This window comes from Emys orbicularis, chromosome 4, assembly GCF_028017835.1.
Source record: "Emys orbicularis isolate rEmyOrb1 chromosome 4, rEmyOrb1.hap1, whole genome shotgun sequence".
NCBI lineage: Eukaryota > Metazoa > Chordata > Testudines > Emydidae > Emys > Emys orbicularis.
The window spans coordinates 143829766-144089048 of NC_088686.1; the positions used below are offsets into that span (position 1 = coordinate 143829766).

The following is a 259283-nucleotide window of genomic DNA, read 5'->3' on the forward strand; positions in this document are numbered from 1 at the left end:
GCCGCGCTGCAGGTAGGAGCTCCGCCTGGGGCTGAGGCGCGTGTCGCGCAGACCTCCGTCCTACCATAGGCGTGCCCCAGCCCATAATACTCCCGCCCCCCGGGGAGATCTGCACAGCCCCCAGCCCGGGGTGGCCGGCACCGGCTGCCCCCGCGAGCCCATTGCTCTTCCCCAGGCGGTAATTCTCCCTGGCTCGTCCAAAGCACCCTGCGCCGCCCCTTCGCGCAGGCAGAGCACCATAGCCCCCCTTCCCTCCCCCTAACTGTAACCCCCCCGCGGCATAATCCCCCTCCTTCAACTGTACCCCCCGCGGCATAATCCCCACAATTCCCTCCCCCTAACTGTAACCCCCCGCGGCATAGCCCGCCTTCCCTCCCCCTAACTGTAACCCCCCCGCGGCATAATCCCTCTCCTTCAACTGTACCCCCCGCGGCATAATCCCCACCCTTCCCTCCCCCTAACTGTAACCCCCCCGCGGCATAGCCCGCCTTCCCTCCCCCTAACTGTAACCCCCCCGCGGCTTAAGCCCCCCTTCCCTCCTTCAACTGTGCCCCCCCCGCGGCATAGCTCCCCTTCCCTCCCCCTAACTGTAACCCCCCGCGGCTTAAGCCCCCCTTTCCTCCTTCAACTGTACCCCCCGCGGCTTAAGCCCCCCTTCTCTCCTTCAACTGTAACCCCCCCGCGGCATAGCCTCCCCTTCCCTCCAATTGTAAGTCCTCCGCCGCGGCATAGCCTGTTCTCCCCCCCCCCCCCAATTGTAACCCCCGGCATACTCCCCCCCCCCCCCCAATTGTGTCGCCTCCCGCGGCACAGCCTCCCTTTCCCCACAATTGTAACCCCCGGCATACTCCCCCCCCCCCCCAATTGTGTAGCCTCCCGCGGCAGAGCCTCCCGTTCCCTCCAACTTTAACCCCCTGCGCAGGCCCCCCACACCCACTTGCAACCCCCCCCGTGCGGTATAGCCCCCTTTGCCCCTCCCGCCCCAAATGTAACCCCCCGCGGCACAGCCTCCCTTTCCCCACAATTGTAACCCCCGGCATAGTTCTCCCTAATTGTGTAACCCCCTCGCGGCATAGCCCCCCCACCCAATTGTAACCCCCTCTCCGCGGCATAGCCCTCCTCCTAGGATAGAGTTTCCAGCATATACAATTCTCCTCTCCAGTCCATAATACTCAAGGAGAAATTATTCTCTTCCCCCCCCCCCCATTCCTCTCCCCAGTATAGCTCCCAAACCCTCCCCACCCCACACTCCAGGACTGATTTCCCCATCCTCCCCCTTCTAGGAGCTGATCTCCCCCTTCATTCCCAGAGTTCATCTCCCCTTTTCCTCAGACTTTAATATTCTCTTTCAAACCCATAATAGTCTTCCCACCACCCCCATTTCTTCTCCCTGCTATGATTAGCAGCAGGAAAGGGAATACAGGGTTGGGTCCTTCATTCCAGAAGTGAAAAGCAAATGGGGTTTAGGTGACCAAGTGGTCCTCTCGTACGATTGAGTTTGCAGCAGCCAGGATCCCGAGGTGCTGGGGGGTTTTGCAGTCAGCATTGGGGAGCACCGGTGGCTTCTCCGTGTATTTTTGGGAGAGCTTTAAATATGTGTATTTGCGCAGTCTCTTTCCAGCTGGGTGGATAGTAATTGCATAGAGCAGCTTGGAATATCTTCCACTCCCTCCATAACTAAGGGGAGAGCCAGCCACACTCTTTCTGTTTGTTTGTTTTCCATTTAAATGCTCTAACCCTAGTCTGTAACCCTTTCCCGTTTCCTGTCTCTGCTAGCCACGTTGTTCCTCTTGATGTTGGATGTGGATCCAATTGTTGGTTGGCTTTTTAAAAAATGCACATCTCCCTGATTTCTTACATTTGTTGCCCAGAATAACTTCTAACACCCCCCCCCCTCCAATTGTGCCCTGACTTCCTCCTGCTGGGAGATTTGCATCTGCCTTGCACATGCTGGGCTGCATTTCCCCTGGCTCCAAATCAGCTTTGATGTCTAGAGGAGATACCTATATTTCTGGATGGGGGGGAAACCAAACAGTCGTAATAATAACAATAATATAGAATAAAAAAGCTGCCACGTCTGTTGAATCAAAGGCTGCTGTTTTAGCTATGCCAGGGGGGATTAATCTTGTTTATGAAATGGTTTGTGGATTCATTTTTGAGCTCCTGCAGTTCATGTAATTTAGGGATTTGGGTCTAATTTTGCAACATATCATGTTGCTGCTTCTCCAGTACCTCTTTTTTTTTCTCCCTGTATTGCTCATTTAGAGAAGCAATTTTTGTGCAGGCTAGTTTCCTTTTACTCCCACCCCTTTTCCCCTGGGGACTGAGCTTTCCCAATGAATTTTTTTTTTTTGGAGGGGGGGTGTACTTGCTACGATGCAGGCGTTTTATCTTGCTTACCTGGGTGATGTACATATGTAGTAATATGCTGCAGTTTAAAGAGGAATTTGCAGTACTACAGCAGCTTCTTTAAATCACAAATTTTGTCCTTGCATCTTGTAACTGACAATTTAATTTTTTAAAAAATATTTTTTTATTTACAGGCAACAAAACCAAAGAAAGCAACATCTGATCCTTCATTTCTACTCCCGTTTGGGATTTTATTTGCATCATCTTTGAGCCTATTGATTTAAAAAAAAAAAAAAAAAAAAAAGGCAAACCAAACCCACACAAAACATGTTGTGCGGAAGGACTTCCACTCCCTGACTGTGCTATTAATGTTAATAATCAGGAAAAGCCTTTGGGGGCTACATGATCTCTCGTCTGAAGCTTGCTGCTGCTGCTAAGGGTTTTGGTGCAGGGAAACAAAACTGCCTTTTCCGCCCGCTGATTTCCTAACATCTGCATGTTTCTGCTGCCGCACTCCGTCTCACACCCTCTTCCCATGGACTAATTTTTTTGTTATTGAGGGGTGGAAGGACAAGAAACCAGGGCATTTCTTTGGGAGAAACAAAATTGCATTTATTTGTTGCATTCTGGTGGATCTGTTCTGAGGTTAATATTTTTGGAAAGGAAAAACATGACGTCGCCAGCTAAATTCAAAAAGGATAAGGAGATCATAGCTGAATATGACACTCAGGTCAAAGGTAGGAATAATTTTACATCCGTCTATATTGTTACAGTTTTGACTTGCAAATGCAGGCGTTTGCACTAGATATTTGGGTGGGGACTGGGAGAAGAATTTGCAGTGCAATCTTGTAAGGGATTTGCAGTAATTTTCTTTTTCTCTTAAGGGTGGACTCCTGGGTATGTCCATGTTGTTTTAATGCATCCTAATGAGAGGAATTTTTTTCTGTACATGAAAACCCTTGAGTTTACGGAGTTGGGTTTGTTTTTCTGGATGTTTTAAAATATGGTTAGACTTGAAATGTGATAGGCAGTGAATAGCTTTTCAATTTTTTTCCCTTAGGGAATCTTTAAAAACCTCTGTAGAAGCAGAAGAAGGTATATCACTTGCCAGTATTGTGGACCCTTGTTCACATCAACGCTTCATAGCTGTCTGTGCCAAAAAGCTATAATATTCAGGCTTCTACTCTCCATAAGTTCACACTTCATACAGCTCTGGCTTTAACACCCTACATTTGCTGTGCATATATGGACCACTGTTCTGAATGTAATTGGCATTTGCAATGACAATAACTTTATATATTCCAAAGGAGTGTGTTTTGCTGCAAATGAGCTTAAGGCTTGATCAGGACATCACATGCCCTCAGTGATAAAGAAGGTGGTGAATGTTTGTAAAGCTTTTTCAAGATAATTTTTGTGGAAAATATTCTTTGTGCTTGTGACTTGGCAAATTGTTGCTGGTGGGAAATCAACTGCATTTAGCTTGTTGTCTAAAACTTGTTTGGTACATTGATAGTGTGTGTGCGTAGGGGAGGGGGAGATGGCCTTGGGGTTGAGGCAGAGCACTGGAAGTTGGAGATCTGGATATAGTTAGACTTGTGTTACTTGGCGCAAGTCACTTAGTCTCTGTGTAAAATAGTGACGTGTGAGCTGCTCCTCAAAGGAGTGCTGTGAAGCTTAATTCATTAGTGTAATGATTTAATGCTTTGAGATCCTTGGGTGGGAGGCAACAGAACTGCAAGGTATTTTATATATGTATATTTTTAATTTCCCCTCTACCTCCTCTTATTTAATGAACCATAATGTTAACTTGACAAGCTAGTCAATCTAGTGGAATGTCAATAGCCAGCTGGAGGTGCTGCTTCAAAAAGATGGACTCTGTCCTGTGCTCTAGTGGCTGGAAGTGAGATGTAGGTGGTTCGTAAAACTTAGTAAATTAAAATATGCATGGAGATGTGATTCCCGCCCCTTGTTTCAAAATGGGTCAGGGGAGGGTTCCCTCCTCCAGCTTTCTGAAACAATGCACAAGACACTTTCTTAACCTAGAGCTCTTGAATATTGTAGCTCAGATCTATTGAATGATTGGTCTGAGAAGGATTTAGAGTAGTAATAATAAAAAAAGCTTAAGGTTTATTTAGCCAGCCTGCCATCATATACTCTTTGGCTGTGATCTCATCAGCTCTTGCACCTGAAATTGGATCAGCTGTGGTCAGTACTGGAATGGAAGCTTTGTAAGAAAATGCCAAGGAGCAGTAGGAAGTACTATTGCTGGTTCAGGAAATAGCATTGTCTCTCTATAGAACCAGGGCTCCAGCACAGTGTTAAGGGGCACTGAACTGTTTGAGACTAAAATCCAAGGGTCTGAGCATTTTGTAGTTATTAAAAATACAGTTGTCCTAGTGTAGCAATAACTATCATGTTAATTGCGGTGTCTTGGTCAATTTCCAAATCTAGTTAATTACATGGTGCCTCTAAATTGCCCCAGTAGTTACATATGGAGGTTGATCTTCTTGTTTACTCTCCTTCTGTTAAGTAGTGTTGCTAAAGGTATTTTACCCCTGAGGTGGCTGCAGCAGTGGTAGTTGAAATGAATCACATTTGTCATACTTGGATGCTGTATAAACTGCAAGGTATTGTCTGTCTTGCTCTGATATGAGAAAATTCCTGTATCTTTGCTGGCATTTGAAAGCTTAACACATTTTTAGCTGCATTCCACACTGGGATGATGTAAGGCAGCTGTGTTTTGAGACATCACTTAAAATCCTTAATCCACAAACAATGAGCTTGTGTGCATGTTCTCTAACCTAAAAGTTGCTGCTAATCCCTAAATTTGGTTTGAAAAATTCATTATCTATTTGGAGTTAGTTAACAAAAGACAATATTAAGAAGGGCATCAGTTGGTGATTAATAAGGTCATAATTACAGCCCTATGGTTGAGCTACTGAATGAACGTGATCATCAGATTGTGAATGTCTTGGAACAAAATGGCATTAGTTAGTGGCAATTCATTGTTCTGAATTAATTTTGATGTTTACATGTTTGTTCCCTTGGTCCAGCAGCCATGATCATATCCCTTTTGGGGTGCAACTGTGCCCATAGGTGATTTTTTTTTTTTTTTTTTTTTTTTCTCATCAGACTGACTGATTCCCAGCCTGCAAGTGGCTATTGTGCAATCTCCAAGTCAATGTTGATTTGTAGCTTCCTCCCTGGAGACTAGGAGTATTCTCTCTTCTTTGATCTCCACTTTGTAAGCTCCTTGGAGCAAGGATCATGTCATGTTCCGTTTGTTTTAATCCAGCATCTAGCACAGTATGACTGTGAACCTGAATGTGGTCTGTGGGTGCTAATGTAATATCTCTTTGGTGTGTGGATGTTCAAATCTTGGTAGATATGTAGAACTGTCTAAAATGATATCCCATTGTGCTGTAGAGAATGTGGCTTTCCAAATCAACTTTAGTGGTTTAATTTCCCCTATTTGAAACCTAGATGGTACATAAAACGGACAGAATTTGATGGTTGATTGTGCTTGTCACACTGTCTAGAATAGCTCAGAACTGAGAGTGCCAGGCTCAGGTCAGACAGTCAGAAAACAGGGCAGACGCTGCAAACTGGTTGGTATATTCTATAATTAAATTTTACCAAGCCAGTAACACACCTGCACTCCCACAGCCACAAACAGTCCCCTTAGGCTCTCCAGCGCATTTTGCCATGCAGACAAACTAGACTTTGTGATGAAAGGTTATTAAAACCAAAAATCACCTCAAATTAGGTTACTCCCAATCCCAAGGGATTGGTCACTTATCCCAGGTCAATGAATACTCTCGATCCCATACCAAAAAAAAATGCTGGCAGCCAATTTCTCTAGTAAGCTAACTAAAGATTTATTTTCTAAAAAAAAAAAGTGAGTTATTGAAAAGTTAAAGAAAGTAAAATACATTAACAGGTAAGTCCAAGTTTGTAAATCCAAAGTGATAGGAAAGAAGTAGTAATCTGCTCGTTTTCCACAAATCTCGCAGGGTCACCCAAAATAACTTCGGGGATCTCTGTCTTACATCTGGAATGTTCCCTGAAAGTGTCCAAATGGCTCAGATATACATGATTATTCTCTGGATCCGTTTTTATAGCTAGCTTTCCCCAAAAAGCAATCTGGCAAGTGTTTCTGTCACAGCATAGGCTTTTTGTCTGTTGACTAAATGCACATTGAGTCTGTGGATTTCCCATTGTAGAACACCGTGACCCATGCTTTGAAGTTAGCATGCTGCATCTTTTTTACAGTTCCAAGACCCTAATCCTGTTTGATGGGCAATCCAATTACAGAAGTATACACAATGCATTTAGTTGCAGCAATCCAAACAATCTTTCATTAGTTTTCATGAAGCTTACACATCAAGTAAACTCTCACTAACGTATACTTTTGATCTAGGCTAGGGTAATAATGTAATGCAATTGTAAACAGATTATAGGTAAGTGAAGACAATAACATTAACATTTGATATCCACACACAAGTGAATTGTCCTATGCCTTTGATTTGAACTGGTCTGTCAGAGTCCCAATGCTTCCATGAGCTTCAGAATATTTTGCATTATGGGTTGATGGGGGGGGAGAAGAAGAGAGAACTTCAAGGCAATCTTCTTGAATAAGTGTGGTTGAGAATGGATGTTGTCTTGGAATACAATACTGTTTAAATAGTGAGTTGAAATTCTCCTGAGAACTGGGGTGGAGTTTGGGGGTTGGGGGGGGGGGAGGTGGAGGACTCTGTTTCTCCATTACGTGTTTATGAAAATTGAGATCTACAGAGTTGGAAAGTGAGATTCCATGACTCCCGTATGGACCCTTTAATAGTGCAAGCTCCTCTTCTTGCCTAGATTGTTTTAATCCTTTGGGGTATAGCAGACGGGTATGTCATGCAGCATGCTTTCCATGTCCGATTTGGACTACTGCACTTCTGGATCTGATGGAGACCACGATGATCATTTTTAGCATAAATATTGGAGTGTAGACTTTGAGGGAAGAAAGGCCAATGCTCTATTTTCTCTCTTCTTCCCCCTCTAATCCCCAGAGAGCATTTTATTTAATCATTTTGTGGAAAGCTGCAGTAAATAGCTTAAATGGTTGGGGCTACAGAGATCTCGTACTGGAGTTTTTATCACCGCAAGGGTTCCACAACCATTTTCTTTCTCTCTCGGAAAAGTCACATGCTAAAATATATATATATATATCCCCTATGTGAAAATCAAATCACTTGAAACAGTTCATTGTACTTAGATCTATTTTTCCCATAGTTCTAGTTAATCCATGACAGGTGGAGAACATGTGTGTACATGGTCATGCAATCAACTGAGTAAACAGATCTAAACAAAACTAACAGAAGATGTTTGGCTGATGTTCCTATAGTTAAACACATGCCCCACATGCTCTCAAATTCAATCTGCTGTAAAACTTGCCTTACTAATCTTTCCAAAGCAACTCCCCCAACTTTCACATACATCCTCTTACTTTCTGTTGGGTAGAATTCCAGGTGGCTTTCTTGACCTGATGCTTTCCTTTTGCTTTTACCACTGCTTGAAATCAGCAAGTGACTGGTCTGTGAGTTGAGGTGACCAACTGTAAGTGATGTTAGCTGTAATCTTAATTTTGATTAGGTCCCTTGAGCCACATAACACTTTCCTTCATGGGAACTACTGTGCTACCTTAAAAATGTCTTGTTGAGATGGGACCCACTAGAAAATTGTTTTCCTATGGAAGGGGGAGTGGTAAGCAATTATAACATACCTTGAGTTACCATCATCATCATTAACCTTTTAATTCACCATCTGGTAAATAGACTTTTTTTTTTTTTTTTTTTGAAAGGTCCCTCCTGAGAATTTGAGATCTTATTCCTGATACTGTGTATAAAACAATTGCACAGAATGGAGTTACTTGCAGAGCCATCTTTTGTTTAATATCCCATTGAGATCCGTCTTGGATTGGAGGGTAGCAGTTTTCAGTGTTGTCTGTGGAATTTCTGTGTAGCTCTTTTCAGAACTTGCAAGTCTCTTCATTTTGATTTAATTTTGTTTTGTTTCCATTTACGGATATGTGTATATATACGCATGCATTTGGGAGTTGCAACTGGGCCTTTGGATGTTTGTTTGCCAATGGCTGCTCAGTAAACTATGTAAATAAATAATGGAATAAAGTTTTCAATTATTCACTTTGACAGGGTTGAGTGGAATATCTTAAAATTTCCAGTTTGTGTATATTGCATTACTGTTTATATTTAAAATGTAAAACTACCTTTTAAGGGTTTTACAGTTAATCATTGCTCTGCGTGCATAAGTGATTCCATTTGTTTGCAGCAATGAGTTACTTCAAACTTCTGGTATGGAATTGCTTTAGAAGTCCTCTGTTTTCCTGCAGTTTTTGATAGTGCTAATCCTCTGAGCTTTGAATCTGTTCAGAATGTGCCAACTAAAAAGTTAGATCCCAGATGGGGTGACCCTATTGGGAGACTGGTGTAGTGTTAGATATGATTTCAGGTTTTTTGTTGTTGTTCTCTTCTTTTATTTGGGCTCCCTACTAATGGATTATTAACGAGGAGGGGGAAAGAAGAATACAGCTATTTCCTACTTCACTCCCACCCCCAGAAAAACCTTCCTGTGTGTCTAGTCTTCCCCAAATTAATCAAATGTTCCAAGGCTAAAATCTGAAGCTGATCAAAAGACTTCAATCCCTAATGGGTATCAGCTTCTTTAGAAGGCAAGAGAAAATGTTGTTGTTTTTCTGCTTGAGCTCATATAAGTAGGTGTGGCAGAACTCATTTTTTAAAATAATTTCAATGGATAATATTGATGCTTATTTTTAAGCATTTGTTCTTATTTTTATTAAATTTTCACTGTTGGGGGTGTGTGTGTGTGTGTGTGTGTGTGTGTGTGTGTGACAATGATTATTTGATAGTAGATGTTGAGATTCGAATAGTTAAAGCTTTATTACTGTTAACACAAATTGTCAACATCACGTACAAGAAATACAAAGTAAATATCCTTAAATGAAACTAATAATTTCTCAAGCAGCATTTATCTTACTTTGTCTATCTGTACACATCTCTTATCAATGGAAATATTTTTTTCATCAGTTTGTCTGCATATGGTGAAATTGACACTTACTGACACTGGTAACAAGCTAATCCTTCCACGCCTACTTATGAGACTGTTGTCCTCAATCAGCTAGTGTTTATCCACCATGCTTGTTCCCAAATGATTTCTCTTCCTGTGGAGTGACCCCTATCGATCCTTCTGCCTCTTAATTTACTCAAGTTAAACAATTGGATTTAAAAAAAAAAAAATCCCCTTGATTTCTTCCATTTCTGGCATTTGCTTTAAGACCATATATTGGGTAATTCCACCCCCTCCCCTTTTTATTTAAATTCTGAAGAAGGCAAAACCTAAACCCAGAATTCTGTGGACATTTGCACCTATCCCTCTACCTTGCTTTCCCCCTCCCCACCCTCAGGCAAGTACGCTTATTGGAAGGATGAAGGTTGGAAAACAAAATCCAGGAAAAGGATAAAGTGCTTCATAATTGGTTAATTATCCATCTGTTGTGCATGGATTTACCTTTAGAGTTGACAATTCAAATAGTTACAGTATTCCTTTTCATACTTAGGAAATCTGTGTAGTGTCTCTCAAACATAAACAATATGGGGAATTTCTGAAATGGGATGTCTGAACTCTTCACTATTGGTTTCTGCTAACCTAAGAGGCTTTGTTCTCCTTGCTCATGATTGAGAAATTATCAACTTTTGCTGAAAATAATCTTCTTAAATGGACATCTTTCTGAACTTTAAATACGTATATTCTTGGAGGAATCAGCTGGGAAATGTGGATCCCTAGCTCTAGTTGAGTAGGATTATTTTAATGTGCCATCTGTCAATTAGAAGCCAAATTTTTATTCTCTAAAAATGTATCAATCAATGGGAAGGTGACCAAGAAACAACATGGAAACTGGAAGCTGGTATCTGATGCATTACAGATGTTTCAATATCTTTGTAATCAGGATTATTTAAAAACTTAGAATATTGAACACAGTCAAAAATATAGATTAAATTTCTTTGTAATGGTTTCAAACAGGTACATTTTGTGCTGTCACCAGCTATATGTACCAAGGACTTGATCAAGGCATTTTCTTGTATTCCTCCACCCTCATCCTATAACAGATGGCAAAATTTGGAGCTGGAGCATGACCCAAGGAAGAATCCAATTGACAGCTTGCATTAATTCCTGCAATGTATCCTTGCCATAACTGCTTGTAATGTGTAGCGACTAGAGATGGTCTAGATTAGTGGTTCTCAAACTTTTGTATTGGTAGCCCCTTTCACATAGCAAGCCTCTGAGTGCGACCCCTCCCCCCTTGTAAATTAAAAATATTATTTTTTAAAAATATATTTAACACCATTATAAATGCTGGATGCAAAGCGGGTTTTGGGGTGGAGGCTGATAGCTCGTGACCCCCTGAGGGGTCCTGACCCCCAGTTTGAGAACCCCTGGTCTAGATGCAACCATACCCTGATATTTGTAGAAACTGGACCTGTGGCTTGGACTTGTATTTAAACACAACAGCTTTAGTCTTCTGTAAAACTCATTTTGGTTCAGGATCTCCTATTGCTTATGCTAGTCTTATCTTTGGGACTACTCTGTGGACTTTAAATAGAATCAGGCCGATGTAAATCAAGAATAAAAGAAGGCAAATCAAGCCCTACTCACCCCTCCACCATTCAGACATTCATTGCAACCCAGTGTGCTATGGGCTAGGGAATCAAGACTGTGAAAAGCCAGCATTTACGACCAACTTCAGTCATGAAATAAAGCATTTAGGATGCTTCCACACATTCTCTCCCCCTCCCCACCACTAGTTCTGAATTTAGCAAATGCATTTATTCCAGATTTTATTCCTTGCTCTGGTGACCCCATGACAACCAGAATAATTTTAAAATTCTTCAACATTCAGTGTACTTACTCCCATGTCTCTGCTTCTCCACACCCCTTCTTTTTGTAGCTAAATAGTAACATAGTGGGAGAAATTTACTCAACCACATTCACCTACCTAGTTACATTGAAACATGTTCTTCTGGGTCTCCTTGGATTATCTACTTAGGCGTCAGTGTGGGGAGGATGTATCATTCATCACTGGAAGATCAGTTCTTCATTGATGGCTTTGTGGAAAAACCTGTGTCCCTTCCACTTGGCATGTCCTAGCTGGCTTTAGTGTCACACTGATACTTGCATATTAATGTCAATTTCAGTTTTTATACATTCATTTGAATTAGCTTTGGGGTTTGGTTCACAATCACCACGCTACAGTTAGTTGTGATAGATCTATCTTGGATTGTAGTGGTGATGTGGTAAGATTAATGCTTTGAATTTTGTAATGCCTTGCTTCTGAGGAACTGTCTCTTCTAAACATTGTGTTAGCACTTTTATGGTATGAGTATTATCTTCATTTTACAGATGAGGGCAGTTACTTCTCACCCTCAACGTAAATATTTACTTTGTTGCTGTTGCGCTCTAGGGCTTGTGACCCAGAAGTGCTGCCTTGAATCACTAGTGTGAGAGTTAATCATTGAACAAGTTGAAGCAAGGATTTGGAATTTAAAAAAAAACACCAAAACACTACTTCCTTTGCAAGTCTAAATATAAAATGATCATGTGTTTACAAGAACAGGCATTATTTGGGAGTGCAGCTTGTACTCTGGAGTCAGCGTGGGCATGATGTTACAATAGTACTGTGCAGTCTGTGACAAGTCTAGATAAGAATTAGCGATTGGCAGCTTGGTAAGAGTTTAGGCATTGGGAGAAATAAGCCTACAACTTGTCATTCCTAAGCACTAGGAGTGGAAGCAAATATATATGTAAATGTGGCTTGGGGGAGGGGAATTATCCTGAACTGGATACGTCTGGCTCCACTGAATCCAATGTGTACATTTCTGTATGCTCCAGCACGCTCCATGGAATAATGCTGCAAGTCTTGGTTGTAAAACACAAGCAGTAAAACCTCTGTCATTGTTTTGAGGTGGGTGGCTTTTGCTTCTTTCTCTCCTCCAGGACTCTAATAAAATGTGGGGGAAGTCATCCGATGGCTGTGTCCCAAAAGCAGGAGAAATATGGTTGTTAATAAAAAATAAACCTGAAATTAAGATTGGGCTGTGTGCAAGGCTTTCAGTAGAAAAGCATGTTTGTATTGCCACTTCGTCCAGCATGCTGGATTTTGGGTTGTGTGTGAAATTGAACCTTACTTTAATTGTAGGGAGGAAGGGGAACCCTTCAGTTGGACACACATTTTAGTAGAAAACTTCCTTGCTACTGTTTCTGAGATCAATCAAAGCAGGAGTTTTTATCTTGGAGAGCCCTTGATCTTATTGTGGTCTATGCATGGGGGGGAGGGGAGAGAGAAGAGTAAAGCCATGTGGCATGTTGGGGGAAGTAGTCTTAAAAGAAAGCTTTGAGCTGGCTTAATGAGCCCCATCTACAACACAAGGCATTGATTTGCTGTCTTTTTTTTTTTTTTTTTCCCTTCTCCTCGGATGCTTTAAGCACAGCAGAGGGCAGGAATTGGTGCATTCTGTTGTGTATAGGAACACTATCCGAAAGGGATGGGGGCATTCATAAAGGCAGGCTAGCTCAAATAAAGTTGCTGTGTAAATGTTTGTGCACACAGAATGTCTTGAGAGGGGAAGAAGGCTCGTCTTGAGAAAACCAGGTCTCAGTGCCACTCAGGTTTGGCCTGGCTGCTGTAACGCCTGGGGAGCCGCCAGGCCCAGCCAGCAGGACACGAACTGCTGTTGTGGGGTGAGTCCGGGGTTGGCTTGCTCTCCAGCATCCCCCACTACCACCACCTGCCCAGAGCCTCCCCTTTGCACTGGGCCAGGATTAGAGTTGCAGTGCCGGGACGGAAGGTGCTCCTGCCCCCTTGGTCTGTGCGCCCTTGGTGGGGTGGGGAGGTAGTGGCAGAGGAAATGGATGATGGCCTGTGACCTTGTAACCCGCTCCCCAAGTAGTTTAGACCTTGGGTGGGTTGCAGAAGTAGACAAAATACAGGTGACAGGTTGCCTTGGTAGAAAGTTTGGAATCCACTAAGCTTGAGCTAACTAAGCAGGTTTCTCTTACTGCAGTTGGATAAGAGCTGGCAGTCCTGTGGCTCAACTTCATTAACTGTAATGGTGCGCTCTGGCCTGCCAGCCCATGTTTTTTATAGGATGGATATATATATAATAAAACATCTAAGATTTTATTTTTGAAAACTTTTAAAACTCAAATTTCCTTGCCAATGCTGTCATTTGAAAGAATAACCCAGGCAACTCTCACTCATCCTTATGTACATTTAATTTAAATAAAAAAATCACAAGCCATGGCTGTTGAATGGTAGATGCTTGGCTGACTCTTGTCTACTTTGGGGAATAGGAATAGCTTGTGCTGGGTGGCAGTCATTCCAGACTTTATTCAGAGACAGCTAAAGTGCTGAAATACTGAAATCTTTAACAAGCAGTTACAATTATTTTGGGATCCCATTTATTTCTATAAAATAAACTGACTTAGACAAGTGTGAGGCTGCAGATTTGCTTATCATGGTAGAAATGGTGGCACATAAGCAGCTCCTGGCATCTTGACTCTAAGAAGGTAACCAAATAAGCAGATTAACTCTAAACCAAGAGAGGATTTGATCTACAGGAGGAAAGTGGTGAAGTGATGAAATTTAGACAGCGCTATTAATTTTGAGGCTTATTTTTTTCTTCTTCTGCTAATAACTTTCAATAATAGCATCTTGGCTTCCATTCTCTTTCTTAATCTAAAATAGTGTTTTTCTGTCTACTTTTGGACAAGTATTTTCACGCAAATTATAAATAGCAGAGCTTTATGATTTACAGATGGTGAGAGCTTACAATTTGATTGTACTTAAAAATGCTAGAAATTGTAGCATGGAAATTAGTCTTTGACTTTCTTTAGCTGACTAATTCCCCGTGTACACCATTCTCTTCTGAATTTTTGAGAAAAGTAGCTCAGTTTCTGCCAAAGTTGTAGCTGACTTAGTTGCCCCGAACTGTCTGTCTCTGAGTAAGCAGATCTTTTTGTTTTTTTGATATGTTTTTCTCCAAAGAGGTAAGGCTCAATCAATCAAAATGTTTCTGTGGCATTGACAATGGCAGCAGTTTCCTTGAGAGGGTAAATTCATCTGCTTACTTGCCATTGGATTTTAAGTTGCTAATACAGGTATTTCTCTAATAATTAGTCATGAGTATTCATTTTCAGGGTGTGTGTGTGTATCTTATAAACTAGGCAGAAACTAGTGTTTCTATAATAAGAACAATGACCTGAGATCTTGGTTGGTTTGACGACCATTCAAGCAGATCTTCTAGTTTATTTTAATTTTTCACTTTACTTTAAAATTGCCATGTGTACTGAAGGAATATATAAAACGTTGCTGAGGAGAGAGCAATCTCAAGCTTTCTAAGTACTGATGAATGTACTTAAGAATCCTGTTGCCAGTTGCATGCTATGGCTTCTTTATATGGATGCAGTTTTCCACACATGGTATCTAGACACGTGGTACAATAGTGAGCTTGTAGCATAGGATGTAGAAGTATCCCCCAGTCTGCCGATTACTTCATCATGGATCCTTAGAGTAAAGGGAACGAACTGTGTGGCTTTAGGAGGCTAATATGGGATAAAGAGCCTTTTATCTGTTTCCAGTTTGAATCTAGGTGGTCACTGATGGTGACTGAAGGGGTGTGTGTCCTCCTCCTCCCAAAAAGTCTTGCTCTAGTGGTAGAAACAGTGCTAATGCAGACAAGTTGCTAGTGAGTAAGTGTTTTAACCCCAGGATTATTTAGCTTGGCTCAGGGCAGGTCCAGAGGACACAGTAATAACAAAAAAAGCCAACAGTCATTGATGGCTTGTCACTTCTGGCACTACCTCTGGTGGAGGTGCACCATTGATAGCATCAGTGGGACATCTTAGGGGAGAAAATAGCTAGTGTAGACAAGGCCTTCAGGGCAGTTACCTTGTGGCTGTTCAGTGACCGGTATGAAATTAAGTAGTAGGTCTAAGTTTCTAGTGTACACCACTGTATTTTAGGGGCTAATTGATCCACCCCCTTGTTTCCCATCTCAGCAGAGGCCAAAAATTCAATGAATCTCTTTGACTCCTAGAAGTGATCTATCCAGGTCACAGGGAACCATAATTTGCAGGACACCTTTGAGAAAGCTTTTATTGTTATCAGTAGAAGCTTTTATAGGGTGCCCATCACTGTTGTATCTAGGTGCTTGTAAAATAATAAAACTCAAATAAGCAAAGCACCAGGCTTCCCTGGTAGTGCTTAATCAAAATGGGAAGTTCTGGGGGAGAGAGGTGCATCTTACCACTAAACAATGTACTTGAAAGACATAACATGTCAGAGTTATCAAGAAACTGAAGTGCACTCTTTTGTTTTCTTGGGTATTCCAGAACAACTAGTGACATACAATAGACCACAATTCACTGCAGCAGAATTTACACTCTCTCTAAAAGTGTCTGAGTTAATGCTTAAACATATTTCTGTAGGGAGTAAATTCCAGAGGCATGGGCCTGCTGCCAAGAATACCTGGCGCCTGCAAGCTTCACCCATATGACATAACTGTTTCTGTGGATAATAGGGCTTCAGTCCTCTGGGCTGTTGAACTAGCACTGATTCCACTTAAAATAGTTCTCTAGACTGAGATCAGGACTGGATTGTGGGTTGGAGAAACATCCTGTAAACTACCAGATGCAGTTCTTTAATCTAAACTAGTGGTTCTCCATCTATTTACCATTGTGGGCCACATATGCAGCTCTGTGTGTTATGTGGGCCACATCCACACAATATATATACTACCTGTATGGCCCTGAGGACGTCGCATGGGCCGCAGCTGTGTGCTAATTGGGCTGCAAGTGGGCCGCAGGCCGAGAACCACTGATCTAAACAGGTGCTAGGTGGTAACCACAAGTCAGTCAGTGGTAGGCTGCTATGCAACGAACTGGTATCTTGGAATTCTTGTTCATCTACCCAGTTCTGTCGGTGGAGTGCAATATCCCAAATTCTTTTTTGGCAACCACAAGTATGATGACATAGCTGCTACTCCCAAGGTGCTTCTCGTTATTCCAGATAATCCTCCTGGAAATTTTAGAAACAAAAAAATTAAACTGCACAGAGAATAGTCACTGCCCTGCTTTATCCAAAACCCTGGGTGACTGGTATCAGTTCGGAGCTGGGGATGTTTCAACCCACCTTTCTCTTGAGTTCGGTTTAGTGATGCCTTTACGTTCACTGCTTTAAAGCGATACACTTTTGATCATTGTTTGGTGCATGCAGTGACTTATGGTGTTTAGTTGTACTTTGTCAGTGGTTTCTGAGCGGATGCCTGAGTTCAGAGACATGAAGTTGTGAGCCATAAAGCAATGAGATCCTCTTGCTCTCTTGCAGGTGGCTTGGATTGAAAAGAGAATATTAATGCAATGAGGAGATGTTTGGCCATTGATGTTGATCTTGAGTTTTTTTAGTGTGGTCTGGTTTGTAGAGTTAATACTTCAGACTGTCCTCCAAGATATTACTCCATTGATACATGCAGCCAGACTCTCGATTATAACCAGAAAAAATGACCATACCTGTCACATGTAGTTTCAGCTTTACTAATAAGCACATGTATTCTCTGAATTGCAAGATTTGGAATAGGAGAAGCTGCTTAATGTATGGATTGATCAATACTTGTGGCTCTGTCAACTTTGACTTGGAACCTGTGTAAGTTTCTTGAAAGCTATAATAATTTGCTTTCATCTTTGTGCTTTGTTGGATGTGTTTTGGTTTTTTTGTTGGCTTTTTCTATTTCTTCAGGTAGGTTGCTTACTGTACTACAAAATTTGTTTTCCATATTCTGTTAAAATGCCCAGTGGATTTGTCCATGGACAACAACAAATCACAGTATGTTTAACTCTTTTTTTCTGAACATTATCAAAAACAGCTTTCGGCCCCTTTGATACCATTTGGTTTCTTTTGTAAACTAGTTTTGGAAGGTAGCTGTTTGCCTCTTTCCTCACCATGCTTTCCTTGATGAAATGTTGACCCTCTGATGTCCCTGCCCCCCTCCCCAACTGACACACACAGGGGTCTGCTTCACCACAATTAGCCTTTTTTTAAAAAAGTCAGCATGCTTCCTGTATATGTCTGCTTAGTAGGCTACTTACACTGTTTGCATGTGATATCTCAGTAGGACTGTCTGCAGAGCACTACGGGAAGATACTGAAATAGGAACAAAAGACTTTGTAAGTAAAGAACTGAAAATTGCATCTGGAGCAGCGGGAGAATCTTTGCCACTGCAGAGAGGGAGGAATAATTACAGCCTTACAAAGGTCACATGATACAGTAATGATCGGATGAAAACTTAACTTGCTTTGAAAGAAAATGTGCTTTCTGGTGTTTCCTCCTGGCGTTGAAATGCTTGTTTTCATTTTTTTTGTTTTGTTTCATGCTGTGGTCTGGGTTCCATAAATGCCTCCTGTGAACTTCCATCACTTGTGGAATAGAAGTGAAGAATTTGAGGATGAACTGAAAATGTGCAAACAGCTGTTGCCAAAGGTTGTCTCGCTAAGGCCTAGTCTACAAATGGTTTTACTAATGGTGTGATGTTAAACCTATTTAAACTGTTTTATCTTTGCATGTGGACAAGCCTTAAGACCTTGTCTAAACTAGACAAACTTGCAAGTTTGTTTTTGTTCCAGCAATGATGCGTCTGCACTCTTTGCTACCAATGATTTTAAGCGCTAGTGCAGAAAGCTACAATGCTATTATATAACCTACTTTGACCATATGGCAAAAGACATTTGAGCCATGCTCTCATTGGAACCATTGCTGAGAAACAGGTGGTAATTTTCCTATCAGAGATGCTGCACTCTGCTAGTATGTCTTCACTGCACAGTTAACTTGGGTTAACCTAGCCTGGGTGCAAGAACCCCCACCACAAACCACACCTGTGCTACCGTGTGCTTACTGTTTGTGTTGCCTGTGTATGTCTGTGGGTGTATCCCATTGTTCGGGCTGCGATATTCTAGGATTAGTTCGTGGTCAATTGTAGGAGAACTTGTGTGCCTTCCAGGGCAGCTGTGGGAAGGGCATTGGAGGACTCTCGCCACTCAAATGACTTTAGCCTGTGTTCTCAATAGAAAGTGGGTGGCTTCCAGTCTGAGTTTTAAGTGGAGCCTGGGTTCTAACCTATACCTCTACCCATGTAACCTAGTTCATGCTTTAAGCACTTCTAAATGTGAGTCGGGGGTGGGAGGGTGGAAATGAAGCTAAAATGTGGGTAAGAGCCCAGGTTAACTGTGTGGTCAAGACACCCTTTATGGCTATGTCTACACTGCAGGCTAGGGGTGTAGTTCCGCTGCTTGGTTACACACATTAACGGTAGCTTGAGTATAAATAGCAATGTAGTTTCAATAGCTTGGGTCGCAGCAGTGCAGGCATGGCTGAGCTGTACTGAGCACAAAACGTGCCTGAAAGTTCTGGGTATGTACTAAGCACAGCTTGGCTGTGCCTCTGTTGTGGCTACCCTTGCAACTGCAACTACAATGCTATTGACGCTTCAGTCACGGTGAATGTGTATAAATGAGCAAAACACTCACTCCCCCGGCTCGTAGTGTAGACATAGCCCATGAGACATGGTGAGGTTTTAAGAGTTTGCATTTATGCTAATGATTTAGTTGGAGCTGGAGATTTATACTACCATAGACGTCTGCTTTGTCTGAATAGATTGTGACCTGCAAAACACAGCACAATTTTTTTTTTTTTTTTTTGCTGCAGATAATGTACACTTCAGAGTAATAGGAAAAAATGAAGGGAACCTGATACTTGTTGCCTGAAACTTGGAGGCCGCATTCCTGATGCAACAGGTCCCAGGACAAAACTTTAAACTCTGCAGCTGGGAAGCAGATTGTATTCGTCACTCCAAAGAATTTAGTGTTGAGCTCATTTCCTGCCCCTTACCCTGATAACATTTCCTGCCTGGTATGAATCTTCCTCATTGTGCTGTTGAATCCCAGTAGACTCCTCCCCCACTTTTACCTGTTCCAATTTGGCTATAATGCCTCTGGAGTTGGTCTGATCGATACATATGTAACTCCCATTATTCCTGCTAGTAGGAGTTAGTTATGTAAATCACTTCATGCATCAATGGAAGAAAGACCCTTCTGCTGTGGCCAAGGTCTCTTACTCAAAACACACTTTCACATGTGTTCCACCTTCATATTTATTTTGATTTAGAGCCAATGAAGTTTGAAACCATCATTTCCCCCCCAAAATTAGAAGAAAATAACTAACCAGAAGATACCAAATCAAACAACCCAACAAAACTCAACTCACTTCTAAGTTAGTTTTTATCCCTTCCTTCCCAGAAGCTTTGGTTAAAAGTTGGGCTTTGCAGCATGCTCTAAAGGTCAACAGATATGGTCAATTTCAGGGAGGGACTCGGTTCCAAAATAGAGGGCATCTCCTGGAGAATGTATAACAGGCAGCTCCCTTTTTTATACCAAGAAAGCTATACCAGCTTGAGTGCCTCTGGCCACAACAGCTGTGACAAAACAGCGAGGAGGGAGCTGGTCTTTTGGGGCATTATAGGTCAAAACAAACACTTCATACTCCATTCTGAAACCAGATGATTAGATCCTAGACTATTGGTGTTCCACGCTCCCAGCAAGGTATGTTTTATTAACTGCAAACTGCTGGATTTATCCTCATTTTTTCTAGGTTGATTTCAAGGTGTAATCGTTAAGGTGACAAAGCGTGGGTTACAGTAGCACAGTCCACATCTGAAATAAGGGTTGCTAACACCCCTCACGCATGGTTGTAGTATGGTGTGTTCTTTGTCACAGCTGCTGTGTGATTGTCCAACGGCACTTTGGTGTCCAGCAAAGCTCTCTAATTGTGAAGGCCAGTAAAAAATTACAGTCTCTCACTCTCAGCTGAAGGGGCAGTTGTAATTCTCTACAAATCTGGTGGCTTCTCCTAATTTATGAGCGTCAAGTCTCGGGATTGAGCTTCCGGCAAGCTAGCCCACATAGATACCCCAGTCTCTTCCAAACACAGTTGAGGCATTCAACAGCAGTGGTTGGCTTTTTTGAGTGAGACTGATGGTACTGCCACTACCTTCAGTTTAATAACTCTGAATCTTTCTTCCTGCCAGAGGCCTTGCTGTTACCCTTTCTGAAAATACATTTTTCCACACCAGTAAGTATACAAATGTATCTCTCCATTTTTAAAGAAAGGAGAAGCATTTCTAAGTGATCATTCATGTGAAATGTAGTCAGGGTATGAAATACAAAGAGTGTACTGGGGTTGCTACATCCGCCTTCAGGAAGAGTCAGATGATCTCGTAAATGGTTCAGCATTTAACCAGCCTGACCTGTGTTGTTTCTTATGAGAAGGTTAAATGGTGCTTACAGAATTGTTTTCTCTCATTGTCAATCAGAGTGAAAATAAATGCAGCTCTGTGAATAGACAAAGGGTGGTTTGGTGTATGGGGAAAACAGCCCCCCCTTTTGCTTCTAGCTCAGTGGGCTTCTCAATGCATTCTTACTATGTGAAACCTCACTCAGATTCTGGTAATTTGACAGTAATGATATTAAAAACTGTTGACCTCCATGTGTTTAGCACACGTATGCTGCTATTTCTGCAGTACGGGGTGGTTTTTCTGCAAACATTTGAAGATCAGCCTTTTAAAATCTCTCTTTATGGAGCCTTTAGTTGCTTGGGGAAGGTGGGGGTGTGGAATTGAAGTAGCACATAGAAATTGCCTGATTTTTAAATACTCTAAAGAGCTATTGAACTAAACCTTTTCTTAATTTATTTTTAAACTTTATCACCTTAACTTTTAAATCTCCTTTTACACTTGAGTTGTATTCTCACTTTCTTCTATGCTATAGATTGAGTTCAGGAACCCAACTACAGTATGTAACTTTTTCAATTATGTTACTAGCCAGAGAAGCTCAATTGAGATTTGGCATGCTGTCATATTAATGAATCTGACTGTAAACACATTGCATAATAATTAACATTAAAAATGGAAAGTATTTTTTAAAACGTATTGTCCTTCCATTTTTGTTTTGCTTTCCTTTATCCTAAGTGAACTATCTATTTCACTTTTGTCCTATAGTTGGGCTGGGTGGACAGACCTCCCCTTCCCTCTACCTTCATGCAAGCCACAGGAGAGAAGCTGCACATGTTCTACTCCAGTTCTTGGGTGCTGTAGCCTCTTTGCTACTGTGTGTGTTCCTCCCCCACCAACCTCTGCAGGGTATGAGCTTAATGAGAGGCCCTGGATAGTTACAGATCCTTGGTTACATTCTCTGGCTCCCTTGCTCTTCCTTCAAACTGAGCTCTGTCATAGGGTGAGCCCTCCATCCTGCATGTGGCAGTGGCCAAATCACACAAGTTCCTGCAGCCTTTTGCATCATAAATTATGTAGAAGTGGGAAGATGTGACACTTCGCAGGAGTAGGGTTGTGGGGCACCTGCTCTTAGCATGAGGAAGCCTTGTCTGTGCCTGCCATACGTCTCTGTCCCCAACTCCACAAAAGCACTTTAACTCTAAGGCTTGCAGGCCTCACTGTTATTTTACAGTTTAGCGATTGGCACACCTGAACCTTTGAGCCCTCCAGGCTCCTCACTCGAGTGTCCAGCCTCTGATCCACTGGACACTCCCAGTATTCCCAGATTCGTCGCTTCCAAAGCAACAGTGCTCCCCAGCTAACCTGTTCCAACTCTGATTATCGCTCCAACACACAGTGCTTAGATATATTTATAGTGAAATCTGGTATAAGTTTATGTAACAAAGCACAGAGATTCAAGTAGTAATGAATAGAAGTATTGTAAACAAATTAGTTACATATAAAATCATACCCTGGATTCTAGAACCTTTACTTAATTAATAAGATGCTCTCATGTCTTGTAGAGTGCTGCTCACCCAAAACCCTTGCAGCGCTTTGCAGCCAGGTTGGCTGTGATCCTTCTTTCATGGTGAAGGATCCAGTGTCTCTTTGCACTGCCAGATATACCAGAACAATTCTTTGTCTGTAGTCATAAACAGGACACGCCACTGCTGTTTGTTCATATAAACTTCTTCTCTTGTAGATTTTTGAATCTCTTCTTTTGCCTGTGGCTCCGTATGCACATACACATGTGGTGAAGCTCCCTGTACACAAATGGCCAAATAGGGAGAGGTGTCTGCTACGTCCTGCCTGAAAGGAACATGTCTGAGCTATATCACCACCTGGTGACTTACCTTAACTCCAAGAACCTAAGAACATGACTTTTAGTATAGATATATAACTCCTTAAATATTATCCATGTGTATGTTTCACAATGATCATGACTACCAGTGGGCTATTGGGTCTCGGTAGGGATCTGGCATGTCACCCTTCGTGACCCCTGTAAACACTCTGTGCACCTCCTATTCTCCTGTCAGTTGGCATCAATGGGTCCCTGGATCACAGTAGGCAGGATTAGATTAATAGAGTCTGAGGTTGGGAGGGAGGGGCCATTGTGATCATCTAATCTGACCACAGCAGGATCTTCACATGGTTGTCCCTTTCAGCCTTAAAGGTTGTGAGTCCTGCTAAATACTTAGTACTACTGCTTTCATACTTCTTATTACTGCAATGCTGCAAAACAAAGGAAAATGTCAATTACAAGAACATGTGTCTAAATCCGGACACCCAGGGTCCCTCTCGGGACCGGCGATGACTGTTCTCTCCATGAAGGTTGAAGGACAGTCCGCTCCTAAACTGGAAATGATGGCTGATACTTGTGCAAAACACTGGTGCCATGTTCTCTGTTTACGGGAGTTTCATTGAGAATCACAGGATAAATGACCCAGGGTACCAGGAATGATGTTGGCTGTTCAGAGACCATACCACCAATATGGCTGTGCCATATTCGTTAAGCCAGGCATCAGGATTGCATCCACCTACAAAATGGGAGAGAATAATATTGAGCATCTCACGTTTGAGCTTGACCAGATCTCCCTACTGTCCAAGCAACCAGACACATCTTTTAACTTCTGACATGCCCATATGACTTTGCATTGTCTGCTGTTACCAACCAATCGTCACTTGGCAAACACCTCTGGATGCACACAGTGATTCAGACCTCCTAATGCCCTTCTCCATGGAGGAACTGGATGCCAGCATCAGCAACCTGAAAACAGGGGAAGCAACAGGCCTAGATGACATCTGAACTGAGCAGAGCAAAAACTTTTGCCCACACACACCCCAAGTGGCTCCTAAGTATGTTTAGTTATCTATCTTATTCAGCTCCAGATATGAAAAATCTGGCAACAAGCCAAGGTAGTGGCTTTCTTGAAGCCTGGCAAAGAACCCTCTGATCCACAAAGCTTTTGACCCATCTCACTTGTGTGATACTTTAAAATTGAGTGTGTATTACTACATTGCCTCACACCAGTTATTGATTCACTTCTTATCAGTGTACAGGCTGGTTTCCGCCCAAGTTGGTCATGTACTAGACAGCTTCTGAATCTGACCGAACACATTGAAGATGCACGTGAAAGGGGATTGATTACAGGAGTGGTGTTCGTTGATCTTTCAACTGCCTACGATGCGGTTAATCATCATGGGGACTTTGCCATTGTTCTCTGTGTAACCCCACTGAGTACTATGGCTTTTAAAATTGCTTTTTGTGATGCATGGTACACTTCATTGTCCTACTCTGACATATTTGGTGGGCAATTTCATCAGCTGAGATGTTAAAATGTCAGCCCATCTTTGTATTGTCAGTCTACATATGGTCAGCTGTGCTTTTGTGAGGGGGTCTTATCTTTAGAATCATCATTTTAAAAATAGCAGTGGTAGACATTCTGGCTTGTGCGAGTTAGAGCTCTGAAGCACACCCACCCCTTTACAGCCTGAGCTCCAGCCTGAGCCAGAACATCTAGTGAACTCGAGTGTGTAGAATAAAGCTCTGAGACTTGCTGCTACAGTCTTTGTTTTGTTTGTGTGTGTGTGTGTGTGTGTGTGTGTGTGTGTGTGTGTGTGTGTGTGTTTGCAGTGTGGATGTGACTCTGCTGGTATGAACTCTGTTATCTAGAACAGGAGTACTTGTGGCACCTTAGAGACTAACTAATTTATTTGAGCATAAGCGTTTGTGGGCTACGAACGCTTATGCTCAAGTAAATTTGTTAGTCTCTACAGCTTATGCTCAAATAAATTGGTTAGTCTCTGAGGTGCCACAAGTACTCCTGTTCTTTTTGCGGATACAGACTAACATGGCTGCTACTCGGAAATAAGTTATCTAGTGCACTTTAAGCTACATATCTCTTAGAAAAATATACAGTTTTGATTTAAAAATTGCTAGTGATGGAGAATTCACCATGACCCTTGGTAAATTGTTCCAGTGGTGAATTACTCTCCCTGTTGGGGCCTGTGGAATTAATTTCTTTAAAAACCTGTGCAGGGAGTAGGTATCTTGTTCCATTATTATTTTCAGGAGATTTAGTACATCTTCCAATCGGCACTGTCAGGGTTTGCAATTCATTGGAATGAGATCTTGGCAACTACTTCAGTGTCCCTACTTGTTTTGCAGTTGGCCTTGGGGTTCACCTTGATCCTCCTGCATTGTTAATGATTCTTGAGTGGTTGGATTGAGAGAAGCTTTGCTACAGGCCTTAGCAAGTCAAAGCCACTCCAAACAAAAAAGCAATGAATTGTTCTTTCTCCACTTCTTGCTTCCATATTTAGACTCATTATATTGAAGGGCCATATACTTGACTCCTGTAGGTAACAATGTGCCAGTCTATGTAAAATGACAGCCTGTTTCTGTGTATGTACACACATCTGTACTTGCATTCCAGCTTTATAAGAGACTCTGATCATACTACTTGAAATAAATCTGAGCGTATTCCAGGTGTGTTCAAGAATCTGTAAAAGGACACAGCTCTCGCTCTCATCAGTGCTGCCCCTCCTTGCTTACCCGTCCTTGTCCTGTCACTGCATCATCCCACGCTCCCTACTCAATTTGTGATGTCTCTCACAAATGTCTGCTTCCTTCTCTGTTTGAAGGGACTGCATGGAACTGAACTGATCTATAAGGCAAATATCCTCTTTCAGCTCTGTCTTAGTAATTAAATTACTGTAGTAATAGGGACAGTGGGTGCCTCACAATCTAATGTATTGATCCTCACAACACCCCCGGGAGGTAGGGAATTACTGTTAATCCCTATCTGTAAAATGGGAAACTGAGGCATGGAGAGACTAAGTGACTTGCCCAAGGCCACACAGGGAGTCAGTACCAGAGCAAGGGCTTGACCCCAGTTTTTATAGACTAGTGCCCCAATCCCTGGACCATCCTTCCTTCCCAAGACTCAGTTCTTCCAAGATGCCATAAGCAATCTGCCAACAGTAACTAGACTATATGTTTGATCCATGTAGTTTAAAAAAAACCAAAAAACCAAACACTAAAACAGGTATGTACATACAATAAAAACTGCACCTATTTTGATCCCTCTTCTCCCTCATATGTTGCTTGTCTTAGGGTGAAAAACCTACAAGAAGCTAAAAATATGTGCTTACGATCACCATAGCTAGTCTGGTTGTATATTGTATTCCACTCCTGGTGTCTGTTCCTTATTTTTTTTAGATATTAAACAGCCTTGGGCTGGGACTACACTTTCCTATAAATTTTATACAGACCTAGCACATTTGGGGGTTTTGATTCAGTTAAAGGACTCTGCCACAGTCTTCCAGCAAATACAGGGAAGTCAAGATCTGATATTTCCATTGGGGGATGGATTTTGTAGGCTGCTTTTATATATTGTAAAGAAGCAAAAGGAGGGTATGTGCTATTTTCCTCCCCTTTTCAGATCACCTTTAGAGTACTGCAGCTTTTAAACTTCCTGTGTATTCTAAACACTATAGACCATTTCTCAAGGCCACTTTAAAGTTGGACAGTCTTAATTGCTACGGGATATAGGCATATGTAATTTTATAATAGACACTTGGCTTTTTTCCCTTTTAAAAATACATTCTTTTTTCTCTCAAGAACTTAAAATGAGGGATGAACTAAGTGTTCTTGCAGTGACTATAAAGTACATTAAATTAACCTTTTTACTGGTCTCGTGGTGCTTCCTCTTACTTTGCATTTGAATGGGTAAAGGCACCCTTCCAGATCCGTGTTAGTTCGGAGGCACTCTGTAAATTTTCAGTATGCTTTCAATTACTAAGATTCTTTCTGCAAAAACAATTGCAGAATCTGATGGTGTTGTGTTCTAAATAGATTGAATAAACAAACACAGGTAAAAAGATTTAAGGGGTCATGACAAATTGGGAATGACCTTAAAATAAGGTCACTAGCAAGGTTTAAGAGATTCAGTTGTACATCGTGCACAAGTTAAAGAGCTTTTTAATTGGGCTTTAAAATCTGGGGGTAAGAAGGGCAGGCTTAGGAAAGACATGCCTTTGTTTCTAAGAGAAGTTACTTGTGCTGGGAAGAGGGTCATACTGTTGCTTTTGTTACAAAATGGCAAATTCCAGCATTGTTATGAATGGAATGAGAGTCAAATAGCCAAACGCTCGCCCGTGCAAGTTGGACAAAAGTAGAAATGGGGGGGATAGGGTGTAATGTGTTGAGATGAACACTGCTTATATAAAATTGCCTGAACAAGTTAAAACTTGTTCACACTTGGGTACTGCTTTCTAAATATTTGAAATTAATTTTAGTTGATGAGTTTTTTCACAGGACATGTTTGCACTAGAAGTTGAGCTGTTTGATTCTCATATCAAATCTAGTGCTCTGATCCTTTCCTCTCGACACTCCTCTGCCCCAGGGTTTTCCTAACCATGTTTGATCACAGTTTAGCTAGTAGCAAGGATCAGGCCAAACCCCATTAAGAGGCCAGTGCAGAGAGCATATGCTATCTCAAGCATCATTGCTACTTGTGCTGTGGCCAAGATGTGTTCAGGTTCCTTACAGACAGACAAAGTTAAGATGCTGTGTGAAACCCAGGCCTTGCTGAAGTCGATATTAAAACTCCCATTGACTTGAATGAGTCCAGGATTTCACACATGGTCCCTGCCTCAGAGCTTACAGTAGAGCTGAATGAAACTTTTTATTCAAACATTTTTAATTCCTTGTCAAATATGGTCTTCTTAAAAAAAAAAAAAAAAAAAAAAAGTTGGCAGATTTTTTTTTTTATAATTGTCTGAATTTATTCCATGAAAAATGGCTTTCATGTTGCTGTTTGCCCCTCTTCTCCCATTTTTGCTCCTGAGAGGAGGGGGGAGTACAAAGAAGTTCAATCTTTGGAACTTTTGTAAAATATACTTAGCAATTTTCAACCAGCTCTAGCTTAGTCTTAAGATTTTAGGTGAGACTCAACATGTGGTGGCAACAAACGGTGGGGTGAGGAAAGTAATTGAAGGAGGAGGAGGAATACAGAAATGAGATCCTGCCTGTATTTACAGGGGTAGGCAACCTATGGCACGCGTGCCGAAGGCGGCACGCGAGCTGATTTTCAGTGGCACTCACACTACCCAGGTCCTGGCCACTGGTCCGGGGGGGGGCTCTGCATTTTAATTTAATGAAGCTTCTTAAACATTTTAAAAACCTTATTTACTTTACATACAACAATAGTTTAGTTATATATTATAGACTTATAGAAAGAGACCTTCTAAAAACATTAAAATGTATTACTGGCACACAAAACCTTAAATCAGAGTGAATAAATGAAGACTCGGCACACCACTTCTGAAAGGTTGCCAACCCCTGTGTTAGACACTGAGTGCTGAGGGAAGTTGAAATTCTAGCATAGACAGGCCCAAATATGTCATAGCAATTCTCTCTCCTACCTACCCCACCCCCTCCTCACAAAATCCAATGCAAATATACTAGCTAGATAACTAATAAGGTTTATTTAAGTGTCAACAGTGTGCACAGAATTATAAGCTATTCTTGTATAGTACCTATGTTTGCACCAGTGGGGATGAATCTGCAAGGTTTTCTTAAAGGTTTATTTTTAGGAAGATAAAAGCATAGACTTAGTGCTGGCAAAATATATCCGCTTGACGGACCTAGACTTTAAATGTGTGCTTTTAAATTTAAATCTGTAACTGCTAAGAAGATAGAACTGTTGAAAATAGAGAACCTTCAGTGTACGGTCCTTTTACTCCTATTTTGAATGATGCTTTTGTAGATCATGCATGTGTTGAAAATATATATATATATACATACGTGAATCCCACAAGTGTGTCTGGGGTGTGACACCCTTTTTTTATCAGTGTAATCCTTGGAAAGGAAGCTACCTTTTTAGTAGTGCCAGGAAGATAAGAATAGTCGTAAAGCACTCTGTTCAAAGGGAGAGAGTAAACTTTTTTAAACAAATTTCCTTTCTTGTGTTGCTCATAATTTCTTACAATATCAAAACTTAAAATCTTACCACTTTCTTGTATTTCTTGAAGTGTGAATAGTGAAAATGAGTCAGTTTCACTTCTCTTTGATAGACAAGCTGATTAGATAATAAACCCTCCCACACTAGAGCAATGTTGCAGTGACTGGGTTTCAGTCAGTTTCAGGAAAGTGTTAAATCTGTACCCCTTCTTTATTCTATTGGAGTTGGTGTGGGGGAGAAAAATAAAGGAAAGTCTACTACTCTTAGGTATAGTAAGTGATTTGACTTTTTTTTTTTAACCAAATCTAAATGTGGATAAAAAGTCATGGTTATGCCCTGCTAATTGCAATTCACAAATTGGATAAGTCTGTTTGCCATCAGCCTGGGGTCAGGGACTCATTGACCTGTTGAAGTCTGAAAGCTTCTTCAAAAAGCCTCTTTTGTAAATGAGATGATAGACACTCTCCTCTTCCCTTGGAGTGGAAGGCTACATTAGACGGTCTCACAGAGGTGCTGGAGCTTTGTGGTGCTTTCCACTTAAATTCCCTAACTTTTCCCTAATTCAAACAGTCCCTCATTGGTGGTAGAATAAGCAAGGACTGCCAAATGAGGGGCACGCTATTTCAGGATTTATACCGTGTCCTTTTATTTACGTAAAGTGCTTGTATTTGTTTGAGTGCACTTGTTAAACTGCACTTGATGTCCTGTTCTGGATATGTGTGAACAGAAGAGTTGAGTCTCTATAGCCCCTGTATTGAGGTCTTTTTCTCCTCTCCTTATTTTCTACGGAATGTGCTGAGAGTCATCGTTTGCTTTCTGGCACATGTTTATATTGGCAAGCTGTATATCCAAGGGTGAAGGGGTGGGGTGAGGTTGGTATCGAGCCCACTCTTGTCAAATGCTGTTTAAGAAGCTTTTTTGTTGTTGCTCCCAAATGCTGTTAATCTAGGCGAATACTTTAATGCTTTCTTATTTTCTTTGCAGTCTGGAGTAGAGAAGGGAAGCAATCTAAAGGCAATTGTGTGTGCTCTTTGGAGAGGGGGGAGAAGTACCCCCAGAGCGAAGAAGAGAAAACCTTGCATTACAGATAATCAGTGTATACTCATGAACTTCACTGGAGCATAGCTGCTCAGACTTAATTTTCTACATGCCTTAGCTTGGTTTCAGGTTAGATAGTTCTTACTAAGACAATATATAGTTTTTAAACAGCAGAATGGCTTGAGTATTGTACTTTAAACAGAAGTGGCTAAAATACCTAAATTGCTTATATTCAAATTTCTGTGTATCTATATCTCTCTCTAGCCTGTCTCGCGCGTCCACCCCCGCCCCCCCCCACGTGTCCCCCTCCCCCCAAGTCTCTAAACAATGGTGACAGTGGGGATCTCTCTTTATTGCTAGCTGGACTGAGTGGCAAATTAACCAATAATGTAGTTAGTTCAAATAAAATAGCAGAACTCGTGGTGATAGTGGAGTATTTTTCCATTCTTTAAGTTGCTGTCTTCTGGCCTATAAATCCACCAGCCTGCACTCATGAGCAATTTTTGTATGTTTTTCTTCAAGCTTGATGTGACTGACTGACTGACCCGTCTCTTTATACAGGTCAGCACTACAGCAGTGAGACTTTATATCATTGGTTGACCTAGGCACATCAGCATTACAGCCTCCATGTCTTTGGGGCAGGAAGCTTATCAATATGTGACACTTCCATTTGGTCTGGGCCTCTAGTACAATGCCAGTTCCTAGTAATTGCAGAACAGTAGTGGCAGGGTAGAAACCACGTAATCTGTTACTTGGGACCTTTTATTCATCTCACTAGTTCAGAGCAAGGAAAAAGGACTTTCAAAGACAAAAATAAAGCAGAAAATGGAAGCTTGAGTTGGCTGCTGTGCAGTCCATTCCGTTCTCTGATTGCTCCATTGTTACCATACTGACTGTGCAATGTTGGTGTGGGACAGATCTCTGTGACTGGCAGTAGATCAGGGGTCTCAAACACGCGGCCCACTGAATTATTTCCTGGGCCCGCCATAGGCGCTGATTCTACTGGCAGCCAAGCTCCCGCCCCGAGCGTGCCACGTCCCCGCTCCTCCGCCTACTTCCCAGCGCTTCCCGCCACTGAACAGCTGTTTGGCAGTGCTTAGGACTTTCCAGGAGGGAGGGGGGAGGAGCAGGGATGTGGCATGCTCAGGGGAGGAGGCAGAGAAGAGGTGGGGCTGGGGCGGAGATTTGGGGAAGGGGTTGGAATGGGGGCGGGGAAGGTGTCGGAAGAAGCAGGGCAGAGGTGGGGCCTCATGGACTAGACGAGCAGTCTGAGGTATGAAGTTCAGCGTGTATGATTCTTTGCTGTGAGTAGTTGGGAAGAACGTTTGTTAAAAGTGGCAATGTATTGTGTATGAATAGTTACTTTAAAAAGTTCCTGCCATTACAGCTATGTTGATAGACTGTTAGTGTAGATCATCATCAGTGTTACTGACCAGATAAGGAATAATTACAGGTGTTGATTTTATTAAAACCACTCTTTGCATTACAGTTTTAAACAAGTTAATACGTTGACTTTTAATAGCATACTATATTACTCTTGATTTTTTTTTTTCATTTTTGACTATACTTTTGTATCATTGTATGAAAAGGTTTCAGTGATGCAGCCCTCGGGCCAATGTACGAGTCCTCATGTGGCCTTCGTGGTGATTTGAGTTTGAGATCTCTGCACTAGATTATGGTGTCTTCTGATTGATTCTATCTAGCATACTTATTCAGTAGCCAACCTACTGCTTTCACCAAACTTCTTTTTCTGTCTCGATCCGAGGTGACTGCACTTGAATGATGAGTGAAATGATTCTTCGCTATGTAATATATAATGGGTTTTGGAATGAAATATGTTGATATGAATGAAAATTTGATCTTAAATTATTCTTTCCATGACTCAGATTCTTGCTTTCTTGATCACTTAATGGATACAGTGTGTCTTTTTTGTTTATAAAGGACTAATTCTTTTCTCTTTCCCTTCCATTTCTTCCTTGCTCTGGCAATTCGGAATTTGAAGATGTCAGGGGCATACAAAATTATGTGACTAACTTCTAGTTTACAGTTTACACCACACTAATTTCAGAGATGCATACTTGTATCAAATACTCTTTTTATAATCATTTGTTAGAAGTAGCATGCAACAGAGTATGCCATGAAAGGAACTTGGAAGTAACCAAACACATATGATATGTTCCCAGTCTGGTGTTAGAGAGGGAGATTTTCAGCCAAAAAGGTTAAGTCCTATTGAAAGTCACTGTGACATGAATATCTAAATTTCTTGGGTGCTCTTGAAAATCTTCTTCAAGCACTAGAAATGGAAAACCAGTTGCTGCAGTTGGAACCAGTTTGCAACATCTAAACTTCTTATCTTCAGTCATGTGTAAAAATGGCATCCTTAATTGTTTGTTCATTCGGAATCCCACCCTTTTGACTAACTACCTGACTTTTTAGATAGTGTGGCTGTTAGCCTGCTTTCTTCTGATGCAGACTTGTGATGGGAAAAACTGTTTTTTGTGGGAGAATACAGTTCCACTCTTCTAGTACTTCAGAGTTCCTAGGTAAGATAAAATAGATAAGGGGCCTGTTTACACAGAGATTTAGTTTGCAGAAAGCCGGGGTGTCAATCTAGAGTGCACTAGCTTGCCGCACGCTGACTGTGTGGACCAGGACCTGCTACTAATCACTAAAAGTTCCATGGTGTGCTTTGACACATTGCTGTTTCACAGTGGCTTGCTGTGACTAAGTTGATGTGTAGACAAGCCCAGGTGTACGTGAATCTCATTGTAGAAAGTAAAGCTTTCCAGGCTGTAATGCGTGTCCTCAAACTTGTAGCATGCTCAACTAGTTTCACTACACTAGAAATTTTTTTGAGAGGGTTCTGTAATTTTGTTTTTTCAACTATTTGTTTGTTTAGAAAGTATTAACAAGTTTACAAATCCTTGCCATGTAAATATCAGAAAAAACCCCCAATCATTACAAGGTAGCTTATGTTTTGAGCAGGGTGGATTTGATTTAAATCACTAGTCAGGAAGACTCGATTTAATCATGGATTTCTACATAAAAGTGCATTCTTGTTGGTTGTTATAACCTTAATACATATTCTTCACAACTCAGAGATAGATGTAGGTTTCATTTTTAGAAGGTACACACTATACATTTTAAAAGTGATTTTATTTTGAAAACTTCTCAGATTAGTTTTACAGCTATATCGGAAAATGAATGATTGTTTGGTTATTTCATTTACCAAAGGTAATTGTGGCAGATATTTATGAAGTTATTGGGAGGTGAACTATCTCCAATTCAACAGGTTAATCATTAATATTTGGAGGATTTTCTTGCTATGCTGTATTAGGAGAACATCACCAGAGAGATATTTAAATTGTTTTATTTAACTAAAACAACAACGTTATGGATTCTGGATTTTTTTTCTTCAACAGCAAACATATACTATTTTAGCAAAACAAGCATATAAACTTTTGAATTTAAATATTCAAGTTTTTTAAAATCAGGTTTGTTTTTGTTAAAATTGTTTAACTAAAATATACCTCTACCCCGATATAACTTGACCCAATATAACACTAATTCGGATATAACGGTAAAGCAATGCTCCGGGGAGGCGGGGCTGCGCACTCCGGTGGATCAAAGCAAGTTCGATATAACGCGGTTTCACCTATAATGCGGTAAGATTTTTTTGGCTCCCAAGGACAGCGTGTTATCTGGGTAGAGATGTAGTTAAATGAAATATATATTTATATTTATATTTTAAAACAAAAATTAAATAGACTGTCACCCAGGTCAACATGAGAAACTTACAATATTTTGGTTCTGCAGCTAACTCAGTCGTCTTCACCTTCATTTTCCTGTTTGTTCATAATCTGGAAAAGAAAAACAAGCTTTCCTGCTTTTTCAGGTCCCAAACCATTTCTCAATTTGGAATGAATTAGTCCAAAGGAAGAAAATATTCTTTCTACACCGGCAGAAGAAGCTACTGCTGTTAAAAAGTGAGATTATCACTTCAACAATCTCTGAATCCAAGTGCTTAAGTGATTTCCACCAGTTCACTGGTGTGACTACCTTTAAAACATAATCAGCAAACCTATTTCTTGAATGGTTCTTTTACGGCCTGCTGCCATTTTAGGTTTTCCCTTCTAGTGAGAAAATGGTATGGTAGATCTCAAATCAATGAAGGCTACACTCAGAAAGACCTCAAGACTTCTGGAATATGCCGCTCAAACAGTTTCACTTTTGTTTCTATTCCCTGTCCCTCCCTTCTAACATTTATCTCCAGACTTCTCCTTGTCCAGATCTATTCCACCCCTAACAATCTTCTATTCATTGAACTTTTTGAAACTTTGCAATTTTAGAGAGCGGCAAAGGATTGACTCTGTGTACACAAATTTGCAAAGGGACAATAGGGTTGAGGTCTGTTATTTCTCACCTCTATATATTATTTATTTAAAAACATTTTTGCTGTTAACAAGCATGTTCTCTCTGGAGACACAAATCCACAGTTTGAGAACTGCAAAACTAAGTTTCTCTGGTAGTTTCGTCTAGGCTGAACACTGAGTCCCACTGGGTAGATAGAAAGATTAACCTAAATAATAAATACAGAAGCCCCTGGAACCCCATAAAATTGTGTCCCTAATCCATGAACTATTGGAACTCATTTACAAAACTTTTCTTAAACATTACATGAATATATTCTCATACTATAGAATTAGATTTTATAATCCCTATTCCATGATGAGATATCTTTGAGCTATAGTGTATCTTAATTAAAACGGTCTCTAGATCAGATTTTTTTTTGATAAAATGCTTTTTGAGGAAAAAAACCCGTTGATTTTTATCCACCCTGGTTTTAAGCGACATACAACAATATAATAGATTTCTCTTTCTAACACTGTTACCAAATTACAGAGTATATCATAACAACCAATGTCATTTCTCATGATTTTATTAAATTGACTGAAATCTCTACATATACAAATTAACAAACTAGGCATGTCTATCAAACGTTAGTATTTAAGAAAAAAAAATTGGACAGCTATATTGTTTTGTTTTTTTGCGGGGGGTTTTGGCAGGTGAATGAACTTTTGTCTAAGTATTGAATAAAAAGTAACCAAATATTTAGAATCTGTCAGTCTGTTTTGCTGGGTACATAATTGGTGTGTTAATTTTTCCATAACCACACCCTCCAATTTTTTTTAACCATTCCTCTACGATTGCGCTATTGTCTTTTTTCTAATGAGACGCTACCAATAGTTCAGCAGCTACTAGCAGATGACAGATTAATTTTTCGTTTTCTTCTGTGTGACCATTTCTGCTGGGAAGCCACAGGAGGATTATCAAATGTTCCTTTAGTAACAGAGATTCATCAATTTGTGATAATTTTTGTATGGATTCCATCCCAATACTGTGTAATGAGCAGACATGTCCACCATATATGCATAAAATCTCCTCTGGAACCACAACTTCTCCAACATTTATCTCGATGCAATTCATATATGTATAGAATAGCATTTAATTTAACCCGACAGGTTTGAGGTACCATTTGAGACAGTATCTTAAAGAAATTTTCTTTTATTGTGCTGCAGACTGAGGGAGGTGGTCCTCCTTTCCAGGCCAAACCTCATTCCTCTAGGGTAATTAGTCTGTCTACATCCTTTAAAAAGGGTCCTGTGACTTTTTTTGTTTTTAATGGCTTAGGCTATAATGGCTTTCATCCTGCTTTTACTCTTTGCAAAGGTCTCTCAAGAAAATCCCGTAACAGAATCTAGCGTTGAGAATGCCACATTAAAATCAAGCATTGTGGCAAACACCTTAGCTTCTGATTTCATTGCAGTGCCTTTGGACTGAGTTCGCACAAAATACTGTGGTGCTTGATGGCTTCTAACAAAGTGCCATGTGTTTGCTATATTAATACTTAATATTTCATGCCACTACACTTGAAGTGTGTGTGTGTGTGTGTGTGTGTGTGTGTGTGTGTGTGTGTGTGTGTAATTCAACATTATCCTTAAGTTGAAGCTCACATGTTTTCCTGTGATGGGAGATGGGGAAGGAATTACTGATGATATTATTACCCTTTTCATAGTTGTAACAGCAGTCAGCTTTTCAGAGAGGACTTGAAAATGGCAGGGACATGACTAAAGTTAGTGTCAGGACCTGAACTCAACTGTGCGAAGCTAAATGGCTTTTAAACTCTTCAATTGCTGTCATTTCTAGCATTTATCTTAGCATGTCTATATTAGTTTGTACTGAGGTCAGTTTAAATTTTTTTTCTAGTGACTGAAATATCCAAAGTTGAGGTCAGAGGTTCAGATGACTTGGTTTTTGTAAGAGGCAATTCAGAAAGTTTAATATCAACTTTGCTGCCCGGTCGTATGTTGACTGTTTATTTTTATTGCTAATGGTTTCCTCTATAACTGCTTTTTCTCAATACATACTGTTCATGTGTACCTAGTTGTAAATCGGGAGTAAATGAAAGTAACTTTGAATGTGTGACAATCAGGTTCGGTACACCAGATGGTAAATAGAGCTTCACTTTTTCTAAGTTCTGGTTCCAATCCATTCCATGTTGGTAGCCTTCTGGTTGCTTCCAAACCCTCCTTCTATTTGAGATGAGTTTCGGTGCCACTTCAGTTCCCAGCTGATGAAGTGTATCACAACTCTTCTCTCCCGCCCTCCTCCCCACCTGCCCTGCTCTTGGCACTAGTTGATTCCCTTTTGGTAGGTTCAGCAGAGGCCAGGGACTGAATGGGCTATGGAGAGAATGAATTGGTTTCACCCTTAAGAGGCTTGTGCCATTTCAACTGGGAAATAACATTCATCCCCCCCCAACATGCATCTGCTGGATTTGTTCTGTCTTAGTTTGTTCAGTCTTGATGCTGTGCACTGTGTAGCTATGACACTCTGTATCTCGGGGGAACACCCTGCACCCCCATGTTCATCCTTATAATATGATTGTATGGTCTCCAATGCAAAGTTTGTCATGTCGGGTGTCTTCAAAAGGCTCATGATGCACTGAGCATTGTTGTTATAGTAATGTTATAGGTTGTAATTTCATGTATATAGTTATGAGGCTGAAAATGTGTCCTCATGGCTTAAAACAAGCCCAGGCAAACTCTCCAGGAACAGAGGGGCAGTTCACACCTCATCAGGGCATGTATGGGACAAACCCGGACCAGCCTCACAGGAACAAAGGTCACTGGCCTAGGCAGCAACAAAGGATACGTTGGACTCTCCAGTGAGTCACCCCCCTTCCCTTCATCAGTTTGGGACTACGATGAGGTAATGCTCACCTGACCCGGAAGGGAGGGGGCAACGCAAGGAGGGAAGACCGAACATGATGATAAAGAGAGATGTTTGCCATGCTCTTCCTCTCTCTTCAACCTCAATCTACAGACACCACCACCAAGTGACTGAAGCACTGATCAAAGGGGAGAGTCTGGCTGAAGGGCAACCAGCAAACCTGTGGTGAGAAGCATCTAAGTTCGTAAGGGCACTGAAAGTATTAAGATCAGCTTAGAATGCGTTTTGCTTTTATTTCATTTGACCAAATCTGACTACTTGTGCTTTGACTTATAATCACTTAAAATCTATCCTTTTTGTAGTTAATACACTTGTTTGTTCTACCTGAAGCAGTGTGTTTGGTTTGAAGCGTGTCAGACTCCCCTTGGGATAACAAGCCTGGTACGTATCAATTTTTTTGTTAAATGGACGAACTCATATAAGCTTGCAGTGTCCAGCGGGCATAACTGGACACTGCAAGACAGAGGTTCCTAGGATTGTGTCTGGGACCGGAGATATTGGCTAGTGTCATTCGGTTGCACAATCCAAGCAGCGGCTGGCCAAAAGTGCTCCCTCGCATGCTGGGAGCAGCTTACATGCTAGAGGCTGTGTGTGAACAGCGCGGGAGTGGGGGTTCTCGCAGCGAAGCAGGGTAAGGCTGTCTCCCAGAGTCGAGGGATTGGAGTGACCTAGCAGATGACCGCTCCAGCTAACACTAAGGGAACGTCACAGTAGCTCCTGATAAAGAAGATGCAGTGTTGTCTAAATATTAGAGCACAGGACCGGGGATCAGGACTTCTGATTTCTACTCCTGCCGCTGATAGGCTGTGTGACCTTAGGCATGGTATTTAACCTCTGTCAGTTTCCTCATCGGTATGAGCATAATACTCAACTACCTCAGCAGTATTGTGGGGCTTTCATACTTACAGCACCCTGATGAAAGGCACTGTACTCGTGCAACAGATTAGTAGTAGTAGTAGTCTAAAATGCTTGCTTGTACTATTTTTGGGTACAGCTCCCTTTATAGTAGGAAAAATTCACTGCACAGTGTCCTTCCATTCAGTTTAGTCCTCGTTTTCTTTGCCTCTACTGATTGTGTACATTCTGTGCAAACTTAATTGGATTGAAAATTACTATCAGTTGTATTCAGCAGCAACCAGCTCCTGGTTGGCGAGAACTGGATTGTAGGTCCCCACGCTGGCACTGTTGGGTCTGCACATGAGCACATCTGATATCAAACTTGCCACTTCAGACTTGGGTCTGCTATTTAAATACTTGAACTACTTCATTAGTGGGCAGAATCCAATAATTTCAAAGTGGGCATTCGCTTGGCTTCCTGTGTTTAGCCTGATATTCAAAGAGAAACTTGTCTGTTTCACACTTTAAATAACCCTCAGATTGTAACATGGATAGTGAGAGAACACAATGCAGTGGAGACTGCTGAATTATGTGGACTCTGCAGTTCTATTCTTAGATCACAATAACCGGAATAAAAAGCTGTAGACACTGGCTCACATTTGAGCCATTGTGTGTGAGTAATGTTTTCAATTCTGTGAGTCAAAGGCCTTTGCAGGCTCTCATTTGACTATACCAATTATTTGGGACCTGCTCTTATTTTTCTTTACGAGAATGCAGTGAGGATTTTGAAGGGCAGGGGCTGCAAAGTGGCTATTGAAAGCAGTCTTGTAAAATTCTACTTGCCGGCAGTGGTAATTTTATAAATGGGATAGTAATGTATCATTAAGGATTTCCCCCTTATTATGGTAGATGGTGGGTGAGTAGATTTTGTGTGTGTCTGGAATTGTACATTTGCATGATAGTTTTGTAAAGATTTAGAGAATAATGTGAAAGTTGATAAGCTCAAGCCATGGGCTTCCTTATTCACTTGCTTTATTGATATGTTCCTGCTTTCAAAAAAGCCATTTATTCCAATGAAAGAAGGGTTGTGATGGTTTTAAATGTAATGGTGCTGCAGACTACACAATATTTCTTGCTCTCTGGGAATTTAGAGATTTGGGTTTACCGAGTGGCATTCCTATCTCGTGCAACTAGACTGAAATCAGTAATACATGGTTGTCTCACTTTTAGAAGCACTGAAGTCCTAACTGACCATTTTCTTTCTAAAGCTGTTTGTAATCCAAGTAATTGATGGCATTTAATTAATCTTCACAGAGTAATCAACTGGTCAACCCAAGCAGTCAGAAGACTATCCTTCATAATGCATGTTGACTACTGTGATCATATGAAAATAACATGTTCCCTGATATGGGCAGCATATGCTGCTGATAAACTCCTTCTCATACACTTCATATGCATGCTGTAGATATGAGGTCAAAAGACTAACTTCAAGGGAAAGGATAATTTCTTTTATTGGCAAAGCTTTCCTACAACATTGCACTATTCCACATTTGTCATTCCTCTGAGTCTCTTGGGGAAAAGAAGGGAGGTGCTTGGGGAAGAGGTGAGAAGGAAGGGATTACTGTTTTCCTCTTTAGCATTCATGTAGCTCTCTTTTTAACGAGACCAGACACTATTAGAGGTTTCTGACTAAAGTATATGGATGTTACAGGAGGGTGGGGATGATTGTTCTCCCAGCTGGAAATTAATTGTCATTCAATTGAGTTAATTTACGAGAGGCAAAAATATAACTGCGTAAGATAGTGCCCAATTACAAGGGCCCACCACTTCTAAAAACTCATCAGCTCTGGAGATCTCACAAAAATATATTGTAAAAGGTTTTTGCAGTTTTTAGCAGAATATGGTAGCTCAACTGAAGCTGCAGAAGAGCGGTTAGATCCTATTTCTCACAGCAACCTGCTATGGTAGATGCCTCTTCCAATTCTCCTCCCTCTGACCCCAGAATCTAACAGAAAGAATAGCAGCAGGTGTACATGTTAATTTTTACTTTCCTTCCTAGCTCTAGGAATGATGAAGTCAATAAAAGACACATTCAGCCTGATCTCCTGTGAAAATGTCACATTGCACTTATTAGGCTCTGGAGTTAAGTACCTCCTACTGTTTAAGTAGCTCCAGACCTTGCACTTCCTTTAGCAAAGCATTTCAGGTTTGTTAAAATTAAGTACCTGGTACCTAATAAACAATCCCAATTGTCTTGCAGCAGTGGAGTGGGAGCTGTGAGTGAACAAGTAGTTTAGTTTCACATCTGATTTGTTTATAGTAGGAAAACTGGTTCAGGGCTGAGCAACAAGGAGAATGTTTCATCTCATCTTGCCGAGGGAGCACATGAGCTTCTGGCAGATGGCCCTCTACTCCCGCTAAAGTCTGTTCTTCTGCCTCTGCCTATTGACCCAGTTTCAGTGAAGCCTTCATAAATGATCTAGAGGAGGCACTCTCTGGAATGCAAAGTAGAATATTGCTCTCTGGGTTTGTGGAGGCTGCTACCAGTGCCCCACGAATAAAGCCAAAGGAAGCCCGCTCATTGCTGTAATGGTACTCACAGTCCATGCAGGAACCAGAGCCCCTTCCCACAGAGAGTGTCTGCTAAACTGCATAACCAGCACTCTTTTGCCTTGTCTGTCTAGACAGTTCCTGGGTCATTGTATGGCAGGACTGATGAAATTCAGAAATAAAATTTGATTTTTGCCTAACTGCAGAAGGATTTGAGTAAATGTTTAAGCCAAAGGATAAAGGCCCACAGTAGATTTCCTTCCAAGTAGTGCATTATCTCAGAATCTGTCCTCAGTGGTGGGGAGGGGGAGGAGAACTGACATCAGAAGGAGAAACCTAAGAAAGCAATAGAAGTGATGATGCGCAAAATGATAGCAAGCGAGACGATGTGTGCGAAAAGGTGATGCTGATGGCAGAGGGGCTCAATTCTGCTTCCCAGGCCTTCAGCTGTCTCCAGACACAGTTTGTGTATAATGCTGAATCCAGAAACAATAAGTGCTCTAGCACACCAGAGTACTGGGTGATTTTTCAAACATCGCAGTGTGGTAGAATTTGATTGGAGTGGGTGGGGCTTGGATTGGTATAAAAAGCCAAACATTTTTCATCTGATAACCTCAGTTAAAATCCCAGGCTTCAGCACTCCTCATTGTTTAAATGTCTAACCTGCCAATAAATAAATAAATAAATAAATAATAAAAAGTCCCGTCTTTGTGGTTGGAAGTGGGGCAGCATTTTCTATATGTGCAACATTTATACTCTGCAGGATGTGTAATGTTTATGTGGGAATGGTACCTTATGCTGAAACATCGGTATACAAAGTTTTCTAAATATGTAGTACTTTTACAGGGCCAAATTCTGCTGTTTTTAGTCAGGTAAAAGTCCCACCGACTTTAATGGAAGTTGCTGTTCAGTATTTCTGGTTATCCCCTTAACTGGGAAACAAAAGCAGTCTTATGTGAATGGCTTGTTTATACTATGAGGTTAATTTTAATTTGCGTATGTTAGGAGGGGTGTGGAAAGACAGGAACTCACACAACTCTCCCCTGCAGCCCTCAACACCTCCAAGAAAACAGGACCAAATTCCCTATTTTCTGATTTTTCATGGATCAAATCACACGTTCTTACTTTCACCTATTCCATGCAGAAAACTCTTCTTTTCTGCTAACTTCAAACTTAGCTGGCCTGCAAATTATTTTTTCATTTTAGAGTTAGTGGGCAAAATTTTCAAACCAAGGGCTCCTGAATCCATCTGTAGATACTGAAATGAAAGGGGCCTGGTTTCAAATACCAGTATACAGTCTTCTTTCAAAGGCTGCCTTATTGTCTCACGTAGTCTTAATAAAGAGCCAGCTCATCCTAAAACAACAACAACAATTTTTCAGTTGTCCAGAGATTTTTGGAACCTCTGTTTTGGAGTTCCTTAATTGAGTGAGACGTGCTGAGGGGTGTGTGTGTGTGTGTGTGTGTGTGTGTGGTTTTGCTTTGCTTGCTTGGTGGGGATTCCCCCCCCCCCCCCCTTCTTCCTTCAGAGGTGACTACAATTCCCATTTGGCTTCAGCTGGAACTTGGTAGTGTTCAACACCACCTCTGAAAATCAGGTTCATGGTGTCTTAAGCTGGGCCATCAAAACTGGAGGCACCCAAAATCAGTGAGCGCTTCTGAGAATTTGGGTCTAAATTTATTCTTCATGGAACAGCTTTGTCCTTCCTCATCTTCAGAGATATGTCAAACTGTTTGTGAAGAGGGAACTGAAACTTCTTCAGGAAAGTATCTTGTATTAATCCCATTTCACAATATATGGGAGAAAAGCAAACTAATATCAAAATGAGAATTGAGTAACTCATCAGTTACCTGAAACAAAGTTCTGTCTTGTAACTGTTGTGAAGGGCCTTCCCTTCTTTTGCTGCAATGTTACTTGGCCGGACACCACCCCAATAAGGAGTGAAAAAGCAAAACAAATGTTTGTGTGGAAACATCACATGGAGAATGTGGTTGTGTACTGAACTAACTACACAGTTGGCTCATAAGTGTGCTACCTACAGTGCAGCTATGTTTAATATGTGCTTTTGTAATGCACCCATTACAACAGATTTCCAGCTCACTTTACAGATGTTGGCTCAAGTAGAAAAATGACTATTTGTCAAAAATTGGAATGTATACATCCTGATCCTCCTCCCTCAGGCTAATAGCTCTGAAAGGACCAGAGATGAGACTTAATTGTTGGGCTGTATTTCAAGATTTCCATTATATTTATTTCTGAAGCCCCTTGAACAGAGATGTTTAAAAAGTGGCCAGGCTAAGGCCTGGTCTACACTAACCCCCCCCCCACTTCGGACTAAGGTACGCAAATTCAGCTACGTTAATAACGTAGCTGAATTCGAAGTACCTTAGTCCGAAGTTACCGCGGTCCAGACGCGGCAGGAAGGCTCCCCCGTCGATGCTGCGTACTCAGCTCGCCGAGCTGGAGTACCAGCGTCGAAGGCGAGCACTTCCGGGATCGATCCGGGGCACTTCCGGGATCGATCCGGGATCGATTTATCGCGTCTTAACCAGACGCGATAAATCGAACTCAGAAAACCGATTGCTTACATCCGGACCCGGATGTAAGTGAAGACGTACCCTTAGACTTAACACTGGTGAAGACTTGCTTTACCGGTTTCACTTTGGAGATGGACAGCTGAAATCCTTCCTACAGAATGCAGGGGGAGACGTAGTTTCTCTTAACATTTTTAAACACAGTTGTTACTACCGAAGATCTAGTATGCTTCTGATTCTATTGAGGACAGGACTGGGGTCTGTAGAAATGACATTTGGAAACAGCTGATACCACCAGTTCTCACAGTGAGGCTTCACTTAGATGTAAGACTCTGTTCACATGTACTGCTGGATGCTGTCTCCAAACATAGAGCAGTTCACTTCTCTTCTTGTAGTCCAATATGGTTTTATGCTTTGTGCAGTCTGTTCTGAGGACGCTGTCCAGTTAAAAATTATATAAACCTGCAACTCTGGCCCAAGACGCACAGATTTCTGCATGTTTGCCGTGTTTTTAATGCTGCAGCATATGTCATAGAGACTGTAAGTGAATTCTGACTTTTGGGACTGAATCACGTTTTAGGCTCCCCATGAAGTTGTTCAGTGTCTTGTCTTTTGACTTTGTTCAGGTCTGGAGTCTTCAGTTAATACAAACTGTTGTCTTCTAGATAAGAGCATGACTATTAACAATGTGTGATGGCTGGTTATTCTATTCTGGAAGAGGATTTCCAATTTTACTGGCTTAGGTGCAGGTTATTATAACCAGGAGCACTGGGGTAATTTACACCGTATGCTTATCTCATTAACTTTGGACAGTTCCCAAGTCCAGCAAGGTCAGAGTAAGTATCTTTCAGCAGTACTTTGTGACAGCCAAATATAACAGCAGCAGCTGTGCTGAACGCCAGTGGAATTAACTATGGGAGATTTTTCTCACCATGCTATTTAGTTTGCCTGCCTGTACACATACAAGAGGAAGAATGAGGGAATCTGTAAGGTCAGGGAAACCAGTCTTGATTTCCATGTATTGCAAATGTCATGCAGCAGGACAGTGACAAGTTCCAGGCTTTTGGTCATGCAGTGAAAGTCAGTGTCTTTGTCATCAGTCAAATCTCTTGCCATTGTACGGGTGGCCATGAAGGCTGCAAGGGCCTCTGCAATGCTAGGATATCGTCTGTGATGCTCTGTAAATTAAATCTGATAACTTTCCTCCCTTCCTCACCCCAAATGGATCTCAAGATTTCCCCCCGGTAAGTGTTAGATGCTTCTCTAACATCTGTAATAGCGCTCCTCTTTAGTAGGACTAGCTTGAGAAGGGTAGGGGCAATAGGTTCCTATGACCTCAAACATAATTCTCAGTAATATTGGTTAAGCTTCATTAGAGCTTTGTTGGTTAAGCTTTGGTCATACAAGGTGTTGAGATAACACAATAATATGCATGGAATAAGAACCTGAGCAGAACAGGATCTGTACTCTGCCCTTCCTGGATCTCTTCCCTCTTTCTCCCCCCCCCCCCCCCCTAAAAAAAAAAATTATGGTTGCAGGCACTTGATTTGGGAGTTTAAAGCCTACTAGAGAAATATTTGCAACATTCATTGCAAACCTCCTTGTCTGTTGAGTATTTCCATGCTGGTTAACTTACTTGTAATCCCTGGTCTCTCTCAAGGCATGTCAACAGACTGTACTCAATAGCAATTTAACCCAATTTTATGCCCTTGCTGTGATAAGATTTTTGTAGCACATATGCATGTCTGAATGCTTTATGAAAGTGGGTGTTATCCCCATTTTATAGAAGAGGAAACAGAAGTGCAGAGATGTGACATGGCTTGTCCAAGGCCTGCGTTGGTGATGCTTCCAGAAGACTCCTGCTTCTGTAGGGGTGTGACTGACTTTATCTGCTCTCTTGGGTGAAAAATGACCTTTTTGAATAAGAAAGGTAAGTGTGGAATGGACTGGGAAATAGCTATTAAATCGGCCCCATAATTTTGAAACTGCAACACAGTATCTGCTGTGGTCAGTTCAGCTTTTTGAAGGGCAGTCTATTTATTCAGTGACCTCTCCTCCAACGTATGTTTAGCTGGTACAGAGAAATGTCTTATTTCGGCAGGAAGGGTGAAAAGTGACCCGGTCCAAATAAGATGCTTAGTTGAAGGCGGCTAGGTAACTAATAGAATCGCTGATTATATGAAGGATGAATTGAGGAGCAAGCAAAAAAACCCTGTGCCTAAATTGTACTTGTGCTTGTTGGTTGGTTTTGCTGGACTTGTAAGGAAATTTATGGTGTGACTATACAGCATTGCAAATCTGCCTGTTTAGTTTGGAAAAGAAGCGGATGAGGGCCAGAACAGTCTACAGTCTACCCAGATGCTTTACAGAGACACTGTCGTGGAACTAAACTATAACTTTATATATATGTGTACACACACACACAGGCAGTTCTTTATGGGGCAATATAACTGCTCATTTGATGTCTTGTAAGAAATCATAGGACCATGTGCTCTATCTAACCCTGTACACGTTACATGTGTATGGGTTATGCATTTGAAAAATGTTGAAACCTATAAAGATTATTTATGAGTAGATCCCAAAGGGATACACATTTCCTATCCCCTCTCTACTTTCAAAGGGCTTCTGGCAATCTCAAACACATGGGATGGATCATTCTGTGCCATTTGGTTGGTCTGGCAGTTTGCTTCAAGATGTCATTGTTTTTTATAAAAAACCTCTTGTATGCCTGAATTTTTTTTTTTCCGGATGGTCTCAGTACAAGTCATATTGTAAGGTATTGTGCCTTATTTTGACATGGTTGCACATTGTGTTGCTCAATTAGTCTGACTTCGTAGTACTGTAGACCAGATCCTGCTGTCAATAATGTTGATGGGAGTTTTGTCATTTGACTTCAGCGAGAGCCAGATCAGGCCCAGGATGTTTCTTCCCCTTCCTCAGTTACTCTATTTCTGACTTGCTGAATATTTTCAAAAGGTTCTGCTTCCTGCAGTGAAAAGCAAGAACTGACTGATAAAGTAGCAGTAACATGGGTTCCATGTAAAACCAAGGGTTTGCTACTGTTGTATGATTGCATTGTTATGATGGGATTTTCAGTAAAATGAAGGTTTTTAACATTCTAAGTCCGCCCTAAAATTCAAAGCCACTGCCTTAAGAGGAGCTCTTTCACCCTTTGGAAGGTGAACGAAATAGAACTCCTATGCCTTTGTTGTTTGCTAAAGGAGAAATAGTAGTTTCAAGAGAATAAAGTCAAATGCTTCATGATCACATTTTATTTCTGGTAGAGGTGAGGAGGGACTGCCTTTTTAGGGGCAATATATGTTGTTGGAGACGGCACAGTAATTGTGTATTCTTCATGTGGGAAACATGTTTTTGAAGATAGTACACTGCAGTTTTATATAATCGTTACCTTTTAAAAAATGTATTTGTGTGATGAACCAGGCATTTTGTCCTTCTGTCTTACACTCCGCTCCAAGAACTCTAGAATTTCTTTTGGCATATGGTTACCTGTGTAAATGGAAATAAGTGACAACCTGTAAGTGTGTGTGTGTGTGTGTGTGTGCCTTCGAGCTGTCTGCACTAGGAAAAGATTGGGAAAAATTTATAGCCATTGCAACATTGAAAGCTCTAGTGTAGTTGGGCTGCTGCTGTTGTGTTTTAAGCACAGAGTTCTCTAACCCTTCACAAAGCAACCGACCTAACCTACAAAGGGCTTAAAATACTGACAACAGCTGTGGACGAAGCTCCTTCGTCGGCTCTAAGGCTCCCAAAGTTGCTGATGGTGCTGACCCTGCACCATCTTCACTAACTTATCATTTCTAAGGCTTCAGTTGCAGTTGTACTTTAAATACATTATGCTTTATTTTCTTTAAGTTTACATGGAGGAAAGCAATTTTTTTGGGGAGGGGGAGAATGTGTTTACATTTCATGTGCCTGCAGAAATTACTATTCCCAGGTTAATTAGTGGGTGTGATGTCTGTGGTTTCAGACTCAAAATTAGATGCGTGCCTTAGTATCCCAGAGTATTTAAAGAACATGGATAACTTAAATTTTCCTAAAATTAATATTTTGTAAAAATAGTCGTTCTTATATATATACTGTATATAAAAAAAAAGTTAAGGACGGTAGAAATGTTGCTTTGTAACTGGTTTATGATTTTAGTGAAAAAAGTTATTTTTAAACAGATATTCTTCTGTAGTGTTTAGTTGTATGGAGTTGATTAAGCAAGTTAGTAATACAAAGTTATGATTTTAAGAACCAATTACACTGCTCTACAGCCAAAATGCTTCTGAAATAAATGTAGTCAAACTTTACTAATTCTGGGTCACTGAGAACGAAAATGATGCTTAAAATTGTTGATTGGCGCTAGTTTTCAAGATATGGTATTGGGTCAGTATATACGACCCTTGACTTGGGAATGGCGGAGGATAAGTGAGTTATAAAGGGAAGGGATCTCCATTTAAACCAGAAACGACTAAAATACATCTTTGACTGGATCGATGAATAAATCTATGACTGGGTTTGGACAGTACTTGCTTTTTAGGCAAAACAATGAATGATGCAATCTGAAGCTGGTATTGCGTCATACATGATATGAATTGCATCATGTTATTCCTAGAAGTCATGGATGATGCAATCATAATGAAGCTTACATCACTCTGCTGAACAAATTGCCCTATAATCAGCTCTAGAAATCATAGTGTCGTGCTCTCTTATTTGTCAGTGTTTGATTTTGCAAAGGGACACATTTCTGTTTAGCCATAGTGAGCAGAGATGCCTCATACTTGTGTGAACAGTGCAGATAACTTCTGCTATGTTTGTGGTGAAGTGACTTTTGCATCACAAAAGCGCAGTATAACCACTATGGTTAAGAAAACCTATCACCTTTATTTTGGCTGCAAAATTGGAGATCAGGACAAGAGGTGGGCCCCACACATATGCTGCAACATTTGTGCAACAAATCTTCACCAGTGGTTGAACAGGAAAAGGAAATCTATGCCTTTTGCAGTGCCAATGATTTGGAGAGAGCCAACAGATCATACCAGCACTTGTTACTTCTGCATGGTGCCTCCAGTTGGGAAAGGTGTGTCAAAGAAGAAAAAGTGGACTGTGCATTATCCAAACATTCCATCAGCTATACGCCCAGTACCCCACGGAGAAGGACTGCCGGTTCCTGATGCACCAGAATCATTCTCACTTGAGTCAGACGAGGAAGAGGAAGAGGAGGAAACTTCTGGTCCTGAACCATCAACGTCACAGGACCCACATTTTCTCCCATCCTCCTCCTCTGAACCACACCTCATAACACAAGGTGAACTGAATGACCTTGTTAGGGATTTGGAACTACCCAAGAGTAAGGCAGAGCTGTTTGGCTCCAGACTACAGCAGTGGAATCTCCTGGCAGGTGATGTTAGGGTTTCCATGTTCCGTGACCGTCAAAAGGATCTTGTCCCATTCTTCTTCATGGAAGGTGATCTTGTAGCCTGCAACAACATCGATGGTGTGATGGCAGCCCTCAACATCGTTCACGATCCAGATGAGTGGAGACTGTTCATTGATTCATCGAAGACGAGTCTTAAAGCTGTTTTACTGCATAATGGCAATGTTTTGCCATCAATTCCAGTTGGTCATACAGTCCATATGAAGGAAACCTAGGACAACATGAAACAACTTTTGAGGTGCATAAACTATGACCAACATCAGTGGCAGCTTTGTGGCGATTTGAAGGTTGTTGCTCTCTTGCTTGGTCTGCAGACTGGATACACAAAGTACTGCTGTTTTCTCTGCGAATGGGATAGTGGTGCAAGAGATTCCCACTACATCAAGAAAGATTGGCCACTCCGACAGTCATTGGAGCCTGGGAGGAAAAGTGTTCAGCATCCACCACTTGTTGAATCAAGGTAGATTTTGTTACCACCCTTACACATCAAGCTGGGTCTGATGAAGAACTTTGTCAAGGCCATTGACAAAACACAAGCAGCTTTCAAGTACCTCCGTGGAAAATTTCCAAGGTTAAGTGAAGCTAAGATAAAGGAAGGTGTCTTTGTTGGTCCTCCGATTCGTGAACTTGTTCGAGATGATGCATTTGACCATGCACTGCGTGGCAAGGAAAAGACGGCATGGAAAGCCTTCCAGTTAGTGGCAATAAATTTTCTCGGAAACAACAAGGCAGACAACTACAGGTTGTTGGTGGGAAAACCTCCTCAAGGCATGCAAAAGCCTTGGTTGCAACGTGTCACTAAAGATATATTTTTTGCACTCTCATCTAGATTTTTTTCCCCACCGAGCTGCAGAGCAGTGAGCGACGAGCACGGCGTGCGATTTCACCAGGATGTTGCAACAATGGAGAAACGCTATCAGGGCAAATGGAGCCCATCAATGCTTGCAGACTATTGCTGGACAGTGATAAGAGATGCTCCATTTAATGAATACAAGAGACAAGCCAAGAAGCGCCGAGTAGACACTGACTAGGACTAAACTATGTACATAATAGTTTTTTGCCTTTTGTTTCATAATAAATTTTATTTATATAACCCTTTTGCTGATTTTTAAAGTGTTACATAAACAGGACAGGTGAAGAAATATTATCATGTAAAGCAACCATAAACACATGAAAAGACCTAGGTTTACAATTTATGATTAAAACTCTACTATCTACACAATATACATAAACATAAAATGTAAAAATTTAAATACCTTAGAAACAATAGCCAATCAGTTGTTTTAATTGTCATATTTGAATTCAGCACATCAAAATACATAATAAATAGCACATTTTATCTCTGAAGCAGACGACTTCTCAAAAATTGTAGACCAGTGTTATCTGTATGTAAAACTGCCTATAAAGAAAAACTGACATGACCGACTGACTAAGCAAAGCTAAACAAAGGGCATAAATAGTAATTTAGTAAAGTGATTCCAAAACTTTTCTTCAGATAATTTAAGTTGCTTAACATACACTTAAAAAAAATTTTTTTTTTGCTTAAAATGTTTACCGTTGATAGTGTTCCTTTAAGGCAGCACCCACTGTCTTGTTTTTTCTTCAGGCAACATTTTGCATTAAATTATCTTCAGTGTCTCTTCAAGGCAAAAGTGCTTGGTAAAACTGTAAAAATCAGAATGACATCTTCTGCATTTTAATCACACTGTGAACTACAGATGCTATGGGGTTGTGGAATATTAGTTAAGCTGAGATTGCACTATAAAAGCTCATAAACAGTCTATCCTTTTTCTGATTCAGAAGTGGTGTTCCCTGGGGGGATCGTGTGTTCTGTAAGCTGTCCTGAAATGGATAATACTGTGCCTTTGCATGAAATCTGCAATGACTGCTCACTAAAATGCTCAGGCACTTAAAAGTGGGCAGTGTAGAGTTTTTAGAAATAGTTAGCAGGTTGTAGTTGCTGATAAACGAACCAATGTAAACACTCCTAGTAACAAGGCTTGGTAGAGCAGTCCAAGTTAAACACTTCACTTCTGGCTTCTTTGTTGATGCTGGCTAGTACTGGATGGTGCTTTTTGAATGGTTCAGTTTGGCAGATTGCTGCAGTTTCAAATAGTGAAAGTAAATTAGTCACATTCTAGATAGGGTTGCCAGGGGTCTGGTGTTTGACCGGAATGCCCAGTCGAAAAGGGACCCGGGCGGCTCCGGTGAGCATTGCTGACAGGCCCGTTAAATGTCCGGTCGGTGGGGCTAATCAGGGAAGCTCTGTGTGCTGCTCCTGCCCTGAGCACCGCCCGTGCAGCTCCCATTGGTAGGGAGCCGTGCCTATGGGCGTGGGCAGCATACACAATGCAGAGCTGCCTGGCCGCCCCTGTGCCTGGGAGCTGGACATGCCAGCTGCTTCTGGGAGCCACACGCAGTCAGGGCAGGCAGGAAGCCTCCCTTAACCCCACTGCGCTGCAGACTGGGAGCCGTCTGAGGTAAGTGCTGCCTGGCTGGACCCCGAACCTCCTGCCCCAGCCCTGAGCCCCCTCCCGCACCCAAACTCCTTACCAGAGCCTGCACTCCAACCCCCTGCCCCAGACCTGAGCCCCCTCCTGCACCCCAAACCCCTCATCCTTGGCCCAACCCCCTGCCCCAGCACTGAGCCCGCTCCTGCAGTCTGAACCCCCTGTCACAGCCCAGAGCCCCCACCCAGATCCTGAACCCCTTATTTGTGGCCCCACCCTGGAGCCCACACCCCCAGCCAGAGCCCTCGCCCTCTTCTGCACCCTGCCCAGTGAAAGTGAGTGAGGGTGGGGAGAGCGAGCGATGGAGGGAGGGGGGTTGGAGTGAGTGTCTCCCCTTGTTTCAGTGTGGCTTGAATTTCCTATCTGAAGGCTGTTCACTTTATTCCTACAGAAGGGCTGAATTTGGTCTGGCATCGAGTTAGATTGGGGGAAACAACTTTTTGACCTTAATAGATGTTGAAGCACTTCCAAGTCCTAATGTGAATTTGTATAATGGTGACAATTTTCATTAGTCATGGGGAAAAGCCATAGGTTTTGGTGTTTTTTGAAGGCTTATATCTTCCTTTATTTACTGTCTTACATTTTTAACAAATGCTTTTTCTTGGGGATTCTGGCCTCTCTTGGGTTTTCACAATTGAATGTAGCCCTTGAAATGCAACACTGAACCAAGAGGGTTTTTTTCCTCTTCTGCTTTAGTTGAAAGAAGCTTTTGGGATTCTTCAAAAGTAGAGAGATGATCCTAGTGTCTTAGACAGTCTTTCCTGTCTCAGCAAATGGGATCCTGAATTCAGCTATTGTGGATATTTGATTGTAGAGTCTGTAACTGCTGCCTATAATCTACTTCCTACTTGGAAATTGGATTAGAATTTTTGTTTTCAATAGCACCTTTCATACTTGAGTTACCATAAATGAGCTGTGAGATTTCAGCTAATGAGCTCTAAGTTTTTTAATCATCTAGTTACTATTGATGTCTCAAATGAAGAAGCCTTGAGCTACTTGCAAGAACAAAGTGATTTTCATTTTATTGTGTTTTATTTTAGGTTGAGTAATTTGAAATATTTCTCATATATCTCAACATCTAAGTTATTGACTTCTTCCTGTATGTCAGGTTGCTCTTGGCTGCACTTGTGTGCAGTCGAACAATTCCTGCTATGGAATAGTCTTGTTTGTGTGAGAGAACTTTAAGGTTAGAATTAAACGTAGGGTTTAATTCTATTCATGTTGCTTGTGATGCTGTCAAGCACACAAGAATAGATAAAACCCTGTGCATGGCCCAAACAAAGATACGCTATCCATTGTGATTTTGTATTCATCCTGCTTATTTTTGTTGTATATTGGCGCCATGGAAGGAAGGGATTCATTCAGAGCTCAACCTTGAGCTGGTGGTTAACTCTAAATACTTTGGTCAAACCTTCACCACTCAATAAAAGTCCATTATACAAATAACAAAATTAAGTTCGTACATAGGAATATGAATGGAGTCTTCCTTAGTTCTTTCTCTTCCATCCCTGTCCTTCCATATGAGTATGCATGTGATCATGATTCATTTATTATAATGCAAATGCTTGGTTAGAGAAATGTGTCTAGCATTGGGATAACTGCCAACGTTCTCACTTCTTCAGTTCCTGGCATTTTGGCAGTAGATCTCTTCCCTTCTCTCATACATGCAATTTCTTAGAACTCGTGATTTAAAGAGAACTAAAATTTAACATTTTCCTTCCCAGTATTATCTGATTTTTTTTAAAAGTTGAAATCTTTCTGTTGGTGATCAAACCAAAGGCTTTGTGCAATCAGTGCCGCTACTTTTGAGCAACCCTGCAGTAGCACATTGCTATGCATGCAGTATGGAGGAATACCGCTTTGTAAGAAAACAGTCTTCAGTATCAAGGGCTTATTAAAATTTATTTTTATAATAGGTTTTTTTAAAAGGCCTGTTCAACTAGAAGATGGATGTTTAATTACTAGAAGTGCAGACTATGATTAACAGAAAAAACTGCACCGTAAGTTGAACTGAACTTGAAGGACAGATGTACGGAAGTGTTTAAAGGGAGGAGGGGGAAGGATTTCTGTTAAATATTCATACTGTAGTGTTAGGAGGCCCTGCTCAAGACCTAACTGCTAGATACTTCACATACTTATACGGAGACAGTGCATGCTTTGATCAGTTAAATCGAAGAAGACCAAAACAAAATTTCATTACTTGGCTCTATAATTATCTGTAAAACGAGCAAATACAACTGTTGCAGCTGAATTTTTCATCTGTTTTGTTGATCACATTTCATTTTACATGACAGCAATTGGGTTCCATTTTGTTTTAGGTATTGACTCCTCTTTTTTCCCAAAATGTTATCCTGTTCCTAATAAATCTAAGTCCCTCCCCCATACACCATTATCTCTTTCATGCACTGAGACCCTGTCTAACTGGCCCTGCGCATGGAACTGGAAGCATTTCAGAGAATGCTACCATAGAGGTCTTGGACTTGAAACTCTGGCCTCCAGCACCTCTCTCCTACCTTTCCCTATGTCATTGGTACCTAAACGTATTACGATCACCGGCTCCTCCCCAGCACTGCACATATATCTATTTAGATGTCTTGAGTGGATGGCAACCTTTGTTCCTGGCAGACCATTCACCATGCGGTTCTCCCAGTCATCACTAACCCATCAATCTATATTTCTCATAATTGAATCTCCCATTGCTATTACCGGTCTCTTCCTAATAACAAGGGTCTCCTCCCCCAGAGGGATATCCTCAGAGTGAGAGGGATACTATTACATCATCTCAAATTAGGGCCCTAACTATGGGAATCCTTTCATCCTCCTCAGCAGCACACAGGCTGTCAGATGGGTGGTGGGATCGCTCTACTATGTCCCAGTCTCATCTATGTATCTCCTGGTCTCCCTTAGCTCCTCTGGTTAAGCCACTCTGGTCTCCAAAGGCTATAGACTGTCTCTGAGGGCCATGAGCTGGTTTTACTGAATGCGCACACATGGTACCTGCCCACAGGGCAGTTAATCACTCTTGTGGGGTTTGTTTGTGTGTGTTCTCTTGGTGAGGGAGGTTATTGGCTTAAGTATAAAATGTTTGTTAGGTGTTTCTGGCTCTCATGCTCCCTCGCCAAGCTCTGCTGGTTGCTTAGGAGCTGGTCTTTTAAACCCCTGTTCTCCCTGAATTAGCCCTTCCCCTTGTCAAGGGATGGGATCAAAGGATGGCAGAGAGCCTCCTAAGGAAACCCTCAGCCTTGCTTAGCAGGCAATTAGCTTCAGCATGCAGCCCCCCAAACAGATCACACCATAAACTTTAATCAAGCAGGCACACAGCATGCAGGCATGCGAAAACAAACAAACACACAACAAACACCCCAAGGATCATGTTGTAGCTCTACCTTCACCTGGAGACCTCCCTCACCAAACTCTGCTGTTTGGTGCTTATGTTCACTAAAATTAAGAAGTTTGTGGAGGAGTTTTTAAACTAAGAGCTGGGGGAAAGCCAACAGATGTGGAGGAGCGCACAGTTTGGATAGACACCTCGCTTAGGGGAGGGTTTATTGAAGGGAATACTCTGTCCTAGTAAAAAAAAGAGGATAGGAGTTGATAAAGTACAGGTAGGAACTAAAGAGGAACAGTCCAATGAAAGAGTCCCATTAAATTACATCACGACAGACAACTAAATATCAACACATTTTATAAGTGCTTGTATACAAATGCTAAAGTCTAAATAGTAAGGAATATTGATATAACAGGCATCATACAAACTTGATGGAACAATAATTGAGACATGGTAATACCAGGGTACGAAATACATAGCAATGACAGTAGGTCGCACTGATGAGGGAGTGGCACTATATGTGAAAGAAAGCAGTCAAATACAGTAAAAATCATAAATGAATTAAACAGTACCATTAAATCTCTATGGATAGAAATTCCATGCTTGAATAATACGAGTATAGCAGCAGGAATATACTACCGACCCCCTGACCAGGATGGTGAGAGTGATTGTGAAATGCTCAGGGAGATTAGAGTGGCTACAAAAACTGAAAACCCAATAATAATGGGGGTTTTCAGCTGTCCCCGTATTGAATGGGCACATGTCATGTCAGGACGGGATGCAAAGATAAAATTTCTAGACACCATTAATGACTGCTTCTTGGAGCAGCTAGTTCTGGAACTCACAAGGAGAGAGGCAATTCTTGATTCAGTCCTAAATGGTGCACAGGATCTGGTCCCAGAGGTGAACATAACTGAACCCGTTCAGTAATAGTGACCATAATGTCTGTGTTCTCATATGCTCTTTATTGTACATTATGGCATGCGCAATCCTCAGCAGGTCCCCTGCACCAGACCTTGGCCTTAGAAATGAGCTTGCCAAAATGTAATGGTTTCTCTCCTGCTCTTGAAACTTCTTTCAGATTATTTTAAAGGCTTTCTCCTTACCTCTCCTTTTGATTGACACTTTTCATCAGACATACTGGGGGAAGGGGATAGTGGACAAATGGGGAGGAAACCCATATGTCCTTGGGGGTTATATGAATGAAGCATGTACAAACCTTCATACTGGCCAGAAATAGTCCAAGACATGGCAGAGTCTCTTTTGGTTATTCATGACCCAGTAGTCTAAAATACAGTAGTTGGGCAAGATCAAATCCCACCTTACATTTCTAGAAAAGTTTTTATTTTACAGGCTTTTAGGGGGCCTCTAGATCAGTGGTTCTCAAACTAGGGCCGCCGCTTGCTCAAGGAAAGCCCTTGGCGGGCCGGGCCAGTTTACCTGCCGCATCCGCAGGTTCGGCTGATCGTGGCTCCCACTGGCCGCGGTTTGCCACTCCAGGCCAATGGGGGCTGCGGGAAGGGCGGCCAGCACGTCCCTCGGCCCACGCCGCTTCCCGCAGCCCCCATTGGCCTGGAGCGGTGAACCGCGGCCAGTGGGAGCCGCGATTGTCCGAAACTGCAGATGCGGCAGGTAGGTAAACCAGCCCGGCTCGCCAGGGCTTTCCCTGAGCAAGCGGCGGCCCAAGTTTGAGAACCACTGCTCTAGATTTGATGGTGCCTGTGTGGTTTCTAACTGTGAAAGTAAATCAAGGGAGTTTAGACTTGGGGCGGGGGTGCGAACATATTGACAGCTCAGAGAAAGGTGTTAGTTGCCATGGCAACTCATCTGGAGTGATAGTGCTGGCTCAAGGTTATCTTGCTGCAGTGGTGCAGCTACCCGATTAAAAAGAAGCCTCATCTGGCTCTTGGCTACACTGTCTATAAGAAATATCCCAGCTGTATTCAGGTTGTCTAAATATCAACCAAAAGGTATATCAGGTTTTTAAATCGCTGATGTGATGAAAAAACACATGCCCTATATTTTTTCCTTAATTGCTTATGACAACTAAAGAACTTGGGAATGTATTAGAAATGTTTTCTAAATATTTTTTTCTGTCAAGCTTTTGATTAGAAATGTTGAAATTTTTGTCTTGCTTCATTTACTTTTTGATCATTTATGCATGTTAATGTCAGTTAAAGAAATCCTGAGGTGAAATTAGATCAGAAACTAACATTAATCATTCTGTTTATATCTCTGACTAAATGACACAATTCACCAAGGGATTTTTCTCTTCATTGAGGAATTAAAACACACATCCCCTTCTACTGCAGCTTTTCTTTGAGCATCGCTGTTGAGCTGAAAAATTACTTTAATGCTACTAAACCTAGGATATCCACCAGAACGCCTAATCTTCCTAGGTGCTGTGTACCTCCTGGGGGGTGCTGAGTGCCCTCCCTGCCTTTTGCAGTTAGTGGGATTTGAGGGTGCTGAGCACCTCACTGTATCAAGCCCTTACAAACAGCTTCACTGTTGGGAAGTGTTCAGTGAGTGACTACTAAAGCATCAGCAGGAATCCTATACCAACACTAGGGTTCTTAGTTGTCTGGGGAGGCATGTAGATCAGATTGTTGAGCCGAGTAAATCATCATCCACCCAACAGTGTTTTGGAAGTTGTCAGTTGAAGTACAGTTCATTCTATTTAGAACATCTTTTATGAAAGTAATATTGAATAGCAGTGAGGTGAAACTCCAGTACATGTGTTTAAAACATAAGATCAAACACGAGTGGTCACTCAGCACTTCTTGACATACTGTGTTTCCCCAACAAACTCAGTTCTAGCAAAATATCAGTGTATGATTTCCTAGATTTCTAGGCAATTTGAACAGTCCAGGGAGCTAATCGTAGATGTTTGTAAGTAGTACTCGAACACAGACCTGTTCAAAAAGCCTTAATTTGAATAAGGGAGTGAGAAGGTTTTAAACATTAACCATTACATTCTATTTTCAATTAAAAAAAAATACACCACTTCAGTAAAAACACTAGTGGGGAGGGTGGGGTGGGGGGAAGAAACTGCACATATGCAGATTATAAAGCATGTGTTATTTGAATCAGATGTTTGGCAAGATCAGTAGTAATAGGAGATGAGAAGGAAAATTTCTCTAGCTACCACCAGTGTTACAGGTTTAGCCAAGCGATCGAGTTTACTTACTGCCTGGGATAAATTAGTAGAGTACCTAGGCAGTTTTTATGTATATTTTTTTCCAGGGTCCTGAAGAGACAGGGCATTTTTTAACTGGCCTACTAAGGACAAAATTTCATATGGGAAGTCAAGCTATTGAGTTTCTGACTACTGGGTAAAATAGTTCAATAGCTAATAATGCAATGTGTTAGCATTCCCATGAATAACTAGAATCCTGATTGTGCTAGTGACTCTTGAGACAGGAGATTCTTTCCTGAATATAAATGAGGATGCTTTCTCTAAGGTTTTGGCTGTAGAGCAGGAGGAGAGGAATTTCTTCTGAAGACCCTTGGAGCAGTTTTAAGCAATGGTCATTTGAGTATGATTGTGTGAACTATGTTGGAATGCAGAGCTCGGGTATGATTGCAGGTTGTGACTCTCCGAGTCATCGTCTTTCCCCCCCCCCCCCAAAAAAAGGGATGGACTATTGATAATCCTTCAACAGTTTGAGAATCCTCCAGTGGCAACCCTCATCCAAGCCCATCTGGGCACTTTCCAGACTTTAAGCTCCTCAGTAGATATGTGGCTTTTCCATGTTAGATGGGAAAATTTGGTACGAGGGAGGAGGGATTTAGTTAGTTATTTTAGTTAAGGTCCAATAGTGGTTCAGAGGTAGTTGGGAATTGCATCCAGGAATGCTGGCTATCATTCTTGTGCGCTATCTGTTAAACTAATTTAGTTGTTGAAACATGGATAGTATTTGGCATGCTGTAGAAGAAATTTGCCAAGTGCTTGCCTGGAAGGTATGTGTTACATGTCCCTCAAATCTCCACACTGATTAAGGAGCAACTTTGCCTCAGAGGCACAGCCCATTCTCACACAGTCCTTCATCAGAATTTATGATTGTGACATGGGATGGTGGAATTAAAATGGAGTGGGAGGGGAGGGTCAGGATTAGAGGATATTTAGAGCTACATAAATAACTCCACAAGGGCAAGGGAAAATACCAAATGGTTAACATTGAAAACCTTTGTGCAAGGCCATTAGGAGTGCATGTGTTATACCAAAGCCTGAAACTTTAGCTTGGAAGTCATGAACGTAAGAGGAAACTAATCAGCTTTGCAGTGTCATTCAGGCTAAATCAAATTATTGGTATATCAGGTAAAAAATAGCACATAATGACAGAAATGTTCTTTTCATCCTGGCAGCCTCACTAGTGTCCTGCTGTTCCTTCCTCTGCGTGGAGGTGAGGGGGCTTGAACTCTGCATTTCATGCTGGGTCTCAACCCTGCATGAGTGTATTGTTTCTTCTGTACATGTCTCCTGCAATCAGCACAGTTCCTAGTTGCTGGCTAGACACTGATAGGGACCAACAGTCCCAGTAATGCACAGTGTTTGAGTGGTTTCTGCTTAGCGTTCAAAGAGTTAGAGGAAAGTAGGATTGAAGGGGAAAGGAGAAGTAGTATCACTGAAGTGTAGCAGTTGGTCTTACTCAGCCATATTTAATTCCCATCTGTCACTATCATTTATAGACCTTGTTTTGTGGTGGGTGCTACCTGACAAGTAAGACAAAGTCCCAGCCCCCTCCCCACCATTCTTATTTAATAGACAAAAGAAATTAAGAATTGGGAAGGAGATGCAACAAAGGCAAAATAATTGAACAGTAATGTTTACAATGTGTCCTATTAGTGCTCCAGTTTTTGTCTCTTGCACCTTTTTGAGGAGGATGATTATGGTTCGTAGGCCTTGTGGAAGCAAGTATTCAGTATCTTAGTTTTTAAAGTGGGGCACATTCCAAAAAGAATAATTGATGCACTTTAGCTACTTGAAGGGGACGTAATTTTATTTTTTGCATATAGAAACATGCTGCTTTTTTTTTTTTTTTTCCAGATCTAAGACTTTTTGTGGTAAAACTCTGCAGGGGCATAATGGTGCCTTAACATGTGGCACATGCTCAATACCTGAGTAGAAGAGGATGGGTTAAAGATAGGGAAAGTCAATGTGTTGGAATAGTTGTGTCCCTTTGCTTTTCTCCTGAACGTTCTGTACATTCTGAAAGCACATGAAGGGCTTGTTTATGCTTTGCTACAAGGGGAAGTGGTTCAATGTGCTGTCCCAAGAACAGACCAGGAAGCAGATTGTGACTCCGAAAGTCTCAATCTGGTACCTTGTAACTCCACTTGTTCTGGAAGGGAGTAATCTGTACTAATCCTATACCTGACCTTGGAGATTACTTGTCCCGATGTGCTGGGTCAGCTGCACCATGGAGTGCCATGCGGGTGGGCAGCAAAGCCAATGCCACCCCTTCTCCACTCACAGGCGGGGGAATAGTAGCTTACAGAGGCTGCTTCCCTGCATGCTTTTACCCATAGTGTGTGAGTAGCCCCCATAAGGGAATAGGAGGATGCCTTGTGTCCCCATGCATGGGTGTGAAAGGGGCTCACAATTAAGCCTTAAAAGTCAGGAGGTTTAAAATAAGGACTATTACTGTCCTGAAGAAATATGCAGCACTGAAGACAAGTTCACTCTAACATCATGCACATCACCAGTTTATTGATGTGTCCAGGAGAGTCCCTTGCTGTGAGCCTAATTTGGAAATTCTAAAATGAGTTGAGGTGGTGAGCACACATACGCTGAACTCCAAAAATAACTATCACATTACACAGATTTCATGAATAATTCAATTCAGTTTAATGCTGTTCCACCATGCAAATAAAATCTTTGCAATATTTGGCATAATACAGCCAAACCCTTTCAATTTTTTTAGAAGGAAGAAATAAGGAGCCTTTTCACTTCTATTTCTAACATCACTAACAGATGGAGCCTTTACATTCTGCTCAGTTGGAATAAATAAATATGTAAAACCCTGGCTGGAGCTACTGGTATTATGCATCCGAAGAAGTGGGTTGTAGCCCACGAAAGCTTATGCTCTAATAAATTTGTTAGTCTCTAAGGTGCCACAAGTACTCCTGTTATTTTTGGTATTAAAAGGTTCCTGTACATTGCAAGGTGGGAGTGCAGACGGCACAGTGGCCTTTCAAAGGTAGGGCTGTGGTCACGAAGGAGTAGCATTTAGCTGGGAAGATGAAACTCTTTGCAAAATGGGAAAAGAGCATGTCAGAAACTGATTAAAGCAGCTGAAGACGGGAGAAATGAAAGCAACCAAAGTCAGGGAAGTGGCCCCCCCTTCTTTCTCTCCCCCCCCCCTCAAAAGGGAAGGGCAGAGTGGAAAAAAATGCAATAGGTACCCACAGCTCATTGAATTCATTAAGAACTTGTGAGAATCTCACCCTACGACATTGGTGACAAAGGTGCGATTGTGTTCTAATGAACACCAGATGAACATTTTGCACTTACAGCATGCCATGCATGGTTCTCAATTTTACAGATACTTTAAGCTTTACAGAGTCCTTGTATTATGACCTTATACCCAATCTTATAAATGTGGAATCTAAGGCACAGTGAATGACTTGTCTGTGGGGGGAATGTGGAATGGAATTCAGAAGTCCTGATTTAACACTTGGTAGCACTGCCTCATTGTGTGTATACATAAATTATAATGAAATTTTTAAGTTTTAAGTTTGAGATATGAAACTCTTCTGTGAGAAGCAAAATAAGTTACCGTCTTTAAGGTTACATTGATTGTAATAAGATAACCGTATAGTTCTTGGTCGGAGCGGGGTCTGAACAAAATGCAGGTAACCACTTGTTGTTCTTTGCTGTTGCTTAAACTGAAACCTAACATGCCATTCAGTATGGTCCCTAAAAACACACACAGATGGATGCATATGAGGGTCTCCTTTTTGAGCCCCTCTTACGCAGCTCATGATAGAGGCAGCTGCAAACTGTAGAAATGTCTGCTCTCTACAAATCTTTTAGAGGCTGCATCTTTGTGGTCCTTCAGGTGGCTGGTTTTTGCTACTCACTGGCTTTCTTAAAATTTGCTTGCCTTAACACCTCTTTGTAGAGCATACTTGCAGATCTCGATGACTGATAGGGCCATGTAGAGTAAGAGGTCTTCTGCAAACGTCCTAGTATATTGAGCTAGTGTGTTGAAATGAGTGCTGCATTCACCTACAGCAGCTGCTATCGCTAGGAAATGCGATGGGGCAATGGCTTCTTAACAGTGCTTCTGTCTTTTTCAGACCTGCTTTACTGTTCCCTCCAGACAGATTTCTTGTACTGGAATGAGCAGATGTTTCTGTTGGAAACATGTGCCAGCCTCTCCCTGCATACATCAATTTCACTTCCTTCGTGTAGTGGCACGAAGAGCTGTGAGGGCCTCCCCTCCCTTGTTCAGCTCTTCAAGAAATGAGAAGACTGCAGTTTCTGAAGTGCATTCTCATAGTTTTCTATGTTGTGGTCAGCCTCATTGATTCTAATTCTTCCCAGGGTATGTATAGAATGAGCTTTGGTTTGGGGCTACTCTTTTCCCTCTGGAATTAATACCTCTCACTTCCACAACATTCTCTCCAGACTATCTCAAAGTGCTTTACAAATGTTCACTAATGAAACCCACAGCACTCCCTATGAAGGAGGATATTGTCACCCACTGCAGAAATGTAGCCAGTTCTAGGGTGAAAAGTGTCAGTGATCAACAGTAAAAGTAACTGTTTAAATCAGGAAGGGAAGAAACCATATCCCACTGAAACTGCAGAAGAACTGGAGAATTTTGGTTGGCAAAATAAAAGCTTCACATTTGCCAGGGATGCTAAAGCCAGTACCGACTAATGTTGCCCAAATTACCATGGATTGTTCACATGTGGTGGTTGTTAATGAAGGGCTTTATGCATCTTCAGAAGATGCACTGTTCAGTAGTATTGGTTCATTACTGACTCAGGGAGGGATGGGAGGAGAATGACACTTGCTGAATTACCAACATGGTTTCCAGGAGAACATAAATGTTCCAGGGAAGTCTCCCATTCAAGGAGTGACCTAGCTTGATGCCACATAGCCTGTGAGATCTGAGAAGAGCACAGCACAAGGTAGTATGGCTGTAGAATTTTTCAGGATGGGCCATTTTTCTTACAAGTCTAGTCTAATTATATTCTGAATCCTTCCAGCTTAGAATATTGTTGGGCCTTTGTTCTCCCCCTTCCCCCCCTACTATATTTTTAAAACCATGTTCAAACCTAATGCTCCATTTTGTGGTCACTAACTCTGTCCTGTACCTATGCCTAGGCTTGGAAAGATTCGGTTTTTATCGGTAAACCATCGCTTTCACCAGGCGCACAAAGACGAAAAAATATTTCCATCAATAATAATAAAAATGTACAGAAAGACAAAGTAAGAAAAATGCTTCTTTCATGCTTAGTTTCATTAAAGGATATTTACTTGGTATATTTTGACATGGCATTGACAAGTTGTGTTTTAATGGTTATAAAGCTTTAACTTCTTGAATCTCTGTCATTAAATAATTGTGTGACAACCCCTCCCCCCGCATTGTCTGATGCTACATAGTTGTCTGAATTTGTGGAAATTTAAATTGATAAAAAGAGAAGAAAATGCTTAAAATTAAACACTGATATCTGTTGAAATTAACACACAATTCTGCCAAGCCTACATATGCCAGGTACTCTGGGGAGTGTAGCTGGAGTATGGTTGGAGGAAAAACACGGTGCTGTATTAGTGTGTATCTTGCAAAGTACAGAAAAATAAAGCATCTGTTCAAGCACACCAATAACTCTGTTGGTGAAATATCTGCAGTCTAGCACAGCATTTTCTATATTGGTATGGAAAAGGAGATGATTAAATTCATGTGAATTTTCTGTACTTTTCTTCAAGCGCTAAGGAAAAACTATCTTTGAAAAAAAAATTAAAGTAAACATTAAATGGGTTGTTGCCCCCCAAATGATTTTGTGCATTCATGCATGAAACAGTCTTCCTGAGCACATCTACAATGCCCTCAGTCTTCCATATGGGTCTTCTGGAGGGAGGTAGATATCTATCTTGAGTCCTATGATAAACTTGCTAGCTGACATATTTGAAGAGTAACTTCTATGTCATTTTCTTGACCTGTATTTAACACAACTGTGTGCTTATTTCCTTCCCCTTCCCAGCTCTTTGTTTCCTTGCCCACTTTTAGCCTTGGAGATCTCTAAATAAGGGTTTATGCTGCCTTGGTTGCTTGCAAAGCACCTAGTGTGATGCAGGTGCTACTGGGTATAAATCATACATATATAGTCTGTACTCGTTAGAAATTTTTCCTCAAAGGCGATATCGTGGCTCATTGAACAGAGAAAGGGATAAAACTTCTGCCTTCTATTCCCAGTTCTGCTACTGATTTACTGTATGACCTTGTGCAAGCTGCTTAACCTCCGTGCCTCAGTTTCCCCATCTAAATTAGTATAATACTGCTTACAGGGATGTTGAGGATTAATTTTTTTTAACTGGGGTATAACATAGTTCTGGACAAGTGCTTAGTATTTTAAACCACAAATCTGAAATATAAATGTCAAATTTTGAGGGGGAGAGATTGGTAGTGACCTGTCTGCCTCCCCTTGCAGCTGCTGTTTAACTTAGTCTTCAGATCAGGATGCTTTTTGGTGGGAGTTTTTAATGAGGCTCACTGCTGTCTTACTGTGTGTGCCCAAATAAGTTAAGAGACAGTCAGATGGTTAAGCACTTTTATTGCCTACTCAAGGAAACAGACTCGCGCTATCACAGAGTGGAATCTTCTCCCTTTTAATTTTGACATACATCCCTCTGGTATCATATTTATTTTTCTCCTTTTAAGTAAATATAATGCTAGTGAAAGGGGGCAGATTGACACCCCTGGAAACAAAACCTTTCCTAAGGATAAAAGGCTTCAAACACAAGCAGCAGCAGTGCCACCTTCCCTGCTAATGTCACAACCCTCTGGAGTTCTTTGCATGTCAGGCAGCTCTTGCTGCTGGGTTCTACAAATATGGGTGTTGCTTCTGATGTGGGGGTAGGCTGAGCCCAGAATCCTTTCTTGTAAGCTATTGGATAGCAATTGCACTGTTGGTTGGGGCTGGATTTGACGCACTGACCTGGAGGTAAAAAGCCAGTCCTCCAATGGTTTTCAACCAAGGGTACATGTACCCCTGGGCCCCTGCAGGTACGCAGAGGTCTTCCAGGGGGCACATCAACTCATCTGGATATTTGCCTAGTTTTACAACAGGCTACATAAAAAGCACTAGCGAAGTCAGTACAAACCAAAAATTCATACAGACAATGACTTGTTTATACTGCTCTATATGCTATACACTGAAATGTAAGTACAGTATTTACATTCCAGCTGATTTATTTTATAATCATATGGTAAAAATGAGAAAATAAGCCATGTTTCAGTACTAGTGTGCTATGACACTTTTGTATTTTTGTCTGATTTTTTTTTTTTTACGTGAGGTGAAACTTGGGGGTATGCAAGACAAATCAGACTCCTGAAAGGGGTACAATAGTCTGGAAAGGTTGAGAGCCAATGCAAGCTGCTCAGTGTCTTAAGCCTTCCACTTGAAAAGAACCACTCAAACAAACAAAAAAACCAAACAAACAAGTGGCTCCTGTAAACTGACTGTCTCACTAGCACCCCACCTCTGTGTTCTGATTGCCGCTTAGGGCACATCTACTGGGGACAAAGTTAAGGCGAATCAACTGAAGGTGTAAAGTCAATATGCATAAATTAAAGCATATTTACTCAGCATGTGGAAGCCCTCACTCAGAAATAAGGTGGCTTTAGTTGGCTGTAACTTCATCCTCTGGAGGATAGAGGAGCCCTTACTATGCGAGCATGTACGCCCAGTCCCTAATATGTATTACATTCCTCCCTTCCAATCCAGGCAATATCATGCAAATTATCTTGGTCTTCCAGTGATCAAACCTTGATATCCCAAGTGGCTCTGCTTGCTTCCCCTTGCCCACAGTATTAAATCAAAACCTCTATCCTCGCTTTCAAGACTCCACATCACTCCATCCTGACCTACGTATCTTGTTGCTTACCATATTCCACCTGTGCTTGGGTCCCATCACCAGCCTCCTTTTGTCTGTGTCTTATTCCATGTTGCTTCCGATGAATGGAACAAGTTCCTAATCCCAGGTTGCTGGGACCTTCCATTGCTGTTGTCGTTGGTCTACTCCATGTCCTTCCTAAAGACTTGCTTTTTCGGCAGTGTCTATAAATGAAATAAAAACAGTGTGTGTGTGTGTGTGTGTGTGCGCTGAAAAACAATGATCAGGGTCAGAATTTTTGTAATACCTAAAATGACCCCACTACCTTCCAGGACTCCATATGTTTTGTCAGTCTTCACCTGCTTTCTAGTTTGTAAGGCAATCTGTGTTGATGGTATGCTTGGTGTTGTACAAAACATGAGCGTCAGCACTCAGCAAATAGGGGTTTTGTGAACAGGTAGGTGCCTAGGTTTCTTGGGTGGTCATGAGATTTACCCATGTTCTGATGAGTCCAAACATATGCACATGTTGCTGTATTCTTATCAAGAATGAGAGGCAGACAAGAACTGTCCCCTAAGAACCCTTTAGCTTCCCAATGCTGCCTGGTCCTGTTGAATAGAATGGGAAAATTGCTGCCTATTTCATGAGGAATCTGCTTTGTTGGTGGTATCTCTTTTTGATTTACCTTCAGAAAATGACAGTTAGCAGTTTTATATTGTGCATTGATTGTGTCTTATAGGAGAGTTACATTTCATGTCTACACAGACTATGTTGCATAGTCTTTATGGAAAGACATCCTTGCCAGTCATTTAATTTTCTAATATCTGTGTTTGTAGTAGGGTAAAGAATCCTCTGGAATGCTCAGATGTTGCTTTTGGCCTGTTAATGACGGAACTTCAAACGCTGGGGCCATTTTATGTAATTTTGCACTTGGCAGGAGGTAACACAGGAAGGCTGGTCACAATAGGCAGCTTCCCCAGAGAACCTCGCTAGTAAAAGCATCTTAAACTGGCAGAAGAGCTCTCCATGGCCATCAAAGCCTTGGAGGTCCGGTTAATCCAATCACTTATTAATTTTTCTCTTGGGGATATAAACAATAAAGCCATTTGGATTGAGAAATCAATAGTGGAGCTCTGCCTGTATAAGACTGTCTGGCATTTAGATCTTAACTGCCTAGACATATGGATTGTAAGTAGCCACAGATAAACCAGTTCTCTTTCAATTATTTTTATGGGTCCTTCCCTGCCAAAGCATCCCCTTGTGAATTGAAATCCTGTATGGTGATTTCTGTAGGCTAGAATGTGAATGGCTTATGCTTTCTAGTGCAGCGTTTCAGTGAGCTGAGAATATCTTGCTGTTATAACAGCAAGGGCCTTATTTATATTTTCATTTTAGAGGCTAGTGTGGAAACTTGAGATCTGTCTCCAATTTTCTTTTGTATTCCAGTCTCTCCTCCTTTCAGCCGAATATTCATATATAATTCATCTCCTAATGTTCATCACTTGAAAGTAATAGGCTTCATTTGTTCAGGTGGTGCTAAATTTTGGACTTGAAAGTCCTGGATTTAACAGTGTAGTGATTTTATCCTTGTTCTGGTAGCTCTTGCCCCCAGAATTCTAATGAGGGATATTCCTGCTTCTCCTGACATGCTTGGTATTTCTAATGAGTTTTCCATATAATGGGGCAAAATAGCTGCAAAATCTCCAGTAGCATAGTTCTTTCTAGGCACATTTTTGGTTATTTTTTGTAGCTTTTTTTGCCCTTAGTTAATGTCAAAAACAACTTTGTGCTATATAAGAATGAGGCAATATTATTTATTGCTCTAAATGACTTGATAACCTACCTAACCTGTCTACAATGCAGAATACATCTGTGAAGCTGTTCTGGATTCTACCTATATGGAAATGAAGTGACAGTGATAATCTGCAATGATGTATAGTACCTTTCATCAGAAGCTTAGTGATTTCTGAAGATGGGTGTTATCTTAATTTTACATATGAAAAAATTAAGGCACAGATAGGTGAAGCATAGTGCTTAAATAATATCAAGGTAGATGGATTTTTCTTAGATCTTGCAATGAGTCAGTGACTATCAGGATTAGAACCTTTTGTCACTTGGCTTCCAGTGCCCCTACTCAAAGGACTAGAATATTGTCGCCAGATACTTCCCTCTTTCCCCTCCCCCAAAGATGGGGAGGTACTGAATTCTGATCCCATTATTTTGGTTTCCGTGGACAATTGTGTAAGCATTTAACTGTGGCTCTTTTAATAGAGCTGTCTAGTTGCTATTAAAACATCTCACTCGCTTTAAGAACATTTGCTGAAGCACAGTTCCCTAAAACATCAGACAAGCTAAATTTATTTATTGCCCAACTGGCGAATACCCAGACATCCAAGATAATTTATTTTCTAGTCTTACTGAATGATACTAACAGGAATTCAAGTTGGAAGGTTGAATGGTAATGAAAGGATTGCTTTCAGAAACAATGTTAACGGGAGATTGTTATACTTCAGTGCAGTCTTGTAGGGAGCAGCCTGCCAGAACATTGTGTAGCTCCGTCCAGGAGGAACTAAGCTTTTTTATTTCTTCTTTGCACAGAGATGTATTGTGTAATGTCCAATGGAAAGTTTCCCCACCCCTAGGGGAACATTTGTACTGAAACTTAGATTCTGGTGATGTCTTATCCCTCATAGGCCTCATGAGAGTCAGGGTGTAGGCTAGCTCAACATGTTCAGTGTGTGTTTCAAATCCTCTTTTTATTGTAACCCAGCTTAGAATTGACCAATAGTTTGCTTTTATACTTCTTAGGGAGCTTCCTCAAACTTCTAGTTGCATTAAATGCCATTTTTCTCCTTCATAATTTGCTCACCAATCTTTGAAGAAAAGTTGCCTCCTCTCCAAATTCATATCACAGGAGGACAGTTTCAAACTGTCACTGAAGATGTCTGGTGGATAACAAATATAATTCTAGGACTTCAGAGAGACTATATCTGCCTCAAGCAGTCCCAGTCTAGCTTTAGAGAAAAAGGGCAGTTGGGGCAGAGTGGCTCCTCTTAAATTTAAAATGTTTACCTGTCTCATTTGCTAATCTGTACTGGCAGTGGTTTAACAGCTCAAAACAATAGGTAGGAAGGAGCTCAAGTAGGTATTGAAAAGTTATCTGAAAATGTCTAACTTTAAACTGCATAATGTACAATATGCTTTACCTTCCAAAAACACAGCTATTTTAGATGTGCAAGAATACATCCCAGGATGCATTCAACAGACAACATGCATGTTTCTTGTGCACTGAAGGTTTGAACTGTTAGGCGTTATTGGTCTCATGCATACTAGTGGCTCATGTGTCCGAGTGAAGTTTTGATCCAATTAGTTACATAAATTAATGTCACAATTTTTAATTCCTACTGAAGTTTACTTTTACTTTTGTCCTTAAGATTTTACTACAATGTATATTGAAGTCTGGGAGATTCCTATTGCATTTTTTCTTTAACTATTGATATACAAAATTCATTTGGATAGTAAAATCAGATCTATAGAATAGCATGTGTGTGGGGGGGGGGGCGGGGCGAGGGGGGTAGCATGCATGTTTAGTATCCTTGAATTATTTCACTGTGTGAGCCCCATAGAACAATACTTCAAAATCTAAACTGTTCTGTCTGTGCTCCATCACTTAAATCTACAAAGCGCAGACTGCCTTCTAACTGGCAACAAAATATTTTGTAGAGGCAGAAATAAAAGGAATCTGCAAATATAATTCAGTATTATCTCTACTGAAAAGAAAGAACAGATATCCTGCTCCAAGTCCTAGAATGCTGTTTTACAATTGTTGGAAATGATATAGAACTCTTCTACTGGAAGATTTACTTTTTTCCTCTTGTAACTGTCTGCAGCTTTCTTTTTTTACGGTGCATCGCGCCCTTCTCCTCCCACCCCGGGAAGATACTACAATATTGGACCCATACTAACTTAGTTTTAGCATTAAAAAGGTCTGGAGTGTAAGCAAAGATTTCTTTTTAGATGTTTTTAAAAGGTGACCACAGTCCTTTCATTTATACTCCTTATCACAGAACATTTATTTACTTAGAGATTGGGAAACCTTTTAAAATGTTGTGGTACCTCATCCAAAGAAAACTGTGTAACACTGATGCTGCTTGCCCTCCTTTTAAAAAGTACTATTTCTAATGGTATTGATTAAAGTCTCAGTGGCTTCGACCCCTTCTCAGCTAGTTTTAGTATTTACAAAGCAGTTATTGCATGTACTGTTTGGTTAGATTTGTGGCAACTCTGGTCTTATCCACAATGCAGTGTTTGCAGGACAATAATGGAAATCCATTTGGAGACTTTTGCCCACATTAAGAATTATCCAAATTTATTACAAGTGAGCTTACAACAGTGAATCTCTGTATGGGGTAGTTCAATCTATATTTTCTTATTAAATATCTTCCTCATTGATGTCAAGAGCATGGACAATGTGCTGTCAAATGCTGTTGGCAGTCCAAATTAGCCTTTCATTGCACCAACATAGTGCTTGATGTGCATAGGGGTTGATGATTCTTTGCCAGCACCTTGAGTTGCTTAACTTCAAGCACATACTTAAGTGTTTTGCTGATGTGGGGCCTTGCATCGTGTGCAAACCCATTGTCTTCAGTCTCCGAAATACAGATGACAATGCTTTGCTTTTCACGTGGGTGTTGAGGGACAACTCATAAATGTGTGCAAAGTTCATTGAGACCATTGGTTGGAAGAACTTTTCAAACCATTAGATCTGATTTGGTATATTACAAAACTGCACTTACAGCAGGAATCTTCAAGTTTCAATTCTTCATTTTTTTTTTTTTAAAATGCCCTTGTGGTGCTACATATCATGTAAGATCTGAGAGACCCAAGAAATTAATGACTCAGCATAAACTGAGGTACATGCAAAAAACAGTACTCAGTATTTCACCGAATATTGCATCTGAAACCGTCTTAAACCCTACTCTTACAGAAAGTACTTTATGCTACCCTTATGCTTTACTACTATTCAACTTCATGTGATCATCCATGACCTCAATGAAGTTTAAAACAATCCAGTTTAGGAGGAAAAACTGCTGCAAGTGTCTATAATTCTACAGCCAACTTTTATCCAAATACTTTAACCCCCCCTTAAACATTAATACTACCTACTCCTGTGAGGTAGGGAACTAGTAGTATCCCCATTTTTCAGATTAGGGAAGCTGAGGCATGGAGAGGTGAAGTGCCTCTTTCAAGGTCCCACAGTATGTACTGCAGGGTTTGAACTAGAAGCTAGATCTCCTCACTACTATTCCTATGACTTAACCAAAAGACTACCTTCATTCCTCTCCTTTTTCCTGTTTCCACCTCAGTGGTCTAGGCCCTAGACTCCAGGGGATGTGTGGTGCTGCTGTTGGTCGTCAACGTTCTATTAATGTGTTTTGTTTGATGAAATTCTGATTTTGTGACGGTCAAAGCTGCAAAATTTTCCAAGCTATTTAATCACCTGGTGGCATTTAAATTTGCAGACTGAGACTGTTGTATGTGTGTGTGTTTTGCCTGTTTCCTCCTCTTGGGGCTAGCTACTGATGTTTGTATACAGCTCATCTCTGTATTCAAGAGGCCAGATCTCTGAACATGATGCTTCTTTCTGCCTAATGCCCAAACCAATGGTAGCCAGTTTGAACTCTGGCTCTCCAAGGACCAAAGGCTGATTTTAATTTGGCCTGTCAGCAAGGGTAGCTAGAAGATATTATGGCTGGTGAGTTCCTCCCTTTTACCCATAAACCAGGAAACACACAGCCTCTACACAACACATGAAATCCATGGACTTGGGGAAATCAGTAACAATATCAGGGTTGCATCTAAATAACTTGCTAGAAATGGTTTGGAAATATAGTTTCTGAAGATACAATTTCCCTAACATTGAAATCCCAGCAGTGGCCCAGCAGTTGAACCTAACACACTTAACAAATCCAAAGGGACCATCCAATTTTTCTTTACTCTGATATTTGACTCTAAAGTTAAATTCGCCTTTTAATTCTTGGGGTGTGTGTGTGTTTTATTTTCCACATTGCACCATTTCTTCTGTATTTTCAAAATTCGTCATTCTTTTCTGCTGACTTCTTAAATCCTTCCCCCTCTGTGCCCCCTCTCCCCCACCACCATCAACTAGTATCATGACTGGTAAAGGCCCAATCAAAAACCAATTAACAGTATTTTCTTTTATGTTTAGCTTTATGCCCTTTTTTGTTTTTACTTCTGTCTGTGGATTTTTGATTTAGGTTAAAATCTGAAACTGAGTGGAGTCAATTTTTGAATTTAAACAATAGTCTTTGTCTTAACCGTAACCTCTTGGAAGGTTTAAATGGATAACCAAATGTCTGCATTATTGCAAGTCTTACTCTGACATTTAGAACACAAGTTAATTATACCTTTTGGGAGATGGGAGTTTCTGTTTTAAGAAACTGATTGCTGACAAGGCCTAGGATCTAAAATTACTATTTCAGTCTACTGTATAATGTGGCCGTGTTTTCATTTTGCAGCCCTTTGTCTTTGTTATGCTGCTGAGTCACTTGAAAGAGAGGATCCTGGCAAAGCCATATTTGTAATTTTAAAGCTTGTTGACTTTTTTTCAAGTTGCTTTATGTAGTTGCTTCCCATGCACTTGCTTAATGGGTGACTGGGCTACATTTGAAGCTCCTCAGTCTGGTGACCCCCTCATCCCCTTTCCCAGTTGTTTGTCCTTGGCTTTGACTTTAGTGCAGGGGTGTCCAACCTGTGCCTGAGAAGGAGCCAGCATTTACCAATGTACATTGCCAAAGAGCCACAGTAATAAGTCAGCAGGCCCCCATCAGCTCCGTCCCTCCCCCCTGCTCCCAGTACCTCCTGTCCACCGGCAGTCCCTCCCCCTCCGCACATTCCGGTCAGCTGTTTGGTGGAGTGCAGGCGGAGGCTCGGATGGGGAAGAGCGAGGGCATAGCAGGCTCAGGGGAGAGGGTGGGAAGGGGTGGAGTGGGGACAGGGCCTGTGGCAGAGCCAGGGGTTGAGCAGTGAGCACACACCGTTGGAAAGTTGGCGCCTGTAGCTCCAGCCCCGGAGTCAGCGCCTATACAAGAAGCCGCATATTAACTTCTGAACAGCAGCATGTGGCTCTGGAGCCATAGGTTGGCCACCCCTGCTTTAGTGTGTTCCTGCTTGTCTTTAATTTATGTGAGGAGGACCAATCCTCGCAAAGGAGTCATGAGGGACGTTTCAGGCAAGGGGAAACTGTAAATACTTCTCTGATGGATTATATCTACTAAGGGGCATCCCATCCTAAATGCTCAATTACTGAGGGACAATCTACACTCATTCCTATATTTGCTTTCTACAACCAACTGTATAACTTCTCATGAGTGATGTACCCAAGTATTTGGATTCTAATATCTAAACTGTATTAAATGTATCTACATTTGGGTTATTGCCAATTATGTACTATGTGTATCTTATGAGTTTTTAAACAAACGTTGTATTTATGGATAATCTAAGCACTATACCCAGATGTACAGATACTCTTTTCTTAACCTGTGTATTATATAATTTTTTTTAACATTAGCTTTGAGTGATACTCAGAAAACTTTTATTAATCAGCTCTGTCCGTTAAGACCAGTCCAGGTGGGTGAGACTTTTTAAAATCTGGGTAGGTGTTGGGGATGCTGCTTTTGTTTTGTTGCCAACCCAATCCTTTCCCGGGTGTCTCATAATTTTAAAAAAATAACAGGAGTACTTGTGGCACCTTAGAGACTAACAAATTTATTAGAGCATAAGCTTTCGTGGGCTACAACCCACTTCTTCGGATGCATATAGAGTGAACCATATATTGAGGAGATATATATACACACACATACAGAGAGCATGAACAGGTGGGAGTTGTCTTACCAACTCTGAGAGGCCAATTAAGTAAGAGAAAAAAAACTTTTGAAGTGATAATCAAGATGGTTCAGTACAGACAGTTTGATAAGAAGCAAGTGTGAAAATACTTACAAGGGGAGATAGATTCAATGTTTGTAATGGCTCAGCCATTCCCAATCCCTATTTAGCCCTGAGTTGATTGTGTCTAGTTTGCATATCAATTCCAGCTCAGCAGTCTCTCGTTGGAGTCTGTTTTTGAAGTTTTTCTGTTTTAAGATAGCCACCCGCAGGTCTGTCAAAGAATGGCCAGACAGGTTAAAGTGTTCTCCCACTGGTTTTTGAGTATTATGATTCCTGATGTCAGATTTGTGTCCATTAATTCTTTTGCGTAGAGACTGTCCGGTTTGGCCAATGTACATGGCAGAGGGGCATTGCTGGCACATGATGGCATATATCACATTGGTAGATGTGCAGGTGAACGAGCCACTGATGGTATAGCTGATGTGATTAGGCCCTATGATGGTGTCACTTGAATAGATATGTGGACAGAGTTGGCATCGGGCTTTGTTACAAGGATAGGTTCCTGGGTCAGTGTTTTTGTTCAGTGATGTGTGGTTGCTGGTGAGTATTTGCTTTAGGTTGGGGGGTTGTCTGCAAGCGAGGACAGGTCTGTCTCCCAAGATCTGTGAGAGTAAAGGATCATCTTTCAGGATAGGTTGTAGATCTCTGATGATTTTAATTGGCCTCTCAGAGTTGGTAAGACAACTCCCACCTGTTCATGCTCTCTGTATGTGTGTGTATATATATCTCCTCAATATATGGTTCACTCTATATGCATCCGAAGAAGTGGGTTGTAGCCCACGAAAGCTTATGCTCTAATAAATTTGTTAGTCTCTAAGGTGCCACAAGTACTCCTGTTATTTTTGCGGATACAGACTAACACGGCTGCTACTCTGAAACCTGTCATAATTTTAAATAGCTTGGCATCTGGGACAGGGATGGGAATGTCATGGAAAGACTTCAGTGCTGTTACATGGCTGAGGTAACTGAACTGTGAAAAGCAGCATTAGCTTCTTGTTCCTCCTGGAATACTGAATTGTTATGTCTGTGTGATTCACTCTGTGCTTTCCAGTGCAAGCATACTTAGAGTCGAAAAATTATCATTGAAGAAACTCCTCATAAGGAGAGAGAGTGCCCTTTTTATCTGCCTAGAAGCGTGGTGCGGAAAAGAGAAGGTGACTGGGAGCAATTCTGTTGCTACTGTGTGATCCTGAGCAGGTCACGTGAGCTCTCTGCTTCAGTTTCTACAGTCCCCAAACGGAGATAATACTGATACCAGGGATTCTAAGAGCCACAGTAGATTGTTTGTTTTAAAGTAATTTCAAATGCTCTGGGGCAAGGTGCTATAGAAGAGCAAGGGTGTCTGTTAAAATTTTGGAAATACCTTCCACCTCGGAGACGCATCTCTCTGAGTATTTTTGAGGCATGCCTCAATGGGCATTCGTATCACAAAGGTGAACTCTGGTGGTCCCTGATGCTTTTAGTGTGGCTTTTAAAATCATACTGACATCATAGGATGTTGTGCTCTGTCTCTGCTTGCTAAACAGCTGAATTTCCCCAGAAAATTTCCCAACTCTGTGAATTGCCATACATCACGGTTTCTCTTGTGTCATCAAGCTCCCTCTTAACGGATGATCAGCAGGAGAATTATTTTAATAGCTGTTCCAATTGGTGGAGTGGAGAGGGGAAATTCTGTAACTTTCCACTTTGATACAGTATCTATATGAATATGTACTTACAAAAAATTACCCCTTTGTATAACTCGTGGCCAGCAGAAGCAGTTATGGGGAAGCAGATGTTTTGAATGATGTAAAAACAAAACCTGAACTGTGAGATAGTAAGTCATCCTGCTTACAAAGGGAATGGTCAAACCAGCTGCCAAGTTGTTTGCTGAGCAGGAGTTAAGCAGATTAAGTGAAGATAAGAGGTGTGAGTAAAAGATGAAAAGTGGAGCCATGAGGACTTCAGCAATTCTGTTTCTGCACAACAGTCACTGTAAAGGTATTTCATTTCTCCTTAGGTTGCTGAGATAACGGGGCAAAAAAACAGTGGAAGCTTTCTTAGGAGGGTGGAATGAGTGCAGCTGGCTGGTGATACAGAGCGCTTGTATTTTCTGCCTCATCCATTGAGATACAAGACAATCGCTTTAATGTGGATTTGCATGTGATTCTTAAACTTTGGTTTATGGAGCACTTCCAACTTGTCCCTGAATCTGTTTCAGTAACACTGGTGAAGCATCTATCAGGTTTCATAAAGGGAAGCTTGTTGCAGGCCAGGACAACTCCCCTCCCCCGTCTCCCCTTTAAGGTTCTACCAACTAGACTTAAACTCTTCTCTGCACCCTGTGTGGCTGCTTCCTGTGCATCTCTGCTGGGAGTCTCCTTGGTGCAAATTTAAATAGGGTCAAATCTGTAAATGCACAAGAGGATAAAAGCAGGGTGCCTTGGACAGCTCAGAGCAATGAGGAAAGATGAATGTAAAGCCCCAGAGAAAATGAGGGGAGAGAGGGATGTAATAAGCAGTTGTATCCATCATATTAAGGGACTTGATTTCAAGTTGCCTCATTACATCTGACCTAATATTATTTGTATATATTCCAGCACTGTTGTAGCTGTGGGAAATATGGTAGAGTGGAATGGGGAATCCTCCACTGGAGGATCTTGATTAAAAGACGAGGTCCGCAATATGAAATTCTTGAGAACTGTTACTGTATGTCTTTGTCCATTTGTTTGTATGGTATAAATTGAGGGCTAATTTATCCCTTGGCAGGCTTTTTTTCCTCCGCTATGTTCACCAATATTTCTGGGGAGTAAAATATTTACAGGGAAGCCATCATCGCTATAGATACATGGCACAAAAGGCAATGGAGTGTGTTTGATTCTATATTGGTTGGTTAAGCGTAATGACTGTTCATATTCCTGTACTTTGTGACCATCTCAAGCTATTAAATGGCAACTAGTGCTAAAGTAGCAATGCAAAGCCACACTGCTATAATGCTCCGGCTGTCAAGGCTTGTCCTGAGCTCATTCAAACGGATGCAATTTAATACAGGCTTCACTTTTGCCTTTTTGCCTCTGCCTGGTTCTGTTGTTGGACTGTTTTCTTAATATTTTGATAGACTGGCATCGGGTGTGTTGTTTACGTTGAATCTAGCCATAGTGACTCTTCCACTAACACATCAGAGGCTTCCTCGTTTAAATGCTAGTCTTGAAAACTGCACTCTCCTGTATGCAGGGGTCGCTACGCTCATGGTAAGACTGGGGCCATCAGTGCTTTATGTGTTTGTGAGGGGAAGAGAAAATACTTTCTCCAGTGGGAGGAACTTCAAGGAACAAGATGGCATTTCCAGAGCTGCCGATTGTCAGGACAACAGGACTAACATTTCTATACTTCAGGTAGCACAAGCCATTGAAGTCCTAATTTTTAAGGGTTCTTCAAAGTAAAACATGAAAATAATTGTGAGGTTTAAAATGTGCCTCTCAAATGATTGACCAAAGGAATCTGAAGAAAGCCAAGGCTGGTGAGTTTGTACCTGAATGACCATGATCGTGAATGTTTATGCACCAGTAATGGGGGAAGGGGTGGGATAGCTCAGTGGTTTGAGCATTGGACTGCTAAACCCAGGGTTGTGAGTTCAGTCCTTGTGGGGGCCACTTAGGGATCTGGGGCAAAAATCAGTGCTTGGTCCTGCTAGTGAAGGCAGGGGGCTGGACTTGATGACCTTTCGGGGTCCCTTCCAGTTCTATGAGATAGGTATATCTCCATATATTATGCCTTATAAAGTCCTATGGGAAGAGTAGCACAGCAGGCTGGGACATGGATTGTATGCACAGTAGAATGCTCATTGTATATAGGGAAGGAGGGTTATGTCTGGCTCATCTACATAATAATACCTGGATATAGTAAACTGGTTTGCTTTTCAAAATGGCACACATTAAACAGGTCAGTTTTCCCCCCAGTCGGATTGGCACTCTAACTGGACTGAGGGAATCTGTCAATCCTATATGCTTTCTGACTCACATGTCTGACTTAAGGGTCGAGGAAGGAGTTGGTGAACTTTCTTACCTTATTCTTCAAAATGAAAAAAGAACTTGCAGCCTGTTTTATGTTGTATAGGAAAACGGCAATGTGCAGTCAGCAATGTCATTTGCTTTTTAGCAGCTGCTTTTCCATGTTTCCCTTTCATTCAGTCTGCCTCTGTACATGGGATTCAGTGGAGAATTAACAAGAAAGGGTGGGAGGGGAGGCTATTTAGTTAGATGGAATCTGCTTAATGATAAATTTATGAATAAGACGTAATGTGCAGTGTCAACTTCCCCCTATACCTAGCTTAATTCACAAATTACAGGACAAGCCAGATAGCAGGTAAGGCCTGTCCTTGAAGCTACTTACAAATGCTGAGGTTGAAGTACTGAAGATGGCTAGGAAAGGGATGAAAAATTATGTAGCTGTCTAGATTTATATTATATTCTTCACCTCTGCCCTTTATAATTAAGGATCTTTATAACATGATGTTGGAAGTGATTAAATGGCATACTGTTTTCCTCTTGTTACTTTTTAATCTAATTGTAAATAGCTGGAACCTTTCTTTTTTCCTTCTCCTACCTTTGGAGGCTTTTGGATATGTATGTATTGGCTATGCTGTGTTTGTGGGAAGGAGGTAGCTTGGTCCAGTATTGGCATAAGGCGCTGTATTCGGAATAGGAAGACTTGGGGTCTAAGTCCTGGTTCTGCCACTGACTCTGTATGATGCTGAGAAGGTCACTTCCCTTCACTGGGCCCCAGGTTCCCCATCTATAAAGTGGGGATAATGCTTATTCACCTTTGGAAACAGCTGAATGTGGAGTGGCAACAATTTATTATGTGGATCTAATGCCCCTGTAACTTTAATGCCAGACAAATAATACCAATTACTTCCTGGCAGTGAGCAACTCAACAGAAGAGGTTCATTGAAATTGCAGCTCCTTAAAGTGCTGGTCCTATTGAAGTGTTGGGAAAACAGGTACAAGAATCAGAGCAACACTTCCTTTGGCTGAGGATAGGCTGACGGTTTCCATATTTAATGCAATCAATGTTGGGGGGGCCAGAGGGGTTGCTTCATACTCTCCAAAAGCAAGAAAGAGCATGCTATCATTTTAATGGGGGGAGAGACTGAGATGGGTAAATATCACTGAAGCCACTCTGCTACTAACCTGAAAATCCAGTCATGTAGTAATAGGGGCAGGAAACAGTCCATGCTTGAGAACACAGTGATGGATGAGGTGAGATTAAACATCTGTGTGACCTTAAAATAGTGGGTGTATGAAAACAGATTCTGGAGGATACTGATTCTGTGATTTGGCTTGCAGCAAATGATGGTATCAGCAAATGGTGAGTAGGGGCTTTAATTTTTAAAAAAGGAAAGGAATGAAGCGTTTTTTAAAAAAAGGGGTGTAGCGCTAATTTGTGGTGTATAATTTAAGGGATGCCAAACCAATGAACTGAAATAAAAAAATCTGTGTATTGCGACTGCAATGTTATAAAAGCGCCAGTGTAATATAGTAACCCACCGTTCACAGCACATGTTGCCTTGGTATGTTCTGACTGTACATCTGAAAAAATCCTCATGCCTGTTTAATCAGTGGGATAACAAATAGATGTTTTATATCCTAGAAAGCCGAGTGAGCCTCAGGAAATTCCTGCATTCTTGAATTTATTTTATTTGTGGTGAGAGCAAAGTACTGTTTAAAAAATAAAACAACTGATGATCAAGGTTGCCCTGCTTCAGCTCAGCCCCACAGCCTGGGTGCACTCGTGTTCAATAGCCTATTGTTCCCCAGTGCATGCAGCCCAATCAGCTGTTACTTTTCCTCTCACAGAAACAGTGCATTTATTTACAACAAAAAGTCCTGATGCAGCACATTTTGCTAAAGGGAAAGGTTACAATTAGTCTTGTTGTTTAGCAGGAGAGGTGCATGTGAGGCAGTTTGAGAAGCATTTGCTTAATTAAACTTAACATTGGATTTTAAATGATTGTAGCACAGTGTGTGAGTCTCTTTAATAAGATTTACTTTGGAAACCTTTTTGTTTGTTTAGTTTTTCTTTTTGATTTGGCACCCAGCTTCTTCAGGGAAAGAGCAATGTTCAATTTTGAAAGTCAAGAAGAGGGGTGCCCCATGCCACCCATCACATCTCCCAGTGTAAACAGCCCTGGAATTTGGAAGTGTTTGGATTTCAATCCTGTTTCCAGATCCAAACCATGAAAAATTGAGCCTATCAAAATGCCTGAGTCTGCAAAGCACGGAGTGTCCCCCATTCTCACTGAAGGCTTTGGGCGTTAAGATCACTCAGCACGGAGCAGGATAGGGAGCTGAATTTTCTGCAAGTGACCCACGCACTGAAGTTCATGACTGTTTGTCCTCTGTCGTCTTCCTGCCTCTTAGTCCTCTGTCCCTCATGTAGGTCCCAGTGCTGTGAAGTACTGAGGTCAATGGAAGTTCAGGGTGCTCGTGAAGCAGTTATCACGCCTGGCAGAATTAGGCAGTCATTGAACTCAGCTTTGATGTGTGTTTGGTTTTTGTTTTTGTTTGCTATGGAAGTGGTTTCCTGAGCAGTTCTTGTTAAAAGAAGAACTTTATTGGCGCAGAATCTCTGAGCTTGCCTTACAGCTACCTTCCTAAGAAATCAATGATCGGGTAGCAGGAGGTGGGGGGAAAAAACAATTGCATTACCACTCTTAGCTATTTCTTTGTTTTCCACTCCACCCCAATCTTGCCTTCTGACACATCCCGAGTATTGTATCAGAGGGGTAGCCGTGTTAGTCTGAATCTGTAAAAAGCAACAGAGGGTCCTGTGGCACCTTTAAGACTAACAGAAGTATTGGGAGCATAAGCTTTCGTGGGTAAGTACCTCACTTCTTCAGATGCAAGTAATGGAAATCTCCAGAGGCAGGTATAAATCAGTATGGAGATAATGAGGTTAGTTCAGTCAGGGAGGGTGAGGTGCTCTGCTAGCAGTAGAGGTGAGTATTGCTTCCAATACCAGCTATTGTGCTTGCATGTGCCAATGGAGTAGCTGACTTCCCCCAAGATAACCTAATGCAGATAATCAAGCTCTAAATATGCAAGTATTTATAAGAGGCAAGTGGTTGCTGAATCCGAGCTGTGTGCTTTGCTTCCATATCCGTTTAAGGGAAAACACTGAATCAGCTTTGATGTTCTGTTCATATGATGGATACAATATAAAATAAGCTTTTGTGACAAATGACGTCGTCTCTCTGGGTCTGGGACAGGGACAATAATTCAGCTGAGAGTCTGTTTAATGGAGTAAACTAGCTGTCATGTGACTACATGCTGAGATGCCAGTGGGAGTCAAATTCTAAATGAGCTAGATCTTAGAGGGAAACAAGAAGGCTGCCCTGTGCATTGTTTGCCACCTGTTGCAATACAGCAGGAGGCATATAAAAACATAATAACATAACAATTGCCATATTGGGTCAGACCAATGGTCCATCTAGCCCAGTATCTTCACTTTTGACAGTGGGCAGTGCCAGATGTTTCAGAGGGAATGAACAGAACGGGGCAATTATCAAGGGATCCACCCCTGCCGTCCAGTCCCAGCTTCTGGTAGTTGAAGGCTTAGGGACGCCCAGATCATGGGGTTGCGTCTCTGACCATATTGGCTAATAGCCATTGATGGACCTATCCTCCATGAACTTAAGTAATTCTTTTTTGAGCCTGGTCATACTTTTGGCCTTCACAACATCCCCTGGCAACAAGTTCCACAGGTTGACTGTGTGTATGTAAAGAAGTGCTTCCTTACGTTTGTTTTAAACCTGGTGCCTGTTAATTTCATTGGGTGACCCCCTGGTTCCTGTGTTACGTGAAGGGATAAATAACACTCCCCTATTCACTCTCTCCACACAATGAATTTATAGACTCTATCTTATCCCCCTGGGTTGTCTTTTCTGAGCTGAACAGTTGCAGTCTTTCTAATCTCTCCTCATATGCAAGCTGTTCCATACCCCTAATAATTTTTGTTGCCCTTTTTTCTGTATTTTTTCCAATTCTAACATCTTTTTTGAGGTGGGGCAACTAGAACTGCATGCAGTATTCAAGGTGTTGTAGGCATACCATGGATTTATATAGTGGCATTATATTTTCTGTGCTGTTACCTATCCCTTTCCTAAAGGTTCCTAACATTCTGTTAGCTTTTTGATTGACTGCCCTTCACAGTGAGCAGATGTTTTCAGAGAACTATCCACAATGACTCCAAGATCTTTGAGTGGTGACAGCTAATTTAGACCTCATCATTGTGTATGTATAATTGGGATTATGTTTTCTAATGTGCATTGCTTTGGGTTTATCAGTACCATTTTGTTGCACAGTGACCCAGTTTTGTGAGATCCCTTTGTAACTCTTCCTAGTCATTTTTGGATTCAACTGTCTTGAGTAACTTTGTATCATCTGCAGACTTTGCCACCTTGGTGTTTTACCACTCTTCTCGGATCCTTTATTAATATGTTGAACAGCAGTGGTCTCAGTACAGATTTTTGGGGGACCCCACTATTTATCTCTCTCCACTGTGAAAAGTGAACATTTATTCCTATCCTTTTGTTTCTTATCTTTTAACTAGTTACTGATCCATGAGGGGACCATCTCTCTCATCCCAGGCCTGCCTACTTTCCTTAAGAACCTTTGGTGAGGGACCTTGTCAAAGGTTTTCTGAAAGTCTAAGTACACTATATCCACTAGATCACCGGTGTCCACATGCTTGTGCTCCTTTCTGTTTTCCTCAATAGGATTTCACTTTCAATTGTTAAAGGATGTCCTGGTCTCTCACTGTCTCTTTTACTCTGTCTAGCCACTGTGGCATTTTTTGGTCCTCTTAGTATCTTTTTTTATTTGGGGTATGCATATAATTTGAGCCTCTATTATCGCATTTAAGTTTCCATGCAGCTTGCAGGCATTTTCCTCCTGTGACTGCTCCTTTTAGTTTCTATTTAACTAGCTTCCTCCTTTTTGTGCAGTTTCCTTTTTTAAAGTTAAATGCAACTGTGGTGGGCTTCTTAAGAATTATTCCCCCTACAAAGATGTTAAATTTAATTCCATTATGGTCCCTATTACTGAGTAGTTCAGCTATGTTCACCTCTTATACCTAATCCTGTGCACCACTTAGGACTGAACAAAGAACTGCCTCTCCCCTTGTGCGTTCCATAACTGGCTGCTCCAGGAAGGTATCATGAATGGTGTGTATACATTTTTCTCTGAATCCCATCCTAAGGTGACATGTACCCAGTCAGTATGGAACTAGTTGAAATCCCCCATTATTCGGGCTCTGTCTGTCACTGAGGTCGTGGCAGTCACGGAGCCCTCCCTCCCCAGTGCCGCCGCGCCCCCCCTCCCCCCCCCAAGATTTAGTCACTGGTATTTTGTAAAAAGTCATGTCATGGACCGTGAATTTTCGTTTATTGCCAGTGACCTGTCCATGACTTTTACTAAAAACACCTGTGTCTAAATCATAGCTGTATCCACTATTATTGGGTTTTCTGTTTTTGTAGCCTCTCTAATCTCTCTGAGCATTTCAGTCAGAGTCAAGGACCTGTCAGGTGCTTGGTGGTATATTTCCGCTTGGTATTATATACCCTGATGAATGCTTGGAATTTCTATCCATAGAGATTATGTGGTATTGTTTGATTCATTTAAGGTTTTTAGTATATTTGACGTTGCTTTCTTTTCACATTTAGTGCCACTTCCCATCAGTGTGACCTACTGTATTACTTGTATATAAGCACTTATCAGATTTGTCAATATTTGGTTGTCTGCCTTCATGTGGTGTAATTGAATGGGATTCTTTCTTCCCTTTTCTTTTCTTTCCTTCAGTTCCTACCTGTACTTTATCAACTTCTGTCATCTCCTCTTTGCTAGGCTATAGAGTATCCCCTTTAATAAATTCTTCCCTAAGGGATGCGTATGTCTGAACTGTGTGCTCCTCCACTCCTATCGTCTTTCCCCTGCCTTTACATTCTAGCAGTCTTCTTCCATTTTGATTTTGTTGGAGCTTCCTGTATAGACGCCTCCTTTCCCAAAAAGGTGGTCCAGTTCCTCATAAACCTAAATTCCTCCTTCAAACACCATGTTTCATCCACGCATTGAGACCTTGCAGTTCTGCCTATCTAATTGGCCCTGTTCATGGAACTGGAAAATTCCCGAGAAACACATTTTTCTTCCACCGCTGTTAAAAAATATTGAGGGGAAAATGGAGCCACTGTCAGTGCTCTCTTGAGTCTCTGGAGCAACGGTTCACTAACAGACCTGTCAGGAGCTGGGCTGCAGTCCATAGGACACTTGGTGCATAAATAATGGAGCAAACAGAATATGCCATTTTAATTTTTAACTATGATTTTGGAACCATAGGGTGAAAATCATCACTAATTTGCCAAATGTAAAAAAACAAGCTATTACAAAAATAGGGAGGAAGAGGCATTTTCATTTCCAAGCATTTGGAGGGAGCATCTACAAGCAATAGATCAGTTAATTAACAAATAATTTTAAAATTATTTGTTATAGGGTCTTCTAAAATTGGGGCATTGAAAGAGGGTGAGGTTCTAGATCAGCGGTTCTCAAACTGTGAGTGGGGACCCCACAGTGGGTCATGACCCCGTTTTAATGGGGTCACCAGGGCTGGCATAAAACTTGCTGGAACCCGGCGCTGAAGCCAAAGTCTGAGCTCCACCACCTAGGGCTGAAGCCAAATCCTGAGGGCTTCAGCCCTGGGCAGCGGGGCTCAGGCTTTGGTCCCCCTTCCTGTGGTCATGTAGTAATTTTTGTTGTCAGAAGGGGGTCACAGTGCAATGAAGTTTAAGGACACCCCCCCCCCCCCCCGCTCTAGATAGTACTCGGCACTGCTGTGCTCCTCCCCCACGCTCTGGTAATAGAACCCCTCTTATTTAAAAAAACAAACACAACTGTCTACTCCACCTTTTAATAGAACCCATTGCATGCCAGTGACTTGCTGCATGCATGATGCTTGTGCCATTTTTACTGGGACACAGATCGGAATCTACTTTTCAGGTGCCTCTGTTACCTGTGTGTGTGCTAGCTACAATTTTTTTTACCCTATTAAAGATTTAGAGCTTGAGGCAAAGTTCATTGAAATCAATGGGAGTCTTTCCTTAGTTACCACATAGCAACACCACCTGACTGTATGTGACCATCAGTTTTACTTGAGGAGGTGAGGGGTGGGAGGAGGAGAAATTTGCTAATGCGGTTGGCCTTGCAGGATGTTCTGTGTCAGAATAGCAGACTTGCAAATGAGTATTAGGTTAAGTGGTGAGGAGAGTGATTCATTACACCAAGGAAACAATGAATTACTGCACATTCCTTATGGAATGCTCTGTCTGCTCCTCAGTCTATTATATATAGCTGGCTCACCTTCATTCCTGTATCAGTCTTACCGACAAAGCCACAGATGGAAAAGAGGTCTATTTGCATAGCACGTTAATAAGCTCATCACGCATACAAAGCTTTTCAAATCCATTATTGCTTTTGGAAATGGGGAGAAAGCCGAATGGGGAAGAAATATAGTGTAGACTGAGTATCAACCATTAAATAACTGCTAGTAAATTTTGTGTTAGTGTTAAGTGTTTTGCTTCCTCCAACCCCTGTAAAACCTGAAATGTTACTGCCATGTGGAAATGAATGTGCAGCAGGGTAAGTGTATCACAAATTTGGAAACGAATGGGCAGCATGGTATCACAAATTTGCAGGAGAGATAACATGTAGGGTGTGTGGTGGTTTTGTTTTGTTTTGTTTGTTTTGTTTTTTTAAACATTGCCTACGTAGGGTACTCCACAGTTGGCAGCATGAATGGTTTCAATGGCCCTTTTCAAGAAGCCCATGGATCATGATCAGTGTGCACTTAAAAGAATACTGTGTGCCTGTCCATTGTGGTCTCCCCTGGCTTGGCTTCTATGGAGCCCTGATGGAAATGGAATCTAACCCTGACTGTAAGAACAGATGGCAGTGGTACCTTTCCCAGAGTGTGAACCCCATCCTGTGTTTTGTAGCAGGCCACACTAGGAGAAGGAGGTGTAATTGACACTTTACTCTGCCTGAAGGAATGAATGTGGCTCGGTGTTTTGACGGAAAATAAATGCACACAACTATAAGTTTGCATATTTGCATGTAATTTTATTTTCCCTGACAGAGGGATAGAAGATGCATGAGTTCTCCAACCAGAAAAAAATTACAGTTGACCAGGTTTGCCCTTATGTAGCATTTATGGGGAGAGAGCAGCTGGGGGGAATCGCACCCTTTACCTGCTCCTTGAACTGTGTGTTCTGAATTGCCTTGGATGGTAAACTGTTGGGAAAGCAAGACTTCCAATTTAAACTCCTTTACAAAGATCAACTCAAATTTGAGAGCCTTAAGTTATCCCATAACTTGAAAAAATTAACTAATATCCTGACTTTTTTGGGGGGAAAACAACAACCTGAAACAGAACCCCTTACCACTGCTCCCCCTTTCTCCCTCTATCCCGCCTCCCAAATAAGGGTGCATGATCACTTTGCTTGAGAGTTGTCACTGAACTCCATGGAGCTGTTTCTTGTTCACACTGTCCTGCTGGTCTTTGTGGTGCATTGGCAGGGTAAAGTGGTCAGAGCTGGATCCTGGTAAGTTTCCGTCAGTGACAAGAGGACAGATGTGCTCAGGGAGGCAAGCAAAGCTGGTTGCACTAATGTTTAAATTTATTAATCTGTCTGTAGCGCCATTAAAAATGGTCTTGTTAATCTACTTCAGTGTCTGTTATGTTGTTCAAATGGATCATTCTAGGAATAAGTACTTTCCAACCACAGCCCCAAATAAGACCATTATCATAAAGCTTTGCATCCGTGCAATCCACGGGCATAAACAAAGCTGTGCATGTAGAAGAAGACCTGAATGCTAAGTACTTCATTTGCTAACTTACATTGCAGTTTAAATTCAGTCTTGGAACAACATGTTTTTTCAACACTTAGGAAGAAGCAGCAGCAAATCACCAGTGATAATAGGCAGCTCTAATTAATGTTTGAGCACCCAGAGATCCTCAGATGAAAGTACATATTTTATTATTTTCTTCTTGTGTTAATTGCTAGAGTTGGAAGCTAAATATTCTCCTAGTAACTCAATAACTGCCAGTTCTGGTTTTTTTTTTGTTTTTTTGTTTTTTTTTTTTTTTAAAGCAAGGGACTGTGACATCTCTGCTTCACGCTGATTCACTGTCTGAATGTGGGCTACTCATTAGCCATTCTGTGTGTCATTTTCTCCATCAGTAAAATGAGATTAACAGCCTATCTCCAAAAGCTTCAAGGGTTGATTTCACATTTGTAAAATGCCTTGAAATCTTAAATGAAATATGCCATATAAATGCAAACTGGTATTGCTGCTAATAATTCTGCTTCATAAACAGCATTAAAGAACACTTGTACCTGAAAAGGCTTATGGATGGCATACATGTGTACACATGTTATTCGGAGAGATCCTTTTTTAAAAGAAAGTGTTACTTTTGGAGGCTTTGTCCAAGTGGAAATGCTGTCTGGCTCCTCCAAACAGGGGTTTATCCGTTTGGTGGTGCTGTGTTAATAATGGAGGTTTCACACTAACTGCACTTAACTGAATAATCCCAAATTGGTGTCTTTTGGGAATATCCAAAACGCACACAGCTCCTTTGGTTTTGCCTCAGGAATAGTCAATGAAGGAGTTTGATTGAGAGACTTTGTGGAGTGATTTTTGAGGTGCAGGGGAAGAGGAGAGATTGCAGCTTTGCAGTCTTATCCAGGCTGAGATTCAGGACATTTTTGGGGAAGTGACCATTTCTTAATGCCAGATATGCCCTTGACACTTAAGATTGATGAAATTTTCAGCAGTAGAGCTTTGCTTGTAAGTGTACAATATTGGGTTCCAGATCGCCTTACTCTCGTCCTGTGGCCATAGTCACCTAAACGTAATTGTAACCATTTTCTAACTATGGATACAGTTAATTAGATGCTTTTGGTGATCTCTTGATGGGGAGGGAGAGCTCTTTTAACCTTGATTTACTAGGTTAACTTTTATCATTTTGGTTTTCCTTTGTTGGGCTTCTATTTAACACTTGGTATTTTGTTCGGTTCTCTCCTTGCTCAGAGATTCGCACCCAACTCATTGAGCAGCTGAAATGCCTCGACCAACAGTGCGAGCTTCGGGTCCAGCTACTTCAGGACTTGCAGGATTTCTTCCGCAAGAAGGCGGAGATCGAGATGGATTACTCAAGGAACTTGGAGAAGTTGGCTGAGAGATTCCTGGCTAAAACAAGGAGCACCAAAGACCAGCAATTCAAGTAGAGTTTTGCAAAGTTCCTTCTGGAGGCTGGGCATGGGGATGGGAGGAGAGAGCTGAAATATTGAATGTTGCGGGGTGGCAGGGGAGGGAAGGGGGCAGCATGTCCCTTTGTTAGGAACTTAAAGGGGAAAATCCTTATTCTCTCAAGTGACCCAGGTGTGTGTTTGAAAAAAGTAGTTTCCCTTTTGTGTGTTAGTTAGTTAGCTGGATTAGCACAACTATTGCTGGTGGAGTGTAACTCCAAGGGGGAATGGAATGGTGGATAGTGGAAAATAGAGAATAACTTAATGAGGGAGCTGACACACGTGTAAAGTGAAGGGCAGAATCAGAGCTCTTCCCTAGATGTGTTTGGCTTTTATCTTGACTATTAAGGGAATACTTTTTTCTAATATTATGGATTTATTGTGTTTGCTATATCTCTCTTTTTAGTTAATGGATTTTTAAGTAAAACTCCTCAGTTCTGGGGGTGGGGGTTAGTATACTCCTAAGAAAACCCTTACTTCTGCAATGCCATCACTTTTGATCCTGGCCTCAGGAAGAAAAGCAGCATAAACGGTGGAGAAGTGGAGTTAATGGTACTTTTGGATGGAGGAGATGATCCAAATTTTTGTGTATGGTACCTAGATACTAAGGTGATGGCAGGTTAAAAATCCTTCAGCTAGAAGATTTGTGTGTCAGATAAAAGTATGATTCTCCAGTGGAACTTTCATATGATCCAGGTCAGTCTGTAAAATACTTTTGGCTTCTTTGATTCTACCATGATGATAACACCATGAAGTGGGAGGAAACCAGAGAAGATTATTCGTTTATATATCCATGTGGGTGTGTAGGGTGTTACATGATTGAAGAAGTGCCCCAAACAAGTGAGTCCCTACCTGGGGAGTTGGTAGTTGAAGACAACGTGTAAAACAGGACAATCCAATACAGTTCTGACCAGGTTATTTTAGTTGCTTCTGTAGTGCAGCTCTTGATTTTAGATCAGGGTTTGCACTATTCTCACTTGATTACAACATCACGTTCTGGTGCCCTGAACATGTTTCCTTGGCTGCTACCTCCTTCTCCCCCCTCTGTGTTGTGATGAGTTTGATGCTTGAGTGGGATTACCCAGCATGTGCTGAACTTTGTTTGATGTGACGAACCACTGATATTTTCCTTTCTGCCATCAGACAAGAATGTCTATTCATCTTATTAACTATTATTTAGGCTAGAGTATGTATATGCATAGTGCTGGAATGCTGGTGGGAGTGTGCACACAAGTTTATATAATGCAGAGAATGCAGAGCAGCTTAAAATTTGGAGACCATCTTGTGGCCAGATCATCAGAACAAAGGAGTCCCTTATCCTGGCTTTCTTGCATGGCGCTGCTGCAGCTGATATCCCAACATGCACAAAGCTTGTCATGTTTTGTTGTCAAGATAGCAGCTGTGGTGGCAACTCCAGGCAAAAGTAGTCTTGGGATATGAATCACTTCAATTTTGGACAGATCAGCCTTTTTTCCTCTGAAGGGATCCATCTGGATCTGCCTCCACCCAAAATACAGTTTTTTTTAATTCTAGCCAGGGTTGGATCACAGCATTATCTCTCTTTTTATTGGGCTTTTTTAATTGCTGTATTTGGGGACACACGTTGTTGGTGCTGTTGGGGGAGCAATTTTCCTTTTTATACTAGAAAGCTTTCTCTGGAAGCCATTAGTCACCCTGTGACTTCCTTTTTTTAATACAGCTTTGATGTAACTCACCTTTTGTTCTCTGCCAAACTGATACTTAATGCAAACATCCTCATTAAAACACACACTGCATTATATCACCCACAAAGTCTGACCTCTAAACAGAGCTATTAAACAGAGGTTGCCAGAGAATTCTTCTATGTATTTATAGAACCATAATTGTGCCTTGAAGATTTTTTCTGTCCTTTCCAGCAGCAGTAAAAACTTTTGTGGAACTGAAAGCTGTGTGCTTTCTGCAGACACCACTAAAAATGGGCTAAAGTCGTGTCTTGAACGGTGATTAATTCTGCTACATCCTGATTAGACTGTTCTCGTTTTGCCAATGAAATTTGAGAAAATACATTTATATTAAATGATGGTATAAAACCTCACAAAGGAAATGCTCTTGCATTAACAATCTAATGTTGGAAGGGTGTACATTGCTAGCCTCTTGTTTGAGGCTTTCATTGGCTCTTTAATATGGGAGTGATTAACAAAAATCCAGCAGGGTCTTAAATGATGCTGCACTGTTTGTTGTTCAAAGGTATTAGGCAGAGTATTGCAGTAGGTGGTTTCAATGCATGTGATCTTTTTTTAAAGAGCCTAATTTTGTATTTCTAATAACTCTTCAAAAATAGTCGTTTTGCCTGGTGACAAAAGGATTAAAAGGCCCCGGCTAGTGCAGAATGCAGCCAGTCTGAGTTGGACAGGCCATTATAGGCATATAACATCTTCACATGTTTTTGTATTGAGTGCCCATCCCTCTTCCAGCTGCAATTCAAGGTGTTATCTAAATGCTCTGAGAACTTATTAGTTTAGCTTTTCACGTCACATCCTGTAGCCATAGTTAAGGCTGGCTGTAGGAATCCTGTTGGTCATTCCTTCTCTTTCTCACTGACTTTTCCAGGCTGGAGCAGAGCATTTTCTGTGGGAAGCCTTCTGGCCTTTTAGAACTTGTGCTCACTATAGTAGTTTGTTGAAGCGCATACTTGGCAGTCTTCAGGGCAAAAATGTGGTCAGATTTTGGGTTATTTTTCCCCTTTACTCCTCCAGTGAGGATAAGCTAGATATGGATGGTTTTCTGGCCACAGCAGTGAAAAATGTTTTGAAACAACTTGTTCTGGGTAGTTCCTTGTATAGTTTGGTTGGCCATCATTACATCTTGTAGATGTTAAGGCAAGCAATACTTAAAAATACTACCTAAGGAAGCAAGCAACATATTGATCCTGCAGGTTGTCATTTGGCTGGTTAATGCACAAAGGTACCATGCTCAAGGCTAGTAGATGATTGGAGGGGATGGGGCATGGCTTGAATACCGCATACTTGGGTAGCATCCCAAAGCACTTGGAACTCCAGAGACTAAATCCTGCAATCATTCTTGGTCCTTGCAAAGCTCACATGCTAGCTTTATCTATTGTAAGGTCTACATGATTTAGACCTAGATGTACTGTAATAGCTTAACCTACCACTGAACTGCAGCCACTCTTAAACTATTCAACAGTTCACAGCAGAATCAGGGGGAAAAGTTAGTATTTAAAGCATTGTCTCTTGCTGTGGGATGTCCTAGTTAGAATTGTGCAATGTGAAGGAAAGCAAGGAGATAGGAATTTCGATTATGGTAGGGTCAGGGAATAACATGGCTAGAAAAAAGCCTCAAGTCTCTCCTCAGACACAGCATCTTTGTCTTCAAATCAACTCACTTTAAAATTAACCAATTTTGTTTTTGCATAAAGTTGTGTACAGATGCAACATATGGCTTTCAATGGGGCCTGGCATTTTAACACTATTCCTTAGGTTGGCTGGGTGAGGCACTGTGAACTGAAATGACTTCTCTGAGGTCACATACCATAGTGACTCATTTGTCTCTGTGTGGATTAGCAGCCGAGACTTGGATCCCAATCCTTTGCTGTAACTACTGGGCACGTGGTCTCCTAGTCCTTGTATATGGTTAAGAGGGAGGGGGAATATGGATTTAGGTTAGCCACTTACCAACTGTTATTCTTTTGAGGCCCAGGAGGATGTTTGGATCTTTTAAAAACTTTAGATCCACTTCCTGCCCATAGCTTATTGTCTTAATTAGACATGGACTAAATTGATGAGATGCCCGTTGTTTTTCAGATAAGAGAATAAGTTTAACATGATATAGAAGTCTTAAAGAAATTATTTTTGAAAGGCTTCACAGAAGTGTTTTGAAGAAGCATTCCTGATGGATTGGGAGGAGGAGGCTGCTCTGGATGTACAGGGCAGCATGGAAGAAGATGTGAAAATGAGAATGGAAGAAGACTACAAAGAGAAACTAGAAAACTGACAGGCTCACAAAGGAATTGATATAGAGAGTTAAAAGAAACAACAACAACAACAGGAGTGGACCTTGAAGGGAGGGCAAAAACATGAGACCAGTGGAGCAGGCAAGGGGAAATCCATTGAGGAGTTTGAACGTGGAGAATCAATCAGTCAGAGCTGCAAAGGAGAGGCAACTTTACCAGCAGCGTTTTGAATGGATTGAATTCTGCTATTTGTGCCATCATCTTAGTTGTCTATGTAGTCTTGCTTTGTACAAGCAATGCTTCCAGGGTCAAGAGTGAAACATCTCCATGTGGCCATATTTTGTTGCAGCACTGCCACGTTACATTGCACATCACTCAATAGCAATATGTGACACAAACAGGGCCGGCTCTGGCTTTTTTGCCGCCCCAGGCAAAAAAGCCTCCAGCCGCAGGGGGGGGGGGGGGGAGAGGGCGGCGAGCCTCGGCGGGGGCTCCGCTCTCCCCCCGGCAGCCGGGGGGAGGGCGCCAGGGGGGAGGGCGGCCGGAGCCCTGGGAGGAGGGCGGCGAGCCCCGGCCGGGGCTCGGCTCTCCCCCCGGCGGCCGGGGCGGAGGGCGGCGAGCCCGGCCGTGGCCCCCCTCTCCCCGGAGCTCCGCGCCGCCCCCCTCCAGGTGCCGCCCCAAGCACAAGCTTGGTGGGCTGGTGCCTGGAGCCGGCCCTGGACACAAATGTCCTTGTATCATGGGGGAGGAGTCTGTCCTGTTGGACAAATTTAGAAAAATGGTAAATCTAAATGAGGCAGAACCTTGAATGAGTGTTGTTCATTAGACACAGATGTTACCTTCCCTCCTAGAAGCCCCCTTTCAGGCTGTGTTTCAAGCACTGAATACACCTGTAGTTAATATTTAATGGAGTGCTATTGTGACTCAGCCCTTTGAGTGACTGCTTTGTGGTTACAGCCTTGCTAGTTGTGGTTGAGTTCAAAGCATAATTAACTATCACAAACACTATTCTTTTCTAAACAGTGGAGATGGAATTTAGCCAAAAGTGTTTTTATACAGATGTTTCAAGTCCTGTTCAAACCTAAACCTTCCTAAAAGACTATCTGAGCAAATCCAATTGTCAGACTTCTGTCCTGGTGGATTTCCATGGTATTGCATGACTTTCCAGGACACACAACCATGTGGCAACTCTAATTGAGAGGCCAGAACAATAATAACACGTTCCTTCATATAACATGGTAATTATGTCACAAGATACCATGTTGTTCAATGGCAGGTTACCATGTCACTTGCAATTGTCACTGGCAATTTTTAGATGGCCTAACAAACTTCAAACAAAGGAGGAAATTTGTCAGGCAATTACCTTATAATTTGCATGTACTTTCATAATCAAAAGCTACCATGTCATTGCCAAGTTACTGTACGTGGGTTCATGTAATGGAATGCTGTCAAGAGCAGCAGGCCCAAAGTTTCAGCCTTGAAATTGAAATGATTTCACCACCACTCACACTGCTGTATGAAAACAGAGCAGTAGACATGGGCACTGTGAGGTGCAGACTTGTGTGTGTTGCGTTGTGTTGGGTTTATTTTTGTTAGGCATGGCCACATCATGAGCTTGGGTTTGAGGCAGCTGTACCCTTCTTTTTAGGGGATATTTTGAAACCTAGACTACTGGCTGCCGGCAATAAGCTATGAATAGACAGTGGTGGATTGAAACGGGTTGTGTATGTGTTTGCACAATATTTTATAGCCACCTTCACTGGAGCATCTGAGTGGTTTACCAAGGTGGGTGACTGCTGTCCCCATTTTACAGCTTGGGAAACCGAGGCACAGATTGACTTAACCAAGGTGGCGCATGAGTTGATGACAGTCAGAATGAGAACTTGGATTTCATTTGCTTTTATCCACTAGTCCATGTCTCCTGGAGCTGTCAACTTCGACTCCTTCCCCCCCCCCCCCTTTTTTTTTTCTTTTAAAGGGGAATTTCAGGTAGAGAACACTGAATAGCGAGAATATTTGTATCCGAGGTACTTATTTGGTGAGCACTTTTTAGTACCTCTTGCTAGATATTCCCTTAGATCATGTAATGTTCAAAAGAAAAAGAGCTGTTTCCCTTACAGCCCAGCTTCTTAAGCTGCCGGAGCCTGACTTTCAAAGGGTGGATACTCAGCACTTGCAAAACTTGGCCCCTTTAAGTCATCCGAATTTGGCCACTCAGAAATTGAGGCATCCAGAACACTAGTCACTCTCCACATGCATTGCAGCAGATGTTGCTGTGACTGGCCTTCAGTCTTAAGGTTCCTTAAAAGAAGCATGACAAAACAGAGTGTAGCTTCTACCAACTACCGAAGGGTTCTTCCAACCACTGTGGGAGTTCTCAGACCTTCAGCCCTCACACCTTTCAGTCTAACATTCAAAATTGTGGATCTTCTGTGATTTGATCTGCCCGTTCATCCAGAGTAGCAAATAGCATGAAGAATATATAAATAGCATTGCAAATGTTCAGCAATTTTCTTAAAGGGAGAAATAAAAAAAAAAGACTACTAAACAAATATAAGTCTGCAGACTATTTTAAGACAAGATTATAAAATAACTTTAGAGAACCAGGATAATATTGGGAAGTAGGATCCCGAGCATCAATTGTCAACTGCTGAATAGAGGAATGGCCAGGACATCCCAGCATGAAGTTCAGATGGCTTTCTGGCAGCCTCTGCGTTGAAGTAGAGGATGCAGAACAAGTCTGGCAGCCTTCAAGCTGAGCATTTGTAAACAACAGATGTTCCAAACTGGAATGTTTGGAAGGCGGGTTGGAAAGCAAGGATATATGTCAATGCTTGAAATTCTTTGAATTTACAATGAGCATGAGCAGTGTCAGGAAGGCTTTCTTAAGATATTGATTTGAATCAGCAATTTACAGAGAAACATAATTTTAGGTCTTCAGAATCTTCAGAGGTTACTAATTTTAAGGGGGAGAGAATGCAGGTTTTTGGGTGGATTTGGTAAAATATTTTGACTAGATGAATACACTATTAGCGTTAAACCAAAATGGATTTTATTAAGTAATTATGATCATAGTGATATTTTGTCCTTTTAAATTTTTTCATTGGAAATTGGGAATCACATCTTTTTGATTTCTCATCCTGGTTGCATTGGCCTACTCAGTGATCTTGTCTACACCTGGAAAGTTAAGACACATCATTCTCCACCAGTGGAGACTTGTGTAGACACAGGGAGTGTGCAGATGGTATTTTACCACTGTATCATCTGTCTTGCCCTATGTAGGGTTAGATGATGCAGTCATGGTTCAGGAGGTTTGTCTAGACTAAATCTTCTATCATTGTAACCACCAGTGGAGCTGCACACGTGAAGAATTATGGAACTAAATTTTCCTGGTATAAATTCAGCTTTTGTCAGTCTCTAGCCCTGATAGGTCATTAAACTAGACTTCAAAATGTCATAATTCTAATGTCTACCTTGTTTCTCACCCCTGCCTTTGACACTGTGATTTTTACCAGCCACTATGCAGAAGTGTGAGTAATGCTGAATACCATGTAAACGAAGTTCTAAGGTCTGAAGGTGGTTGAGCATTAGTTTCTAGATCTCATGATTCAAAAGATAGTCGCTGTTACATTAATGTTGGAATTGATATGAGATGGGGAATTAGTAAGATCATAATCATGATGCTGTGACTTGAAAAATCTATCACTTACTAGGTCTATAAGCATGCTATATATGCACCTGGATACTGATTTGCGTATTCTAGTGTGTGTGTGTGGGGGGGGGGACATGACACAATTGCTAGCCTGAATTGTATATATCAGACTTTAAAATGGTCACTGATCCTTCAGTCCATCAGTACTATGGTTCTGGCACTGGTCCAAGATTACACCCAGTTACACTGGCCCATGGTCCAAAGTAACTTCCGTTCCTTGGAAATGTTTTGCCTTCAGCAGGCTCTATAGTTCCATGTGATATGCATGAAGAACTTGGTTCTTGTGTCGCCAGCCCCTTAGGTATAAAATATTATTATCCATCTCCATTCCCACAGAAAATGAAAGTCCCTTTTAATACTGAATACCAGCTTAAATTAAAGGGAAGCTGTGAATGTTTGGGATTTCACATGACCTATTGTTTTCTTTAATTTCTTTCCTTCTGTCTGTTTGCAAATGCTGTACAACTATGGAAATGGCGGAGGTTCCAAAACAAAGGCTTCCATGTAATTTTCTCTTGACTAACAGAGAAAAACCATTGGATGAGCAGAGTTCTACTGAATGATAGGTACTGGAGACAGAAAATTTTCCACTTAAGTAAAGACTTTTCCTTCAAGGAGGCATTCAAAAAGCCCGGCCTTAAGGGGGAAATGTTCTTAGCAGCAATTTTAAAATGCTGTCAGTGCCTTGCCTGCTCTAGGAATCCTACTGTTGGCCAAGATTCAATGATTGTACCAGTATTAGCACTGGTGCAAAAGTTTAGGAAATCAAGTCTAGTGTAGACAAGGACTCAGTGGCTAATGAGGCCACATGATCTGTTAGTGAAGCCTATATTTAAGGCTATCTTTTTAAGGTGACATGTAAAATATGTTTTAAAAAAATTGAGCTTGTTCTTTTTTTTGCTTTTTATGATGTATAAAGTCCAAGACGCTGCTGTTTTTCAGCATTGTCCCTCTTGAGCCCCTATTTCTATCATGACAACAGAAAATTTGCTTGCTAATAAAGTTGAAGGGCAGTTGGAGAACTCCTGTACTCCCACAGGGTGAAATCCCAGGGCACTGTTCATTTAAATGCTAAATCTTTCAGAGGCTTACATTGATCACAAAGCTGTTCCCTGGTGCCACATTCATTCTCCTCTGGGCGGTTGTTCCCTGTCCTCACTCAGACATAGTCCTCTTGTTTAGCAACTCCTTTAAGAGAAGGCTGTTTTCTGCTCCAGGACTAGGCTGGGGGGTTCCTCAAAGCGTCACCTCACTTCCTGAACAGCTCCTGTCCCTTGCTTGGGATTTCAGTAGAAGGGACAAATGGTCTGTTGGTCCACCATTTCCTTGGCCAGATGTCATGTGGACGGGCAATTTAATAACTTAAAAGGCCTTGGATTAGTCTTTAGCTCTGCTCTGGTGACAGACAAAAAACTTTGAAGTGAAAGTTGCAGGATTTTACAAAGAGAGCACTCAAAAAAAATCCACGTGCCTTAAGAAACCATTACTTTGGTAGGTTTTTTAATCTGTGCACAACCTCCCATACCCTCATTTCTCCCCACAAATGCTGAGATCCAGTCCAGCTAAGACTCACCTAAACAAGCTCTGTAGATCTACCGTTGTCGTAGCACAGGTTTTAAACAAGAAGAGAGAGGTTTGTTTCAAGCCCCGGATCTGACTTTAGGAAGAGTTTGAGTTTGGGTTTGGGCTGAATCTGCATCCTCCATGTGGACCCCTCTAAACTTTGGAGGAAGTTCAGATCCAAACTTTGCAGTTTGGGCTTAGGTCTATTTTAAATTAATTCAAACAGATCGCCCATTGCAGCAATGCTGTCAAACCTAGAGGAATGGCTGGGAGTCGATCCAACTTTTACACGTACATCTCCTTCGTGGGTGACCTGAAATCAAAAACAGAATAAAATGTGCCAGCCCCTCTGAGAACTACAGTGAGCAAGAATAGCTGCAATTCTGCCCGTGGTTATGGCTAGAAATTGTATTTTTAACTTCCTGACTTCAGGAATGGTTGTGTAGCTTTGCTGTATGCTGTGAAAACTGCCACATTCTACCCCAGACACTGCTGCAGTTCAGAGGTGGCTGAAATAATTTGTGTATGTGTATATATAGCTTTTATTATCAGGGAGCCCTTAACACACACACACACACACACACACACACACACACACACACACACACACACACACACACACACACACACACACACACACACACACACACACCACAAACAAACAAAAACCCCATCCCCTTCATTTATCCTTGCCCCTGCATTTTCCAGTGCAATCCTGTCTTTCCTGTCTGTCTCCTCTTGATTGTAATCTCTTCAGTGTAGGGATTGCCTTTACCTTTTGTCTTTTGCTAGTCCTGAGCACATTGTCGCTGTCAACCAAATAATAATCTCATTTATTTGTAAATAGGTTGGAGTGAGAGGTAATAGACTTGTATAAATGCAAGATGGTATTACCTTAACGAGGTACTGAAAGGGTTAAGGGAGCCCACAGACAGAAATGAAAGGATTTAAAATAAAAAATTAAAAATCTGTTGGAGCACTGTTGTGTGGTGGCTATCGCAGGTTGAGATTAGGATGTGGCACTAACTGCACAGACTTTAAGGTGACAATCCCAATTAGAATCGTGTGGCGTTGGAGATTTTTTCCTGCAAGACTGCCTTTCATGTGTGACCACATGCAGTGTGTCAACATGCTGTCTGGCGCCATTAGACACCAGCAGTTTTAGTCACCGAACTTTCATGGGCCCTTGGTATTTCTGCTATGCACCTTCTTAGAATAGCTTCGGGTGTTACAGTGCAGCAGTTTGGACAGCTGGGAATTGTCCATTTAACTTTTTAATCTCTTACGATGGCCAGAGTCTGTGCCTTGTTTTATTTGAAAAATAAAGCACATATGTCATGCTGCACTCTGGCCTCCTGCATAGATTCTTGTCTGCAGCTACATACTTCGTCAGCTCTCGCAAGCTAAGCAGGGTGAGACTGGGTTAGTACATGAATAGGAGACATTCAGAGAACAACCAGGTGCTAGTGATTCAATAAGTGACAATTTTGTCTCTAAGCCTCCGTAGTTCTCCATGCTCATGGTTCCTAGAAATGCCATTTTTTAGATCAGTTGTAAAATCTAGCTACTGATGATTTATCCCTTTGTTCCAAACTGTTCAGTAGTTGGTAGGGCGGCCACCGTGGTAGGTGATGTGTTGGAAAGCTGGGGAGATGGAGGTGGGCAGGAACAGACATTTCTAGTGGGTGAGGACACAGATTGTGCAGGCTGGCTAGCAGGCTTCACACAGCGGTGGCTGAGCAGGGAGAGTTGGCAGCCCTGAACTGGCCTATGTGAGAAGAGTGAAGAAGTGAACTGGAAAAGAAACAGATCCTCCTCAGGAATTGGAGACAGGGTTTCTAGTGGTTAGAGCAGGAAACTGCAAGTCATTAAAATGCGGGTTTTATTCCTGACCCTTCCACTAACTTAAGTGAGAAGTTTTCTCTCTCAGCCTCAGCTTCCCCATCTTTTAAAGGAGGATATTTAATCATGCTTTGAGATCTTTATCAGAAATGCACCACACACACACACACACACACACACACACACACACACACACACACAGTGTTGTTGTCACTTAACGGTGATCTTACAAATCCTTGCAATTAATTTGACTTCTAGTTTCTGTGTGTGAAGCTGTCATCGCAGCCTATTTCACAAGTTGTCTTACGGAATATGTGGCTTTTACAGCAAATTTTAACAGTAACTTTTCATTAGTCTGCTTGCGATCCTTTCTTTCATTGAGTTATGGGCTAGAGATAGTGTCTCTTGTCCCATGAAAGTTGAAAGTACGTTTTACCAGACCCAGGGCCACCCTTGGAGAAAGGGTTTTTTAACTTAGTAAAATATGGCATTAATTTTTTCTCTTATGGTGAAAGCTTTTATCTGGGGCTGGAATGGGAAAGGGCAGGATGCAGAACTCCTCTTTGTGTGTCCTGGAAGGACAGGTGGCAATGTATGCATATATAGTCGATATTGGTGTGTATATATGAGGTGCAGAAATCCTCCTTTCATGGACAAGATTCTGTTACTAATTAATTCATCAGTTTATTAACAAACCAAACCATCATTAACCACACAACAAATGCAGATTTCAGGTTATCTAGGGCAGTTCAGTAGGAAGCGCTTGATTTATATAGGTTAATACCTAGCAGTTGCAACTTTCTTCAGTCAGGGCCGCCCAGAGGGGGGGGCAAGTGGGGCAATTTGCCCCGGGCCCCTGGGGCCCCATGAGAGTTTTTCGGGGCCCCTGGAGCGGGGTCCTTCACTCGCTGCGGGGGCCCCGGAAAACTCTCGCGGGGCCCGGACCCCCAGAGCTTCTTCCGCTCCTGGTCTTCAGCGGCAGGGGGTCCTTCTGCCCCGGGTCCTGCCGCCGAAGTGCTGGGTCTTCGGCGGCAATTCGGCAGCGGGGGCCCCCTGCCGCCGAAGCCCCCAGGCCCCCTGAATCCACTGGGCGGCCCTGTCTTCAGTACTGCATTGTGATAATTCTATCTGCTTTTGTCTGTCAGCAGTATATACAGTGTAGTACATAAACTACAAAGCCTAATATTCTCTTTTAAATAAAATAATTTGTGCTGTCACCCTAGATTTTTTTTTTTAAATCAAACCAGTAGGAGAAAATCACTAGCCTAGAATATCTCCAGCCCCCTTCCTTATACTCCAGACCTTGAAACAATCCAGATCACAAGCTTCAGTCATTTCCTGTGCTATGTTTTTAAGGGTAAGATACAAACATCCAGATCAGCTGCTTTGAAACTATTTTTCTGTTTAAAACTTATCTACTTTGTATTGTAGATCCAACCTTTGCTACTATGGGTAGCACAATCGAAGCCTACAGAGGCTTGTTTTAGTATTAATCATGTTTATTACAGTAGTGCTTAAGGACTGACTGGTATTGGAGCCCCATTATTCCAGGCACTGTACAAACAGAATAGTAGATTTTTTTCCTGATTTGACAAGCTTACAATCTAAATAGACAGGGTAGGGGAATGGGTGTAACACACAAGGAATGTAAAAAATGCAATAGCAGCAAGTTATTTCCAGGTTTGTAGGGTTTTTGTTTGGTTTGGAGTTGTTTTTTGTGTGTGGATAAACTAAATGGAGAGTGAGGGGGACAGGGCAGCTGGGCAGGGGAGGAGAGGATAAAAGGGGCAGTTGTGGAGTGAAACTGAAGCGAAGAATCAGAGGGAGGTGGAAGGAGAGGAGTGGAGCAAACAGGCCATCAGCACAGGCTAGAGAAAGTTCAAATCAAAAGTGTAGCAAGTTCTCAATGTCCAGAGGTCCTTGCTTTGGCTGCTTTTGCTCCCACTGGCTAGAGTCTCTGACTGGCTTCTTTTTGCACATCTTAGGAATATCTGCGAGAAATCTGTTTTGCCATGGGGAGGTTGCTATCCATCTAATGAAGGATATGCATGGTGTTTGTGGGGACTGCATCTTAGTCTTGCAGAGGGATGGAGTCTGATCTAATTTTACTTCCGTTACTGCGTGACAACTCTTACATCTCTGGTGTAAAGCCAAAGCTCATCTTAATCTAATAAAAATCACTTTACCGGGATCTCCATATGCACATGTTTAACAGATCAGGTATGTCTATCAAATATTTATATTCAGAAAAATTGGTGCTGTTTTTTGGAGGCGAATGCACTTTGAGTATTGAATAAAAGGTAACCAAATATCCATGTATCTGTCCTCTATCTATTTTGCTGGATATGTAACTGGTGTGTTAATTTTTCTATAACCACAATCTCCCATATGTTTTTTACCATTCCTCAATGATTTGGCTATTTTTCTTTTTCCAATGAGAGGTTTCCAGTAGCTGAATAGCTACTAGCAGATGACAGAAGAACTCTTAATTTCCTTTTATGTGACTATTTCCATTAGGAACCCCGAGGAGGATTACCAACAATTTGTGATATGTGGTAGTAATTTTAATTCTTTGTGAATGTTTAATCTTGCTTTAAAACATGAGTTCATTACTTCATTATAAACCCCTATTAAATGATGCACGTCACCCCCCCCCCCCAATTCAGATTTTGTTCAAAGGCCCGGGTGAGGATGGTGTAGCTGTTTCTGTGTTAAAGAAACTGTGGAGTGTGAAATCTGAAGGCTTTTCTTCTCAATTAGAACAGACCCTGTAGTGCCGCTTGATCACACAAAGAAGGGTAAATTGACAAATGCATTCCAAACCATACTGCTGTACTTTTAGAACAGCCTGTCAGTGAACCAGTGAGATCGGCTCTTTTGCCAAACTTTTCTGTGATCTTTAACACACACAGTCCTATCAAATGCCTTTCTAGTTTCCTGCCTAAAGATCAGTTGGTTTAATTTTGACACGTTGGTAAGAAAAACTTCATATGGATTTTTCATCTTTGTTTTAGTAGAGATGAGCTTTTCAGGCAATTCCGCAGCTGTTTGACACATTCTTGCCGTAGCCTGGCTTTTTAGAATATTTTAAATTTTGTCTCTTCCAAGAATTACATAACATAGGAAAAAAGAACATGTGTAAACAAATGATAAACAGATATAAGGGAAATTAAGTATTCCAGCCAAGCTAACAGGTCTAGTCTCCACCAACCCAAAACAGTGCTGCAGAATCCCTCAGGTACTGTAGAAAATTACTGCTTAGCTCTTGGCTTGATTTCTGAAATGATGTTTCTTAAAACCTTATACTTAAATTATGCGGCTTGTCACTTTTATTGTCTCTGCAGTGAGACAAGGATGTTGTCCTCCTTATTTTGTTATGTTGGCACTAAAAATTAGTCTTTTTTTTATAACCTCATTCTTTATTGAACGGGGGTGGGGAGGGGGGGGCAGCCATAGAACATGGAAAAAGAAAATAGAAAATTCCAAGATGGGATCATGCACCTCCCTGATAAATTTTAGAGGTGTGGTTACTCTATTGGTCACAGTAGGTTTAAATGCAATGGAAGTATGTATAAAAGTATCTCAGAAATGCATATAGTGGCTGTACCTTCTCTCTCCCAGTGGGTTGTTATTGATTGGAAATAAATCAAACAAACAAAACAAAAAAACCCAACATCCCTAAAGTAATTCTTTATGAAATGACACATGTAGTAAAACAGAATCTTTAAAGGCAGATGCCATACTGAATCTTTGCTTAAATATAAGTATTTGCACTGTGGATAAAGTTAGCCTTTTAGGCTATTTATCCACTTTTCAAGAAAACAGCCACGTGACTTTTTTAAACCACATTCTCCCCTGACTTATGTCCACGTGCAACCACACTGATTTCATTGTGTGTAAGTCAGGGTAGTTATCTGACTGTTGATAACTTAATGTGCAACCAAGGCTTTAATATCTTTTAAAATATGTATAAATATTGAATTTATACAACAAACCATTTCATTTACCAAAATAAAAAGTCACACAATATAGTGTTAAAATAAAGCTGATAACCCATCTCTCCCCATGAGAATTTGGATGTGGTAAAGAAAATGTTTCAAGGTTTTTGGGGGTCTTGGTATTTCATTGTATTAGCTTAGAGTAGATCCTCAAGTTGAGACATTTTAGGGAGAAAGAGGGAGGAGGAGTGTAACTTTGCTGAAGATTCAGCTACAAAAAGTGTGTGTGTGGGGGGGGAATGCTTGAAATGCATTTCCTCATGCTGATATTGAAGAATATAGGATCTCCTCTCTAGTTTGTAGTTACAGAAATTGAAGTGGGCTGTAGGACAGAGCAAACACTTGTGTGAGGGTTGAGAGGGAGATGATCAAAGAAGCAGCATCTGCTATATCTCAGAATCACTGTAAACCAGGCATAACAACATGTTCTGCTCTCTGCTTCTGGAAATAAAGATTCAGTCAGAACATTATTTGTCCAGGTGAGGGCAATGACCTGGGAGGTGCTGAATTCTTTGTTGAATTAGGGTAAGGTAAGCAATAATCATTTACTGTTCTGTGCAACCAGCTTGGCTTTGTTACAGTACTATGAGAGGCTTCAGACTTCCTGAATACAGAATCGGTCCAGAACACTTTTTATTTAAATGAAATTTTACTAGTGCAAAAGCTTCATTATATTTGGTGGCTTTTTTCCCCCTATGTTCATGCTAGGGACAGACCTCTGCTAGTTTACTAACACTTGAAACATTATTGTTGCTGCTAGGGTTCTTATACTGGTCACCTGCCCATCATGGACAGAGCACTTACTCGTTTTGGAGTGAGAAGCATGTTATAACTGTGTAAGGGCTACTGAAGAGGAACACACCTGTTGAAGAAAACTCTCTCTATCCATGTTTGACAGAGGAAATGTTGCTAGAATCTGGCTGCTGGCTACCGGCAGCTTTGTTTAAACTTTGTGCAGTGGGTAGCATTATTCTGGTGCCAGTGTGGATGGTGCCTAAATGATTGGATATTTTAAATCTGCTTACACTGTAGACAAGAAACAAGTCTATGGATAAAGCTTGCACAGTTCCTCAGTCTGTAGCGCTCTCTCTCCCTGTCATGGGTATCAGAGTTCCCCCACACCTTTTAGAAGATACGATTCTCAGGAGCTACATATGGTATGTTAGAGTAGCTACACTTCTGGTGTGGAACTATAGAATGTGTGTTCAAGTGAATGATTTAGCCTGCTTGACCTAAAGTCCTGTCCCCCACATTGTTTCCATTTTGCATTCCCTGCAGGAAGGATCAGAATGTCCTGTCTCCAGTCAACTGTTGGAATCTCCTCTTAAACCAGGTGAAGCGAGAGAGCAGGGACCACACGACTCTGAGTGACATCTACCTAAACAATATCATCCCTCGGTTTGTCCAAGTCAGCGAAGACTCTGGGCGACTCTTCAAGAAGGTAACGGCATGCTGCAGCACCCACCTTTTCTTTGACCCTGTAGAAAACAAAATTGAAGGTGTCTTTTCTGCTGTGACTCGCTGACTAGTTGGTTTGCTATCCTGTCTGCAGCTTGCAAATCTGTTTTCATCATACGCAACTGTACTCAGACTTCCTGTGATTGTCGTGGCTTCAGGATTCTCCTAAAAGGAATCCGTCAGTTCTTTAGTTTAGTCTGGTGATTGGTATCAATACAAGGGTAACTGAGTGCGGTTTAGTGGCTTGTGATATGCAGAAGGTCAGACTAGATCAGGGGTTCTCAAACTGGGGGTTGGGACCCCTCCGGGGATCGCGAGGTTATTTAATTGGGGGGTAGCGAGCTGTCAGCCCCCACCCCAGACCCCACTTTGCATCCAGCATTTATAATGGTGTTAAATGTATTAAAAAATGTTTTTAATTTATAAGGGGGGGGGGGGTCGCACTCAGAGGCTTGCTATGTGAAAGGAGTCACCAGTACAAAAGTTTGAGAATCACTGGACTAGATGATCTGCTGGTCTTTTCTGACCTTACACTTTATGGGCTTGTCTACACAGTAGGTTAGTATGTAACAAGTCAAGGTGTGAATCTGCAGCACACCAGTTTGCTGAGCACAAAATCACCATGTGCACAGAGCTACAGGGCAATGAAAGCCTTAGCGTGTGGCCTGAGGCTCTGACTAAGGTTCATAGATCCAAAATAGGGCCCGACTCTCCTTTTTACCTACTTAAAACACACACATGAAAAATTACATATACTTTGTTTTAAAACTACTGTTTCCAATCTCTTAACTTCAATAACAAGAATAAGCTGCCAACCCTCATGTATTACAGCCTTCCAATAACAAATCTGTGTCTGCAATGGAGAGATTGCTGTTAAACCTATTTTGGGTTTCCATCTTGCCAAATGATGAAGCAAACCATTTTGAAAATTAGATACCTAACTGTCCTTTTGAAAACCAGAGGAAAAAACCAGTGTCATTTTTTAGGAATGACTTCTCTCAAGAGCACTTGGAAATAGGTTTGGGCAGTGGGAGTGAGTGGCTTGTATGTTAAGAATTTATAGTTGTCCAGTTGATGAAACATGATGTGGAAGATTTGGAAAAACACCTTTAAACAATAATGAATTGGTCTCTTTTGAGATTTCTTGATGGTTGCACCATCTGTCTGGTTAACTTACTAAAACCAGTGCAGGTTTAAAGTGTTTTCTGTCTCATGGGTGTGTCTTGATTCTTAAGAGAGTTCTTTCCATTCAAACAAAGTTGGAAGAAAGGGCTGCAAAGTTTGTTGTGGCTAGCTAAAGAATAATTACATAGGCACTCATCCTGTGCAGTAACACTACATGTGGGGATACAGATGAGGACAGTTTTGACAATATTTCCTGGCTGACTTTCATATCTGTCTTTTTGCTTTCTGTGGTCCTAATTGGTCTTATGCTAAAATCAGTGACACAAGTTGTGTGTATGTGACTTTAAAATGGAAATCTGTTTAGGTGAAATCTTGACAGTAATTGGGGCCTTCATCAGCTTTTCACTGTGGTCTTGACAGCCGCTTGAAATGTCTTAAGAGAATGTGTTCTGTCGCTCTATGAGCATCCATATGTGCTTTTTAACCAGTTAAGAGACTCCATGCAGTGTAGCAAGGTTTAGACTACTATAAAATGCACAGCATTTTGCTATTGTATATAAAATGTTATCCCAAAAAATTCACATGAAGGGGCAGGGTAACCTTGCATTCTCATGATCGGAAGCAGTGTTGGGTGCTGTATTATGGAAGCTTTTTAGGTAGGGTGGCAGCTGATTTGTGCTGGAATGGAAATGGCAGCAAGCGTGCTCCTTTTGAGTCTGTCTGTTTGCTGAGCATTAATGCTATTGCAGCAATATGTAGGAGAATGTAATCTGATGCAGAAAATTTAAGAATATGAATGACCTACTTCAGGGTTATGTTTTCTTGGACTTTTTTAAGGTTTGTGTTCCTCAGGTGCCTCCTAAGTAGAGGTGGAATCATTGTTTTTCAAGTAATATCACAGCGAGACCTTTTTTTGACCTTTTAAAACCTTTTGGTAATTAAATTACAGTTGATTAGATACTTACATGGGATTATTGAATGCCAGTTCCGCTAATCCTTCCAGAGGATAAGTAATCAGTCCTCTTCAGGTTTAACAGGAGTTCTGCAGGAACAGAGTGGCTGAGGAAGTCCCAGAGAAGCTGATAAACTCTCTTGTTTATCTAGAAACTGACATTTTCAGTTTCAGCCCTCTCCTCCCCTATACAAACATGTTCTTATCCTGTTTTGTTTTAGTTTGATCAGTGGGATTTGATTTTTATTTTTTGTATGTGTATAAAAATAAAAAATCTTGGCTTGTTTCTCAGACTGAGTAGAAGCTTTAAATAAATAAATAAATAAATTAATGGAGATATCCCATCTCCTAGAACTGGAAGGGACCTTTCAAGGTCATTGAGTCCAGCCCCCTGCCTTCACTAGCAGGACCAAGTACTGATTTTGCCCTAGATCCCCAAGTGGCCCCCTCAAGGATTGAACTCCCAACCCTGGGTTTAACAGGCCAATGCTCAAACCACTGAGCTATCCCTCCCCCCAAGCTTCTCAGTCTTGTGAAGACGGGAGCCCCTCCATGTCAAACTCAAATAGTTTGGATTTAGTAACTTGATCCCAGGCTTACCAAGTTGGCTTAATACCAGGGCAGGTGTTTGACAGAACCTCTTGTGTTTATGCTCTGTTGCTAGAAAGGAAACTTGCATCCCAGCCCTATCCAGGGAACCTCACTCCTGAGCAAAATGGCAAATGTTAAATGGAAAAGATTTGACTGAACTCAGAACCACTGGGTATTGCACTCTTCATTGGAGCAGTTCAGCTTCTTGAGCCACAATCAATCTGTCAAGTGTGAACTAGCACAACTGCTGATAAAGGCTGGAAATAGAAGTACTCAAGCAGATTTGTTAAGTGGGCTGTAGAATCTCTTCTCTTCTCAACAGTTAAATACAGAGTCATGGAGTTCAGCTGCACTCTCATGGGTTTTAAGATATTGCATTTTGTATAACTAATAGTACTTAGCATGTATATAATGCAGTATGTGTTCCAAGAACTGCACAAACAACTAATTAACCTTCAGAACAAACCTGTTCAGTAGGCAAAGCAAGTAATAGTAAGCCCTTTTGACAGGTGAGGAAACAGAGAAATGGCTGAAGTGTCTTATGCAGAGTCACACAGCAAGTTACTGTTAGAGCCAGGAGGCTTTCTTTACTCTCAGCCACGTGGTCCATTCCTCCAGATCATGCTCTGTAGTTTCTAGGCCTTTGGAGGGGACAGAAAGGTACTGAGAGCATTTATGGTTCTAATCCATTTTTAGGTGGGATGCTGTCTGAATCCCTACGTAGTTGCATGTTCTGTATATAGATGGATATAAAGGGGTTCTTGAAAGTGACGCTCGATCCTCTGCTGTGATTACTGGGCTCTTCGGTGATGTGCCTATCTTCCAGAATTGTGCATTAACCGAATGGAGGCTCGTTATTAACTAGTGTCCCCCATCCATCGAAAGGGAATCCTAGAAGAGTAGGACTGGAAGGAAGGAAGGGACCTTGAGCGATCATGTAGTTCAGCTCCTTGTGCCACAGCAGGATCAAATAAACCAAGACAAGCACTGACTGGTTTGTCTACCTGTTCTTAAGTCTCCAATGACAGGGATTCCACAGCCTTCCTTGGAAGCTTATGCCAGTGTTTAACTATTCTAATAGTTAGTTTTTTCCCCTCGAATCTAACCTAAATCTCACTTACTACAGATTAAGCCCATTAGTACTTGTCCTACCTTCAGTGGATATGGTGAATCATTGATCATCATCTTCTCTTTAACAGCCCTTAACATATTTGAAGACTGTTATCAGCTCTCTCTTCCCCCGCTTCCCCCCAGTTTTTTATCAAGACTAACCATGCCCAGTTGTTTAACCTTTTCTCGTGAGTCAGGGTTTCTAAACCCTGTATCACTTTTGTTGCTCTTCTCTCGGCTCCCTCCAGTTTGTCCACGTCCTTCCTGACGTGTGGTACCCAGAACTGAACACAGTACTCCAGCTGAGGCTTCACCCGCGCTGGGTAGAGCAGGACAACTACCTCCCATCTCTTACATACCACACTCCTGTTAATATACTCCAGAATATTAGCCTTTTTTGCACCTGCCTCACATCTGTTTTACAAGGGCTGTTTGCTTTCTCCACCCAGGAGAAAGATGTCTTCGGAACTACGGCTGTGCAAGGTTGCCAGCACCTGCAGCCTTGCTTATGTCCATGAAATCTTTTCAGCTGGACAAAGATGCATTCCTATAGGAGAAGCGATGATTCTTCTCCTGAAGTAAGAAATAATTTAGAAATGTTGCAGATGGAGTTAGTCCTCCCTATCTATGAAGTGTGTGTGTGTGTGTGTGTGTGTGTGTGTGAGAGCTATACCAAATTTGTAAACTTCATTTTGTGCACTCACATCTTGCTGCTCTTTGTGGACATATTGTGATGTTCTCTTCTGTCTCTTGAGCATGTGAAAACATGAATTTTTACATGTTTCCTCCAGGAAAAGCATGTGGAAAATACCCATTTTTCTTGATTCTTTTGAAAGAGAGAATTCATTTAATAGTAGCAAATGTTTGGCCTATGGCTAGCTGTGGAGAGATTTATGCCCAGGAATGATCCAGTGGGTTGTAACTCCTGCAGTGGAATGTAGAGAGGGATGTGATATGGGTTGTCCTAGTCTGTTTAAGATCGAGGTAATGGAGTTTGGAGCCATGACCCTACAATAAGGGTTTAGATCAGAATTTGGGGGACCGTCTGATTTAGGGCTTTATAACTTATAGCCAGCACTTAGGGTTGTACCCAGAAATAAACAGGCATAGAGCAAGTACAGCCTGCTGTGGTAATCTAGCCTTAAGGCTACAAAGGCCTGGATGGCTGTGGTAAGGTCCATGGTAGAGAGAAACAGTCGCAACGTCTCGCCCAACCATAGAAGGAAAAAAGTCATACTATCACAGCTGTTGTCTGTGAACCCTGAAGCAGCAATGGATCCCATATGAAAGGATCCAGTCTTGCTGTGGAATAGAGCAACTGTGACATTTTTTAAATGTGGATTTTGTCTCCAGCTGCTGGAATAGGTGTTATAACCCTTTTGGCAAAAAATCTACAAGCTGAGACACATCCTACTGTGTTGCCCTCAAAGACCCCTCTGTTACAAAAGGAAGGTGTTACAAGAAGGGTGCAGCATTGCTAGCTGTCAAATCCTGTAACAAACCCCGTTGACTACTCTGTCCCCATATCTACTTTAGCGACACCATCAGAGGACCCAACCACACCACCAGGGGCTCATTCACCTGCACATCTACTAATGTGATATATGCCACTATGTGCCAGCAATGTCCCTCTGCCATGTATATTGGCCAAACTGGACAGTCTCTATGTAAAAGAATAAAAGGACAGAAATCTGATATCAGGAATGGTAACATACAAAAGCCAGTAGAAGAACACTTCACTCTCCCTGGACATTCTATAACCGATTTAAAAATAGCCATCCTTCAACAAAAAAACTTCAAAAACACACTTCAAAGAGAAACTGCAGAGCTACAATTCATTTGCAAATTTAACACCATTAATTTGGGCTTGAATAGGGACTGAGAGTGGCTGGCTCACTACAAAAGCAATTTTCCCTCGCTTGGTATTGACACCTCCTCATCAATTACTAGGGTGACCAGATGTTCTGATTTTATAGGGATGGACAGTCCCTATATTTGGGGCTTTGCTTTATATAGGTGCCTATTACCCCCCCCCCCCCCCCCCCCACACACACACACCCTGTCCCGATTTGTCTCACTTGCTGTCTGGTCACCCTATCAGTTATTGAGAGTGGACCACATCCACCCTGACTGAATTGGCCTTGTAAAGTAACTCCCTTCTCCATGGGTCAGTATATTTATGCCTGCATCTGTAATTTTCACTCCATACATCTGAAGTGTTTTTTTTACCCACGAAAGTTTATGCCCAAATAAAACTTGGTCTTTAAGGTACCACCGGACTCCTCGTTGTTTTTGTGGATACAGACTAACACGGCTACCCCCTGATACTAAACACTGGCATGTTTTTCTTTAATATCAATTGATTTCTGAAATCCCAGTAGTGATTATACTTGAGTTGCATGTAGCTTTTCAGACGGCTGCTGTTTTTAGCCTGCAGTGTTGGGCATTGCTGTGCCCTAGGAGCACTGCGTGGTCTGGCTCCAGCTAATTAAGTTTTTCTCTCCATATCTTACAATGAAGAGATCCCTTTTCAGGGCTGTGATATGATGTGAAGGGCCTTATTTGTTGGAGAACTAGATGGAAAGTTGCCAACCACTTCAAAGGTATCTCTGCTGATAAGGGGAGTCAGATTTACTGCCAAAGCCAACATTCGAGTGGTGTCAGACACTCAATGTATTGCTATGGTTTCTCACTGGCTGCCAGTCCTGTTTGCTGTTGCACTGAGGTTTCCCCATAGAATGTTTAAACACTGAGTACCAGGGTGTTGCATCTGTGTGCAGTGAGGGTGGTCTTGGACACTTGGATGCAACCAGCAAAAAGCAAGGGAAGCAAAAGATTTAAAAACCAAAGGAAGCAAAATTTCTCTTGCTTTGAGAAAAGGTTGTAAAATCTAAGCACTTCTAGAGGAAGAGCTGGCCAGATATACTCTGCTTATACAAGTCGCTCCAGTGCCACCTCTTTTGGGCAGCTAGCTTGAAAGTGCTCCAGGTTTCCATACTCAGCCTCCACACTTGCAGCCCAGCCAGTCCGATGATGGAGACTACTCAGTGATGCTTGGGCTTCTCCTCCACAAGGCATGTGACCTGGGAGAGTGAAGAGCAGAAAGAATAAGGGAAAGACTGGGCTAATAGCCAGGTGTAGGGAGTTTGTGAAAGTCCCAGCTTGGGTGGAGAGTAGCAAGGAAGACTTAAGAAAGCCTGGTGGAAAAGGCTCATTGAGGATTCTGGTGTTGAACTGACAGGTTGATGAAATGGAGAGGGAAGGGAAACCCAAAGAAGAGAGACTGAATTTTTTAAAAATGGACAGGAGAACAAAATTGGAGTGTGTGCGCGTGTGTGTGAGAGAGAGCTCTGTGTAGCATGAAATCTTCTCTACCACCTAAAAAAAGTTGGTCCAATAAGATATTTCCTCACCCACTTTGTGTCTCTAATATCCTGGGAGCGACACAGCTACAACTACACTGCATACATGAAAACAAAAGTAGCTCAGCAAATTCAGATTTTTCAAGGGCTCTTAATTTCCTGCAGTAAGGAAATAATAAGGGCCAGATCCACAGCTGGTGTAACATTGACTTCAATGGAGCGATGCCAACTTAGAAAAGCTGAGGGTCTGTCTTTTTAAACGTGTAATGCGTTGAGTGGTTTAACCATACAATTTTATGTCCACATGGTGCATTTTGGTCCTCTGCTATATATTTTGGAGAGATTCACTGAACATTACACTGCTTCAGTGCCCTTTTACCTTAAGGCATCTCTGCATGGTCCTGCTGTGCGGACTGCTGGGTGAGAGTTGCGGCATGCACTGAAGTGTTGTGCTGTAACTTCCCCGGGTAGGCCCTGCTAGCATGAACTAAAAGGTACCTAGTTTGTGTTAACGTAGTCCCATTTTAAACAAGCCTATGATAAGGTGGACTCGGTATCTTTTATTTCGCACTAGCAGGGTCTACACAGGGCAGTTGAAGTGCAGCACGTTAGAGTGCTTTGCAACTCAAACACTGTAGTCCACACTATGGGGCTGTGTGGATAAGCCCTTTGTTTCATGTTATAGCAGAGGAGACCACAAGCTGAAAAATGCAGCCAGAGACTATTTTGTGTTGATGGAAAATTGTTGTAAATACCCTGAAGCCATTATTCATATCATTTAGTCCCGTTGACTTCAGTAGGAATCTGACCCCCTTGACTTTATTGGAACTACTTGCGTGAGTAAGGGTAGTAGCATCCGTCTCAAAGCTGTATATGCAGTTTTTATAAGAAAAATAACAGGATCTGTAAGAGAATAGCTGACCATTCTCTGTGAATAAACCAAACCAAGTGGAAATTCTAGATCCTATCTGGCCATAATAGCAACAAATTGGTGCCTCTAGGGAGCGAGTTAAATTGTTTCTATTCTTCCCATAATTAATGATGTAGCCCTGTGTTCAGAAACCATAGGGCTCAGATACCAGTCGCAGTGCAAGCCTGCATTTCCATTCTGATCTTCTCACTGCCTGTCTTGGGAGAATGTATGGCTTTGATGTTAGGTTCCATTCTTGTGCAGACTCCTTTTGATTCTCTCTATCTTTGTAGGAGGCACTCCTTTGATTACTCCATACTTATCCTTGTTGAGCATGGCCTTTAAAAAAAAAAAAAAAAATTTATGCTCTTTTCCATTTGATTTGGTTCTCTTCCCCAGCCCCATTCTCTTTATCCCCTAGCTGATCCTTGATTTCTCTGCATGGTGTAAGCTTTATATTTCTGGTATGGTTATCAGATTCTCACCCCATTGATGACTCTCTCTAGTGGGGTCCCTTGATATTATTTATACATGCACTTTTGAGAAGAAGCCTTTTCCGTTTGGTCTCTGTAATCCCTAGTTCTCTGCTCCTTGTTTGATGTCTTCCCTCGAAGCAAACTGATCTCTTGTGTTTAAGGAAAAACCCTTTTTTATAGAATACAGAAGTCTTCGTTTTTATCCAGTCCCTGGACATTTTTCTCTAGTACATCCAGCTGACTGGTTTTCTGTAACAAAAACATCAAGTTATTGAGTGTTTGTTTGTGTAGCTGTTTCTTGGTGCCATAACTTGCTTCACACTCAAGTGGATGATCGGGTAAGTTATCAGCAGAGGTGGAAGCAAAATGTTAAATGTTGGGAATGTATCTCAGTGAGGAAGCAAAGTTAATCTAGTCAGCTGCCTGCTTCAGCACCCTCTTCCTTCACTGGAGGCTTGCAGGATACAATCTCTGCCTCTTCCCATGACCTTATTTCCTGATGCTCATGTAGAGGCCAAATTACTCTTTTAAAATAATACACCAGTATTTTACAGTAAAAGCACAAAACACGACGACATCAGTGCAGCCCTTTCCACTGCATCACACTCGAGCAACCGGGCTTCACTTTCAAGGTTCTTCACAGCCTATCCCCAGTGTAACTATCATCTCTCATATGTGATTGAGATGTTGACTCCCACCTTGATCCGCTGATGATACCATGCTTCATTGCCCTCTTACTTTAACTTTTCAAACAAGCACTTACGCGCTTTCTCCTGTGCTGCCCCTCATGCTTGGAAGAAGCTCCCCGTAAACATCTGCAAAGCTACGTCATTCTTCTCCTCCAATTATTTCCTTAACTCATTTGCCATGATGCCTAGAAAAAATGTAACAATTGGGCTACTGGCGTACTGAGACCACTGCCTATCATTCTGACCAACATTCTCTTAGTTTCTTATGCTTCCCTGCCTGCATCCACCTGTTGTCTCTGGTCTTACATGTAGATTGTAAGATCTTTGGGGTGGGTACCATCTTCTTGTTCTGTTTGTATAGCACTTACCACAATGAGATCCTGAACAATGATTGGGGGTTCCTATGTACTGCAGTACAAATAATTTAAACTGTAGTCTCTAGGATCATTATTCTAGTTTGACACCACCGAGCAATAATTCTGCCTGCAGGATTCTCTGGACCGTTCTCTAGAGAGAACATTTTCAGAACTTGTGTTCTGTACTCTCCTGTTGTTCTGTTCCTTTATCCAGCATTGCTTTTGAGAGACCACACTTCTGCTATGATTTTACTTTTAAGTTGACTTCCATTCTTGTTGGAAAAGTTTTATCATAGCAGACAATGGCCCTATCAATGGGTGCTTCAGCTGCATCCCACACCATTATGCAGGAAGCCAATTGGAGAGGCACACAGGATTTAACTATCACCATCCTTGTGTGGTTTAAATCTCTTTCAACAGGGCTTATACCAAGATACCAGTAGCAATCCGTCCCCAATTATAGACTGTTAAATGTCACAGCTTCCTGCAAATCTTGTTTCAGGAATATGGGATTCCTTGTCTAATGACATTCAGTCCAGTTGCATGCCCATATTCAAGAGGCCGGAGGAAGAAGTGTATGAAACACTAGTGTGTGGAAAAACACAGCCTGATTAGTGAGTCTTGGACTCACTTTCCCTGTAATGCTTGAGTGATTTGATCATGAAAGGGGCTCTGTCCATGTGGTGCACTGTATTGGATGTGAAATGACAGTCAACAATGACAACTGGTCAGAATTCTGGTAATCTATGAAGCAATACTACACCATTAATTTTCTTAAAGGGGCACTTTCCCAAGACCTGACTGACATTAAAATTGTGCTGTTGCTAAGATCTTATGGGAGCCACTGGAAAACAAATAATAAATATTTTTAAAATTTGCTTGATTTCTTATTTAATTTAAGACTAATATCAAAGCCATCAGATCCTTCTGAAGCTAGGTCTCACACCCTTCAATCCAACTCACATATATATATATAGTGAAACTGTCACTAAGGTGTGCGTGGGGGGAAATGCATCCATTATATGTACACTACTACACTTCCACATCTTGCCACGGAATCACCTTCTGCCTTAGGGCTGGTCTACACTGGGGGAGGGATAGATCTAAGATACACAACTTTAGCTATGAGAATAGCGTAGCTGAAGTCGACGTATCTTAGATTGATTTACCTTGCGTCCTCACGGCACGGGATCGACGGCTGCGGCTCCCCCGTCGACTCTGCTTCCACCTCTCGCTCTGGTGGAGTTCCGGAGTCGACGGGGAGCGCGTTCGGGGATCGATTTATCATGTCTAGATGAGACGTGATAAATCGATCCCCGATAGATCGATTACTACCCGCCGATCCGCCGGGTAGTAAAGATGTATCCTTACACTCTTTCATGTTATTTCTGTTCCTAATGATGCTGTTGAATGGAACAGGCAGGAAAATAAATCATATTACTTTCTGTTACCATAAATACACTTGTGGTGTGGTAATATCCATGTTTGTCAAATGAGAGAGAACAAAAACTGTAGAGGAAAAATCTTACTGTCCTAATTGTAATAGTTCATACCCATGAGAGTAATTTCTGATGAAGCAGTGTGTGATTATTGAATTGTTTAACCCTCTCCCCATATTTCCAAGGGCATAGTTCTGTTCTGAAATGACATCAATTCTGAACAGTCATTTATCTCTCATTAGTGGAGTTAAATATCTCCTTCCCCTGTCTCTTCCCCCCCCCCCCCATTCCCCTCGCAAGTTTCCTTCCCCACTTATTTTTCTTAGAAGAAACTGCATTGAAGGAGAGGCACTGATGGAAATTATTTGTATGTGTTGGCATTATCAGTTAGCAGTACATCTCCACTTCTGGGCAAGAGATGAAAATGGTTTTTCTAAACCGTGATCACTGACATGCTGTTCATGCTCCATACCAAGTAAAATATAACGACATGGTCAGAGTCCATTGCCCCGAGTGAAGCACTGCAGAGCTCAAGGCTATAGTTAAAATATTTCTGTTAGCTCTGTTTCAGGCTGCAAATGCCATTCCTGTCTGTGGCATGGGCAGTGAATGTGCTGCAGTCGGCCCTTTTCAGTGTGTGCAAAATGAGTCTATTATTGTGACATTTTCTTTCTCTTTCCCTGTAATCATATGTGAAGCCTGTGTTGTCCCTTATTATAGCAATATGCCCCTCTTTATCTAGCCTTTTGAACATCCGCTTGGATTCAGGTCAGCTAGAGACTGGCTGACAGCATCTCTTAGCTCCAGGTCAGTCATCCAGCTGTGATGCCTCTAGTCAGCCACATCAAGAGAGATTTCTCATAGCTATTTGAGAGAGGACGTCGAGGAGAGTAGGTAGGCCAGAGCTATCCTATGCTGCAAGGAGATTGCATAAGCAGGATTACAGGACATTATTTCCAATATTTCACAGGACTTCACAGGCTGCTGGTGGGGCTTGCCACCGTCTGAAACCTTTTTCGCATCTCACTCACTTGATAGGTGACTCTGTGTAACTGGCTTCACAATAAGAGCAAGTGCTCTCAGCCATGAAATTGTTTGATTTATTGGGGGCTGGGAATCCGAAGCCTGAGACTTGATAGCCCACTGCTGAAGACAGCAAAAAAGGAGCAAATAGGAGCTACTTGGAAACCAAATTTATGATCCAAAGAGTGTAAGTGGCAATGTTATGATATGGCATTGCTGCAACCTATTACGGTTGTAAATAGCTTTTTCACAGCCCAGTGTTTTCACCAAGTGGGATAAATTCCTCCTTGCTAACATAAGTCAAATGAAGAATGTATCAATTACTAGTGCAGCAGGTGGGGAGACCCCTACGTAGGTAAAGGACCCTTTGTAGGTAAAGAATGAACTATTGCATGAATGATGCAATTATATTGGACCATTGTGAAGTTATATACCATTAGTTTGGTTATCCCCATCATGTGGGGCATATATTTTATCAAGTACACCTCTACCCCGATATAATGCGACCTGATATAACACGAATTCGAATACAACACGGTAAAGCAGTGCTCCCGGGGGGCAGGGCTGCGCACTCCGGCAGATCAAAGCAAGTTCAATATAACGTGGTTTCACCTATAACGCGGTAAGATTTTTTTGGCTCCGGAGGACAGCGTTATATCGGGGTAGAGGTGTAGCTTGATGTCCTAGATTTTCTTTTGTCTCTAAACCAGGGAGAATACTAATGCAACAACAGGAACAGCAGGAAAAAACCTTAGGAGATCTTGTTATACAGGGACATGTGATAATAACTAAACAGACATACGTAAAAATGGTGAAGAATGGAGTTGTATAAAACATGCACAGGCATAGTCTCTAGATCACATGCATGCAGCATTTCCTAAGACTAGACCTGTCAGAAACAGACCCCTAAACGACAAGTGACAAAATAGCCTAGGCTCTAACTTGACCAGTATAATGTGTTACAGGCAGTGAGTAAAGCTTTCAAAAGTGCCTAAGTCACCTAGGCACTTCTGAAAATTTTTACCCAGTGTGCCTTGTCTGCATTAGACTTCTTAAATAGTGTTAGCTAACATCCCACCTTCACATCTTAGTCTAGACAAGGTCTTGAGAGTCCAAGAATAAAAAACCATTGCTATTAGACTTCTAGAGCTTTAATAACTACGGCTACGTTTCTGTCACGGAGGTCATGGATGCCACGGAATCCGTGACTTCTAGAGACCTCCATGACATTCTCTGCTTCAGCACCTGGGGCTGCGGGACTCTGGAGCTGGCAGCGAGTGGGGCCCCCTGCAAGGTTCCAGCAAGAGGGGGGCCCCCTGCAAGGTTCCAGCGACAGGTGACAGACTCCTGAGGGGCCCTCCTCAGGGTTCTAGTGATGGGCGACCTCCCACGGTGGAAGGGGGAGGGGGACACCTTGGGCGAGCGGCTGGGGGGTGTCCCGTTTTCTCTTCGGGGAAATTTGGTCACCCTGCAGCTTCTAGCTGCTGCGGACGAAGTGGGAACCCCACAGCCATCACAGTGGCGGGGGAAATCATGGAGCTGCAGCAGCAAAAGTCTCACACACAGGTCACTGATTCTGTGAATTTTTGTTTTTTGCCCATGACCAGTTGACAGCATTCTTCAACTCTTATTTACCACCACCCAAAATATTTTGACGGTCAGGTTGTAATGTTCAGTGGAATACAGAACAGCCAAGTAAGCATGCCGTAGATCCCCAAAATGTCTGGATTAAATTAGATGGGGGCTGGGAGATGGAACAAAGAGAGCGTTGAAACTGGTGCAGCATTCTGAGAATGAATGTTCCAGTTAAGTGTGGCAGCGACCTACAGGTCTGCCCATGGTTCAGACACAGCCCCTTGTAACAAAAGGTTGTGTGTGTGTGTGTGTGTGTGTGTGTGTGTGTGTGTGAGTGCGCACTTGTGGCAGCTCTCTTGACTGACTTGTCCTGGGCTGAAAAGGATGTTTGAGATGGGCAGCTTGAAAGGAAAATGCCGATGTTGCGAGTCAAGAATGCTGACGAGAGTCGCTCTTCTAATTTTGCTGAAATTTTTTTTCTGGTGGGTGCTGGTCATCATTTCCCTAATACAAAGAGTGTGGGGGTGGCTTTTTTGTGCCCAGTCCCTTTTTCCTTCACATCCTCTCAGCAATGCATATCTTTGCAGCAATACAGCTGAACCCATTGTGCTTGGCACCCCTTCTTCCCACTTCCCCAGCCCCCGAGTGTTCAGTGTACTTTTCATATAATGCCCTTTTCCAGGAAGAATGTAAATGCAATTCACTGAACTAGGTGACCTCCCAGGTCAAGAAGACAGAACTCATTGTTTCTTGAATGTTGAAAAACACAGAATCTACCTGAAATGTCACTAAGCTAATTAGAGGGTGACGTATGCATTCTTGTTGAAGCTATTATTACAGTTGGGCCTAAATAACCTAATGAGTTTCTAAGTTCTGATTAAATTTTAGTTTGGTTACAACTTCAGGCTTTTAAAACTGCAAACACAGATTTAACTTGAAACCTTTCCCTCCCATCCCCATCTCATATACTGTAGTCATAAATATATTTGATCCCTGCACCTCTGACTTTCTCTTTTCTTTGAGGTGTACTTATGGATTTTCAGCTTGATGGCTCTGATGATCATAAGGCTGCTGCACAACGGGATATCATATTAGAAATTCTCTTATGCTTTGCTTTCTACTGCAAGCATTGCTTTCTCCTTGGCTAATTTGATGTTAAAGTCCTTCTTCCTTCAGAGCTGTCTTGCTTTTTTTTTTTCCATCATGAAAGTAAATGTTCATTGATCAGAAATGGCAACAGCATCACCTCATAACCTGTGAACTCAAACACCCAAGGCTGAAGGCATGCCTGTTTCCTGTTATGGGCTCAATACTGGGAGAAATTCTATGGCTAGTGTTAGACAGGAGAGTCAGACTAGATGATTTTATGGTCTCTTCTGGCCTTCAGATCTGTGAATTGTATTCTTGACTGTGTCCATTTTGGGCCACCAAGATGCAGCCCAGGTGCATTATTGTTGGGCTCCTGGCATGACTTCACTGTTGTTCAGGTAAACATTTCCTCTTTTGGATACAAGAGATTTGTTTCTGCCCACTCTGCTAATATTCAGCATCACAGATACATTCTCTCCACAATGAGCTCTATGCTTAAATCTGCGCACAGGTATATTCCCTATGCTTGGCACCGTATAGAAGTACTGTACATGCATATGCAGCCTCTCATCCCGAAGGCTCCCAAGACACTATAAAATTAACAATCAATTCACCCACTACTGAGAGGGAGCCAGCTCTGGGAAGGCAAATGGCAGCTGTTTAAAAGCACATAGGAAGTGCAGAGCTATCCAACTGGAAATGCATTCTGCCTCCCTAAACTCTCCCTCTAATTACCCAGGTTGGAAGTTGGACAACTGCCTCCTCTGAAAAGTGCCATGGGATCTTTTAATAACCACAAGTGGTCAGAACTAAGTCTCATCTGGAAGAAGGCACCTCCAATAGTACAGCCCTCACTAACATTATGCTGGAGTATTTCTTCAGTACTGGGAAGGAAGAGCACCTGCTGTTGAATTGCCAATACCATGTTCTGTAACACCTGGCTCTTCTCCCCCCCCTTTTTGGGGGGGGGGAGGAAGAGAAGCAGACGGGGGGGGGGGGAAATCTCATCACCAGGTTTCTGCCTGCTTAGAGGTGGTGCCTGAAGATACCAACAACTGGAAAGACTGAACTCCTCTCACCGGTCTTTTTATCCATATCCCTGCATCATGTTCAGGAGGTGCCTTGAATTAGCAAAGCTTCTCAGCTGGCGTCATCAGTCTGTCTGTGTGGTGAGGTTTGGATCAGTGGTCTCTAATCTAGAAGCACTCCCAGTGGCTAGACCCTAGAATGCCAGTAATGTTCTCTCTCTGCTTCAGGTCCCTCATCTTTTAAAGTCATTCACTCAGCGATTTTTTTGCCATTGCCTGAGGCATTTCCTTTTGTCCTTGCCTTGCTGTGACTGCTCTACTTCCTGCAATACAATTTTTTTTCTCTCCGCTTCACTAGTACAGCCAGCTTCTAGGTCAACTCTTTCAACTCCCATTCCCTCAGCCTTATGCAGTGGAAATTGTACTGAGAGTAGCATTACATTAGTATTGCCACATTCTACAGCTCCTGAAATGATGCTTGTTTTCACAACACTGATTTTTCTTATCTTCATTTCCACGTTACTTGTTCCAATCTAGTAAGTGTGCAGTTTCTTCCTTCAGAGCTCATTTGTGGGGCTAGAATTTTGTTTGCTCTTCTGTTTCTTCTACCCTCTTCTCCTTCACCCTGAACTTGCATCCCCAGGATGTTCCAGCTCAGGTGGAGTTTGGGCTCTCAAGCCCCCCTGATCCCCTGTGCTTGAGAGCCAGAGCTCTAGCCTGAGCTGGAAGATCCACACTGCTAACTTTAGCACGCTAGCTTGAACCCTGCTAGTGCAAGTCTGTCTGCCTGACCTGGGAGGCTCGCTCCTAGCTGTACTCCAGACATATCCTTGGTGGCTTCTACCTCTTCTTAATTAGTTGCTGCTTCAACAATTCGTCCAATGAATGAGCAGTTTTCTTCAATAAATAAACAATAAGAAAGGAATTGGGTGAAAGGAAGATGGCTGGGACAGTTAAGGCAATTTAACCAACACACTGGTAAAAAAGCTCTTTTGGTGTGAAAAGATCAGTGTTTGGGGCACTTAAAACAGAGCCAGCCATTTTGGTTTCATTAATCATCCTTAAGATTAAGAAGAAGGCAGTCATAAAATCCTTACGAGCATATAGCTGCAGAGATGGCAGCATCTTCAGCTTTCCTTGGCTCCTAGTGATTTGAAGGAATGTGGGGAATATTATTGCACAATGCCTTGGGGACTGCAAATCATTGATCCTTCTTTTTTTCCTTCTTTCAATTACAAGTCTAGCACTCAAAAAGCAGAATACTTGTCTTTTGTCATGGCTCTAGCTTAGTTTATTTTCTTAGCAGTCCATCTGGCCACCCAGGGATGGGGTTGGGGCGGTGAGACTGGAACACATGAAAATTCAAACCATCTGAACTCAGGTTTCAGATGGCTCTGCTTATTTTGGTTTAAGAATATTTTTATTAGGGTCACAAGTGAATAATGTAAATTATTTTCACGTAAGTACATGCCAAGACACGGATTAGGTCACGGGTCATAGAGAGAACATTTAAAAGTTTACATATGTCAAAATGAAGGAATGGAACAAAATAATAATAATAGTTAGATTTAAGCAACAGGAGAAGTTTGATGCAGTAGATGGCCTCCTAAACCTGCTTCTTTTTCAGAAAAAGTCTCCCTCTAGGATTTTCATATGGTATTAATCACTATAGTATCTATAGCGAAAGACTGTGTCCAAGTACTTTGTCATTTTTTAATACCTAAAACTTCCCTAAACTTGGCACATAATCTGTGTGTGATCTAAGTGACCAAGTATTTGCCCAATTTCAGAAACACTGTATGTTCCTTGCAGTGTTAAAATAGGAGATACAGCAGAATGATTTACAGTTAGATTACATATTCTCCTCCCTCTTCCCCTATAAATCAGTATCGATCCTAACAATTTGGGCTATATGTTTTGGCCAGGAAATCGAGGTCCAGGCAAGTGTATATCTTTTTTTGAAGGGGGGGGGGGGGGACGACTAAATATAAGGTAGTGTGGGTAAACTTTGGAGTTTTTAACTATAAAAATGTTGAACTTGTGTGAGCTGCTTTACCCCTGTGGATATGAAACTTTTTTGTTGAATCTTGTGGCGCATGTAGGGTCAGTCAGACCAATAATGGAGTCCCACAGACCCACACCTGTTACAGCTTGAATCGAATAGCTCCCATGCAAGGAACATGAGAAGTCCACTCATGAAGCTATCAGAGCTTCTACATTCAAGGTGAGGAATAAGGGAATTAGTAAATCTAAAACCCCTGCTTCTGATCCCCAAGACTGTGAATGTAGCAACTGGCTAGGAGTCTTATTGAGTGGAGGATCTGGAATGGGGGGGGGGGGGGAAGAGGTCCAGTTCACGTCAGAACATTCACAAGCAAGGAAGTGTGAGGTCAGTGCTCAGTGTGTTTTTGTTTATAGCTCTAACATTTTACTACCCTATTTTAAAGGTGATGGGGTGGGAGAGAACTGTCTTAATTCTCCTTAACAAATGTAGAGTGACGCATTTCCAAACCTCCATAACTTAATTTGTTTAGCATTTTCATAGGAAAAAGACCCTCTGTATTTTAATGTCCTATAAAAGATATATTATAGCGCTGTGTAGAAGCAGTTATAAATGAGGTTCCTGCTTAGGAGAACTTAGTCTAAAGTGATGTTTTAAAAATGATTTAAAGTCCTCCTTGAAGCATGGCCTTTGTGTAAAAATGCAAGTAAAGCCATGAGTGTCTTTCCTTCCTGTCCCCTAACTTAAATATGGCCAAACAGGTTGCTCCTTTAACTTGTGGGGGGAAATGTGAAAATAGCTCCTAGGCTTCCAACTTTTGTATGCCAAACTGCAGCTGAAATATAAACCCCTAGAAAATTGGATTCTATATTAAAAAGGCTGGTACAATCTTATCTGTAGAGACATTAATGCTGCTGCTTTAAAACCTAGTGAATGGGGAGAAAAATCTGGATGAAATTACCTCTTGCCACATGTTTGAAATAGATTGACTCACCTGTTAATTGATTCTGCTTTTATTTTAATTATTAGTTGCATGTATTGTGGGCATGGCTGGCTTTTGAATGAGAGAGTGGTGGTGATGGTTGGGAAATACAGGCATTGCCCTCTTACTCCACTTACTCCCGCCTTCACAAAATATGATCTGGATGTGCTTCATTTTAAAACCCTTGGAAGTGAAAGGGTTCAGTGTGCCTTAGCTCCCCTCCTGTGTCTCTGAATGATCACAGCTATTACATTACAGATGGAAGAATTAAAGTGTTAAGGATTAGGCTGGGAGTGCTAAAACTGCATTTCAGAGATCGCTGCTGCTTTTAATACTGATATATGTGTTAGAGGAGCACCGCTCTGCAAGAACGCTGGCCCCCCAGGAGACCACCGCAGCAGCCTGAAAGGATGCATGGCCTAAAGGGACAACTACTACTGATGATTCGTTGCAGGTTAAAATCCTGCTGGAAAATATTTTTGATTTGGCTGGGTTATAAGTACCAGAGCTACTGTTAAGCTCTGAATCTAGGCCTCTTTCAGGCAACAATTAGAATGATAATGTTAAAAATTAAAATAAAAAGACTTTGCCCACAGCAAATTATTTTCTTCCCTTCAGTGTCCTGAGCTGTTTAGAATGATGACTCATTCTTTTCCATGAAGTTTAAAGAAAAGAGAGATTTTGTCTGATAACGTACAAAGGCAGGTCTGTTTGTTCTTTGCCTTTACTCCTCCCCCTTCTTTGGAATGCAGTTCATAGGATTTCTGGGACTTAATTGCTTTATCAGAAGGGTGTTACTAGATTTCATATGGGAAATTGTCCTCTTGTCCTCTGGTTAGGTTTTCATTGGAGGAAATTTCCCCCTTGAAATCGTGATCTGTGGGGACTAATGACAGTTAACTACTTTTTTCTTTCTTGTAAAGGACAGCATATAAGGGCACTCTGGATTAGAAAGTCACAGTTCCAGTACCTTTTTGGAAAGTATGATGGTCTTGGATGCCTGTTACAAGGCTATGATTAACTGCCTCTGTGTCAGCATCACTTTGAGTTTCCGAAGGCCCCTTGTATTTTAAACAGCATAGAATTTCACATTGGTTATCAAACAGTCATGTGCTCCATAGGGAACTGGACTTAAAGCAGTAAGTCAAAATCGCTTCAGCAGCCTGTTCAAATAAACAGGGATAATAGATGAGACATTTCTTCTCGAAGTCGTCAGCAGCAAGAAAGGAAACATCTGCCTGGGCTTAATTGTAATTTTATTGGCTTCATTTTTTCAAGTACCATGGGCTGAGTTATGTAAATTGTATGCTTGTGCAAATATTACAGCCAGTTGTATAACAGAGCTTTCTCTTGTTCTCTCATGCTCTTGCTATAGAAAAAGTTGCTCAGGCTATCGGAGAACCAGTGAGCAGAGGGAAGAGGAAGATACGATTTTCAGTGGACGCATGAGGCAGGGATGGTGTATGGGTGGGATGTACATGCATAAACACACAGAGAATCCAGAAAATTTTAAGCAGTCTGACTAGACACTTGTCGAACGTGCTTTTTGGTATATCTAAAAGCCTCAGTTTCTCATTTAAGCTTTTCAGATTGCAGAGGGAATAAATTGCCCCTTCTTGACCACCTGTTTTAGGCTCAGATCCTGTTTGTATTGAAGTTGAAGGAAAAGCTTCCTTGAACTCAAAGGGAGCAGAAGCAGTGTGTTAGCATGTGCACAAATGTCTAATGCAAGAAGACTTAATGTGCACAGGTATCCTCTTTTAATGATGTGGATATAAATAGGTGGTTCATTTGACAGCGTTAAATGCAGAGACTAGGCTACAGACTGCCTGAATGCAAGGTTTTGAAGTGTACAGGTCTTCCCACACTAATGTGCAGAAATACTATCTTATGTAGCCACCATTTGAAAACTTGACATTTGCCACTCTGTAATGATCGCAATAGCACAGGCTACTTTTGGTAGCCACGTAGCCTGCCCTGTTACCCTTGATTCTGATATAATCGCAACACTATCTTGAAAAACCCAGGTAGCCAAACACCAAGCATTTGGTTGCTGCCTTTGCTGTAGCAATGGGTGAAGAATAAGCTTTGATCCATCTTACTTAGGAGAGTTGTGAGTGTTGACAATTGGAAGGCAGGGGGATGAAATGCCATTTTAAATGAATCTGAGATGCTCATTGCTCTGTTTGTTCCTGTATTCCAGTGTTTAGCTACAGCCAAGAGTTTGACAGTGCAGCACTTTTATATGGCAGCTTCATCCAATCACAAGCCAGGAATGCCTGCCTGATGTCACCTGCCAAGGAATTAAAATAAAGACATAAAAAAAAATATATTTTTTTTAAATTGACACTTGGCTGCTGGCTAGTTGGAACCTTAACCAACCTTGACAACTAATCATGCCTCTGTGCAACTCCCATTTATTTTTCATGAGTTGTATTGCCTGGGCTATAACTCAGTAGCTCACTAGAACCAAGTGCCCTTGCTAGGGTGTGATGTGTGCTGATACATTAAAATTGTATTGTAGTGCTTGCAGTTTAAAAATAGCTGATGGTGTTGTCTGCCGGAGTAAATCCCATGTCTGGCTTTGTAATTTGAGGGGGAAATTGGGGGAGTTAACTGCAGAGTTCATAAATAGAGTGGGTGGGGTTTCCTTTTTTATATCTTGGCATTACCACTGCATTCAAAAATAAGTGTCTAAGCTAGTGGGTTTTGTACACTCTTCCGCATGCAGTGCCTGCGAGCTGTGGCCGGTCAAAACATAACCACTTTCCTGGGTCTGGTTTTATTCACAAAAGGCATGCAGACTGAAACACACAAATAAGCACTTCTTCCCAACTGGGGTTCATCTCCAGGAATGCTCATCCCCCACCCAAGATAGGTATATCTCCATATATTATTTTATCTCATAGAACTGGAAGGGACCCTGAAAGGTTATTGAGTCCTGCCCCCTGCCTTCACTAGCAGGACCAAGTACTGATTTTGCCCCAGATCCCTAAGTGGCCCCCACAAGGATTGAACTCACAACCCTGGGTTTAGCAGGCCAATGCTCAAACCACTGAGCTATCTTCTCCCCTCCCCCCTTTTTAATTTTTTTTTTTTAACCTTTCCAGAGAGCCATTTCCACCTTCTGTCCAGGTGCAAGTACCCATTGTCTCAGTGAGTCAGCCAGCGAGTTAAAATGAGGTTTAGCTCCTTGCTCTGTCTCACCAGCCTGTAATACTTGCAGAATCCCCTTTGAGCTCCCCCATTTAGTATATAATTGACATTCTCAGTATTGGCACCAACTGCAGATGCTGCACTCTGTGACCTATGGAACTTTAAGGATAGCAAGGACGAGAATAGGGCACTGAAGTAAGTATGTGTGAGAGCAATAGCTACCATACAGGACTCTGAACTTCAGGTACAGCTATAGGCTGCTGCTTTCCCAGCGTATAGAGATGGGTTTTGTTAAGGAGTTAACACACTTGGTCTTTAACTGTACGTGAGTCTTTATGGAGTCTTGGGGGGTACACGTGCTACTGTTCACTCATCTGGCAGTCATCTAAGCGTTCATTGACACCACATAGCGTAAGCTTTCCCAGCCAGGCATTATTTGTCTCTCCGAGTGGGGCTTCTCTTTGTGCTAGCTGAGAGAGCCATTGAAAAAAAGTGTTCAACCAAACCATCCCTCCTTTCTGTTTCGTGTCATTTGCCTGGCTGTATGCATAACATTTCATAGTATTAAAGCTGTTTGTGTAATTTGACCATAACTGTCTCTGAACTGAGCAGTTAAATGGTGCCTAATTGGGTCTAGATTATTAGCAGTGCGTGTGGCATGTTCATATCCTCCAACTATCCCCATTTTCCCTAATGGATCTCTGGCTCTCTTTTTGTTGTAGAGTAAAGAAGTTGGATTGCAGCTCCAGGAAGACTTGATGAAGGTCCTGAATGAGCTATACACGGTAAATCAGACTTCCTTCGTGAGTTCTTTTCATGCATAAGGAAATAAGTGTTTGAATTCTGCCTGCCTTCCTGCTGCTACAGCTGTTGCAGCAGAGACTAAGCCCTAGGGCTGATGCATGTCTACGATCTAAGTGAATTGAGGCAACGTGTGTTCACCAGTCTATACTGTACCATTAATTTTATTTTCACTCCATCTTTATCCTTGGGCTGTATCTCTGTCTGATCTGTTGTTGCTAAAGAATGTTCCACAGGGATTATGGAAAGTATCACGTTTTGGGATACATTTTTGGTTGTGTACATGTTACAGTACTGTGGTTGTGAGCTTTTAATTTCTACAGCAAACAAACCCAACACAATTGGCCCCATTCTCTCCAAATTGGGATGTAGTGCCTAATGTGACAGATCAGACTTTTCCACGCACTGTACCTTTTCCCCTACTTGAGGATTTATTGTAGATTTTCATATTTGGTTTATTTTCTAGATCCTGATTTCAGCAAGGTTTGTCTGCTGTGGGTTGGGAAGGAAGGGGATTTGAATTCCTGAATATGCCTATTATTAATATTTAACTCAGCATTTGGTTTCAGACAAAGCTCTGTACAGGACCCCCTCTCTAGGGATGAAACTCTGAGGCAGCTGAGATGCAGCCTTTTTTCCTGAAGGCTAAACAGTCTGTTGTAAATATGTTTTGTTTCTGCTTGAGATATCTGGAATGTGAGGTGTCTCCACGCACAAGATTTTTATGCACTTACTTTTAACAAAACCTCTCCCACAAATAAATTTTTCTCATACATTTTTATTGTATCATTGTAAAATAGTATCACAAATGTGCAGGTAATCTCTAAATGCAAGTGTAGGTTATTTAACTCCTCTAGTGCAAAGCATAGTAACCTTGACAGTAAGTGATGTCTGACTTCCTTCATCCCAGAAAACACTAGATAATTCTCAGTACCCTAAGTTGTGTTTTACTCTATTAATTTAAAAGAGCACACATTTTGTGTGCTACAAGTAGTGAACCCAGGAGAATAGGGATCCTAATTTTGGGTGTACCATATATTTATATAGCACTTATCCAATTCTCTGGCTGCTGCATAAAAAATTAAAAGCAGTATAACTCATAATTCAAAAGACCATAAACAGACATCCCCTTCCTCACCACAGCATTTTCTCTCAGCTGCTTAATATACCTTTCTTCTGTAATTATATTTATTATAAATACATTTCCCATCCCAGCATACTCCAGTGATGTCCCCAAATCTTCACTTTGGTTGACAAAGGGTGGAGGAGAAGATTTGCAATGACATGGACACTGTACCGCTAACCCAGGGGTCGGCAACCTTTCAGAAGTGGTGTGCCGAGTCTTCATTATTCACTCTAGTTTAAGGTTTCATGTTCCAGTAATACATTTTAACGTTTTTAGAAGATCTTTTTCTATAAGTCTTTAATATATAACTAAACTATTGTTGTATGTAAAGTAAATAAGGGTTTTAAAATGTTTAAGAAGCTTCATTTAAAATTAAATTAAAAGGCAGAGCCCCCCGGACCAGTGGCCAGGTCCCGGGCACTGAGAGTGCCACTGAAAATCCACTCGCGTGCCGCCTTCGGCACATGTGCCATAGGTTGCCTACCCCTGCACTAACCCATTCCTCTTTACCAGGAAGTAGTTGTCCACGTCACAACATGCAGCCTTTGGTATGTTTCTCGGTATCAGTTTAGGAGAGTCTATGACTGGTGCAACAGGGAGGCTGAGGTTTTGAAATGAGATGTTTTGGCAGAGCTGTGTGGGTAAGCCGCTTCCATTGCCAGCCAACATCATATTCAGCTTTCAGCTAGTGTTGCCTGTATTTTTTTAGCATTCATAATGATGTGGAACCAGGCTGCAAAATCTGGTTCTATGTCCGCCTCTGTTCCCTTTTCCCCATCTCTGACTCAGACTTCTGCCAACCTATAGTGCTGTAAATTAGGCCAGCCCTTTCCTTAGCCTTGGGGTAACAATTGAGCGCTGCCAAAAGGTTGTGGTACATCAGTTATGGTACATCTACAGTAGAACCTCAGTTATGAACTGACCGGTCAACCACACCTCATTTGGAAACAGAAGTACGCAATCAGGCAGTGGCAAAGACAAGAAGGGTCGGGGGGGGAAGCAAATACAGTACTGTACTGTTAAATGTAAACTGCTAAAACAATAACGGGGAAGTTTTTAAAAAAAGATTTGACAAGGTAAGGAAACTGTTTCTGTGCTTGTTTCATTGAAATTAGGATGGTTGAACCCAGCATTTTACTTCTGCATAGTAAAGTTTCAAAGGTGTATTAAGTCAATGTTCAGTTGTAAACTTTTCCAAGAATAACCGTAATGTTTTGTTCAGAGTTACAAACGTTTCAGAGTTATGAACAACCTCTATTCCCGAGGTGTTCGTAACTCTGAGGTTTACTGTACACTTGGGGGGAAGCCACAGCAGTGATTCTCAGAGCCCAGGTCTATGGACTCAGGCTCGTGCTATGGTGCTAAAAATAGCAAGGCAGACCTTCCCACTCAGGCTGGAACTTGGCTCTAAAAGCCAGCTTGAGAGGGTGGGTTTCAGAGCTCCAGCCTGAGTGGAAACACCTACATTACGCTATTTAGCACCATAGCACGAACCCTAGTTTGTAGACCCGGACTCTGAGACTCACTGCTGTGGCTCTTTTATGCACGTATGTTACCACAGAAGGTCATGTGTACTGCTCATCTGGTCCTAGACATGGAAATTGGAGTGTCTCCTGTTGTCACAGGTCTAGCCTGTGAATTCTTTTTAAAGTAAAGAGTAGTTGAGAAGAAAACTGTAGGGTTGGGGATGGTTTTAAAATGCTGGATAAAAGTACTACTGGTAGAACATACAGCAATGCAAGTCAGATGGTGGCTGATGGGTAACTGCTGTTCTGGTGAAGTATTTCAGTGCTGACAGTGATCTTGCCATTAAAACCTGAGTGTGGGTATTGTTCCCTTTCTTGGTAGCTTGGTAGTTGTTTGTAATTGGGATTTGGTGGGATTCAATGCAAAAAGTCAGGACACGGAGATGAGATTTGCTGATTTAAACACAAACGTCCTTTGAGCGATGCAGTTAAAGAATTTTTTGTTCTGGGACGTGAAACTCAGATGACTCAATTTGTTGGAATCCAAAACTGGATAGTGGTCAAAGTTGATAATACTGTGCAATGTCTACTCACAGCCAGACTCCTCCAAGAGTCCAGGGGGAATCCCAAGAAGTGGAGCATTTTCAGAAACTCCAAACGTCTTCCTTTTTTATGAATACTAACTTTGAAATTGCAATGCCCTTGGGAGAATCCATTTAGGGACCCAATTGGGACAGCCCTTCTCTTGGGCCTTGCTTGGTTGGAGGCATCCCAGTACAGTCAAGTACTGGCTGCTATTGGGCAGGGGTGGTGTCACACAGTTCATGACTCAAAGCTCTGGCCAACCTGGGGATTAGCTCCCAACCAATCGGACGCCCCCTCCTTCGGTTTCTCCGCCCGGAGTCTCGCGCTGTATCTCTCTGGAGTCAGGTTACTCCCTTTTCATCACTTGGGGTCTTCCATCCAGCCAAGTCGCTGTAGTCCTCCTCTTCTGGGATCAAAGTTCCACTGGACACTCCGGCAGTCTTCTGATCCACTACCCAGACTGTGCCACTTGCCCAGCTGCTAGTAGGGGAACCTGGGTCTTTCCACTACTCAGCCCAGGGACCCTGTGCCCAGCAACCACCATCTGCTCAAGCTCCAGACTTGTTGCTGTTTCCCTGGTCTCTTCCCTATCTTCAGGCCCCCCTCTGGGTTACTCTTGGAGCTTCCTGTGCTTCTTGTGGCTGTTTCACCCCCTGGCGGGTTCTTGCCAGAGTCTGTATTCCAAGGCAGGAACTCAGGGCTCACCCCGCCCATAAGCTCCTCCTGACCTATTGCCAACTTCCCTCCATTTTAGGGAGTGACGGTAGCGTTCTTCCCTTCAGCCCTCTCTTAACACCAATTTCCTTCCTTTATGCCTAGCCCAGCTCCTCCCTCAGCTGGGTTCATCAGGTGTTGGGCCTTATCAGCCCCAACTCTCCTCCACCTGCAGCCTGTCATGGGGGTAATTGTCCCTTTTTACCCAGGCAGACTTTGTATGGGATAGACACCCCATCATAGGTGAGTAAGTATTTAAATGAGGACCTCCCCCAACTTTGGAAAGTCTTATCACAGATTTTCATCCGAATACCAGAATCATTGCTTTTCTCTCACTGTGCAGACATTTTCTTCTTGACCCTTTCATCCTAACACCTTTACATTTCCCATCTGGAGCCCTGTTCTGCCTTGATAGTTTCCCATTTCTTTCATTTTGTTGTTTTAAACTATCTTTATTTAGGAAGTTTTTTAACAGGTTTACAAATCCTAGCCATGTAGATATCAGAGACAATGCAATTATTACCACAGTGAGCTTTTGTTTAGAGAAACATTATACAGTAATGTAATTATTGGATTTCTCTAACAGGGTGTTACCATGTTACACAGTAGCATCTTCACACTACCCAGGACGTTCATTTCTAGTGATTTTATTAAAATTAGTGAATTCTCTGATTACACATTTAATAGACCATCAGTGTCTATCAAATGTTGATATTCCAAAAAATAATTGACAGATGTTCTGGGTTTTTGCAGGTGAATGTATCTGGAGTATTAAATAAATGACCAAACATATAAGTACCTATTTGTCCTTTATCTAGTTTGCTGGGTATTTAACCATTTTCTGTGGTTAAACAGAGGTTATCAGTATCTGAGCAGCTACTAGCAGATGAGATTAACCTTTTTTTTCCCCCTTGTATGACCATTTCCTCTAGGAAGCCCCAGGAGGTTTTACCTAAGGATCATTTGGTAACAAATATCCAATAATTTGTGATATTTGGTTAAAATTACATCCCGGTACTGTACTCTTCAATGACTGGACATCACCCTATATACATAAAATCTCCTCATTAACCACAATTTCTCCAACATTTATCCCCCATTCCATCTTTATATAATTTTCAACCTGATGGGTTTGAGGTGCTATTGAAAGAATATCTTAAAGAAAATTGCTTTTATTGTGCTACAGATTGAAGTTGCTGATCCTTCCCCTCCCCCCCCAAATCAAATCCCATTTTTGTGGGTAACTTGTCCATTCAGGTCCTTTTTCCAGCAGTTTCACCATTTCTTGATGATTCAGTACTGCATTGAGGTCATTCTGATTGCTGGACCCAGTTCCCAAAGATCCTGCCTTAATTTGTGCCTGCTACCAGCTGCAGAGGCATTTCTAAAGGAGGGAGAACAAGGGATAACAAATGTTTAAAAGAACCCCAACTGCCCTAAAGTATTTAAGAGGGTATCTTCTACATGAGTCAGACAGGCATAGTGATTGTATGTGGCTGACTTGAAGAAAAATAACCTTGCTGCAGAAAAAAGCTGTGTAATTTCAGTGGAGAAGACCACCGTGTACATGTGGTCCTCCTGTGTTCCAGAAAAACAAGTGACACCAGGAAGACAGCCACCATCTGTCCTTTCTGTTCTGCAGTGTATCCAGCACAAACTCAAAGGAAGAGGCATTGTCTGGGGAAGGAGAAGAAATATGTTCATAAAGCTCGCCTGCTGTTCTGGGGCTTTCCTTCTTGTGCAGCTGAATGAAATACGTTTGCTGTTGATTAAATCTGTCCTTTCATCATCTGTTAGTGAATTGCTTCTATTTTAGAAACATGCCCTGCAAACATTTTTTCTGTGGGGTTGTTGCACGGAACACCTTGTTTTTTGCCTAATGATCTGGGTTGCTGATATGTTGTGGTGTAAATTCTTTCCTTACCCCTCTTCTCCTGAAAAGACGCTTCAGAAATGTGTTTGAAAGTCAGAACATATTGACCCTAGGGTGGAGCTTGGGTATTAACCGCTAACATTACAGTAGGGAGGGGTGTTTCTCTGAAATCATATATACCAGCAAAACCCCAAAGGAGGAAGTTCAGCATTGGAGTGTTAAAGCCAAATATTTAGGCTAATCTTTGAGAAAGCAGTAGAGTTCAGGAAGGGAAGAAAAAAAGAAGAAAATTCAGCACATACCAGAGCTCTTGGTGCTGGAACAGTTAGAATGGCATTTTTAACACTGTACCACAGAAACACAGCTGCTGATTCATGGCAATTTTGATATTATACTGGCCTGATAATGTAATAGTTTTGCTCTGCGTTGCCATGCAGGAGAGTGAGTGGTGTTTTTGGTTTATCTCACCCCTGCTCTCCCCTGGGAGCAGTTAGTATTACTGAATCAGCAAGTTTATCCCTGGGGAAGACATTTTATATTGCTTAAAGGCAACTCCAAGCAATGACTGTTAAGTAGCAGTGTGATAGAATTCATGGGCATTCCATGCAGATTTTTCTAACAGTGGTTGCATGACATAGTCTTGAATGGTATTAGATGTCCAGCATTGCTTTGTGCAGCAGGGATATTTGCAGGTTTTTCTTGTTGATGGCAGTGGAGTTATGCTAAGAATAAACGTGGCTCTATAAATTATGAAATCAGGTCACGTTGTCTGGTTTGCCTGCCATAGGAATGGCCTCTCGTTTGCTGGCTTAATCTAGGCTTCATTTGTGTTTCTCTCTCCTGTATTATGTATGGGTAAGGGCTCCTACAGCAGAAAAGGTACCTGCCTCCAGACGCTTGTCTCTTCAAGTATTTTGTTTAACTTAAATTGCACTAAGTATACACAGCACTTCAGATGATAAGATAACGACCCAGAGGAACTTATGTACCAATATATGCGTGTTCAGGACACCAGTTTCTCACAAGTCATTGAGCCAGGTATTGAAGGAAGTTATCTTAAAGCACTCAGCATTGGAAAAATCCTTTGTCAGTTTTCCCTAAGCACCCCAATGAACATTTTATTAGCGCATGAATAACCTTTGCAGCCCTGGCAGAGACTAGAAATTCATTCTTTCTTTTTAAAATTTCAGATCATCCCTTTTCTGAATATTCTTTTCAAATTACAAAGAGAGGAACCCCCACCCCAACCATACTATATAGTAGCTCTCTTTCTAAGTGGATCAAACTTAATCACTGGCCATTCAAGTTTCTTGTAGTTTCTGCCATGAATAACATGCCACTAGCAAAATGAGTGAATGAGAATGTTAACTTCTTGGGTCCAGATGCACATCTGATACTGCTCTATTGATTCTAGTGAGGTTGTGCCCGTTTGTACTAGGGCTTAATTTGGTTTAGGATGTTGACTGGTTGGGCAAGAGAGAGCAGTTGTAGTTGGGACTTCTAGAAATGCCTTTGCATATGAACTACTCTTGCTACTGTCTGCCTAACGGACAACAATCACTTCAAATTTCAAGTAAATCAGAACAAACTCACTGCCCCGTTTCCTTTAGATTTCATCTATTCATGGAAATTAGAGATGGCAAATGGGGAGGAGGGGGCGGAGGGGTGTGTGTGGGAGAGAGAGAGAACAGGATTCTACAGAACTTTCATTCAAAATGGTGTATTGTTCTGTTGCAATTGCCTTTTCTCCACTGTAACTGCCCTTACTAAATAACTTTTATGGGAATCAGTGGACTAACCATGAAAAAACAGCTTGTCTAAACTGGCTCTAAGGAAGTTTCTGATCAGCTGCCCAGTTTGCAGAAGTGATGAGCAACGGTCTTGAAACTAGATGAACCATTCATTGGGATTCAGTTTTCATGCAACTTTGTGCAAATGAATTTTTTGAGTCCATTGACATGAGCAGCACTTGTGGGTGTTTGTCTTATAAATCAATTAGGCCTGAAATAATGTTTTATATCAGCTTAAAACATCTGATGAGACCAGTTGATGCTCTCACAGAGCAAATGAGGAGAGTTTTATGTTCAGTCTAGTTTTAAATTCAGCCATGTCACTGTTTATCCCATTCATTTTGTGGCCACATGTCACAGTTCAGGTGCAGCACTGACCATATAGGTCTTAAGTCATTACATGAAACCAGTGCCTCACCTTAGCATTTGAGTCTGTAGTTGGATCCTGTGAGATTAGTGGTCTTGCCTATTACAGATGACAATCCATTAACCCTGAAGTTATTTCATCAGCAATATTGTGCTTGGAGATCCTGCTGATCTGCAGCAATCATACCTTTGAAAATTCATGTCTTGTCAGTATGCCTGTTACATGCCATCCCGGTCTGGTTACCTGCAGATTAGCAGCCATATAAATTGGGAAAGTGGATGTAGCAATTGCATCCTCACTCTAAGATCTTGTACACCAGCCTTGGGAATTTACTATCTGAGACAACTGATCACCATTAACTTGATTCTGCTTTTTAATTTCCCGGGGCAGATTTTGCTAAAAGAAATGATATTTTACCAGTCTTTTGACTTCCCATTTCTTAAGTTTCTGAATCTTTCACATGTTTTGTAAATATATTACCTTGAAGATTAGTCAGTAAGACGACTGATGCTTAATGCAACAATACTTCATTTTCAATACCATGAAGAAAATTCACAATGCAAACATGAAGTGGGAAAAAACCCTGTGACTCTCTGGCATATGCCTTCAGGAATCTATTTTATTTAAGAATTTTATGTCCTGGTCCTGCTGTCATATTAATCTGTTCTTTGGCTGCGGTGTTGACCCCAGCTGGCCATAGTGAGTCAGCACTGACCCCATTGCCAAACATGGAGCAGGCACAGAGGCATCGTCAGCAGGATTTCATTAAAATTGGATTTTTATTAATTTTTTTTCTCCCTGCCAGCTCCCTTTCCAGCGATAGAGGAAAATAGACGTCTGTGCAGTTTACAGCTACTATAAATGCCTGCTTTCTAGTCTAGGCATATGTTGTAGTTGAAAGTCTGTGTGTAAATTATTCAGAAGGTCTCTCTTAATACTGACACTGTTCATGTGCTCTTTCATGTTTAAGTATAACTTCTCTCGGTAACTGAGAACCTTCACTGATCTTTGAGTGAGGATAGAGCATATATCTCACTTAAGTGAAATTATGTTAAAGTTCAGACTAAGGTGAAATGGGCATAAATGGCTTTGCATCTTAAAACCAAATGGCTTCCAAAGGGAATTGGGCTGAAGTCAGGACTGCAATATTGGGCCCTGTACTCGGATAACCTTTACTGGCCACTTATCAGCCTATTATCATCAGTGCCTATTTCCACTGCAAGGTCATTTTTAATTGAGGGTGGATAAACCAGTTCAGATGTCATGCCCTTTTTCCTCTCTTCTCCTGGTTTACACAAAACTAGATCCAGGTGTTCTCTGAAACTAAAATATATCGTGGTTCCCCCCCATCTTCTTAGTTTCCATATTCGTTGTGCACTTCTGCCCTTCCAAGTTCCAACTCTGGAAATACCTGAAACTCTCAAAAGACTCAGACTTTAAGGTCAGAAGGGACCAATATGATCATCTAGTCTGACCTCCCGCATGATGCAGGCCACAAAAGCTGACCCACTCCTGGAATAATTCTCTCCCTTGACTCAGCTGTTGAAGTCCCCAAATCATGATTTAAAGACTTCAAGTCGCAGAGAATCCTCCAGCAAGCGACCCCTGCCCCATGCTGCGGAAGAAGGCGAAAAACCTCCAGGGCCTCTGCCAATCTACCCTGGAGGAAAATTCCTTCCCGACCCCAAATATGGCCATCAGCTGAACCCCGAGCATGCGGGCAAGATTCTCTAGCCAGACCCTCCGGAAAAAGTTCTCTGTAGTAACTTTTAATATCCCATCATTGACCATTGTTACTAATTACCAGCGATGGCATGTTATTGACCTATTGACTAAAATCACGACAGTGTTCTTAGGAGACTTGCAAAGGCTAAAGTTGTGGATCCAAGAGGTTCAGATATGTATCTGAACTGACTGAGGTTTGCCCATCAGGACTTTGCATGCACAGACCTTGTATCTCACTTGGAAACCTTTTGAGGGATGAAGGTCCCATTAATGCATAATCCTAATTTTAACTACAAGAGGACCACAAAGACTAAGGTGCTCTAAAAGCCTAGAGCAACATGTTCTTCCTTTTGTCATTGCTAAAGAACATCAATATAAATTATTTTCCAAGACTAGAAGCCTCCGGGCCGATTGAGCTTCTGTATGAAATATGAATAAAGGCACCTCTCATTATTACATTACAAAGATGCATATTCATATCCCACTATCCAAATGATGATGACATGTGGCACTGGCAAAACATCAAATCAGAGGCTTGTGTGTCTCTCCTACATCTTCAGATGTACTTGGAATAATGTATAAAACGTGGCATTTGAGTAGCTAGATTTTAGCATGACATTTTTATCAGTAATTTTTTATGCAAATGTTTCTCTTTACAAAACACTCAAAGCACTTCCCCTCTGAACCTTACAGTGCATATCTCCCTAGAGCCCATTCCTTTCTCACACCATCCTTTCCTACTGGAACCAGCAACAGGACCTCAGCAAGCAGTGTTGTGCTGTTGTTCACTCAGCAGATAGTACAAAGGGACTGATTGTGGGCCTCAAACTCAAACTATGGGAGTGAAAACGTTAAGGAAAATACATGTATATGATAATTATCCAATGCGGTACAACCCTCCTCGGTTATGTTAAGGGAATCAGCTGGTCTTTTATTAGTTTTTTGGTATTTTAAAAACAACAACAAACTGTCGACCTCAAGTTGTGTTTAAATAAATTAAATATGGATCTCGGGCTGATGCAGAGAAGTGACAGGCAATGGCCACTGAAGCCAATGGGAGGAAGCCACTGATTTACACAGGGCTGCATGAGATTTGTGAATCCCCAGTGACTGGTTTCATTGAGTTTTGAGGCTATAGCTCAAAATTTTTGGAAACCAAGCGGATACCAAAACTTACCATGCAACTAATTTAGGGAAATAGGTTTTTTTTCCCCCTCACAGGTTAGTCCATTGGCTTCCACTAAAAGGATCTTAGTGAGGCCAAAATTATATTATGGAAAAAGCACTCCAAATCAGAGCTGAATAATAACCCAGTTTGATTCCAGAAGTATTCTGAGAACCCCAGTTTCATAAGTGCACATGCTTTGTCCCTGTTCTGTGGTAGGATGTTGTTGTCACCATTAGAACATGGATAATGGGTAGCTGTTTTAAAACCAGTTTCAGTAAGGAACTATTACCTTTTTGCCTTTTATTTTGAAGGATACTTTGGCCATCTTGAAGTAATGTTTGTGATCTGTAGAATGACATCAATTTGTTTTAAAGATAAAAGCACTGTTTGATTTCCCCACCCACCCCAGTGAATAAAATCTCTAAGCACCTAGGGCCTAGTCTATACTGGGGATTTGTCCCAGTTTCAGCAGTCAGTGGCAAGCCACTGGTGTGCAGAAACCTGGTGTAGATAGCTATAGGCAAGGGTTTGCACTGGTGCAGCCTTTTCCAGTTTCATTAGTGCAGATATATTGGAGGCTGAAACAGAGGCAAATATTCCATGTTGAGAAGGCGTACATAAAACCTGTGAGCATCTAGCATGTTTGTCTTTGGGTACAACAAGCTCATCCTTCTCAGAACATACAAAACCATGCTGCTATGTGACTGCTCAATGATCTCTCTTGCAGGTGATGAAGACTTACCACATGTACAATGCAGACAGCATCAGTGCTCAGAGCAAGCTGAAAGAGGCAGAAAAACAGGAAGAGAAACAGATTGGGAAGTCGGTGAAGCAAGAGGACAAACAGACCCCACGCTCCCCTGACTCAACTTCCAACGTTAGGTTTGAAGAGAAACATGTCCGACGGAGCTCAGTCAAGAAAATAGAGAAAATGAAGGAGAAGGTAAATGAGCAGTGACACTGAGGAAGTAAATGGTGTTGGAAGGAGAGCTTTGCAATTATTCACCAGAGTGACTGCTGAGAAGTTTCCTGTTAGTGATACTTACATTCAAAACACAACATTATAATGCAGGGTTAAGGATGCAATGTTAGGAAATGCAAAGGTTAGCATTGTCATTAACTTGGCTGGATAGCCCAGCAGCCAAATTTTGTAATTATCTTCAGTATGCATAGATGCTGCAGAGCCAAAGCCTCTTTATTTGGAGAGAGGTGAGGCTAAAAGGTAAGGAATATCTTCCTTAAAGTTGCTCTTGGGCAGGTTATTGCCTTCTCCTCAACGTTAATGGGGTAGTAAGATATGGGGCCAGATCATTACCAACTGATGTTGCAGCAGCTGAGGGTCTGGCCCATGGTATCTGGAGGCGCGCAAGCAAACACGGGCAAATGTTAATCCCTACCTCTTTCCTTAAGCAGAGCCACATACTTTAACAATCAAATTAAGTGGCCCAGGGGACTTGCCTGTCTGGAGGTCGACTGAAATGACATCTTGTTTTTAAGTCACCTTATAATGTTGTAAGACCATCTAACATTTCACGCCCTCCACTCCCTCATCGTTTGTGGGTTGTCTGCAGGTAAAGCCCTAAATGCAGGGCTTTACTGATTTACTGATTGTCTGATTAACAATCTGAGTTGATCTAAATTAAGCCTTGGAATTTTGTGAGATGAAATTAGTTCCCAAATGAAGGTAAATGAGCATTGAGATGAGGTGTAATTGTTCTGAGGGCACAGTTTGTTCTGCCACCAAGAAGTTTTTTTTTTTTTTTTTTCGAATGAACTCTTTTTTGTTTCTTTTCAGCGCCAAGCAAAATATACTGAAAATAAACTGAAGGCCATTAAGGCAAGAAATGAGTATCTGTTGGCTCTGGAAGCCACCAATGCATCTGTGTTCAAGTATTACATCCACGACCTGTCTGATCTCATTGATGTAAGTGCGCTGCTACTTGGGTGAATGTCGTTCCCATTAACCCCACTGTGTGCATCTCCTCCTTTAACCCCTTTTGTGCTAGCATCCTTTGTAGCCCCTCTGCAATGATGGCCTGCAATGTTGTCTGCCTGAAGAGCAGAACAGGCCCTGATCACTACGTTGGGGAAATGTACCAGGTACAATAGTCAGTAGTAAAAGGGTTAAGGAGGCTTTTCTTAAACAGTTGCTTGGCAAAGGGAGTGTTAAAAAGAAGGGGAGTTTGTACAATGGGCACAGAATACAGAAATCTTTATAAAGAGGGAATGCTTCATTTGTTTCAGTTTTTATACGTACTGTTTTAAGCAAATCCCCAAGATTATAATTGAAAGAGACAGGTTTTTGTAAAAAAGGAAAATGTGTTTGTAAAACTATAAAACAATTGGCAGAAGGACTCAAAGGCAGATGTAGCTCCCAAAACTGCTTTTAACTCTTTTTTTTTTTTTTTTTTTTTAAATTGTCTAACTTTCAAATGTATGGTGTCTCTTTATAGAATGTTCAGTGAGATATGTAGAGAGCCATGCTCCTGTATCCAGGACCTCCCGCTGATTCAAATCCACACAGGTGTCCAGTGATGTAACGTGTTTCCAACGGCTGCTATTTGAACTGCATAATATAAGATTTGTGTTAGGCCAGTTCACAGTGGCAAGGTGTATGTATCACCAACAGTCCCGCTAATTCCCACTCCTAGCTCAATGGTAGTCTCAGCAAAGGGGGAAGAAAGAAATGGTCTATGGAAAGAGAACTCTCCTGTTCCCTAGAAGAGTCCCATCAAGCTTAGGGTTGGGGCAAATTATCATAAAGCAGTATGTATGGCTAGTTGCCCTGCATCTGCCTATGTGGTACACATTCTGCGGCTAAACAGAAGACCTCAGTCTCCTGGAGTGGCAATTTAGCATGTTTCTCTTAGCGCTAAATTTTGTTTTATTAAAGGTATACACTGAATAAGTAACAGCTACTTTTATCATCTCTACCTTAACATTCACACTTGTTGGAAACCTCAGAAAAGCCACTTTGGGAGTCTGAGATGATCCAGGGCTTGTCTTCCCATATGGCGCTACAGTGGTGCAGCTGCAGCAAAGATGGTCTTACGCTGACGGGGGAGCTGCTCCTGTCGATGTAATTAATCCACCTCCCGGAGAGGCAGTAGCTGTGTCAGTGCTATCTACACGGGGGGGAGGGGAGCTTAGGTCGATATAACTACCTCGCTCAGGGGTGTGGATTTTTCACCCGAGTGATGTAGTAATGTAGTGTAAACCTGGTCCCAGTCTTTCAGAGCTAGTGTTGATTAATGTTTTCCTCTAGTGTGAGTGCCCTGCCCCACCTCACAGGCATAAGCTGCATTGAATTAGTTCTGCTCATCAAGTCATTGATTGCTATTGGATCCCACTTTGTTCCATTTCTTGATGACAACCCTAATATTTCCCTGTAATCGAGGTTAAAACCATCTTTGCTGAGCCCTGGGGGAAGTTGTGTGGAGGAAGCTATGTGGGTGGGTGCAGCGGGTGAGGTGGGGGTTTGAACAAGAGAATTAATTCCTCATCTCTGATCACTCTTCACTGGTCATTATTCAGCCAGTTGTAAAGTCAGACTAGCCATGCTCAGTGTGCTGCAAGGTTCAAGTATTTGAGATTCTTACTGTTCTATCCTCTGCAGATCAAGACTCTCCATAATAAGACCTTTTTAAAATCGTTTTTTATTTGGAGGTGCAGCTGTAACTATTAAACGGAGGGCTGTCATGCTGTGTGATGCATCATGGCAATGCTGTTGTATCGGTGGGACATCCAGCATTTCCACTATAACCCCTGTCTTTTGAGGGGTTTGTACCTGACATATTAAAAAAAAAAAAAAAAAAAAATTTGACTTGGATTTGTATTACAGCTTCTTGACTTTATAGAAAATTATTACTTTCTGGGTGTTCTAGAGGAGGTTAAGGGAGTTGGACACCCAGTTCCCATTGAAGTCCAATGGGATTTGAACACCTAATATTCTCACATTCCTTTTGAAACTTCCAGTTCTAGTTTATAACAAGTTATTGTAAAGCACTCAGCCAACAGACTGCTAGTTCTTAATATGCTTCCTATGAGGTATGTGTAGTGAAAAATCTCACAGAACCCACTTAGATTTCCTTGATAAATCCTTAACTCTCCTTTAAACACCAAGGAGATCCCAAGAAGCTTATAGCGGTTTAGCCGGCAGGACGTGTCTTGCTAAGAGTGCTCTGGCTGCTCTGCTGGCACAGCTGTCTCCAGACTATACACAGGTGCAAGGAAGAACACAAGTTTCAGCAGTGCTTAATTTTTTTTTACCATTCCTTGACAGACCACAGTAGGTCACATGGCTACAGTTCAGGCCATGTTCATGCACAATGCCAATTAACCCTTTAGCCACTTGATTAACTGTGCAAAGTGCATACTTAAGTGTGTATAGAGCATTTATCTGTAGATTTCCCCCCCCCCCCCCAAGTGCATTACAAGGACTGGTAAGCACTATCAGCTCAATTTTTTTCAGAGGGGGAAACAGTCACACAGGTGAAGGGACTTGATGGTTCACTCAGTGAATCAGTGACAAAGCTGGAAATAGAGCTAAGTGTACTCCCGGTCTAACAATGACACTTGTAAATTGCAACTGTTAATAAGACACTTAAACCTACCAATGGTAAAGCCCTGTTGAGGTATAATTGAGGGTCTGATTTAAATACAAACAGGATCTGAAAACCAACCCTGAAACACCTACAATATCCTCAATGGAAATAGTGGTGAGTTAAGAACAGTGTGTTGTCCCAGACATTCGTCAGTGGTTCTGTTTCCCGACTCTGGTGACTGAGGCAGATCCTTGTGTTAATGAAATTATTGCACTAATCGAAAAATTGATCTTAAGAGAGAAGTCCATTTTGAGCCACCTTTGAGACCCTTCTGCAATCTGTATTTTCTCTCAAAAAAGCCAGTGGACCACTAAGGCTGAAAAAGGAATGAAGTCAGGGGATGTGTGAGTGAGTGTGTCTGACAGCCTGCTTTTAGGGTGCCTTTGCAATCCTGGGAATAAACAGATTTCTGCTGTCTCAACAAGAGCTCAAGCTTTCCCTTTTCCTTTCCTTTTCCCTTGCATCCCACCCCAAAATAACACAAGCTCCCTCCATTTCCCCCCCCCCGCCCAAAAAAGAAACAGAAACTTGAGTTTTAAAACGGAGTTATTTTCCTCGACTTTGTATTCTGGGTTTGTTTAAAGGCTACTTGCTGGCAAAGGGTTAATCAGCTGTCATGTTGAGAAATGAATTTGGATGAGCTATCATTAAATTCTTATAAAAAATTGATTTCTTGGAGAATGTTTCCATCAAACATTTATGTAACCCAGAAAAGGCCAGTGAGACTGACACACTTATAAATATGATATGCTGGACACTTTAAAATGTTAGTGACAGAGAGGACTGAAAATGTTCTCAGCCACCAGCTTTCTATAAAGGAAAGCTGAAAGAAGTTGCTGTCTTAATCTAATCTTCCTGGTTTCTCCTGGAGGTGGGCTATGAAATATTAAATCTTATTTTACTCTCCTATCTCATGAATGAATCCTTTTGACATAAGCTCAGCCCTCCTCTCAGATGCACATGTACCTTGGTGTAATTTGAAAAATGGGCACCAGCACTGGAGATGAACTTGTCAGTGTGTCTAGGCTCTGTGGTAGATTGACCCACATTTTAAGCAAAATGAGCATTAGTCTCTGTAAACAGTCTGAGCAGATCCTCCTCATTGGACTATTGGTCCAACTGAATCTGACTTCTCTCAAATTTTGCTGCATGGGACATGGAATTTTAATGTGCCTGTGGAGCAGCAATAGCTTGAATGGCTCTTTACCAGAGAATGTCCCCGCACGTGCAAATTCTCCATCAAGCAGCTTTTGTTTTTGTTCTTGGGGTTTTTGTTCTTCCTGATTGAATTTAATGTCCTTTAATTCTCTGTCTCCAGTTAAGCCAGCGACTGCTGTTCCTTTACAAGAGCGCCACACCTGCTAAAGTACATTGGCACAATACCCAGGCATGTAGTAGCATTCTGTGGCAGAAGTCTTGTAAAAAGCAGGGGAGGGGCAGGGTCTGGGTGTCTTTTTCTCTTTTTGAAGGCATTTACTTACAATAGGACAGTGATGAGACCCAAATGATGGGGGAGGAGAAGGAGATGCTGTGATTTTTGCTTACAGAGCAGCATAGCAATCAAGCAGATGGGCTCTTTCTTCTTGGATATTCTCCTCGCATATTTAATCTCACTTGCAGTTCCTGGAAGTTGGACATTTCTCTAGCTCTATTTATTAGATATCTGTAAAATTCAGGCTTTCTGATCAAGTAATGAAAAGAGCTTCTCTTCCTTATGAAATATTAAGAGTTGGCTGTGGAAGCTGGGTGCAGATGAGCCTGCCTGATTGGCTTTCAGTGATGTCATGCTAATGTTAGTAATATCCAGTAAAAGCTTGACTGTGATCTTTTTACCTGAAGGTTTTTGTTCACTTTGTCTCACCCTAGCAATGAAACCATCCCAGGCATCCATTTTGAGGGGCACTGTTGCCTTTCTAGCATGGCAGAAGTCATTTGGCCTTTGTCTCATAGTTACCCAGGGTAAGCTATGATGGCCAGAAATGCGACGAATTGATCCTCTGAGCCAGGTGGCATTTAGATGTGTTAATACCCTCTCATTTGCCCAGGTATTGATTTGAGCAGCTAAATGCAAAATTTGGACATCCTCTGTCTATGAAAACTGGGCTTCCTGGTATTTTTAGGAATGCCTCTGTGGAAAGCATATTAAGATGAGCCCCTGAAAGTAGTATTTGTAATGTGTGTCCTGATCAGTTGTCTGGATGCTCAACTGACACCAGCTTATCGCTCCTCCAAGATCAATGTGAAAAATAGTGCTCAGTAGGTGTAGAATACTTGCATAGAGTGCCCTTTGTCCAAGGATTTCAGAGTGCTTCCAGTAGCAGCCAATTGCCTCTGTGAGCTAGGTAAGGGATATATAGGAATCCACTATTGAAATCATCCATTTCTGGGGTGAAATGTGGCAGGCTTTTAACAGCACACAGCGACACTCCAGCACAATTTAGGACAGTCAACGAGGACTAATGTATCCAGTTGAAACTGTAGGGGGATGTTAGGGAGGCAGTTTGTAATACCAGAGTTGGAATTTGACTGTCTTGTGTTTAACAGCCCTCTTCTTACACAATGGATCATGAGATCTCTGAGAACAAGTGGTCAAGACCTCTGCTTTGGGGTGAGATGACAGTGTCCATCATAAGAGCATCACTTAGTACCCATGATTTGCTTTCTGCTACGCTTGTCCTTACCCAGGGACCATTCAGTTTTAGCCTTTTTATTCACATAGCCTGGTGTCTGTTTTCCAGCAGTGCTGTGATCTGGGATACCATGCCAGCCTCAACAGAGCTCTCAGGACGTTCCTGTCTGCAGAGCTGAACCTGGAACAGTCCAAACACGAGGGCCTGGATGCCATTGAGAATGCAGTGGAGAACTTGGATGCCAACAGTGACAAGCAGCGCCTCATGGAGATGTACAACAACGTCTTCTGCCCGCCCATGAAGTTTGAGTTTCAGCCCCACATGGGTGACATGGTCAGTTTATCTCCCTCTGCTCCAGCTCTGTAAACATGCACAGAAATCTCCATCCCATTGAATTACATTGAAAGGATTAGATCTGTAGTAAAACAAAACTTCCCTGCTGTTAGGGCTCAGGGGCGTGTACTCTGGGTCACTGGGCTGGAGTTAAAGTGTGGAAGAATGGCCTTGAGACTGTATTGTTACAGGACAGTGTTGGCTAGGTAGGTAAGTGACATGGACTGCAACCTCTCTGTGGAGTCTTGTATATAGGTGGGAGGGAAAACTGCTACTCAGGATGAGATGGGGACAATGCAACTTCCATAAGCAGCTTCTTCAGCTATCCATACACTGCGCTTATGGCAGCCTCCTCAAAAAGGCCACCTGTTTGATTCCCCCTTGGGAGTTGAGGGGGAGGCCTTGGAAAAGGGACACAGTAGGAAAATATAAGCCGTGGCATGGATTTCTGTAGACTGCAATTGACTCATTTTGAGTAAGAAACCAACTGAAGAGGAAAGCAGCCAAATAGCTGTGATCCTAAAGATGGAGAAACACCATTGTTCCCTTCCCATCCATGCATCTTCTACCAGACAAGGACTCTCAAATTAGAAGACTGAAGTAACATCTGAAAGATTTAATCATCCCATACAGAGCCCAGCTCTGCTTCTGCAGCCACATTGCCCTCAGCTGTTTGCACAGACACACCACTGGTGCTTTCCAGTTACATAGGTTTGTGGAGGGTGCAACAAGAGAGGGCAGAGATATCAACTTGAAATATCAACTTGATCACTTTCTCTCCCCTCTGACACCCCATTCCTAAGACTGAATTGCAGAGCTCTTGCTTGCTAATACTCCAGTGGAAGAATATTGTACCCTTGTATAGAGCCCATTTTTATTAGAGGAGCTAATTGGAAGAAAATCTACGCTGCAGAAAAGCCAGTATTCAGAGTCATTAACCTTTGCTACCTAAACTGATTCCTAGAGCCCTGCCACTGTCTGAAGAAAAATAGAAAGACAAGCAATTTAATATGCAGTTTTATGACGCATTTGATTGTGTAGTCCTGGAGCACAAATGGTTTGTGGTGCTTCACACATTTTATGGTGACACAAGGCAGTCGAAGGATTTTCATTTTTGGCAATGAAAATGTATTGCTCGGCAGCTTTATCGGTTGTGTCTGCATATCTGGGAGCCATGTTTGGGAGCCAACTGAAGCCAGCTCACAAATCTAAATGGCATTTGCATGCAGTGTAACAACTTAGGTCAGTTGGCTGGATGTCTGGATTATCCTAGCGAACATGAGGAAAGGCTAGAGAGCTGCTTCCTGATGGCCAGTGTGCTCTTTCATTCTAGACATATAGACACAGCGTAAGGCTGTCTGTCTTTCTTCTTAAGCGGTGGAATGGAGGGCAGGGAACATGGAAAACCCTGAGTTGGAAAGTGGCCTTTTTATTCTATACTCATGCACAGATTAGTGTCCCTAGGATAGTAAAAAGGACTGCTCCCACCCAGCCAACTCGGCTTCTAGTCTCACATATTCATCCCCCCAACATATCCCTAGTCATGAGACTTGCTGATGTCCTGCTGACTTGATGTGTTATGTCTGTAGGAAGGTTTGTATAGCTCTCCTAGGATTGTTGGGGTGGTTCTTGTATGTATGAAATTTACTTTGTGTGGGAGGGGGAGGAGCTTGGTTGGCAACTTGAGCCTTAACAGATTGTAGCTTTCTGCCATGATATCAGCAGTTTATTCTTACCAAAGCGCATGGCTGCTGTGTGCTGTGAAACGTGAGCATTCTCACCAGTACTGAGAGAGCCCAGTGTTTAGTATGTAAAAAGGTGCTTGCCCGGCAGTCACATAGCAAACAGGTGTAATCCTTCCTGTAGCCATGGGGAATAATAGATACCCCAAGTGGACAAGCCAAAAGCCTGCTTTTTCCCTTCACAAAGTACTTGACTTGTTAGACCAAATTCTTCCCTGCCATAAGCTGACATAGATCCCATTGAAGTCTCTGGGTTCTGTTCAGCCTGTGGTCTCTAGTGCAAGTCAGATGTTTCAGGATTAGCTCATTGAAAGTGACTCTTGTTTCTCTTACTCAATTCTTCCTTGTCTTTTTTCTTTTTCTCTCTCCTATTTTGTTTGACTTTAGGGGCAGGGGATTGTAATTCAATAAAACATGGGGCTTAGCTTTGATTTGTTTTGGCTTAAATTCAGAGACTTCTCAAGCACTAAAACTATCACGATCGTTGGACTGTTTAATACCGTAACACAATAATTATGATTTTCTTGGGTATTGAATGTACTGTGGCTCTATCAAGGGGGCTTCTTTTTTGCAGGTGTCACAACTGTGTGCCCAGCAGCCAGTCCAGAGTGAGTTGGTGCAGAGATGCCAGCAGCTGCAGTCTAGATTATCTACGCTCAAGATTGAAAACGAAGAGGTGAGCTAACAAACCAACCAAAAAACCGCTTGCAGCATTTGCAATATTAGAATCTTCACACAGCCCAGGGACAAGGGAGTACCTCATCTCAATAAGCCTGCTTGCGCTGACCTGTGTAGGAAGATGTGGAAGGAGGGCAGCAGAGGGCTTCAGTGTTTTAGTCTGTGTCCCTGACTTTCCTTCCCAGCAGCTTTGCATGGGGTAGAAATTTCGAAAACAAATCCAGTGTTATCCTTTTTCTCAATCTGAATTGCTAGGCGTGGCCACGTCTCAGGAAGCCACACCTGACTAGCAAAGGATCAATGATCTATCTTGTTTTAAAAAAAAATAAACCTCAGGCAAGTCCTAATTTTTGTTTCACTTGAATGTTTAGCTCTCATGTAAACAATAGACTCTGATTTAATACAGTTCTTTCTTCTCATGGTTTATAAAACAAATCTATACTACAAATTTATCCCTTACAGCTACTGTTCAACATGTTTCTTTGTATTCAGCCTAATTTTACTAATATTTGCTGGCAGGTACTGGAATATTTCTCTCATGTGAAACAAGATGCTAGTCTGTATTGGAGAATGTCTTAGCTCTTTTCTACAAATATAGAAGCATTTGCTGCTGCTGTGTTTTTTTTAAAGTCTCAGTCCCTTGTTTACTTGTCTGGCCACAGAAGTCTTTACAAATGTGTTAAAAACTGTGCATAGATTAAAAACAGACAAATAAGATTGCACATCTGTACCTATGCATTAGTGGGTATTTTAATTTGTATTTTAAGTTTGCAATCTAAACAATAAGATACTAGAGAATAAAGTGTTTACATGGCAGTTATTAGATTTGTGTGTGTAATATTGATACTATACTCTTAATCAGGAAAAAAAAGATGGTACTTGAAATATCTATTTTCAGTTACTTAAAAAAACTAGAAACTATAATCAGATATTACTTTCGGATATTCAAGTCCATCTCCTGTTCCATTTGGGCATAGATGGCGCGGGGCGGACAGGAATTAAGTAATGGTACTAAGCTGATTTCATTGTGGAAGAACACACACATCAGGTTTCAGTGCTTGTGATCAATAAGTCACATACCTCGCTATCAGATTCTCTAAATGAAGTATATCTTTTCTCCTTCCATTGTCTGCTATTTCAGACAGTGACACTTAAATGCCAGCAGATGGGAAATGGGTAGGTATGAAAAAACTGGAGGCAGAGTGAGATTCCTTCAGTCCTTACTGTGGGGTGTTTGTGGTGAATTGGTTAAATTTGTTGTGCCTGTGTAGAAGGGCAGGTTTTGGTACCTGTTGTAAATAGCAATTCGGCTCTTGCCAAGTTGGGTGGCTACACATTTGGCACCTACTCCTTCACTGCCTGATGTCTGTTCGTTCACTGTGCACAGATGTAGATGACCGTGCAAGGCAGGAGAGAATCGAACAGTGTTTTTTTTTAAAGATAAAGTGAATCTCTTTTTGAAAAGGAGATGGGGGAAATCAGCCTTTGGATCATATATCAGCACAGTGAGGCGCTCCCCCTCTTTCTTTCCCTCCCTTCCTAGCCCTAAGCATTCATCCCATCAAGGTCTAGTATCCTTCTCAGTCTCTTTGACCTGAAAGGATTAAATGGATGGCATTGCATGGGGAGCCCCTCAGAATATCCAATGCACACCTCCAACCCGCCTGCAATTTATCATCCTGTTTGTGCAGTCCCTTTATAGGCCCCAAGCAAGGAAGACACCTTCAGTAAAAGACTTGGCAAATTACAAGGAGGTCTTATTTTAATGCAGTGTGTTTTTGTTTTGAAGCCCAATAGATTTAGTGACCGGAATAAAATGATTCTGAGCCTTCCACCATTCCCCCCAACACTTCTTTGCTATATGGGCAGATTCCCCTATTTCCCCCGCACCAGGGCACTGGAATAAAACTTTCCTTACCGCAGGGTTTGTACAGCATACAGCAATGCAGATTTATTTTGCTGCTAGCCGGTTGTTTACGTGGACTGTGCTCTGTTAATTAGCAGAGCTTGTACTGTGGTTACGTCCCATAGGACTCAAAGGCAGTCATATCAGTTTATTAATAAAATGTTCTGGGACACTGATCCCCTGTTTTTCACCTGCTGATTCTCATCTTTATTTGTTTTTTATTTTAACTCCTCTTTGTCCTTGCTGAGTCAGGTTAAGAAAACTATGGAAGCCACACTGCAGACTATCCAAGACATAGTCACAATTGAGGACTTTGATGTCTCTGACTGCTTCCAGTACAGCAACTCCATGGAATCCGTCAAATCCACAGTCTCTGAAACTTTCATGAGCAAGCCAAGCATTGCCAAGAGACGGGCCAATCAGCAGGAGACGGAGCAGTTCTACTTCACGGTAAGGGATTTGACTTGCAAGGTGTTCACAATGACAAGAAGCTCTCAGGAACATTTGAGATGCTGCATTCATTGCCCCCTTATAGACATCCATGACTGTATTCTTGTTCTCTTGAGTTTTCCTATTTAATCTCCAGGGACAATTTTAATTTTTATAGGAAGCCATTTGAATCCACTTCTTAATGTTGGATAGCTCTTCCTGAAACTAGGAGAAACTTCCTGAAACTGCTTATTACCAGGTTTACACTTCACAGAGGAAATTAAAATGGACCAGAGAGAGCCCTGGGTTAGTCTTAGTTTGAAAGAATTTAAAGGGATAGTATTTTAATAAATTTTGATAACCCATGCTTAATGAGTTTAGCTACACTTGTGCCTTCCCCCAGTAGGTAAACACTGACAACTTTGATTTGCTTTGTTGCTAATACAGAAAATGCCACTGTGGCTTAGTTGTTACTCTTTTCTTAACCCCAGCATCATACTATAGGCTCCAGTCCAGTAGCATGTGGACAGAGAGCACCCAATGGAGGCCCATGAGGTCATGGCAACTCTGCATAGGTGCAGCAGGTGGCCTGCATGCTGCAGTTGCAGGATCAGGGCATTAGATCCATAATCAGGAACTTGCACTGTTCCTGACAAAATGATCTACTGTAGATCCACGAAAAGGGAAAATTAGAGTGTTTCTGGTTTATTCTTGCTGCAGCCAGAGCTGGGTTTGTTTTTTTTAAAAAACAAATAATGAAATTTTGTGTTTAGATTTTTTTTGTTGTCTTTTGTTTAAAAAAGACATACAAGTACTTTGTCTACTGAATAGAATTTAGTGTTTGGATTGTAATATGGCCAGGTGGTAAAATCTGGTCTCTCTCTCTCTCATCTGCCTACAGTGGAGCTGAAAGGACAGAGCTTAAAATTGTGAAGGGAAAATTCCAAGTTTCTTCTAGATTTACTACCTTTCAGACCAGCATGTATTTTTTCCCCCTGAGTTGTGATCACTTATGTTGAGCTGCTGCATCATTTAATATTTTCAAAATATATTCTTCCAAAAAGCCGATGAAAACCAAACCTGTAAAATTCATTACTCTGACCCCTTTTGAGAGCCTACTGCTATATTTAAAGCTTTCCTATTCCTCTTATGAGAATGGTGTTGCTTATTAAAATTGTGAAGCTCTGTGCAAATTACATTGGCTGACAGGATGGTTTTTGTCAGGTCTAGTCTTAATAGTAAACTCTCCGATAAACCTATCATCCCTTAGAAAAGCACTCCAAATGCTTAAAAATAATGCATTAAATGTAAAAGTATTCTTCTAAGGTGAAACTGTCAGTTAGCAAAAAGTGGGCAGGTGAATTGATACAATTAAGAAGCAATTGACTAGCCTGCTTGTGATTATGGAACTAGAAAAACGATATCTTAAATTGAATTTCAGGTATTCCCTCTAGAGAGAGCAGATGCTCTATGTGCAAATATGCACGTGCACATAGGGTTAGTTTACTGTGATTTTTATCTATGCACGGTACTTTTCCATTTTGTAGTGTTAATATCCTGCTCCCATGCAGCCAGACCAGTGTAGTCCCAGAAGGATTGTAGGGCTGTCTCCAAGAAATGAAGGTGCTATTTATCATGTCATATGCAACCATGATAAAATAACTAGGAACTGAATGAGGCTGATGTATGAAGGACCCTGTAAAGAGTCAAATCAGATACTTTATTGATTTTTTTTTTATTGGACAGACTTATAAATATCCTTAAGAATTCCAGACTTTGGATCTGTAAAGATCGGTTGTTTCCTCATACATAGAAATGAGCTGAAGAGCATTAATGAGAACTAGGATAAAGCCATGGTAAAGGCAGTATTGTTAGGAGAGAGAGAGAACCAAAATACACAGACCTTTTAAGGTACAGAACAGACCGCTGTAAAGGAAAGACACCTATCTCCTCTCATTTCATATACTTCTGTATTGCAGATCAAATATGATGCATATACACATACACACACGCACCGTGTGTGTGCGCGCACGTATATATACGCACACGCACATATACGCACGCGCACATGCACAATGCTCACTGGAAGATAACAAGAAACAACTTTAAGTATCAACATAATCCTTGGTTCCAAATCAGTATTTACATACCATGCTGTTTGCTTTTGAACTTTTCAGCATTCATATACTGTGGTGGTAAGTACAATATGTAAGAGGGATTGCGTTCAGAAAACAAGTTTAAATTTAATAGTCTGCAAAGGATAGGAAGGAAGGAGAATGACTCCGTTTTCCCATCTGTAAAATGGGGATTAATTTTGGCTTTATAGTTAATTATAATAGTTTTAAAAATAATGTTAAGCAACACTACAATGCTTGCTCTCTTCAAAGTGCTTTACAAAAATGAATTTAATAAAATTTGACAAAACTCATGACATGAATAAGTATTTCTAATTTCATCGATAATTAATTTTACAGAAATGTCATGCTGCTTCTGTCAATGTACCACTCTTTCTCTTTTAATCACTACCATTAGCACAGTGGTGTGATGATCTGATTTACTCATTGCATTCTGGGAACATTGCTAATTGTGCTGATTGCATCCACGTTGATGTTGTTTTTAAAAAATAAAAAAATAAGCTGCTCTGCCCAGATTTGAGATGGAGCCAAGGATATGGGACATGTGACAGAAACTATTTCCATATAGTCTCGAAAGCATAACTGTCTGCCTTGGCAGCAAAGCAGGAAGATGTACTCTAGTTTACACTTTGCTCTATTATGCATTCCACCTGACAGCTGCTTCCTGCTGGAAAAATTTGAACAGGCTCGGGGTGGGGGAGGGTATTAAAGGTGCGTGGATGTGGGGAAGACAGCCATTGCACTGCGTACACTGTTACTGGTTAACAGAGCCTCCTTTCTGAGGTCTTTGCAATACGGAAATTGTATTGTGACTGCCGTCTTTCTTTGTCCTCTTGCGTCTGATTGTACTTAGATTAAATCCAGGCCAGAAATTAAATCATGTGGAGTTCACGCATACTTTTGTGTTGTTTGTTTTTTGCTGTTTGAAACCGAATGCTGCTGGATCTTCATAATTTGTCAAGAAAAACCTGCAGATTTGATTTTAAATGGACGTCCTTTTTATTTTGTGTGTGCTCCTGGGAGGTGGCAGGCTCCGGAAGGTGGATTTAGTGTAGTATGAAGAGGATATGAAATACCAGTAGTCAGTAGGAACCATTGTTTTCTTTTGTAGCAGCAATAGGAGAACTCTGCATTGGGCACAGTGTTCCTCACAGCCTCAGAGACCAGAATAAATGTCAGAGAAATGCATAATGTATTTCTCTGGAACCCTGAGTGTTTGATAAGCTCTATATACAGGAATCTTTTCTCGCCTCTGAAGTGCGGCCACCTCTGAAATAAAACAAGGCAGTTCAGCGTGGCACCACGCGAATTTAGGGTAGTATGTGACATTCATCACTTGCTATCCTATATAGTGGTGTGTGTGTGTGTGTGTGTCATATTGCAAGGGGGAATTTTCAGGCTCAAATTCTGCTTTAGCCATGAGGCTGGAGCTAAACCCCACCTCCTTTACTCATAAGTTATTTTAATGACCTCAATTGGCCAGGAGAAAAGTTTTGTTTCCTTCATGAGATGGCACCTCCAGTGTCGCTTATGGAGCACCCTGGGTTTTACAGAAATATCCGTCAAGTGCAGGCCACCTTCAGCTCTGCTTTGATTGCATGCCTTAGATAGTATGGCTGTTTTTAAAGCTGTTCTTTCAGATTGTGGCCTGTCTGCCTTCTCCACAGCATGGGGCACGGGTCACTTGAGGTTTAAACTAGTGTAAATGGTGGATTCTTTGGCTAGGTCTACACTACCCGCCTGAATCGGCGGGTAGAAATCGATCTCTTGGGGATTGACTTATCGCGTCTCGTCAGGACGCGACAATCGATCCCCGAATCGACGCGCTTACTCCACCAGCGGAGGTGGGAGTAAGCGCCGTCGACTGGGAGCCGCGGCAGTCGATTTTGCCGCCGTCCTCACAACAGGGTAAGTCGGATCTGATACGTCGAATTTGCGTATCTTAAATCGACCCCCCCCTGTAGTGTAGATGTAGCCTTTGTAACCTGAAGTCTTTAAATCATCATTTGAGGACTTCAGTAGCTCAGCCAGAGGTTATGGGTCTATTACAAGAGTGGGTGTGGCCAGCAATGAGAACTAGGACAAAGCCATGGTGGATACAGTACTGTTAGAGGAGAGGGAGAACCAAAATATATAGATGTTTTAAGGTACAGAACAGACCCATGTAAAGGAAGGACACCTTTCTCCTCTCATTTCATACACTTCTGTATTGCAGATATATGTGACATATATACATAGATCATGATGGTCCCTTTTGGCCTTAAAGTCTGAGTGTCTATGTGCAGCTCCTCAGGAGCAAGGATTCATGGTCAAATGGGATCCAGGAGGGCAATCTCGTACCTCATCAAATGGTTATTTGTTTTAATGGGATCTTGACTGACAGCAGGAAGTAAACCATTGACCTATGACCAGTCCTGCAACAAAAGGTTTCTCTAATCACTGCACAACCTAGCCAAGGAATGCTTTGGCATCTTGTTCTTCCACATCTCCCACATCTCAGTGACTGACTTTACAGACAGACTGAATCTTCATTTTGATCTTCAATTTCTCATTATTTTAAGTCTTTTTTCTTTTTTTCCTTCCTCTCTCTCCCCCCCTCCCCCCCCCGATCTGCTGATGTCTCCTGGGAGATGTTTCTTAAAATCCATTCGTTACAGAGGGCTTTAGATTGTTGATGTTCAGGAGTTTCTCATTCCCTTTGACCACAGTGTTCTGTGTGTTGTGTTTGTTTGGTAACTGGAGATACTCTCATGCAAACAGTGTTTGTCTATTAGAAAGTCATGAACTTGTACTGCTAATTTAATGATATAATGTGTTGGGTAATATCATAATTAGCTGGTATGAAGAATGCTGATACCAGACGGTTAAGAGCCTGGCATTAAGTAAGGAATAAGCAGAAGACCAGATAGAATTTCAGAGAGAAACAGATCCTATTTTCATGCAAATAACCGTCCATGTGGCCTATCCATATCAGTATTTAATATCCTTAGCTGAATAATAAATAGGATAAAGAGGCGAAAATTGCGTGTTAAAGCAGAATTGTGTCTAACGAGGATATTTATCAATTTTGCCATTAGGAGTCAGTGATCCTTTAATACTATCCGTACCTCCCTACAAATGGCATCCTTTTACATTCTTCGTCAATATGCAAAGAGATGCAGCCAAGAAATACAATAATGCAATTCCATCAAGGTGGTTCATAAACCATGAGACAGTAGCTGAAGCATTTTGTCACAAGAACAAAGATGAAACTTCATTATACACTTTAGTTTTATATTATGGAATGAAAAGGTGTATTCGATTTGTTGGCTTTTCTTTGGTGTTCCATATGCCAAAAAATATGTACACATTTCCAATGTTCTGCCTAACTAGAAGGAATAGAACTGTCACATCAGCTGTGGGGGAACCAGATGGCTCAGTGGATTGGTAGTGGGGGAGAACATATCACAGCCATGTCACTGATTCTGCTCTCATCCAGAATGGTGGTAGTTTAAAATCTGTAGCTCTTGGGTGCTTTCATTTCAGCTCCTAGTGGACATGCAAACCACCCCACACAACGGATTAGCGCTCTTGTTGGTTCTCTCAGCCTAGAGGCCAAGAAGCGAAGAGGTCATGGAGACTGAATGGTCCTTACACCTAGAGGTGGTCCCTCCCTGAGGGGAATGGTATCTTCACAGGCCAGTGTGAGCAAACACTGGCTTGCCATTGTCCTTTGTGTACTTGGTCCATGGAAAAATAGGAGTTCAGTATGTAGGGTTGCCAATCCGATATCTCTTCACAGAACAAAACATACAGTTTTTTTAAACTGTGGGGTAAGGGGCGGGGGAAGCAAACTAGTAATCCTGGTGGGAAATTTTGAATTCACTTTATTTTTTCAAATATACAGCTTAGTTCCTTGCTGTAAGTTGAAATGTAAAAAGCCTCTGACCCAACTCCCTCCTCCCCGCCTCACCACAACAATAATTACAAATATAAAAATAAAACCAATAAACTATACATTGGACATAGGAAAACACCTGCATTTGGTTTTTGGCCTGAATAACAATGAAAATCCAGTTTCTACTGGGTGTTCATTATAATTATGTCAGAAGGTGCCAGGAGATAGTGAATACAGAAGTAAAGCAAGAATGACATAGTCTTACTCTGTCTATACTTCAGAAAGAAGCGTAGGTCTCTGGGGAAGCAAGTTTATTTGTGGATCTTTAAACTTTGGATTTACCCATTGGCCACAACTTGCAATGTTTTGCGCCTATTCAGCTCTCCTTGACTTCTGTCAGAGTTGAGGGAGCTCAACACCTTTCAGAATCAGACTTATCTCCCATCCCAACTCCCTGGAGCATGAAATGCAATATCATTTGGCCGTTTTGCATGAGGTACGCAGGGACGAAGTCCCAACCTGGTTGTCTGTCAAAACTTGAGTGAAATAGTCTAGATCTGAATAGATGGATGCGACTTTCAGGTTTAAAAAAAAAAAAAAAATAGAATGCAAGAAGCAACCTATGCTTGGAATAGATTTGGACAGATTCTGGGAGGAAATCTCCAGTCAGCACTAAACTTTGGTACAAAGTTCTTTGAAGGTTCTGAAATGTTTGGTTAACTTTAATTTTTAATTTATTTTGCCACTCACTTCGATGCTTCCTGCTTTTATCCGGGACCAAAGCTGTTGATGTACCAGCCCGCAACAAAGCCGTAAATGCTGCGAGTCTCCCAAGAGACTTAGTTTTGATGAAATCCCTACTCCAGTTCAGAGTCAGGAGCAGCATCCTGATTTTTGGCCACTAATTAAAACCCAAATGCCAATCTTCTTTGTGACTGACTTGTCTCTAGAAACTAACAGTCAGCGGACCCACAACTTGGGGCTTCTGGGCTCCTAAGTAGTTTTACTTTCCCTTGATACGGTCTATGTATCCTGTTCCATGATTCTTCTCACCCTTTAAATATATTTATAGCGTGCCCATTGTTATGACCCACACAAGACCAACAGAGGAAAATAGCACTTTAAATTAAGATACCCTGTGTATTTCAAGGAGCTTAGGTCTAAATTTGACACTACAAAGCTAGAGTGAAAGACAGTGGATAGAAATGAGGTAAGAGTTGGACTAATTTATCATAGGATATTGTCTTCACTTGAACTCGCTTTCTATTGGTTCCATTTTTGAAATGTTGTAGTGTATTATACGATAAAGTTGTGTTCATCACTAATATTTGACCAAAAGATTATAAATGCTTAACCTGTTCCAACTGTAAACTTGACACTGATCTTCTATACAGCACTCTGTACACTTGCAGCATGTTAGCAATGAAGAAAAATGTATTGTCCTCCAGAATAAGGGATGAAACAGTTTATAAATCTCTTCTGAAGAGCTGGGAAAACCTATCCACCTCAAGAGAAACAAATGGAGAATGGTCTGTGATATTTTAGCTTGAGATGAGCAGAGCAAATGTCATCTTTGTTGGGTTTTTTCCTTTCCTTATTGTGTATCCAGAATAGAGGCAGATGCAGTATCTGACGAGTAAAGTGGGGTGAGAGAGGTTAAGTGAGAGAATAAGCACAGTAGCAGCCTTTTAGTTTGTTAAAACAGATTGTTCATTCAGTTGTCGGTGACGTGATGAAAGTGCATTTCTGTCCCTCTCTCTGTCTGGAGAGCAGGGTGTAAGACGGCCACTTAGATGTCTCAGACATGCCAAGCATTCAGTTGTGAGTCAGTCCATATCTAGACTGGGGCAAGAGAAATGAGATGGCAGATTGCTGGGGTATGGGCTGAGACTCTGATATACGTCTGTAGATTTATTTCATCCTTCTCGCTATAGAGTTCACAACTGTATGCAGAGTCCAGCAGACCAAAGGTTGTCATCTGAGAAATAAACACCCCATTGATGGTCTTGCTTTTCTCTTTCACCCCAACAGAAAATGAAGGAGTACCTGGAAGGCAGGAACCTGATCACTAAGCTCCAGGCCAAGCATGACCTTCTTCAGAAGACACTGGGAGAAAGTGAGTCTGGGACCTGCTTGTCACTGCATTAGACAGTCAGCTATAGTTATTAAATTAGTCAGCTGACTGAGCGTAACTGTCCTAGATTACCAATGCTAAGCGGACATATTCATGTTTTATTAATTTATTTTTTCCGGCTTACTTGGTGCAGCACTATATGGGTGCTTGAGTAATTGTGAAAGGCAAATGCAAATGCTTAATGAGGTACTAATGTGCCTCATCTATTTGTTTAAATGAAGCATGTGCCCACTCAGGGCCCCCCCTCCGTTAATAATCTGAATAGAGGTAAACCTTGTGATTTACTGTTTACTGCTGATCTTAGAAGCATTGCCTCATTAGGGTGGTAGAAAGGTTTGTTTGCATGGTAGATGAGCTGCTTTTCACCTCTGTAGGTTCAATCCAAACCAGGCTAATGCAGAACATGACCTTTATTCGTGGAAATAGAAATTTCAGAGCAGACAGAATGTGTTGCCCCCGCATCTACTTGGCACGAAGCAGCAGTCAAGATTGAATGTTCCCACCACTGCTGGCCAAACACACACCTCAAGCAATGCATCCATGTCTGCGTGCAAACCTCCCCCACCAGCATTTGCGGAGAGGATGGATTGGCAGTCTAAATATCTAGTCTGACTCCTAGAACCTTACATTTACATAACAGGGCCTGCTCCTCTTTGCTAGGTATCTAAATTGAAGGCCACAAAGTTTATAGTGCACAAGTTGTCTTCTGGATGAGAATTTAAACAGTGCGCAGGTAGTAAAGTGTTTGCTTTCAGGATAAAAATGTTCTTTCTCTCTCTTCTCTTTCTCCCCCTTCCCCCCCCAACAAAAAAAAGAGCTTCATGTTAATCAGACCAAACCTGTAGGAAGTGAGGAAAGGATATTAAGATTCCCTTGTCTCTACAACTGTCCTAGGAAGGGGAATCAGAAACGCTGTTTCCTTAAAGCATTTTTCCTCTGTCTCTAAGCATCTCCAAATGACACCCAACCTGCCCCTGTGACTAATCACATTCCTGGTTCATAGCTGACCCCTGCATACCATGACCTCTTTCCTCTTAACCTGCCTGCCCCTTGAACCGATCTCAAGCTGAGGGGCAGAAGGCAGGAGCAAGAGGAATGTTTAATGTGTTGGTTGTATCTCTCTAGATTTAGAGGCCCCTGCTGTTTGTGGTTGCTTTGCAATGCTTAAACGTCTTTGGAGCTGAGCTTGTGAAGGGATCTGGTGCATGTCAGAGTGAGCAAGAGCCACTTTAAAAAAAAAAAAAACCCACACATGCAAAAAACCTGCTGTTATATGTGAGATCAAAGGAAACTGAGGTGCATTATGCCTCCAATCCAAAGCAAGGAAATCAATGGGATAAACAGAGTTGGGTGCTCAGCATCTAGCCCCATTTATAAAATGTCACTTAACTGGGAGTGGGTATACTAAAACCTTTCACGCATTGCGTCAGTCTCTCTCTAGGAAGTTTTGCCCACTGAAATGCAATGCGCAGCTGCATCTCTCCAGACATTGGGGAGCACATGTTTCTATTTTTTTGTTTTTTGTTTTTTTTCCTTTAGGTTACATTTTATCACTCCTCTTGCAAATTACCTTAATCTAAAGATGACAAGTTCTGGTAATAAAAATACCAGCAGGTCTTCCTTTCGACAAGTAATTATGTCTCTGACTGTCTACATTTGTCACTGTAATGTAAGAGCCCCTTGATGTTGCCACAGCCGTGTAATTTATATGTATGAATATTCCGTGATGGCAGTGGGACAGATGGTTAGGAACTCTGGTTCTGAATAACATTTTTATAAATTATGCACCATTTTGGTTAAATGAGCTTTTATGCAAGGAGGGGAAAGTGGCTGCTCACAAAGTGTTCTATTGATTCTCAGCAATCAACAATTAGCCCTTTTCATTCACTCTCTTCTACCCAGGTTCAGGGAGGCATTAAACTCTGGAGGGGAAAGGAGAGCCAAATCATTAGCTGGTGTAAATCAGCATAGCTGTGATGTTGATTTATGCCACCTGAGGATCTGGCCTGGAATATGTTGGGTTATCAAAGGTACTTGCCAAATATTGTCTCCTTTTTTCCTTACTGTGCTATTTTAAAATGCTGCCTGTCTCAGCAGCAGCCATGGTAGCTTGGTCCCCAGATTGCAAACAGAATGAAAGTTAATGGAACAATTTTGCAAATATGATTGCGGAAAATATCATTAAAGCTCTGCCTCCTGAAATAGCTAAATGCTAGCACGTCAAGCCTGTGGGCTAACAAATCAGAGAATGTTTTCAATCTTCCTAAGTGGTTTCATAAAGTATAATCTCTCTCCTCCCCCCCCCCCCACCCGACAACCCTCCCCCCCCAGCTCCCTTGGGAAGGAGGAGGAGGGAGAGGTTGAGAAGGCTAGTTTTTTGGCAGTGAAAGTCAACAATTAGAGTGCACGGGAACCAATTTTCAGATACAATGCTTTCCAGAGAGAGAGAGTCCAACAGGCAGCCGAAGCTGGTTTCTGCATTTCCTGGTCAGCCACAGAGGAGCCTTGCCAACGGGGATGGGCTCACATGATCTTAATAGCAGCAGTTCTTGGGGGAAGCAGCCACATTGTCACTCCTTAAAGCTGTTGTTCTCCCTTCCCCACGCTCCCCTCTCCCCCGCTTCCAAATTAAGGTCTGCATGTCCGTCAAAAGCGTTTTCCCATTTCTGTTCTCTGGTGCAAGCCTTTATATTCCTTTCTTTGTCTCCCTAACAGGTCAAAGGACTGATTGCTCCCTTGCCAGGTAGGTGTGGCTCAAATAAACATTGTTTAAAAAAGAGCCTCTTCCAAAAAGACAGCTGACAAAAGGAATCAGTCACCAACTCAGGACCTGTGTAGATTAGGAAGATAAGGTGGGGTTTGCGAATTTCCTGTTAAGCAACACATCTTTAAGCACCATTGCCTTTGTCTGCTCTAGATGCTAAATGATGTCCAAGTTCACGAACACCATATTGCTAAACACACCTCGTTTTTCTAACCTAGATGGGGTCCTGGACTCTTCAGGATTTATCCACGTTTGGGGGGGGGGGGACAAGAAGCCAAGCAGCATCTTGAAGTGCTTGTGATTGCTTAATAGGAGGGTGGGGGGGAAGAGAATGGTCATAGAGGCGTTTTCTTCTCCTTGCCCTGCTGACCTCATCTGGCCTGACATGGAATTGGATTGCAGCACAGAGAGGCCATGAAGAATAAATATTTTGCTGTAACTGAGGCCAAGTATCAATCATGGTGCTGTAGAAGTCACCAAATATGTGAAACTCAGCCTCTCATCATGAGGGGTGGGGGGCTTTCTGTGAAATGTAACAGTTCTGTGTCTCTGAATTTGTTTTTGGGGGCTGTGTTGGCCACAGGGATTGTGCAGCGCGCTGGCTGCTTAAAGTGAGGGTGATTACTGCAGATCTGAAATCATTACTCCATTTTCCCCATTCCTCACAGTAAAGCAGAGCTGACAGGTCCTAATTAGGGTCTGACATCTGTAATAATAAAATATTATTCATTGTGAAACAACTTTAAATATCAGAATCATTTTCACCAATAGTCTAAAATATACCTCACTGCCTGTGACAGCTCATGAAATCTGCTTTCTTGCTTTCTCACTACAGCTCATTCTTTTATTTAAAAAAAAAAAAAAAAAATCTGCAAAATGAACGCTATAATTGTGATTCTTAAACACAATAAAATTGACATACTTAGAATTCCGCAGTCAACTGTCCTGGCAGGCAGTTGGTCTGAATGATCCATTAGGCTTTCTCTATCCTTATCTCCCATGATTCGGTTTTACAGAAAGCTAAGAATTTCTAAACCCCAGAAATAAGATAAAAGGAAGGACTTTCAGCAGAGCAGGCTCAGACCTCCTTCAGATCAGGCACTAATATCCGCCTGCATAAATAATAATTATGAAGCCATTTGTAATCATGATCTTATTATTTGGAAATGGTTTAATTTGGTGTCCATTTTTAATTTTTTTATCACAGGTTATTATAAAGAATGCATTAATATGCTTATATTAACAGCACAGAGGGAAACCAATTTACTTTTTTCTCCCCCAATCCCTGTGGCTTTAAATCATCCAGTACAATGGACCTACTTTGGAGAGGTGCTCTCTGAAAATTATAACCAACTTGATTTAGAGTGAAGGGGTTTATATACTGGATTTTCATATGGTTGGAAGGAAGAGGTTAAGTACAGGCTTGTGTTAAGGCAATGGGCTCCCCTGTTCCAGTTTCAGGATTACCGTGCTTTTATATTAAATAAATCACTTAGTCTTTCCAAAGTTCCTGTGAACTGACAGAGTGTAGATCATTGAAATTGTTTCCCATATCTGGGTCCTTTCCCCACCAAGACTGAGTACAGTTTTTGAAATACCATACAAGCAAGTATTTTGGTTGTCAGTGGTCACCTTGACATTTGCCTGTGTTCTTTCCTCTCCATCTTCCACCGATGATCCGTTCTGGGCTTCTGATCAGTGGCAGACGCAGCTCTACTATAAGGAAGCAGGTAATAAAGAACTCATTGAAGCATGCAACTGTGTGTGTGGGGATGGGGGGTTATTTTTGTGTCTGTCTCTTGCATAGAGCTTTTTTGTATGTTCTTTTTTGAGTGTTTGGGAATGTAAGAATTGAAATGGTAAAAACCTGGATCTTCCATAAACCTTTTGCAGTCACCTTTTTGGGCAATAACAAACTTCATTTTTATGTTTTTTGGTATTTTGAGAAAGATCTGGTGTCCAGAATTCCATAAAAGTTCGATGCAGTCCTATATTCTGAGGCTGTAACTTCTTCTGGACAGGCATTGGTTGAGATATTCAAAGCCATCTGTCAGTTTTTGACACGCATCTTCCATTAAAATTAATGGCAACTTGGAAATCAGGACTGATCTTTTTGTGTTTTGTACAGTGTTGAGTGGATGGTCCATACTAAACCAACAATAAATAATGATATTGGAAGGATGATATTTGGGGGTGTGGGATAGCTCAGTGGTTTGAGCATTTGCCTGCTAAACCCAGGATTGTGAGTTGAATCCTTAAGGGGACCATTTAGGGATCTGGGGCAAAAATCTGTCAGGGGATTGGTCCTGCTTTGAACAGGGGGTTGGACTAGATGACCACCTGAGGTCCCTTCCAACCCTGATATTCTATGGTTCTATGGCTCTATGACTTGGAGCTCAGGCATTCCCAATTACTGAACAATTTTGGTTAAAGGCAGATACTGAATCAGCTCAATAACTTAATTATAATAGTACTTGCCCTTCTATAGAGCCTTCCATCAGAGGGGCTCAAAGCATTTGGCAAACGTTAATGAGTTGAGTATTCGTGTGACATTGGATAGTATTATCCCCATTTTACATATGGGGAAACTGAGTCACAGACCGTAAGTGATTTCCCCCCCCCATGCCACATAGTGTCTGGAAGAGCTTGGAATAGAACCCAAGCTGCCTGACTCTCAGCTGCTTCTTGAGCCATGTTACCATCTTCCTACTCATCATGTGGCATCGTTAGACTCTGTCCTATAGTAGTCTTCCTGAAGAACAATAGGTATGTTAGTTATATGGTTCATATGAGATATACTCTTGTTGAAGAGTATACTTTCAATGTTAACTTGTGACAGAATAGGGCAATGTATTTATCCTACTTTAGTTTATCTTCACCCATGACAGGTGAATGTGCTTGTATCACTATCAGACCTGCTTGTCTGTGACATCATTACCCACTAGCAGCCTACATAAACTGCTGCACTAAGGTTCATAGTCCATTGTTTCCTGATGACATATATTATTTGTACTGCTATTTGTTCTCTTTTAAATTCACATTTCTATTAAATAAAGTTGTAACTGCACGCTGGCCATACCTTTCATAATAAAAGGGACTCCAAGGAATTCTAAGGATGCTTTCTTTTCTGTCCATAGTGGATGACTTATTGCCTTTTAAACTATGACATTTTAATAACAAAGGAACTAGATCATGTTATCCTGGGATAGGAAGGAGCTGGAAAATTTTTTTCACATCCAATAGAGACAAGATTTGACTTGAAACATAATTTCATCTGCTCCTCCTTTGGTCCCTTTTTCATTCTTGAGCAATAGCTTACAGAATCTGTCTGCTGACACTTTTCATTAGCCAGAAAGTAGGTCGCAGTTGCTGTTAGAAGGCATTGTATATAGCAGGATAGCCAGCACCATGCGTGTCTTGTTAGTATGTTGGTAGTTTGAGGGAAAGGCAGACTGTATTTTACATTTTTCTTTCCTATTTAGGAAATTGTAGGCACGATATGTCCCTTGCTATATTTTGAGCAATGATTATAAGCTATGTTTAAAATCCAGTATGCTGATTTTTGAAAACCCACTTTCCGTGTTACATCTCAAGATTTTTGGCTTTATCATAATTTAGTATGTAGGCTGCTGTGCTGCAGCTAGATGAAAGGTATAGTCTTAGTTATTTTGGGATGCTGGAGAGCAGGGGAGAGTTTGTAGACATATCTGCCGTGAATAAAAGCTACATAAATTGAATGAAAATCTGAATCTTTATTTAGAGAATTTGCATTTCAAGTTGTTTGCAGGCTCTCCTATGCAGAGCTGGATCTTTTGAATATCCTGAACTCATCTGTTGTGGAGATTGTTGCTTTGTTTACACACTAGTAACAGACTTTCAACAGGAAGTGAAATAGCTGCATGTCTGTTTATTAATAGCCATTCACAGTAGTGTTTGAGGACTCACAATGTATTCTGTACTTGATTGGAGATGACATACTATACCCTGTGACTTGAAAACCTAAAAGCTAATCAGTTTGGAAAAATGAGTGCTTCTGTGCCTCAAATAACCCACATGAAATCACTTGTGTGAGACTCTTTTGAGTGTGACCTACCAATTTAAATTGCACGTCGTTCAGAAATTCTCTCTTTGAGGACAGAGTGTGTTTTTCTCTCTAAAGTTCACTTGGTGCCTCTCTGAAATGAGCTGTGTAAATCGGTGGTGCTATTTGGATGATTATTAATAAACTCTTTGTCATTCACCAAGTAAGCTGCAGGTTTCCATAGTGTTTCAAAGCACTGTTGTATTGCAAAGTGTGTCCTCTTATACAGCTTGCAGAAAGCTAGTGCAATCCAGATAATGAGGAGGGGAAATTGTTAATTACAAAATTACATTTGATGTTTTCCTAAAAGATCTGCTCTGGGAATTACTTTGGGGAAGTTCCCTGGCCTGGGTTATACAGGAGGTCAGACTAGATGATCACAATGGTCCCTTCTGGCCTTGGAATCTATGAATTAAAGGAATTCTACAGCCCACTAAAAGGAAAATCACTAAACCTTTTAAAAAATATATTCAATTAAGTCACTTAACCTCTGTGCCTTAGTTGACTCTTTTCTAAAATGGGAACAGTAATACACTATCTCACAGATATTGTTGAAATCTAATTGTTTGCAAAGTATCTTGTGATCCTCTGAAGACAGGGGCTAGAGAAGTGCATTGAACTGTTCGCCTATTACACAACTTCATCACTGAATTGCTTATGGTGGAAATTGGCAAGCTAGAAAGTGTCATTTACTGTGTTCTGGCCCTGGCCCAAAGAACAGCCTGCACTTCAAGCTGTCATTGTGAACTGGTATTTTTACAGTACTCAGTGCTTAGCCCAAAGGTCAGTGAGCATATGACATCTAAAATGTTTTTGCAATAAAGTTTCAGGAGCTTGTTCTGCAAAACCAAATTTGTCATGTTTGGGATAAATGGAAATCAATCAGAAAAATGTACAAATATGGACTCAGCCAGAGGGCCACAACTTTGTGTGGGCATGCGCTGCACGAGATGAAGGAAGGGCATAGTAGGTTTTCTCTCCTTTTCCTTCCCTGGCACCTTGTGCACCAGTTGAGCACAGGTGTTGTGCAGAGTTAGTCATTACAACAGCACCAGCTGGCCTTCTCAAAGCATGATGTTGGCAAAGCTGGCCAGCCACAGGGAGCTCGTATGACACCATTGGTGGTATAACGTTGCTGCTTCCAGAGGCATTGCATGGAGCTGTGTCCTAAAGGTGTTAATGCAGCCCAATAACGGTCTCCTACACTGAGTCCAGATCAGAATTGGTGATCCTTGGTTTTGACTTGGTGCTTTTTCATTGCACATAGATATATTTATTCCTGTATAGCTTGGGATGGCAGTTACCATCTCTGCAAAAGGCAGTGTTATGTCTCTAGGATAATTCACAAACCAAATAGTACCTCCTTCAGAGACTCTGCTTCGGGCCCTGTGGACAGCTCTGTTCCCAATCCCTGGCAGAAGGTGTATTGCTCCATGAAGTTTCGCTTGTGGATTTCAGAGTTGTTTTTTATTTTTCAGTCAGCTCTGCGCTTGACTATTTGTTTTAATTTTCTCCCTTGGTTGCTCAGGACTCCAGCCAAGCCATTCCCCTTGTGGTGGAGAGCTGCATACGATTCATTAGCAGACATGGTAAGTTTACAGATGACAAAGTAATCACTTTTTCAAATGCCCCTTAACAGAATAAGGCAGGCAAAACTTTTTTTGTTTTTTAAGGGTGTTTAAACTCGTAATGAGGAACCAGAAAACCTAGATTTGGATCCCGCCCCTGAACTCTAGGAAAGTTGACATCCAAATTTCATAACCTGAGTCTGTCCATCTTTAATTTAAGTGAATCACATGGCTTCTTCAATGTGCGGAGTCTCTTGTGAATGTTTAGAGTAGCCTGGTGCAGAACATGTGTGTTGGAATCCTACAGCAGGCACTACTAAGAACTCCCCACTGTCCACTTGGAAGAGTCAATAGTGCTGCACTATTGTCTATCCTAAGCATAGGAAGACAGATTGGCTGCTGCAGGTACTTGAGGTGGGGAATGCTAAGCACTAAATAGTGCCTCCTACATATGTCTTTCCTTCCCAGTGGGGAGTTACTTTGCTACTGCAGAAGTGTTCAAGTTTCCTTAGGTTTCATTCAACGTGTGTCCCATAGCTTCTTGTCTTCAGTCTTGCATGAAGTTGGAAGATTATCCCTCTGACTGGGGCAATATTACAAGGCCTTTGTGTTCAAGTTGTTCCTGTGCCTTTATCTCTTTTCTTGTCATGTAACCTCCCTCCCAATATCTGTGTTGCCTACTCACAACTCTCCCCTGCCTCACGATCTGAGCTATTCTCCTTGCCCACAATATTCAAGTGACCGTTCAGGGGAGCTGAGGTGCAGATTTATTTGCTTGGATAAAGGATAAATATAGCATTTTAAGATCTACATCTTCCACACATTTTATTCTAAGTTGTGTGTGTTTTTAATTAAATGTTATTTAATAATAGCATGAAGAACGACTGCTAGTCAATAAGCTTGGGGTTTGTTTTCATCTAACCAATACACAGAGCCAGAGAATAGGTTCAATTGTACTTTGCTTTTGTTTTAATCACTATTGCACGTTGGAAACTATTGTGTAGGTTCTCCCCACTTTTTCCCTTTTGGAGTATCAAATAAAATATATGCTAAAGAAAGCACAATTTGGGATTAGAGACGTGCTCTTCTCGTACAAGTCCATGTCAAAGGAGAATTATAAAGAATTGATGGCTTAACCCGTTAAAGTTAAGTTCTGTAACATGGTTATTACATCTTACATCTGAATTGATGCTTTTGAATAAAGATTTCCCTGTAGATAGTGGATTGATTCCATTTTCATTCTCAGTTTGCTGCATTTCGGTATGTATTTATTTTCACTGTGCAATGCGATACGTGTGCTGATGATACCAGGAATAATTAAGGGCCATATAACACAAGAATGTCATTGCCTGGGGATTAAAATAGTACCATAATTTATGAGACGGAGAGCTGGCCACAGATGATCCAAAAGAGCTTATTAGTTACATTTTAAATGTTTGCTGCTCATATTTCATGTTCCAACAAAGATATTTTATAGGAATCCATTGGAATCCATCAACTACTTGCCCCCATTAGTTTTAATGATTTTATAATACTTAACTACTCTACTGGAATATCCTGAAAACTCCCCTAGAGTCCCAAATATCAAGTCACGTTAGTGGTAGTTATATTCTGTAATTTCAATTGAATAAGTTGTTCACTTCTTGTCGTAACTATTTTCTATTGTTGCTGTTAAACAATAAAAAGTTGCTGTGTTCTGCCCAAGGAGTGGCTTCAATATGTAGGTTGTATATGAACCAAGTGATTCAATATATAGGTTGTATATGAGTTTAAGTTAGTAGAGTACTTTGTGGTACTTCCTTCTAGTGAGGGAGGGAAGTAAATACTTTTCACTTTTTTCCTGGTGTGGAAGGGGAGTTTATCCCTTGTTGTATTCTTAGATTTTTGCAGAAGGAAATTTTCCAAAGGGTGTGAGAGTTTGGCCTGTCCTGCTTGTTGACATGGTTGTAATGTTTTAGATGGATGGGATCCCACCCTGATTGTGCCTAGGCTGGGCAGAATTTTTTTTTTTTTTTTTTTAATAATTTCAACAGATATCTGTTTATTTTTAAGGTTTTTTTTAAGCGTAATGATTTTAAATTTTTGCAGTTGCACAAAATTATGAGCTTTAAGCATTTTTTAAAAGTTGTATCAGAATTTTCACATTTGTGGGAAATTATGTAGAGGTCAGATGATGCTTTAATGACAGTACATGTTAAGATTCAAAACGTTAAAGCATTATATAAACTGTTAAAAGTCAAATTGTCAACATCACATGCCAAAATATTTCAAGTAAATATTCTTAAAACAAACTAAGTTCTCCAGCAGCGTTTTTCTTACTTTGCCTAGTTGTAAACTTCAATTATCATAGGAAAATGTTTTTGTTGGTTTGTGATATATGGTGAAAGACATTTAATGACACTTTCCAATAAAACTCATCTTTTCAAATCGATTATGCAATATTACTTTGCCAGATGAGGAACTGAGTTGAAATCTTTGACTGTCATTGTGGGTTTCTCTTATTGTCTTACAGGACTGCAGCATGAAGGCATATTCAGAGTGTCTGGATCGCAGGTTGAGGTGAATGATATCAAAAACGCATTTGAGAGAGGTAAGGAGGGTGTATTCTGTATCATATCACCACAGGTGTTACCATTCTAAAATACCTTTAGTATTTTGGACACAACTGATTGTGCCCTGGGTAGTGTGGGTTTTTTTACAGTTCTACATTTCATAAATGACTTCAGGCAGAGAATTTTTTTCAATGCTCACTAACCTTGAACATATAAAGTCACTTGATATGTTATGCTTCATGTCTTGCTACATCGCCGTATAATAATCATTCAGAATTTCGGCACCTGTCATGTTGGATTGTTTAATGACTGCACACATTTCCTTCTTGGATTTAACTGCCTAGTCTGTTTTCCTCCACCTTGTGAATAGACTCTATTCCATGCCTGGGGTGGGATCTCTTGCCCCTGACATTTCTTGTAAAGCAATATGACTACATTTACTCTAATCACCACAAAGTAAGAGAGTCCATTTCAACTCACTGCTCATTTTACTCTTATTTGGAGGGCTTTTGTTGGGTTTTTAGCTTGCATATGTGATTGGCCTTATGCACAAGCAACTCTTTGGGGGCCCTCTGACACAGCAAGTCACATCTGACCCAGTTTCCCTGCCACAGTGGGACCAGAGAAAAAGTTAGCTTTCAGATCAGTCCTAGCAGTTTGTGGCGCCCTTCTTGCTTGGGACTCTGAAAATCACAAGGCTGGTCCTGCTTCCTCATACATTTCATGTTGCAAGTGACACATGAATTGTAAGTTTTCATGTTCACATATCTCCACATCCCAGATATGGGTGCATAGCAAATTGCTATCAGTGAGAGGAGAGAGAGAGATGTATGTATTTTAGAGATGTGATCTTATTCTGCCTAACCATGAGGTTGTTGAGACTACAATGCATTTGTCTTTTATCTGAGAATGAAATACCTTGGAGAACAAAGGAAATGCATGTGTGGTAGGGTTGAGGGCTTACAACACCAGACTCAAAGACTACCTTTCTTAAAGTAAAGGACAGATGTCAGACATTTCAGGGAAAACAGCCAGTTATTCCAGTATCACCAAAATAACATTACTTTTTTTAGTTTCATTTTGCTTGTCCCTCTAAAGAGGATGATATACAGAAATGACAAAGTTAACAATAATGTCTGTGCAGTTTATTACTTAATCCAGAACCCTTGGTAGCAGTTAATATCAAAGATAATGCTCTGGTTCATAGTGGACCATTTATTATCCTGTGTGGTTATTAAAGTAATAGGCAAGCTTTGGTAATTTCTGTCACATAATGGATATATATAGCTTCGATTTGAGGTTTGCCCCATCATAAAATCTAATTATATTTGATAGGGAGATTTCCGTAGGGAACAGCTCCTTCAGTGTGTGTCTTCTATTTTGTAATAGGCGAACTACAGTATAGATAGTCACAAATTAACTGCACCAGAAACTTTATTTTCCTACCAATCCAGCACAACATGTCTCCTTCTAAGACTTGTAAAGGTAGCGATTGGCACAAGCATTGGCCTGCTGTGTAGGCCCCAAAGCAACCCCACAGTGAATCACAGAGTTGATTAGGACGTGAGCAATTTGTGGCAATGTGCTTCCTACCTCCTATAACCCAGTTAAGCAAATGCTCTGTCTGTTCCCTCCAACCAAAAACACCTGGACTGCAGAGCCTCCCAAAGTTACCACAGCTCCAGGAGTAATTCCACCCCCAATGTGGTCATAGGTGGGGGACTCTTCCTCCATGTGTTGGGGTCAGATGAGAAAGTCAACCCCTTTATCTGCCTGGCTGGGGGCATGCAGCCACCTCCAGCCATAGAGGATGGCTGCCAAGGACCTTTCTTGATTGCTGTACTTAGGGGACGGCTTTCCCAATCACCCATTGCCTGCTCGGTGTTTTGGGGGAATAGGGAGTAACCTTTGGATTACATGGATCCTTCTTTCTGGCTGAGACATGTCCTAGCAGATCAGCCAGATCCTCTGTCTACCAAAGTTCTTACTATTCCTCCCTACCTCCTTTTTTTTATTATTGTTTTTTGTTGTAACTAGGGGAGGATCCACTGGCTGGAGACCAAAATGACCATGATATGGACTCAATAGCGGGAGTTCTGAAACTCTATTTCCGAGGGCTGGAGCACCCTCTGTTTCCGAAGGAAATCTTTCATGATCTGATTGCCTGTGTCAGTAAGTAGATGAAGGAATGGTGTTTTCTATTTAAATAGAAGACCTGCAAAAAAAATGCAGATTACCCTTTATCAACCCCCCACCCCCCCATCCTCTGCTCCCCATTCCCCCCCAAAAAGATCAGTTTATGGTAATAAGAGCAAACTTTTATTGCACCAGAAATGTTGATTTTATTTTCCATCATAGCCCAGATTGCTTTTTTTGAGCATCCCATCTTCATCCCCTCCCAAAATATTTCTCCTAATCCCTTTTAGGCTCTGTGCTCCAGCCATCATCCAGAGAGGACTGCTCAACTCTCTCTTTGCAGCACTCTTTAATCTCATGGCAGAGCCTGTTTAGGAAAGTGAATCAGAAGAGAATGAAGTGGATCCTTCGGGATCTGCACCACAGCAGCATGTTTCTGAGATAGTGGCCACAGAATCTTCAGAGCCAAAGCTTCAGAAGTAGTTTTTTAAAATAATAATTTGCACAAAATGCTCCTTTAAAGGCCTAAACTCAGAACGTACTTGCAGCTGCCATCTTGGAAGCCCACTGTTCTAGCAGAGTTTTCCTGACCAGTCTGCTATCCCCAGTCTGCTATCCATGTACATGCAGCACATCTGTTCTGGTGCATGCCATGTATTTCCAGCAGGGAAGCAGCTGTGTGTTTTAACCAGTCTGAATAACCCTTCCATAACCACAAGGAAGATTCCTTATGGACTCTCACTACTGAATGTATAATGTGAGAGTGATCACAGTCCAGGTATAAACAGCTTGGATTATTTCAAAGCTTTTTCTTTTTTGTTGGAAACCAAGTTTAAATGGTCCCATTATTGCCGAATCATTCAGCAGCAAAGAATGAATCTATTGTCCAGGCAGTGGAATAGCCATCAGCGGCAGCCTTTGAAGTGGGGCAAAGATAACTGCTTCCGAAACAACTCATGGTTTTCTTCTCACAGTAAATGACTTTACAAAGCTTAATTCATATTAGATGAAAAGAAATCTGCTCCCAAATAACTTCATCCTTCCAGGGCTGAGGATTTATGCTGCCCACTTTTTTTCTCCGTCGTCTGCTGCACACAGAGCTTTTAGCTCACCCTTTAGCTATGGTAATCTATTTTCTGAGTCAGACCAAACACTTTTTTGTTCAATACCCACCTTTTGTAGCTGATTGGAATGAGCTATTGTGTTGGATCTAGTGAAACAGACATCACTCAGTGCACCCACACTATAAGGGAACCTGCAGATAGATTACACATACCATGTATCTTTGCAATAAAGGGCTTTGCAGAACAGGTTATGCATACATTACATCATCCACTAAGGCATTTCTGGAGAACACATCATACACCTTACAGGAAGCAGATAGCCCCTTTCTTCCCCAAGATTCTGTGCTACTGTATCTTGGCTCCTATCTTTAATATTTTACACCCTAGTGTAGGGAACCTCCTAGTGTGCCACAGACGTGCAGATTCAGTGACTTCAGGTATGGCCATGGTGATATAATAACTCTGTATGGTGCTCTTTCCTCCTTTCAGCAATGGATAACTTACAAGAAAGAGCACTACACATCCGGAAGGTCCTTCTGAGCTTGCCTAAAACCACTCTGATTGTAATGAGATACCTCTTTGCATTCCTCAGTCAGTGAGTATCCCTAAAAGCACCAGAGCTCTGCAATAGATGTTGGGGTTGGTATAAATGTGTTGAATGAGAGGACTGCAGATTTGACACTCTGCAGTTTCTGATCCAGAGCAGCAGTTCAGGCTACAAGTGCCATTCTCTTTGCCAGTAGCAGTTTGTTGCCTCTCAGCCTGCTTACTTAACTATTGTATCTATTTTGCTGGGCCTCTCAGCATTGCAAAATGATGACTAGAAAAAACTTCAGCCACCTCAACAGAGTTCTTGAAATGAAAATTCATAATACTAGAGCTAGCCTGGTAAGCTAATGGAAGTGCAGCATGAAGGGTCAGGGTCTGGGTCCCAGGCTAGCAAGAACTGGGAATGCTGCATACTCCATCCTTGTTGGGGTAGATGGGCTCAAAATGCATAAGATCCTTACTCCCCAGCTGGTGGGTACATGGAGCTCTGCTGGCAGAGGGGACCCAGCCTTATTCTCCTTGCATGCTGTGGGGCTCTTGAGGATGCTAAGAGGAGGAAATGTTGCATCCCTGTATATATTCTGTATGGAAGCTGATAACATCAAATGGGTGTTCCAGTGGTATTGTCCTTCATCATGTTCACATTGGGGCAGGTAAAAAAAGAGAGACTGCATTTGGGAGGGGATGTTTAAATTATCTATGGTATATACACAGTATTTGGGCTTGAATCAAAACACTAGATCTGTACAATCCTAAACTTTGGCAGAGACTGAATCTGACCTTCCCATCTGGCACCTTTATAACAGACTGAACCAAAATTCTGGATCAGAACATCCCCAGAAGTTTTTGGATCTGGAGCTAAATTTTGCAGCCTCCCTCTAGACATCGCCAAAGTTCCCTGAAACATTATACTAAAACCAAGCAATAGAAAACCAGGCACTGTTCCAATGATTATATGTTGGCATTGCTCTGTGGATTCCTGTCTGGTTGACCAATTGCATCAGGGGAGTGACAGTACAAGAAGATTCAACCTTCCATAACTTCAGAGCTGAATTCTGAGGTGCAGCTCTGCTGAGCTCAGTCATCTTAATCGCATCATTTTGGCAACCTGGAGGATGGATGTCTCATCCTTTTCCTCATGATGGGTTTAATGTCTTGTACTGCAATTTGAGGTTTCAGCTATAAATAACTTACAGAGGGATATGGAACCTCTTGCCCTTTCTCTCATCTGTCTCCCACAGGTCATTAAAACTAGCAAGACAAAGCAGCCCTTTCTGCCCTCACTGTGCCTCCAATAAAATGGAGGAAAATTCGGCTTCCAGAATGGAAGAAATAGTGTGTGTTTAGTTTGTATAGAGCTTGGGAAATTTATTTCTACAACTGCTTTGAGAAATCTTACTGATTTTAACTAATAAGCTATGCTATGGCCATTGAACAACCAGTCTTACACAACAGTGCAACAGACATTATTCATGAAATAAAGCATAGCCCTAAAACTCAGGGGGGTCACACTCTGTTTAGACATGCATATGCAGCTCCCACTGACTTCTGAAGCTGAAATAAAAATCGCTGTAGCTTGTTGAATTGTCTTGGCTCCTAATTGGATTAGCCGCACTTCCAAAACTAACTTGAAAGGCAAAGGACTCTAAATAAACCCCAAGGCTGACTTCATAGCAGAACCGAAAGTGATGTAAATCCAACCTCAGCCTGCAGAAAATACTCCCTAAAATTGTGAAATCCTCAGTACTACAAACTAAATATGACCAGGCCTGGTCATGCTTGGATGGGAGACATTCTAGAGTAACCCCCAGTATGCAGCAGGAGATGGAACTGCTGTTTCAGTAGATTACACTCTTCCTGCTAAGTATTGAACTGCTGCCCCAGATTGATGGTAAGGACTATCTCCACTTGTGATAATTACGGAGCCCATTTCACTTGAGATAAGCTTAGTGGAATGTTTGCCCACCTTGCATCCTATCTAAATATCCTAGCTAACTATGTATTTTCATTGAGATGGTTTTTCTTTCTGTCCTAAATGCTGTGCACTCTTATAAACAGCTCGGGCAATAAGATTTCTCAGAGCAGTTGTGCTGATGTGTTGTGCTCGTGTTCAACCTCAGAGGTGGCTGCATTTCTATGAGGGGGGTGAAGTGATTCCTGCATATGTAAATTTCCAAAGCACTTCAGGCTTCTTCTCGATGTAAGCAGGTTATTAAAATAAGATTAATATTTTGGTTTTACTGCTCATGTGGCAATCGACATTAAATAATTCAGAGACTTGAGTCCTGTTACCTGTGTTTGAGGCGCTAATACATCAGCTGCTCCTGAGAGATGCCCAGTCTCCTATGTAGAACTTGGTAGCGAGTTTAAAAACCCTTATTAAAATGGTTCAGGGCATTTGTTGAATCTGATCCGATATATACATCTCTGCCCAGATATAACGCAACCTGATATAACATAAATTCTGATATAACGCAGTAAAGCAGTGCTCCGGGGGGGGGGGGGGGGAGGGGCTGCGCACTCCGGCGGATCAAAGCAAGTTCGATATAATGCGGTTTCACCTATAACGCGGTAAGATTTTTTTTGGCTCCTGAGGACAGCGTTATATCGAGGTAGAGGTGTATTGCAGAAATTGTTATTGCACTGTGGAAAACCAAAAAACATTCACAAGATTACCACCCTTTTCCTCCTCCCAAGCTCTTGCATAGGAAAGAGATACTCTGCAGTGCAAGAAGAGAAACTTTCCACAATAGTGCTGTGAAATTCTTCGATGCCTTGGGATTCTCATTCCACAGATGTCACTTCTGGAGTCATTGAAGTGGATGTTTCCTTCCAGCCTTAATAGCTTTTAATTATTTTAAGAAGTGAACTGGAAAACAGGGTCTTTCAAGGGGGTTGTTCTAGAACTTAGCTCTCTGTTTGGTGCTTAACCATTAACTGGTGCCTTGAAAGGCTTAAATTACAGGTTTGGGGTTAAAATTTATTCAGATTAAAGAAGTGTTGCTGTGCAGAGACTCAATGTTCCGGCTGCACTTGGTAAATCCTACAGATCGGCTCCAGGAAAAGCTGCTAACAAGAAACATCTTGGTCTTTGGGAAGGGGTTTGGTTTGGAAAATACACTACCTAACTCTCGCTACCAAGCACAGAGTCGGGCAGAGGAGCTCAGGTTTTGCTCTGGAACTGGATGCAGGGCCTCAGTGAGATTATAAACAGCAGTCATAAAGCAGGATATGCTTCTGCTTGTGAAGTCAGCTCCCCAAAGCCTTTCAAAGCAACACAGTCCCCAAACCTCTACAATCCCTTGGAGGTTTTTAGCTCCAACTGGCCTTGCTTTTCAACTTCAAAGGGTTTCAATATGTCCCTGTAGCTAATACTAAAAGCCCTAGTGGCTGCTTCCATAGTGAGCGTTGGTTTATTCTTGTGCTATTGGGAGCCTTTGTGCTTGGAAAGAACTGTTTCAAGGAGGGTGCAAATGGAAAGAAGCAGAAGGGCTCCTTGGTTGCCAGCTCCCTTGCTGTGTTCGGTGCTGCAGGCTGTGATGTGTGGAGCAGCAGTGACTCAGTCAGGCCTGCCTTGGCCTCTTGACTGGACGTAAGGTGTTACTGCAGCAGCTGCTATCGGAGCAGGGTGCAGAGAGTCGACCGCATGTAAATAAATCCCTGGCAATGAAATTCAATCTGCATGAAGAATAAAGCTATTGAAAAGAGGAACAGTCGGACATTTTCTTTCTTTACCAATGCTGCATGTGCTGATTGAGGAGGATGTTAGGGAAATGGAAAAATGCCTTAGTGATTGAGTAAAGAAATCAGCATGTCAGCAAGCAGCAAAGTTTTCTGTGTTTTGGTACAGATCTCCACTAGGAATCTGTTTTCATGCAAGCCGTGTCAGATCAGGCAGTCAGATCCTGGGAGGTGCATCTAGAGGAGTTCCTCCTTCCTCAGTAAATTCCAGTCACTCTTATTTTTCCTTTATTGACCCAAAACGTTCCGTTCCCAGCAGAAGGGGCTTAAAGAGCAGAGCTCCCAAAGCTAGACCTCTCGATTTAGATGTTGGCTCCCTAGCAGGAGGTGTCGGTATTGTTGGCTCGTATTAATCCTCTTTTCCCGGTCTTTTGCAGTTTATCTCAGTTCAGTGAAGAGAACATGATGGATCCCTACAACTTGGCCATCTGCTTCGGGCCCACGCTGATGTCTGTGCCTGAAGGCCACGATCAGGTCTCCTGCCAGGCTCATGTCAATGAGCTGATCAAAACCATCATCATCCAACATGAGAACATCTTCCCAGGACCGAGAGAACTGGAAGGCCCAGTCTACAGCAGGGGTGGAAACACTGAGGATTACTGGTACAGTAGGAGCCATTAGGGAGCAGAGGAAGGGGGCCAGCACTTAATGTGCTCATTAACTAATTGTGTGTTGTAGTCATGCACACTGCATTGTGTCAAATTCCAGCCTCCAACACCAGTCCCAGAATTTAAAGGAGTTAAAAACGGGTTGCGGAAGCCAGGGAGCCAGCGACTTACATGAAATAGGCCCTGTAGGAAATAGCCAGTGACCCAAATGTCAAACCTGTGCTTCATTCTATTGAAGGAGAATAAATGACCACAGTTAGTCCTGTAGCTGTGATGACCATAATCTCCTGGAGGAAGCCAAACAGATAGTATGTTGACTGTGTTCGTCCCTTACGTTGTTGTTACTTTGCTCATTTTTCTGCCTGTTCTAGGTGACATTTCTTGAGGTACAGGGTTGATTGTAGCTGAACCTAGAAAGCTGTAAAGGACAGTACTGATCAGGGGTGAAATACAAAATCACCATTTCCATCCAACCAAAACCCCAGGAGGCCTGGCCACGCATTCTGTCAGAAGGCAGCATCTGGAAACAATTGAGCCAGAGCAGCTCCTGTCATCTGGGGTGGAAGGTTGTGGAGGGAGGGGGAAGGGAGGTGTTTGCTTTCCTAGTGGTTGAATTGATCTCGCCCATCTCCTGCTGAAAGGAAGAATGTTTAATTGTCTCACTGCCCTTGCCCCAGGAAGGCAAATGACTTTCTTGTGTTGATATTAAAAAAAAAAAAGAAGGAAGTCACTCTTTTGGCAGAGCTTGTTGACTTTTTTTCCTACCGTATTACAGGATAGGCTAACTCATCAACCATCCGACCACTAGATATGAGATGTGAGGAGAGACTGTTTTTTTACAAACTGTTAGAAGTTTTTAACAAAGGGTTATTGCAATGGCACTTTGATTGATTTACTCTTCGTGGCTTCCATTGATTTTACTGGCTGGCTGAGCTGTATGGGCTGACTTTTAAATCCTTTCAGAGACCTGTATTTTCATCGTGTGAGGTTTCCCCTAGGCGGATGGGAGCTGTCATAAGGAATTAAAAAGTTAAATGTTTAGCACGTGATTATTATTACACTTAATGTATTGTATATGCTGTTTATTGTGTTAAAGTGTACATGGAACTTGACAGGGACGTGTAGGGGACAATCCCTACCCCAAATTACTAATGCTTAGGCAAATACAGTACATGGTGAAGGGGATCTCTGGGGTTTTGTAACTTGTTACTCTAGTGTCTGGCTCCCAAGTGCTCTTTTCACTTAGAACTTGCTTTGGAAAACATGAGGGTGCCTGGCTTCAGACATGCCATTGGATCCACAGCTGAGAAAGTGACCATGCAAAATCATGTCCTCCTATACTGACAGTCACTATATTTTGGGGGTGGGAAGGCAGTGTCTCATCTACCTTTTAAAAAAAAAAAAAAAAAAAAAAATTCTTCAGGTTCCCATCACTTATCTCAATTTACTTTGCTTGTCTCTATTTTTCTTCTATCTTCATACTCCCCCCTCCCCCTTCCCCCCGTTTCCTACTTACAGGGGAAGCTAGGGAGGGGTGGAGTTCAGTGTGATTTTAAAATTTTTGAAGAAATTAATCAGGGAGAAGCATCTGGTTACCATTCAAGCCTCGTGGTAGCCGTGGTATTAAGTGGCTGTTAGTCATTGCCCACAGGGCTTTCTGCTGCAGAGCTTGCACGTGGCAAAGTGGCTCCCCTCCTGGCTGAGCTGGTTCATCAGACAAAGGGAGATGAGTGCATTTGCACCTGAACACTGCCTCTTCCCCAGCCTCAACCTCAGCTGCCTTCTCTTGTCCTCACCTAGTAATGTACAAACGATGATGCTCCAGTGCAGAGGCCCCCCGTGGCTAGGAGCCATCCTTGATGTGCGCTGTGCACATTCCTTTCCATGCTCTCGCTGTGCGGCCGTCACTTTCAGTCAGCAGCTGCTGGGGAAGATTGAAATGACTTGTGCTGGGAGCAGAGAGGGCTGGACACAATGTACAGTTTGCGGTTGAGATTTAGGCTCTTGATATGGGCACCTTTAAAAAAAAAAAAAAAAAAAAAAAAAACACCTCTCCCATGTCTGTCTGAGCAGATTGACCCCACATGAGAATATACAGTGGTAATGGGGGGGTGGTCAGAGTCCAGGAATCTTATGTGAACATTAGAATCGATGAGGAGAACAGTTTATAAAGATGCTCAACTTGACTTGCATTCCTCTGGCAATATAGATTGCCAACACTCCCTCAGTATTCGTGTAGAACTCCTGCAGCCTAGCACTCCTCCCTACAGCATCCAAGCGCCCGTGTGATCCTTGGAGAGAAAGGATCTCTTTACAGCAGGGGCAGGGGTTTTTTTTGGTTGGAAGTGTTCTATGGGGAGGAGGGAAGGAATGTGATCCTGCTTCTCTTTTCACAGTGTTTAGGTCATTAGAGCTGTTTGTATGCTACATTACTTCACAATCTGGGTGAAACTTTAGCTTGTAATACTATAGCCCTCCTGGGGCTTTCTGTTGGCTTTAGATTCTTTCATTAAACTTTGCAGTGTGTTTATCCTGCCTAGTAAAGGATGGGAAAGTTAACTAGTGCCTCCTGAGGTATGGTCTTTGAAGAGGGCTAGGAAGCAGAGTGATTGTTATGTGTATTAAGTGTAATGAGATACTGGGATTGTTTAGGCTCCTTTTTTTCTTTTTTAAATAGGGGGAGATAGATCTCGCTAACAGATTCTTAAAGGGAGAGTATGAGGCGTCAGTGAACTCTTACTCGAACCTTTTCAGGGCCAAAAAGACTGATCCAGTTATGATCCTCTGAAGAGATGTAAAAACTGCTTTTGAGACGATTTAAGGTCCGCTCAGTCTGGTGCATGGAGGCCGTAAACCTAGAGCAAACAGGTTTTCCCTTTAACAATATATTCCTGTATAGGGGAGGGGAGAGTGCTCCTCATGTGGAATTGTTAGCGGTATACTAGCTGAGCAAAGAAAGACCAACAGTCATTGCTAAAAGAACAGGAGTACTTGTGGCACCTTAGAGACTAACAAATTTATTAGAGCATAAGCTTTCGTGGGCTACAGTTCACTCTATGCATCCGAAGAAGTGGGCTGTAGCCCACGCAAGCTTATGCTCTAATAAATGTGTTAGTCTCTAAGGTGCCACAAGTACTCCTGTTCTTTTTGCGGATACAGACTAACACGGCTGCTACTCTGAAACCAGTCATTGCTAACTGGCAGTTCAGCTCTGCAGGGTGATTTGGGAGAGGGCCTGAATTCTCTCCCCTTTCTCTCTCCTCTCCCCTTTGTTTTCCACTTCTTACATGTTTGATCTTCGACAAGCTCTGTCTCATTTCATATAATAGACAGTGGTGCTTAGGCATCTGTAAATAGACTTATGCCAGTTAATCTGATATGGGAGTCAGTCATTTGGTGAATTAAGACAAGAACATTTTAAACTGATCAGAAGAAAAAAAATCTGAAGCATCCTATTAAATTGTGGAATAATCTCCTCTAGGGCAAATGACATTCCGTAACTTGGGTAACTAACTAATGAGAGCAATGGATAATAATATCATGTAGAGAATAATCCTCCACTGGCAGAGAAGATGAACTAGACTTTTATTATGCCTTTTCCATCTGTAACATCTAAAATCTTCTGAGGGCCCAGTGATGAGATCTAAACTCAGGTTTCCCTGATATACATAAACTGAAAAAGCTACTCCAGGTGCTCATGGAAGTAGACTCAGCTTGATTTTCAACAATATAGTTTTCAATGCATGTAAATGCGTCCACTTCTAAAGAGTGCCTGGCACAATGGAATCCAGGTTTGGTACCACTGTGTAAAGCTCCTAGTATTCATAGACACAGAAATGTAAGTCTGGAAGGGACCTTACAAAGTCATCAAGTCCAGCCCCCTGCACTGAGGCAGGACCAAATACACCTAGGTTATCCTTGAAAGATGGTTTTTTAAGAACAGGTTCAACCTGTTCTTAAAAACCTCTAATGATGGGGATTCTACAACCTCCCTTGAAAGCCTATTTTAGAGCTTAAATACTCTATTAAGTGTGACTGTTTTTGTAGATACATCTCTACTTCGATATAACGCTGTCCTCGAGAGCCAAAAAATCTTACCGTGTTATAGGTGAAACCGCGTTATATCGAACTTGCTTTGATCCACCGGAGTGCACAGCCCCGCCCCCCGGAGCGCTGCTTTACCGCGTTATATCCGAATTCGTGTTCTATCGGTTCACGTTTTATCGGGGTAGAGGTGTAGTAAAATGACTTTCCTCTAGTGTAATGCATTGAATGTGTTTCCTCCCACTGCAGTGAAAGTCCTCATGGAGAAACAGCCTCAGCAGAAGATTCAGTTCAGGATATAGCAGCCGAGCATCATACCAGTGATGATGGTACGTGACGCATTTTAGCTGTCCAGGGGTTTGGGGTTTTTTGTTGGGAACGGGGATGCTGTCTTAAGTTTAAATTTAAAGTGCCGATAATCTGTTGGGGAATTGAATCAGAAAAGCTGTTTGCAACATCCACCAAAAAATTGGAAGGCACACTGTCATCAGGAATCTTTCAAAACTACTCTAAAAAATCCTGTTTTCCAAAGGTGCCTTCTCAGAGCGGCAAGCATAGACAGACTCCTGTCTTCTGTAATGCTCTGCACAGGCTTTTAGGCTCTCCTGTTGTTTAAACGGGTCTTTGAGCTGGGGAGCATGAGCTAAGCAGAAAGCCAAACAGTCAACATGTCCCTGCCTGCTCTCCCACTCCCCTCTCCATGTGCTCTCTGCCAAGCTTCTTCCCTTTCAGTGGCCTTGGCGGGCAGCCGCATGTTGGTAAGTTCCAATTGCTTTATTTAAAACAAGCAAGCAAAAACCCCTCCTACCTTCTCCCTGCGAGCCAGTCTCAGGGACAGGGAATCCCTGCTGATTCTTGGTTTCTGTTGGGGATCTCCTCCACTGCCCTTCTCTTGGCCTCAGTAACTATGAGGGGATTTGAGCCTCGTCCCACTAAGTAGCCTCTGCTTGACCTTTCCAGCCGCCATCTGATGCTCCCCAGCCTTGTGCAGAGACCAGGGATGAAGAGACAGTACAACCCCAAACTCATTGATTCCAGTCTCTCACCGCTATTGGCTAAAATGCCCTCTTTTAGGGGTTGGGGAAAACCATGCACATGAGCTCCTTGCAGAGCAGTGCGGGGGGGCGGGTATGTTGTCAGTACCAGTGCATAACAAAGTGTAACTGCCAGTCCAAAGCAGCAAAACTGACTCAGAGTGGTGGTCAATGCCCAAAGCAAACTGACCAAATAGAAACAGAAATGCATTGTGTTATAATGTCTGCCGGTTGTAATTGTCCTAGAGAAGTGCCTGTGACTACAGGAGCTGCACCATCTTCAGATGAAAATGTGACTTTTTTCAATTTGATTGCATGTCTTCTTGAATTGTTCTTTAGCAACCTACTCAGTAGCATTGGCTTGTTCTCCTACGCTCCCCCTGCTGTCTCTGCACCAGTGGTTAACCGGTTAACCTATCCCATAGCTTGGACACGTTCATGTTGGCTTAATGTTGCTGGCGCACTAACAAGGAAGTAGATTGAGCCGTGTTGTCTGCCATCTCTGTTAGAAATGTGGGAATCAAGGAGGAAAACTAGTTCTTCAACAGGAAAAACACAGTCAGAAGAGACTTTTAATCAAGGTTGTCAGGGGTGTTACAGAGAATATGGGTGTAAAATGATGTGCCGCTCGTGTCCCCTTTAAACATCTTGTTCCTCTGAAAGTCACAGTCCCTTTGGAAAGCTTGGGAAAGCCTTTCCCTCTGTGTTATTTACTTACCCAATAAGGAATGACATCACTCAAAGGAAAGGCAGACTCTGATGCCTGTTTAACCAGGACTATAATTCTGTTTGCGGACACACTGATAGGTGGATGTTCTTGGCTGGTTTTTGAATGCTATTGTTGAACTGTTTGTGTAGCAAAAGAGCAAGGTGATTAGAGATGCGTTGTGGGCTAGAGCTGGGCTCCATCCCAAAGCCACTGGGGCTTGGCCTTGAGGAGTGTCATGCAAGGTGAGATCAGTGTTGGCTTGGAACAGCTTCCCACAACCTGTATAGAGTGTATGGAGGGAGAGTTTGGCACCTGGAATGGGGAAGGGAGGAGAACTGTGCCTTTGTCACTGCTGAGGGGTCAGGAGGTTTTTGTTAGCTGGGAGGGAAATGAAGGTGCTTTTTGGTAGCAGCAGGGAGGTGAGTTAGATCCCCAAGATAGGCTCTTGAGAGGTGTCTTGGCAGGCCAGCAGGTGGAGGGTGGCCAGAGATGCACCAGGTGAGGGGTGCTGGCAGAGCAGGATCTCTTTGTAGCCACCCACATGAGCCTGCTCTGCTTTGCACAAAATGGTGCCTTCAGGGCTAACTCCTGAGAGGAGCCAAGCGGAAGTTAGAGGGACTCAGACCCTTTCTGAATTTGCCCCTCAGTCTCCGAGAGAAGAGATTGAAGAGCCACTTGATTTGGATGAAGGAGCTCAGCTCCTCTCTCAGCTCTGGGAGTGGTTCTGAGAAGCAATCCAGACCAAGTGAGGCTGTCATCCGAGGCATGCTCAGTAGCATAGGCTGGGTTTGCAAACTAAGTCCTTTCATGCTTCGGTTGGTGGTTGAGTCAGTTTCTGGATGTGAGGAGAGAAGTTTATCCCTCACTCATTCAACTAGCCACTCTAACGCACAACCACCTAGCTGGCTTCTGCGTGCTACTCGTACCATGGGGGCCTGGTCTGTTTAGCAGCTGCCTAGTGACAAACATGCGAGCCTGGAAAATACTTCACCACTGATCTCTAGGGTTAGGACCAGGATCCTGGGGCAGGGAGTTGGAGGGAATCCGCGTCTAAGAACAAGGCTGTGGTTTCTGGAGCTGCCATTCTGTTAACATTCATTGCGATGTAAGAGTGATCAGACACTTGGTGGCTGGGACTGGCACAGGCAGGCCATTGATACGGTGAGGGTGCAAGTGCATTTCCATGTTCACTAAGTCATGAATTGGTGGAGAGACAGTAAACTGCTGCTCTCCAGGACCGATTTTGAGACTAGGAGTGGTAGCTGTGTTTGGCTTAGTCTTTTGGTCTTTATTCCCAGCTCTTTCCTTGGAGCCTGAGCCCAATAGGGTAGCAGTACTGGAAATCTGAGTCTAAAATCACTTGTCTGGCTAAAATCCAGAGTCCTAAAAGGCAAATCGGAAATGTAAGAAACCCGAGTGCACTGCACATTTGGAATAATAAACAATTGTTAATGGAACAAAGATGAAATTTACCCCCTCCCCCCCAAAAAATCTAGTTCCTTCACTTGTAATTAAATGTAAAAAAAATGAACATTAACTTTTTAAATGGTATGAATGAACTGGTTCCAAGAACCAAATAAGCAAAAGGAAAGGAGGGGGCCAGAAGCAGATAACCACATGCTCAAGGGAATCTGGACTGGAAAAAAAAATAAGTTTTCCAAGCTGAAAACAAGTGAGCTATTTTTCACCGATGCAAACACCTTGCAGGCTGGTGGGGGCGGATGACTGGAATCCTTTGTGGCTGTCTGTAGACATATCTGAAATGTATAAGTTAGTAGAAGTGCTGCTGTCTGGTTTTGTATTAGGAAAATCCATTATTGAAGGCTAAATCCAGCAAATGTTGTGCCTGCTTGGTCTTAGCCCTCGGTCTGTCCATGCTGTGCAGCCACAGACACTAATCACAATTCTAGGGTGGGTAATAATTTTGTTCTGCTGTTTGATCAGACAATGGTACTACAGCCCCTGTTCACCCTGCAGGATTTATGCTGCTCTGAGAATCGTGTCCAGGCCACTGCTGATCCTGCTCAGGGAAGCCCTAGATGGCCTAATTCCTGTGCACATGCTTTCCCCGAGGAATAACTTAAAGGGCTTACTTCTTGATGTTTGTTTTTGGTCATCTCTGGCTGGCCACTGCACTGCCAAAGGCAGCCATGAAGAAGCCTCCCCTAATCCCAGTGGGAGGCTAAAGACAAAATAACGGCATGTCTTTCCTTGGCTTGCACCAGGAACAGGGTCTGTTGCTCTGGAAGGATCAGGAAAAGAGCTATGTGATCCCTGAAGCTTTAAAAAGAAGCCAAAACTGCCATCGAGAGGCAGCTGGCCCCCAGCGCCTTGAAAGATGCTTGTAAGTTGTAGATAATTAGGAAGTAGGCAGCCAAGCTCACTCCATTACCCGATTCCAGCCTAGAGTTGTAATTTGTATCCTGGCTGCAAAAGAGAATTTGCCAAGGACAGAACTGTAAATCTGAAAATGATCCAGGCATTTTGAGTTGGATCAATCTGACTGTCTAGACACCTATCCTGTCCTCCCCTCCATAGTACAAGTGCCACAGGTTGGTATCTGGTCACTGTGTGTTATGAGACTGTCTATTTTAGATTGTAAGCTCCCCAAGCAGGAGCTGTCTTGTTCCAAGTATTGTACAGCTCCCTTGGATTGTGCTTGATAAACAATGTGCGCGATGAATCCAGTGGTGTGTGGCGCTCTGGAGTGGAGTGCCTTTTCGTGAGCTCATCATAACATGCAGCCGTTGAATATTTTTATTAGCTTCCATGACAGGCCAGCTATTGCTCTGAACAGATCAGCCTCCCACAGTGCCAGGATCTGTAGTCTTCTGGTCCCTGCAAGCCCCATAAGGCAGCAGAAATATTCTTCTGAGTAGAGTCCTTACTTCTGAAGCAGCTTGAATCCAGAAGTCTTTCCTTCCCTAAATGCTAATGAAAACTCCTGCTTGCCAGCACAGAAGGTTTATTGAGCTGCCTTTGAGGAAATTAACTCTAGATTGCTTTTGTCCCTGAGAGCTTCTTGGTTTTGGTGATCTTAGAGTTCAGTTGTGGGTTTTTCTTGTCATGTTTTTCTTTGCTGCAGTGAGAGGTTTCAGGGTAGAAAATGTTGACGTGAAAAGCTCAATCCAAGAACCCCTGACTGGTTGGCACTGTCTACTCTGGCGGTTGTATGTAGTGTACATGTAGCTACATACCACAGTGAAAGGCTCTGGCAGGAGGCAGCCGGGAAAGGCCCCATCTGCTCTCTGCTGCAGGAGCCTTTCACTGCCACGAGGAAAGGCTCTGGCACGGGGAGACAGCCCGGAAAGGCTCTGGGAGCGGGGAGGGAGCAGGGACAGTACACTGATTAAGCATAGCAGTGTAGATGGGGAAGGCACTGCTTGCACATGCAGAGAGCCATGTAGGATACGTACGCTGAGATTCTGCTGTTTCTGCTCTACTAGCTTAAGCAGTGCCTCCCCATCTACAGTGCTATTTATATCCATGCTGGGGAGGCGGGTGGGGTCTGTCGTCTACACACCACTGTAGATGTAGCCTTAAAAAGATGGATGCCAAAATCTGAATGCTTGTGCCCCCCTTTCTCCGTTGTTGTGAGGTGATGCTTTATCCCAGATGACATGGTCATGTCCCATAATTGTTGCTCTGTAGCTGATATCCATCGCTGAAAGATTTAAGGTAGGGATTTAAACTCGTGAATCCTTGTCCAACACTGAGAGTTCATTAAATAGTCTTTTCCTTTCTCTGTCCTAGAGTGTGAGCCGATAGAAGCAATAGCAAAGTTTGACTACATTGGCCGAACTGCACGAGAGCTGTCCTTTAAAAAAGGGGCTTCTCTCCTCCTGTATCAGCGGGCCTCAGATGATTGGTGGGAGGGACGGCACAATGGCGTCGACGGTCTTATCCCTCATCAGTACATTGTTGTTCAAGACACGTATGTAGCCTTTTATTTTATTTAACATGAATTCTGTAATGTGGTATTACACCGTCGTGGGTTCAGCTCTGGTGGCTAGTTTCAAGCTTAACAGAGTGAAAGTCATCTCTGCTACTTGTTTTAGAGTTAGTCTCTAGGAACACATAAAGACCAAGGGTAGTGACCACACAGACATTCACAAGTACAAGGTTTAGTCTATTTTACAAGTGGTGTTAAAGTTACAATTAAAGGTATGATTACTCAAGCATATAGAAATTCTATATAGACCTATGCACAAGTTACAAATATAGTTATACTCACATCTTTAACAACAGTGTTAGGGTCTGATGGGTCTCTCATGGCTTGATCATCAGTAGAGGGATGGTTCCTCCTAGAGACTCCCATAGGGAGCTCAATTTTCCCGTTCTGGGCATCCCCTTTTTATAATGTGATTTTGTCAATACCTACATTCTGCGCATGTCCATAAGTGTCAACCCTCTTTTTCTCTCATTGGTCTGTGTCCCATGGATACTTAAGGGACCCCAATTTTCTATAGGCTGTGTAAGTTCCCTTTATTCTCATTAGCATTGACGCACAACCTGTATCCTGTGGTTAAGACACATGTTGGAGACAGATATGCCTTTACAGTATTTTTATCATCTAATATTCATCTTCTGGGTAATTTTGCACAATATTACCACTTGGTACCTCTTTTCGCATAATCTTAGTGCATTGTGTTATTTTCCGGTCACTTATGTCATCATTACTTGTCTCCAAGGCCTAAAATAGCTAAGCTAAAGTCTTGCAGGCCTCAGCCTACAGGTTCTTGCGTTTCAGCTTGTCTTACTTATGTCTAATACTTGGTATACTTGGTTCCTCTAAAAACTGATCAATCTTATACTTTTATAATCCTACAAATTAACTCTAACATACAGTGAATATATGTAATATAACACGTTGATTAATCACAACATCACACAATAAATGGCTAATAATAAACTAAAATCATTGGCTACATGTACGTTACCGCTACAGTGATCCAGGGGTGGGTTGCTGAATGCCTGGAAGATTTGGGTACAGTTAAATCTTATTTGAACAAGAAAATTTTTTCAAACTCAGTGATCTACATTGTGATGCCCAGGCCTGCACTGTATTGGGATTACGTAGTCCTGATATCACAAGCTTTTCCCTGCAGGAGCAATGCCATTGAAGTCACTGGGGCTTAATGTATGTGCTGGGTTCCACCTGCGCTGAGCTAGTAGGTTCAGCATCTTTGTCCTCTAAAAGTAATATTTGCCCACCTGAGGAATCCCAGTGCACGGCTTGGCTCTCAAAGATAGGCACAAAAATTGACTTCATAATTTGGAACAAAACTTGTCCCTCACAATGTAGTGATGACAAAAAGGGGGCAGAGGGGGCACAATAGAATCTTCTGAAAACTTAAGATTGTGTTTTTGTTTGTGCTTTCCTTCCCCTCCTCCTCCTCCTCCTCCTCCTTAGTGAGGATGGTTCCTCTGAAAGATCCAGCCCCAAGTCCGAAATAGAAATCAATTCTGAGCCACCAGAAGAAAAAGTGACAGCCAGAGCCGGTGCCAATTGTCCAAGTGGGGGTCACGTCGCTGATATTTATCTTGCAAACATCAACAAGTAAGAGCAATCTTGCATTTTTCTACTTGGTACAGAAATCTTGGTGCTGAGCGTTGTGGGACATTTCTCTCTTGTGAGAGGCGTAGGAATAAGTGGTACCACTTCCTCTCTGTTTCCTCCTCCCTATACCTATCCGTACCCCACCACTCACTCTCTAGCTCCTTCTTTCTCCAGCCTGGCCCACTGTCACCTATTTCCCCCACTTCAGTTCCACATCATCCCCTGCCCTAAAGATGAAAATCTGAAATCCAATAGTACATACACTAACATTTAAACAACTATTGTGTATGTAGCAGAGCCACAAAGATGATATTCTTGCATTGCTGTTAATTATTTGTTTCTCTAGAGCATGAAGGTAGTAGAAAATAATACACTGAGAAGATCAGTAGGCATGCGGAGGGTAGACAGAGAGCCCGTGGCGGAAATTAGGGAAAAGATTAATTTGGGACTCTTAATGATAGACAGGCTGGAGAGCGCACATGAGATGATGATAGGAGAAGAATGACCAGCAAAGGAAGCATGGGTGGGAAAGGACATGGAAGACTGAGGATACAATGGAAAGACTCTGTCAAGAGAAGTTTGAAGAGAGAAAAGGATTAGAGCTTCAAGACCTACGAACCCATGCCTTCGAATAGAAGGAGTGGTGAAGAATTAGGGGCACTTCCAATACTGTGTAAACAGGAAAAGGAGTCAAGAAGGGAAATGTTAAACCATAAAGGCTCCAGACAGGATCTGTTCTCCATGGTAGGAGGCACTGTACTATCACATAGGAAGATGGTCCCATACTACCCAGAAGATCATAGTCATCATCACATGACTTTTTTTGTAACCCCTTTTCTCCTATTCCAACCCCATTGTTTGTTCTTACCATTTGGTGCCGCCTCTTTACATTTTAGATTATTTGCTCTTTAGGACAGGGATCGTGTCTTTTTTTTTTTAAATGTATCTTGTAAGACATTTAGCACAGTTTGGGGTGCTATGAAGCACTAATGAAAGATAGATCCTCTTTTCAACTGCCTCAATGCCATCCATAATGATCTCTCCTTTCTCACGCTTTTTACCCAAAGGAAGTTACTATGTATGTACAGTGCTACTGAAATAACTGTCCTCACTTCCAATTTTGTCTGTTCAATGAAAAATTGTTATAGTAGCCTAAGGCCGAGTTGACGAAAATCTGAAAAATGAAACTGGAATGAGATGAAATGTCTCACTTTTTATATTTATTTATTTTTAAGGCAGGGTTCTCCCCCCCCCAGATCTTTCAGATTCTCCCATTACTATAAAACAGCATGCTGTGTTACCGAAATGTCTTTCTCTGCAATAAATCTGTGCCTTAAAGCTACTAGTATTGATAATTGTAACATTCTAGAACTGAATGAAAATATCAACCTTTAATTAGCCTAACAGGGACTCTAGGGCAAAGATAGAAAATAATAATTTTAAGTTGCCCACTGTTTGTATTAAATAATGGGCCAGATCCTCAACTAATGTGAGTTAATCCAGCTCTGTTGATATCATTGACACTATATCACTGTGCACCACCTTAGGGTCTGGCATTTTTATATGTTCTATGAGCCATTAAAGCACAGAACTCTACCAGTTATGGAAGGATTTGTATAATGATCAGATCCGTTCTGGAGGCTCACCATCTGTTATGGACACTGCACCAAAGGGGAGAGCTCCTAGGGCTTGGTTAGGCTTAGTTCATGTTTTCCTTTTACCAGGGAAGGTGTGATCATTAGGAGCACAATACTCATGTTGTGTTTTCTTTAGAAATGAATATTCTGATCTATGCAGAGCTGGACAAAACAGATCAGATGGTTTCACTGTAGCAGTTGTGCCGCCCACTGAATTATTTTTCTGATGCCAAAATCCAGCTGGAACGAGAACTTTCTAGCAGTTATTCACAGGGCCTGTGCTATATATAAATTAATCCTCTTTAAAGGATTCAATGGGTTCCTCTATTGCTTGACACATTCCTGCTACGATGATCATACGTCATTTGCTTGGAGTCATGCTTTCAGACTGCATGCTACTGGATGGAGATAGGTTAACTGGTAAAAACAACTATTTCACAGCACCCTATACACTTATAGCACTATATAATTAAGCCACCATGGTCTTGTTCAGTATAGAGAAGATACATTTACTGTAAACAGGAAATGACTATTAGCTTAGCCATACTGCAGGTCACCAGCCATACCTGTATAGCTGTAAATATCTTCTTGCCTCTGGCCCCAGAGTTTGATTAGACTTTCTCCCCGGCCCCTCAGCCAAAAATAGAAGCTCTGCTGTTCTAATATCATGAAAGCAGGCAGCCAAACTAGCTGACAACACAGAATTATTTTAGTTAAAAGTGCAAAATCTTTGTTTTATAACCATGTGTGACCAGGAGCCATGCTGGGGTTACTTCAATTAGGGTGAACTGCAAAGGATGGGGCAGACAATCCCCAAAGCTGATGGATATTCTAATACTTAGATTTACCAGACCAGCACAAAACAGCTTCTATAATACCTCACTGGTTACCCAGAAGCCAGAACACAGTCCCCTTAAAGTAACCCAGTCTTAAGCCTCCACCCAGACACCCAAGGCAAATATGGTGAGGATTACTGAAAATCTTATTAATCATATACAAAAGTTCTACCAATCCCAAAGGATCAGACACATTACCTCCCAGGTTAATGAATATTCCAGATCTTACCCAAATATACACTTACAGCCAATCCTTATTAACTAAACTAAAATTTATTTAAAAAGGAGAGAGAGAGTGTATTGGTTAAAAAGTCAGTATACATACAGACATGAGTACAGTTTCTGAGATGAGATTCATAGTAGGGATGGTAAGTTTTGTAATTGCAAAGAGTTCTTTCAGATATAGTCCATAGGTTATAGTTCAATGATCATATTCAGGATGATCCAGACAGGTCTGGAGATCTCAGTCTTAGGATTTAAACTTCCCCTGCATGAAGCATCAAGCAGATCTGAGATAAAAAGGATCAGGACTCAAGGGGTTTTTATACAGTTCCAGGCCTTCTCTTGACAGGTCGGAGTCCTTAGGTGAACAATAGGCAATCATGGAGACTTTGAAGTAGACCTGTTTCCTGATCATCATGGGTAATTAGCTACACGGATTAACATAAGGCAGTTGCCTGTTTTTCCACCATTCGCAGGTGATTTGCTGTACATTTCAAAGAGAGATGAATCACTATGTTTACAGTTCATTTAAATATTAAGAGATCCTTTCGATCTCTGAATTAACAGAATACAGCATAGACTGGGACTGTTTGATTACATTGTTAACATCTAACAATATATATGTAAACACACAGACACATTATCTACCAAAATGTCCATAAGGGTTGAATTTGGGTCATTTATCTGCAGGATGCTTAACCCTTTCTGACCATGGGTCACACCATGTTAAATATATTCTCCATTCAGTCTTTTGTTTTAATGACAAGTGTTGTGATAGTGATTTGTGAGAGTGACAACCAGGCCACCTTTAGATCTTTCTGTTGTCCTCTGTGTTGTCTCAGGACGTCTATATTGAGGTATGGCCCATCCCCGACACCTGCTTGTACTGACTTGTTTTGCTTCTGTGTTGGAAGGCAAAGAAAGAGACCAGAGTCAGGCAGCATCAGAAGAGCGTTCCGTCAAAGCGACAGCCACGGACTGGCTAGTTCACTGGTAGAACCAGCCTCCCCAGGAGCCACAGCTAGCTCTAGACCCTCATCTCAGCCCATTATGAGCCAGAGTCTCCCCAAGGAGGTACCAGATAAATGCTCCATCAGCGGCCACGGCAGCCTCAATTCTATCAGCCGGCACTCATCTCTGAAGAACAGGATAGACAGCCCACAGATCCGTAAAACTGTGACTGCAGGCAGGTCAAAGAGTTTCAATAACCATCGGCCCATGGATCCTGAGGTCATTGCGCAGGTAAAGGGGATTGCTTGGCATAAAGGGTTCAGTGAAGTGTCCCTTTTGTATTTGTAAGGAAAGAGTGTCATAATTTTAAACGTTACCCAACTCATCCTGAGTAAACCGCTCCTTAGTGTGGTGCCTCTATCCTTCAGGCTTGGGGAGAGGATTGTGTGTTCCAATCCTTGGCACTTGTAAGCACTTCACGGGTTCATAGACAGATGCTGAATTCCCTATGCTTGTCACTCACTCCTCTGCATAAGCAATGTGTGTATCCACCCACCTAGTTATTTCCCTAAATTTCTCATAGCGGTTACTGCACAACAGATGCACTGGGCTTGTGTGGGCAATACAAAGAAGTGGGGAGGTCGCAGATATGCACAATTCAAAGTTTGGTTTTCTGGGTTTTTGACCCATCATCTATTTGTGTTGTAGCTTTTCTTACTGTCTCTGCAGTATGCAGACATGGGTTGTAGGCTATTTATTGGTATATTTATTTATAATTGATGGGGCAAGGAAGCAAGGATTTGTGATCATACTTGTCTCTTTGGCTGCTTGTTACAATCAAATGTTTCGAATTCAAATTGTGGCTTAGTTTTACAACTTGCATCCTTTGTGTTGGATTAATAAAATATTAACCCTCTACGTGGCTAGAATCTAATCCTGTAAATCCTGTACATTGGGTAAGTCAGTGAGACTGCTCACGTGAGTAAAGATAAATGGATGAATCCTTTACTAAGTAGAAACTTCTGCACATTTATTATTTATATTCTACAGTTTCAAAGGTTCGGGTGTGTCCATCACCAAAAATTATACTCTGATTCCAAAGCTGTCAGCAAAATATTAAATAATCCAAATTCCAGGGCATGAGAAAAGCAGGGTATTAAGTGTCAGTTTTAAACCCTTTCACCAGTTGAGCAAGCTTGTTTGACTGTAGTTAGATGTTGGAGGTATATGCAGTAGTATAATCAAAATAAAAGCAGACTTGCCCCATTCTTCTATTTTCATAGTGCTGTATTTTGGTACTTGTAGGTTTCAATGTGTGGTGAAAAGCCACCTTCAAAGAAAATAGTCTTGACGTTTTGATTTCTTTAGCCAGGTGTTTAAGGAATGTGGTCGGGTGTCTAACCAGTGTGTACACAGCTGTTCCTTAACCCTGCAGAGATGGTGTTCTACATTTTAGACCAAGTCAGCATACAAGGAAAAGGGGCTTTATTAGTTCATCTTTAAAACCCTTACTATTTTGAATCTGCCTTTCTCTTAGCTTTTGACATGAGCACTTCTCATAAAATCCTCATCTCTATGCACAAAATCTCTCCATCTCTTGCTTCTTTGGGACCATGGACCATTACAGTAATGACCTATGTCAATAGAAAAAACAATCAGAAATTCACAATGAAATCTCAGTTTGCACTGTCCAGAACTGACCAGTGCCAGAACATGTCACAAAACAGATCTAAAACACCCAGATGCTTGAAGTAAAACCTAGATTGCAAGGGGTGAGAGCTACCAATGCAGATAAATGGGTAGGTATTACAGGCTCTAGCTGACTTCCTCCTAATCACTGGAGGATCTCCCCTTGCCCCCCATTCCAAACTGTCGATATATCTACACATGCATGCTTGCCCTTGCCAGCTGTTTTCAGTGTGTGGTGGATCTATCTAAAGCTAAGGAACACTTGGCTCTCAGATTACAAAGTCAGCTCTGAGATACGCAAGAAGGCCAGTTTCTACAGTCTTCTGGAACCAGAAGTGACATGATTTCAAAAGAACCCCAAAAGGAGTGGGTAGGTGACAATGAATAAAACACCTTTTTACAGGCAAATCAGTGGTGGTAGATATTTTATACTTGATATTGGGTTATTGTAATGTAAACATGGGCCTTTTGCCCAGAATCCAAGTGAATATCTGTTACATCCTCTGTTGTTGTTGGGTTTGTTTTTTTTGTTGGGGGGGAGAAGGAGGGGCTATATTTTGCTCTTGTAATATCTTTAGCCTGCTCTGTTCTGTGAGAAGGTAATGTACAGGTCTCATTGTCTTGACATTTTTTTCTTGAGGTTTGGTTGACACAAATCAATCTTTGTCTTTCAATTAAACTCTCACTTAGTTTTTCTCTTCAGTCTCTTCTTGCCAGAATATAAAGTCCAGTCATTTATAATTCTCTAGTGGAAACAAAAGTTTTAAAAAATTAGCTGCATTAAGTGAGTGCTCCCTTTTGTGCCATGTCATATGTCAGTTCAGACACTAATAATCATCTTACATTTTTACATATCTTTCATAGTTGTGTGTTTCTTAAAACCTGTTTGGTCTTGGTATATGGTTGGAGGTGTCAAGCCACCGTCTCTGGTTCCCTCTACCACTCCTTGACTGATTTACCTCCCCCTGCACCTAACAAAGCTCCCAAGGAAGCTAAAAAGTTGTAGCTAAACTGAGTCATGGAAAAGCTAAACCATTCCACTCTCATATGAATTCTGTTCATGGACAGTAGACTCAACCCATAGCTTAGGTCTTAGCAAACGTGTAGGTCTCAATATAGCTGAGACTAAAACCCACTCACTTAACATTTATTATTGGTCTCATGAAGTTTTCTATGCCTCCTGGTTAATACCTAAAGTATTCTGTAAGCTGGAAGGGAAATGCTAACAACTTGTTTTTTACATGTGTCCAATATCTTTTACGGATTTTAAAAGCTCAATATGATTTACAGGTCCAGTGTGATGTCTTCATGGGGGATACCAGCCCTTGCATATGTGCAGATCCAATGAGATGGATGGGTAACCCATGCAAACTCCAGCATCCTAGGATGCTATCACCCTTAAAGGATGTAGGAAGCAGTGAACAGCATGATTTCATCCTTTCAAGGAGTTACTCTCCACAGTACCGTTTGGAGGATTATCCTTCTGTTTATCAAAAAAAGAAAGACAAGAATAGATCCATATCAATTGAAACTGCAGGGTTTTTTTCTCTGTAGTTCAGCCCAGGAGGGATTTTATTTGTGTCTTTGATGTCCTGGTGAAAACATAAGAGAATTCAGAATAACAAAGCATAAAACTAGCCTTAAAAAAAAGTCTTGATTAGTTTGTTCCCTACTGCTGGTTAATGTTATATCACTAAGTGATTTCTATATGTGCAGCTAAATACAGTCAATAGACTGTACATGCTAGGGCTAACACTGGTTTTGCTTTATGGTAATTAAGGTCCTATTAACCCTTAGCAGACGATGATTTGCTGACCCCTGGAGCTGAAGAAAAATGAACTCTCTCTGCAGTTGACTCTTACAGAACTGTGTGCTTGTTTACGTGTATCTGGCCCCTGTGATCATTTGTCTTTTTTTTAAATCTTTGCAGGACATTGAAGCTACCATGAACACTGCTCTGAATGAACTGCGGGAGTTGGAAAGGCAAAGCAGCGTAAAGCACACACCAGATGTTGTCCTCGACACCCTGGAGCCTTTGAAAACCTCCCCTGTTGTGGCACCCAACTCAGAACCTTCCAGCCCTCTGCATACCCAGATTCTTAAGGACTCCGAACCAGCATTCCAGCGGAGCGCCAGCACTGCTGGTGACATCCCATGCGCCTTCAGGCCAGTGAAGTCAGTCAAAATGGCTGCCCAGGTTAAACCTCCAGCAACAAGGCCGAAGCCTGCAGTTTTCCCCAAAACAAATGCCACAAGCCCTGGTGTTGCTTCTTCCGCATCTCAACAGCCTACTGACAAGTCCTGTACTGTCTGAACCAGAAGCCCCACTGTGGATATAATTTTGTTGTTTCAAATGAGGGGACTATATTAAAGACACGTGAAAATTCCTATTTAACTAGTTTCGGACTTCTGCTGAAGGTTAGTTTGTAAGTCGTTACTGCCAGGAGCGCTCCCTGGGAGTGAAGACATGGGTAGTTAAGCCTCGCCACATGCACACCACAACAGCATACCTTGCTTATGAAATACAGACAGAAAATCAAACATTAGGTCACTGTGAAAGTGGTGAGGCCAACACAAAGGACTGATGAATTGGTTCTCAGTTTATAGTTGATGCCTTGTTCGTGTTTGGCCACTGAGAGAAGTACTCAGTGGTGCCATGTTTTGGATACTGGTGTAATGACTTATATATATTCATTTGCCACAGGGAAACAATCCAATAGATTTTAGTCTACTGCATGTTTTGGTACCACTAGTTATGTGGAGCTTGGACATGCCTGATTCTTGTGCATTATTACATTTCCTGCTGGTGCCACTGCTGTTAAGGGTCTGTCTCGATTTCCATTACATCCTCTCTCTTTCAGCAGTCTTAGCTCTTAGCCATGTCAAGCTCCCCTTGATTGAAACTTGTCATGACAAATACTCAGCTCTGGAACATGAGTTCCGTGTTGTGTGTTGGTGCAGATTTAAATAAAGCAAATCTATTTCTGAGTTTTAGGAGGGAAAAAAATAGAATTGCTGAGTATGGCCACCGTGCAATTGTTTTGGTGCTCCCAGATTTAAAAGCAGCTTTGTTCTTTTAAAATGAAACTTTCAGGGCATTAGACAATAATGCAGTGTGTGCTGTTCAGTGGGAACTTGGAAGGTGGAATGTAAAAACGAGTTACCTTCTGAAAACCAGCTGCTGTGCTCTCTCAGGAGTGGCATTTCCTAACGTGATCATAAGTTGAGATGGGCTCAAACCGAAACCCCACTTCTGAACATCCCTAAAGCTTGATTCTGAAACTCTTTGCAGCTTAGCCCTGTTTTTGATTCGTAAAGACTTTGTTCTATGGCTCTCACCACTATGAACTATTGTGGAGGACCCCAGCGTAAGGAGAGTGGTGGGAGCATGCTCTATGGGGGGTTGGCACTACAGTGTCCAGCTCCTAAATTGCTTAAATACATATTTCTATGATAAATCATCATGCCTCCAAGGGATTCTGCTGACAAATTAGTGACTTCTTAGTATATATGTGTGTGACAGACTGACTGCTTCAGCTACTAGCAGGCTGTATGGACTTTTCTGTACTTTCATGGCAATATATTTTCCAGAATGCTGCCATATATTTAATGAAGGGGGGAAAAAGGCAAAAAGGCACATGCTATGTTAAGATAATGAGTCTCACAGCCCCACTAGACAAGGGATCTTGCAACTGACTTTCCATCCTTACCTTGCCCATCATGCCCAAATATTGCTGGAGTCTGAATAGTCCTACCATTTATGTTCTCGTTGTAGTTACTCAAGAAAGAACAACATAAGGAAGGTGACTCTCCCAACTCTAGTCGTGTCCTTTGATATTTGTGGGCCTGAATCACACCTTAACTTCGTGGTTTAATGCAGGTTGTGATGTTTAACTAGCATTGTAATAAAAACAAGGTATGTTGCATCTCTAAGAACAAGTTGGCCTTAAACATCCACTTCTAATTCCTTTTAAAGGAGGTTACTTGGATAGACACTGTTTTTCAATCTCTTTGAAAGAGAAGATTTTTTTGTATTAATGCTTGTGTAAAAAGGACTGATTTTCTCTGTGTCCTAAATTATGGAGACATGAGAAGTTCATGGACTACAGGAGAAAGAAACCCCTGAAAAAGATTTGTTGGGACCATTTTAATTGTTTATTTTCTTAGTTAACATCTAATAGCCCTTATCTTTTGGAAACACTGCACTGTGTGTGTTACTTCTGTCAGATCTTAACCTGTCCATATCAAAGGGAATGAAACCCAACTGTGTGACCAGCTCGGTTGCTCTCAGGTTCAGATGGACTCCTAGCACCAAGGAATCTCAATCTCTTTTTGGAAACTAATAATTTTAAAAAGCAACTAATGATTTATTTTTCACTCAGGCAAAGTTTTGTGGTAAATATTTTATTTTTGGGGGATCATGACTGGCCAAAGGGAATGCATGTTACTCACTACACAGGAAATGAACAGAACAGGATCTCTTTGTAAATTCACTTTCATTCTTTGCAATGTCTTATTTTTTTGTTTGTTTATTTTATGCTTTGCATTCACGTTACCAAGGGACGACATCCAGCCATACAAGGCATCTTAGGACAAGATCTCATGTCTTCAAAGCTCACAAAATGAGTGGAAATAAGGTTTTTTACTATACCATACTAATAACAGCCGTTGTCTGTGTATGGAATTACTATGCGTATCTCTAGTGACCACAACACTGGGAAGATCCTACTGACGAGGAATAAGAACTTACAATGATAAACAATATCCTGTGCAAATCAACTGGAATTTCGGTGTGCACTGTGACTTGCACTGAAAACATACACCTAGCAACGTGGCAGTTTGAAGGGCATCTTTTCTCTTCCATGTTGTCTGGGCCTATCAAACCAGCACGAAACACACAGAAAAACCACTTGTGGCTCGTCCGCTTCATGCTGTGAAATCTATGGGGCAGGAGGATAGTTTGCTACAAAGCGTTACTACCATTTGTTGGGAGAGGGAAAACTGGAAAAGACTGTGCCCACTGGGCATCCTACTGAAGAGACCAACATGGCGTGGAGAAACAGGACACAGTGTGGCGGATGGGGAGGTTTATATGTTACCTCATAGTCAGAAGAAATATTAGATCTTCCAGAGAGATGCAGTTACGTGTGTGTCAGATTAATGGTATATCTCTTTAAAGAAAAGAAGCGTTGATAACTGGAATAATGTATGTCTGCTTGGCAATACTCTGTAAGAACATAAGTCTGTCACTTATCAAATGATGGATTAGAATAATCCAAAGCAAAACTTTTGAAAATAAAATACAGTTTTAGGTGATCAGTCAATAGTTTCTGCAGCACCAACCTTATATGTTCCCATCCCCAGTTGGGTGTTAGGCAATGTGCTTTAATGATTGCTAAATTTCTGCCTCTCTGTGGTAATATGAGCTCTAAAATTAGTGTGTGTGTCAAAACAATGACATGACCAAAAAATGTTCACTTTATCTGTACTGGATGTTTGATTGCAAAGAAAACCATTAGATAATTACAGTACACTGTGACAGTGCAAGAATTCTCCTGAATATATTTTGATGCCTGTTTAAAAGGAGAGAGTCTTTGGGCTTCCTGTAAAGAATACCTCATACGTTCGTTTTTAATGTAAGAGTGTTCTTGCACATTTCTGTGTTCAGATTACAAAGTTCTGACAAACTCAGAAAATCATAGCACTTGAGAGTTCAGGGCAGGAAATTCTATCCCTTGAGCCTCCCCATCTTGTTGTTCCTCGGTATCGGGTAAATTTATCACTAAGATACATTCCCCACATCAGGGAGAGCTCTGCAGTATTGGACAAAGGGATGGCTTAAAGGTGGAGTTTTAGGCTTCACTCTGTTTCTTTTGTGTGTTGGTCAGAACTTCAACACTTAATTGAACATTGAATGGGCTTTGAGACCTAGGGTTGTGTGTGTGAGAGCGCTCTCTTGAATTTTTCGGCAGAAGTATGCTTCCCTATAGCAAGCACATCACAAATTCTGTATACATGTGTCTACCTGATAGACTGAACTGGCTCTGTCAATTAACGAAACACCTATTGTGGCTTTTTTAAGGTAGATTATTTCCCCAGGAGGGTATAATGCTCTAATAAAGTACCTGGGGATGGGTAAATATCTATTTAAACAATTTGTTCAATAGATCTCCGCAAATGCTGAGTACTCTGGCCCCAGTCCAGCAAACCAATAAGCATGTGCTTAACTTTAAGCATGTGAATAGTCTCTCTGAAGTTGAGAATGTGCTTGTTGATTTGTTGGATTGGGGTCTTATGGACTCAGCACTTAGTAGGATCGAGCCCTGACACCATAGGGACTTGTTCCAAAACACAAATATGTCCTCCTTGGGCCATATGCCACCAGCTAGGAAAACTGTGAAGCTAAAATGAAAATAAAAACCCAGAAACAGGCTGCGGGGAGCATTCAGAACAGAAACTAGTTGTAACATAATGTTTTGGTTCTTTTTTTTAAAAACCTTTCTGTGAAATCATCTGGCATTGGCTGGACATCCCATGTATGTAGCATTAGTTATCAGGAGACAGGTAACTCATGGGTGTCTTTAGTGAACCAGCAAGAGAGAGAGGACTTCACAAAAGGAAACAATTCTTAAATGTTAGGAGTTAAAGCTCATTCTGTGCTGAATGCTTCCTACGTCTGGGCAAGAGGAAGCAATAAGCACTTGGTGGTGGGTGTAATTCCACTTTGGTTTCAGCCTGACAGATCATCTCTCAAGGTATTTTCCCTCCCACATCATCTCTTTCTATGTGCAACCACCTGTACTGGGAAATGATACTTGACCCCCGTCCTGTGCCCACACAAAGGCTCAAGGGAGCCATTCTAATCAGTCTGCTGTGTAACGCACAAATTACTGGGTGTGCTGTAGCTGCTTTTCAAACATTCACCTCGGCCTGTTCACCTACAAATGCCCAAAAGGAGATTAATGGATTTTTTCCAAGCTTCGATCTAAGATTGCATTTCAGTTGATCTAGGGGGAGCCAAAACAGCTGTTTAAAAACTGGAAAAATTGGAGTTTCTCATGCTGTACCTCCAGTAACACTGTTTGGGGCAAATGGATTTCCAGTTTTTTCCAAAAATGGATGAACAAGAGGAAGAGTTCCTTCTGTGCAAATACTTGATAGTCCAAGTCTCAATGCAGGGTAAACATTCAGCAGTTTGCAATGGAAATTAGACGGACCCTTTATTTTAGCAGCACTGTAATAAGTGAACTTCACCAGCCTTTCTCTAGAGGCAGAGTGCTATAATCTGCATAAACGGAGTTCCCTGGAACTGGGCTTGGAGTGTGCCAAACTGCTGGAGCAATACTTGTAATCAACAAGTTCTTTAAAAGACCAGCTATGAGAAATGTAGCCAAAATAGAGTAATGGATGAAACTGTCACTTACAAATTTAAACAATAGCAGTGATGTCTTGATTCTATTGTATGTAAGAAAGTTTGATTGCAATCCAGCAATCTTTAAAAAAAAAAAAAAAAAAAAAAAATTCCTAATCTCTCAAAGGTGGGCTAGGGTTCGTACAGTGCATTGTTCTTTTTGTTTTTATTAACAGCCGCTGTTTAATGGGTTGGGATGAAATGTTCTTGTTAAGGCAATTTCCATTGTTTCATGTCTTCTACACCAATATATATATGGTGTACATATTTACTTTTGAAAAAACTGTGTAAAATTGTACTTTGTATATACAACTATGTACAATATGGAGGTACATCTTTTTTTTTTCCTTTGGTACAGTCTTGTACAGTATTAGAGGAGTACATGTGTTGGAATTGGTAACGCCGTACCGGAGGAAACAATGTATCCGTCGTTATTAGCAATAGTTTTGGAGAAATAAATGTTTTGGGTATGGTGGAAAAGCTGACCTACAGACAATAAATGATGGGTGTGTGTATAAGACAGAGAGAGACTGCTGGCAAGGCTGAGACCATGTGGGGTGAGGCCAGCCAGGAGCGCTGTGCTGACTTCTGGAAGATTTGGAATTTTCGTTAGATTCAAAATCAGTGTAAGAGACGACTGGCAAAATTAAGTAGCTGAGGAAAGTTCACAAAGCTTCAGTAGGAATTCTTCCCATCCGTAGATCTCAAAGTGCTTCAGCGGGGTGAGTAAGCAGCACCATTCACATTTTTGCAGCTGGGTAACATGAAGCACAGGCAGGTGGAATGACTTGCCCAAAGTGATAAGCAGAAATCGTTGCAGAGCCCAAAATGGTTGCTCCTAGTTCAGGGCTCTATCCATTGGATCCCATTGCCTCACAAATGCAGCTGGAAGTATCGGAAAATGCAGCCAGAGGTCTTTTCTCCCTTGCACCCATTATAAGGTGCTCATAAGATAAGCACGCTCTTGTCCAATCCCCTCCATACGTATGCACTAGAAGAGAACATCCTTCTCTGGAGTGGAATCTGAATTACGCTTTAACACACTGTCTTGAGGAGCTATTGAATCTGCTGCTATCTAGTCCACGGACAGGCTGTGTGTGAACCACATCTCAAACGTGGGCAGCAATAAATCTATGCTCGGCAGGCCACTGACTGTAGGCATCAGTCTTCAATGTGTAGCTGTGATTCAGTTCCTAGTCCAGCCAACTGGGAAGGAATTGACGTGTGTGGCAGTCTTTCTGCATGAGGCAGATGGCTGTCTAGAAGAGGAAAGTCTCTGGGAGTGTTGGGAATGCTTTGTGCACGTCTGTGGATTATGCTTCGTGCCACAAGAATCCTGCAGTGATGTTGCTGTCAGCATAATCACTCGACGGGAACGGACAGGGGAGCAAATGCTTGGGAGACATTACTGCGGGGGCACAGGGAGGGTAGGAATACAGTGCTGCTATTTCTGCATAGTGGCATTTTATTCTTGTAAGATCTCCCATGCTGCTTGTGCATAGGGCCTGCTGTTTTGATATGTGCAGTATGGGGCGGTGGTTACTTGCATTGCAGACCAGCAGCAGTCAGTGGTGCAGTTGGTGGATGCCTTTTTTTTCTATGTGATAGGGCAAAAGTGATTAACCACCAAATTCTGGTCTCAGGGATTTTAATGGAACCAGGATTTGTCCTTAAAATTGCTGGTAAATGCCAATGAACCGTTCCTGTTCATCTATCACATAGAGGCAAATATTTCAGGGCAGAGTAATTTTGATTAAAAAGAGGTGCAAATGAATATGCAAATAATGCGTGACCTTCAGGCTCCTGGCAAGGTGCCAGAGGCACTCAGCTTTGCAGTTCTGTACATTTCCAAGAGACTTTTGTGTCCTGTTAGGAGCCACCTCCCAGTTCCTGTTTTCTGTCCTGTTACTCACATTATGGACCTATATAATTGCAGCCTGTTCTTGATCTTGATCTATACAACCTTGAACTCCAACACTGCTTCATTTAACAAGAAATATGTCACCATGGGCCAGATTTCCAAAAGATCTTGGTTCCTATTTAGGCACCAAGAATAAATGGCCAGATATTTCAAGATTGCTGAGTATGTGGGGTGCACTTCGGTTGCTTTGTCAGATTTACAAAATCGCTTGGCGGTATGACACTGAGAGCCACTGTGTGCTGAGCCCTTGAGAAAATCTCGCCCCGTTTAGCTGCCTAAATGGGAATTGAGCTTTTCTGGACGGCTGGCCGCAGGTGTGGGTGCTGAGCACTTGAATATCTGGACCTGCAAGTAGAGTTGTTATACTTATAGGGGATCTAAGCAAAGAAAATCCCTCTTCCTCCCCATCCTTCCTTCCATCTAGGAGTATAGTCTGTTTTCATCAGCTGCAGTTGCAGGAGGTGCCAGCAGCGTAGGGTTCCTTTAGAAGGTCATTGTTCCAGTGGGAACAGTTGTAGAAAGATCAGCTCCACTTCCCACTGCAAGAGTGGGCTAGCTCCTCTCCCAGTGAGGGGAGAAGCTGTGGGTAAGAGTGGGAGCCAGGTTCCCCTCCTGCCCCCCTTTCCTCACTCCATAGAACCACCCAAGTAATTGGTAGCTTCTCTTCCCACCCTTCCAACTGCAGCATTCCAAGGTGCTCAGCACGGTGGAAACTAATCACAGTGGAGTGAAGTTTCACTACAAGCACGATGAAGCTTGCCTGCAAAGAGTGAAAGTCAATGATTTGCACTGAAGCGAGTCGGAGCTTTCTGGTCCATTTCAGTAGCAGCGTAACCAAAAATCCATTGACTTTACCAGGAAATCTGACTTCAGTGGGTTTTGGATCTGGCCCACTAAAAAGCTCTGCTGTATGTAGTGATAGTCCAGTGTCCTGGCCCTACACTGGCAGCTTTCAAAAGCTCTGCCAGTGGCTGTTTTTTTCCTTATTGACTTAACTGGAAGGAGGCAAGAAGGCCAGCAGGACACTCTCAGCAGGGAGAGGCTGCGAAAGGAGCATAAGGGAGTGTTTTGTCTCCTCTTATTTTAAGTGGGTTCTTTGTAATGTAAAATTATTTATTTCTAAGAGACGTTTGTGCAGGGCTATATATACCCCAGCGGGTTGTTTTGATATAAAGCATGACTGAAAAGACCCCAAAGCAATTGATTATATTGCTATGTACTTAATGATGTTTATAGCCTTGTAGGTATTCACTCCTGTTGAGTGGGTGTGGGTTTTATTTTTTTTTATGGATTCCATTTGAAATAAGAGTAAACAGTCAGAATATTGCCTTAGGCTCTTCTGGTCATGCCCTCCCTGTTTCTAAACCAGTGGTTCTCAAACATTTTGTGTTGGTGACCCCTTTCATACAGCAAGCCTCTGAGTGCAACCCCTCCCCCCCCTTATAAACTAAAAACACATTTTTTTTATATTTAACACTATTATAAATACTGGAGGTGAAGTGGGGTTTGGGGGTGGAGGCTGACAGCTCGCAACTCCCACCCCCACATAATAACCTCTCAACCCCCTGAGGGGTCACGACCCCCAGTTTAACCCCTGTTCTAAACTAACTTCCTGTCCAGAATCCATTGCTCTGTCCCCTGCTGTGTGCCCTTGGCATGCCGAAAACCAAGGGCCTCATCCTGCAAGATAGAATCGTAGGACTGGAGGGGACCTCGGGAGGTCATCTAGTCCAGTCCCCTCCAGGCCACTGGGCTCTAAAGATGCTCAGCACCTCACCAAGTTGGGTCCTAATGTATTTTCATGCATTGTCAGCCCACGTGCTGAAGCTTCTTGGTTCTCAGGACAAGTGTTCCACCAGAGCCCCATTTAGGGCACCCTACAGAGGAAGAGTGCTCTGGTGGTTAAGGTGGTGGACTTGGAATTGCAAGCTCTAGGTTCAGTTGCCAACTCTACCATGGATTCCGTGTGACCTTTGGGCAGGTCATTCTATCTGACTGTACCTTGACTCTCCATCTGTAGCATGGGGGATACTTGTATTTCCACAGCTCACAGGGCATTGACTATACATTTAATTAAGGTTTGGGGGGCATTCAAGAATACTATGGGAATAGGGCCACATGTTGATTAATATCTGCTCCTAGAAAACAGTGTAAGGTTCTTCTAACAGGTTTTTGGAGATTGACCATCAGCATGGAAACTGAGTGCCTAAATCAGAACAACATGCACAGTAAACAGCAGTGAATCCACAGGAAAAGGTTGATTCAGTGCCTCCAAGATTTCTTGGTTCCAAAAAGCTGGTGAATTTCAAACCTTGAAATCCATCCAAATATGCCTCCCTCCAGGGGCTGAATTTTATTTGTTAATGGACACCCAGGCTGCTAACATTTTCCATGTTTTCTTAGCTCCCATCCAGTTTAGATTAGACACACCTGTCCGGTTACAAACAGGATTTGATGGAGCATGAACTCCTCCTGCAATGGGCTGATTAAAAAATGCTTAATCTTGCTGGCGTTTTCATGGAGAGGAGGGGGCTCAAACTGCCCCTGGGGGAAAGAGTTTGGCCATGTGGATTGTGAGTTGGAGTTTCTTACGTTTTCAATATTTTGTTGGGGAAGGCGGAATCCCACCAGGTTTTTGTAATTGTGGGTTAAACATCCTCTTTTTCGTTAGAGTCCAGATAGTTACTTACAGTAGGGTTTGGTGTGGGGAAGAGAGGGGTGTTTGGTGTTTAACCAAACCATTGTGTGTTGTGCTGGAAGTCAGCTGGGTGCAGCTAGCCATGGACGCAATCACGTGCTGCCCTCCCATCAGGAGGGAAACTGGCTCCTTCTGAAACTCCTGGGACAGGGGAGGGTGGTCCCCAGCAGGACCCCCTACCCTACATCTACTTAAGTCTAATTCTATTTATAAGTCACAGGGGGGATTCCTTTATAAGGAAAGGAGGGGGGAAAGTTCCTGAATAAGAGACTGTGGATTCCGAGATTTAATGTTCTGTCTTGTCAAATTCCAACTCGCATAACTGGAAACAAATGCATTTAAAAAAAAAAAAGTTCTTACAAACTTGGTTCACAACTTCCAGCTTCAGTAGTTGGATTTTTAATTTGATCTATTTACCCTGTAACTAAACATCTAACCATTACAGGTACAAACCACAGATAAATTATTGCAGAATGTAGGCCCCCCCCCCCAAAAAAAGTGATAGGAGCAGTAATATACGGACGGGTTAACAAGAGATCTGTTTTGTTGATACAGGATACCATTTTATTTTTATATATCTGCAAGATAGCAAAGAATAGCTGTACACCTTGATACAGCAAAGATCAGTGTTGTCATCCAATGCCACTTCTCTCTAATGCAGCCAATGTATGGGCAGGAATGCTGAGAAACTGGGAATTTTTCTCTAGTGGATTAGTGGTCTAAATCGCAGTAGGCTAAATGGAAACACCAGAAACCAGACTAGACACCACAGTGAGCAAAGCAACAATTGTATGCTGGGACATCTGCTTCCTTTGTATCTCAAAGCTCTCTTTTCTACAGGTAAGAACTTGCTTCTCTACTATTGCCGGAAACCCTTAGCTTGTCTCAGAAGTACGAGGGCTGCTTTGCAGCAAGGTGGAAGAGACTATTGCCTGGTTTAACCTAATTGGTAAGAAACCTTAACTGAGGAATGTTATGTTGAGTCTTCGTTGATTCAAGAGAGTCCCTGGTGGATGTCATCTGATCAGTTTGCTTTCCCTGCATGGTTCTGTCGTGCTTTTGCTGTCACAGTAAACCCTGTGGCCTGGAACCAAAGCAGGCCTATCTCCCCTGCCAGCCTGTGGAAAGGGCTATGTGCTGTTAGTGAGGTAGGCTCTGACTTGGGCTGTGCACTCACATAAGGGAGTAGGGACTTTGCAGGCACCCCTCCAGGAGCCACCTGGATTTTGGTCCAGGAGTGTAGGGGTAAGTGGGACTATTGGTTTGGCTGCTGCTGCTCCTCCCATGAGCAGGTGGCTGGAGAGTGGGCGGAGCCTTGTCTCCACCCCGCCTACTCCCTGGCCAGTGTAACCCAGCCAGTTCCAGGGTGGGTAGGAGTCTATTGCTGATGCAGGTCAGCCACAAATGAGACCCTTCCAGGAGCGAGGAGGAAGCCTGGCAGGAAAGGAGTGCTAGGGAGGGACTGGGCCAGTGCACCCAGGTTGTAAAAGATACCTAGGCTGGTGGGGGGGAAGAATTCCCCCAGGACAAACAGACTGTAGCACAGCTGTGTTGTCCTATGGGGCCATCCTGCAAGCTCTAGTGTAGGGGGTATTCAAGGGCAGGACTGGAATAGGGCAGCCCGATAGCCTCTAGAACTACAGGGCCACTGTGGAGTGCTGTCACCACCGCCAGCAGGGGGTGGGCTGCCAAAGTTACTATAGGGCCATTTTGACCCCTGGAGCATCCGATTCCTGGAATCGTTGTCTTCCTTTCTTTAAGGTTATGCTCTCTCCCCCAGTGCCGCTCAGCGCTATGGATACAGTGATTAGCCTAGCCCCATGGACACCCCCACACACTCCATCCCCAAGAGTAATTCGGACAGAGAATGCACTGTAGGAAACAGCCTTGACCTGATCACCAGAGAATGTACTTGGTGCCCTGGCAAGTCATTTCCATCTCTGCCTCCCAAGATTCTGCTTAGCACCCTGCATTTCTATGCCAGGGGACACCATCCACCTAAAAATCACACTTACGTTCGCAAATGTCCCCACTATGATTACAGGTAGCCCCTAAGGTGACTTTCGACGACTATCCTTTGCATATGTCATTTCTTTCCCCCCTGTTTGGTTTTGTGGATTTGAAAGCATGGGTGATGGGGGAGAGTGATTGTCCTTTGCCTTCCTTGCATCTGTGTGTTGTCATTGACACCAGGGTAAAAATGGGTGCTAAAAACTGTGCCCCCTACCCACATTGCTGACACACTCCGAGATCATGCACAGTGCCTTGTGCAACAGGGCCGGGATCTCCCTTGAAGCTTCATGGTGCTAGTAGAATACCAGTGATGATTGTTCTAGGCCAGGGGTTCTCAAATGGGGGGTTGGGACCCCTTGGGGGGGGGTCACGAGGTTATTACACGGGGGGGTCGCGAGTGGTCAGCTCCACCCCAAAACCCCGCTTTGCCTCCAGCATTTATAATGGTGTCAAAAATATATAAAAAAGTGTTTTTAATTGATTAGGGGGGTCGCACTTGGAGGCTCGCTATGTGAAACGGGTCTCCAGTACAAAAGTTTGAGAGCCACTGTTCTAGGCAGTGCGGGTAGCCACGCCTGTACTTATGGCTGTATACAACACAGGGCCTGATTGTGCCCCATTGAAGTCAGTGGGAGTGGGCCTGTAACCATTTGGAAAACGGCTAGTCTTCCAAGCGAGGTAGTGGTGTCCTGCAAATCCGCCCTTGTCTGTCGAAGAGCCCCTGTGATGTACTTGGCCTCCAAGGCACAGGGACGGGGACTCTGTTCCCTACAGGCTCCATCTCCGCTGTGGGGAGTCTGGGCTTTTAAGGAAATCAGGCTCCTTGCTGCTAAAGTCCTCTTCAATAAATCAACAGGCTGATTGAATTGAACATCCCTTTCATTTTTATGAATCTTCAATTAGTCTCCATTGATTTCCGGGGGCTCCCGGCGCGCGTCTTTTTTGAGCGTATCGGATACACAAATAAAAATGATTTTTGATTCTCCGTTAGAGCTGTTGCTGTCTGATGACATTGACTCAGATGCTGTAATCTCTTAGAACCTTTTAATCAGATCATTTGTCGCAGCTTGGGCGTCTGGGGGCTTGGAACCCTTCCTCCCCTCTCCGAAAGCACATTTGATTTTATTTTTTTCAGTGAAAAAATAAATGAATTGGTAAATTGCAAGTAAAAGGTTACAAGTGAAAGGCCAGGTGTGGGAATGTTCCCAGCTGGGAAGCTAGGAGGCGACTAAGTAATGGAGGCTCCAGACCAGTGGTTCTCAAACTTTTGTACTGGTGACCCCTTTTACCTCTGCGCCCCCCCTTATAAATTTAAAAACACTTTTTAATATATTTAACACCATTATAAATGGTGGAGGCAAAGCGGGGCTTGGGGTGGAGGCTGACAGCCTCCATATAATAACCTCGTGACCCCCTGAGGGGTCCTGACTCCCAGTTTGAGAACCCCTGCTCCAGACCCATTTAGAAAGAGCTTCTGTAGCAAGGTGGCTGGAAAGGGTGTGATCCCTCAGAACCATGGGGGAGATGCAGACCTTTCAGCAGGTTCTCCTCTGTTTTTATGAGCCTGATTCCGCCACCTTTCTTCCCACTGGTGTAGCACCTTACCATGTGAGCAGCCCCGGTGAAATCATTGGGCTGGGAGCACTGTCACAATAAAGCACGACTCAACACATGGGAGGGTATTGGAACCAGGCCTCTATGCTGAGGATAGCTCATTAAAGCCAGCTCTTTCTCCTCTCATGGCAGAGTTACAAATGTAAATGAGCTGGGGCATTTTCCCGTTCTGTGAGATTCCCTTCTTTGACTTAAAGCGGCAGTTACACCGACTGGAGATCTGCTGTGTTTGGGGCCGCCAGCCTTGGAGGTGAGCTGGGAGTGGGTGAGGGCACGTGTACCTAGCGCTGAGATTCACTTGCCATTTGCTTGGGATGGTTTAGTGGCTTGAGCACAGACCTGAGATCCAGGCTCTTTAGGGCTCTAATTCCAGCCCTGCCGCTGAAAGTCAGTGTGCGACCTGGGGCAAATTGCCTCCCTGCTCTGTGCCTCAGTTCCCCCCCCCCCCCGCTCTCTAAAAGGGGAAGTGCTTACCCTCGGGGTTGTCGGGAGACTTAGTTCATGTGAGTAAAGTACGTTCAGGATGGAAAGCGCTGATGAGGGCTGAATGGTGTCACGGAGTTGGCTGGTCCAAAGGAGGTGAATGCTCCTGGGGGCTAGTAGTTGGGAGGGTGTAGCTTTGCTGTCTCTTACAGTTAGGTGCCGGCTGCCGATGGGGCAGGACCTTGGTGAATTGCTGAGAGGTCCCTTCTGCATGCTCTGCGTGTAAGATGTGAGAGCCAGTAAGAGATTCGGCCTGTTGCAGGGCAGGCTATGGGTAATGGAGTTCTGCAGGTTGCAGAATCTCACTTTGTTCCTATGTGTACAATTCCTCTATAAGGTTTTCCCACCGAAGAGCACATGCAAAGCATCCCATTGGATGTCAGTTTTCATCTGCCTCATTGGTCCAGATGTCTGGTCTCCCCGGGTGTCCCCACCAAGGGCCGGGGGGGCCCTGCGATAGATGTTGCTGGAGCAGGTGCCGCCACAGGCTGAGCCCTCCCCACGTGTTCAGTGCAGGACAGAGAGAGATGTGGCTCTGGCCTTGGAGCACTTGTGATGTTAAAGGACACAGAATGCTGCCTAGACTGAACTGAATAGACCAGACCAGGAGGGGCGGTGGGTGCAGCACCCAGCGGTCTCCTTACTCCTCTCTGGGAGGTGGATCGGCACTGCGGGCCCTGGGGAAGAGGTGCCTTTAGAGCACGTGTGCTTACGGGTGGGGACTGCAGGCCTGACCTTGTCCCTTAGGGGCCCGGAGAAGGCCGCATGCGAACACACCCACCTTCCTACCTCCAGCTTTATTTTTGAATCTCTACTGCCACCTTGTGGAGTGTCTATTTTACTAAAAATTCAGCTTCAGGGAAACTATTGACAAACCCCCTCATTAAACTGTACCATTGCTGCCAGTGTGTGAAAGGGGGACCCTTGAGGTCTGTCAGAGAGAGGTTCACTTTGTCCAGGATAAGCTTTATCACTGTGTTTGGAATTTGACTTCCTGTGTCTATTCCTGCTCCAAGGGGCAAGTTGCTCCGTAGCATGATGCTATCTCACTCCTTGACAGAACAAGGAGCAATGGTCTCAAGTTGCAGTGGGGGAGGTCTAGGTTGGGTATTAGGAAACACTATTTCACTAGGAGGGTGGTGAAGCACTGGAATGGGTTACCTAGGGAGGTGGTGGAATCTCCATCCTTAGAGGTTTTTAAGGCCCAGCTTGACAAAGCCCTGGCTGGGATGATTTAGTTGGGGTTGGCCCTGCTTTGAGCAGGGGATTGACTAGATGACCTGAGGTCTCTTCCAACCCTAATCTTCTATGATTCTGATTTCTTTCTCACAGGGTTGGGCATATGTTAAGGGCCGTTATAAAGAGGACAGTGATCAGTTGTTCTCTATGTCCACTGAAGGTAGGACAAGCAGTAATTAATGCTTAATCTGCAGCAAGGCTGATTTAGGTTGGTTATTAGGAAAAACTTGCTAACTTTCTAGTTAAGCTCTGGGACACGCTTCCAAGGGAGGTTGTGGCAGTTCCATCATGGGAGGATTTTAACAACAAGATTAGACACACACCTGTCAGGGATGGTCTAACTTTACTTGGTCCTGCCTCAGTGCAGGGGGCTGCACTTGGTGACTTCTCAAGGCCCATTCCAGCCCTACAGATCTATAATTCCATGGTGTTTTTTTTCCTCATTGCTTTTTGATGAAAGGTTTACAATTGTTTCTGATCAGTAGAAGGAATTGAGCATCTGGTTCAGATTTGAAGCAGGATGCAGCATTGTAATGGGGGGGAAGGCTTGGTAAATTTTGCACTTCATGGAAAAACCACAAGAAAAGCTTTAAAGGTGAAAAAGCAGAGCGTGACCGCAAAGATACAGGAAACTTGGACCTAGTCCTTAACTTCCCCAGAGCATGGAGGGAACTGGATCCATCCTGTGAAACATCAGCACTGGATGATTTAGTTGGGGATTGGTCCTGCTTTGAGCAGGGGGTTGGACTAGATGACCTCCTGAGGTCCCTTCCATCCCTGATATTCTATGATCCAAACATGGGTGGGTTGTTAACAGTTCTATTGTAGTGTTCAGAAGCTCTGAACAGGGTCAAAGGCTCGCTGTGCTTGGCACTGCACTGTGTCAGATGAGGTCTGTGTCCTGAGGAGCTTACAATCTAATTGTAACTTTGCAAAAATTTGAGGGATTTTAGACCTGAAGTTGTAGTTTGGGGCTACCTCTGATTGAAGGGGGCATTTGTTCCTCTTCTGGGTCTGGCTAGGGAGAGCTGTGCTTTCAAAAGAAAAGGGAATTGTAGCAGGACCTGAAAATAGGCTGTTTTTTTGCTGTTACAAAAAATATTTTAATTGCTTCCTTCCTCTCTATCTCATCAGCACCATCAGTTCAAATCCACAGAGCCATATGTGAAAGTCAAGGTAGTGTAGATAAGTCCGAGGACACTAAACGCACTTGGTTTTGAGTGCTCTGACTTTAAATGCGAGGGTTTTGGTTGCTCTTCTGAGCTATGGGCTCGGCTCACATGATCACCACTGGAATTTCCAGGCCTGAGTGTCTTTCATTGGAACAGTCAGGCCCCTGTTCATTGAACATGTTTGGTGTTCAGGTTCAGCTCAGGTAGTCTGTTCATTGGTGTTTTTGGAAGCAGGATACATGAAGCCATTGTGCATGAATTGGGCTCTTTGACAAGTGTGTGGTGGTTATGGGGAGCCCACAAGACAGTGAAAGGAAAGCTGATCCAGTGGTTAAAGCACAAGACTGGGCGTCAGATCTGGCATTTACATATTGGTAGTGGCCGATTTACAATGGCATGCAATACACTAAGGGTTTCCTCTGGTGCTCTGTAAGGCTCTGTGTGGCTTGGAAATACACTTTTGTTTTTACAGTGCCTGCGTTAGCAACTAAACAGGTGCTCTGTCCCTGGAAGTTAAATGCAGGAGCAGCAGTCTGCAAACATGAAGTGGGTGTTCTAAATAGTCATGTGAATGAGCAGGAAACACTGTATTCTGGTTGTGTTAATATCACTATGCCTTCGGGCAGGGCTGCATGAGAAGATTGCTGGGTACTGCAGTGGGAATTTCCCTTCAGACTTTTTACTGGTAGAAGCATCTTCCTTATGTTAACTGCTGCTCACTTATACACACTCTGTGCAAAGTCACGAGAACAGAAACAAACTGCAAACTTTTTTTTCATGGGTAGCAGTCCAAATACCCCAGGTACACAGACCAAGATCTTTGTCTGCTTTGAATGAATAACATGGAGCAGCCCATCCAGTGTGTACCATGCATATTTGGTTTCAGAAGTGGAGTGAATTTAAACCTGGCTCCCAAAATCAGTTCCCGGGCTTTAGTTGAACTTGGTAGGACGTGCAGATCTGTATTAAGTGATGTCACTGGGTGAGGAAAAATAAAAACGTGATTTGCAGTGGGGCAAATACAATGCCCCCCTGATGTTTGTAGCAACTGACAGGACAGTGTTCTTCAGGGTGCAATTTTGACTGAAAGCATAATTTTAAGACATCAATTTCTATTGAGTCCTATAGTGACAGTACATCACATATTCTTTGTAGTGTTGTTTTTATTCCAGCATCATCCAGAGAGAGCCCCCTTATGCAAGGCACTGTACTTGCATGTAGTGAGAGAGCATCTGTGCCTCAGAGGTTACAAAGGAAATATTACTCCCAGTTTACGGATAGGAACCTGAGGCACAGAGAGACTAAAGTGATTTGCCTTAAGTCTCACAGAGAATTTGTCAGTGTCAGAGCTAGGAACAGAACCCAGATCTGCTGAGTCCCTGTCCACAGGACTAATCCTCCTGTGTGTGTTTGTATGGAATACAGACCTCAACATTTCTATTTCTCTCCTAAAGGCAAGGAATATCCTTAGGGTGGGGGGGGGTGATTTTTTTCTCCCCCTCCCCCATTTTCATTGATTCTGATGGGATAATAATTAGAATTGTTAAGGACAGGGAGCAGAAGTTGTACCAGGCTGGTGTAACTTTTCATGATAATTTTACGTGTGTGCGAGTGTGAGAGAGAGAGAATATACTGCACTGCACTGGAGATGTACTTCCGTTCAATGGCTTGACAGGCAGGTCATGGTTTGGTCCCTTTTTTTGCTTTTACTGTAAGTCCATCCAAGCAGGAAACAATGATTTGCGTTGATGTGCGTCAGCTCAGTGAAAAGGGATCCTGTGTCGATGCTCGCAACGTGTTCAAACGACAAAGGGAGAAACTGGGCAGTGTCCCTTTAAGAGAAAAAGAAAGCAGGAAGTCTGAGCAGAAAGAAAGTCTCAGCCTGGACTTCGTTCCATCCCTGCCTGTGTGGGGTCCCTGTGGCTGCTTTCAAGCCCACACCATGGCTCCCAACCTGGGCACTTAAGGGTTTTCACTGCATACATTGTTTCTGAGCCAGCTGCTGTCTTCAGGTGAGTGGGAATCTCCTTTCACATTTGTACAGTCTGTCTTGCAGATGTAAAGAGCTAGGTAAATGCTACGGAATGTTCCTCTCTTGGAGTCTACACTGGCTTTGTTGCACTGCATTATGCTTAGGGTGGTGTATGGAAACCCCTGATGTGCAACCAGGATTACAGGTAGTGCCAGGGTGTGTGTGTGTGTGTGTGTTTGTAGTATGGTATTCTATTGTAACAACAATACTGAAATGCATTATCCTCACATGCATGTGATAATGTGAGACCAGAACAGTGAGAGAAAGGTGGATCATGTGCTGATGACAGCTGCGAAAGGAAGCATTGGGGCGGGGGGGATGAGAGGGAGACTAGAGGTGATCTCCCCGTGATCAATACATGTTCTATGCTGGAATAGAGCAGTACTGGCTTTCTTGTTCGGGGGGGGGGGGGGGCGGGAAATTCGTTGTGGTTAAATCATCTGGCATGACCTGATAGACCTTGTGAATCTTGGCAAGAATATCAGCAGGCTCACTAGCTCTTTTTTAGCAACTTGTACCTTGAAAACATTTCTGTATCGATCTGAGGATTCGCCGAGACATTTTCTTTTCTGGGTGCTGATCTAAGGGAGCCTAGATCAGGGGACGCACCAGACTTATGTGCCAGCTCCCATGAGTGAGGGACAGGATTTGTGTCCTTTGTGGCGAGCCATGTTTTTAAAAAAAGTGGGTTTAGTTTGAATAAGGTCCCTATCTCCGATCTTGCGTTTTGTGATCTATTTTTGCCTGGGATTTTAGAGCACACGCCAGGAGAGCGCAGGCCCGAGGGTGCTGGACTGCAGGTGTCCTCCATGCATCTCTGCAAGCTCACTTTACCATGGGCTTGTAACATTTTTGCTACTCCAGCTCTGGACCTCTCCTAAACACAGAGCTGGAAGGTGTGATTTCCAGCTTGGAGAAGCAGGCCCTGCACATGAATTGGCTAATAACTTACTATGGCTATTCCAAGGAGGGCGGGGATGCATCAAGCACTTTGCGAATTATGTGCGTACAGCTTTGCCCCTGAAGGGGGTGAAGGGCAGCTGCCAGGAAGACGACAGCACTGTGTGATGGATGGGGTGTTTGGGGGTGGGAGGAAGCGAGTTTGGCTCATCACAGGAGTACAGACACCTCTGCAGTGGAACATGGCAGCCGTTTGTCACCAATCAATTCTGCACAATGGCTTTCACCTATGGGGAGAGTTATCTGATGAGTAGGGTTGGATGGGTATCCCGCTGAAGCCCTGAGGGCTGCTTGTAAGAAGCATGATGTGCCCCATTTGCTTCCCATTCCCCAGTGGGGTGTTCATAGTGAGTTGTCCAGCCCCGAATATGCCTCAACTGGCATTCTCCTGTGAGGGGCCAGCGTCAAAGGCCAACAGAAGCGTGTGCTTGTGCACTCTTCCCTAGAACAATCGCAGGTGGGCACAGGTGACAGAACTGCAGGCGTATGGACTTCCGGAGTGTTTGGACATAGAATTTTGGTTCAGCTCTTTGTCGTGACGGGGTCAAGTGCAAAACTTGGATCTGGATCCCAATTTGGATGCTGAGCTGTCTCCCAGTGTGTCCCCTCTGCCCAAGTGCAATCTCACACACCACTCGAGTCTGGGACGTCCCACTGTGAGTTTGGCACAAGCCCATTTCTAATGACCCACATGAGCTTGAAGGTTCATTGTACTGAGATGCTGCTGCTGGTAAGTGAGATTTGAATGCTGAGCAGAGACTGCTCTGAGTCTGGGAATTTTTTTGCTCTCGGGGCAGGAAGCTGAGTGCTTCCTCTTTAACCAGTGGCTGCGAAGCTGGTGTTGCAATCCTATAGGTTTCTGTTCTTGCAGCTGGGAGGTGCCTCTCTTACCTTGCAGCCCTCAATGCTTAGTATTTTTCTTGCATCAGTCAGTGTTTCTTTACCAGCCTGAGTGGCTTCTGACTGGGTTTCCTTGCACAAGGTTCACAGCTCTGTCCTTACCCCATCTTCTCCCATCCTTTCTGAGCTCTGCTTTCATGTTGTTTGCAGAGGGAGGTTGGTGGCTGCTTTTTAAGGGAGACAGAAGAACTCCACTTTAGCAAGAAACAGCAGAAGAGTTGGAGATGGGGGTGGGAGGGGCAGTGGACACATGTAGGAGAATGGGGTGGGTGAGTAACCCCTGAATAATGATGCTGTTAGAGACAGATTGTTCCTGGTTATGCTGATTGGTATTGTCTGTGCACCACTGACCTCTGCTGGACAGAATCAGAACTCAGCCGTGTGTCAACTCTCATCTCTTCTGCTGACGTCTGATGGAGATTCTCTGACAGCTGCAGTGGCAGCGGACTGGGCTTTAGCCCATAGGGATCAGTCTTCTTAGACAAGCCGCTGCTGTGAGGCTGTGTTGGTTCAGTGACACCCGTGCAGTAGTAGGTGTGGCTGGCTGTGTTACAATCAGCTTCTTATGGAAACAGACGGGATCTGAACCCTCCAAGCGGTGAGGAGGTTCATCTCCTTGTCCAGGCTGTGTGTGGCTTGGTCCCACATCTCATTTTGGGCAGCAGGAGAAGTGGAATGAGCGTTAAAACAGCAGGGAGGCATGTGAAAGCACACTGGGGCTGGTATGACTTTACTGTCTGCCGGGGTTGTCCATGCGTGTAAACGGCTCTTTTCCTCACAGACTTGTCTTCTCCCCGCTGCCTCACAGCTCAGAGTTGAGCTGGCCTCATGCTGAAAATGCAGAGCACGCCCAACTACCTCTGGAACATGGACGATGTGCTGGGCCAAGGGGCTACAGCCAGCGTGTACAAAGCCCGCAGTAAGGTGAGTGAGGGGCAGGAGGAGAGCACAGGATGGGATGCCCTGGGGGTGGGAAGCCTGAATTGATTCAGTTGCAGCGCGCACATGCTTCTCTCGGGTGCAGAGTTTACTGGCAGTACATGGACCCACGTAGGCTCCTAACTCAATTTCCCTCCAGTCTGTCCAACCCAGCTCTCTCACACACACCCCAGCGACGTGTGGCCAACCCCCCTCTCAACAACCAACCCTACTCTGATCTTCCAGCTGCCAAGACCTCCCAATTTGTTACATGCTTCCAAACCCTCCCACAAATTCCCAAGTGATGTGCACCCCAACGCAGCTCCACTGCTCAGTTCAGAGTCAGGCTTTGGAAGGAGATTCAGTTTAAAGGATGCTTTATAATGTAAACCACTAACTCTCATGGAGGAAAGACTGGGGGTGATGGTTTTGGGCCTCGCTGGAGATGTTTTACAGAACTGGATAAACATGTCCCGCTCAGCACTGTTCACCTGGGCTTCAGGGGCACAGAAGGAAGTGCAGTAAGCATCGCTGTCCTTGCTTTGCAATGGGGAGAATGGGTGAATCCTACAAAGAAATACATACATTGCCAGGATTGTTTGCTTTCCAAACTGCAATGTACTAACCATGGCTGAGCTATTTGGTCAGGACAGGAACTGCATGAGGGCGCCAGGCTGGGTATGAAATGGGGAACAGAACTAGGGAGAGAGTCAAACCACCAGCTACTGTACTGCAGCCGTGAGTGGCGGTGGTGAATGAACAGTGTGTTTAAACCCAGGGCTACTCTGGATCTTGCGGGGAGATTTTAAGATGACACAAAGGGGAATTTGATTTTCAATGGGAGCTGGGCATCTCACTTCCCTTTGTGCCTTTGAAATCCTCCCTCTTAATCCTTTCATTCCCAACTGGAAACTGAGCTGCCTTCTGGCTTCGTTTTTATCGTCCCCTCTAGAACAGAACCGTCCCCACTCTACAGAGCATGTGTTGTCCACTAACCTGTTTTCCTGGCGGGTTAGCATTCCACCTGGGGGCTGCTCTCTGAATCTATCCTGTATCTTTTCTCCTCCTTGCCCAGAGATCAGGGGAGCTGGTTGCTGTGAAGGTCTTTAATAATGCCAGCTACCTGAGACCACAGGAGGTGCAGATGAGAGAGTTTGAGGTGCTGAGGAAATTAAACCATAAGAACATCGTCAAACTGTTTGCAGTTGAAGAGACTGTAAGTCTGTCACTAGCTCTACAGTGGGAAAGGTGTGGCTTGGTGGTAATGCGGCGGGACTTGGCTTTTAGCAGCTGTGACAGGGCACCCGTTGCCGGGATGTGCCACTGCTGAATAACCACAGCTGCTTCCTGTGGCTTTTCTCTACTCACCCTCAACCCTCCCTATTGTTTCAGCTCAAAGCACTTTACAAACATTCACTCGTGACATCTCCCAGCATCCCTGTGGTGTTATTCCCCACTGCTGGATGGAGCATTGAAGTGACTTGGCCAAGGCCCCAAGCCAGCTGAGTGATGCAGCTAGGAATAGAACTCAGGTGCCCTGCCATCATGTCTGGTGATTTAACCACTAGTCGACCCGGAATCCCACACCCTAGGCGATGGAGCCAAGTGTCCTGGATCGCACACTCAAGTGGTTCATTTGTCAATTCCTTCGCGTTCTGGGTGGGGTGTATTGTGTTAATCAAGGACTTCGTTTTGGGTGGCAGAGCTCATTTTCCCACCCAACGTTCTCTTGCCTGTGCAGTCAGTCGTCTCTGACTACTAGAGCCACGTAGGCTTCTTGGACAAGGAAGGGACACCACACTTCCGTGGACGGGGCAAGGGGTGGGACACAGCAGCCTGCCCCGGGACTCTGTGCATAACAAAGTGTCACAGGGTTACTGTTTCTCAGAATGCTGCTCAAGGGATCCATCTCTCCTCTTGCCCCCCAGACCCAGGGAAACAGCAAGCAGAAGGTGCTGGTGATGGAGTACTGCTCACGTGGGAGCTTGCTGAGTGTGTTAGAAGATCCAGAGAACTCCTTTGGCTTGTCTGAGTCAGAATTCCTCATCGTGTTGCATTGTGTTGGTAAGTCTCAGAGCTACTGGCTTGGGTGTCTGTGGCGGGAAAGGGGGATAAACGGGTGTTCGATGCAGCTAGTGGGGACATGGGATTTGCATTCTACTGTATATAAGAATGGCCACACTGGGTCAGATCAAAGGTCCATCTAGCCCAGTATCCTGTCTTCCGACAGTGGCCAATGCCAGGTGCCCCAGAGGAAATGAACAGAACAGGTAATCCTCAAGTGATCCATCCCCTGTCACCCATTCCCAACTTCTGGCAAACAGAGGCTAGGGACACCATCCCTGCCCATTCTGGCTAATAGCCATTGATGACCTATCCTCCATGAACTTACCTAGTTCTTTTTTTTAATCTTGGCCTTCACAACATCCTCTGGCAAGGAGTTCACAGGTTGACTGTGTGTTGTGTGTTCCTTTTATTTGTTTTAAACCTTCTGTCTATTAATTTCATTTGGTGACCCCTAGTTCTTGTGTTATGAGATGGAGTAAATAACACTTCCTTATTTACTTTCTCCACACCAGTCATGATTTTATAGACCTCTATCATATCCCTCCTTAATCGTCTCTTTTTCAAGCTGAAAAGTTCCAGTCTTCTTATTCTCCTCCTGTACCAGCTCTCCTCACACTCAGCTCCTCGTCAGATCTGCTGTAGTGTAAAGATGTGGATGGGGGCAAAAACTAACTTACTGCATGCCTGGAGGTGCATTTTACAAAGCAGTGGGAATGGTGGAGAGTGAAGGCTTTTGTCTGCCGAATACACAGGGAGTATGGTCCCTCTGCCAGAAGTGTACTTCCCCTACCCACTTGTCCTTTGCTGAGGCCAGCTGTGACTGTTAGTCAGTTCCCTTAAGAACTGAGACTGCCAAATTCAGGCCACCAAATCCAGGCTGTCTGTCACGACTGACCCAGGCTGGATTTGAACCAGTGACTTGGCAGGTGAAAGATTCCATACCCTGGAACCGAGCCCTTATACTGAGAGGCCATTTGATGAGTAGGCATCTCCATGAGCCTATGTTGGCAGGACTCTAGGTGCTGCAATGCTCTCGGTCCCTGTAGCAAGCCCGCCCTGAGCATGTCAGGAATGTCACCCTATGCTTCTCCATCGAGGTGCTTGGATTCTGATGATGCCCTCGGCATCCTGAGGGAGCTGAGAGACTTAACTGTGCAACTGAACAAGAAGGTAGGTTGTGCTCACGTTATCACATGTCTGAGATGGTACGGTTTGCCTGTGCGTGCTTCCCCTCTTTAGAATGGGCATCATGCTCATGAGTCTTCTCTGTTTATCACAAGTTCACGTTAGCTTCACTGGGTCTGAAAGCTGAACCCAGGGCCACCTGCCTGCCTCAATTCTAGTCCATACCGCTGCCTGTTTGCAAAGCCGGCACAGAGAAGCGGAGGCCATTCTAAGCAGTGTCTCACTTTCCCATTGTGCTCGTAGTGGCCGGCATGAACCACCTTCGTGAGAACAGCATTGTCCATAGAGACATCAAACCAGGAAACATCATGCGGCTGGTGGGGGAAGACGGGCAGAGCATCTATAAGCTCACGGATTTTGGGGCCGCTCGAGAGCTGGACGATGACGAGAAGTTTGTGTCCGTCTACGGGACAGAGGAATATCTTGTGAGTAAAGCAAAATGCCAGTTGCTTAACGAGCAAGAGTTCAGGAAGGAAGGGTCACTTGTCTCAGCATACATGGTCTGGAACGGTAGGAGCATGGGCTGTTGCTATGCTTAGCGTATAATAACAATACCTAGCTCTGCTATAGCACTCTGCATCAGTAGATCTCAAAAGTGTTTTACATAGGAGCTCACTATCATTATCCCCATTTTACCGATGGGGAAACTGAGTCACGGGGGGTGGGAGGGATGTGACTTGCCCAGGATCATCCAGCAGGTCAGTGACAGAGCTGGGACTAGATCCTAGGTGTCTAGTCTCAGTCCGTTGCTCTGTCCACTTAGAATGGACGACCTCCTCTGTCCCCAAGCGTTTCATTCATAGACACTCATTTGCTTGAACTTCACTTTCTATGGTCAAGGTTTTTGAAAGTGACTGGAGATTTGGAGTGCCTCAATTTTGGGGAGCCCAGCTTACAGGGACCTGATTTTCGGTGCCTACGTTTTCGGAAAACCAAGCCCTCTGAAGTGTCTCAAGTTGGGCACCCAAAAATGGAAGAACCCTAGATCACTAGTCACTGGGGAAATCTTGGCTTCCATGACGGACCTGCTGTAAGTAAAGCAGATTCATTCACAATGCTTTTCTTCCACTTCGTCTCATTAGCACCCGGACATGTACGAGCGAGCGGTTCTGAGAAAACCCCAGCAAAAGGCTTATGGGGTGACTGTAGATCTGTGGAGCATTGGGGTAACCTTTTACCATGCTGCTACGGGCAATCTCCCATTTATCCCCTTCGGCGGACCTCGCAGGAATAAAGAAATCATGTAGGTAGTGCCGCCGACAGGAGTGTGGTGTTTAAATGGGCTTTGTGTTGTCTTTTTTGGCTGAGTTTGGTGAATTGAATTGTGTCCTAAAGTGAGAAGCTGTAGTGACAAGTGGACGAGGTAGGCTACATGGAGAGCTAACAGTGCACCCCAATCCTGACCTGCAATACCTCCTGCTCTGCCAGTGCTGTGTGCCCCTCCAGATCTGCCAGTGCCTCCCAGTCCTTGTGTTGCATGCTTTTCTCGAGTCCTGCCTCTGTCCCGATACGAGGCTCTGAGTCTCAGATGTCTGCTGAAGACCCATTTCAGCTACCGACTCCTCATTGTGCTGTTTTCTATAAATGTGGAATTGACCGGGTCTGTTTGTGTTTATGCACCTTAGCTTACTGATGATTTAATCACCCAGATTCTCATGTATACTTTAGATCTGCTGGAAGTGTAGCCTGTGGCTGGCTTCATCTGCAGTTCCCAGCATGCCCTGTTCCATGCTGTTCTTAGGAAAGGCCTCTTGGGGCAAGATAGAACACGAACGATGTAGTAGGGACTGCACTTTCTGTGGGGCTGCCCCATCTTGGCAAGTCACCAATGCAGCCCCTGCTATTGACCGCCCCTGTGGTTAGCACTACAGGGGCGGGCACTAAAGCCCCCTTGGAGACCAAGCCGGCTGTGCTGTCCCTAACTCAAGTACATGAGGGATTAACTGGGTTCTGCTCAGAGTGAGCATCCAGGCAGGAAGACGGCAGAGCTGCAGTTGGCAATCAGTGCCCCTTTCTATGGTATGTTTGCCCTGATAACGGTGTTTCTGTGGCTTTGTGGTTTAACGGCTGAAAGACGGGGCAGCTTCTGACTTGACTTCCATGCTGTTGCTTGAAATGTCCTCCCTTCCTCCCACGCACCGTCTTCTGAAAGCGACGCAGCTTTTCCCCCGAGGGATGATGCAAACAGGTTTTGGATTTTTCTTTTCATACCTTTGTACTTCTGGGTTGGGGGTTGATCATTCTGGATCACAGCTTCAAAAAGCAGATGCCTAAATGGCACCCAGGAAACAGGCAGGTGCAAACTAGTCTAAGCATGTGTGGGTTATGTGGCTGTACGTGCAATTTCCCATTTGCTTCGCTAGCACGCACAGTCTCTGCTCGCTTGTTCCTGTTGGTCTGGTTTTCCATGCGCGATTTAGGCACCTCTTGTTGGTAAATTTTGGTTCTGTCAATTGAAACTCCTCCCTGATGATGTGGGAAGATGGAGACTGATTTTCTCCTTAGCCACTCCATTTCACTCCCTCTCTCTGCCCGTATCCCCTACGACTTGCCAAGAAGTGGTTGGAATGTGCCAAGGGGAGGCCGGTTGTCCAGTTTCCACACAAAAGAAATGACTTTTCTTTCAACAGGTATAAAATAACGACCGAGAAACCCGCTGGAGCTATCGCAGGTGTCCAGAGGCAGGAGAACGGGCCCATTGAGTGGCGCTACGAGCTGCCCATCACCTGCCAACTGTCTGTGTGAGTATTGGAGGGGGTGGGGTTAACCTGCAGTCTCTGCTTCCAGGGAGCTGTCCCACCTCCTGCTTTGATCATAGAGCCTCCAACCAGTCAGTGAGTTGCACGGCCAGAAGTGCTGCTTTGGGTTGGAAAAGAGCACAGGGACTCTGCTCTGCCCTCGGCCTACTCCAGGGATGTAGTTATGGCATGCAAACGTCCCTCCCCTAGATTTGCTCCTCCCATAGTGCCTGGACCAAGCGCGTCTGTAATAATATGAATACCTCTATATAAAGGATATTTTTCAATGGTGCTTACGGAGACGTACACGCCTTGTTCTATGGGATTTGGGCACTGAACATCTCAGCTGTAAAAGCCTACTCGTTCCATCTGCTGGACTTCTCCGTGCATCCCATTTTCTCTGTCTGATTATAAGCTCTCGGGGGCGGGGACTGTGTTGTGCGTGTCACACATGCTTACACAGCATAGCTGTGCGCCCCCCCTCTAGTGGCTGGACTGCAGAGATGGTTGAGTTGGCTACATCCTTTGAGCCAACAGAGCTGGGGCTTTTTGCTCAGGCAGCAGAGGCTCTTGCTTGTTGATCATAAGGTGCGTTACTTCAATCCCAGCTACCCACGACCCTCCCAAGTGTCCCGTGTCCCATACAGCGCTGGGCACATGGCTGGTGTTGAAATAACCTTGAGCATGATTAAGACTTTCGGAGCAATACAAGGCTCTAAAAAGCTGTGATTGAAGCCTCAAAGAGAATGTGTGGAGCCCATTGCTATCTCTGTGCCCTTCATTATAGTCTTCTGTGACTGTATATCTGTCTCCTGTGAGGTACTCATTAATATGTACCTGGGGCCTGATTCTCATTTTATGTTAAGGCTGGAGTGGTATAAAGGGCCTAAGTGTATATAAAATGCCTCAAAACAGTTAGTGTTTGTCCCATGCTATAAATCTGGGGAAAGAGAATTTGCCCATTTTGTCAAATTATCCCTCTCAGTTGAAGTGACTCACGTTGTTTTGGTTAACTCCAAAATTTCCCACTATTGACAGTGTCTATATTAATCCTTTCACAGTAGAAGATAGCTTTGGTACTTAAAATCAGAATTTAGGGTGTAATCGTGCCGTGAGTCCTTATTGAACCTAGCAACCCTAATGACTTATCACTGGGATCAAGCCCATAACCAGTATGCGAGCATATCATTGTCTTAAATAACTTGGAGACTTCTCACAGCCATGTTAATCTGTAGCAGCTGCACTACTGTGTGGGATTTTAGTTTAATAATTTCTGCAATGTGTTCTGACTTTCGAGGTGATCCTGAAAGTTCCACTGTCTCTCCTCTTTCTCTAGGAGCTAAATGGTTAATCTTAAAACCCCAGCCAGGGAGGTTCTTTTTGTCAATGAGCTTCCCAACTTCTATCTACTCCCTCTCTTCCCATGTGTCTCAGTTGTGTATTAACACAGGCTCATAATTAGAGAATGAGACTCTGGGCCAGAAAAGCCTGGGTTCTGTTCCTGGCGCTGACTCCCAGTGCTGTATTAGGCAACCAAAAAAAAAAAAAAAGTGGTTAACTTGGGGTTTTTGGCATTTTCCCCTCTCTGTGCCTCTGTTTTCCCATCTGCAAAATGTAAATAATTATATTCACCTACAACACAAAGCAGTTTGGATTCATTCATGTTTGTAAGTGTCTAGGACAGGAGTGCCACCAGCTTTTTTGCCGCCCTAGGCGGCGGAAGGTCCCGCCCCCGAAATGCTGCCCCAACAGAGGCGGCAGAAGGTCCCGACCCCGAAATACTGCCGATGACCGGGGCGGCCGAAGATCCAGCTGCTGCGGTCGCCACCCCCCAAATGTTAGCGCCCTAGGCGACCGCCTACCTCGCCTAATGGGTTGCGCCAGCCCTGGTCTAGGAGGAAGTGCATTATGGGAGGGCACTGGAAAAAATATACATCACTGGTGCTCCATTTTGGAGCAGTCTTTCTAGTACTTTGTAGCCTCTGTCCCAGTGTCCTTTCTCTTAACATGCTTTGAGGTGATAGTAACTTATAACCCCTCCCCCCCCCCCGCTTCCTCTCCTCGGTGCCTTGCCTATGCATGGCACGAGGCAGTTCATGAGAGGAGGAAAAATGAGCCGAGCACCTAATTCCAATTCTACTTCTTTTGTACAATGAGTGAGTTTCTTTACATAGTTCCCCAGAGACATCAGAAGCTGAAGTTTCAGTGCTAAGACACTGTCCATCTGCAGCAAAAGGCCACCCTTTGTATCTGCATTGCCTTCAAACAGCTGATGAAAACTAAAGAAATAAAATTCTGTCGACACCCTTCTGATAATCCGTGTGAAATATACTGCCAGGGAATTAGGACGTTTCCAATGTGGGCAAGTGTCCACATTGTAAAATACACCAGTACCGTAAAAACCATCCCTGCTCCTCCCAAGTCTATTTTGTTCCAGGTCTTGTACTGTGCCCCTTGCTGTGCTATCTGGGCACCTGAGGTCAGAGTTGAAACCTATGGATGGGGCAAGGTGAACACTTTACTAAAGCTTACCTGAGCAATGGTTTTCCCATCCTGTGAAAATTTTCAAGTTACCGAGAATTTTTCTCATCCTAAACTGGGAAGAAGAGTCGAAATCTAGAAAATTTGCATGAACCAACCCCCCCCCCCCCCAAAAAAAAAGTTCCGTTTGGGCCAATCAAAACTTTTTGTTCTGGTTGCAACTTAAACTCTTTTTAGTTTAAATTCACTACAGTTTTGAACAAGGCCTTTCGATTTGAACAAAACTTTTCACTTTGAAAATGTTGAAATAGGGGGTTTCAACCATTCTGGGGGGGAAAAAAAATCCGATCCTTTTTTTGAGTTGAGAGATGGACACTGTTTCGCAAACAGCTTCGGCTTGAACGAGTGGGCGAAAAACCAGTTAGTCAAAATATTCCCAAGCAGCTCTACACTTAAGCTGCTGCTGCTGTCTGTGCCATCCCTCTCCTGTGGCTAAAGAAGGGGTTTCAGTCTCTAGGGCTGTCAATCCAGCACCTCTCGCCAGCCCTAAATTCACCTTAAAAGAAAAGGCATTCATTTCTTAAACCCTTCCCTCGCTCTCCCCCCCGCCAATCTTTCCATCCTATCAAGATGAGGCTTCAAGGATTCAAAAGAGATCTATTTTCAGTCTGTCTCTTCCTGCCTGACAGCCTGTGAACCCATCTATTTATTCTCTGTTACATCCCCAGGGAAATGAATATTGGGAAAACAAACTCTCTGGGTCCTGAGTTTGATTCATTTGCGAGGGCTAAATTGTAATGGAGCATCTGAAGAAATGCATGTGACAAGCCCATGGATGCTGGATGAATATTGTATGGGGCTGTGTCAAGGAAAGCTGAACGTATCCTTAATGATGACAAAGCGTAGGCCATGCGTTCCTGAGAGCTCGTCAGGGAAGCTATTCGGCCATGCCATGAAATGGGGAGTAAGTGGCATACAATTTGATGATGTGTCATCCTTATAATTCCCAGTCCCATTCCGTTTGAAGTTGATTGGAAAGATTACAAAGGGAGTTGGATCAGGATCATAGAGTGCATGGGTGCTTAACCTGGGGCACATGCTTTTCATCTGTAGATTTCAAGGCGCTTGACAAAAGAAGGTCTAGTAGTATCTCCATTTTACAGAGGCACAGAAAGGGGAAGTGACTTGCCCAAGGTCACACAGAGGTCAGTGGCAAAGCTGGGAATAGAACCCAGGTCTCCTGATTCCCAGTCCAGCATCCTATCCATTGGAACGCACTGTCTTCTGTTCATTTTTTTTTTTTTATTTTATTTTATTTTATTTTATTTAGTGTGTGTGTGTGTGTGTGTGTGTGTGTGTGTGTGTATGTATATGTGTGTGTGTGTATGTATATGTGTGTGTGTGTATGTATATGTGTGTGTGTGTGTATGTATATATAAACAAAATAATAAAACATCTTCATTTCCTTTCCTTCGCTTCAGGGGGCTGAAGAGCCAGCTCATTCCCATTCTGGCTAACATTCTGGAAGTTGATCAGGAAAAATGCTGGGGCTTTGATCAGTTTTTTGCTGAAACCACTGACATCCTGCACAGGATAGTGGTCCACGTCTTCTCCTTGCAGCAAGCTACCATGCACCGGGTCTACATCCATGCCTACAACACGTAAGCACGGCTTAGCCCCTGGCAAATCTGGGAGAAGAATCCAGGAGTCCTGAGTCGCAGGCCAAATTTTCACTGCAGGTTTACGGTGTGAACCTGGGAGAGGCACGTGTTCTCTTTGCACCTCAGCCAAACTGGCTGAAAAACCAATGGGAAAAGCAGACGGTTCAGTTTAATGCTGAGCTGCGCTTTCCCAGGGAAGTGTATCAGCTGGAAGGGGTTGCTTATTGCTGTCCCCTGTATGCCTGCTCTGCTGCTCTCCACTGCACAGGAGGCTGCATTTCATTGGAGGAGAAGTGATCCTTGAGTGGTTTTTTTTTTTTTTTTTTTTTTGCTCGTATTGGGCATAATCCGAAACCCATGGATGTCAAAGGAAAGTCTCCCCCTGACTTCATTGGAAGTTAGGTCAGACTGCTAAAGCATTCAGGTGACAGAATGCTAGGGCAATGGCAATCCACAATAAATATCAGTGTAAACAAGTCTGATGCCGCATGCTGCCGGGAAGCTTTGCTGGATCCCAACCGAGCTTCCTTTAGTGAATGATAAACTCAAGAGTAGGATTGGGGGGGTGGACAGAATAATAGCGAAACTACTGGCTAGTGTGTGAAATTATTTTGGTTGCTGATAGCCTCATGTTTTATTTCCCTTCCGTTCCCTTGTTTGTTTTTTGTTTCAGTACCACCATATTTTTAGAAGCTGTCTTCACACAGACAAATATAGCCCCTCACCATCAAGAATATTTTTTTGAAGGTCACCCGTATCAATTGGAACCCAGCCTGCAAGCTCACAATTTCTCCAGAACCACAGAAAATAGCCCGCTGACCTTGCTGAGCAGTGTACCGGAGGAACCCGTGGGAGTGAGATTCAGAGATCGTGAGTACAGTCATCTCGTAAAATGGAGCCTTCTGCTTCCCGTCCAGCCATTTGCGCTCTTCTAGTGGGTTTAGTTTCCGCCATCTGTGTATGCACGCATATGGTCACGCTTGCAATGTCCTCCTGATAGAGGGCTCTTGGTCACTTCATCTGGAGTCTCACTGCAGAACTGTAAATTATTAGGGCAAAGTTCAACAGAGAGGAAGGGATGGTTTTGTGGTTAAAGGCATTGGACATGGTTGGGTTGGGTTCAGTTTTCATCTCTGAAACAGATTTCCTGTGTGCCCATGGGGAAGTCATTTAGCTTCTCTGTGCCTCTGTCCCCAATCTGTAAAATGGGAGTAATAATAATACTCTTTTCCCACCCTTTGTCTGTCTTGTCTGTTCAGATTACTCTTTAGGGTGGGAACTACCTCCTGCAATGTCTCTGTAGAGTGCCTAGCTCAATGGGGCCAGGACCTGGCTGAGACATCCGGGTGCTACCATCAGTTAATCAAGTCTGAGCTCTGCTCTGCCCTGCTGAACCCAGAGATGTGGGCAAGTGATCTGAGCGCAGGACTAGGAGCAAGGAATTCCTAGCTTCTCATCCCAGAGCTGACACAGATTCCCTCTATGGGCTTGAGTGAAAATTTTCTGCCTCTCATTCTCTATCTGTAAAATGTAAATTGTTTAGCCATGTCTTACAGATATGAAGAGGATTAATTAGTTAATATTTGTAATTCACTTGAGAGATCAAAAGTGCTCTCTACCTGCTAAGTACTTTTGTGTATTAGGATCCACACTGCAGTTCTCTGCTTTATATCCTCTCTTTATTCCATGTGCAGAACTCCAGGGCAAAATGTGTTGCAGAGACCCACAATGTGAGCTGGAGAGGAGAAGGTTACCCTTCCCATTAGATTAGACAGAGAAGTGCCCATAAAGCCTTCAGGGAAGGATGCTTTCTGTGTTGATGTCTGTATAATAAAACATCGGTTGAGATGAGAGTGGCAGACAGTTACATTCCTGCTTGGGTTTTGTGCACAGGAGCTGATGGTACAACTTCCAAGATGTAGGGTAAAATTTTAAACATTTCCTATGTGACTTAGAAGCCTAAGTCATTTTTGAAAGTAGAACTTGGACTTCTAAGTCACATGGGAGATTTGGAAAATGTCCCCCCATATCTGGTGTAATACCCGTGGTTTGCCTAAGTGGGCACTAGATGTCACTGCTGATCCACAAGAGTGCAACTCCATGAGAGATTCCCTGTTAATGAAGCAAACATGAAGCACAGAGGTCCCTCTGTATAGCGGGTGATATAGGAAATGTACCCACAAAGGGCTCTGAACGATGTGTCTTTGTTTTCAGCATCACTTGAGTTTCCAAAGTTTGTCCCAAAGGTTGATGTCCTAGCTGACTGCAGCATGGCAAAGGTATGTTGGGGATTTCAGCTCAAGATTGAAATAGGCTTTGGAAATCACACTCAAGTGAAGGAGTGGTCATTGGCAGTGCCCTTTTGCCTTCTAGGGTGTCCTGAGTGCCGTTCACCAGACACTGAAGATCTCTCGGTCACTTTTGAAATGTCAAGAATTTATTCTGAGAGGTCTTTACTGGGTGATGTAAGTACATGACAGCCAGTGTACCCTGTTGGTGCTGTGTAAAGAACAGCCGGAACTGTTTGATTTCTTTTCTCTCTGTGTAGCTGATAGAAATATCTTGTGTTTGAGAACCAGATCGCTTACTCAGACAATCCCCCAATAGTATTCTACAGCGGTGCTCCAAACCTTGCAGTGTCACTGCATATGCTGCAGTGGTTTGGATCAATACTATTGAGAGAAAGTGTGTGTGTGTGCGCGTGCATGTATAATGTTAGATGTAAAAAAATAAAACAATTTGGGGATAGTCTCTCTGCTTCTGAACTGCAGAAGGGTGCGTGCATGTGTGTGAATTAGAGACACCCGAGGGCTTCATTCAGAGCATGTGTTCCAGATGGAATCCTTGTCCCCACTGTGGCTGAGCACTCGTCACAGTCTGACACCAATGGGTCGGTTCAGGCCAGGGTGGTAAATATAGCAGTGTTAATGCACATAGTACAGTGTCTTGCCTGTTTAGACTCTAAGCTCTTTGGAGCAAGAACTCTCTCATGTTATAGCCCCCGATATCAGGTGATCAGAGTAAATGATAGAGCTGTGTATATTCTACCGTTCATGGTTACAAGCACCCAAAGGAAACCCTGAAGCACAAGACTGGGGCTTGAGGGGTGGGGAGAGGCAGATGTGGTTGGAAGCAAGTTAAGAACATAAGAACGGCCCTACTGGGTCAAACCAAAGGGGCATCTAGCCCAGTATCCTGTCTTCCGACAGTGGCCAATGCCAGGTGCCCCAGAGGGAATGAACAGAACAGGGAATCGTCAAGTGATCCATCCCCTGTCGCTCGTTCCCAGCTTCTGGCAAAGTGGGTTTGCAAACTGGCAAACACTCAAAGTTCAGCTGCATTGCACCCCTTGGGTGAGGGGAGTTGGATGATTCCAGACAAACCTGTCTCTTTGCAGTGAGAGCCTGAAAGCCAAGTGCTCCCGTGTTGTGGAGAGAAGGGAAGTGGCCGTTTCAATGCTGAGCTGCTTGCAGCAAACCGAGCTGAAGGCCTTCGTGTTGTAAGTATCGCTTTGTTGCTGTCACTTCTGCAGCAAGGGGTAATGCAGGCGCCAGTGCAGGATGCTCTGCAGCTGTGCACATGTGGTCGTGGCACTGAGCTGTGTCTGTCCCACGCGTGGGCTGGTCCGATAGGGGCTCTGCACAGGCCCTTGTGCTTGAAGAGAAGTTATTGCAGCTCTCAGAACGTTAGGGATTAAGAGGGAAAGTTTCCAAAACTCCTGCATGACTCAGGAGCACAAGTCTAGCGGCAAGCCACTGGGATTTGTGCTCCTCACTCACACTGGGGCTTTGGAAAAATCCACCTGAGGCCTCTTTGGTGGCCCACACCTACTGGACTGGGGCATCAGTTATAGGACTCTTGGTTAATATAAATCCAAAGGCCATGTTCTCTTCTCCGGACTTGGGACGATGTAGGTTTCCCACCTTCTGTATTGAGGCATCTGCTGCTCTTGTGCGTGACAGAAAAATGTGTAGAGCTCCGTTAACGTCTCTGTGGTGAATCTGGTGCTGCCTATTTAAATCCTGGGATGGGGAGTAGAACTCACCAGGGTAACAGCAAAGGCCACGTGCGCAGCCACAGAACCCAGAACTTAACTGACTGCAGGAGACAAAGAATCAAAAACAAGAGCAGAGCATGTAGCTCACAAAGTGCAAACAAGGGATCCAGAGGGGAACACCAGGCAGAGAATTCCCCTGACAGCCAAGGAGGCCGAGGCCCTTTATTATCCACAGAGCTGGTACAGCATGGAAAGTAAGCAGTGCGGTATCCCACTGCTCCCCCCCACCAGTGTAGAGTACCTTCACCCTGACCGTCTGAGCCACTTTCCCATTCTGTTTCCAGGGCCCATTCAGTCCTTGTCCTCTGTGCTGAGATCTTCAACCTGTGGTGGCAGTTTTGGTGAGGTGGACACCAGTCCACTAGGAACTGGATCTAGCTCTCCACTCGAGGCAGCGCTTGGCAGCGCAGCCTGTTGGATAGAGCACTGGGCTGGGACTCAGGAGACCCAGCTTCTATTCCTGCCTCCTGCCCTTTGGTGACCTTGGGCAAGTCATTTCCTCTCTCTCTGCCTCAGTTTCCCCATCTGTAAAAAGTAACTAATGACACTGGTCTCCATTATAAAACGCGTTGAGATCTACTGATTAAAAAGTGCCATACAAGAGCTTGATATTACTTTTATTCCTGAAGTGAAGTGACCAAGGCAATGCTCTGTGCAGGAGGAACTTGTCAGGAGCCCTTGCTGGTTATCTGTAGGTATTGTGCTCCAGATGATTGGGGCAGTGGAGAAAGAGACTTGTGAGTAAACTGGGTTGCTGGTGAGTGTTATGTTCCTGCAATCCTTGTACGTGGGGAATGTGCAGGAATGTCTGAGCTGAATGGTTACCCTTCTCTCTTTCCCCCCCCCCCCCCCCCCGCCCCCGGATGATCAGTCTCCACTTTCATAAGAACTTGGATTTTAGTCCCTGGTGGTCTGGCTGCTCTCTGGGGTTTTTCAGATTGAATATTACAGGGTACAGCAAACCTATATAAGCCACAGAGATGAAGTCATAGCGTAAATTCAAGGAGACACCAGTGCTGGAATCTTCAGCTGAATGCAAGTGGAAAAAAAGAGCCTTGTTGCTCGGTAAAATGAAAACCGCGTTAAGAGTTACACTGCATTAACCTAAATCCCAGGGGGAGGTCAGTCAGACCGAGACATTGTTCTCCCAAGGGAATGGGTGGAATCCCTGTCCTTTTGGACAAAGCCCTGTAGAATCTACTATAAGGAACAATTCTGCATTCGCTCTGGAGGATGGATGTGCGTCTTCTGTCTCTAATCTCTCGGATTCAGACCCATTACAGTGCATTTCTGCTGAGTGCTGCCTCCGGCCCGACCGCACTCCTTATGTTGATGTGCCTTTTATTTCCATTTAAGAGGCTCCATTAGTGGAACTTCCATCAGAGACCAAGTTACAGGGAAATCTCAGACAATCCTACTAAATACATCCATTGCTGTCACTGCTGCTCCAGTGAAATCCAAGCCCACCCTTGGTCATTTAGCTCTTGCATCTTTGTTTTATCACCTCAGGGGTGGGAAATGGTTTATTTGGGATTGGGTTATTTTATTGCTGAGAGAGCTGCCTAGGGGGATTTAGAGGTGTGATTCCCATTCATTTCAATGGGAGTTGTGATTGTAAATCTCCTAGATGCCTTTGAAACTTCCAGCCTCAGAGGAGGGTTTTCATTTGCCCAGGTGTTATCTGCCCCTCTTAGCCCAGAGCAGGAAAAGCCCCTCTGAATCCGGCCTCTGGTTTAATAAAGCTTTGATCTGTGTCTAATAGGTATGATTCTGTTTCTGGAGGCAACAGTAGTCCAGAGCTGAAGGATCTGGCTGAGGTGAAAACAAGGCTGCAGACTGTGAGTATGTAGCTCCAGCTATGGGTGTTATGTGGGAAGGAGCTGAGAAGCCCATGTGGAACTTCTCTGATTAATGGAGAGCCCTGGTCTGGACCTTTTCTTTCCCACTGTAGGTCACTGAAGACCTCACCAGATGTTCCCACAGCATCTCCGAACATAAAGGGACATTGGACTCTCTTTTGTCTGAGTTGGTAAAGCACAGGAAACAGGCACATGAAGATAGGTTTGTGGAATAAGCTTTTGTTTAATGTTGAAAAACATTAATATATTTTCATATGCAACTGTCTGTATATTGCTGTACACACCTACTTATAGTGTGTGCATATATTGATGTATAAGTTACAGTACACTACCAATATTTGCGTACACAGTTAATAGTACGTTTTATATTAATATTACTTTGCATTTAAGTGCAAGATATTGATAATTGTATGTCAAATATGAGTGGTGTACTGTATATACGTATATACAGTTCCAGTACACTGCCAATATTTGGCACCTTATTTTGCACTATATATTTAAGTAGTAATAGCTGTACCATTATTAGCACTAATATTACTACTTTGGACATACTATAGCGCCTTTCATCCATACAGCTCCAGGCACTTTCTTAACGTATCATTATTGTTATGGGAAAACTTAGGAAAATTGGCACCAAATATGTCAGCATTTCTCCCCCCCCCCCCCCATTTTTCAGTCTGTTCTAATAATTATCCCCATTTTCATAAGTGGGAAAATGGAGTCAGTGGCAGGACTGGGATTAGAACTCAGGACTGTCAAACACATCATAACTAACCCCCTGCCAAGATGCAGGATTAGACTAGATGACTCTTGCGGTCCCTTCCAACCCATGGTTCTATGATTCTTTGACTGTCAACTCCCAGGCCCAGTCCCTACCTACTGGGCCATACTGCCTGTAACCTTCTAGTAATGTTCTTGGTGCATGTGCGTTGGCCAGCTGTGATTCTAGGGAGCATGATTTCATTTCAGGCTACTTATTTGGAACTTGTTTCACTTTCTGCTATGAGAACAATTCAGTCCCAGCTTCTAGAGAAACATGTGTATAAATGTGTATACAGTTAGGTACTATAGTCTCTGGTGGCATTTGATCTCAAGGATGCTCTTTATCATTCTTATCTAACATTTGCATTGAGGATGCCAGTTTCCTGGATTAGAGTACTAGGGACTGTCTTATGGTATTAATAAAGCCAGAGCCTGAGCTTTTCCCCAGGAGCCAGAAGAGATTGCACTCAGAAGCCTCTGTGTTTCCAGGTCATTGCTGTTTAAACTAAGCTATATTTAGAATGCTGCTTATTTTTATAATGTCCATCATGGCAAGTGTCACAATGCCCGTTATGGGTGAATGTCGATAATAAGCTTAGGTGAGAAGGAGAAGTTTGGAGGGACGGGACTCCCCTTTGGAAGGAGATGGGGAGGTTGCCTCAGGCAAATGGAGCAGTGCAAATGAATCGACAGCTATAGAAAATGAAGGAGGTGTCGGGGGAGGAATTGTCCGGAAGCCAAACCTAAAGGAGCAGAGGAGTAGGTGAAGGTGAGGTTAAATGGAGACGGGAGGAGCAGCGTAGGTGGAGGTGAGGCTGGCAGAGCAAGTCTCTGGGGAGGTTTGACAAGCAGAATGTGGTCTCGGGCACCAGCTCCTAAATACACCCACTTCTGTGACTCAGTTTGAGGTTTTCTTGGTGGGCTCCCAATTTCCCCTTTAGCTCAAGGGTGTTTAAGTGCCTCCCCACCCATGCCATGCCACACCAGCCAGCTCTGTTTTTATTTGAATGCCCGAGGAGTGGACCCATGAAAAATGCCCAGGCTCTGCTCCAGGGAGCTTGCAGCCTGCTCCTGGCACAAGCACAATATTTCAGAGGTGCAATACGTAGGGGTTAAAGTAGATTGAAACAGGAGGGGAGTTCTCACTGCACCAGCTGAGCTAATAGGAGTGGGAGCTGCTCTCCCCAAGCCTGGGAGGGAAGGGGCAGCACCCATCTGCTATGGGCAGAGGTGGCAGAGCTACGTTCCTCTCCGTCCCGCTACCCACCATCACAATCCCTGGGCTAATACAAGCTGGGGGTGGGGGAGAAGAAGCTTGCAATAGGCACCATTGGGAAATCTCTTTTGGAGCAGGCAGGGCCGCCCAGAGGGGGGGGGGCGGCAAGTGGGGTAATTTGCCCCGGGCCCCACAGGGGCCCCCATGAGAATATAGTATTGCAGCTTTTTTATGGAAGGGGCCCCCGAAATTGCTTTGCCTCAGGCCCCCTGAATCCTCTGGGCAGCCCTGGGAGCAGGGACTGTGCTGCTTTTCTGCTTGGAAAATGCCTCAGAACATTGCAGGCGCTACCGGAACCAACCAACCACAATAACAGGTGTGTGTTAAGGATGAATTTGCATGATCCTGGTCTCCTGTGGGAAGAGTTGCAGGACAGCCTTCTTTGGCCAGGCCTCGCCCGCTGATGAATTCCTGGCTGGCTGCCGCAGAAGGAGATGGGGTTTAAGCTCTCTTGAGCCTTTCCTGCACTGAGCTTTTAGTTAAAATCTCCCACTTGTGCATCCCACCTCTGTTAGCAACAGTGGGAGCCTTGGTGTGGACTGGACACTGGTATTTTAACCAGTGTGTCGTCTAATCCCACTCGGAGCAGGGCTAAACAACATGGCGGTAAAAGCACCTGCTTGTGCTCTTTCTATGCAAGGGCTCCTGCTGGGGGAGCCATGCCTGCAGCTGATGCAATGCTGGGAGACTTCACACAAGGCTCAGTGTCGATGCAGCCTTCTTAACATCTTGAATGTCTCTGCTTAAGTCTAGTGAGATGCCTGGACACCCCGATGTAAAGGCTAGTAGCAGTACTAACAAGGAGGGAGTTGGTGGTTCATTGTGTGAGGAGACAAGTGAATGCCTCAGGGCTGGTCTTAGCCACCTAGATTTCAAAGTCCTGCTGGGGTAGTAGTAATACCTAGCTTTGTGTAGAGCTTTCCATTTGTCAATCTCAAAGGGCTTTACAAAGGAGATCAGTATAATTATCCCCATTTTACAGAGGGCGAAACTGAGGCATAGAGAGGGGACGTGCCCAGGGTCATGCGGCAGGCCAGTGGCAGAACTGGGAAGAGAACCCTAGTTATCCTGAATCCCAGTCCAGTGCTCTATCCACTCGGGGGCACAGCCTCCGCTTTGCGCTCTGTGCGACTCACAGGGAAATGGGTTGCTGCAGACCCAGCTCCTCATCTGAAACGAGGTTTAACTGAACATTTGGATGGAAAGAAAACGCATCTCATGTCCTGGTTCCACAGCATCCGGCAGATGGAGTGCTGCCTCGAGAAGATGCAGCTCATATACAAGCAATTCAAGAAGACCCGGATGAGTCCGCGTAAGTAGCTGAAGTTGGTGAGTTAGGCACCCAACTACCATTGACTTGAACACCGTTAGAAAATTTCAGCTGTAGTTTTTTCCTCAAGAGGTCTCTTGCTATAGTGTAGCAGCTGTGAGTATATGTAGGTACATTTATCAGTCTGTATGAATGTGGAAGGTCCCAATGTTCTTTCCCGGCACATGACCAATAAGTATCTTTCTCTTTTCTAGGGCTAGCCTACAATGAGGAACAAATACACAAGCTGGATAAGTAAGTAAATAACCCATTGTTCCAAGGTCTTGAATGCCTGGCCATAGTTAACTGGGCCGTTCAATGTCTGGCATTTCTGGTCGCCTTTTGAGGAGACTCAAAACGTTCTCAGATTATTAATGCTAAGAATGTCTGGTCTGTAAATGACTTCCATGTCAATCAGTTTATCGATCCCAGCCCTTTCCTCCCAGCCGAACTACAAACTGCTTTAGGAGAAAGTGCAAGAAACCCCATAGTGTAAATATATGTACCCTGTAAGCTCTTTGGGGCAGAGACTGTCTCTTCATTATGTGTATACAGCACCTAACGCAAAATGGCTCAATCCGTGACTGGGGCCTTGAGGCACTATCACATTACAAATTAAAACGAATAGTCATGGAGAATGATGAAACAACCTGCCTGCAGGTTACTGCCCGCCAGCAATTAGTGGCTGGCTTATGCGTGAAGACCCCTGTTCAGGAAAGCAATTAAGCCACACGCTTAACTTTCGGTGGGAATTGGGTATCTAAATGGCACTTGTTCTTTTTAAAATCTCCCCCAAACCCAACAGAAGCCAATGGGACTTAAACAGATGCAAAACGTTAATCACATGCTTAAATGTTCACCTGACACAACAGAGTTTATACCCCCTATATATTTTATCAGATCTAATGTTACTGTGGACTGTCTCATTAAACTTGAAGGTGGAGATTTTTCAAAAGCACCTGTGGGATTTAGGAGCACACGTCCTAATAGCTTTCAGTAGGACTTGTGCTCCTAAATCTCTTAGATGCTTTTGGAAAATCTCCCATTAAAGAGAGTCTCCCTACAAAATTTTGCCTGGGACTTGTTTTTACGCCACAGCAGAATTTGCCTTGCCTTCAGAAGGCACCTTTCCTTTCTGGAGACCATCTCAGCGCTCATGTTACTTCAGCGATGGTACTGAATCCCACCCAAATAATGCTCATTTTCTTTTTCCTCTCCCCCAATCTTTTCAGGATGAATTTAGGGCATTTGGCCAAAAAGGTCTTGTCGATTTTCCAGGAGGACTGCGTACAGAAATATCAAGCTATGCTGGCCATCCATGGGAACATAACTAGGTAATGGCCGTGCTCTCTTCTTCACCTGTGTCCTGTGTGTTACACCAGGTATCCGGGTTCTAGTTTTCCATGTAAGCAGAGCTGGTACTTTGGGAGCAGCCTCTGTGTTCATAGTCGTGGGTTGGGATCACCATGGTGCAGGGGCTGTGATTCCTGTGAACACTAATATGTAGTCATCCCTCCGAGAACCTTTCGTAGCTCCTAAAGGTCTCCGAACATTACGCTAATGGTGGGGCTTGGTTCAAGATATATTACTAGTACCTCCCGTTGGGGTTGGGGAGGAAATCGTAATAAGTCACAAAGCTAGTAAGAAATCCTCCAGGGCTGCTACTGCCTGTCTTGTGTTTTTATCCTGTGCCAAGAATTGCTCAGCCGTTGCTCTGTAGAAGAGCTTATTAAGAAGCATGGCGGAGAGGCCCTGCCAGTGATGTTCCTAATAGTGTGGACGGATGTAATTCGGAGACAAGCCCAAGTCTGAATCCTGGATCCATGTTCTAGCCTGTATCTATTTCTGTGATGGTCTGAATCCAAAGAACCTGAACCCTGGGAAAGACTGAATTTAGATTCAGATTCTGACCCCTCAACTTTTGGATTGCTTGGATGCCAGGGTCTGGGTTTGGCTGACAAAGCTTCTCTCTGGGGTTTGAGGATCCACCTCTAGTTCTAATCTATTGCCTATGTTTTATTATGCTAATTTGTACTGTAGTAGCACCTAGAGGCCCCAGTCAGGGATCGGAGCCTCATTGTGTTAGGTGCTGTACGTTCACATAACAGCCTGTTTCCTGTCTGAAAGAGCTTACCGTCTAGGGGCCTAGGTAACATCAGTGGGGCTATTTATGGTGTCAATAGGCCTTAAGCATGTGTGTAAGTCGTTACAGGGTAATAATAAATACCCAGCTCTTTTATGTAGCATTTTTCATCAGTAGGTTTCAAAGCACATTTACAAAGGAGGGTAATATCACTATACTCATTTTTACAGATGGCGAAACTAAGGCCTGGGAACAGTTAAGCGGCTTGCCCAAGGTCAGCCAGCAGGGCAGTGGCAGAGGCAGAAACAGATCCCAGGCCTCCAGAGTCCCAGTCCAGTGCTCTGTCCAATTGGCTGACCAGGGTCTAAGTAATAACCCAGAGCACAGGAAAAAGTTACAAGTGGGTAAGAGGAAGAGAAAATTAATTCCCTGGCTGGGTAAATGCTGACCAGTCAGAGTTGAGGGAGCAGAGAAAAGGGGGTGATTTCCCTGACTGTCCCCTCACACCTCTGTATTGGGGAACACACACATGGCAGCATTTTAAAATAAAAAATCCAGCCGACCATCCCTCCCAGTGCCAAACTGCCTCAGCTTCCCTTCAAGTGGCTGATTTCTTTGTTCACTCAACGGGAGGGTTCCGTGTACTACAACGAGGCTGCTATTAAGACAGAGAGAGCCACTTACAAAGAATGATTTTATGTTAAATGGTGTTTGGGGAATACAGCAAAGAGCAAATTGCCCTGTGGTGATTGAGTGCTGCACAGTGACTTACCACAGCAAAAAAAGTGGAGTTACTTAGCTGTGGCTGTTGCCGAGGTTGGGTTTTTATTGCAAAGTTGCTTTTAAAGTGGAGCATCTTCTCCCCAAGGCTTTAGGTGTGGGTGGGAATGATTTTCTCTAACCGTTAGCATTAGAACTTGCTTGTGGTTTGGCCCCTCTGTTTGAGGTGGAATCGAGTTCAGTGAGATTTACTGTGTGGGGGAACTTTTAGGACAAGCCTGGTAGTGAAGCTCAAACCTCCTGTAGGTGGATCTCAAAAAGCCCTAGGACATCTTTTTCAGGAGCAAGCATCTGCCTTGGTGTCTTTGGCTACCATTTTCTTTCTTCCCCCCACACTGTTGGGCAGGATGCACACAGTACCTCCTTGGAGAAACAGACTAGAACAGTAGCTCTCAGCCTTTCCAGACTATTGTACCCTTTTCAGGAGTCTGATTTGCCTTGCGTACCCCCGAGTTTCACCTCACTTAACTAGTTGCTTACAAAAATCAGACCTAAAAATACAAAAGTGTAACAGCCACTAGTACTGAAAAATGGCTTATTTTCTCATTGCTACCATATAATTATAAAATAAATCAATTGGAGTATAAATATTGTACTTACATTTCAGTGTATATTACATAGAGCAGTATAAGCAAGTCATGGTCTGTATGAAATTTTAGTTTGTACCGACTTCACTAGTGCTTTTTATGTAGCCTGTTGTAAAACTAGGCAAATATCTAGATGAGCTGATGTACCCCAGGAAGATCTCTGTTTACCCCCACGGGTACACGTACCCTTGGTTGAGAACCACTGGATTAGACAACCTCTTGAGGTGCCCTCCTTCCCTACCCTTTTCTAATCCTGTGCAGCAGTTCTGACTAGCTGCAATCCCGTACCCCAAAAGTGGCTGCATTTCAGTGGTAGGGGAAGGAGTTCTCGAACATCATAATAGATGCAATCCTGGAGTCCCCATTCCCTGTGCAGTTAAATCTCTTGTTGACTTCAGTGGGAGTTTTTTCTCTGAGGATGATCTTCACCCCTTTGCAGAGGGGACAGTATGAGGCCTTTGCAACATGTTAGTCTCATTTAGATTTAAGTGGGATTTGCATGGGAGCAGTGGGGTTTTTTTGTTTTTTGTTTTTTTTGTTTTAAGATTTCTCTTGTTTTCCTTTTCTCTCCTGGTTGATTTCTATAGTTTTGAGGTCAGAGTTGTTTTTTACTTTCACTTCATTTCTAATGGGCTTGTTTTGGATTTGTCCTTGTTTAGTGGGTTGGGTTCTGTGGTGTGATGGGTCTTTTCTGGGGATTGCACTGTTGACTTTCAAAGAACAAAAATAAAGCCAAAACAAACCTACAACCTCTTTCCAGAATGATGAGGGTTTCATCTGCGTCACGTCTGTCCACTGGGAGGCACCTTTGCACTCAGGCACATAGCACAGGTGGCAACAGGGTGAGTCCCCCCAAGATTGTAGACAGGTTCTTGGTCTGAAACACACCAGTGACGCTGTTGGTAATCTGCACGTGGCAGCTGTTGCTCTGACCAAATATTGAGCTCTGTCCACCCCAGATGTGTGAGGGCTCCATTGGAGAGGGTCTCGTGACTCAATGCTAATTGTTCTGATCAAACAAGTGATCCCACTGACTGGGAGTGATCTGAGCTCTTTGGGGCAGGGACTGGTCTAATTTCTTGTCTGCACAGTGCCTAGTGTAACAGAACTCTGATCCTTGACTGGGGCCTCTACGCCTTACCATAAAACTGCTACTAATAATACAGGAATAGGGTAAGCTATATTTGGCCCTAAAATAGGGACCCAGAAATCAGGACTCTAAGGGTATGTCTATACTGCCTCATGAAACTGGGTCTGTGGAACCCAGGCTTGTATACTAGGTGTTTCCAAGCTTGTGTTTGAGCATCTACACTGCATTGTTAACCTGGTTTTACAGTCGCTGGAGCTGGGTCTCTCAGCTGTGCTGACGCCTCCATAGCGCACTATGCAGCCCTTCTGACTTGGGTTTGCAGCTTGACTGGAGTCCACACTGCAAAATGACAGGGCTTGAACCCAAGTCATGGTAGGACTCTGGCTCTGACCCACCCCCCTAGTAGGGTTCCTAGGACCCAGGTCGTAAGTGCTTGCTGACCCAAGTCAGACTCATCTGTGTGTGGACGGAAGCAGGGCTTGGGCTCAAACCTGAGTCAGAGCCCTGGTTTAATGTGCGGTGTAGACACACCCTAAGGTGCTATTCCCAGCTCAGCCACCAATGTGCTGTGTGACTTCAGGCAAGTCACTTCGCTTCTCTGTGCTTTGGATTCCTCAGCTGTAATGTTGACCTCCCCATAGTAAGGTTTAGTGTATTGCTTGGAGACTCGTGGATGCTACAGAAGTGCAGTCGTTACTTTTAGGCAATGCCGATTTTCTTTATTATTGTCTGTGTGGGAATTAAGCACATAGGGCCTGATCTAAAGCCCATTGAAGACAGAGGGAGTCTTTCTACTGGATCAGGCACAGAGAAAGGAGAACAGCCATTGTTAATTACAAATTTAAATAGCCTTTTAGAGTGAATTTTGGCACCAGGTGTGTGCATCCTCCACACAGGGTACATTCTCCCCATTCGTTTACTGCTAGTGCTCTTTGGACAGCCTTGACTAAGAACAATAGAGGCACGACTGTAATTAAAACATGGGTGTGACACCAAGAGCCATTCATCTGCTTCCCTGTAGGATTTTAACCCAAATCCAGCATGGTTTTCAGAAGGGGGAAAAAAATCAAAGTTCTCATTCTTACCAAATATTTGACTGGAGTTTTTGTTTTGTTTTGTTTGTTTTTTCTCAATAGGGACGTTTGGGAGATGAGAGAGCATTTGAAGAAACTCAGCAACTCTATAGCCGCTTGTAATGTGGAGATGATGGGATGCCAGGAGTGCCTCCATAATGTACCGTGTTTATTCTAAAACCCTCACTGCTCAGAAGATGGATACTACAATGTAGATTTTTTTTTTAAATCAAACTAGTATCTTGCACTTGTAAATTTCAAAGTGCTCACAAATCCCCTGTGATACTAAGTAGTCTTCATTTTATAGGTGGGGAAAACCTGCAGAAGAGCAAGGTGAAGTGGGTAACACTTTCAAAAAGTCAATGGGACCTTGGGTCTTGTGGCACTTAAGTGCTTTTGAAAATTTGATCCCAAGTGACTTGCCCAAAGTCACACAGTGAGTTGGTGTCGGCGGTGGGGTTAGAATGCACTCATTCCTGGCTCCTAATCCTGTGTTCAGACTACTAGTCTGCAACACGCTCACACGTCTTAAAAAAAAAAAAAATTAGCAGCAAATTAAGTCGCTGCTAACAAGTTATTATCCCAGTGAGTATAGGTGCTGGGCCTGTATCCTATACGCTACAACATACAATCTGTAATCTCATGAGGGTGACACTTCTTCTTCTGACTCTTGTGGTTTTTTGCCTCATTGAGACTTTCATTAACACCCTGCCAAATTTCTGTGTAACTAATGGTCGAGTATGATGTGTTGATCTCTTAACTGAACAGGTTATGTAATGGCAGGTCCTGGGTGCCCAGTGGACAGGAAACAATGAACACCCCTCTTTCAAGTGAATAGCGGCCTAGCGGTAGTTACTTTAGACTGTAATAAACTGGAAGTGGCAACAGTTATAAACATGATGAGCTGCCTAGTGGTTTTTAGGATGCATTCTCTGGTACTTTATGATGTAGACACATAACAGGTGCCCTGGTCCATCTGCTATTTTTATTTTGCTTTCCCTGGAGAGGTTTATGTGATGGCCCTGGTTATCTGCACATCACTCTACTTCAGCGTTTAAAACCCCCTTGCTATTAAAACCTCTAAGCATCAAAGATGCTAGAGTTAAATATAGGAAATAGCATGTCATTTGCAGGCTGTAAAGTTTCCTTCTCCTTCACAGGCTTTGGACAGATTACCTCAGAGAATCCTGCGGGAGAAACCAAATTTGGCCCAGGTCTCTTCTGCACCCCCACCAATTTACATGAATCTAGTCGATCAGGAGATGGTACTTAGGTGAGTCCAGGTGGGTGACAGGAGAGAAGGGAGCTGGAACATGTCCAGAACCAATGAGAAGGACTCAAGCTGTGTGCACCATTACGAGTTCCCTTATGCCTAGGAATAGGCCTGAATCATAAACTTCCCCAGAGCCAAGCTATGGTTGGTTTGGGCTTGGGCTAGGGACCACTACCAGCCATGTGAGAGTTCATGGTCCCACTTTATATTAAGGTTCCATTAATAAACGGTTTGAGGGGTTAACAAATATCATGTTAGACATTGTGTTTATAAATGGTTTGGCGTCCATCAGGAGAAGACTTTATAGATGGTTATAAGCTGTGGCTGTAAGCAGCCTGTTGGACTCTACAACAATTGATAAACTGTGCATTCAGACCGCTGTTAACCCTTTGTGAACTGTTCGTAAAAGGAACCTTAATATGAAGTGTGGTGGTGATTTTAGGTGTGGGTATCAGAACAGAGCAGGCTTGAGAACTTGAAGGAGCAGGGAGACCTTGTTTGTTCTCTAGCAGATAGTGTTAACCAGCTTTCTAGCCCTCCCACAGGTGCACAGGGGTTGAGGGAGGAGGGGACTGCAGGCCAAGTTGGGCTCTCAGAAGCAATGCAGGAAACTCCAGAATAGCTACTTGCTACTCAGAATGGGGGGGTGTCTGAGCAGGGGAGCTCTGTGCTTGGTACTCACAGGACTGCCTTATACCTAGGGCCCTACCAAATTCAAGGCCCATTTTGGTCAATTTCACGGCCATATGACTTTAAAAATCGTAAATGTCATGATTTCAGATATTTAAATCTGAAATTTCACAGTGCTGTAATTGTAGGGGGCCTGACCCAAAAAGGAGTTGTGGGGAGGGGGGTCGCAAGGTTATTGTACGGGGGGTTGTGGAACTGCTACCCTTACTTCTGCACTGCTGCTGGCGCTGCCTTCAGAGCTGGGTGGCTGGAGAGCAGCGACTGCTGGTCGGGAGCCCAGCTCTGAAGCAGAACCACCGCCAGCAGCAGCACAGAAGTAAGGATGGCATGGTATGGTATTGCCACTCTTACTTCTGCGCTGCTGCTGGCGGGTGCTGCCTTCAGAGCTGGCCGCTTGGCCAACAGCCGTCCCTCTCCAGCTGCCCAGCTCTGAAGGCAGCGCAGAAGTAAGGGTGGCAATACCGCAACCCCCCTAAAATAACCTTGCAACCCCCCGCAAACTTCTTTTGGGTCAGGACCCCCAGTTTGAGAAATGCTGGTCTCCCTCGTGAAATCTCTATAGTATAGGGTAAAAGCATACAAGACCAGATTTCCCGGTCCATGATGCGTTTTTCCTGGCCAAGAATTTCGTAGGGCCCTACTTATACCTCCTGCTGGGGAACGTTTCTCTTGTGTTCTTCGCTATGTTAAGCCATTTACTTTTGCACACACTGTTCTCCTACCTGAGGGTCAGGACTTGCTGAAGAGAAGAGGACTTCCACTTTCCTTCTGCAGGAAACTCTCCCACTAGCAAAACAGCATGTGTGTTAAGAGGCTTGTTTGTGTCTTTATCAGAATGAAGGAGCTTCGGGAGCAAATGAAACTGGTAGCGAATGACCTCCAGAGCAACAACAGCATCATTGAGCGGTAAGAGAGAGTGCTCTGTGTGCAGCAAAGCTACTCAGCTGAGCATTTACTTGCCTCCTCTAATGTCTAGATAGAGCTTAACCTGCTGCCTGGGAGGAGCGTGGGATGGTTCAGATATGAATTTGACCAGGGGAATAGTGTGGATCATTGGTACTGTAATGAGATAAAGGAATATAAGGTCTACAACAAAGTTATGCCAGCAACTGAGCCATTTCTCACAGTGATATTAGGACTATACTAAATTTACCTCCTGACCTAGAATTTCTGAAGAGTTTATTTGCCTTTGAAGTTATGCCTGACCTTAGCTTATGTGAATGCCTGCCTACCTACGTTTCACCCTGCCATTTCAGACATTCTTCCTTTGTTGCTCTGCACTGTTCAACAGTTGCTGTTTTCCCACCCCAGAAGTGGCTGTATTCCAGTGACGGTTGAAGTGTTTCCTGTACGCACTTAGTGTTTCATCCAGAAATTCTTTACAAACTCATTTGCTAAGTGTAAGATCCGCCTCCTACTACTAATAAGAACATCTGGCACTTCTCCTGGTGTTTGGGTCTGAGGATCACAAAGTGATTTAACAACATTAAATACATCTCTGCTTACAGATAGAGAAACCTGAGGCAGAGAAGGGTTAAGTGACTTGCTTAGGCTCACACAGCAAGTCAGTGGCAGTGACAGAAATAAAACCCAGGAGACTCACCACCTGCTCCCTAGACAACACCACCTCAGTTACCATGAATCCTTCTGAATAATAAGAATCAAAATGTCAATATGTTTCAGGCTAGAATTTAGAGGGAGAAAAATTCTATTTTGTACCTCCGTGTTTGCATCCCTGCCTGCTTTTAGAGACATTAACTACATTATCACCATAGTGCTGGCTGTGAATGAAGAAGAAAAGAGCCAGTGTGTTTCGGAACGAATGGCTTATTTCAGGAGATGTGGGAGCAAGCTGCAAAAGTTTGGATCCACATCCAAATTCCACCCCAGAGTTCAGGAGTGTATGAATCCAAGAAGGTTGCTGTGTCCTTCTCTAGTATAAACCTTTTGATTTTTGTTCCCACAGGTTAAGTGGGGTTGCGTCTGCTCCAGATGTTTGAGGGAGATGTGATGGATTTGGAGCTGATGAAATAGTGTTTTGTTTTTTGTTTTTAAATTATATCTCGCACTTTGGGTCAAGATCAATGGAGAACTTTAGCACAAAGACATCACCTTGTCCTACCTCTCTGCTCCAGCACTTTGGCACAGTTCACCAGCATTAGCCTTACCTGGGCTGCAAACCTCAAGTGCTTGAATACTGGCAGTGTCCCTAATGTTGTTCAGACGTTACCCTGTTTGGGTTTCCTTTGAGAAAATGGATTGTTTCCAGTATTTTACATTTCTTTCTTGTTCCCATCGAATTGCTGACTTCATCCTGTATCAAGGAGGCCATGCTCTGTTAGATGAAATGGGTTAGATTAAATCAGCATCTTTAAGCCACTTTACATCTCTCCCACCCATGGAATACAAGCAGAAGTCTCTGTAATTTGTGACTCCAGCATAAAGATGATTTTTCCATTGCATGATCTCCTGGGTTCTTTATCCTTGTCAATTTTGATCATCACGGGTCCTTTCCAGTGTGAGCCGTGTGCAGGAAGGATAGTGGACTCAATGGACCAAAGATCTGTTCCAGTATGGAAATATTCCCTCTTCCAACTGGGAGAAGGTGGAATATGGGCAATGCAGAAATCAACAGCACCAAATCTTCGAAGAGCTTCACTTTGGAGTATAGCTGTTGTCAACTGTCTGCTGGAGACTGGACCATCTGGTTGTGTTCTGTCACTTCCTCTCCACCTAAGTCACATATGTTCTGATTACCGATGGCCATAAGAATATGAAACAATCGGAAGCTTTGGTTGCCGTGTTTTGTAGGTCCGTTTCCAGAGCGATTCATGAACTCTGTACTTATATGCACATGCGCGCACACGCTCCCTGGGTAATTCCATATTAAAGATATTGTGTAAAATCCTTGAACGTGACATCCATGGGCTGCATCCAAACGCATCTTTACAAGTGGGAGAGGGTGATTTTTGTTTTGGGATGAGCCGTGGAAGTCAATGCCAAGCGGACAGCTGATCTAGCTGTGAAATGCTGAATTATTCCAGAGAACGCTGGTCCGATTGGCTTATTGGCGATTTAATTTAAATTTGTTAAATTGGCATCCCATAAGGGACCTAGAGAAAAACGTTCAAAAGTGACTTGGAGACCTAAATTATATTTTCAAAAGGGACTTGGGCACTTAGGAGCCTGAATCTTATTGAAAGTTAATGGAACTTCAAGCTCTTAAGTGCCCGAGTCACTCTTGACAACTGGGCTTTGGTTCCTAAATCACTTAGGCGCCGTTGAACATTTATTCACAGAAAGCTATACACATGAAACAGATGGTATAAAAATAACTTTCTGGAATAATTTCACTACTCACTAAGTGTTATCATTCCTTGACAATATGGGCCAGATTCTCAGCTGGTGTCTCCATTGGAGCTTCACTGATCTACACCAGCTTCATGATCTGGCCCTATGAATTTCAATCTTGTTTTCAGTCAGGAACCTCTTCTTTCTTGAATCTCCGCTTTTAACCGCCATCAGAGTTAATGAGAGCTGTGCGCATGTATCTAGGTCCCATGTATGTGATAGCAGAACACTGACTACCCGAATGCTTTGCTCTCCAAACCTTCTTTTCTAATACACTGCCCTGGTACCCTCTTGTCTCCCTGTCCCTTGACTCTGATTACCCAAATAATCAGTGATCCAAGCGTATTTGGTGGTACAGTTGATCTGGATCTGACAGTGTATTTGATGCAGAGAAGGCGTCTCTTTAATGCAAACCAAATGTAAACACAGGAATGGTCTGGTTTGTTTGGAGAACAACTTGTAAATGGAACTCGTTTGCTTGGTCATGTCAGTGGTGTCTGTTAATGTCCACGTGATAATGGAATAAAATGGTTACAGAAATGGTGTTTTGTTACAGAAATGATTCCTAGGGCTATTTATAAAGCCTCTGCTCCAACATGCAGAATTGTGTGTCTGGAGTTTGCAGATCTGGACAGTCCCAGACTCCCAGTAAATCTGACTGCAACGTTCCAGGAAAGCGTTTTGTTAGCTTTCATTAGGGAGATAATACGCTTTGACAGTGGATGCAAAGGTGTCCTTGTTTGTGATACATGCACAGGCCCCCACCCTGCTTGGCCAAACTCCATGTTCTTCAGTGGGATTCTGCATGGGCACAGGGGTCTGCCTGCATGCGCCAGAGTGCAGGATCCAAGCCATAATTTTCAGGCATGGTTTTGAAGATAAATCCACCTGAGAACAGAACGAATGCTGAGTGTTTCGTGTTGCTGTGCGCAGAGTTCATTATAAAATGTGACTGCATTTGTAAAGGAAAAACTGATTGTTTGCGTGTTCTATAGCTTGATTTATTGCTGATCCCCCAGCAGGCCTTTAGGGATTAAGTTTATCCCAGAATAATAGAGACTGGGGCCTTGTGGACGCATGACCTAGTGGCTTGAGCACTGGCCTGGGTTCTATTCCTGCCTCTGCCACTGGCCTGCTGGGTGTGAATAGAAAAATCTATTCATGCAACTGATTCCCTTCTCTCACTCTTTGTTCTGTCTGTTTGGATCCTAAACTTTGTGGCAGGGACTGTCTCTGATGTGTCCATGCAACATCTAGCACAAGGGTTCCCCGATCTTGGTTGAGAGACTGAATAGGTATAAGCAAAGAAAGGACCATTTGTCATCTTCTGAGTTTTGAAATGGAGTTATCTATGGGTCACAGAGACAGAGGGAAGCTGTTCTATGGCAGGAGCCTCTGAGGAGAAGGCTCTCGCACCGACAGCATTGGCGGGGAGGGGAGGGAATGCAAAGATGAGGCCAGTGCCAATTGAGCAGGGAGAGAAGTAGGAGAGACTAAGTCCGTGAGGTTGGCTGGAGTGAGTTTGTGGCGGACTTAAAACAGGGCAGTTCTGAGCTGATGCCTGAGCCAGTGGAGCCGTTTGAAGATACCGCTGCTGCTTTGTGTGTGTGAGGACAGCCACAGCCCTTTGCCTGTGTTGGTCTAGGAGAGCTGGGACTGAGGGGGAAGGGAGTTAATTCCCATATAATTGTAGGCCAGGAAAAACATGAGATCTATTCAAAATCCCTATTGCTCTAAGTCAATGCTGGTTCCAAATGCTTTGCCTCCAGTATTTGTTATGCCCCAAACTTCCTACCATTTTTAACGTTGGGCTTTACGAGGGGTTGTAATCCTTAGCCGTTATCCGCTGACTCAGCTGTTTGCTGGCAGCAGTGTGTCAGGTGGTGATGATATAGGAAGCTTAGACTCTCCAGGGGGCAAACATTAGATGATATCAAGAAGCTATTTGCAAGCAGAGTCAGGTGCGCTGTCTTTTCCCTTTTCCATCTTCCCGCTGGGTGATTTATGGGTGAAACCCCCAGCGGAGGGGAGCAGAGAGACCCAGATAAAGGTCTCCAAGCTGCAAATGGAGCTAAACTGAGTGATGATGCCGCTCACAGAAAGTGGGAGGGGAGTGGGGTTGCAAATGCAATCCATGTCTGAGAGGTGGCTATTTAGAACCTGGGAGCTGAGCATTTAAAAGGGAAGGGAATTCCCCTGGTGCTCTCTCTTCCTTCCCGCCCCACTCACACTTGTAGATAAATCACTGCCTATGCCCCCTAGACTCCTACTTTTCATGTTACAAAAAGGGAACTATGCTAATGATGCAATGTAGAAGGTGTCCAGGCGTCTCTAGTGGGAAACGCAGGCTCGTTGCACTACTTGGTCCTTATAGCCAAGTGTTTATAGCCATTTAGCAATGGTAAGTGGAGAGAGAATGTGATAGAGGGGGTAGGGTACTGGGCAGGGAGCCAGGAGACCTGGGTTCTATTCCTGGCTGTGCCACTGGCTTGCTGGGTGACCTTGGGTAAGTCTCTTCCCTTCCAAGCCTGTCTATTCAAATTGCAAACTCCTTGGGGCAAGGACTGCCTCTGAGTGGATGCCTACAACATTTGGCTTAATGGGCCTCTGACTCTTTCACAATGCAAATAGGTGCTTTTGTACCGGCACTGCCAGTAATTAATCTCCATGTCTAGTAAAACCATAGTTGCCTTGTGGTTGTGGGTTTTCCCTTCACTGCGTACTGGTGTAAGATGTGTTACAAGTCAGGGCAAGCTGAGCGTTTCAAAGACATGATGGAGTAGAACAGCCCCTCTGTGTCAAGCTTCCTTGTCAGTTTCCCAAGATTAACTTCAGAAAGAGAAACTTTATTGTTTGGAGGAAAGTTTCACACTTATGAAACTTAGTGTTTCAATGTGTTTGTCAGTCCCTGCCCCTTGATAATATTTCTTGCTAGTTTTGATTATTATTGAAGCTATTAGCATTTTAAAAATATGACTAACTTGATACTTTTAAGGGAGGAAGTAGTATCCAATGGTTACAGCAGGGGACAGGGAGCCAGGACTCCTGGGTTCTATTTCCAGTTCTTGAACATAGCATCGGATCACGTGCTCAGAGCGAGGGACTAGGAACCAAGACATCTGACTTCTGTTCCTAGCATTGGGTCTGATTATGGGACTGGGTTACCAGAGAAAGGGATTTGAGAGCTAAAATTCCTGAGTCCTAGTGGATTTGATTTTACCTTAAGCAAGTCACTTCACCTTCCTGGGCTTCAGCATCTACACCTACGTAATGACAATAGCAATACTGGGCTGCCCCAGGAGATTGAGTCCAAGTGCTTTGAGAGCTTCTGATCAAGGCACTGGAAAAGTGCAAAATGCTTGTGGTTGTTCATACTTTCCAGCCGATCTGCTGATCCCACATATAAAAAAAGAAGCGGGGCTGCTATCCAAGCATGAATGTCTGAATTAATAGCAAACAGGATACCAAGAATGACTGTCCCAGCCGATCTGTAAAAAGCTGTTTCTTCTCTTTCTTTCACCTCTCCTGCTATTCCCTTTCCAGTGCGTTTTCTGTGGCTAACCATTTGTTTGCTAAACAATCAACGGTAAACCCCACTGTCAAACCTCAACCCCCTGAGTGAATGTTTTGGTTCCAGAGCATTGACTCTTACGTCCTTCGAGCAGTCACGTCCTTGGGCTCAGGCAGCCTGACAGGTCACTTTGTCATTATGATTTAAAGAAACTGAACGGTCCCAAAGTGCTGCTTAAGCTCAGACTCTAAGCCCTGAGTATATCCTTCACCCCCTGACAATAGGGTGGTGTCAACCTTTAGATAAATTAATAGCCTCACAGTCTTTATAAGCCTCCACTATCCTTGTACCTGATGGGGACTTTTTATTTTATTCATTTTTTTGCTTCCTGCTTGGGGAGGCTAAACACTAGCTGTTGTTATTGTTACACATGATGTGTACGTGCATGGGGCTGGTCCCTGGTTAACAAGGGGTTAATATCAGATCTGCATACCCCACCTTTTGAACAGCCAGTTGAGGGAAGGACTATAAAGAGGTTTCTTTGGGGATAGAGTTGGAGAGATGTCTTAGGAAGAAATCAGGATCCAAACCTCTGGGGCCATAGGACTGGGCTGGGGACCAAGTTGGGAAGTTTTCTTTTGGCTTATTATTATTATTATTATTATTTATTAAATACATGTATTGTGGTAGCACCCAGAGGCCCGGATTAGGCCTCGTTGCGCTAGGCTGTGTGTGTGATGTGCGCACACACACAGTTCCTGCTTCAGCGTTTACAGTCGAAGTAAATAGCAAAGGACAAAATGTGAGGACAGCAGTTGGTGGGGGTAGCACATAGTAAAAGTGAGTATTCGTTAAGGTCAGTTTAATATGCAGTGGTCACATCACAAGGGCTTGTTGATCCCTGAAGGATAAATCTTTAAAAAAAAAAAAAAATTAATCTGGGGCCCACAACATGCATAAAATGAGCCCCAAACTCTGCTTTGCAGGGGAGAGATTAAGGTTGGGGGCCACTTCTGAAAATGTTGGCTTTTAAAGTGCCCCAGTTTTTGGGTGTCTAAGGCACTTGCATGGCCCCCATCACATAGGATTTGAGATCCTCATAATCTTTAATGGGTTTGTCATCACGCACTCCTAGGAGGCAGGGCAGTGCTATTGCACAAATGGGAACGGGAGGCACGGAGAGGCTGTGACTCGCTCATGCTCACACAGGAAGGCTGAGGTGGAGTAAGGATTTGAACCCAAGTCCTAGGCTAGTGCCCTAACCACTGGACCATCCATCCGAACGCTTGAGACATCTAGGGTCTGTTCTTTCAGACGTGCTGAACTGCCGTTGTTTTCAGTGGGAATTGTGGGTGTTCAGTATCCACAAAGTCAGCCCCTGGGTTTGGTTGAATTCCTCAGAAATGAGGAATGAAAAATTTAGTGGCCACTATTGGAAAATCTGGGGCTAAAATCAACTTGAACTGAAATCCGTTTAATGTTTCAGACTTAGGTAGACAACAAACAATTTAAACCGTATTAACAACGCTTCTGCAAAGATCATGGTGGTAGGTATAAGAAGTATCTCTAGAGACTTCTGGAGGGAAAAAGTCATATACACCAAGTGAAATCTGGCATAGAATCTAAACGTTCCCTTTACATTCCAATTTTAAATACCCAGCTCTCAAACCAAACCACTTGCGATCATGAACACACTGGGAATGAGGCCCTGTTTTAAAAACCTTACCCGCAAATTATTTTCTAAGAACCTCCTAATTTATAAGCTAGCATTTATATTTCAGTCAGCCTTAAAGATACTTAGAGCTCTTGGAGGAGCAGAGGACCAGAAGCTGAGCTGGTGTAAATTAGCACAGCTCCCTTGACTTCAATGGAGTGGCACTGATTTACACCAGCTGGGGTTCAGACCAGGAATTAGTTGGGCTTTTTTGGCAAACTTCCTGCAGGGCTGCACTAACAGCTCTTGTCCTGTTTAAACTGCCATAAAACAGCAGTTAGACGGAACTCCCTGAATCAACATGAAACAGAAATCCTCCTGCCAAAATTATTTGGCTTGTAATTTTCTTATGTTAACCCTTGATATAGAAGACTTCTTTCACTCCCTCCTGCCCCCGTCCCCCACCATCTCGAGCAGCTGGGGTGAACTCTGGCCTCACTGAAGGTGCTGGCAAACCTCCCGTTGCTTTCTGTAGGGCCAGAATTTCACCCCTTGTGTTTGGAATCGCTCAAACAAAAATCAACTGACCCCATAGATCTTTTATTCATTTAAAAAAAAAAAAAAAAAGAGAGAGCTGGGGGGTGGGAGAGGGGGTGTGTGTGTGTGTGTGTGTGTGCGTATCTGTCTCATTTATATCTTTTAACGGTCACCTCATGATTTTCAGTGTCGGAAGATGAGATGCACTGGTTCCTAAAGGTTATTTGGGCTAGGTTAACCACTGTTTCTAACCAGCCTTTTCCTGGCCTGTACAAACCTGCTGACTAATGAAAATGGAAACATTTTTCTAGGGAAGAAACTGTATCCTCTTTTCTGCAAAATAGCACTTAATAGACTTTAGCTGTCCCAGTCCAGGAGGTTGGGAAAAGAGCAGCCAGCTTGTTTTTTCCCCAAGTACTCTAGAATGGCTAATGCTGTCCTCTTGCAAGCCCTAGGCTGTATCCCTATGCAAGCTTAACCTAGCAATTTAAAGACACTATCCAAAAACCTGCTGTTTTTTAATGCTGCATTTTAATATCTAAGTGGGAGGAAAAGGATTTTTTCCCGCTCAGTCCCATACAAAACTATTTTGCATTTCTGTAGCACCTTGCAGCCCAGGGCCTGGAAATGTGTAAAAAACATTCATTAATGTAGCCACACTGATCTGCTCTGAGTCCCCATTTTACTGATGGGGAAGCTGAGGCAGTGTGTTAGGTGACTTGCCTGAGGTGTCACATGGATTCCATGGCACAGCTGGGAGTAGAGCCCAGGTGTCCTGACCTAGTCTCATGCTTTGCTCTCAAAAACATCCTTCTTCCCAAGAGTAAGAAGTCCTTTCTGCTCCTCAAAGTTTGAACGCACAAGATGGGATTTTCAAAAGTGCTCATCTATGAAATCAGGTATTGATTTTCTAAAGGAACAAAGTGAGGCCAGCGCCGCGCACTTTTGAGAAGCCCATCCAAATGATCGCACTCTGCCATTTCTCCTCGGAACTCACGGACTTCTGCACTTTGTGTTCCTGCCACAAATATGGATTTGTTGTCTTCACCCCTTTGTGCACCATTATTACAGAGTGTGCAAACTTTCCCACTCCCTGGCCACAAGAGCTGATGCAGCGGAATCAGACACACGCAGTACACTGCACACGCGCATGACCTGTAGGTAGAAGGTTTTCTGTTGTGATGTAAGGGGACTTTCCTCCAAAGGGAGGATCAGCTTCTCTGGTGGAACCCCGCCTCTGCAAAATTTCCTGTAGCCTGCCTCTTCCAGCGTATGTCTAGGCATGTGCTATTAAATGGTATAAAGAGGCAATAAGGGTGGCCCCTTCCGGTATGCACAGGGAATTTCCTCTGGCGAGAACCACTAACACACTGAATCCAAAAGCAACTGGGGAATCCCCCCAAGTTCTTATTTTGTCTCAGACTGTGAAACCATTTGAAAGTGACACTGTCCCCCTGGGTTTGTGGCAGAGGAGCAATTGACCAAAACAACTTTAATCCTCTCAAATGGATTTAGGCTTTGTTCTGCACCGATCTGTGCTCAGAACACGCATGCAGCCATGCACACCCCGTGTCAGCTAGAACGGTCTGAGCCTGACACACAAACAGTTGGCAGCTCAAGAGGCACCCAAAGTAGAGTGTAAAAAAACCCAGGGTAGAGGCGGGTGAAAGGTCGGAAGCTGCCTGAATTTCCACCTTCTGATGCATATAACAAATTGTGGGCTCCTGGTGGGCAGTGACTTTTACTCTGAGCATGTATTTCAGCCCCCTGAAAGTTCACGTTATAAACATGTTGATACAGTGACCACAATATGTCAACACACCACAATACAGTAATGGTGGATTGCGGGACAGGCCCTGATATTCTGCTTGCTCCGTAAGATAGAGGGGTAAGTAAGATGATAGTTGTATTTAATGTTCAGGATAGGTAGTCAATGTCTTAAGCGTGTCTACGGCTTTCTCTCAAGTGAAGGTTCATTTATTAATCTCCTCTTGTGGCAAATAGTCCTTTAACCAGCTGTATTGGTCCATAGTGAGCAGAAGTGTTTTGTTGTCCAGCAGCTGAATATGCATTTTTTGCTAGTGGAAACAAACAAAAAATACCGCTTTTTACAGGTATATTGGCTATGGATTAATACCTGCCAAGCAAACATTTAGATCAGCATTAGGAGGGTTGTGACATGATAGGAGACATTCACAGATCAGAGCTGAGCAAACACCTGACTTTTTTTGTTCAGTGTTCAAAATTAAATTAACTTCAATTTGGTTCGAACAAAACATGTTTGACCCGACATGTATTTTTATTCTTTTGTTTTGTGTTGGAGTGTCTTATTCTTTCTGGCAAGTAAATCTAGCTAATTTTTTTTAACTAGATGGCATTTTCAAATGAAAAATCAAAATGAAAACTTTTTGACTTACCCTAAAAAAAAAAAAAAAAATTTATTTGCGGCCAAAACTATTCACCTAATTTGACCTGAATTTGCAAATAGTTTGGGTGAACCTGAAACTGTATTTCTCGGCAAATAAACTATTTGTCCAGAAAATCTCACCCAGCTCTGTTGTAGACAACTTCCTTTGGTGGAGGGGCAGGAGAGTGCTTCATAAATAAAATGTTAGCAACGTTAGCAACAACATCCAGCATTTTCTCACTGTACTGAAAAGCAAACGGGGAAACACCGTGTTCTGTTCAGTTTTCCCAGGAATAAATTCTGCTGTTGGTTTTGGAGCTGTGCAGAGGGAAGAGCATTGGGCCTATCTAAATTCCACCTGCAGCTCCACCTAGTTAGTGGTGGTCTGCCCTAAACAGTTGCGTAGTGTGGCTCTGTGCTGTTAAACAGCTGCAAAGTCTCACCTCAGAAGTTGCTGCATTTTAGTTGGAGGAAAGCAATTTGTGTGTATATAATGGTAGCTCTGTTTAAATATGCAGAAGAATACATAGCACATCACAAATATTCACTCTCTCAGTCCTCCATCTTCAAGTTAAGTAAATATCCCCATTTTACTGATAGGGAAACTAAGGCAGAGAGGTTATGTGATCTGTGCAAGGTCACAGACAAAGTCAGTATCAGAACAAGATTGGAACTCAAGAATTCCTGAGTCTTGGTCCTGTGTGCAGATCATGGGACTAGATGTTGACAGGACAAGAAACGCATGAGAAAGTGAGTTCTTCTAGTCCAGCAGCCCTGTAAGTATAATGGATGCATGTGATTGGAACAGATCCAGAATCCAATGGGGAATTGTCACATAATAGTATATGAAGCAAAACTTTTGGATTGACTCTTCCTGGGGCCCATGTATTTTTATTTGAAGTTCTGTTTTGTTTTTTTTCAAATCCCACATAACCTTGAATTAAAAATCCCTGATGAAGAAGCCTTGACATAACATGCATTTGCCTGTCACAAATATTCTTCCATTCTCTCCTCTTACTGGTGTGTGTGTGTGGGTGTGTGGGCTGCAGCTGCATTGTAACTCTGTCACTTCAGTAAAACGCAGCCCTCAATTTCATAGAAAAGAGTGGCTGTGATTATATTAAAACAACCCAGGATCCTGAACATTGTGAAGAAGGGACCTTAAAAGGCAAAAGCAAAACAAAAAACAACTTTGTGCTGAAATGAGGAATGAAACTAGAATTTTGCAAGCTGGACTGCTGTTTGATAACTGACTTGAGTGTTAACCTCCTGCTATCTCCATGCTATTGTGGCACTATTAGCTTGTAACCCAGATCCAGTACTTTTTGGATTTAAATATCTCTGGTTCATCCCTCACTCATTTGTGAAACAGACATACTTAAGAACTCAAATTTTCCTCCAGAACAGCAAATGAAAAGCTATTATCTCTTTGCATTATTGACCTGATTCTTCTCACATTGGAACCCATGTAACTCACTGAAAATTATTTAGAAGTAACACCATTGAGGTTGCACCAGTTTTACACCCGTATGAGAACCCTTGTGCCAGAAAGAAAGGGTGGTGCTGGGATAGGACAATGGCCTGGGACCTGGAAGACCCAATTCAGTTCCCTGCTCTACTGCTCACTTGGCATGTGACCTTGGCCGAAATTTTCAGACGTGTCTAGCAATTTTAAACATCTCATTTAAACATCCAACTTTAGATGCCTTAAAAGGTCCTGAATTTCAGAAATTGTGGAGCCATTCACCTTCTGAAAATCAGACCTTTTTAGCCTCTCTCTCGCTGGACACCCAAAAACTGAAGCATCCAAAATAATTAGTCATTTTTGAAAACCTTGACCTAATTACTCTCTCTGTACCTCACTCACGAAAGCTTATGCCCAAATAAATCTGTTAGTCTTTAAGGTGCCACCAGACTCCTTGTTGTCTCTGTACCTCAGTATTCCTATCTGTAAAATGGGGACAATAGCTGGCTCGTGGGCACTTACTGAACCCTCATTGATGTTTAGGAAGTGCATGGTGTTCCCTGGTCGAGAAGCGCTGCAGAAGGTACGATATTACATTTAATGGTATGATTGGCTTTTTGTTCTTTTTCTCTCTTGTTTGAAAAGGCATAGAAAATAATGAGTTTGCAAAGCAGAGATTGCAGGAAGCTCTGAGGAGGAGGCAAAAAACTTCCAAAGCAGCAGCTTGTTTTGCCAACCATATTTTTGTGCTCCCTGAAAACCTTGTTTGCTTGGCACTGGCGAATGCAAAGCAGGTAGCTAGATGTGTACCCAGTTGGGGTGTACAGCTGCCTCGAGGCCCAGGCTGGAGCCATTTTAATGTTGGTCTATAATATTTTCCCCCTTCATATTGCCTGTAGCATGTATAGAGATAAGTTTCAACTTTCTAAATGCACATAACCCTCTGCAGCCCTTGTGTAACTGCAGCTAGATCATGTTAGTGACAGAAGCTGCCTGCAATCGGAAGTGGACAAGTTCATTTTCACTTTGCTTCCAGGGAATAAAACATACCACAAAAGAGCAGTAAAAACTTTTCAACTTGGGAGCTCAAAGGCAGGCACCTAAGTAAGTGGCTTGATTTCCCCCTTCCCTTCCCCCTCCCCCCGTTTCTTCCAGAAGACCTTGAGCAGCTGCAGTTCCCATTAAGTTCAGTGGAAGTTGTGAGTGCCCATCACCACTGAAAGTGCCTTACGTATGGATTTAGGCACCTAACAGCAAGTACCCAAATTTGAATATTTTGGTGCACAATGAAAAAATGTTAACGTTTTAATAAACAAGTGATTGCGACAAAGGTAGGAAAATTACATTATTATTAATATAGTTTCTAGGAGCCCTAGTCCTAGATCCGGACCCCGGGTGCTAGGTGCTGTACAAACAGAACAAAAAGACCGTGCCCTAAAGAGCTTACAGTCTACCTATAAAATAAGTGGATACAGACAGATAGGGAAGTACAAGGAAACAATGAGGAAAATATTGGTGAGCTTAATTGGCAATAGTATCCACTCACCAGCTGAAATGTATCTTTGTACGTATAAAAATATAGCTCTGTGGTAGCTTACTGTTTTGCAAAGGCTGTAATTTACTTTATATTAAATATCCTATAGGTGTATATATAAATAACCTATTTATAAATAGGATTTAATGATTCAAAACTTCCCCTCCAAAAACTCCTTTGTTGCATCTTCATACATCGCTTCCTGTTAATGTGTTGGGGAAAGTGTGAAATTAACGGACCAAAGTGTTTTGCAAGTAGGAGTTCAATAAATAACGTGAGGGAAGGAGGAGGTGCTGTAACTTGGTGTAAACTCTCTACCCCTTAACATTTTGATTTATTTATCAGGGTATATCAAACACTGCTTGACTGAACTCCAAATTGTGAATGTTTGTTTTACCCCATATACACGCAGGGGCAAAATTATTAGATGTGCCAAAGGGCCAGCTCATTAAAGGAATTCTGGTGGTACTTTTGAAAATCCCACTAGGTGCTTAACTACCTTTTAAAAATCTGGCCATAAATCCTGTTTTCAAAAGTGACTTGGGCACTTAGGAAAATAAAAGTCTTCAATAGTTTTAGGCTTTTAACTGCCTAC

General features: G+C 42.8%; 2 protein-coding genes across 4 annotated transcripts; both read left to right on the forward strand.

The window, feature by feature from the left end:
• Window positions 1-2637: 2637 nt before the first annotated feature.
• SRGAP2 (SLIT-ROBO Rho GTPase activating protein 2) lies at window positions 2638-196211 on the forward strand. Of its 3 annotated transcripts, none has more exons than XM_065404521.1 (22): window positions 2638-3086; window positions 87465-87657; window positions 104025-104187; window positions 126792-126854; window positions 138412-138627; window positions 139480-139608; window positions 145027-145251; window positions 147568-147669; window positions 149830-150027; window positions 158050-158134; window positions 160868-160895; window positions 162616-162646; window positions 166526-166586; window positions 169078-169155; window positions 171155-171289; window positions 172807-172912; window positions 176985-177209; window positions 181509-181588; window positions 186756-186936; window positions 188416-188562; window positions 192172-192499; window positions 195828-196211. In XM_065404521.1, exons 1-22 carry the CDS (start codon window positions 3020-3022, stop codon window positions 196209-196211), a joined length of 3225 nt encoding a protein of 1074 aa, XP_065260593.1. In that variant the 5' UTR covers window positions 2638-3019. The 3 variants fall into 3 exon arrangements, with proteins under 3 accessions (XP_065260593.1, XP_065260594.1, XP_065260595.1); XM_065404522.1 differs by having other exon boundaries at window positions 162622-162646; XM_065404523.1 differs by having other exon boundaries at window positions 145030-145251; window positions 162622-162646.
• An 18210-nt stretch (window positions 196212-214421) lies between these two features.
• On the forward strand, window positions 214422-245139 carry IKBKE (inhibitor of nuclear factor kappa B kinase subunit epsilon). Its single transcript, XM_065403716.1, has 20 exons — window positions 214422-214460; window positions 217122-217264; window positions 218334-218474; window positions 219193-219322; window positions 220754-220935; window positions 221593-221753; window positions 223141-223251; window positions 227211-227390; window positions 228064-228260; window positions 229605-229669; window positions 229764-229855; window positions 230788-230889; window positions 233210-233285; window positions 233399-233508; window positions 236580-236656; window positions 236869-236908; window positions 237886-237987; window positions 242330-242426; window positions 243427-243539; window positions 245064-245139. The coding sequence occupies exons 2-20, from the start codon at window positions 217169-217171 to the stop codon at window positions 245137-245139; spliced, it is 2148 nt and encodes a 715-aa protein (XP_065259788.1). The 5' UTR covers window positions 214422-214460; window positions 217122-217168.
• Window positions 245140-259283: the final 14144 nt, after the last annotated feature.

What these genes read in the sequence shown, in the direction of transcription:
- SRGAP2 (XM_065404521.1), top strand. Translation starts at nt 3,020, where the DNA reads ATGACGTCGCCAGCTAAATTCAAAAAGGATAAGGAGATCATAGCTGAA. An exon ending in CGGAGCAGTTCTACTTCACG is followed by an intron (nt 150,028 to 158,049) that starts GTAAGGGATTTG and finishes TCACCCCAACAG; the next exon opens with AAAATGAAGGAGTACCTGGA. An exon ending in TCAGAAGACACTGGGAGAAA is followed by an intron (nt 158,135 to 160,867) that starts GTGAGTCTGGGA and finishes TCTCCCTAACAG; the next exon opens with GTCAAAGGACTGATTGCTCC.
- IKBKE (XM_065403716.1), top strand. Translation starts at nt 217,169, where the DNA reads ATGCTGAAAATGCAGAGCACGCCCAACTACCTCTGGAACATGGACGAT. An exon ending in TGAAAACAAGGCTGCAGACT is followed by an intron (nt 233,286 to 233,398) that starts GTGAGTATGTAG and finishes TTCCCACTGTAG; the next exon opens with GTCACTGAAGACCTCACCAG. An exon ending in CAAATACACAAGCTGGATAA is followed by an intron (nt 236,909 to 237,885) that starts GTAAGTAAATAA and finishes CAATCTTTTCAG; the next exon opens with GATGAATTTAGGGCATTTGG.